Here is a 233997-nt window from a genome sequence, read left to right on the forward strand (position 1 = left end):
TGTCCAGGTGGGAAAGGGCAGTGTGGAGTGCAATAGAGTTTGCGCCATCTGTGGATCTGTTGGGGCGGTATGCGAATTGGAGTGGGTCCAGGGTTTCTGGGATAATGGTGTTGATGTGAGCCATTTTAGTGCCTTTTAAAGCATTTCATGGCTACAGATGTGACTGTTACGAGGTGGTAGATGAAGGGGAGAAGACAGGTTAGAGAAGGATTTTTAACCCTTGAGACAATTGAGACATGGATTATGTGTGCCATTTAGAGACTGAATGCGCAAGACAAGATTTAAGTGCCTTTGAATGGGGTTTGGTAGCAAGTGCAGTGGCAATTTTAGCATGTAAATCTTGGTGGGGGGAAAAAAATGGGATGCATGCCAGCAAAGCTACAACACTAAACAATACATTAATTGCACTATAATGGTGACAAACGGTGCCCACAAACTGTTAGGGCCTACATAAAGCTGTCCCAACACCTTACCACTGCTACACCTGACTATCAGCAGAGCCTTGTCTGGCAGTGAAACAGTTCATTCAGCCTCATTTACTACCTTTTAAAAAAACAAAGCCGATATGGCTGACTTGCTTAAACAAATGTGGTTTCTACTGACAATTGAGATGTACAAACTATGGCATAAGGGGATGACAAGCAGATAAGAGGCAATCCGTAATTTTGATTAAGACATTAATGAGCGAGCTAGGACGGACGTAGTCAATATAACTATTTGTTCAGCACTTTTGAAATGTACAGTAACAGAATTCAGAACATGGGCCGTTCTTACAGTGTTCTCCCTGTACACCAAGTCAGAACCATAGGATAAATAAAGGGGGCATATAAGCAGACAATGAAGCTCTTAAAATATTAAATGATTACATTTGTCAAAAACAGGTTATAGGGTACATCTGCACCCCCAAGTCAGAACAGTAGGCAAAATGAAGAGGTGAAAATTGAGTAAATTATTAGGGAGAGACACATGGGCTACTAACAGCTTACTACACAACATACACTTAGTATTACTGTCTTAGCTACAGTATACATATCTCCCTGGCATATTAAATCATTTATGCAGCAGCATACAATACATTTGTGGACTCACCTTGTTGTGCTGTGCTCACTTCAACAGGAAGGGGGTGCGGCAGTCCTTTGTGGGCAAAGGACTGGCATTCTCTGGATTTATGGTGCTTTCAAGACAACTGGGAACAACAACAAAAAAGGTTGAATCATGATGACGTCAGTGATCTTCATGTCGTAGTTCTAGAAAGAGGCCCGAGTTCCGAATATACAATTCCAAGTTGGATGAAAGTTCAAAATGTATTTTCCCAGTCGTACCTCGTTTTTCCCATGTTCACAGTTGTCTTGAACTCACTAAAGTCAGATTTTGCAGTTCTGAGTTAACAGTTGTTTTGACCGCGGCACAAATCATGTTTCATTGACAGCATAGCCAATGTTGAATGTTTATAATTTTAAACTAGAGAAAAGAGACCCTTAATCTTAGATTTGGGACCACACAGCCACTCCACTGAATAGCAGGCAAATGATTGCTTTGCAATACTTGCAGTTAGCCAATGATTCCTTCCAAATCACTCATTGTTGAATTCGCGATTTCCAACTTGTTGTGTAATGTTTATGTCCAATGGCCGATGAGCACAGACACATTTTATCTAGAATCTCTCTTCATTATTTCTCTTCATATGACAAGGATAAAAAAGGATTTGCCAGTAGATTGATGATGACTGCTAGCTAATATTTTGAAAGTATGATGTTGACATGATCAGTCCAGTTAAAGCTACTGTATAATGTGATTTGATGTCACTTATCTTTGTCCAATAACCTTGAGCCTTCTTGGATGGGCACTTCTAATATAACTCTAGGGCAGCACCCAAGGGGCTAGAATTGTCGAGCTCTACCCTGAGACTTGGCGGTGACGTAGTGTCCCCATGAGTGACAGAACACTGAGCCAATCACGACGCAACGCTCCGTATTTTCTGCTGGCTTGCCCCACCACTACCACAAAAAGCACTGAGCTAGGCTGAAACACCTGCATTTTGGAGCTGCCTTACTCAAGAAAATAAAAAAGAGACCACGTTTGTATGCGGCTTTATTAACTCAATTATATGTGTGTCAAGAACTACAACGCTGCTGGGTTTTTCATGCTCAACAATTTCCTGTGTGTATCATGAATGGTCCACCACCCAAAGGACATCCAGCCAACTTGACACAACTCCGGGATCCTTGGGATGTCCCTACCCCATTGAAGTTGAAATTTAAAATGGTTATGGTTAGGGTAACGGTAGGTATTAATGGTAGGGTTTAGGGTAGGGACGTCCTATGGATTTCGGATAGTACTGACCCTTCTTCAGTCTGGCCAGAGTCCGTCGAAGAACAGGAAGTTACTTGTGGTTGTGGCTTTTGACGATGGATTTATGGGATCGCTACCAGCAACTTGTAAACAATTACACATTCCTATAAGTGAGTACTATTTTAATAGTATGTTAAAAATAATACACATTGGCTGTTAAGCCAATTATACTTTCTGACTGTTGCATCCCGTTTTAGTTTATTGTGATGGTAATGATGTTTTTTTTTGTTACAATTACTATGTGGAAGTAGCTAGCTACAGAATAGCCTAGCTCAAGGATGGGCAACTAAACGATATCATAAACATTATCATAACTGCCATCGATAAAAGACAGTACTGTGCAGCCGTCTTCATCGACCTGGCCAAGGCTTTCGACTCTGTCAATCACCATATTCTTATCGGCAGACTCAACAGCCTTGGTTTCTCTAATGACTGCCTCGCCTGGTTCACTAACTACTTCTCAGATAGAGTTCAGTGTGTCGAATCGGAGGGCCTGTTGTCCGGACCTCTGGCAGTCTCTATGGGGGTTCCACAGGGTTCAATTCTTGGGCTGACTCTTTTCTCTGAATATATCAATGATGTCGCTCTTGCTTCGGGTGATTATTTAATCCACCTCTATGCAGACTACACCATTCTGTATACATCTGTCCCTTCTTTGGACACTGTGTTAACAAACCTCCAAAAGAGCTTCAACGCCATACAACACTCCTTCCATGGCCTCCAACTGCTCTTAAATGCTAGTAAAATGAAATGCATGCTCTTCAACCGATCGCTGCCCACACCTGCCTGCCCGACTAGCATCACTACTCTGGACAGTTCTGACCTAGAATATGTGGACAACTATAAATGCCTAGGTGTCTGGCTAGACTGTAAACTCTCCTTCCAGACTCACAGTAAGCATCTCCAATCCAAAGTTAAATCTTGAATCGGCTTCCTATTTCGCAACAAAGCCTCCTTCATTTATGCTGCCAAACTTCCCCTCCTAAAACTGACTATCCTACCGATCCTTGACTTCGGCAATGTAATTTACAAATTAGCCTCCAACACTACTCAGCAAATTGGATGCAGTCTAGCCATCTGTTTTGTCACCAAAGCCCCATATACTACCCACCACTCCGACCTGTATGCTCTCGTTGGCTGGTCCTTGCTACATATTTGTCGCCAAACCCACTGGCTCCCGAACAAGACAGGGAATTTTTACTAGGATTAAATGTCAGGAATTGTGAAAAACTGAGTTTAAATGTAATTGGCTAAGGTGTATGTAAACTTCCGACTTCAACTGTAGCTCCGTGTTATCTCAGCTCACTGGTCACCATAGCAACACCCACACATAGCATGTGCTCCAGCAGGTACAGTGGGGGGAAAAAAGTATTTGATCCCCTGCTGATTTTGTACGTTTGCCCACTTACAAAAAAATGATCAGACTATAATTTTAATGGTAGGTTTATTTGAACAGTGAGAGACAGAATAACAACAAAAAAAATCCAGAAAAACATTTGTCAAAAATGTTATAAAATCATTTGCACTTTAATGAGGGAAATAAGTATTTGACCCCTCTGCAAAACATGACTTAGTACTTGGTGGCAAAACCCTTGTTGGCAATCACAGAGGTCAGACGTTTCTTGTAGTTGGCCACCAGGTTTGCACACATCTCAGGAGGGATTTTGTCCCACTCCTCTTTGCAGATCTTCTCCAAGTCATTAAGGTTTCGAGGCTGACGTTTGGCAACTCGAACCTTCAGCTCCCTCCACAGATTTTCTATGGGATTAAGGTCTGGAGACTGGCTAGGCCACTCCAGGACCTTAATCTGCTTCTTCTTGAGCCACTCCTTTGTTGCGTTGGCCGTGTGTTTTGGGTCATTGTCATGCTGGAATACCCATCCACAACCCATTTTCAATGCCCTGGCTGACGGAAGAAGGTTCTCACCCAAGATTTGACAGTACATGGCCCCGTCCATTGTCCCTTTGATGTGGTGAAGTTGTCCTGTCCCCTTAGCAGAAAAACACCCCCAAAGCATAATGTTTCCACCTCCATGTTTGACGGTGGAGATGGTGTTCTTGGGGTCATAGGCAGCGTTCCTCCTCCTCCAAACACGGCGAGTTGAGTTGATGTCAAAGAGCTCCATTTTGGTCTCATCTGACCACAACACTTTCACCAGTTGTCCTCTGAGTCATTCAGATGTTCATTGGCAAACTTCAGACGGGCATGTATATGTATTCTTGAGCAGGGGGACCTTGCTGGCGCTGCAGGATTTCAGTCCTTCACGGCATAGTGTGTTACCAATTGTTTTCTTGGTGACTATGGTCCCAGCTGCCTTGAGATCATTGACAAGATCCTCCCGTGTAGTTCTGGGCTGATTCCTCACTGTTCTCATGATCATTACAACCCCACGAGGTGAGATCTTGCATGGAGCCCCAGGCCGAGGGATATTGACAGTTCTTTTGTGTTTCTTCCATTTGCGAATAATCGCACCAACTGTTGTCACCTTCTCACCAAGCTGCTTGGCGATGGTCTTGTAGCCCATTCCAGCCTTATGTAGGTCTACAATCTTGTCCCTGACATCCTTGGAGAGCTCTTTGGTCTTGGCCATGGTGGAGAGTTTGGAATCTGATTGATTGATTGCTTCTGTGGACATGTGTCTTTTTTACAGGTAACAAGCTGCGGTTAGGAGCACTCCCTTTAAGAGTGTGCTCCTAATCTCAGCTCGTTACCTGTATAAAAGACACCTGGGAGCCAGAAATCTTTCTGATTGAGATGGAGTCAAATACTTATTTCCCTCATTAAAATGCAAATCAATTTCTAACATTTTTGACATGCGTTTTTCTGGATTTTTTTGTTGTTATTCTGTCTCTCACTGTTCAAATAAACCTACTATTAAAATTATAGACTGATCCTTTCTTTATCAGTGGGCAAACGTACAAAATCAGCAGGGGATCAAATACTTTTTCCCCCCACTGTATATTTCACTGGTCATCCCCAAAGCCAACACCTCATTGGCCGCCTTTCCTTCCAGTTCTCTGCTGCCAATGACTGGAACGAATTGCAAAAATCACTAAAGTTGGGGACTTATATCTCCCTCACTATAAGCGTCAGCTGTCAGAGCAGCTTACCGATCGCTGCAGCTGTACACAGCCCATCTGTAAATAGCCCATCCAACCAACGACCTACCTCATCCCCATATTTGATTTTGTTTTTCTGCTATTTTGCACACCAGTATTTCTACTTGCACATCCTCATCTGCACATATATCACTCCAGTGTAAATTGCTCAATTGTAATTACTTCGCCATTATTGCCTTACCTCCTTACTTCTGTCATGACGTTGGCCTGTGGGTAAGGTTTATGACCCCCCCCCCATAAATACCTTTCTCCCTTCCCCTCTCTTACTGACCCTACTGAAGGACTGCTGTCCTGTTAAATATAGAGAGTCTGGGAACATCAAACAAATGGGGAAAGGAACCATATTTTGGTAATAAAACCAGTTGGAAATATGCTTGATAACGTAATGAGTATGTATGTCAGTTCGCTTGTCATCTGAGACATTATGACTGATGACAGGACGACATAAACGATACCTGAGAAAGTATACACTCTCTAGTTATCAGAGTAACATGGAATTGTTATGCAATTGAAATGTTTGATATTGAAATTGTTTGTTAGGAGATTAAATGTAATTTTAGCTTCCAAATGAGAGAATTGGGTTTTCATAAGGAAAGTGCCCTGCTTGATCAGTGGCCCACCCCTGTGAAGAGACAGGGGTTATAAACGATGAAACACATCCTTCCCCCCGCTCCACTATATAAGCCTTTGACGAAAAGATAACCAGTTGTTCCAGTACGGGAGGTCTGCAGCCTCTACGTTAGAAGGACACACATGTCAACTAAGCCAACCTCGGCGTGAGCTATGGTATGAACTGGTATGAACTTTGAGCTTATTCACTACAGAAGTGATACTTCCTAGCCGTTGAGTTAGCAGCGGCCGCTGTAACGTGGGCTAGGAAAGGACGGACGACGGATCCAGTCTAACAGACGGACGAAGATACCACCACGTATCCAATTTACCACCAGAGACATTCTTCCGAACAGGAAGATCTGTTGGCCAACCCGGCCAGCATCTACGACCAATCTACCGAAGCGCAGCTCAGAGTAAATATTTATTGCATTTTCCTTTTCCAAATGGGCGGTAATTTAGAATGCATAAGATAATGTATTTACGATAGCATAGCTGCTGTTTCTGTGTTCCTAAATCTTCCCGCTCTTTCATTCAAGCCCAACTCCCTTTCCTTTGTGTAACCAGCTTTCATACAGGTTCCGTTCACCAGGGGTGAATTCTGTATGACATCATTGTATTCTGTGTATTTGTATTTCTGTGTGATTAGTTAGGTATTTAGTAAATAAATAATTAAACCAATTTTGTATTGCTGATTCAACTTGTTAGCCAGGGTTCGTGAAGATAGCCAAGAATTTACAACTTTCATTATGAGACTGAAAATAAGATAAGGGTTAATATTGACTGCTATCGATGTAAAATATTACAAAGTATTTTAAGAGTTTATTCGGAAGATAACGGCTCTATAAACGTTCTTCCGTGGTGCCCCGACTTTCTAGTTAATTACATTTACATGATTAGCTTAATCAGGTAATATTAATTACAGAGAAATAATTTTATAAATTAGCATGTCATATCACTTAATCCGGCATAGCCAAAGACACGACACTTCATTTGCACACACTGTATACAGATTTTTCTATTGTGTTATTGACTGTACGTTTCTTTATCCCATGTGTAACTCTGTGTTGTTATTTTTGTTTGCACTGCTTTGCTTTATCTTGGGCAGGTTGCAGTTGTAAATGAGAGCTTGTTCTCAACTGGCCTACCTGGTTAAATAAAGGTGAAATATATATTTTTTTAAATAAAAACTGACGTCTCAACTTACTGTTGAGAATTAGAGTAGTAGAATACACAAGGTGGAATTTTGAAATTTGGTTGTGCATCAGCAGTTTTTCTCTTGTTAAGTCAGTCAATCAATTAGACCAAGTCTAGCCAGCTATCTAAACTTGTAGAAATAATTCCAATTACCAATCGGGGGGGAAATTGATTTTGTTTGTCACGCTCACTCAGATATCATATTAAATATGTCAAACATTTCTCTTCGCCCAATGCCAAAATTTGTACAATTGCAGGAAATTAGCTGTAAAACTGCTGATTATTCTCTCCACCCCATGGCAAAATTGGTAGAATAGCAGCCAACGTTGTTTCAACGTCATTTGTCAATGTATTGTGACCTGGAATCTACGTGGAAAATACATTGGATTTGAAAAAAGTAATCACGTAAACTTGTTTTGAGAGTGACAACCACATGATTATGTCATCATTGTAACCAAATTTCAAATAGACAAACCTTGGCTCAGATGGACCTATCCAAGCAGTAGATACAGCTTCTTGAAATGTTGATATTTGGTCGAGTTTTCAACCAAACAGAATTCAGTATGACCTTTTATAATACTGTAAATAGCCTAAGGTTAAGACTATTTTACAAACTAATGTAACATTCGACCTTAAAATGAGTGACACATCCATGACCACATTTTGAGGTTACTGTAACTATACATTTCTTTTTATGTAATCATATAAAGCGTGCATGTTCAGGATAGCATGCATAGGCCGTCATAACTAAATATCTGACATTGTATTTCCATTTGAACTTTGCTGTGCTTTTAAATGGTTCAAAGCGCAGTGAAGCAAGAAAGAGAAAAATATCTTGTTCGTGTCTCCCCTTTCCATAGTGTTCCATATTAGTTTGTAGCTCAAACGTTTTTTGAAGCTACATACAGAAGTTGGCATACAGACTTCAGACGGGTCCCGTGACACTTGTGGGGGTTGTAGAGCAAAAACGGAGAGTCTCTCCTTTCCATAGAGTGGTCATAATAGTTTTTAGGCCGGAATTTCTCAAGGTCTGACGAACACCGCTGTAGATCGGCCACCTTCCACCGCAGATGCGGAAGGCCAACATAGGCAGATGCGGTATTTTATTAAATTTTTTTATCCTGAAAACTCCCCAGTCCTTAACGATTACAAGCAGATTGTTTTTCTTTTTGGTACATTTTTTACCCCTTTTTTTCTCCGCAATTTCTTGGTATCCAATTGGTAGTCTCATCGCTGCAACTCCCATTGGACTCTGGAGAGGCGAAGGCCGAGAGCCGTGCGTCCTCCGAAACACAACCCAGCCAAGCCGCACTGCTTCTTGATACAATGGCCACTTAACCCGGAAGCCAGCCGCACCAATGTGTCGGAGGAAACACCGTGCACCTGGCGACCGTGTCAGTGTGCACTGCGCCCGGCCCGCCACAAGAGTTGCTAGTGCTTGATGGGACAAGGACATCCCTGCCGGCCAAACCCTCCCCTAACCCGGATGATTCTGGGCCAATTGTGCGCTGCCCCATGGGTCTCCCAGTCGCAGCCGGTAGAGTCTGGACTCGAACCCAGAATCTCTAGTGGCACAGCTAGAACTGCGATGCAGTGCCTTAGAACCCCGGCGCCACTCGGGAGGGCCCAACGATTACAAGCATACACATAACACGATGCAGTCACCATCATGCTTGAAAATATGGAGAGTAGTACTCAGTAATGTTTTGTATCAGATTTGCCCCAAACATAACACTTTGTATTCAAGACAAAAAGGTAATTGCTTTGGCACATTTTTTTCAGTATTACTTTAGTGCCTTGTTGCAAACAGGATGCATGTTTTGGAATATATACAGGCTTCCTTGTTTTCACTCTATCAATTAGGTTAGTATTGTGGACTAACTACAATGTTGTTGAGCCATCCTCAGTTTTCTCCTATCACAGCCATTAAACTCTATAAATGTTTTAAAGGCACCATTGGCCTCATGGTGAAATCCCTGAGCGGTGTCCTTCTTCTACAGCAACTGAGTTAGGAAGAACGCCTAAATCTTTGTAGTGACTGGGTATACACCATCCAAAGTGTAATTAATAACGTCACCATGCTTAAAGGGATATTCAAAGTCTGCTTTTTTTTATTTTTACCCATTTACCAATGGGTGCCATTTTTTGCGAGGCATTGGAAAACCTCCCTGGTCTTTGTGGTTGAACCTGTGTTTGAAATTCACTGCTCGACTGAGTGACCTTACAGATAATTGTATGTGTGGGGTACAGAGATGAGGTAGTCATTAAAAATGATGTTAAACACTTATTGCACACAGTGAGTCCATGCAACTTATTATGTGACTTGTTAAGCACATTTATACTCCTGAACTTATTTAGGCTTGCCATATCAAAGGGGTTGAATACTTATTGACGCAAGACTTCAGCTTTTCGTTTTTTAATTCATTTGTAAAAATGTAAAAAAACATAATTCCACTTTGACATTATGGGGTATTGTGTGTAGGCCAGTGACAAAAACATCTACATTTAATCCAGCCTGTAACACAAGAACATTTGGAAAAAGTCAAGGTGCATGAATACTTTCTGAAGTCACTTTACATGTAAACAGGGCTGAAAAGTGACTGGTATTTTCTCTGTACTATCAGAAGAGTTTTTCCTGACCACATGACCTGATCAGGAAAAAGTCCAGACCCTAAGGCTTTTTCAATCTCACCTCTCCTTTTCCTTATGACCCTAATTCACAGAACAACACAGGTTTCTTCTACTGCAGCACAGTAGCAAAACAACAGGCCCACTTTGACTCTCAGTTGTAAAGACAAAGCCACTCTTTGTATTGTAAAATACCCATTACAGAGCCTGTGGGGTAGAATCCAGGAAATCAAGTAAACAGTTCTCTGAAGGACTGACTTGGTTATTTCCCTTTATGGAGTGGAGTTGTAGTAACTGCACGGATGTGCCTTTGGGAAATACAACCCAGCCAAGAGGGTTGGGTAACCTTGTGTGTGTGTGTGTGTTTGTGTGTGTGTGCAAAATAGTTTGTCTGAGGCTGTTGAACCATGTGTCTGGAGTTTCTGAAAATCTCAGTTTTTAGAAGTCATTTGCCTTTCAACTAATTTTAGAGTGTAATACGCTCTAAGCTCTGGGCATGCTGAATGGTGTTGGTACAGAGTCTCATTGTTTGGCCTTCATCAACCAGGTGCAGCGCATTATACACAGTCATTAAATAATACCCAACGACCTGCATGGATTGACACTATGGTAGCTGGACTAGACATTCCAACAGGGTTGGATTGTTTATGGTTGTCACTCTTTTTCCATCCATGTTGGCGTAGTGTACAGATCAATAGTTAATTGGTCAACTCAGTAGTTCAACTCAGGTTATTATTGATCCCATACCATGATATCTCTCTGGTAAATGCTGGGATTGGTCCTTATTGGTAATTAAATGTCCCCGTTAATTGTCTTCACATCCATTTCTCCAGGACACTAGGTCAACAAGAAGGTCGGAGCCAAAGTTATTTTGTTCATATTGTCTTAATGGCATCTCCATAGTTGATCAAGGTCTTAAACAAAATTGTGGACTCAATATTCACAGATGGTGATTAGTCGAGGGTTCTCAACACAGTTGTCAGGAGACAACAACATAGTCCCATCGCAGCAGGTTATGCTCTGCACTTTGTTACGCCAGGGAGAGGGATAGACAGAGAAGAGAAAGTGAAAAAGAAAGACAGAATCCCTGTCTATGATACGTGACACTCCACCACTCCATCGCAAGGTTCTGCCTTATCACACCTAAGAGCTTAAGCTGCTACATGTATCCCCTGGAGATGTGCTTAATCATACAAATGTCACCACAACAATATAATGAAATAGGTTGTTTCCCCCTCTAATGACTCCTGCTCCAAAGGCAGCAGTGACACAATAGGCAGTAAGGAGGCATTCTGAGCTTCCTGGTGGATAGCACATGCAGAGGGAAGATGGAGTGTGCAAGCAGTAGCAGACCCGCTTGCCTCTTTAAATATTCCCCATGTTACAGTCGTAACATAATATCTTTGAGAAGTTAGGACTTTGATTTGTGAGTTTTCTCATAGCCAAACTGGTTTTCCAAATATAACCGGTGGAAATCAAACCTGGGTTTCCGGCTCACTAACCCAATGTCTTAACCTTCGACTTCCTTCAGGTCAAAGGGCGACAATTGAGTTAATGTCTTCCCTTCGCTATACACAAATATTCCTCAATTTATACAGGAAACTTTTAGCTCCTTATACCAGTTAAGTAAACAGACTGTCTTTCTGTATTCTTATAGTTAGCCAGCTTCCTCTGTCCATTTGACAAGGTATCATAGTACCCAATGGGACAAGGTCATTGTTGTTGAATTGTGTAACTCACAACCATTTAGTTAAACAAAGGTACAGATTATGGAATATGATATTATGAGTACTGTTAAATATCTGGATATTTAACAATTAAATGAACTGAAGGTGAACTGAAGACGTAGACTCAGGTGTCCTGACTCCACACAGCATTCCATTCACTGAGCACCCACTCTCTCAGACAACATTCTAGATAACATTTTACAAGACTGAGATTAGTGAGAAGCTCCCAGAGGCTTTTTCGCTGGCTGATTAGTGAGAAGCTCCCAGAGGCCTTTTAGCTGGCTGATTGCTTGAGAGTTGTTATTGTAGAACACACAAACCTGATTTGGTTTTTGAATTATGTTCTGAAAGGCTTATTTGTTGATGTATTCATGCTCTGTCCCTGCTGTATGCAGTCCAGCTCTAAGGATATTGATATGCTCTTACTGTTCCTATTAGCCTGATGGACAAGCCCAGCAATCCATGAATACAATGGAGAAAAAGAGAGTAAAATACAGGTACCTAAGAAACAAATTACACTGACTGATTACACTGACAGATTACACAAATTGAGAACACGTGGCTTTGAGTTTCTTTCACTCATGGTCATGGACCTGGCAGTATAAAGGTCTCATTTATTCCCATGTGATCAATAATGATCTTATAACTGGCCTAATTCAACTTGCTGCTCAAAGGTTTCATTGACTAATCTGTCAAACATACAATTTGCGCTGTGTGTGTTTTTAGATTCCCTGGGAAAATACAATCGAGCAGAGCTGACAGTTCATCTTGTGCAGACATCCGTAGACACCCTATTCATTCCACCTTTTGCTTTCAGCACACACAGCACAGATAATAGTACTGGAGAACAAACCCTCAGTCAATGTTACAAGGAGACTTGTCTTGCAGAAGGGTGTGTTCCTTGAATCTCGTCTTCTCCCCTTGTCTCGTCTTCAACACTTAATACACTGTATGAGTGGGAGGCTGCGGCAAACATGCTGTAAGCCTCTTGGGTGTCTGGGCTGGCTCGGTGGCCTGATTGGGGGAGAGAAGCAGGGTTCTCCTCCAGCAAAGTCACTGTGGCCCTCCTGGCTCACGTCGGCAATGGTGTGCAATGGTCTGCAACCAGTCATTATGCTAAAAAGGCCCTGAGCAATATGTAACAACCAACAGCCTCTGCCACTGCTCAACACAGTTCATATGCAGAGCCCATGGGCTGTGTGTACTGTAGGTTCAGAACTTCTGTGAAATAGCACAATTGAAAATATGTCAAATAAAAATCAGAACTAGATGGTCCATTTCAGAGATTGTCCATTTGGAAGACCCATTAGCGACCAAGCTTTAACTTCCTGACTGATGTTGCTTCAATATATCCACATAATTTCCCCTTCCTCATGATGCCATCTATTTTGTGAAGTAAACCAGTCCCTCCTGCAACAAAGCACCCCCACAACATGATGATGCCACTCCCATGCTTCACAGTTGGGATGGTGTTCTTCGGCTTGCAAGCTTCCCCCTTTTTCCTCCAAACATAACGATGGTCATTATGGCCAAACAGTTCTATATTTGTTTCATCAGACCAGAGGACATTTCTCCAAAAAGTACAATCTTTGTCCTCATGTGCAATTGCAAACCGTAGTCTGGCTTTTTTATGGCAGTTTTGGAGCAGTGGCTTCTTCCTTGCTGAACGGCCTTTCAGGTTATGTCGATATAGACTCGTTTTACTGTGGATATAGATACTTTTGTACCTGTTTCCTCCAGCATCTTCACAAGGTCCTTTGCTATTGTTCTGGGATTGATTTTGTACTTTTCGCACCAAAGTATGTTCATCTCTAGGAGACAGAACACGTCTCCTTCCTGAGCGGTATAACGGCTGCGTGGTCCCATGGTGTTTATACTTCCGTACTATTGTTTGTACAGATGAACGTGGTACCTTCAAGCATTTGGAAATTGCTCCCAAGGATGAGCCAGACTTGTGGAGGTCTACAATTTGTGGAGGTTTCTTTTGATTTTCCCATGTTGTCAAGCAAAGAGACGCTGAGTTTGAAGGTAAGCCTTGAAACACATCCACAGGTACACTTCAAATTGACTCAAATTATGTAAATTAGCCTATCAGCAGCTTCTAAAGCCATGACATAATTTTCTGGAATTTTCCAAGCTGTTTAAAGGCATAGTCAACTTAGTGTATGTAAACTTCTGACCCACTGGAATTGTGATAAAGTGAATTATAAGTGAAATAATCTGTCTGTAAACAATTGTTGGAAAAATGACTTGTAGATGTTCTAACCGACTTGCCAAACTATAGTTTGTTAACAAGACATTTGTGGAGTGGTTGAAAAGCAAGTTTTAATGAATCCAACCTAAGTGTATGTAAACTTCCGACTTCAACTGTATATATACAAAAACATATATATGGGGGATTGGAAATAATGCTGACAATTACATTGATGGAAGCTGATCTACCCCCTAAAAAATAAAAATAAATATATATAAATGATGCCCCTCTGTGTGGGAGGGGTAGAAGCTCAGAGATGTAGGCTATTTGCAGGGGGGCATCAAAATCCCAGTTGGGGTTCTTTGCTAAAGTGAACATAAGATAATTCTAGTATGGTAATGGACCACAGATGTTGAAGGCAGGTTTGTGGTGGAGATTGCCAAGAAGAGTTTTTGCCCAGCATTGTGATGTGTTTCCTTGAAATTCATACACCAAGGGCAAGAATTAGCGCTCAAAGAAGATCCCATCCATAAAATGATAACCTTGTGCCTACTACTTCTCTGAGGATATCCTTAACCATGGTGCCCTGTCTGAATTCAGTAGAGTGAGGTTTAATCCATTCAAGTTTTATCTTCATTTTTTCCTTTTTTGAGTTCCAATCTCTTCTCAGAAAGAAAGATAATGTTGTATGAGATTTCACACTTACCATCATACGACTTAAAGGCCTTTTCAAAATGGTGAAAGTGTGGCTTTCAGAGCCACACATTTCCTGTGACTTTCGTGTTTATCAGAATAAAGGGGGCCCTTTCATGTTCTGCATGGTTGACAGAGTCAGTATTCATCTTTGGGAGCTGTAGAATGAGAGCCTTTTCATGGCTATATTCATCTCTTTGACCGCAGAAGTCCTTTCCCTCTCCTGAAATTGGAGATATAAACCAGTAGCCACACTACTAAGGAAAAGGTTGAATGCAGTCTAATGCTAACCATGCTGCATCTCTGTGTCTATGGTTTCTGACTTTAGTTGAAAAGTTTTCTTATTGATAAAAAACCAGGCACTTTAATAACTTGAAAGTCTTTTTTCAACCTCTCACAGCCACTCTTGACTTCCAAGAGTAGAAAAGCTAAGTTGTTCACTGTTGTAGATGGAAACCGGTGCTCAAATTAAAATGTTTGTCATTTAGCAGGCACTCTTTTACAGAGTGATTTACAGGAGCAATTAGGATTAAGTTTCTTGCTCAAGGACACATCGACAGATTTTTCACCAGTGACCTTTCAGTTATTGGACCAACACTCTCAACCGCTAGGCTACCTGCCACTATCTAATGCACAGAATTGTATTATTCACTTATTGCGTTGTGAGGTAGCCTACATTTGGCTATAAGCCTATTTCAAACCAATTCAGGTCAGTTCACTCAAATGCTTTCTCAAAAGGCAGCATACTATAGGACCTACAGTATACTACTACACTAAATAGCTAAGTAAAGCTAATGCTCTAAAGATAATTTACTTTTAAAGTAATTTAATTTCAACATTCAAGCCTACTTGAATGGGGCCTGCCAGCAGACACAAGCCTCAATCATTTTAATCAGATTTTTAAAATAGCATGTGCATGAGTCAATGCTTCTCGGTATCTTCTTTAATATATTTGTCCATTGGCAAGGGCGGATCTACGCAATCACAATTTGAGACAAGACCATTGTGTTTATTCTATTAGTGGCAAGAACTCGGATTCTAAAAGCTTGCTTAAAAACCTACTTTATGTCCCCGATAAGCCAATAAATTATTCTTCATCAGTTTGTTTTAGACCCCATCATAGCACTGAGACTGCACTTGTGAAGGTGGTAAATGACCTTTTAATGGTGTCAGACCGAGGCTCCGCATCTGTTCTCGTGCTCCTAGATCTTAGTGCTGCTTTTGATACCGTCGATCACCACATTCTTTTGGAGAGGTTGGAAACCCAAATTGGTCTACACGGACAAGTTCTGGACAAGTTCTGGCCTGGATTAGATCTTATCTGTAAATTTCGGTGTTCCTCAAGGTTCCGTTTTAGGACCACTATTGTTTTCACTATATATTTTACCTCTTAGGGATGTCATTCGAAAACATAATGTTAAATTTCACTGATATGCGGATGACACACAGCTGTACATTTCAATGAAACATGGTGAAGCCCCAAAATTGCCCTCGCTAGAAGCCTGTGTTTCAGACATAAGGAAGTGGATGGCTGCAAACTTTCTACTTTTAAACTCGGACAAAACAGAGATGTGTCACGTCCTGACCAGTAAAAGGGATTATTTGTTATAGTAGTTTGGTCAGGGGGTGTTTGTTTTGTGTGTTTTGATGTATGTTCTATATTTTATATTTCTATGTTCATTCTATGTTCCCTATCCTTGTTTTGTATTTCTGTGTTTTGGCCTGGTATGGCTCTCAATCAGGGACAGCTGTACTTCGTTGTCGCTGATTGGGAGCCATACTTAGGTAGCCCTTTTTCCACCTGTTTTTTGTGGGAAGTTGATTTTGCATAGTTGTGAGTAGCCTGCAATACAGTTCGATCGTTGTGTTTTGTTTATTATTTTGCTGGTTCACGTTTATTAAAATATGATGAACCCAACCCACGCTGCGCTTTGGTCCCCTTCTTCTAACGACGGACGTTACAAGATGCTTGTTCTAGGTCCCAAGAAACAAGGAGATCTTCTGTTAAATCTGACAATTAATCTTGATGGTTGTACAGTCGTCTCAAATAAAACTGTGAAGGACCTCGGCGTTACTCTGAACCCTGATCTCTCTTTTGAAGAACATATCAAGACTGTTTCAAGGGCAGCTTTTTTCCATCTACGTAACATTGCAAAAATCAGAAACTTTCTGTCCACAAATGATGCAGAAAAATTAATCCATGCTTTTGTTACTTCTAGGTTGGACTACTGCAATGCTCTACTTTCCGGCTACCCGGATAAAGCACTAAATAAACTTCAGTTAGTGCTAAATACGGCTGCTAGAATCCTGACTAGAACCAAAAAATTGGATCATATTACTCCAGTGCTAGCCTCCCTACACTGGCTTCCTGTTAAGGCAAGGGCTGATTTCAAGGTTTTACTGCTAACCTACAAAGCATTACATGGGCTTGCTCCTACCTGTCTTTCCGATTTGGTCCTGCCATACATACCTACACGTACGCTACGGTCACAAGACGCAGGCCTCCTAATTGTCCCTAGAATTTCTAAGCAAACAGCTGGAGGCAGGGCTTTCTCCTATAGAGCTCAATTTTTATGGAATGGTCTGCCTACCCATGTGAGAGATGCAGACTCGGTCTCAACCTTTAAGTCTTTACTGAAGACTCATCTCTTCAGTGGGTCCTATGATTGAGTGTAGTCTGGCCCAGGAGTGTGAAGGTGAACGGAAAGGCTCTGGAGCAACGAACCGCCCTTGCTGTCTCTGCCTGGCCGGTTCCCCTCTCTCCACTGGGATTCTCTGCCTCTAACCCTATTACAGGGGCTGAGTCACTGGCTTATTGGTGTTCTTCCATGCCGTCCCTAGGAGGGGTGCATCACTTGAGTGGGTTGAGTCACTGACGTGGTCTTCCTGTCTGGGTTGGCACCCCCCCTTGGGTTGTGCCATGGCGGAGACCTTTGTGGGCTATACTCGGCCTTGTGTCAGGATGGTAAGTTGGTGGTTGAAGATATCCCTCTAGTGGTGTGGGGGCTGTGCTTTGGTTAAGTGGCTGGGGTTATATCCTTCCTGTTTGGCCCTGTCCGGGGGTATCATCGGATGGGGCCACAGTGTCTCCTGACCCCTCCTGTCTCAGCCTCCAGTATTTATGCTGCAGTAGTTTATGTGTCGGGGGGCTAGGGTCAGTCTGTTATATCTGGAGTATTTCTCCTGTCTTATCCGGTGTCCTGTGTGAATTTAAGTATGCTCTCTCTAATTCTCTCTTTCTTTCTCTCTCTCGGAGGACCTGAGCCCTAGGACCATGCCTCAGGACTACCTGACATGATGACTCCTTGCTGTCCCCAGTCCACCTGGCCGTGCTGCTGCTCCAGTTTCAACTGTTCTGCCTGCGGCTATGGAACCCTGACCTGTTCACCGGACGTGCTACCTGTCCCAGACCTGCTGATTTCAACTCTCTAGAGACAGCAGGAGCGGTAGAGATACTCTCAATGATCGGCTATGAAAAGCCAACTGACATTTACTCTTGAGGTGCTGACTTGTTGCACCCTCGACAACTACTGTGATTATTATTATTTGACCATGCTGGTCATTTATGAACATTTGAACATCTTGGCCATGTTCTGTTATAATCTCCACCCGGCACAGCCAGAAGAGGACTGGCCACCCCTCATAGCCTGGTTCCTCTCTAGGTTTCTTCCTAGGTTTTGGCCTTTCTAGGGAGTTTTTCCTAGCCACCGTGCTTCTACACCTGCATTGCTTGCTGTTTGGGGTTTTAGGCTGGGTTTCTGTACAGCACTTTGAGATATCAGCTGATATAAGAAGGGCGATATAAATAAATTTGATTTGTTTTGAATGTTCAAATCCATTAGAGGGACCACTCTCTTAAGAAAAATTACCCAAAATGCTTATAAAAAATACCACTTAAGTAATATGAAAACAGACACACAATAGTCCTGGGGTCAGTGTTACAAGAATTTTCAATCCCAATGTTCATAAACTGAACTTCAATTAAACTACTCAGTCTGCCCCCCAGAATTTGTAAGATTCTGGTTAAATGAAACAGACGGAGGCCCAGCTTACAATGATCAGAATGTTTATTCACGAGGGCTCTGAATATCATACAAGTACACAGCCTTTTATACCTAACATTTGGTCATACCATATGTCATACCCCTTACAAATGCCCCTCCTCTTCTTTAACACTGTCAATGCTTATTTACAAGTCTTCTCCATCACATACATTGCTTATCATATCCTGCCCCATGTTACATAATCTACTGCAAGCCTAAAGGTTTCTCCCCTCCCTGGGTGGGGAGACCTTCTTCCTGTTATCAGTTTCACAGTGGTCACAGGTTGTCTGCTGTCTGTTAACAGTTTCCCTTTTCCTTGAATGTCTCACTTACATTGCTAAATAGTGAAGTCTTAGCTTGTCCTATGCACACACAGTTATAGAATTAGTCTTATAATCACTCAGTTATACATTTTCAGGGTGGAATCATTTAGTCAAAACCTTAAACATATAAATTATTTTATCAGTCAGAAAAGTATCTGGGGTACAAAAGCTTGCTTCACAGATATCATTTTCAGACAAATCAGATCCTGTAAATGTTTTTCCAATCTTTTGGGGCATATTGTGTGTTTGTGTGTGTGCGCTTGTTTGCATTTGTTTGTGTGTGTGTGTGTGTGTGTGTGTGTGTGTGTGTGTGTGTGTGTGTGTGTGTGTGTGTGTGTGTGTGCGTGCGTGTGTGTGTGCGCTTGTGTGTGGAGACCAATGCTCAGGTGGCCAGGAAGCATGCTAATTAATTCAGCAAGTGAACTCAACAATGTGAATTGGGCTGGAAATGCCTGTGAATCCCACGCTATGGGCCGCTCTGCAAGGAATGGGCTCCACCAGGTTCTAACACATCTATGGGGAGGGAGATGAGATGGTTTACACTAATTAAACATGCCATATGTTGTCACTCTCCCCCAGCACAGCAGATGCTCTGACAAACTATCAATTATTGTGAAAATTAAACCTATCAGGAGGACATAGACAGCAGAGACCTTCAACACAATGATGACTGCTCAAATCTAGGCTGTCCTGGCGTATAGACTATATGTTAGCTCAGCTCCAGCACTGAACACTTTGGTTTCTTCTGTTTGGGAGTCATTAACAGGTGCCCATCACTGTCCAAGTACCCATTAGCTACTTCTGCCCGTTTATAGTAATCAAATGAGGTGAAGACATAATTTCCCACAGCCTTTCATAATACAAAGTTTCAGAATTCATCATTTGATTTTCTATGAGAATAGATATGATGTGCTTTGTTGGTGTTAACACCTAAAGAAACGGTAAGAAACAGCAATGCTCGCTCTGCTTACCGTAGCTAGCATCAAGAGCCTCCAGATCTCTTGCTGCGTCTGAGGGCAACGTGAGGAGCAGAGAAGATTTTCTGTTGTCAGGATACTGATGTTCTCAAGGGACTTTTGGCTGCCTACATCTGTGCTAATTAGACCCTCCGTCTTTGAGAACCTGCTAGAACCCGTCAATTGTATCTTTGTTAAGATCATTTGCACCCCGACATGTTTTAAATCTACAGACTGAAGCTCTGGAAGCCTAGTCGATATAGCTAGCGTTCTCATGGACCAAAAGCTGGGCCTCTGGATCGATGATGATGATCCTCAACAACTATCAACTGGGATTACCATTCTCAGGGTGCGTTTGAGGCCAAGTAGCTAAGACTCGTTTAAAGCTAATTAGGTTTGCTATTATTGAGAGTGGAGGCTTTTGAAAGAGGCTCCGATTCAGCAGAACATGTTGTTTGAGCCTATTCAATGACCCTTCCTAAAGATTCTGTCAACGTTGGAAAACGTTAGTACAGGCTATGTTCACGCAGGAACGAAGAGGATAAAGTATGTAAATTGCTAAATATTGGACAATGGGCATAATAGCTGACTATGGTCCAATTATGAATGAGCCATGCCATTGTTTTCAAGTTCACTTCCATTCATCACTTGTGATTATTTTAACCAGCAGTAGTCACTTACCTTCTGGTACAGTATATTCATTCTCTTCATCAATGTAAATGTATCTGGTGGAGTTCGAAGCAATACTATTCCCAGTCTCATACACAAAAACAAATAATCATGATTGCAGAGGGGGTATCAATTACTCTTCTATTAACCAATCAATCTAGCTGGGGCATTTTCACTTGCTACTTCCTCCTCCCATTAGATCGGCTGACAAATGGGCTGGCTGAATTGGTTTCCTGTTCATTATTCTTAGGACGCAAAACAACGTTGGGTCTGATGGATGAACATCAATAGCATGAGTTTGCCATGTGGGCCCGTTCCCTGTTCTGTTGTTAATCTGGTTGCAGTATCTGTGTACTCTGAAAAACCGGACAGAGGAGAAGAGAGAGCAGCAGTATACAGACCCTCTGATTATATTTATGAAATTCAATTACTCTGACATAGACAGATGGAGCCGCTGTCAGGGGAGAGGTCCGTCATTTGTTAGCATCAGCTGATGTGTCAGCCAGGGGTGCCGATGGGACCCAAACTGTGTGACTGGAAACAAGAGGAGTGGGGGAGCAGAGAGGAAAGGAGAGGAGAGAGGAGGTCTGCAGTGACAGCGGCTGGTCTGTCAGGTTCAGGGCAGATTTTCCATTGGTTGCTGAAAGCCCAGGATTAGACTGTATGCCATCTTTCCCAACAGTTACTCACAGGTCCATTCAAACTCTTACTACTTCCACTGTGTTTGGATCTGTGGCATAATAAATATAAACAGCATTAAAAACACTTAAATGACCACCTTTGAACCAAAAGAGACAGCTTCATGTGTGTGTCACAAAAAGCTATTGCTACAATATCTCGTATATGGTTCTATCTCCCTTTCTTTGCCTGTTTCTATCCCTTTCACATATTGAAATGAGCAGTACCTTGGGACTAGAAAGTTGTGTCTGACATTTTTGTCAAAATGTAGTTTGTCACATGTAATTGATCTTTAGATGGTTCTTCATAAGTCTGTGAAGTTAGATTTTTTGAATAAGTAAGTGAAAAAAATTAACAACTAGAAAATTCTGTCTGCATGAACCCATTTGAATTTATGGTTCTATCTGCAATCCAATCACAAGCCTGAATTTATACAGATGGACCAATCAGAACACGTCTTTGCCATCTCCCTTTAAGTATGGTCTAGGCTAGTCTAGCCAGTGATAATGGCACACACAAAAAAAAAAAACTAAACTCAGAAATCTTAAGGTAAATTATGTTGTCACATTGTTGTTCAGTGATGACAGTTATTAATCTTAATGTATTTCATATGTTCTGACTATATCTTGGTAAAATAAGGATATAATTTATGTATTCAAATAGCTACAGTTTTCTTAACTCAACATGTCTAGTTCAGAAGTGTCAGATAGAACCTCAAACCCAGATTGACATTTCAGAGCTTTAAGGTTCTATCTGTGATTGCATCCTCCTAAAAAAAAATCTGATTTACAAATGTCTCAGGATTTTGATACTCTGTACTTTAGGTACCTTTAAAGTAAGGACCTTAATGGGTTATGGAAGAAGAATTCTCAACAAACAGTTCTGAGATCTGGCATGTGAAAACTTTGATTCTCAATATCTCACAACTATGCTACAGTGCCTTGCAAAAGTATTCATCCCCCTTAACGTTTTTCCTATTTTGTTGCATTACAACCTGTAATTTAAATTGATTTTTATTTGGATTTCATGTAATGGACATACACAAAAGAGTCAAAATTGATGAAGTGAAATTCAAAAAATAACTTGTTTCAAAAAATTCAAAAGAATTACAAATGGAAAAGTGGTGAGTGCATATTAAGTATTCACCCCCTTTAGTATGAAACCCCTAAATAAGATCTGGTGCAACCAATTACCTTCAGAAGTCACATAATTAGTTAAATAAAGTCCACCTGTGTGCAATCTGTGTCACATGATCTATCACATGATCTCAGTATATATACACCTGTTCTGAAAGGCCCCAGAGTCTGCAATACCACAAAGCAAGCAGCACCATGAAGGCCAAGGAGCTCTCCAAACAGGTCAGGGACAAAGTTGTGTAGAAGTACAGATCAGGGTTGGGTTATAAAAAAAATAACTGAAACTATGAACATCCCAAGGAGCACCATTAAATCCATTATTAAAAAATGGAAATAATATGGCACCACAACAAACCTGACAAGAATGGGCCGCCCACCAAAACTCATGGACCAGGTAAGGAGGGCATTAATCAGAGAGGCAACAAAGAGACCAAAGATAACCCTGAAGGAGCTGCAAAGCTCCACAGCAGAGATTGGAGTATCTGTCCATTGGACCACTTTGAGCCGTACACTCCACAGACCTGGGCTTTACAGAAGTGTTGCCAGAAAAAAGCCATTGCTTAAAGAAAAAAATAAGCAAATATGTTTGGTGTTCGCCGAAAGGCATCTGGGACACTCCCCAAACTTAAGGAAGACTGTACTCTGGTCAGATGAGACTAAAATTGAGCTTTTTAGCCAGCAAGGAAAACTCTATGTCAGGTGCAAACCCAACACCTCTCATCACCCCGAGAACACCATGTTTTTCATCGGCAGGGACTGGGGTACTGGTCAGAATTGAAGGAATAATGGATGGTGCTAAATACAGGGAAATTCTTGAGGGAAACCTGTTTCAGTCTTCCAGAGATTTGAGACTGGGCCGGAGGTTTACCTTCCAGCAGGACAATGACCCTAAGCATACTGCTAAAGCAACACTTGAGTGGTTTAAGGGGAAACATTTAAATGTCTTGGAATGGCCTAGTCAAAGCCCAGACCTCAATCCAATTGAGAATCTGTGGTATGACTTAAAGATTGCTGTACACCAGCGGAACCCATCGAACTTGAAGGAGCTGGAGCAGTTTTGCCTTGAAGAATGGGCGAAAATCCCAGTGGCTAGATATGTCAAGCTTATAGAGACATACCCCAAGAGACTTGCAGCTGTAATTGCTGCAAAATGTGGCTCTACAAAGTATTGACTTTGGGGGGTGAATAGTTATGCATGCTCAAGTTTTCTGTTTTGTCTTTTTTCTTGTTTGTTTCACAAAAAAATATATTTTGCATCTTCAAAGTGGTAGGCATGTTGTGTAAATCAAATGATACAAACCCCCCAAAAATCCATTTTAATTCCAGGTTGTAAGGCAACAAAATAGACAAAATGCCAAGGGGGTGAATACTTTCGCAAGCCACTGTATGCGCAGATAGAACCTTATAGTCACAATTCACTGCCTCGCTAATTTACACACATCCTATTAAAACAAGACCAAGAGGTAAAGCTAGTTGAAGAAGCATATTACCCATTTAGGTTCAGTTCCGTTCTGTGCCCTTTGCCAGTGAATTATGTATGAGTTTCCCTGTGAAGATGAGAGTAGTGTGGAATTCATTGAGGAACTGCTGACAGTTCTGGTGCACCTTTATCCAGAGGGGAAAAAGAAACAAAAATAAAAGGAGTCCAATGTAAAGTGATCCTATCCCCTTCAGGCTGTTGGAATATTAGCATAGAGGGAGAGAGTGCTGCAGCATTCCCCAAGAATCCACCATTCTTCTGGCATAGCATGGAAGTTCTATAGAAGGGGGTGTGGAGCTCCCGGTAACAGGGGAGAGGTAAATGGTACTAATATAAGCAGCATGTGTGATCTGTTGAGATTCAGGGAGGTTGTGATCCTAACACACATTCTCACAGTCTCTCAGATACATTATGTCTGAGGTCTCTACCCACTGGGCACAGACATTGTACTTTTTGAAAATCAAATCAGTTTTCCATGTTGATTCACTGTCATCACATTACATTTTTTGGTTGATTTAACCAGTTTTTGCCCAGTGGGTAGTCTCTCAGGTGCCATACATACATTGTAACTCCTTACCTCTCCTAATCGTCAGGGTCGGTATTCATAAAGCATCTAAGACTAGGAGTGCTTATAAATTCAGGTCCCCCCTCTTATTCTTTATGACTTAAAAGGCGAATATGATCCTAGATCAGCACTCCTGTTCTAAAATGATTACAGACCCAGCTCTAGAGTTCCATGAAAACAAAACAACTTCCTCCTTGAGATGTCTATTAAAAGCAAAGCTGGATGAAATAAAAGAAGGGAGAGATGCAAGCCAGTAGGGAACAATAGCCACGTTGAAAAAAGTGTGTAGCCGCTCACTGTAAGGGATCTGCCTGATGATAGATGTGAGTATCCCACTGAGATTGAAGACTTTTATAGTCTTGAAAAGTTTAGACGAGAGAAGATTCACAGGCACAAAGCAGCCTTTAGAACAGTGCTCTTAGCGATGTGCATTTCACATGTGAAACAGTGAAAGGATACATACTGTAGCCTACATTTAAAGAGCTACAGAATTTACCCTATACCATCTAGATTTCCCTTTCTTCTTTTACCTGGAACTCAAGCACTTTAACCCTTTCATTTAATATACAGTATTGTACCAGTTTCAGTAGACCAATGTTATGTTCAATAACTACAGTACTGGAATACTCACAACATCTATCCAAGCCTGTGTGAAGGTCTGTTTCTCATTTTGCTCATGGAATTGTCATGCCAAATGTGAGAAGAGAGCAGTAACAGACTGACACCCAGGCTACATCAATCCATACAGGGATGGACAACATGTGTCACTGTGTTTACCTTTCTATTTCAAGTCCTTATCTTGTCTATTAAAATAGCTTAAAATAGCTCTCCCCTCTTTATGAAAATATGACGCTGTTTGAAATGTAATTTTATGACATCTATTACCTCAAATTGTAATATTCCTAATTACCCTTAGCGTTATCACAGCAATTTAGCAATAACCATATGCCCTTGTGGTGCAGCGAGCATTCTACTTTTATTTCTTCATTTTTTTTATTTCACCTTTATTTAACCAGGTAGGCTAGTTGAGAACAAGTTCTCATTTGCAACTGCAACCTGGCGGAGATAAAGCATAACAATTCGACACATACAACAACACAGAGTTACACATGGAATAAACAAAACATACAGTCAATAATACAATAGAACAAAAGAAAACAAAAAGTCTATATACAGTGAGTGCAAATGAGGTAAGTTAAGGCAATAAATAGGCCATGGTGGCGAAGTAATTACAATATAGCAATTAAACACTGGAATGGTAGATGTGCAGAAGATGAATGTGCAAGTAGAGATACTGGGGTGAAAAGGAGCAAGATAAATAAATAAATACAGTATGGGGATGAGGTAGGTAGATAGATGGGCTATGTACAGGTGCAGTGATCTATGAGCTGCTCTGACAGCTGGTGCTTAAAGCTGGTGAGGGAGATATGAGTCTCCAGCATTTTTGCAGTTCGTTCCAGTCATTGGCAGCAGAGAACTGGAAGGAAAGACGACCAAAGGAGGAATTGGCTTTGGGGTGACCAGTGAGATATACCTGCTGGAGCGCATGCTACGGGTGGGTGCTGCTATGGTGACCAGTGAGCTGAGATAAGGCGGGGGTTTACCTAGCAGAGACTTGTAGATGACCTGCAGCCAGTGGGTTTGGTGACGAGTATGAAGCGAGGGCCAACCAACGAGAGCGTACAGGTCGCAGTGGTGGGTAGTGTATGGGGCTTTGGTGAAAAAACGGATGGCACTGTGATAGACTGCATCCAATTTGTTGAGTAGAGTGTTGGAGGCTATTTTATAGATGACATCACCGAAGTCGAGGATCGGTAGGATGGTCAGTTTTACGAGGGTATGTTTGGCAGCATGAGTGAAGGATGCTTTGTTGTGATATAGGAAGCCGATTCTAGATTTAATTTTGGATTGGAGATGCTTAATGTGAGTCTGGAAGGAGAGTTTACAGTCTAACCAGACACCCAGGTATTTGTAGTTGTCCACGTATTCTAAGTCAGAGCCGTCCAGAGTAGTGATGCTGGACGGGCGAGCAGGTGCGGGCAGTGATCGATTGAATAGCATGCATTTATTTTTACTTGCATTTAAGAGCAAGTAGATATAGGTCTGTAGCAGTTTGGGTCTAGAGTGTCACCCCCTTGAAGAGGGGGATGACCGCGGCAGCTTTCCAATATTTGGGAATCTCAGACAATACGAAAGAGAGGTTGAACAGGCTAGTAATAGGGGTTGCAACAATTTCGGCAGATCATTTTAGAAAGAGAGGGTCCAGATTGTCTAGCCCGGCTGATTTGTAGGGGTCCAGATTTTGCAGCTCTTTCAGAACATCAGCTATCTGGATTTGGGTGAAGGAGAAATGATGGGAGCTTTGGCGGGTTGCTGTGGAGGGTGCCGGGCAGTTGACCGGGGTAGGGGTAGCCAGGTGGAAAGCATGGCCAGCCGTGGAGAAATGCTTATTGAAATTCTCAAATATAGTGGATTTATCGGTGGTAACAGTGTTTCTTAGCCTCAGAGCATTGGGCAGCTGGAAGGAGGTGCTCTTATTCTCCATGGACTTTACAGAACTTTTTGAGTTAGTACTATAGGATGCAAATTTCTGTTTGAAAAAGCTAGCCTTAGCTTTTCTAACTGCCTGTGTATATTTGTTCCTAACTTCCCTGAAAAGTTGCATATCACGGGGGCTACTCAATGGGCCACCAAGGGATGGGATTAATTAGCCATTTAATTATTGTAATGATGTGGACCTATGATTTAGCTCCCACTGACAGTTTCGAGAGAGCCACAGATGTGTGTGTAGTATTTAAATGGGTTGCCGTGGTTGACCTATATGTATAAAGCTTTAGTGCATCCAGTGGTAGGGCGTGTTGTGAGTGCTTGAGTACATCATCGTGCTGCCTTTGTGAGCTGTGAAGTGTGTAGTATCGCTGACAGTACTACATTTGGTGTTGCTGGCTCGCATTTAGCTTGAGGACTTGTATTCAAGACGCTACTCTGCTGACTGGACTGCTCACTATGAAAAGCCTGGCTCATGTGAGTCAACGCAAAAAAGATACAACGGCTGCCAGCAATGGAATATAGGCCAGAGTACAAGACAATGGAATAATAATAATGAAACTTAAACTCTAGAAACTAATATCTGATAGTGATGTTATACAGTGCCTATGGTGCATGTCAGAGGAGGCTGGTGGGAGGAGCTATAGGAGGACAGGCACATTGTAATGGCTGGAAAGGAATAAATGGAATGGTATCAAACAAATGGAAACCATTTTAGACTCCATTCCATGAATTCCATTCCAACCGTTACAATGAGATCATCTTCCTATAGCTCCTCCCACCAGCCTCCTCTGGTACATGTTACGCAGACTGTATATAGGCCTAACCATGTTGAAAAATGTAGTGTGTTTATGTTTGTGTGTGTGAGTGAGTGTGCCGTGTGTGCCTTGCCCGTCGTGTGAGTGTACAGTCTGCGTGCAACGTGTGAATGCCAGAATCTTCCCATTAAATCCATCATGAGGATTCCACTGTCAGTGCAGTAGGTGAGGAATGAAGTATAGTTGAGGTGTAGGACTATGAGTGGGCTAGAAGAGGTTAGGAGGCAGTGGCGGGATGAGGATGGAGGGTGCATCTCTGAGCAGGAGAAAATATCAGTGTGTGAGTGATGAGGATGACAGAAGCTGATGTGTGCTCAGGGCCTGTGTGGCCCCTGTAATAAAGATACGGAGCCACAGAGTGGTCTCTTAACCGCTCCTTAATCCCTCAGTAAATGACATGTTCGGCTCCCCAAGAGGCGAGTGAAAAATGCTAACAGTTTGTCCACTGTTGGGACCTTGATAGCGTCTGGAAAACATTTTGCATACTGTATAATGTCAAGGAGAGATCATTTTTTCATCTGGATTTTGTATAAAATAAATATGAACCTTGAGGAAGTCTAAGAACAAGGCGTAGCCTAATGCTAGAAATATCAAAGAAATTACAATTGATCATTTTGGCTGAGGACTGATCTTTGAGTGCAAGCTGGTAGCATTTCACAATTGGTTTCTGCAGCCGATGTAACTGGAAAGTCTGTGCTTTCTTCTTTCACCAGTGCGTGGCCTTTGCTTGATCAATGTTTCCTGAGAAGGAGGTAATTTGTGTCTTTCCCTGAAGAGCAGAGATGGTTCTCTTCTCTCCCCCCATTGGCTGTAAACTGTCCTCTTTATATTGGAATCAATGGAACAGAGTCAAACACGTTGTCTCCATGTGTTTGGTACCGTTCCATTGATTTCATTCCAGCCATTACAATGAGCCCATCCCCCTATATCTCCTCCCACCAGCCTCCTCTGGTGCACATGCACACAAAGCACTCACACTTTACAATGTCAGCACTGCATCTGATGACAGCCATTGGTGATGGCCAGCCTCGATAAGTCCAAATTTGTCAGCAGGGTTAAGGACAGGGAGACGAGAGAGAGGGGTATCGAGTGTGAAGAGATGGGCGATTAGCTAGCGGACTGAGTCAGGCCACTCGCAGCTTTGTGTGTCAGAGTAGGATGGAAAAGCCAATGAAACACTTCTCTAAGGGTGTCATAAACCCTGCTTTATGGTTGGTTTGTGTAGCCTTGCAGATTAGGTTCAAAGAAAGACAGCTCCTCTCTTTCTCGCCACGCATCTTAAATCCTGTTTCTATTCAGTTTCCTCTGTAGATAGATTCTCAGGGCGGCTGTGAAATATCCCCGGAGTCAGCAGCTATGGAACAGCTACGGGGTCGGGTGAAGTTACATTACCACAGGGACTATTTAACTATTTGAGCACCGGAGAGGAGAGCATGACTGTGCTAATCAAAGAACACACATTTCTGCCATTTTGGTATGATTTGCTCTTGGTATTGGCATTAATAGTTCCTGAGGAAGCTGAGAATATCTGTGTTCAAAGGAGAAAGCTGCAATGTGTGCACTTGAAAGGGTGGGAAATCAAAATCCAATCAATATTGCTAGCTATATACAATGATTAATGCAATCCCAGCTAGCACATTTGGCTCCTTGGAAGTGGTGGGAACGTACATTTTTGGTTTCCCATTGGTTCTGGAAAAGAAGCCATGAGTTTCCTGACCGGTAAAACTGAAACGTTCTGAGAATGGAAGTGAACATTTCTCCTGTTCTGGGAACGTACATTTTTAGGTTGCAGGGAGGTTCTGAGAATGTTTTACTATGGTTCCCTGAAATCTTTGCTGGGAGGTTTTATTAACGTTCCGAGAACAGAAATTATAGGTTATTTGAAGGTAATGAAATAACATTCAGAGAACATGTTTCAATAAGACTTTTAATAACACTGCTAGCTTAGGTTGATTGCTTTGAACCAATAAAAAAAGAAATGTGTTTGCATGATTAATGCCTAAGCAAATGTCCATGTGTCCTATCTGTGCTTGGAGTTCCCACCTGAACACACTCAACAAGATAGAGGATAGAGAGAGTTATGTCGATGTCGAAGAAAACTTGTGGGAGGAGGTCAGAGACCTGGCCGTGTGGTGCCAGGACAACAACCTCTCCCTCAACGTGATCAAGACTAAAAAACAACATTAAGAATGTTGTTTTGTAATGTTCTCTGAACTATTTGAGAACATTCCCAATATCAAACCGGTTGGAGAACCTTCCTAGGACATTAACAACATTTTAATTAAATTTAACCATGTTTGAACTTTTAGGAAAGGTTTTTTAAAGTAATGAAATACCAATAAAAAAATGTTTTGTTGTCAAGTTACTTAAATGGGCTGAGAATGTTCCAAAGCCAAGCAACTATCCTACACCATTCCCAGAAAGTTGTGGGAAGGTTGTATGCAAAATAACCATAGGACAACCATGCTATCATCAAGCTCTAAGAATCTTATGGTTTTTTGAACATTATTTGCTAGTTGGGCAATGTGTTTTCTTCAGGAACTATTTGCAGAACTCATCTCAATAAGTAAGACTGAGGAGAGTGTCTCAACAGTGAAATGCATGGGCTGGTGTCTCGAGATGGCACGTTACCGCTCACTGTTTTGGGCACTGAGGCCAATTGCAAATGGGAAACCTGGCAAAGGACCCATGGTTGTCTCCTCTCCTGTTTGTGAGATGCAGCCTGCCATAGAGAGGCTGTTAGCTAAACTAATTCAATCATAGGCTGCCCAGCTAGCACATTTGGTTCCTTGGATGTTGTGGAAACGTACGTTTTTGGTTTCCCATTGGTTCTGGGAATGAAGTCACACGTTTCCTGACATATAAAACGGAGCATTTTTTAAAGGAGAACATGAAAATGAATTTGCTTAGATATTTCAAAGATATTGCAAAGATATTTCTTTTTTTATTGAGGCACGGTGTTGGTGAGATTTGAACTTATGTTCTCTACCTATGGAATTAGTCCACTGCACCACCAGGACAGAGCTAGCATGCCATGTTTTTTTTTTAAATCATTCAAGGCTGTTCATTTTAGTCTATACAAATCCCAATTTCACAGAAACAAGCACTCATTAAGATCAGGTGTGGCCAATCAGTGGGTGCGGCCAACACACCTGAACACGCTGAACAAGATAGAGGATAGAATTTTGTTGATGCTGAGAAAGGAATGTATGTTTTTAAATAACATTCTTAGAACGTTTTCTTGTGTTTTTATTATGGAAAGTTTTCTTAATGTTCTGAGAACATGACTTTAAATAGAACCATGAGGAAACCTGTAGAAAATGTTATGATGAAGTACTGAAATTCTCACCTAAGAAACATATGGTTCTCAGAATATTATGTACTAGCTGGGTATCCTGCACCATTCCTAGAACGTTGTGGGAAGGTTGTATGCAAAATAACCATAGGAGAATCACGCTTTCACCAAACTTTAAGAAACATATGGTTCTCAGAACATTATGTGCTAACTGGGCGTATTGTTATCAAACTTTTAACATTATACATAAATTCTGTCCACTAGGATTCTCTCAGAGTCAATACTATTGATTGTATAATTCCCCACATCAGCAATGACAAGATTTAGGTTTGGTTTGAAGACAATCCAAATTCGATAGGAGCGGAAATAAAATGATAGATGTTGAATTAGCACCAGGCTCAGTTACATAAATTATTCTAACCACAATGTCCTTGTCTGTAGGTTTTCATTTTGATATTGAAGGATTGTCGTTTGACTGACTTCAGCACAATTAGCCTAACTTAATCAAATTAACACTATTTGTTTGTTATGTTAAATCAATTTATTTTGAAAATATTACATTTATAAACAGACCTTTTTGATATTTTGACAAACCTGATTCACAGTTGACAGTTACAGACTTAAGACAAAGCACTGACATATTTTCTTTTAATAACACATATATTATAGTATATACAGTGCACCAACCAAAGGCCTAAATCTGAAGTGTTCTGAAGTGTACATTTGAAATCAGGTTGCAATACAAAGTAGGATACAGGCTCTGATCTTCATGGTGTGGTTACCTGTGACATTTTAAGCTGTTTCCAGGCATCATTCAGAGCATTTTCGAAGATGCTTTGTCAGGCAAGCACTATAATTTTCATTTCACAAAAATCCCCTCCATCCCTTTAAGGTGAGCATAAATGGATGACCTGCATCGAGCCATTCTCAGAAAACATAACACCATTAGAGTGACTTGAGGCTAGAATTACTGTACTAAGCGCTGGCATCAGTGCAACGTCAGCAATTGATATTCTAGGAAATAAACCATGAATACAAAGTGTTGAACATAGACACATTGAATTTCCAGGAAAAAGAACATAGAAACAATATTATTTCCAGGATTAAAACCATAACATTTTAAGGTAAAGTATACATCTGGCCTTAAGTATACATGTAGCTTCCTCGGGTCGTTGCTGTGAAAGTCAATTTAGCAGGTAAAATAAGGGTGAATAAATAAGAGCAGAGCCAGGAACTTTGAATGGAGCAGCACATAAACACGTACACTAAGAAGCTTTATCTAAGACAGCTCAAAAACCTGAGATTCTCCTCGATACTGTCAGGTAACATACTGGGCTGGCAGTTGAGTTCTGTTGGTTTTTGGAGTGTAATTTTCAAACCACATGCAAACTGTAAATGAAACGCATTTAAATTCCCAACAATTTTGAGGGGGAAATATCTTAAATTGCTAGGCATAAACAAAACATGCTTGGAGATATTAAATGCAATGAAGACACACACAGACAGAGTCATTGTCATAATCATATTCATAAAACGTTTCTGTGAAATAGAACTTTGTATCATTGGCTGCGTTTACACAGGCAGCCCAATTCTGATTGTTTGCCCAATTATAGGCAAAAGAGCTGATCTGATTGGTCAAAAGATCAATTAGTGGAAAAAGATCAAAATTGGATTGCCTGTGTTCGAGTGAAGACACAGACAACATATCAGATACACTATGGAGCTCTTGTAGCATTATATCCAACCACCTGCATGGTCACAGTTATACGAGAGTCTGAAAAGGCCTGGGCTCCACCAGACTATTAGACATGTTTCTCAGATCAGCCACAGAGTGGACCGCCCTGTAGCCTAGAAGAGAGAGTGTATCATTGCACAGAGTCTGCAAAGTCCTCACTATATCAAACCCTAGTCTCAGCCTCCAGCTCTCTGCTGTGGCTTTGGAGTCTCTGGTGGTGGAGTACTTATAGTTCCACTCGGATGTAGGAGGCGCGCTGTTGTTGGTGTTCTGTGCGATCCACGAGTGCACGCTTTCATCCATCTCCAACCCCACAAACCTGTAGATCTCCTGAGCCTTCTCCTTGGGGTTGAGGGCCAGGTCCTCGTAGCGCACCAAGAGGTAGCGTCCACGCAGCCACGCCGGCCTCTGCAGCATTGTCTCTGCCGAGTCTGCCATGTCCCTGCAGGTGCTGGTGATCTGAGCTAGGTCTACGTAGTGCGGCTGCCTGCCTGTAGCATTCCAGATCTTCCAGGCACGAAACTGCTCAGAGAATGCCATCATGCGCGAGGCCAGGATGGCTCTGGGGTCGCGCACCAGGTGAACGATCCTTAGGTCTAGCCGTGGGTCCTCGGTCAGGGTGCGCAGGTCCCCCACCTCAGGGACACGCACCGTCTTGATGGCCACGTGACCCCGTGACAGACACGCGATGGAGGCCAGGGTGAGGTTCAGCGCCCCGCACTTCTTGGGGCACCAGGTCTCATCAGGCTGACTCCCAGAGGCCGAGGCCCCCTCACCACCCTCGGGGCACACAGGGGGGGAGCAGAGAGCTCGGCTGGAACTCCGGCGGAAGAAGGACCCAGTGACGTGGTCCTGGGGCTCAGGGCGGATGTAGTTCTCCAGGAAGCGTAGGTCACAGGTGTAGAGGTTGAGGAGGAGGTCCCTGTAGGCCCCCAGCAGGGCCCGGCGATCCAGGGCCTGACGCAGTCTGCCACTGGAGTTGGTGAAGGCCTGCTGGACGTGGTAGAGGGGCTCGAACGCGTAGAAGATGGCCGGATGCTGGTTGAAGAGCTGACCGGTGAAGGAGGAGCCGCTGCGGGTGGTGGCGAACAGGAGGATGTGGCGACGGGAGGCCATGGCCGATGTTTCCATGGGCAACGTGTTGTTCTCACACAGAGCTCTCCACCTGGAGTCTAGAAGGACAAGGGGACAAGGAGAGGATATCTGTACCCATGTAATACACATAGTAGCCTATTGTACTGTGATAGTTGCAATAACTACAGTAGCTGCATATGCTTGTAGAATATCCTCTATGGGCTAGGTGGGACGCTTGCGTCCCACCTACGTAACAGCCACTGGCAGCCTGTGGCGCGATTTTCAAAACGTTAAAAATCCTATTACTTCAATTTCTCAAACATATGACTATTTTACAGCTATTTAAAGACAAGACTCTCGTTAATCTAACCACACTGTCCGATTTCAAAAAGGCTTTACAACGAAAGCAAAACATTAGATTATGTCAGCAGAGTACCAAGCCAGAAATAATCAGACACCCATTTTTCAAGCCAGCATATAATGTCACCAAAACCCAGAAGACAGCTAAATGCAGCACTCACCTTTGATGATCTTCATCAGATGACAACCCTAGGACATTATGTTATACAATACATGCATGTTTTGTTCAATCAAGTTCATATTTATATCAAAAACCAGCTTTTTACATTAGCATGTGACGTTCAGAACTAGCATACCCCCCGCAAACTTCTGGGGAATTCGCTAACATTTTACTAAATTACTCACGATAAACGTTCACAAAAAGCATAACAATTATTTTAAGAATTATAGATACAGACCTCCTCTATGCACTCGATATGTCCGATTTTAAAATAGCTTTTTGGTGAAAGCACATTTTGCAATATTCTAAGTACATAGCCCAGGCATCACGGGCTCGCTATTTAGACACCCGGCAAGTTTAGCACTCACCATAATCATATTTACTATTATAAAAGTTTGATTACCTTTTGTTGTCTTCGTCAGAATGCACACCCAGGACTGCTACTTCAATAACAAATGTTGGTTTGGTCCAAAATAATCCATCGTTATATCCGAATAGCGGCGTTTTGTTCGTGCGTTCCAGACACTATCCGAAATAGTAAAGAAGTGTCGCGCGCATGGCGCAATTCGTGACAATAAAATTCTAAATATTCCATTGCCGTACTTCGAAGCATGTCAACCGCTGTTTAAAATCAATTTTTACGCCATTTTTCTCGTAGAAAAGCGATAATATTCCGACAGGGAATCTCCTTTTCGGCAAACAGAGGAAAAAATCCCAAAGGCGGGGGCGGTCGGGTCACGCGCCTAAGCCCAGTGTCCCTTGATCGGCCACTTGAGAAAGGCGATAATGTGTTTCAGCCTGGGGCTGGAATGACGACATTCTGTTTTTTCCCGGGCTCTGAGCGCCTATGGACGACGTGGGAAGTGTCACGTTAGAGCAGAGATCCTTAGTAAATGATAGAGATGGAAAAGAAGTTCAAGAAATGGTCAGACAGGCCACTTCCTGTAAAGGAATCTCTCAGGTTTTGACCTGCCATTTGAGTTCTGTTATACTCACAGACACCATTCAAACAGTTTTAGAAAATGTAGGGTGTTTTCTATCCATATGTAATAAGTATATGCATATTCTAGTTACTGGGTAGGAGTGGTAACCAGATTAAATCGGGTATGTTTTTTTATCCAGCCGTGTCAATACTGCCCCCTAGTCCTAACAGGATATGATACAGTTGATTAAGTATTAAAAAAGTCTATATACAACAGTATGGGTCTTAGTTGACTTATTTAGAGGGCAACTTCATGATTGTTCTTTATTTTACTACTTTATGAATACAACTTTTAATATTAATTGGTTGACTTTCATACAATTTCAGACAAACACGTTCTACAACCAATCCTAAGCTCTTGGCACATGGACACGTGGAATGAAAGAAGCTTATAAAAGTAAAATAGAATCCAGTATCATCATCATAACAGAGGACTAAGAAAAACCAACTGAAGACTCTATCCAGCCAATTTGCTTAAATAATTCAGAAAGTAGGCTAAACATGCATGAGTAAGATGCTTGTCTGCCGATGTTTACCCAAGGACTGGTGAAATGTCTCCTCTCTAAATATAGAGCGGATTGCTAACGTGTAATTACTGCTGATGAGGAGTTGATTGCAAAGGGGTCGTTACTTTTATCTGGAGACGAGCTTGACGAAAGGCGTATACAGCCACCCCGCAAAAGCTGATTAATGAGGATAAACTGGAGGATAATTGTCAAATGAATAAAAGTGAATCACAGATATTACATCTCTCTCATCCTCTCCTCCATGAAAAGGGGAATTCCCTTGGGCTTACTATTTGCTCTCTCCCTCTGCTCCTCGAGAGTCACTGACTAATGACCCCACGCAAACAAACTTTCTTCCCGTATGAATACCACATAAGGGTTTTATGTGGGAAAAATTTCACAAACTCAAACTTGTGAACCCTGAATGTATATACTCAATTAGTCGGTTTTTGAAATATATTATCAAGCAATTGTAAAATAAAATGTCTATGTATGCCCTCTACTGGTCGCATTTAAAGTGACTGCTGGCCATCAGTTGAGTCTTGTACAAGTTATTGCTACTATGTCTAATCAGTGGCGGTCAGTGCCGTTTAAGATGAGGGAGGACCATTTCTCTTTTTTATGAGCATGGCCTTATTTCTATTACAGCATATTGGATGACTGTCATTCATATTCCATTCACCCAGTTCAATGTAACATTGATAGGCTTAGGCTACTACATGATACTCAACATGTTCCCTGTACCCATCATGAGTTTGCTACAACCTAGCCTATGAATGAAAGTTTACAATGTAGTGGCACACAGGTCGAGAGGAGAAAGATTTTAGGTGACAGACAGTGACACATGGACAGACAGTGACACATTCATATACCAAGTTACACACTCTTACCTGTACCTAGCTGATCAGGAGTATAATCATTAGTCAAGCAGTTGCAAAAGGAGAGTTTCTATTGGACAAATTCAGGTATCCCCGTTTCATTCTGTTTGCTTCCGTTTAAGAAACATTTTTCAACAGAATCCTTTCACCTTTTCCCTTTGCTTGTGGACTTCAATGCACAGCACATCAGCTGTCTGACGGCCAGGCGAAAAAGCCTTTCCAAGCCAAACCTTCATATCATAACCGCTACAGACAGCCTACATTGTTGTCACCATATTAGCTAAAGTAACATCATAGTCAACATAGCTAATAGAATTAACGCGTTAGTAAACCCGCTACAATCGTGTAGTGCAGTATACAGTCAGTAAGCCATTTAGTAGTTATACCGGTGGGACCCGGTGGCAACAAATTAGTAAAACCAAAAGCTTACCTTGACTTGGAAGAGTTCCAGTGTTGGATAGTCATAGCCAGCAAGCTAACATAGCATCCCTCTGTTTGAGCAGGGTGTTTGAGTAGGCTAAACTACAGTAGCTAGCTGTATTTGCTACCTAAATAAGTGAAAGTAAAAAAAATATATCTCACTTGCTCCTCCTTCATTTTTGAATTAATGAATTTGTTCAAAACTGTTCAGCTATTGTCTTTCTCTCTCTTTGAGTCAACTACTCACCACATTTTATGCAGTGCTAGCTAGCTGTAGGTTATGCTTTCAGTACTAGATTCATTCTCTGATCCTTTGATTCGGTGGACAACATGTCAGTTCATGCTGCAAGAGCTCTAGGTTGGAGGATGTCCTCCGGAAGTTGTCATAATTACTGTGAAAGTCTATGGATGGGGGTGAGAACCATGAGCCTCCTAGGTTTTGTATTGAAGTCAATGTACACAGAGGAGGACAGAAGCTAGCTAGCTGTCCTCCGACTACACCATGGTGCTACCCTACAAAGTTGAGGCTCCTATAGACCTTCATTGCAAAACAGTGTGTTTTAATTAATTATTTGGTGGAATGTGAATATATTTTGTGTAGTTTTATCTATATAAAATATATTTTCTTAAATGAAATTCACTGTGGAGGATGGTCCTCCCATTCCTCCTCTGAGGAGCCTCCACTAGTCTAGCTACATAATAGAGGTATCAGTTTAAACCCTACCAGTTACTGAGCAAGACTAGAACACAGTCTCAATGAAAATTCTACTTTAATTAAAGAACAAAATACATACAGTCGAATGTATAGCTACTTCTGTTTGTTGCTCAGTCTTGTTATGTGCTTTGCAAATAGAGCCTTACCTCTGGGCTGTTGGCTCTCACAGCGGTAGACACACACTAAGTACATACAGTACAATGCATGCTCCCATGTGTGCTCCCTAAGCCATATATACAGTCCAGCCACTTTGTGCTTGTTCTGTATTAGTGGTTACATGCTTGGCAGAGATATGCCTATACCTTTGGGCAGCTGGCTCTGGCAGTGGTAGACACACACAAAGTAGGCTAGAACATACAGCAGAATGTGTGCTCCCTAAGCCATATACTAGTATAGCCACTTTGTGCTTGTTTTTCTGAGTTAGTGGGGACATGCTTGGCAGAGTTTTGACCCCACCTTTGGGCTGTGGGCTCTGGCAATGTAAGACTCCTCAGTAGACACACAAAGTAGATACACTGGAATGTGTGCTCCCTAAGCCATGTAGAGTACAGCCAATTGTGCTTGTTGTTGTGCATTAGTGGTTTCATGCTTGAGTTTTCTCTTACCTTTGGGCTGTCGGTTTTGACAGTGGTAGACGCCACCGTGGCAGGGCCCGGACAGGGAGTCTCTCAGGGTGCGGATGGCTGTGTACTGGACCCCCAGAGAGGCACACACCAGCAGCAGCACTGTCTTCCAGGAGCACTCCATCCTGCGTCCTCCTCCGGCCTTACATCCTTCACGCTGCAGCCACCAGGGGAAACACAGAGAGGTGACACTCCTCACACACTGTCCTCAGGGAGAACAAGAGCGATGCAGAAGAGTAGTCCTCTGGGATTTTAACTTTCTGCAGACATTCTGACCAGAGCAGGAAAGAGAAAAATATTTTACGAGCAGCTTTTTTCCTTCTTCGTAACGTTGCAAAAATCAGAAACTTTATGTAAAAAAAGTATGCAGAAAATGTATCCATGCCTTTGTCACAGATTAAACTACTGCAATGCTCTACTATCCGGCTACCTGGGTAAGGCACTAACTAAACTTCAGCTAGTGCAAAATATGGCTGCTATAACCTTGACTAAACCCAAAAAGTGTGATCATATTACTCCAGTGTTAGCTTCTCTACACTGTCCTCCTGTTAATTCTAGGGCTGATTTCAAGGTTTTACTGTTAACCTACAAAGAATTACATGGACTTGCTCCTATTTACAGTGCCTTCAGGAAGTATTCACACCCCTTGACTTTTTCCTCATTTTGTTATGTTAACAAAAAAAATCTTTGATTTTGAATCACTGGCTTACACACAATAACCCATAATGTCAAAGTGAATTATGTTTTTAGGAATTTTTACAAATTAATTCAAATCAAAAGCTGAAATGTCTTGAGTCAATAAGTATTCAACCCTTTTGTTTTATATTTTTTTGTCAATTTTTATTGAACCTTTATTTAACTAGGCAAGTCAGTTAAGAATAAATTCTTTTTTTACAATGACTGCCTACACCGGCCAAACCTGGACGATGCTGAGCCAACTGTGCGCCGCACTATGGGACTCCCAATCACAGCCGGTTGTGAGATATTGTTATGGCTAGACTAAATAAGTTCTGGAGTAAAATTGTGCTTAGCAAGTCACACAATAAGTTGCATAGACTAAGTGTGCAATAATAGTGTTTAGCAAGATTTTGGAATGACTACGTCATCTCTGTACCCCACACATACAATTATCTGTAAGATCCCTCAGTCGAGCTGTGAATATCAAACACAGATTCAACCACAAAGACCAGGGATGTTTTCCAATGCCTCGCAAAGAAGGGCACCTATTGGTAGATGGGTAAAAATAAAAAAAGCAGACATTAAGTATCCCTTTGAGCATGGTGAAGTTATCAATTACACTTTGGATGGTGTATCAATACACCCAGTCACTACAAAGATACAGGCATCCTTCCTAACTCAGTGGCCGGAGAGGAAGGAAATAGCTTTAAAGTCACCATCAGGCCAATGGTGACTTTAAAACAGTTACAGTGTTTAATGGCTGTGATAAGAGAAAAATGTGTTTTTAAAGAAATTAGAACGTAACAGAAAAGGAGATGAACCATTGAACCCCCTCCTTGTTGCATTTCAATGGTTCATCTCCTTTTCAGTTACGCTCTAATTTGTTTAAAAACACATTTATATATAATTGAAATGTAATGTAACTTGCAATGTATGATATTAGTCCAGTTTAAAAACAATAAATCAAATCAAATTTGTCACATGCTCGAATACAACAGTGAAATGCTTACTGACAAGCCCTTAACCAACGATGCAGTTTTAAGAAAATACCTAAAAAATTAAGTTAAAAAAGTAAGAGATAAGAAAAACTAAAAATTAAAGAGCAGCAGTAAATAACAATAGTGGGGCTATATACAGGGGGTACCAGCGGTGGCGGTTCTAGACCATTTCAACTGGGGGGGACAAGCTGGGGCCAGTTGTACTGTTAGAGGGGCCAGTTACATTAGACGTTATTGTTGTCATATCGTTTTGCATGTGGTACGATACTGTTGTGTTTCCGCCTAAAGCCGTCCCTCTAGAAAATATGTGGGTTAAATTAGTGTTCTGCGTTGCCACTGTCTAATAATGGATGTAAAAAAAGAACGATAACACATTTTTGCTATGTAAAAATTATTTCATACTCCACATTTAGGGGGGCCACAAGGGGGTCCAAAATTGTTGTCACAGGGGCACTGGCCCATCTGCCTCCCCAGAACCGCTAGTGGGTACCAGTACAATGTCAATGTGTCAATGTGCGGGGGCACTGGTGTCGAGGTAGTTGAGATAATTATGGACACGCAAGTAGGGTTGTTAAAGTGGCTATGCGTAGCAGAGAGAACAGTCTATGAACAGGGTGGCTGGAGTCTTTGATGATTTTTAGGGCCTTCCTCTGACACCGCCTGGTATAGAGGTCCTGGAAGGCAGGAAGCTTGGCCCCGGTGATGTACTGGGCCGTACACACTACCCTCTGTAGTGTCTTGCGGTCGGAGGCCGAGCAGTTGCCATACCAGGCAGTGATGCAACCCGTCATGATGCTCTCGATTGTGCAGCTGTAAATTCTTTTGAGGATCTTAGGACCCATGCCAAATCGTTTCAGTCTCCTGAGGGGGAATAGGTTTTGTCGTACCCTCTTTATGACTGTCTTGGTGTGCTTGAACCATGTTAGTTTGTTGTTGATGTGGACGCCAAGGAACTTGAAGCTTTCAACCTGCTCCACTACAGCCCCGTCGATGAGAATGGGGGCGTGCTTGGTCCTCCTTTTCCTGTAGTCCACAATCATCTCCTTTGTCTTGATCATGTTGAGGGAGAAGTTGTTGTCCTTTCACCACATGGTCAGGTCTCTGACCTCCTCCCTATAGGCTGTCTCATCATTGTCGGTGATCAGGCCTACCACAGTGTGTCATCGGTAAACTTAATGATGGTGTTGGGAGTCGTGCCTGGCCGTGCAGTCATGAATGAACAGGGAGTACAGAAGGGGACTGAGTATGCACCCCTGAGGGGCCCCGTGTTGAGGATCAGTGTGGCGGATGTGTTGTTGCCTACCCTTACCACCTGGGGGCGGCCCCTCAGGAAGTCTAGGATCCAGTTGCAGAGTGATCTCTTTAGTCCCAGGGTCCTTAGCTTAGTGATGAGCTTTGAGGGCACTATGGTGTTGAACGCTGAGCTGTAGTCAATGAATAGCATTCTCACATAGGTGTTCCTTTTGTCCAGGTGGGAAAGGGCAGTGTGAAGTGCAATAGAGATTGCATCATCTGTGGATCTGTTGGTGCGGTATGCAAATTGGAGTGGGCCTAGGGTTTCTGGGATAATGGTGTTTCAAAGCATTTCATGGCTACAGAAGTGAGTGCTACGGGTCGGTAGTCATTTAGGCAGGTTAACTTAGTGTTCTTGGGCACAGGGACTATGGTGGTCTGCTTGAAACATGTTGGTATTACAGACTTGTGAATGTTGACCTGTTTAAAGATCTTACTCACATCGGCTGTGGAGAGCGTGATCACACAGTCATCCGGAACAGTTGGTGCTCTCATGCATGTTTCAGTGTTACTTGCCTCGAAGTGAGCATAGAAGTTTTTTAGCTCGTCTGGTAGGCTCGTGTCACTGGGTAGCTCTTGGCTGTGCTTCCCTTTGTAGTCTGTAATAGTTTGCAAGCCCTGCCACATCCGACAAGCGTCGGAGCCGGTGTAGTACGATTAAAAATGGCCAAATAATTTTTTTCAAGCAACAAAGAAGTTACAATCAGTTGTTTGCATCATTTCTTGTTTTGTATCTCATGAAAGAGAAAAGAAACAGAGAAATGTGGTTTTAAAACTGATCTTGTTTCAAATAAAGATTTTATAAATAAGAGAAAACAGAGGATGGATCAACAACATTGTAGTTACTCCACAATACTAATCTAAATGACAGAGTGAAGAAAATAAGGAAGCCTGTACAGACTAAAAATATTCCAAAACATGCATCCTGTTTGCAATAAGGCACTAAAGTAAAACTGCAAAAAATGAAATGGCATAGAAATGTATTTTATTTCCTGAATACAAAGCGTTATGTTTGGGGAAAATCCAAAACAACACATGGTGGCTGAATAATGTTATGTGTATGCTTGTCATCGGCAAGGACTTGGGATAAAATGAAACAGATAGGCAAAATCCTAGAGGAAAACCTGGTTCAGTCTGCTTTCCAACAGACACTGGGAGACAAATTCACCTTTCAGCAGGACAATAACCTAAAACACAAGGCCAAATATACACTTGAGTTGCTTACCAAGTTGACATTTAATGTTCCTGAGTAGGGTGGTGGCGGTCACGAAATTTCATCAGCTGGTGATCATCAAGCAAATAACTGTCGGTCTCAAGGTAATTGACCGTTAATTAACATAAACACATTTAGCATCTCCTGGTTTCCAGTCCACTGATGCAGACCTTTGGAACATCTACATTTTAAAAAGTCAAATAAATCCATATCATATAGCCTACAACTTCACAATAAATCCATTATTTATTTTAGACGGGTCTAAAGAAGCATGATATGAAAAAAATGTAGTCTATTTCAGAAGAACAGAATAGCAGACTCTGAGTTGTCCTTATGTTAGGTCCTGATCTGGCAATGCCAGATGGTTGTGGGCCACACTAGTTTATTTAGCAGACAAGATTTGCTTAGCATTCCGTGGCATTATTTTATATTCTGTTATAGTATGAAGAATACAATTGAACAAAGCTGAATGAAATAGAAAGAATATTTTCCCCAAACGATTTCAGGAAGTGTACACATGCGGCTATTCTGTGTTGAGCGGTTAACTTGTTATGGATAGGGGGCAGTATTTTCACGCCCGGATAAAAAACGTACCCAATTTAATCTGGTTATTACTCCTGCCCAGAAACTAGAATATGCATGTAATTAGTAGCTTTGGATAAAAAACACTCCAAAGTTTCTAAAACTGTTTGAATGGTGTCTGTGAGTATAACAGAACTCAAATGGCAGGCCAAAACCTGAGAAGATTCTGTACAGGAAGTACCCTGTCTGACCATTTCTTGGCCTTCTTTGTCATCTCTATCCAAAACAAAGGATCTCTGCTGTAACGTGACATTTTCTAAGGCTCCCATAGGCTCTCAGAAGGCGCCAGAACGTTGAATGATGACTTTGCAGCCCATGGCTGAAAAACAGTAGCGCATTTGGTAAGTGGTCGATCTGAGAACAATGAGACGGGTGCGCGCGTGCACGTGAAGAGTCCATTTTAGATTATCAGTCTTTGAACGAAAACAACGACTCCTGGTCGGAATATTATCGCTATTTTACGCGAAAAATCGCATAAAAATTGATTTTAAACAGCGTTTGACATGCTTCGAAGTACGGTAATGGAATATTTTGACATTTTTTGTCACGATACGTGTCCGCGCGTCACCCTTCGTTACCCTTCGGATAGTGTCTTGAACGCACAAACAAAATGCCGCTATTTGGATATAACTATGGATTATTTGGAACCAAACCAACATTTGTTGTTGAAGTATAAGTCCTGGGAGTGCATTCTGACGAAGAACAGCAAAGGTAATCCAATTTTTCTTATAGTAAATCTGACTTTGGTGAGTACCAAACTTGGTGGGTGTCAAAATAGCTAGCTGTGATGGCGAGCTATCTACTCAGAATATTGCAAAATGTGCTTTCACCGAAAAGCTATTTTAAAATCGGACACCGCGATTGCATAAAGGAGTTCTGTATCTAGAATTCTTAAAATACTTGTTATGTTTTTTGTGAACGTTTATCGTGAGTAATTTAGTAAACACATGCTAATGTAAAAAGCTGGTTTTTGATATAAATATGAACTTGATTGAACAAAACATGCATGTATTGTATAACATAATGTCCTAGGAGTGTCATCTGATGAAGATCATCAAAGGTTAGTGCTGCATTTAGCTGTGGTTTTGGTTTTTGTGACATTATATGCTAGCTTGAAAAATGGGTGTCTGATTATTTCTGGCTGGGTACTCTCCTGACATAATGTTTTGCTTTCGTTGTAAAGCCTTTTTGAAATCGGACAGTGTGGTTAGATAAAGGAGAGTCTTGTCTTTAACCTCTATGGGCTAGGTGGGACGCTTGCGTCCCACCTACTCAACAGCCAGTGTAATCCCGTGGCGCGTTATTCAAATTCCTCAAAAATGCAAAAACTTCCATTTTTCAAACATATGACTATTTTACACCATTTTAAAGACAAGACTCTCGTTAATCTAACCACACTGTCCGATTTCAAAAAGGCTTTACAACGAAAGCAAAACATTAGATTATGTCAGCAGAGTACCCAGCCAGAAATAATCAGACACCCATTTTTCAAGCTAGCATATAATGTCACATAAACCCAAACCACAGCTAAATGCAGCACTAACCTTTGATGATCTTCATCAGATGACAACCCTAGGACCTTATGTTATACAATACATGCATGTTTTGTTCAATCAAGTTCATATTTATATCAAAAAACTGCTTTTTACATTAGCATGTGACTAGCATGTGACTAGCATTCCCACCGAACACTGCCGGTGAATTTACTAAATTACTCACGATAAACGTTTACAAAAAACATAACAATTATTTTAAGAATTATAGATACAGAACTCCTCTATGCACTCGATATGTCCGATTTTAAAATAGCTTTTCGGTGAAAGCACATTTTGCAATATTCTCAGTAGATAGCCCGGCATCACAGGGCTAGCTATTTAGACACCCAGCAAGTTTAGCACTCACCAAAGTCAGATTTACTATAAGAAAAATGTTATTACCTTTGCTGTTCTTCGTCAGAATGCACTCCCAGGACTTCTACTTCAATAACAAATGTTGGTTTGGTCCCAAATTATCCATTGTTATATCCAAATAGCGGCGTTTTGTTCGTGCGTTCAAGACACTATCCGAAAGGGTAAATAAGGGTGACGAGCATGGCGCATTTCGTGACAAAAAATGTCTAAATATTCCATTACCGTACTTCGAAGCATGTCAACCGCTATTTAAAATACATTTTTATGCCATTTTTCTCGTACAAAAGCGATAATATTCCGACCGGGAAATCGATTTTTATTACAAAGAGAGTGAAAGTAAAAGCATGCTATCCCCTCATGCACGAGCCTCAGTCTAATGGCCCTCTGATAGAGCACTTACCAAACGCGCTAATGTGTTTCAGCCTGGGGATGGAATTACATCGTTCAGCTTTTTCCCGCCTTCTGAGAGCCCATGGGAGCCGTAGGAAGTGTCACGTCATGCCAGAGATCACCTGTATTTGTTAGAGATGATCAAGGAGGGCAAGAAATTGTCAGACAGGCCACTTCCTGTAAGGAATCTTCTCAGGTTTTGGCCTGCCAAATGAGTTCTGTTATACTCACAGACACCATTCAAACAGTTTTAGAAACTTTAGGGTGTTTTCTATCCAAAGCCAATAATTATATGCATATTCTAGTTACTGGGCAGGAGTAGTAACCAGATTAAATCGGGTACGTTTTTTATCCGGCCGTGCAAATACTGCCCCCTAGCCCCAACAGGTTAAAATGCTGTAAAATAGTCATATGTTTGAAAAATGGAAGTTTTCGGATTTTCGAGGAGTTTGTATTTCGCGCCACGCCCAATCATTGGATATTGGAGCGGTGTTCCGCTAGCGGAACGTCTAGATGTAAGAGGTTAACAAAGAAATAGGTAATCCTATATTCTTAATTTAGAGTTATTAATGTAACTTGAGTTGTTCTACAAATGTTGAGCTATATGTTTAGATATTTTAAATACATTGTAAGGCTGCATGATGCAGCAATAATGATGATTTTTTTTTAAGTTTCTTGAAAGGCATGAACTCTGCTTAGTTTTTTTGCACAGACTGTTCACATTTCATCAGTCTCTCATCCACAATTTTAGAAGCACTTGATAATGCCTCGAATTTCCCTGCGGCATCCCCTTTGTGTGATTATGATGCACCCTAAGAAAATCCAGGCCATTTGCAGCCCTTCTGCCTAAATGCTGCTCGCTCTGAAGCACCTCTGATATCACCCACACAGCTCTCCGTCACGTGATCGGGTCTTTCTCAAAGGCTACAAGTGAAGACTTGACCTATTCTATTGTGTAAGAAATAAATATTCCAAACATGGTCTGGGACAGTTGTGGGATGCGATAGATTCCAAATTAATACAACCACGCAATGAGGCTGACGCAACAGATGAGAACGTTTAGCTTAAAATGTTGATAAACTATTAGGTTATTTCTTCATATTATAAGCACAGCAATGCACACATGGCAGTTGGCTTTAAGCGTGAATGATTCATTAGTGGGAAAACACCATTCTCAAAAGTGACCGCAAATGTGATTATGCATGTAATGCTTTATTATAAAGGTGCATTTGTATGGTGAAAATGATCTTCCCCAAACTTGAAACTCACACGCTGCTTATGTATACCAGTTAGGCTCTACACCCCTTGTAAAGCGGATTAATGTGCTTAAATTTAAGAAGTTATTTGGCCACTTTAGTTGTGATACAAACCTTATTAAAACATATAGGCCTATGGGCTTGGCTACATGAGGTGTGCGACTATGATTGAAAAAGTCGCCAAAAAAAGTCATTGTTTCTTATGGTAGGCATCATTCACAAGTGATAATATATAATTCACAAGTGATAAGCTAATATTGTCACCAATCAGACTATTCTTGATTTAATATTGTCTTTACATATACTAAATAATATGTGTGAACTATTTTTTTATTTAGAATGGACCATTATCATGCACCTGTCTCGAAACAGGGGCAGCCGAAAAATAGTGACTGGAGAACACTTTTCCCCGGTGGTTTATTTTCATGCCAGCCAGGTAGGCTATACTCCTGCTGTAAATACAAGCAATGTGCTTAATATTAGGAAAGTTATATAAATATAGTAGGCCTAGCCTATAGAAAGCTGATCCTCCTCTTTTCAGTAGAGGCTTATCACTCTGTTTTCTCACGCAATTGCATAGCCTATTGAAATGGACTCTCATGAAGTGTATGATTATACACTGCTCAAAAAAATAAAGGGAACACTTAAACAACACAATGTAACTCCAAGTCAATCACACTTCTGTGAAATCAAACTGTCCACTTAGGAAGCAACACTGATTGACAATAAATTTCACATGCTGTTGTGCAAATGGAATAGACAACAGGTGGAAATTATAGGCAATTAGCAAGACACCCCCAATAAAGGAGTGGTTCTGCAGGTGGGGACCACAGACCACATCTCAGTTCCTATGCTTCCTGGCTGATGTTTTGGTCACTTTTGAATGCTGGCGGTGCTTTCACTCTAGTGGTAGCATGAGACGGAGTCTACAACCCACACAAGTGGCTCAGGTAGTGCAGCTCATACAGGATGGCACATCAATGCGAGCTGTGGCAAGAAGGTTTGCTGTGTCTGTCAGCGTAGTGTCCAGAGCATGGCGGCGCTACCAGGAGACAGGCCAGTACATCAGGAGACGTGGAGGAGGCCGTAGGAGGGCAACAACCCAGCAGCAGGACCGCTACCTCCGCCTTTGTGCAAGGAGGAGCAGGAGAAGCACTGCCAGAGCCCTGCAAAATGACCTCCAGCAGGCCACAAATGTGCATGTGTCTGCTCAAACGGTCAGAAACAGACTCCATGAGGGTGGTATGAGGGCCCGACGTCCACAGGTGGGGGTTGTGCTTACAGCCCAACACCGTGCAGGACGTTTGGCATTTGCCAGAGAACACCAAGATTGGCAAATTCACCACTGTGCCCTGTGCTCTTCACAGATGAAAGCAGGTTCACACTGAGCATGTGACAGACGTGACAGAGTCTGGAGACGCCGTGGAGAATGTTCTGCTGCCTGCAACATCCTCCAGCATGACCGGTTTGGCGGTGGGTCAGTCATGGTGTGGGGTGGCATTTCTTTGGGGGGCCGCACAGCCCTCCATGTGCTCGCCAGAGGTAGCCTGACTGCCATTGGGTACCGAGATGAGATCCTCAGACCCCTTGTGAGACCATATGCTGGTGCGGTTGGCCCTGGGTTCCTACTAATGCAAGACAATGCTAGACCTCATGTGGCTGGAGTGTGTCAGCAGTTCCTGCAAGAGGAAGGCATTGATGCTATGGACTGGCCCGCCCGTTCCCCAGACCTGAATCCAATTGAGCATGTTGATGTTGATGTTGTCTCTCTCCCCTCCCAGAGAACCTGGGACCATGCCTCAGGACTACCTGGCCTGACGATTCCTGGCTGTCCCTGTCCCCAGTCCACCTGGTCGTGCTGCTGCTCCAGTTTCTGCTGTTCTGCCTGTGGCTATGGAACCCTGACCTGTTCACCGGAGGTGCTACCCAGACCTCTCTCTCTCTCTCTCTGCTCAGCTTTGAAAAGCCAACTGACATTTACTCCGGAGGTGCTGACCTGTTGAACCCTCTATCACCACTGTGATTATTATTTGACCTTGCTTGTCATCTATGAATGTTTGAACATCTTTGATGTGGCCTTAATGGCCATGTACTCTTATAATCTCCATCCGGCACAGCCAGAAGAGGACTGGCCACCCTTTGGGGCTGGTTTCTCTCTAGGTTTCTTCTTAGGTTCCTGCGTTTCTAGGAAGTTTTTCCTAGCCACCGTGCTTCTACATTTGATTTGCTTGCTCTTTGGGGGTTAAGGCTGGGTATCTGTATAGGCACTTTGTGACAACTGCTAATGTAAAAAGGGCTTTATACGATAGATAGATAGATAGATAGATAGATAGATAGATAGATAGATAGATAGATAGATAGATAGATAGATAGATAGATAGATAGATAGATAGATAGATAGATAGATAGATAGATAGATAGATAGATAGATAGATAGATAGATAGATAGACAATGCTGACAGCTAAAAGTGTGAATACACCATTTTAAAAATTGGTTTGGGCCCCCCTGAGCGGATCCTGCTTGCCAGAATCTCTCCCAACTCTCTCCTCTGCCAGAGGGGCAAGTCACATACAGTAGCTGACATGCAACAACCACAGGCAGAGCAGCTGAGAGAGAAGAGCGCACTCTCCCAGAGAGAGGAGCTCTACTGACCTGAGGCTACAGACTAACCCCGGTGATATGACAGAAGATGAATCTGGTCCTACATGCCTCCCTGTGCCTCACAGAAAAGAGAAATGCAAACTGACACTTTGAGATGTGGAAAGGTCAATTGTGGATCTTATCTTGTACATTTTGACTTACAGCACCTGTCTTTACACTGAATGCATAGACATGATTATTAATAAACAGGACATAAATGCCTCATGCAACATGCAAACTTATGCAGGTGTGTGCATTTACACACACAAGGCTATATCTATAGGCTATATACACCCCACAGAGCAACATCAAGTAGTTCGACAGACAATAGATAAGTTACAAAGGAAATAACTAACATTTGGTGGTGGTGGTGTTGGGGTGCTCATGAAAGTTTATAATCATCTCATGTAAAAAAAAAAATGGCAAGTGTTAATAAAATATTGAACATATAGGTGCATTTTAAACAAAAGACTGATATCTAAATGTTATTCAAATACAACTTTATATATGTCTCCTCCATCAACTCAGAGCAACAGGGTGGAAGGCGTCGTGTACCTGGGTGCCAAGAAAAATGTACAGTCAATGACATGTTCTCTAAGATATAAGATAAGAAATCACATAATAATGCAAACTATCGGTGGTGCAGCGCCAACATCACCCAACATAACCGTAGCCTATATGTTGCACGGTTCGGTAACCTGTGCAGTCCAGGTAAGCCTAAACGTGAGTTCAAGTCAGTCGTAATTCATCACTGGCAGTTACTATATCTGATAATAATAACAGTGTAGATAATATACTAGTTCACAGTCACACAAATGTTGCCGTATGAACCAATACGAAATACAAAACAGCAATAAAAAAATGCATCTTACCATATAAACTCTTTGCCAAATCAGCTCGGTAAAGTCAAATTCATTGGTGGCACCCTTTTAGAGGAGCTCCGTAAAGCATCTTCGTGTTCTCGACGGTTTGTCCAGTAGCGGAGTGGGATGAGCACTGGGAACTGAGAGCGAGCAGCGCCCGGTTGTGGAAACGCGCGAACGGATTGAGCAGCAGAGAGCGCTTGAAGAGGCAAAGCAGTAAGCCTCCCCCGTGTCATTTTCAGCCCATAGCTGACTCAATAGTTGGTTTCTTTCGATGTCTTATATAATAGGCTTTGAATCATCACACATTTTAGAATAACTGTAAGACTACTAGATTTGGGAAAACAGGTTCATATGGTAACCAAAACAACCTGCCCAGATAGCACATTTGGTTCCTTTGAATTTGTAGGAACAAATGTTTTTGGTTTCACATTGATTGTGGGATCAAAGCCATAGGTTTCCTGACCGGTAAAATGTAAAGTTTTTTAAATGTTCTGAGAACAGATGTAAAAGTTTTCACTGTTCGGGAACATTTATTTTTAGGTTGCAGGGAGGTTCTGAGAACGTTTTACTCTGGTTCCTTGAAAGGTTTCCTGGGAGGTTTTATTGATGCTGAGAATGGAATTCATAGGTTATTTGGAGGTTTTGAATAACTTCCTCAAAACTTTAACTGAATGTTTCAGTAAGACTTAATGACACTGCTAGGTAATTTTGCGTTAACTGTTTTAAACTCCAAGCACAGATAAAAAACATGGAAATTAATTTCCTTACGCATGCAACCACATCAGTGAGACCCAAACCTATAATCCTCTGTTTTCTGTCCATGGAATTAGTCCTCTGTGCCACCAGGATGGAGCTTTTTTTCTACGCATACAAAGCTGGTCATTTTAGTCTATTCAAACAGACCCCATTTCAAAGGAAAACAAGCACTCATTCAGATCAGGTGTGGCCAACACACCTGAACACACGTAACAATATGGAGGATAGAGAGAGTTTTATTGATGCTGAGAACGGAATGTATATGTGTTTAAATAACATTCTGAGAATGTACTAAAGTTTTCTTGTGGTTTTAATGGAACGTTTTCTTAATGTTCTCTCAACAATTTGAGGACATGACTTTAAATAGAACTATGAAGAAACCAGTAGGAAACGTTATGCTGAAGAACTGAAATTCCCACAGAAGAACGTTGTTTCTTAACATTCTTGGAACAATTTGAGAACATGACTTTAAATAGAACCATGAGGAAACCTGTATTAAACCTTGTGCTGAAGTACTGAAAATCCCACAGAAGAATGTTGTTTCTTAACGTTCTCTGAACTATTTGAGAACATTCCCATGTCAAACCAGTTGGATAACGTTCCTATAACATTACCAAAATTGAAATTAAATACAATCCTGTTTGAATTTTTATGAAACATTCTGTTAAAGTAATGAAATACCAAGAAAATACCCACTGGGCACAGACGTCAGTTCAACATCTAGTTTTGTATTACGCTTGGTTGAGTTGTCAATTAACGTTAGTTCAATGTGAAATCAGCCAAAATTGGGTGAAGAAAATAAGGAATTCCCTTATGTTGATGACTTTTTTCACATCCAATCAGTTTTCCACATTGATTCAACAATTGTTTTGCCCAGTGGGTAACGTTTTTTTTGTCAAGTCCCTTAACACTGCTGAGAATATTCCAAAACCAAGCAACTATCCTGCACCATTCACAGAAAGTTGTGGGAAGGTTGTATGTAAAATAACCATAGGACAACCACGCTCTCACCAAGCTCTAAGAAGCATATGGTTCTCAGAACATTATGTGCTAGCTGGGTGATAGGATATTGGTAACTATTGAAACTCTTCTCTAACACAATATATCAGTGCAGTGTGTCCGTTTTGTTCAGCTTTATGTGGATATATATTGTAATTCGGCAGTGTGCAGAATATCTCAACAAACACGGTCGCCCTAGTCAGACTCAAGTAGCGTTCATACCTGCCAAGTATATTACTCGCTAACGTTCAGTCCCTGGACAATTAAGTACACGAGCTCAGGGCAAGGATCTCCTTCCAAAGAGACATCAGGGACTGTAACATAATCTGTTTAACGGAATTATGGCTCTCTCCGGATATATTGTCTCTGTCCATCGCACTGACAGGAAGACAGAACTCAGGAAAATAAAAGTGGTGTGATTGTGGTAATGTACAGGAACTCAAGTCCTCACCATTAACTGTTGATGCACCCTGCCCAGCCATGCTCAAATTGATAGTCCTCATTAAAGTCCCGTAGATCACTTCATTACTCCCTTTTTGTTTACAAAGCTCTACTACACAAGCTTCTGACCTACCTCACTTCACTGTCAAAATAAAAAAAATTAGACACCAAACCCATTCACAGGGATGGTTAACTCTCGAGGTTCCACTAGTACATACCGATCTGGGAAAATACGCCTTCAATTTTAGTGCCCCCCCCCCCCATTTTTGTAATAGCCGACAAAACCCCCTACATCTTGACTCTCTGGTGCCTCTAGGGCAGTTTAGGACTTTAATGTTGAATGACTTTAATGAGAATTGGAACTGTTTGGATTTAATGTAAATACTTGTATTTGTGGTATTTGATGCTGTAGTGTTGTTTCTGTAATGTGTAATTTATTACATTTTTATTGATCATTTTGAATGTGTTGTATTGCTGTCCTCAGGGCACCATTGTAAATGAGACCTTTGTCTCAACGGGTTCCCTTGAATAAATAAAAGTACAAATAAAATAAAAAATGTCCATAGAGTCATCTGTGACCTGAGATTTGATCTACTGTAACTTTTCATTAATTAATTTAGTTCAATTTCAATTTGATCACAGAATGTAGGATTTTGTAGTAATGAAACGTTGAAACAACATCTCTACACAAACTTTGAAGATACTCGTTACGAAGATAATAAACTAAGGCTAAGAGACTGGCCAATTAAATGAATGTCACATTGTATAAAGTTAAACTATATTAATAAACAATTTATATTTCAAACTATTAAATATATTTGTAGGGTATAAACTGTATTTGTTTCTATATTACTGCCATATTACTGAAAACTCTTCAAAGAGTATCTTTCTTTTTTTGTACTTTTTACCCCTTTTTCTCCCCAATTGGTAGTTACAGTCTTGTCCCATCGCTGCAACTCCCGTACAGACTCGGCAGAGGCGAAGGTCGAGAGCCATGCGTCCTCCAAAATGACCCTGCCAAGCCGCGCTGCGTCTTGACACACTGCTCACTTAACCTGGAAGCCAGCCGCACCAATTTGCTGGAGGAAACTCTGTACAGCTGGCGACTGAAGTCAGCATGCATGCACCCAGCCCGCCACAAGGACTCGCTAGAGCCCTGGACGACGCTGGGCCAATTGTGCGCTGCCTCATGGGTCTCCCAGTCGGCTGCGGCACAGCCGGGGATCGAACCCAGGTCTGTAGTGGCGCCTTAGACCACTGCGCCACTCGGGAGGCCTTCAAAGAGTATTTTAAGTAATCCCACAGCACCCCCCTCCCCCTCATATCCCCATGAAAAACTAACACCCTTGCCTTTCGTGAACTAACACTTGCACTTTGATTTAAATTTATTCTACTATCTCTGACTTTGCTGATAGCTACTTTATTGAAGAAAAATGTACTTACTATGACTGAGATATGTGTTTGTTCCATCTAGCTTTCTTATATAAACTAACTGTAAGTCAGTCTGGATAAGAGCGTCTGCTAAATGACTAAAATCTAATGTATTTATGTACTGCATATTACTGGAAATCAAGCAGAATAACATTGCTCAGGCTTTCTAATAAATTCATTGAACAGTTTAGGAGCACATTACATTAGAGGAAAAGCTTGCCTTGTGTGCCCATGTGGTTGTTTACTGAATCAAATTTAACTTCCGCTGTTGGCATACTGGTAGGTTGAAATTAGATTTCCTTTCACCTGCATATTATCTTGCAACGGAGCCTGCTCTAGAGGTGCTTTTTACTCAGTCAACTCAGACAGAGCATAGAGGGAACTCAGGGAAGTTAACTTTCCCTCATAGATAAAATCCTTTCTCAGAGAGAGCTGTACTTTTCCCTGTCACAGTCTGACTGACAGCTTATCTGATTGACAGAACAAACCTCAAAGAAAATAAATAGTGCAGGAAGTTACTGAGCCCAGATCTCATAAGAAAGGTTGTGCATGTGTGTGTGTGTGTGATTGTGTGTGTGTGTGTGTGTGTGTGTGTGGGGGGGGGTTGAGCTGTCACAAGTAATGTGGGGGCGCAAGCTCAACAATCAGGCTGGTCTCACAGACATAGTAAACAAAAATCCAGGCCACTCATATTAAAATGATATGTTAAGTTTGGTATGGTTACATAAGACAGAAGGTTACTTAAGGCAAAAACGGAAGGAGAGTGGTTGGTCGGGGTGGATGGGTAGGCATATAACACGAACGTCTAGCAAGCCAAAGGTTGCAATTCGTAACATATCATATGAAATGGATGATGGACATCCACAAATTAATACACACCATACCAAACGTAACATATCAAACAAATTTGAGGGTCTGGGATTTTTGTTTACTATGTTACATCTACCCCTGAGTCCAAGTTGCAATAGTGGGCATGAGGCAACAGGGCGACCCAGGGAGTCTTACATCACACACAGTAAAAAATCACTATTCTCTTAATGGCGGTCTAAACCCCCACAGAAATTCAAGATTAGTCGTCTAAGGGAGATGTGTGGGCATTATGTTGGTTAGAGTTGAGGATGGATGGTACAATATAACAGAAAGGCAGGAATGAAGGACCAGAGAGAGATCCAGTTGAGAGCAACGCTCCCCCTCAGTGTTCTTGGCAGCTCAAACTCCTTTGTGTGTGCTTGCCTTGTACAGTACAGGATAACTTTGTCTGGAAATCTGCCTTGGCCTAGCTTTGTGTTTTAATGTAGCAGTGCTCTGTGTAGGTAGATGCGGCCCAAAACCCTGCTTGGGGATCACTTTTGTTTTGCCTTGTTTTGCTGTGTTTTCTGGAGACGTTTAAAAGGTTAAAACAAGGGTCATAATAGGGCACTCAAACTCAGGTGGTTATAAATAGCACTGTCAGAGGGACAAACAATTCTAAGATGAAAGGGCAGCTCCAAATAATTATCCTGAACTGCAATAAAGGAAATATACTCGGACGTCTGAGAAATATCATCTCCAAGACAGATGCTGCCATGTGTAGCCAGTCTCTGAGCCAATATCCTACGTTTGCAATGTGACTTTGTCATAGCGTGGAAACAGTGGGATAGATCTGAAACACGGTTAACAAAATCGACCACCCGGGAGTAATTGAGCTGTTAAAGGTGAACACTGACCCCTAAATAACCCCTCGGTCAAGAGGAGCTAGAGGACCCTTCCCCCCACAGGCACAGAGTCAACTGAGCGAGCCTGCTAGGCTGCTATCAGGGCGACATGGGTTATGACAGCAGGTATCCTCCACAGAAAATGAAGAAAAATAGGGGTCATTGTGTCACTGTAATCTCGTGGGGAGGCTTTGTGTGTGCTGACATGGAGAGAAATGCTTGCTGTTGCGGCTCCATTTGAGGGGTAAGTAGCGGGTCCAGGGTAAATCCCTGTTGATAGCATGGCAGTGATGTATTGTAAACTGCCTCTGATGATCTGGGTGAGCAGTGGGGCATCCCTCCTGGCTGTATTGATGAAAATAGATCTTGATGATCAAATCAAAGTGTATTGGTTGAGTACACAGATTTGCAGATGTTAGGTGCAGCGAAATGCTTGTGTTTTAGCTCCAACAGTGCAGTAATAATTAGCAATACAAATGTTAAAACAATACACACATAATCCAGAGAAATTAAGAAATATCAGAACGAGTAATGTCAGAGACTGGAATATAAATATATATTCATACAGTATAATGTGTATATATATATATATATATATATATATATATATATATATATATATATATATATATATATATATATATACCGGTCAAAAGTTTTAGAACACCTACTCATCTTATTTGAGCTGTTCTTGCCATAATATGGACTTAGCCATATTTGGTAAAAGACCATCTTCTGTATACCACCCCTATCTTGTAACAACACAACTGATTGGCTCAAACACATTAAGAAGAAAAGACATTCCACAAATTAACTTTTAAGAAGGCACACTTGTTAATTGAAATGGATTCCAGGTGACTACCTCATGAAGCTGGTTGAGAGAATGCCAATTGTGTGCAAAGCTGTCATCAAGGCAAAGGGTGGCTACTTTGAAGAATATATTTTGATTTGTTTAACACTTTTTTGGTTACTACATGATTCTATATGTGTTATTTCATAGTTTTGATGTCTTCACTATTATTCTACAATGTAGAAAATAGTACAAATAAATAAAAACCCTTGAATGAGTAGGTGTTCTAAAACTTTTGACTGGTAGTATATACATATATATATATATATATATATATATATATATATATATATATATATATATATATATATATATATGTATATGTATATATATATCGGATGAGACATGACTCGAATACAGTATGTACAGAACATATAAAGTGGGTAAAACTGTATGTAAACATTATCTGTTGGGGCTAGGGGGCAGTATTTGCACGGCCGGATAAAAAACGTACCCGATTTAAACTGGTTACTACTCTTGCCCAGAAACGAGAATATGCATATAATAAGTATATTTGGATAGAAAACACTCTAATGTTTCTAAAACTGTTTGAATGGTGTCTGTGAGTATAACATAACTCATATGGCAGGCCAAAACCTGAGAAGATTCCATACAGGAAGTGCCGTGTCTGACAATTTGTTGTCCTTCGATTGCATCTCTATTGAAAATACAGCATCTGTGCTGTAACGTGACATTTTCTAAGGCTTCCATTGGCTCTCAGAAGGCGTCAGAAAGTGGAATGGGGTGTCTGCTGTCTCTGGGCGAAGAACAGCAGGAGAATTTGTGAGTGGTCAGCCTGGGGACAGTGAGACTTAGAGGCGCGTTCACGAGAATTCTCCATTTTTTTCTTTCAGCCTTTGAATGAATACAACGTCGCCCGGTTGGAATATTATCGCTATTTTACGAGAAAAATAGCATAAAAATTGATTTTAAACAGCGTTTGACATGCTTCGAAGTACAGTAATGGAATATTTTGAATTTTTTTGTCACGAAATGCGCTCGCGCGTCACCCTTCGGATAGTGACCTGAATGCACGAACAAAACGGAGCTATTTGAATATAACTATGGATTATTTGGAACCAAAACAACATTTGTTGTTGAAGTAGAAGGCCTGGGAGTGCATTCTGACGAAGAACAGCAAAGGTAATCAAATTTTTCTAATAGTAATTCTGAGTTTAGTGAGTCCCAAACTTGGTGGGTGTCAAAATAGCTAGCCGTGATGGCCGGGCTATGTACTCAGAATATTGCAAAATGTGCTTTCGCCGAAAAGCTATTTTAAAATCTGACACGATTGCATAAAGGACTTCTGTATCTATAATTCTTAAAATAATTGTTATGTATTTTGTGAACGTTTATCATGAGTAATTTAGTAAATTCACCGGAAGTTTTCGCTGGGTATGCTAGTTCTGAACATCACATGCTAATGTTAAAAGCTGTTTTTGATATAAATATGAACTTGATTGAACAAAACATGCATGTATTGTATAACATAATGTCCTAGGAGTGTCATCTGATGAAGATCATCAAAGGTTAGTGCTGCATTTAGCTGTGGTTTTGGTTTTTGTGACATATATGCTTGCTTTGAAAATGGCTGTGTGATTATTTTTGGCAGGGTACTCTTCTGACATAATCTAATGTTTTGCTTTCGCTGTAAAGCCTTTTTGAAATCGGACAATGTGGTTAGATTAACGAGAGTCTTGTCTTTAAAATGGTGTAAAATAGTCATATGTTTGAGAAATTGAAGTTCTAGCATTTTTGAGGTATTTGTATTTCGCGCAGTGTGATTCCACTGGCTGTTGACTAGGGTGGGACGCTCGCCCAGGGAGGTTAAGTGACAAGTGTTCAATGACTAGAATACAGTATATACATATACAGTGGGTAAAACAGTATGTAAACATTTTTAAAGTGACCAGTGTTCAATGCCTTAATGTACATAGGGCAGCAGTCTATAAGGTGCAGGGTAGAGTGCTGGGTGGTGCGTTGAGCTGACCGCACCACCCTCTTGAGAACCCTGTGGTTGCAGACGATGTAATTGTCGTACCAGGTGGTGATATAGCCCGACAGGATGCTCTCAATGGTGTATCTGTAGAAGTTTGTGAGGGTCCGAGTGGCAAAGCCAATTTTCTACAGCCTCTTGAAGTTGAAGAGGTGCTGTTGCGCCTTCTTCACCACGCTGTCTGTGTGAAGTGACCCTTTCAGGGTGTCAGTGATGTGCACGCCGAGGAACTTGAAGCTTTGGACCCTCTTCACTGTGGCCCCATTGATGTGGATGAGGGAATGCTCTCTCTGCTCTTTCCTGTAATCCACGATCTGCTCCTTCGTTTTATTGACGTTGAAGGGGAGGTTATTTTCCTGGTACCTCTCCGCCAGGGCTCTTACCTCCTCCCTGTTGGATTTCTCATCGTTGTTGGTGATGTGTCATCAGCAAACTTAATGATTGAGTTGGATACATGCATGGCCACGCAGTCATGGGGGAACAGGGAGTACAGGTGGGGACTGAGCACGCACCCCTGTGAGGCCCCCGTGTTGAGGATCAGCGTGGCGGAGATGTTGTTGCCTACCTTCACTACGTGCCGTCGGCTTGTCAGGAAGTCCAGGACTCAGTTGCACAGGAAGGGGTTCAGACTGAGGGCCTTGAGCTTAGTGATGAACTTGGAGGGCACTATGGGGTTGAAGGCTGAGCTGTAGTCGATGAATACCATTCTTACATAGATATTTATCTTGTCCAGGTGGGATAGGACAGTGTGCAGTGCAATGGCGATTGCGTCGTTCATAGATCTGTTGGGGCGATATGCGAATTGTAGTGGTTCTAGGGTGTTGGGTAAGGTGGAGGTGATATGATCCTTAACCTCTATGGGCTAGGTGGGACGCTTGGGTCCCACCTACTCAACAGCCAGTGTAATCCCGTGGCGCGTTATTCAAATTCCTCAAAAATGCAAAAACTTCAATTTTTCAAACATATGACTATTTTACACCATTTTAAAGACAAGACTCTCGTTAATCTAACCACACTGTCCGATTTCAAAAAGGCTTTACAACGAAAGCAAAACATTAGATTATGTCAGCAGAGTACCCAGCCAGAAATAATCAGACACCCATTTTTCAAGCTAGCATATAATGTCACATAAACCCAAACCACAGCTAAATGCAGCACTAACCTTTGATGATCTTCATCAGATGACAACCCTAGGACATTATGTTATACAATACATGCATGTTTTGTTCAATCAAGTTCATATTTATATCAAAAAACTGCTTTTTACATTAGCATGTGACTAGCATGTGACTAGCATTCCCACCGAACACTGCCGGTGAATTTACTAAATTACTCACGATAAACGTTCACAAAAAACATAACAATTATTTAAAGAATTATAGATACAGAACTCCTCTATGCACTCGATATGTCCGATTTTAAAATAGCTTTTCGGTGAAAGCACATTTTGCAATATTCTCAGTAGATAGCCCGGCATCACAGGGCTAGCTATTTAGACACCCAGCAAGTTTAGCACTCATCAAAGTCAGATTTACTATAAGAAACATGTAATTACCTTTGCTGTCTTCGTCAGAATGCACTCCCAGGACTTCTACTTCAATAACAAATGTTGGTTTGGTTCAAAATAATCCATAGTTATATCCAAACAGCGGCGTTTTGTTCGTGCGTTCAAGACACTATCCGAAAGGGTAAATAAGGGTGACGAGCATGGCGCAATTCGTGACCAAAAAATTCTAAATATTCCATTACCGTACTTCGAAGCATGTCAACCGCTGTTTAAAATCAATTTTTATGCCATTTTTCTCATAAAAAAGCGCTAATATTCCGACCGGGAATCTACGTTTAGGTAAACAGACGAAAGAAAATAAAGCATTCGGTCGACTCGGGCACGCGCCTAAGCCCATAGTACTCTGATCGGCCACTTGCCAAAAGCAATAATGTGTTTCAGCCAGAGCCTGCCTCGATATCGTTCAGCTTTTTCCCGGGCTCTGAGAGCCTATGGGAGCCGTAGGAAGTGTCACGTTATTGCAAAGATCCTCAGTCTTCAATAAAAAGAGCCAAGATGTAACACAATTTGTCAGACAGGCCACTTCCTGCGTGGAATCTTCTCAGGTTTTGGCCTGCCATATGAGTTCTGTTATACTCACAGACACCATTCAAACAGTTTTAGAAACTTTACGGTGTTTTCTATCCAAAGCCAATAATTATATGCATATTCTAGTTACTGGGCAGGAGTAGTAACCAGATTAAATCGGGTACGTTTTTTATCCGGCTGTGTCAATACTGCCCCCTAGCCCTAACAGGTTAACTAGCCTTTCAAAGCACTTCATGATGACAGAAGTGAGTGCAATGGGGCAATAGTCATTTAATTCAGTTACCTTCACTTTCTTGGGTACAGGAACAATGGTGGACATCTTGAAGCAAGTGGGAACAACAGACTGGGATATGGAGAAATTTTATATATCCGTAAACACTCCTGCCAGCTGGTCTGCACATGCTCTGGGGATGCGGCTTGGGATGTCGTCTGGGCCGGCAGCCTTGCAAGGGTTAACACACTTAAATGACTTACTCACGCCGGCCACAGAGAATGAGAGCACACAGTTCTCGTAAGCATCGGGGGCCTACGTCGGCGGCTCAATGTGGTTTTCCTTGAAGCGGATGAAGGTGTTGCGCTTGTCCGGGGAGCGAGGTGTCGGTGTCCACGACATGGTTGGCTTTCCCTTTATAATACGCGATTGTCTGGAATCCCTGCCACATACGTCCTCACCAAGTCCTCACCATAAACTGTCGACCGTACGAACTGGCCATGACTGACCCAGCAGACTCGGACCAGCTCCGCAATGTCCGACATTTCTTTCCCAGTGTTTCCTCATCTTTAAGCTGCAGCCCTTGTCCTTCCCCTCGGACTGCTCGAAGATAGCGTATCTCACAACGCTAATGTTCGGGAGGGCTCTCTTCTGGGTTACGGCGGTGTGGGAACAACAATCTGCCGTATGTTTCAGCCTGGGGGAGTTCGTGGCTGAGGTAAAAAAAGGTTTTAGATTCTTCATTGTCCGGGAGAGAGCCTGCCCGGAAGTTACTCCAGCTTCGCCAAGACTCCCGCAAGTTGGCTTCCGAGGGTGCTTGGAACACGGAATCCCTTTTCAACACATTCCTTCATGGATTATCGCTGGAGGTTAAGGACGAGCTTGCAGCCCGGGATCTCAACTCGCTCATCGCCTTGATCATCCGGATCGATGGGCAGCTACGGGAACGTAGGAGGGAGAGGAGGTCTGATTCCGGTCACAATCTCTCGCCCAAGGATCCCACCTTGCCTCCGAGGAATTCCGAAAGTCCCTGGCGTCCACGTCCCTGAGAGAATCTGAGCTTACCTGAGTTCCCCCGAGAGTCTCTGAGGTCTGCCGACTCGCCTTTTCCCGGAGCCGATGTAACTCGGCAGAGCTAGACTGTCTCCAGCCGAACGCTTAAGCGAACTTAACAGCCAGAGTTGTCTGTATTGCGGAACTGCCGGTCATTATGTGTCTACCTGTCCATTGAAAGGACCAGGCTCATCAGTAGGTACGAGTACTCTGGTGGGCCATATGGATAATTTTTCTTCTCCCCTTACTCGCACCCCTCTCCATGCCCTCCTTCTGTGGTGTGACCAATTGAAATCTCCCCGGGTTCTCATTGACTCTGGGGCCGACGAGAATTTCATGGATGCCATCCTGGTGTCTGAGCTGGGCATCCCCACTCAGCCCCTCTCCATTCCCATGGACGTTAGAGCATTGGATGGGCGCTCTATACGCAGGGTCACCCAAAATACTACTCCTATCCACCTGCGTGTGTCTGGGAACCACAGTGAGTCTATACAGTTTATGCTCATCAAGTCTTCTCAGGCTCCCGTGGTATTGGGGTTTTCTTGTCTCCAGTGCCACAACTGGACTGCTGGTACTATCATGGGCTGGAGCCCGTTCTGCCATGCCCATTGCCTGAAGTTGGCACAGCCTGCCCCGGGACATCTTCCTGTGGGCTCAGATGTTTGTCCCAGATGCTACCCGCTCCCCGGTCCTGGAACGGGCTCATTCCTCCAGGCTTGCCACCCTGGCTCCCGTCAGACCCTGGCCTGCGACAACACTTATGGTGGCCCAACATGGTCCCTGATGTCTCCACGTTCGTCACCGCCTGCACTGTTTGTGCTCAGAACAAGACTCCTCGGCAAGCTCTGGCTGGCCTCCTTCAACACCCTTCCCTGCTCGGCCACTGGGCTCTCGCCCTTTGGGTGCTCTGTGGGTTATCAGCCCCCACTCTTCCTGGAGAAAGAGGAAGAGGTCAACATACCCTCGGCCCAGATGTTAATCTGCCGCTGCCGGCGTACCTGGAAGAGAGCTCGGTCCGCTCTTCTCAAGACCACCTCCAGGTATCGTCAACAGGCAGACCGCCATCGAACCCCGGCTCCCCGCTATCATCTCGGGCAGAGGGTATGGCTATCCACTCGGGATCTAACCCTCCGGGTAGAGTATAGTTTATACCTGTGTTTTCTATTTGTCTGTTGCCAGATTGTCTTGTCTCGTCAAGCCTACCAGCATTTTTTCCCATACTCCTGTTTCTCGTTAGTTCCTGTTTTCTAGTTCTCTCGGTTTTTGACCATTCTGCCTGCCCTGAATGTGATCTGTAAGATGGTTCCAATATGTAGGCCTATATAAAACATTATATTTGGGAGCAGTATAAGGGTGAGTGGACATTCTCCCTTTCTCTTTATATTGGATCTTTGTCCAGCTACTGTAAAAATGTTAGATGGGCTTAAAACCCTCCATAGTCTGCGTTGTTTTATTACTATATGCCCAAGGTGTCACGTCCTGACCAGCAGAGGGCGTAATTGTGTTAGTCTTGGTCAGGATGTGGCAGGGGGTTTGTGTTTGTTAAATGTTGTGTGGGTGATTGGACTCCCAATTGAAGGCAGGTGTGTTGAGTTGCCTTTGATTGGGAGTCCTATATAGGAGTGTGTGTTTTTCTTTGGGGTTGTGGGTAGTTGTTTTTGCACTGCGTTTAGTTAGCCTGCAAAACTGTTGCTGTCTTGTTTATTGTTTTTCACCGTGGATGCTTTACTCTTTTTTGAATTAAACTATGAGTATCCACATTCCCGCTGCGCCTTGGTCCATTCTTGAAGACAACTGTGACACAAGGGAAGCAATTACGGTGCCTGTAAGTATATTTACACATAGCCTATTTAAAACAAGTTGTTTTAATTTGTTTAAAATTTGAATTATTCACTCTCTTTTTAGTGAATTTAATCTTTTAACATTTGGCATGTCCATGCTCAGCCATAATGCAATTTACAGTAGGCCTAGCCCCTCTATCAGTGTGAATGCTATGTATATATTTCAACATTGAAGCCATGAAATTAATCAGAACAATGTGAAGTGCAAACAGGTTCAAGTTAACATATTTAGCCAATATGAGATAGGTCTACATTTTGTTATTTTGTTTCTGTAAGCTGTATAATAAACTATAACTAACATTGTAATTGGAGTTGATTCCAAGGCAATACATAAAAGACCGTAAATACACAACTTGAAGCAACCACATATTTAGCCATGATACACGTTCTGATTGACCAAGCCTCGAAGCACCCACAACTAGTTCATTCATCAAAACTCAGCCCTTTCGCGCCCACACCAGCATCTGCGCTGATATGTTCTCATAGAAAAATGAACATAAATCTTTATCTCCCTGGGACAGAATAGACACCTGACAGGAGAGACCAAACCAGTCATTAAAATGGTTAGTGTGTGTGTGTGTGTGTTCAGACCCCAATGACTTGTCCTCACCCCTGTCTGGCTCATATTGTTTGGGCAATTCCCTCCCTCCCTCCCTCCCTCTCTCTCTTTCTCTATCCCCCCCATCAGCGCTGCTCTCTGGTGCATAATTGGGGCCATTAACACAGCACATCGCTCTCTAGACACCAACAACCCAGCCACCTCTCTCTCCTCTCCTCTTTCTCGCCAACTATTTCACAGTCACAGGGCTCGCACACATTATATTCACAGGCAGGAGTAATGGACCTGGCAAATTACAGCCGAGCACACTAAGCAGCACAACAGGCTCAGCCAGCCAGGCAGCTGCCAGGGACTCACCAGGGACACCAAGCAGCACATAGCCTGATTCTACATGCCCCTGATCACATGAGGCTGGAGGGGCAGTGAGGGATCTTGCCTGCATCTGTTGATTGTGATGGCGAGAGATGTGGGATAGATAATCAGTGTATTGGGATTCTGGTCAGTGGCCAAATGTTTTCTGGAGAGGGGTGTACGGGCCCAAGTGAAACAAAGGGAGGTTTTGGGTAAACAGTTGGGCTAGCTTAATTTCCTTACATCATTTCATTGGTGAGCTTGTAGAATATTTAGTTATGCTCTTTTTTAATTCCTTACTGTACCATGTGTTGTTTTAATATCTTCCTCTGTTAAGATCCCCTTTTTTGCATTACACACACACACACACACACACACACACACACACACACACACACACACACACACACACACACACACACACACAGTTAGGCTGATCCATTGCCAGTCTTATCACTCCCACTTTCACCCTACAAACTAGAAAGTGTGTTTGAGGGGTGTTCTTTGCTATAACTTTTGCGTGTTTGAGCTCTCAGGGATGGTGTGTGTCCATTCTTAAATAGGCATGAGAACCAGCAGCAGCTGCTCATCTCTTACATCTGTGCAGTTATCGATCCACGTTCTGGCCTCCCTGTGACAAGTTGAGTTTAAAACTGACAGAAATCTATGTTAGTTGATACATGTAACTGTGTGTGCGTGCGTGTACGTTTACTTGTGTGTGTACTGTGTGTGTTATTGAGTGACATAACTCAATGATCAATGATCCTTTTATTTCCAAATAAACCTTCAAAAATGGACTGTTTTCTCTCTCGCTCTCAAAATGAGTTGGGAAACCTAGATTTATAACGGAGGAAGTGTTCCTGTCTGCAGTGCTTCAGTGTATCTAGCAGTGAATTATACTCCTGATTATGCACTGAGACTGCCCTTTGTTCTTGTGAAGGTGAGTTGTACAGCTTTGTCCCCTGAGTATTTATGTCTTCTTTAATGTAGTTATTTAATGTCATAATGTAATGTATTATAGAATCATTTATGAAAGCTGAGGGTCACCTTGAAAAAAAATAGGACTAAATATATATCCTTATAGAAAATGATACACGTTTATCACAGCAGCAGAAATCTTTTAAAATAAGATGTTCTATTTTCATTGGATGAAGTTATTTTTCATTCCATATACTGTATGTGGCAAATCCGTAAAGTGGTTTAAGTCAGTAATGCTATGCATATTTGTATGAATAGACTTGTACACATAAAACACATAATTATTAAGATCTTATTATGATAATAAGTGTATCAATTTCAACCCACTGTAAAATCAGATACTCATATCAGTTACAAGACGGAAACCTAATCCCACCGATTTGAAAGTCTTCTCTTCTAAAACATATAAAAACAACAAAGACTTCAAATACATTTTGGCAACAATAAACCAGCATGGCAACATGAACATAAAGGACTATATGGTAGGTAAGAAAAATACCTCTCAAGCTTTGGGAAAGCTTTTCAAAGTACTTTTTAAAGTCTGTTTATTTTCGCATACCGACTGCGTTTTGTGCACATATTCGACAGGAAATGGCCTAGAGCTGTTTCAGATTACAGTCATACCTCATTTCAGTTATGTATCTGTGCCAAATATTTTTTTTCTTTCTTTGGATTCAATTTGAACAAAAAAGGGCTGTTATGAATATTTACAGTAACGTTGCCTTGTTGTCTCTGATTACACTACTTTTGCAAATCAGACCTTTTTTTGTGGTGCGCGTGTACTCTGTATACCACAAATCACTTTTTAAAACACAGCATTATGAAAGCATATCATCAGGAAATAAGGAGAATGACAGAAACCTAGAGCAATGATTAGTAAAAAAAATATCTGGAGATCAGCTGAGAAAGTGTCCATTTAAACCCATAGATTCATGGAGTGTCAGGTAGCCTAGTGGGAAGAGCATTGGGCCAGTAACCGAAAGATCTCTGGTTTGAATCCCTGAGCTAACTAAGTAAAAAATTATTTACCCTATAGCAATGCACTTAACCCTAATTGATCTGGAAGAGAATCTGCTAAATGACAAATGTCAAATGTATGTCTTATTGGCCCAGTACACATCCTTAGGATTAGGCTATCAAATGAAGCTCTGAATTGAAAACAGAATCATGACACGGGATCAACCATTGTATCCATCAAATCAGTAAATAGTTTTGAACTAAGTATTTAAAGGGTCATCAAATAAAAAAACACAACACAAGTCCAAAGCTGTTAGGGGCCTTGTCCATTTGGGTTCAGTTTTTCCTCCTCACTCAGCCCAGTGTCCATTGTTTTCTGTCCAGACCCCATGGCCTCTCCTCTCTCTGTATCGGCGGCTTTTCTCCGACGCACAACCACCACAGCTGCTATGACCACCACAACTACAAGCACAGCCAGCACTCCACACACAGCAATTACCATTGTGTTGGAGTCATTGTCTGGTTCTGGTTCCGGTGATGTGTTGGGGTCGGTTCCTCTGCCTTTGACTATGTCCTCTGGTTTCTCTCTTATCAGAGTCAGAGAGGTCACCTGTTTAGAAATGCATGTGTCTATGTTGTCCTCTAGCCAGATGATGTCCTTGTTGCCATCATCATCATTGCCCTCAGTGTATTCATCATCATCAAAACTGCCTGCGTAGTCGTCACCGTCAATATAGTCTGGGCTGCCCAGAACCACGCACCAGAATTCCCCTCTGTCCCCCTCGTTGAGGTCAGACAGTTGGAGAGAGGAATCCTGCTCAGAGAAAACCACTCTGCCCCTCAGATCAGCAGGAATGGCAATAGTTTTAGCATTCGAGTCCAGAATCAGTTGTTCTTCTTCCAGTGGTCTTCTGTAATACCACTGCACACGGTGAGACTCCTCTTTGCCTTGGGAACATTGTAGAACAGCATCCCCTCCATCAGAAAACTGTCTCTCAGTGGGTTCTCCACTGGGGCAAAGAACCAAGGCATACTCAGCAACAAGTAGTGAGGCAGAGAAACATTTATATTCCCCAGTGTAGTTGGCAGAAAGTACATGAACAACCAATGAGAAGTTATCATCATCACCACTGACCAACATGTCAGACTTTACTGACTCAGAGTTAACATTGCCCATTGGTGTCTCCCATTTCTGATCATGGCTCTTCGCCTCAGAAGGACAGGCGAGAAGCACTTTCTCTCCCAGAGATGTGAAGGCAGTCTTGGGGTCGACATAGTCAATGTTGGGGATGTACATGTTCTGAAAGCTGAGGCATCTCTGTCTATCCATCACCAGGCAGTAAAAGTGATGACTGTCCTTCAGCATGCTACCAGAAACATTGAGAAAAACGCCTCTGTCCTTCACCTCGATGACCCCCTGTAGCTCCTCCTGTAGGGGTACCAGAGACACACTGGTGTCCAGGAAAAGGGTAGCCTTATATTTGGGGAACACCTCATGGTACCATCGAATGGTCTTCCCCTCCAGACTTGTGGCATTGATGTTACAGTTCAGTTCTGCCCCTCCGTCTGGCCGCTCAGAGATCTCAACAGAGCTGATTTCCTGGTTACACACAGACAGCTTGTGTTCATGCTTGTTGGCCAGCGCCTTGTCCTTCCAGCATTCCCTCCTGTACATGCCTGAGTCGGACTGTCTGAGCTGGCTGATCTGGAGGCCCAGCAGCTGGAGCTGGTAGGTGAGTCTGATGCGGCCCTCAAAGTCTGTGGGAGGCGAAAGGGGTGCCGTCTCATCCGAGGAATTAACCAGTAGCTGGTCTCCCTCAAGAGCTGATCTGAAAACAGTGATGTAGTCGACTCCAAAGCAGTATCCCATTTCTATGACACCTCCTTCTGTTCTGAAGATGGCCCCTGGTACCTCTGGCGCCTCACAGTAGGCTGTGTTGACTATAAAGAACAGTAGAAATTCCTTAACAGTGGTCATTCTGTTCTGTACTTTACTCCTTGTCCATGAGTTAGTCACACTCTGGGGATGTGTTCTCCAACTATGCCAACTCAGAGTAACCTTTTGTGGGTTGTCAATGAGATCCTCCCCCTTAGCCCATATCTCAGCTGCCTCTTCTCTCCCCCTCACCCCCACCCCCACCCCTCCACACCCAGTCATGCACACACAAAAAGAAACACATACATGCATGCATGCATACATACATGCATACATACACTTTCTCTCTAATTCTTTTAGCTAGGGTGGACCTGAGTATGGAAAAAGTGTCAGGTGTAGGTGGAAAGTCATCAGAGTCATTCTTCTTTCATTCTCACTCTGTGAAGAGCGCTAAGAAGACAAAAATAAGTGTGTGGAAAGAAATATTAATTAAAAGTCATGTTCCCTGATGTCACTTTGCAGTGTCTATGCATGGTTGGACTGGTTTGATTCAGTCATGGGTGCAGTTTATCACCATGCCAAGGGCCTCTGAGGGTGGATGCAAGTGTGTGTGTGTGTCTCCTTGCGTGCGTGCAGGCATGAGTGCATGTATGCAAGTGCATATGTGCATTGTTATGTTCCTCGCCATTGTGCAACGCGCTGGAAGTTGCAACTTGCTCTGTATTTGGTACGATTTGATCAGTTTTGTTGTTTGATGATAGTCATTTAGTGTGCATGGTGTAATACAACCAACGCCAAATCCAAAGCCAAAATACTTTGGTAGGTTATGGATGGGCAGAATAGCATGCAGAAACATCATTCTGCTGCACCACATTCCACATGTGGCTAACATTGTACAGTGTGGCTTTGATTTTAGGTAACAGTTTCATTTCACACCGTGCACATTGCAAGTTGCTGTTCTGTAATTTCTTCACACAAGGTATTTTTTCATATCTAATTTTCATCATTTTAATCATGACAGGATGGCAGGAAGGGGTGGCAGGAAGCTTGGCCCCAGTGATGTACTGGGCCGTACGCAATACCTGCACTCTGTAGTGCCTTGTGGTCGTAGGCCGAGCACTTGCCATACCATGCAGTGACGCAACCAGTCAGGATGTTCTCGATGGTGAAACTGTAGAACTTTTTGAGGATCTGAGAACCCATGCCAAATATTTTCAGTCTCCTGGGTGGGAATGGGCTTTGTCGTGCCCTCTTCACGACTGTCTTAGTGTGCTTGAACCATGTTAGTTTGTTGTTGATGTGGACGCCAAGGAACTTGAAGCTTTCAACCTGCTCCACTACAGCCCCGTCGATGAGAATGGTGGCGTGCTTGGTCCTCCTTTTCCTGTAGTCCACAATCATCTCCTTTGTCTTGATCACGTGGAGAGAGAGGTTGTTATCCTGGCACCACACGGCCAGGGTTCTGACCTCCTCCCTATAGGCTGTCTCATCATTGTTGGTGATCAGGCCTACCACTGTTGTGTTGTTGGCAAACTTAATGATGGTGTTGGAGTCTTGCCTGGCCGTGCAGTCATGGGTGAACAGGGAGTACAGGAGCGGACTGAGCACGCACCCCTGAGGGGCCCTCATGTTGAGGATCAGCGTGGCAGTTGTGTTGTTACCCACCCTTACCACCTGGGGGCAGCCTGTCAGGAAGTCCAGGATCCAGTTGCAGAGGGAGGTGTTTAGTCCCAGGGTTCTTAGCTTAGTGATGAGCTTTGAGGGCACTATGGTGTTGAACGCTGAACTGTAGTCAATGAGCATCCTGTCGGGCATCCTGTCGGGCTGTATCACCGCCTGGTACGACAACTGCACCGCTCCAACACCGCAGGGCTCTCCAGAGGGTGGTGCAGTCTGCACAACGCATCACCGCGGGCAAACTACCTGCCCTCCAGGACACCTACAGCACCCGATGTCACAGGAAGGCCAAAAAGATCATCAAGGACAACAACCACCCGAGCAACTACCTGTTACCATCCAGAAGGCGAGATCAGTAGGCGAGGTCAGTACATCAACGTGCATCAAAGCTTGGACATAGAGACTGAAAAACAGCTTCTATCTCAAGGCCATCAGACTGCTAAACAGCAATCACTAACTCAGAGAGGCTGCTGCCTACTTACAGACTTGTAATCATTGGCCACATTAATAAATGGAACACTAGTCACTTTAATTATGCCACTTTAATAATGTTTACATATCTTGAATTACTCATCTCATATATACTGTATTCTATACTATCTATTGCATCTTAGCCTATGCTGCTCTGTCATTGCTCATCCATATATTTATATTTATATATTCTTATTCCATTCCGTTCCTTATTCCATTAGGTATGTGTTGTGGAATTGTTAGATATTACTTGTTAGATATTGCTGAACTGTCGGAACTAGAAACACAAGCATTTTTCTACACTCGCAATCTGCTAGCCATGTGTCTGTCACCAATAAAATGAAGTTGGCCTTGTCGAGTGTCTGAAGTAAATCCTTTGCGTCCGACTCGTTAAAGAAAACATCTTTGTCCAGTACGAGGTGAGTAATCGCTGTCCTGATATCCAGAAGCTCTTTTCGGTCATGAGGGATGGTGGCAGAAACATTATGTAGAAAATAAGTTACAAATAATGCAAAAAAACACACAAAATAACACAATTGGTTAAGAGCCCGTAAAACAGCAGCCATCTCCTCCTGCACCATTCCTGCTTGGACTCGAGTGAGAATCACAAATTTAATGACTTAAGACTCAACTTGATATAAAATAAAATAAATTGAGACTTGACTTGGAGCCTCAAGACTCGGGACTCGACTTTGGCTTGAGACTGATGACTTTAACTTATCTGGCCAGGTTTTGTAAGGTTTTGTCACTCATTTTGTGGCACAGAGTCTACATGGATTACTCTACACGCAGCAAGAGACAGTAGCCGCAGCATCGCCCTTGGCTAGTGAAACGGAGCAGCACATTGTCAATTAACACAGGTCGCGTAAGCTAGCGAACAGATTGCTGATTTGCTGTGGTGTACAGCTTTAGGATTGGGTGCAACACAAACATCAAATTGTAGGAAGAGAGGATTGCCATAATAAATAAATATGCAGCTCCAAAAATGGTTTGGTGATCAAGAATATTAACTGTTTACTTTGGTCAATCTACTTGTATATTTTGTATGATATTGCGCTTTCATCATTGGATCACCAAGACCTGTAAATAAATCTACACTCAGAGCACGTCAACATGCCTTGACTTCTGCTGATTTCACGCCCTTACGACTGCTACAAATGCCCTATTTTACAATTACATAGACTAGTCCAAATGTGTTGTAGACAAAACATTTTTTTTTACTTGACTTGAGACTTGACTTGAAAACTTGTGACTCTACTCGATTTGACTTGCTCTTAGAATGTACGACTTGGACTTTTCACCCGTTCTACTTGGGACTCAACTTGAGACATGGACCTTGTGACGTCAACTTGCTTGTGCTCGAATAATACTGACTTGGTCCTACCTCTGTGAGATACATTGTAACCCATGTCCTTTATCAGTGGGCTACATAGTGATATTGTATAAGTATTGGTTAGGTTTTAAAGTTCAGACAAATGTGTAATGCCAGAAGAAAATTGTATTCTTTACAGCATAAAGATGAAGTTCACACAACTTTCTCTCTGTGAATCACACATCATGTACAAACTACATATCGCTAAGGACTCTTTGCTCAAACAGCCATGAGCAGACAGATAAGGAGATAAGGAGGTTGTCAATAACTGGAGTTATTTTGCTTTAAGCACCAGCTGTCAGAGCAGCTCACAGATCACTGCACCTGTACATAGTCCATCTGTAAATAACCCATCCAACTACCTCATCCCCATGCTGTATTTATTTATTTATCTTGCTTCTTAGCACCCCAGTATCTCTACTTGCACATTCATCTTCTGCACATCTACCATTCCAGTGTTTAATTGCTTTATTGTAATTACTTCGCCACCATGGCCTATTTTTTTGCCTTACCTCCCTTATCCTACCTCATTTGCACACACTGTATATAGACTTTTTCTACTGTATTTTTGACTGTATGTTTGTTAATTCCATGTGTAACTCTGTGTTGTTGTATGTGTCGAACTGCTTTGCTTTATCTTGGCCAGGACGCAGTTGTAAATGAGAACTTGTTCTCAACTAGCCTACCTGGTTAAATAAAGGTCAAATAATAATTTTTAAAAAAAGTAATAACTAGAGTTACCTTAATTATTCTATTCTCTTTAAGCATTTGGACTGTACTACAAGTTATGCAGCTAATTGAAGGGATTTTTACAATGTCAGCGACTGCATCTCCAAAAATTGTCCAACCTCAGTCTTACTCCCTGACCTCTACAAAAACTAAGGGGTGCTGATCACATGAGCTACATACAATAGTACTGCTGATTAGGTAGATCAGATCTAATTATGCCATAATACCTGCCTGGCTGCCTGCATTCAAGCCATTATCCCCAGGTGCCTTTACATATTATGCAGACTTACAATAATGAGCTCCAATTTCCTCTCAGTCACCAGATTGGGAAGCTACATACATTTCCTGAACTGGGCTGGCAGAACAGCCTGTGGAGCTGGTGATCAAGCAGTGTGATTAAGCCCCAACTGTGAGAAACTTTCCCTCTCTGTTCACTCCAGTTTAGCTCTGTGCTGATTACAGTGATCAGTGGCTGTCCCATATGTTGCTGCTTCTGAGATGCATTGACTGCTATTTGATTTGAAATATACATTTGCCAAAATACCCTAATTACTGGAAGTGTATGGTGCAAGACCAGAGCTCTGAGGAGAAATGTAAAGATAGGAAGATAAGACAGAAGGATACTGGGCGTCGTGACTGTTCTGCTTCCTGCAAGCAACTTTAGTCAGAAGCAGAAGGAAAGCATTGCTACATTACATCTCTTCTGTGATCTATATGATCTATGTAAACTTAGTTTAGTATGCATTTTAAGCTGGAATAATTTTAGTCTGCCTTTCAGTGGCTTGAGGGATGAGTTTAGATGTTTGCATACGGTGTCAGCTGTGCACTACCGTTCTTGTACACTTAGTTGCGCTGTGGTGCATCTGCAGATAGTACCACACCGCCATACACCAAAGAAGCAAAGTTCAGTTTCATAACGAAACGTCACATCCGCTGAACGCTGCTAACAAACTCAGGTACTGTTATGTACTTCTCTTTTGTTTCTGTCTGGAAACTACAAGGGACATGAAATAACATGCATTTTAATTGAATCAATAGTCAGTTTGCAATAGTTGTGTCTTCCAAGCATCGTCGGATGTCATCACTATTGATCCTGCTTGCTTTTAGCAACCTATCATAGCTGTCAAGGCAGCTAGCTAATTTAGCTAACCGTAGCTAGATGACTAATTCAGACATTGACAGACCAATGTTATGACCATATGACTGATGTGATATTGTAACATTTTTCATTATTACTAAGTTGTTAAGTGCTGAGTTTGTTCCCTTTGTTTTGATTCACAAATATATGTTTTGTATGTTTTATAGTCAAGAGTCTGTAGCAAGCTATCTTGAAAAAGAAAGGTCATATTACTATCTTTGTTATATCACCCCTAGGTCAGACCTGCATGGTCTGTGACTGTGCACCCATGTTGCGATTAGTCACAACGTCGCTATGCCGCCACTGTCAGCGGGTTCGACATCTCCCCCCTCTCAGGGCCTTCTCAAACCCGGGAGGCACAGCAGAGAACCAGGTGACCGTGGAAGCCCTCTATGACCTTTCTGTGGACATCCAGAAGATCCGCCAGCTCAAGGGCTGGGTCCTGCGTCAGAGCCCTGCCTATGTGAGTGAGACGGCCAGCCTGCTGCGGGACATGGGAGCAGAGGGGCCCATGATTGCCCGGGTCCTGGAGCTCTACCCCGAGGCGGTCCTCTGCAGCCCGGAGCAGCAGCAGGCCCAGAGGGAGCTGTGGAGGTCCATTTGCCCCAGAGAGAGAGAATTAGTGGGCATCATTGAGAAGTTTCCCGCTTCCTTCTTTACCTCCAGTCACCATGCCAACCAGAGGGCCAACATTGACTTTTTCCAGAGTTTACACCTAAACAAGCGCATTGTCACCAAGCTGATGGCCAGCGCCCCCCAGAGTTTCAGCTGCCCCGTGGGGCAGAACGAGGAGATGGTCTGCACCCTGCAGCAGGCCTATCTGGAGCTGGGGGGCGATGCAGCTAACATGAAGATCTGGCTGCAGAAGCTGCTCAGTCAGAACCCCTTTGTCCTCCTCAAGCCCCCGGAGGTGCTGAGGGACAACCTGCTGTTCCTCAGAGACCGGGGTTTCACCACCTCAGAGCTCCTCCGCCTCCTCTCCAAACTCAGGGGGTTTGTTGTCGAGCTCAACCCGGACAGCATGCGCCACACCCTGGCCTACTCGCAGGAGACCCTGGGCTGCTCAGAGGCTGAGCTCCGGGACATGGTGCTCAACTGCCCAGCCTTGCTTTACTACCCTGAGGTCATCCTGGCTGAACGCTTCGAGGGCCTGCTCCGAGCTGGAGTCACTATGGCTCAGATAACACAGACTCCGACCGTTCTGGAGCTGACCACACAGATTGTAAGTTACCGGATCCAAAGACTGCGGTCATATGGCTATGATGTACGGACAGGCAGCCTACAGGCCCTCAACGGCACTAAGAAGGACTTTGAGATGAGTTCTGGTAAACTGCAGCTGCGACGGGAAAGACCACTCTTCAACCCTGTTGCCCCGTTAAAGGGTGATGATTGACCTTGATTTCATGATCTAAAATGCAGAACATTCTTATATCACCATAGGGAGAACTTCAATCAGGATTTTCTTTCAGCTGAATGGTATTACTGAGGTTAGGAGACAAGCTTGCCTTGAAAGTAGTCTTGCACCGCAGACAATTCCTCCCCAAGTGCATTTAGCCTGGGGATAAGGTTACCAAGTGCATTTAGCCTGGGGATAAGGTTAACTTGAAAGAGGCAACGCTTCATTTTATCTGTGCAATATTTAAATACTATTAGGATAACAATAATATTTGGATATTATGATGCATTGTTGAATACGTGTTAAGCAGATGTTTTGCTGTGTGTTGGGAATTGCCTATGTATTGAAGCCAATGTGTGTCAAAATAACCCCTTCAAAACATCCTAATAAAACCATTTTATTGATTATTCATGGTTTTGTGTATGAAAGGTATCATTGAAGGTACACTTTTATAAACAGTAATGAGCCATAAACTTGTTTGCTCTACAGCCAGTGTCATTGTGGATAACATAATCTCAGTGTCTTGATGGCAGCATCACTTTTGTCCCCTTAAGCAAGTGTTTTGTACAGGGTTTTTGTTTTATTGGCTGATAAGATTACTCTATTAGTCTTTGAAGTGCTGAAATCAAATACCAGTTCATTTCTGCCTGACAGGGAAAGCAAAATATGATTTCTTTGGTTGGATTTGCAAGAACTGTATTGCCTGTGTGTATAGGTCTAACACACACTGTCATGTCTGATTTGTCATGGGTATAGAACTGATATTGATCTGTCAAACGCAGCTGCCAACTTGGCTTGTATTGAGAACTGAAGTGGAGTTGCATTTAATATGTGCAGAAACTAATTTGGTCAGCTTTTCACCTGCCTTACACCTGCCGTGGTTTTAGATTAGTGCGCACATGTTAATTCAAGGTAAAAATCGCTATGCAGCCTTGCTGAGCATATAGGCCTACCCCAAATTCTGTACTGTAAGCTTCTTTTAAAGGCCTCGCTGAGAGTTTAAAGCCTGCTGGAGCCCTTGAAACATGCTCAGAGTGCTTTTTAATGGGGAATGAGCAGCACAGCTAACAAAGTCATGACTTTATGCTTCAAGGTTTCCAGCTCACTGCCAACCAACAAACTTTGACAGCATCTGAACCAGCACCCCATTGCCTATAGAGAACTACTTTTGACCAGAGCCCTAGTGAACAGGGTGCCATTTCAGATGCTTCTATAGTCCGACCAGAGGGGGAAGAGATCCAGCTTAACAAGACTGCTGTAATCATGGCAATAACAAAATGATATGTTCATGAATTTGGGACTAGTTCCGAGTCATGTACAATTTCAAAACCAGCCGCCTATAAGGATATGTTTGCAGTCCCAAAAGTTCACTTTTATTTTCTACAGTTGGTTTCAATGACAGTGACTTCACCCTCATACATTGTCACACCGAGTTATATTCAGTAACCTCCAAATTGGTGCCATCTTTTTAAAGCAGAGTACTACCCACTGACCTCTTGGTACAACCTGAACTTGTTTTATGAGCTCAAATACAGTATGTTTTCTGTTAAAAGGTTTGCTTCCATTTGAGTGTAATGAACAAGACCATGCGAAGTGTACAAATGCAAATTCCGTTTTTACTTCTTTCTCCCTCTCTCTTCCTTGTTCCCTCTCAATGATGATCCACTGTCACCACGTCCAGTCTGCTGCCCCACGGCGACTATGTCAGTCTGAATTATCTCTTAAAGCAGGAGAGGTTAATAAGAGGCAGTATAAATTGTTATTTTTCATTTCAAATGTGACACCTGGTATTATTAGCCTGGGTTACACATTGTTTTTACGGGGCATTAATCAGGGTAAATATGAAAATAGATGACACCTGCAATTAAAAGGTATGATTTTCAGCTGCAGCGACAGCATTGCAGAGTATTAAGGTGGTAAATATTCCATGTCTGAGGTCAGTAGGGCATGGAGAATGAATGTGTGCTCAGAGACCACGGCTAAGCATCCTGGTATTATAACCTCAGCTGTTATAATACCAGGATATCCCTGACATAATGTGCGTCCCAAATGACACCCTATTCCCTATGTAGTGCACTACTTTTGACCAGGGCCCATGAGGATTTAGGTGCCATTTGGGACATATCGATAATGTCCCTCAGTAAAGGTGACCCTTCTGGGATACATTTCCATATAGTAATTTCCGTTGTGTTGTGGTATACACAAGTTGTCTGAGTGGATGTGGACAAGAAGTTCTTTGATACACAATTATATAGAGGACATAAGGTCCTAATCTGTCTGACAGTACTCAGTCAGTTTAAGTAAAGTTCTAAGAAACTGGTTCACACACCACATCCTATCCACATCCATGACATTGGATAAATGTTGTAGTAAGAGGGAGGGAAAATGGAAATTGGTTTCAGGGGCCATACCCACTCTTTTCTCTATGTCCTGTCTTATGTCTCCATCTAGAGGATCACTTACCTCAACACTGTATACTGAAAGATGGAGTTGAATGAATTATTACTGATGACAAGTATTCGATTAGCCATGATGACAAATACAATATCACGGCAAGTTGAAGAATTTAAAGGAACTGTATTTAAGTATCATTACAACTTACATCTCTACATTGCAGACATTCTTCAATAGTAAACATTTGCAAGAAATCTAATGTCTCTCCTACACCTTTCAAGAAACATAATTCAGAATAAACATTCAATAATATATATTTCCTGTATCATTTAAAGCACCAGTTGACATGAAACACTTTTGAAATCATCATAATTACAAGTATTAAAACCATTCCATCCTTTGGGTGGTGACTCCATAACGTAAATTGCCAAATGATATTAAATCTTCAGTCATAAATCGTCATAAATATCAGAGCATACATAAGAGCAAGAGTGGCATGGGGTGAGTCATAGCAACGTGGGAACTTCCAGGAACAACCCCCCCCCCATCCCTGGTGCCCATGTTGCTATGACTCACCCCAGGCCACTCTTGCTCTGACGTAGGCTCTGACTCAGCGAGAGCCATTGGTTTGGACCTTGCACAATATTACTGATGAGGGGAGAGGATAACAGGGGATTGATTATGCATCAGACAAGGAAGGCCACTATATGGGACAGCAGTGGCTCAATCGTCTGTGGCAAACATGGAAATCTGTCTATATTTGACAACACATGACATGACTAACAGTAACAAATCTGACTGGGATGGACATTGTCATGACGTTGCCCTCTTTGGGTTTACTATGCACCACCCCCCTACCTCTGTCTCCCACACCCAGGCTCTGTGAGAGCGGTCGTAAATTCCTAAAGAGAATGTCCTGCCTCATGGCCACAGTATGGAGACAGAGTGGGTTTCATAGAAAGAACCAAGGAGTTCTTCCACCTCACAGGACTGGAGAACCGAACGACATTTATGTTCTGGAGAAGGTATAAAAGATCGGTGAAGAATCCAGCTACGAACTGGTCCGTTTCGTACAGTTTTGTGAAGCTCATGAGAGACAATACGGCCACATTACCATGGCGCTGTTTATATAATAGCCTCAGTTGTGAGACTTACATCTAATGGTTGTATAACATGAATGAATAAGGATAAAGCTATTTGTGAAATTGTGTAATGTGATTTTGGACTGTTTAATGAAGGGAACTCCAATTCCCTTTGGAGTTTAACTCAATCAGAGGCACGCCCCCATGAACAGACGGGACCTGGCGTCATGAGACAGACCTTTTCTGTTATTCCGAATATAACCCCCACCCAGGGTTTCTATCAGGAGACCAGCTTACCTCGATAACGAGAGGGCCAATGTTTGACCATGCATTCCTCTTTCTGAACTTTAACCATACCACGTGGTTAAACTCTTAGACTATCGATACCGACAGAATAAGAACAAGTCTTTGATATTAATTACTAGTCTGCAGCTAGGAATTCGGTATCATTGAACGTGAAGACCGACGAAACATCTGTCCTATAACGACATTAATGAATGTCACTTTGAAATATCCATTCTAACCGAGAGAGAGATTGCGAGGACAAACTCTCCAACAGAACAAACTTTACAAACTTTACAACTTTACAAGAACCCGACGACACACTGAGCGTAAATATATATATTGATTGCAATTGTTCCCGAATGAATGAGCGTTCATGTGCAAAGGTTTAGCATTTCAATTGTTATAATTATCAACTCTTATCAACCTTTTGTCTAACAAGCCGCCATGCCGGTTTAGCTCACTAGGGCACATTCTATCATTTCCTTGTAACCACATCTACTGTTTGTTATGCATTTCTGTGAATGACTTAGTTAGTAAATAAATGATTTTAAGACAATTGATGTATGGATGACTCATAGTGAAGACTGGGTTCGTGCAGATAACCAACAATTTACGACGTTTGGAATGAGACTGACGAGGTAAACGAATACATCATTAATCAGAAGACGCATAGATCAGATATTATGATATCTGAAAGTTATATTAGGAAAATTATAACTTTGTAATCTGAATATTTTCCTTGGTGCCCCGACTTCCTAGTTAATTACAGTTACACGATTAATCAGTTTAGTTGCGCATATTCTCTCTTTGTTCTTGTTTCCTTATTAGGATGCAGGTGGGCGGAGTTGGGAGGGTCGTCAGCTACATGGGAAACACCTGGGCCCGGGTGAGTCCCAGGATAAATAGACCTCTTCCACATTCATTGAGGAGACTCTCTCCATGCAGACACAGACAGATTTTGGTTGTGGCTATTTGGTTTGTTTGCGTTGGCACCTTTCAACACCCCTCATTATCACATGTATACACGTGACCACTCACTTACACTACTGACTGCTGACTGAACACACACCATTGTTAATTGTATTTACTTTACTTCAGTTAATAAATATATTTTGTTATTCTTTATCTCCACGTTGTCTCCCTTTTTGTTACGGGCTTTGAGCTGGTTCGTGACACCATCCACACTAACCAACCACGTTTTAGTTTTTGCCTTAAGTAACCTGTTATGAAACCATAAACTTAACATATCATAATAATTTGAACGTTCCAGATTTAAGTTCACTATGTTACGTCTAGTCTATGAGACCAGTCTGCAAGTTTACAAGTGTTTATATAATACACTGATATGCAGGCAAGTTTAAGAGGATCATTTAATTGCATAACGACAAAAATCACTGATTTGTTTTTCCGGGTATGACAACTGTGGACATCAATGGAGGCTGATGGGAGAACAGATTATTATAATGGAGCAATTGGAATTGGAGCAAATGGAATGGCATCAAACACATGTGTTTGATGCCATTCCATTCGCTCCATTCCAGCCATTGTATTTGATATCTTCACGATTGTCTGATCCCTCCTGATGACCCAATTGGACATGACAGGGCCACCAGGAGGGATCAGCCAATGAAGTTGGAAGTCCCACCCAGTTGACTACATTTTTATGGTAGAAGCCCTCAGCGGTGCTGCCCATGCTAATAGTCTTTTGGTTACACATCTGGAATTTGCGCACATATCTGGAACGGCTTTTTCTGGATGCAACGTGACCAACTGGGCTGTCCATGTTTACCACTCATTACAGCAATTGGAAGTTTAGTTTTGATACATTTTACTTTGCATTCCTCATTGAGCTTTACAACAAACAATATTTGCATACCCATCACAAAAAAAAACAGCCTACAATAAATATTACTTTGAGCCGGTGTTACATTTTGCACCTTTTATTACAGCACTATACAGAACAGTCAGTCTTTATACAAAAATAACAATTGGTTTACAACTTCACCAGAAAAAAAGAAAACATGCAATATACCCTTTTTACTGTATACATTTTGAGTTGAATTACTCACACGCTTATACAGAAACGTTTACATCATTCCCTTACAACGATTTTAGAGGTTATGCTGCCTTAAAAATGGTTATTGGAACCTCATATTTCTGAACTTCTGACAGCACTATACCCCATAGAATGATAAGTGTTTCCTGACCATTTAACCTGACGATTCCAAGTTGGGTCATCAGCTTGAGGCTGATGCCATTCTCCATGTCTAGGACTGCACATAACATGCCCTCAGGCTCAAACAGTCAACACCCAGTGTTCTTTCAGCAAATAACGTGTGCCTCCATCTTCGATACATGTATCCCCAAAGGGACCACATTTTTCCATAGACATTTTGGGGAAAGAGGACAAACGTGTGTGTCATTTATTATAAATGGAACTGAGGCTTGTATTCCCAGCACCACAAAGAAGACAGTTTGATGGTGTGCATATTATAGAGTTTTGGGAGTCATGTCGTGAAAGGGCTTCTGTCCTGACACCATCACCTCTATCTAGTAACACTGGGAACAGTGCGACTATGTGTTTGCGATTCTCCACAGAGGTTGAATGTCACAGACCGCGATGCTGCGATCAGTTCTCTGGGCATCATGTGATTTGATGTTCCCCATAGTTCAATGTGGGATGTTAGCAGCCTCCGTTCCTCTGCTCCATCTCTTCCTACTGCTGCTCACACCACTGAGGTAGATGTGCTCCTGTACAGTTGAAGAGTGAGGGGAGGAGGATGCAGTGCTTCAGGTGCTGGTGGAGCCTACTGGAGGTCAACAGGTTAGCTGGTACCCCCTCTCCTCTACCCTTCCATATCAGGGACTAGATGCTGGTCTGCCTCTGGGCCTTGTTGCTACCCCCGGTGTGAGGTCCTCATTGCTACGCTTCACAGCAGCCTGTCCTCTGCCTGAATAAAAAAAAAAATACATGATATTGTTCCCTATTAAATTGGTTATGGGTGTCTGCTTTGACTCTTGTAACTTCCACCCACGGCCCACATATCTGAGATGGATGAAGTCACGGTTCAATCTCGATGTAGATGAGATGGGCAGATAACATGCAGGTTAAAGAAAAAGTTAATTTGTCCTTTAACCCTACTCTTTGGAAAATGCAGGTTTTGCTGTGGTAAGGACAGCCAAGGAACCGAGGAGAATGGAGAGGGTCTTTACCTGCTTGAGCGACTGCCTCATGCTGGATTTCTTCAGGGGAGGTCCCCACACCATTTCCACCATTGTTAGGATTAGCAGGCACTGTCGCGAGCAGCCCTGTGAAGTGGGGACAAAAGAAGAGTTGTGCAGTCAGTCTACCACACCCCCATAGAGAACAATTGATAATGATAATATAAAAGACAACAAAGTCACTGTATCGGCAAAGAATCTCAGAATAGGCATACTGATCTACGATCAGGTCTGCACTGCCTTATTCATTATAATTTAAAAGGCAAAACTGATCCTAGATCAGTATGCCTATTCTGAGACACTTTGAATAGCTGAATAGCTTATCATTGAAATCATTTGAGTAAGTACCAGAAAGTGGCTGATTTTAAGCAGATTTTCAGGCTATTAGCTGTAGTTTCAGCAGGTTGTGCTCGGTGCTCACCCAGACCGCGGTAGCAGGAGAGCTGTTGGTAGATCTGCGTCATCCTCTGGATGTTGAGGCGGCTGGCCTCGGTGTGGTGCACCATGGGCTTGGGGTAATGCATGCCGATCACGCACTTGGCTGCCTTCTGCACGCTCTCGGGCGCGTTCCAGGGGTCAAAGATGTACTTGGCCGGGAAGGCCTTCAGTATGGGCAGATAGCGCCTGGAAGAACCAAACAGAGAAATTATATTGTTTTTTAAAAAAAGAACCGTGGTGACACACTTCTTCTGCAATGAACAATCGAGAAACAAATGTACATTTCTAGTGGGTACAGCATGGACATTTAACCAAGACTCTATGAAGTGTATGACGTGACATCGTGGTCTAGCAGTTTGTCATGGTATTCTGCATGTCCTACATGTTGTCACAAGCTTGGTGAAATAAAGCACTGAGGTCTATTACTTTGAGAGTACTTCAAAAGGAAAATAACTTGAGTGTACCACACTGGCTAAATATAGTGGAGGGGTGGACAACTGGGTGTAGGTAGGGTCTTCTCACCGTATGTAGTCTCCGTTTGGGTCTGTCCTCCTGCCGAAGCCCACAGGGCAGTAGCAGTGGAAAAACTGCTGGAAGAAGGAGCTGCACGAGAGCCACATCCAGCTGCCTGCGTTCACACTCCAGTCTGCATCCAGGAGCAGCTCCTCAAATACCTGACAGGTAAATAAACACACACACGGTCAGATAACACAGTCATACATTTTCTACCTACTTGTCACTTCGTCTCCCCGCTCCCTCTACCATTCCCTTCCCCCAGTATCTACCTTCATGCCCTCCTCCCAGCTGATCCACAGGTCTCCCCGGGTCAGGAAGCAGGCCACGGCGTGTCTGGCCAGGTGGTGGATCCAGCCCTCCTGCCTCAGCTGGGTCATGATGGCGTCAATCCAGGGGAACCCTGTCCTCCCCTCGGCCCACTTGGCCAGCGCTTCTGGGTTGCGGTCCCAGGGGATCTGCACACACACCGGATTGCCCTCCATTTTGTCGAAGCGGGGGTTGTTGGTGGCTGTGGTGTAGAAGAACTCGCGCCACAACAGCTGGCCATAGAGCGAGAGGGGCGGAGAGCTGTTTTTCTTCACCTTCCTGTAGAGGTCAGTGAGTTTGAAGTAAAAGAGGCGACAGGAGAGGCAGCCGAAGCGGAGGTAGGGGCTGAGGCCTGTGGGGCTGGCTAGCAGGGAGTTGGCGTTCATCCGGGGACGCTCAAAGTTGGCCACCCAAGCCTGGAACACAGAAGGTTAGTGTTTGGGTCACAGTGCAACACACTGACAAGGAGTTCAGAAAATAAAATAAAGAGGGCAAAATAAAGAGGGGAAAATAAAATAAAGAGGGGAGTTGAATTGACTGAATTGAAATGGAATTGACCCCAACCCTAGTACTGTATGTGTCCACCACACTGGTTCAGTAGTGCTGGGATATAAAGAAGGGACTACTCCTCACCTTTCTCTCCAGGTGCCTCTCCAGGCGAGTGAGGGCCTCGGTCTCTCCCCCCGGCCATACTGCTGTAGCCAGGCCTTCCGTCTCAAAGCCAAGCTCCTCCAGGGAGGGCACGGCAAACTTGTCGTCATGGTCATCACTGATGGGCGTGGCACACTTCCTCATGACCTCAGCAGTGATGGTCTCAGCGGGCGATTCCACGGCATCCATGTGACTGATGAGCGCCTGGAAACGCTTGTAGGTGAGAGGGGACTGGCCTCCGTTTAGCTCGATGATCCTACAGAGACACATGGACAGACATGGAGGCATTTAGTGCATCACGTAACACTAGCATCATGGCATTATTCATGAATATGTTTCTAATACATCATGTTTGCACAACTTGATCACTTGGGTTGTATTCTCACAATATCTACCGGTGTGTGTGTGTGTGTGTGTGTGTGTGTGTGTGTGTGTGTGTGTGTGTGTGTGTGTGTGTGTGTGACCAGAATTCCCCACAAGAATAGTAAATGAACAAAAACTTGACCAACTGGGGACATTTTGTTAGTCCCCACGAGGTCAAATGCTATTTCTAGGGGGTTTAGGGTTAAGGTTAGAATTAGTGTTAGAATTACGTTAAGGGTTAGTTTTAGGGTTAGGAGCTAGAGTTAGGTTTAGGGTTAGGTTTTTGGGTTAAGGTAAGAGTACGGGATGGGGTTCTGGAAAATATCATTTTGAATGGGACTGAATTGTGTGTCCCCATAAGATTAGCTGTACAAGACTGTGTGTGTGCCACTCACTTGTCCAGGTCGTAGAGCGTGTGGGAGACTTTGACAGTAACCTCCACCCCGGCCTCGCTGGCCAGCTTCTGGATGGCGGCGTCACGTTCCTTGCCAAAGGGCTCAGAGTCGTACTCATAAGACAGCTGGCTGGTCTGCCATTCCTGGGAGGCAGAGAGAGAGGAACAAGGTCAGTCAACATGATACATAGGAGACCTTTACCGTTGTAAATATAGAGATAGTGGATGTCACAGAAAGGTCCTCATAGAAAATAACATGGGATTCCAATGGAATTCAAATACTTTCACATATACACTGAATATACAAAATATTAATAAACACCAGAAATAATATTGAGTTGTGATCCCCCCACTGTATCAGCATATCTGATACAGTGGATTTACGGTACAGTTACTGTGACTGTATTTCTATGTGACATAGCCTAATGTATTTCTATGAGTTATAGGCTACATGAACAGTACCGGAAGTGTATGTATGGTACAGTAGTGTAATGGGTTTACTACAGTAAGGTAACTATGACTTGACTATACCTGGAACAGCCTAGGGAAGACATCAGTAGGCTGGCCCCGGATGACAAACAGACGGGAGTTGAGCTTGCGGAGGCTGGCGTCTAGGTCCTCCAGACATTGTAGTAAGAACCTGGAATCAAACAGAGGAGATGATCAATCAAGTGATTGTATATCAGAGAGGAAATAGTTTTAGGCATTGATTTAGTTAAATACAGTAAATGAATGGGTACTGCAGTGCATTTGATACTTGTCTTCAGGAAAACAACAGGTATTTCAGTTGAATGATGATCCAAAAGCCACATTAGTGACTGAACAAATGATCCATGTTTCATATGATCCATCATGTATCATAGGTCTTTGTGTCAGAAGCCTTGGCTTCTTCAAAATGATAATAGCTTGAACTGGAAGGATCAGAGGGCTAGTGGAGAGGAAGTACAAACATGCGATGCTACTTCTCTCAGTTCGTCACATTATTCAGAATGACTTAGCATCTTAGCTTATCGAACAATGTCCTCCTGAACAACAAGTCAATCAGTTAGGATAGAAGATGTTAGATGAATATTCCCTCAATCAGTTTCCCTCATAAACACTCAAACAAAAATGATTCATGCCCTCACAGATAACCTACATACATAGGCCTACTCCTCTGTCTGCTGGTATAAAACTGGCCTAATTGGCCTACCATTTAAAATACCAAGTGGAAACATCCAGTGGACAATCTTGACCAAATGGAACTTCCATTCCATTACCTTAACAATAAAGTCACTAACATCCCAGCCTTGTAGTACACTTCAGCTCACGGCAAAGTAGTTCAACAAAATGACTGCTGCTTGCCTCCCTCAACAGGCAAATCACAGCTAGTGCAACAAGGCCTCATAAGAATGGGAGTATACATTCCTGAGTAAGCGAACACAAAGTCTGTATCAACATTTAAAGAACATCTCTGGCTAACAGTAGTTCTCCGCCGAGGTAAACTAGCATACTTTGTGATCATCCTGGGCCCCTGGGGCAGGACTGCTGGACTGATCCTCTACAACAGTCCTCGGCTCGACCTTCCCCATTCTGTTGTGATATTGTCCTCAAACTACATAGGCAGTGTTGATAACAACACAGCGGTCCTCTATAGCTCAGTTGGCAGAGCATGGCACTTGCAATGCAAAGATAGTGGGTTTGATTCCCAGGACAACCCGTTTGTAAAATGGATGCACACATGACTAAGTTGCTTTGGTTAAAAGTGTCTGCTAAATGGCATATATTAGTGTCGTCATTGTGTTATGCAGCCAATAAATCTGCCTACTGTTGGATATGACAACATGGATATCAACCAAGTTAAGAGAGGGCGACTGACATCCTGTTCTGTGTTAGGTGACTAACTTCCCCTAGGGTGGCATCCCATCACCCGGCCTATACCATCAACTGAGAATGGTGTCCTCCTGTTGTGTTTTTCAATTCACACATCAGTAAATGCTGTCTGGGGCTTGTCACCAGCTGTACTCTACTTGGAACTCTTATGAAACATGCAGAGTGGTTAGCAGCAGCACTGCAGGGAGGTTTTAAAATGTGATATCTGAAAGGGTAGTGTAGCCTATGACTTATGACAACTAGTGGCCCTACAAGAAATGTCATCTTCATGCATACACTTGAACAGTCGGGTAATGCAAGGTGACCACAAAGCGAACATAGCACAATATTGAAAGGTTGCAAACTGAATTTCAATGGATGCAAGCCTCTGTGTCCAATGGTGAGATGTCACCAGACTACAAAATAGATGCTATGGGGCTCAGGGACAGCGTTATGGATGGGCCTTAGTGGACCTGGTCTGCCCTACTTCCTTGCCAGTCAAAATAAAATATTTGTATATTATTTATTTGCAGAGCCGGTGCCAGAACGAATCAGATGGACACGCATTTGATTTCTATAGGCAGGCCTGTTTTTTCCCCACGGGACCTCCTGTGTGCAATGGGTGTTATAGTAAAGACCATAGGCACAATGGGTGTTATAGTAAAGACCATAGACACAATGGGTGTTATAGTAAAGACCATAGGCACAATGGGTGTTATAGTAAAGACCATAGACACAATGGGTGTTATAGTAAAGACCATAGACACAATGGGTGTTATAGTAAAGACCATAGGCACAATGGGTGTTATAGTAAAGACCATAGGCACAATGGGTGTTATAGTAAAGACCATAGACACAATGGGTGTTATAGTAAAGACCATAGGCACAATGGGTGTTATAGTAAAGACCATAGACACAATGGGTGTTATAGTAAAGACCATAGACACAATGGGTGTTATAGTAAAGACCATAGGCACAATGGGTGTTATAGTAAAGACCATAGGCACAATGGGTGTTATAGTAAAGACCATAGACACAATGGGTGTTATAGTAAAGACCATAGGCACAATGGGTGTTATAGTAAAGACCATAGGCACAATGGGTGTTATAGCAAAGACCATAGGCACAATGGGTGTTATAGTAAAGACCATAGGCACAATGGGTGTTATAGTAAAGACCATAGGCACAATGGGTGTTATAGTAAAGACCATAGGCACAATGGGTGTTATAGTAAAGACCATAGGCACAATGGGTGTTATAGTAAAGACCATAGACACAATGGGTGTTATAGTAAAGACCATAGGCACAATGTGTGTTATAGCAAAGACCATAGGCACAATGGGTGTTATAGTAAAGACCATAGACACAATGGGTGTTATAGTAAAGACCATAGGCACAATGGGTGTTATAGTAAAGACCATAGGCACAATGGGTGTTATAGTAAAGACCATAGGCACAATGGGTGTTATAGTAAAGACCATAGGCACAATGGGTGTTATAGTAAAGACCATAGGCACAATGGGTGTTATAGTAAAGACCATAGGCACAATGGGTGTTATAGTAAAGACCATAGGCACAATGGGTGTTATAGTAAAGACCATAGACACAATGGGTGTTATAGTAAAGACCATAGGCACAATGGGTGTTATAGCAAAGACCATAGGCACAATGGGTGTTATAGTAAAGACCATAGACACAATGGGTGTTATAGTAAAGACCATAGGCACAATGGGTGTTATAGTAAAGACCATAGGCACAATGGGTGTTATAGTAAAGACCATAGGCACAATGGGTGTTATAGTAAAGACCATAGGCACAATGGGTGTTATAGTAAAGACCATAGGCACAATGGGTGTTATAGTAAAGACCATAGGCACAATGGGTGTTATAGTAAAGACCATAGACACAATGGGTGTTATAGTAAAGACCATAGGCACAATGGGTGTTATAGTAAAGACCATAGGCACAATGGGTGTTATAGTAAAGACCATAGACACAATGGGTGTTATAGTAAAGACCATAGGCACAATGGGTGTTATAGCAAAGACCATAGGCACAATGGGTGTTATAGTAAAGACCATAGGCACAATGGGTGTTATAGTAAAGACCATAGGCACAATGGGTGTTATAGTAAAGACCATAGACACAATGGGTGTTATAGTAAAGACCATAGGCACAATGGGTGTTATAGCAAAGACCATAGGCACAATGGGTGTTATAGTAAAGACCATAGACACAATGGGCGTTATAGTAAAGACCATAGACACAATGGGCGTTATAGTAAAGACCATAGGCAACTCGTGAGTTTCAAGTTTGGGGAAGCTTACAATTCATCCTACCAATCTACGTGCCAGTTATGATAATTTTTTATATGCGCATTTTCGTGGTAAACAGTTTCATTTTAATAATAACATTTTAGTTTCTCAAAATAATTGTCACATGGTTAATCATAAAAATGCAAGATCACCAGCCTTATGGACACATTGGTACACCGTGATCCCTGGGCGGCTAAAGAAATGAGCACAATGTAAGTCAGAGATAGCCTATAGGCAGCAGTAGGCCTAGAACTTCCATCGTCAATTAAGTAAAATACATAGGCCTAAAGCTGACCAAAAAAACCACAAAATATTGAAAATATCCTGATGGAAATTCAGGTTCTTTCAATCGCATGAATCACTACTCCGCCTGTCTGCCTCCCTTTCTATCTGAATTCACTAATGATATGATATCTCAAGTCAAGTGCAACATTGTATAAACTCAGAAGGTTGTCAAGGTGTTCCCTCAACCTTACCAGGACTGAGAAACCACATAGATGCTCATTGCTCACATGGAGCCTTCCCAACAAAATAGGATTTTTATTTGACAAAACTCTAAATAATGGTTATGACATAAACCAAAACTCTAAATAATGGTTATGACATAAACCAAAACTCTAAATAATGGTTATGACATAAACCAAAACTTGTTTGTCACAAGTGTAGCAGGTTGTGAACTCTGCAAACAACATTTCCACTCCGAGAATGAGAATGATAAATGACTAATACAGAAATTAATGTAACCAAACGACAGGGATTAAGGGTACATTTACTAGGCCTAATGGTTACTAGGTCTAATGGGGAATTGATAAAAAATAAACAATCAAAGGGCAAACAATTCACACAATCAAACAATGAATGTGCAAGAATTGGCGGGAGACAGAGGAGCACATTCTGGAGAGCTGAGTGCATTCATTCTGGAGAGCTGAGTGCATGCATTCTGGAGAGCTGAGTGCATTCATTCTGGAGAGCTGAGTGCATGCATTCTGGAGAGCTGAGTGCATTCATTCTGGAGAGCTGAGTGCATGCATTCTGGAGAGCTGAGTGCATTCATTCTGGAGAGCTGAGTGCATTCATTCTGGAGAGCTGAGTGCATTCATTCTGGAGAGCTGAGTGCATTCATTCTGGAGAGCTGAGTGCATTCATTCTGGAGAGCTGAGTGCATGCATTCTGGAGAGCTGAGTGCATTCATTCTGGAGAGCTGAGTGCATTCATTCTGGAGAGCTGAGTGCATGCATTCTGGAGAGCTGAGTGCATTCATTCTGGAGAGCTGAGTGCATTCATTCTGGAGAGCTGAGTGCATTCATTCTGGAGAGCTGAGTGCATTCATTCTGGAGAGCTGAGTGCATGCATTCTGGAGAGCTGAGTGCATTCATTCTGGAGAGCTGAGTGCATTCATTCTGGAGAGCTGAGTGCATTCATTCTGGAGAGCTGAGTGCATGCATTCTGGAGAGCTGAGTGCATGCATTCTGGAGAGCTGAGTGCATTCATTCTGGAGAGCTGAGGTCATGCATTCTGGAGAGCTGAGTGCATTCATTCTGGAGAGCTGAGTGCATTCATTCTGGAGAGCTGAGTGCATTCATTCTGGAGAGCTGAGTGCATGCATTCTGGAGAGCTGAGTGCATTCATTCTGGAGAGCTGAGTGCATTCATTCTGGAGAGCTGAGTGCATGCATTCTGGAGAGCTGAGTGCATTCATTCTGGAGAGCTGAGTGCATTCATTCTGGAGAGCTGAGTGCATTCATTCTGGAGAGCTGAGTGCATTCATTCTGGAGAGCTGAGTGCATGCATTCTGGAGAGCTGAGTGCATTCATTCTGGAGAGCTGAGTGCATTCATTCTGGAGAGCTGAGTGCATTCATTCTGGAGAGCTGAGTGCATTCATTCTGGAGAGCTGAGTGCATGCATTCTGGAGAGCTGAGTGCATTCATTCTGGAGAGCTGAGTGCATGCATTCTGGAGAGCTGAGTGCATTCATTCTGGAGAGCTGAGTGCATTCATTCTGGAGAGCTGAGTGCATTCATTCTGGAGAGCTGAGTGCATTCATTCTGGAGAGCTGAGTGCATTCATTCTGGAGAGCTGAGTGCATGCATTCTGGAGAGCTGAGTGCATTCATTCTGGAGAGCTGAGTGCATTCATTCTGGAGAGCTGAGTGCATGCATTCTGGAGAGCTGAGTGCATTCATTCTGGAGAGCTGAGTGCATGCATTCTGGAGAGCTGAGTGCATGCATTCTGGAGAGCTGAGTGCATGCATTCTGGAGAGCTGAGTGCATGCATTCTGGAGAGCTGAGTGCATGCATTCTGGAGAGCTGAGTGCATTCATTCTGGAGAGCTGAGTGCATGCATTCTGGAGAGCTGAGTGCATGCATTCTGGAGAGCTGAGTGCATGCATTCTGGAGAGCTGAGTGCATGCATTCTGGAGAGCTGAGTGCATGCATTCTGGAGAGCTGAGTGCATGCATTCTGGAGAGCTGAGTGCATGCATTCTGGAGAGCTGAGTGCATGCATTCTGGAGAGCTGAGTGCATGCATTCTGGAGAGCTGAGTGCATGCATTCTGGAGAGCTGAATGCATGCATTCTGGAGAGCTGAGTGCATGCATTCTGGAGAGCTGAGTGCATTCATTCTGGAGAGCTGAGTGCATGCATTCTGGAGAGCTGAGTGCATGCATTCTGGAGAGCTGAGTGCATGCATTCTGGAGAGCTGAGTGCATGCATTCTGGAGAGCTGAGTGCATGCATTCTGGAGAAAGACACCCATATCTTTGCCACACACCCCTCCCATTCTTGTCTCAACATTTTAAATTATACTCAAGACATTATCTTCACACATTTTAGATGCATTTCACTGACAGCCTGGCCTAGTGCCTATTGCCCAAATTGCTGGCTTCCCAAATAAGCATAAGCACTTGTGATTTGAAACAATCCACAGCAAAAAAAAAATGTAAGAAGCTAATGATCCTCTGTGGCTAAGCCAAGCTCTATGGTAAAGTATTTGAATTATTTTATTTAGATGAGTAATTATATAATTTTGGTAAAACATCAATTTACTTTAGGGGAAGCCAGCATCCGAACAGTGCACCTGCCAACTTACCATTCTAATTCACAATTGGCTGAAACCACAGTTCTGTATACAATGACGAGATGCTCATGTCTCTGCTTAACAATGTGAGTCATTGTCCCAACGGCGGGAATACAGGTGACAAGCTTAGGTCTGCATATTATGACCATAGAAACACATTGGGCTTATTCAGGATAGATTTTGGCGAAAGTGAGCTCTCTCGCTTCGCCTCTTCCTCTCTGCTGAAACTAGCAAGGGAAACTGTGTCGCTCGGTGTTACTACAAGCATTTCGCTACACCCGCAATAACATCTGCTAAATGTGTGTATGCGACCAATACAATTTGATTTTACTATATGTAGCCCATGTATCCGATGCTGTCTGGACAGAAAAACATATGACATGCCATACTCTTTTTGTCTAGACAGCATCAGATACATGGTCTACACCTACGGCGACAGAGGGGCGCCATTTCGTTCGCTCTGATGATTTATCTGAGATTGATGGGTCTCTTTCTGTCGGCTTACGTCTAGGTCAAAGAAAAAAAGCCAGGTTGACGATGACGTTGTTTCGCATCACCCAGAATGAGTAGACGCTGGAGCAGGGACGATGACTCCTACTTTACTAGTTAATGAGTTATTAGCCCTGGTATAGATAATGTGTAGTCAGCAATGTGGGAGTGGTTGCTTTCTACAAGAGCCCAAAATGTGGACATTTCTAGACATCTTTGAAAAGTGTGTTAGATAAGGAGATTTTTTTTGTCTTAAAGGGCCAATGTTGTATTTGTTGCTAAGTAGCCAATAGGCAGTAGCATAATGTGTCTGATTCTCTGTAATAATGGCATGGGAATAATAATGCATTTTGTTTTGTAAAGTGGTTTCTTGCATCAAACACAACATTTACATAAGTATTCAGACCCTTTGCTATGAGACTTGAAATCGAGCTCATGTGCATCCTGTTTCCATTGATCATCGTTGAGATGTTTCTACAACTTGATTGGGTTCCACCTGTGGTAAATTCAATTGATTGGACATGATTTGGAAAGGCACACACCTGTCTATATAAGGTCCCACAGATGACAATGCCTGTCAGAGCAAAAACCAAGCAATGAGGTCGAAGGAATTGTCCGTAGAGCTCAGAGACATGATTGTGTCGAGGCACACATCTGGGGAAGGGTACCAAAAAATGTCTGCAGCTTTGAAGGTCCCCAAGAACACAGTGGCCTCCATCATTCTTAAATGGAAGACATTTGGAACCACCAAGACTCTTCCTAGAGCTGGCCACCTGGCCAAACTGAGCAATTGGGGGAACAGGGCCTTGGTCTGGGAGGTGACCAAGAACCCAATGGTCACTCTGACAGAGCTCCAGAATTCCTCTATGGAGAAGGGAGAACCTTCCAGAAGGACAACCATCTCTGCAGCACTCTACCAATCAGGCCTTTATGGTAGAGTGGCCAGACAGAAGTCACTCATCAGTAAAAAGCACATGACAGCCCGCTTGGAGTTTGCCAAAAGGCACCTAAAGGACTCTCAGACCATGAGAAACAAGATTCTCTGGTCTGATGAAACCAAGATTAAATTCTTTGGCCTGAATGCCAAGCATCGCGTCTGGAAGAAACCTGGCACCATCCCTACGGTGAAGCATCGTGGTGACAGCATCATGCTGTGGGGATGTTTTTCAGCAACAGGGACTGGGAGACTAGTCAGGATAAAGGCAAAGATGAACAGAGCAAAGTACAGAGAGATCACTGATGAAAACCTGCTCCAGAGCGCTCAGGACCTCAGGCTGGGGCGAAGGTTCACCTTCCAACAGGACAACGACCTTAAGCACACAGCCAAGACAACGCAGGAATGGCTTCGCGACATGTCTCTGAATGTCAATGAGTGGCCGAGCCAGAGCCCGGACTTAAACCCGATCGGACAGCTCTGAAGAGACCTGAAAAAAGCTGTGCAGCAACACTCTCCATCCAACCTGACAGAGCTTGAGAGGATCTGCAGAGAAGAAGTACTGAGTAAAGGGTCTGAATACCTCTGTTGATATTTGCGTTTATTTTTAATAAATTAGTAAAACTTGTAGAAACCTGTATTTGCTTTGTCTTATGGGGTATTGTGCATAGATTTATTTTCACTATTTATCTAGCACTCTTGGTGCTTCAAATGATGTTTAGGCTACTGATGTTGTTTTCATAATTTAACCACGCATCTTGCTGACCGTGCATCTTGTAGGTTGGGGTATTATTCTTTTTTTTGTCATTATAAAAAGAAGCCCTTTCCGCGTTCCGTCACATATCCTTTCTGTTTCATAGTTGTAAAAAAGGCACTCCACGTATTTTTCTATTGAATACTTGAATGTGTTTTTACATGCATCTTACAGTTACAGAAACAAATAAATGCTTTTGTATTATTTTAAGATTTATTTTCCTTCTAATATTACCTAAGTTATTCATAAACACAACCAAATGATTATTTTTGCAATACCATATATGAAATGTATTAATTACATTGTTAGAATGTTTTAGTCAGAATAACTGCTCGTTAGCTCGAGGTCCGGTGATTCTAATTTAAAAATGTTTTATTGTGCAGTGCATGCACACATAGGAGGTCCCGTGAAAAAACACGTACCCCCTTATGGAAATCAAATGCCCGCCCAACTGATTCATTCTGGGGGCGGCCCTGATGATCAGATGAAGCAAACCATTCAGAAAAATATATAGTAACAGAAACAATGTCTATGGCTAAAATGTGCATACATTTTAATGAATATTTCTGGCGTTGTTACAATTAGTCTAGTAGTAACGGTTTATATCCTCTGGACAGCGCACTCCGACAGCAGGTCAAACAGACACTCTCCAGACGAAGCCTCTAAAGGGTTGGCTAGGCTAAATCCTGTCTAAGCTTCAGTTGTTCCATTGACCTGGAGCAGATTACACACACTGGGAACTTTATATTGGCTAAGCCTATTTATAAACTGGGTGGTTCAAGCTCTGAATGCTGATTGGCTGACAGATGTGGTATATCGAAACGTATACCACGGGTATGACAAAACATGTATTTTACTCCTCTAATTAAGTTGGTAATCAGTTTATATATGGCCAATATAACACGGCTAAGGGGTGTTTCCAGGCACTCAGCGTTGCGCATCAGAATAGCCCTTAGCTGTGGCATATTGGCCATTTGGCACACACCCTTTGGCCTTATTGCTTAAATATACATTATATACAGTACCAGTCAAAGGTTTGGGCACACCTACTCATTCAAGGGTTTTTCTTATTTTTTTAAAACTATTTTCTACATTGTAGAATAATAGTGAAGACATCAAAACTATGAAATAACACATAAGGAATTATGTATTAACCACAAAAGTGTTAAATCAAAATATATTTTATAATTTAGGTTCTTCAAAGTAGCCACCCTTTGCCTTGATGACAGCTTTGCACACTCTTGGCATTCTCTCAACCAGCTTCATGTGGTAGTCACCTGTAATGCATTTCAATTATTAGGTGTGCCTTGTTAAAAGTTAATTTGTGGAATTTCTTAACTTCTTTGGGATAGGGGGTGGTATTTTGACATCCGGATGAAAAGTGTGCCCAAAGTACACTGCCTGCTACTCAGGCCCAGAAGCTAGGATATGCATATAATTGGTAGATTTGGATAGAAAACACTCTAAAGTTTCTAAAACTGTTACAATCATGTCTGTAAGTATAACAGAACTGAAATGGCAGGCAAAACCCAGAGGACAAACCATCCCAAATGTAAAAACAAAGGCAGAAATTGTAGTTTTTCTAGGTGGCTCCCATTTTGGCTGTAGTGTTTCCAAGCGTGTAACTGAGAGCGCGTTCTTTGGTGTTTTTCTCCGGTAAAGACAACAACGATTCTCCGTCTTAAATTGTATTGTTTATTTGCGTATTAGGGTACCTAAGGATTGATTATAAACGTTGATTGACTTGTTTGGATAAGTTTATGGATAACGTTTGGGATTCATTTTGTATGCATTTTGAAGGAGGGAAACCGAGTGGATTATTGACTGAAGCGCGCCAGCTAAACTGAGTTTTTATGAATATAAAGAAGGACATTATCGAACAAAAGGACCATTTGTAATGTAACAGACATTTTGGAATGCCAACAGAAGAAGATCTTCAAAGGTAAGGCATTTTTTATATCACTATTTCTGACTTTCGTGTCGCAACTCCCTTGTTGAAAATGATTTGTTATGCATTTGTGTGCTGGGTGCTGTCCTCAGATAATCGCATGGTTTGCTTTCGCCGTAAAGCCTTTTTGATATCTGACACCTTGGCTGGATTAACAACAAGTTAAGCTTTATTTTGATGTATTGCACTTGTGATTTCATGAAAGTTTAATATTTATAGTAATTTAATTTGTATTTGGCGCTCTGCAATTTCACTGGAAATTGTCGAAATGGCACGGTAGCGTCCCACTAATCCGCAAGAAGTTAATGCATTTGAGCCAATGTGTTGTTACAAGGTAGGGGTGGTATATAGAAGATAGCCCTATTTGGTAAAAGACCAAGTCCATATTATGGCAAGAACAGCTCAAATAAGCAAAGAGAAAGGACAGTCCATCATTACTTTAAGACATGAAGGTCAGTCAGCGCGGAAACATTCAGGTTTCTTCAAGTGCAGTCGCAAAAACCATCAAGCACTATGGTGAAACTGGGTCTCATGAGGACCGCCACTGGAAAGGAAGACCCTGAGTAACCTAAGTTCATTAGACTTACCAGCCTCCGAAAATGCAGCCCAAATAAATGCTTCACAGAGTTCAAGTAACAGACACATCTCAACATCAACTGTTAAGAAAAGACTGCATGAATCAGGCATTCATGATCAAATTGCTGCAAAGAAACCACTACTAAAGGACACCAAGAAGAAGAGACTTGCTTGGGTCAACAAACATGAACAATGGACATTAGACCAGTGGAAATCTGTCCTTCGGTCTGATGAGAGTAGGTGAACGGATGATCTCTGCATGTGTGGTTCCCACCGTGAAGCACGGAGGAGGTGTGATGGTGCTTTGCTGGTGACACAGTCTGTGATTTATTTAGAATTCAAGGCACACTTAACCAGCATGGCTACCACAGTATTCTGCAATGATATGCCATCCCATTTGGTTTGCGCTTAGTTGGCCTATCATTTGTTTTTCAACAGGACAATGACCCAACACACCTTCAGGCTGTGTAAGGGCTATTTGACCAAGAAGGAGAGTGATGGAGTGCTGCATCAGATGACCTGGCCTCCACAAGCACCTGACCTCAACCCAAGTGAGATGGTTTGGGATGAGTTGGATCGCAGAGTGAAGGAAAAGCAGCCAACAAGTGCTCAGCATATGTGGGAACTCCTTCAAGACTGTTGGAAAAGCATTCCAGGTGAAGCTGGTTGAGAGAATGCCAAGAGTGTGCAAAGCTGTCGTCAAGGCAAAGGGTGGCTACTTTGAAGAATCTCAAATATAAAGTATATTTTTATTTGTTCAACACTTTTTTGGTTACTACATGATTCCATGTGTTATTTCATAGTTTTGATGTCTTCACTATTATTCTACAATGTAGAAAATAGTAAAAATAAAGAAAAACACTTGAATGAGTAGGTGTGTGCAAACTTTTGACTGGTACTGTAGGTCACAAATGCATAGGTCAGAGCTGCGAGGAGAGCAGAGTGCCATAACCACCCTAATGACACAGTGCCCCGTTTCCCCTACAAAGCCCTGCCTTCCAGGGTAACTTACATCATTGTTACTGCTACGCATGTTCTCAAACCTGCAGAAATGTATTCTCCTGAACACACGTTTCAATGAAGAACACATCACAACGCTGACCATTGTTATTATGGTCATAGAAACAGAGTTTCCCACATACAAGGGGATGTTTTCCACATGTCATTCTCCCTTTCGCTTCTCTAAATTGAGTATGTTATTCTCCCCTTCTCTTTATGCTTTAATTTAAAATTGTCATAAGTGTCCAAACTAAAGCAACATAGTATCTGGGCTAAATGAAAGGGAATTCAAGGTCAAGCAGTTATTGCAACAGTCATTGGTCCCCTGGAATGCCCTCGCTTCCAGTTTTGTACATAGTTGTTTAACTCAATTTACTGTAGGCAAATCATTTTCTCTGTATTTTTTTTGTAATAACTTAGTCATTTGCAGTCAATGTACTATAACTGTGTACATAAGTGTGGAGCCTTTAGGGATGCCCTTCTTTCTTGCCTAGGGGCACACACACTGTCATTCATAACCACTACGCCCTACTTTTAAAATGTACTATAACTGTTTGCATGCACTGCATAACAATATCCTATTCCGTGTGGTGCTTCTAGGGATGCTCTACTTTACTGCCTAGGTGGCACACCAAACACACTAATGTCATTCATAACTAAATATTTCTGAATGCAGAAAGCAGGATGTGTGACCTACATCTGCGCTACACACATCTGTGTTTGGTGTGAGTCCAACACAATGTGAGATGGCAAAACAAAACAAAAACGTCCTTGCCTCCACCTGCTGATGCCCACGTTGGAGGACCCTGCAAACCAGGGGTCTAGGATGTAAACACAGCGAAGGGTGTCAGCTCCCCGGATAGACTCCTTCAGCGAGGGGTTGTCGTGGAGCCGCAGGCCCTTCCTGAACCAGTGGATTGTGTTGCCAACCATTTCACTTGCTGTCCCTTCTTGTTATGTACACGAGTCTTCTGAGATACCGCAGCGTTGACCACAAAACGCTCACGAATTAAAACAATATCCCTCGCCTGCCCAAAATGTGTTTCGGTTCTGTCGCCTTGCTGGTTTTATAATGTATAGCTACTGAAGTGATCTAACCTTGTTCCATCAATTTGTCCATTGTGATGAGTTCACTGTTGCCGCATTGATTTGGTGGCCTCTGATAAATACAGTGTAAGGACAGGTCTCGCTCGCATCAACTTTGTATAGAGCGCATTAAGTAAGACATTGTTTTATCTTTGATAATTATTTTCAACACGAAAGTAAAAATAAAACTTAAAAATGATGTTCGACCTGCTATCTTGCTTGTTTTCCTATAGCAGGTCGAAAAAAACGAATCCTTGCGTTGAGTCGTAGCTAGTGAACTAAAATATGCCTATAGCAATATATTACTAGAAGGTTTTGATCAGAAATTAGTGTTCCAATATCATTCGAATGTATTCCAATAAGCAATTGTAATGTTCTTCGTTTACAGTCGGCATTGTCAACCCCACGAAATAACTGTTATTTCCCAACATCTCCACCCACAGAGGTACGAGGATAGAGATGGACGAATCTGATTGGTCAATGTCACCCGTTACGTAAGGTTTGCTCACTCAAGTTTCTGTGGTGTGCTTACGTTGGCTTACTTCTTGCTATTTTGTGTTTTTTCCCACAAAGGCATCATTTATACTTACTATCCTAGCAACGCAATGTGTTATGTTTAATCAGTTATTTACAGCCTATGAAAACACCATAGTGTGAATATTGAGTTTATTTTGTAGGTTGTTGGCAAAAGTGTTTGCTGCCTGCCCGCGTCATGATTAGTTGCGCAGGACCCGGATAAGCACGTGTACTAAGGCAAGGCAAAAAAATATTACACAATGTATAGGTAGGGCTAGTGGGCAGCCCAGCACAATCACAAGCCTGCGCATGTGATGAATCGCATATAGTCTACTCTTTATTATGTCTTGCCGTGAGACTATGTATGTACCTATATGTATTTACGTTAAAATGGTATCATTTCAAAATTGATTTCAACCAAATAACGCATATTCTAGCCTAGAGATTAGCTCTACCAATGCAGAATTTCAGATATGGTCAAATTTCAATCAAAAACTTCTGCAAGGATCATAACGTAAACACCATCTCTGAGATGAATCTAATAATCAAACCCTATTGTATTAGGGCCTACAATTTAATTACATTGTCCTGAAGCATGCGGTAAGGGGAATATCATCATTTGGGTGATGGTGACCGTGATACTGTCGTTAGTAGTTTGTATTCATGAGACAAGGGATGGGTGGGTAGTTGGGTGAGGAAACATGCAGTTTGAATATCTAGACACTAGATGGCAACATGCAATCACTATATAGGTATAGTATAGTGAATGATATAGGCTACGTTTATCAAGGAAAGGTTCAGAGTCATAACTGTGTGACCTTTGCATATGTAAAACAAATATGTAAAAATTGTTTTGATATAGTAACCTTCCTTATCTGGAAATGTATGGTGGGGATAGATCTTTGACATAGTGATTGAGGTTTGTAAACTGAGCACCAGGGTGCAGTGTTGCTTCAATGATAAGCAGCCTACAACTATAGTCAAATGTACCAACAATCCTCTCCCTCAATCCCACAGATATCAACAGTGCCCCATATCAGGATGATTTACAGTTAAATGAGAAATATCCTATGCCCCAATTATCTCTCCTTCCTTCCAAAGTGTGATAGTTCACTTCCCTTTACTGACTAATATGGTGGAACATCCCACTAGCCCAAGCCTCCACCAATCCAATGCTTTTAAATTTGTCTGAAGTAGCCTCGTGAACAAGTGTACACTTTAGGAGAAAGGCAATATTATTGGGATGCTGCCATGGCTATCTATGGCATAGGGCTATCAATCACCTTAGGGACATTTTCTGTTGTTGCACATACATGTTGACAATATGGTATGTACATGTCTCTCTCTCTCTTTCTCTATCCCCCTCTCTCTACTCCTCTATCTATCTCTATCTATCTATATGTCTATCTCCCTCTCTCTCAAACACATTCCGTTTTTGAGTGCATGTAACACTTTTCAGCCTGTCGAAGGCTCAATCCACACACACACACATCTCTCTCGCTCTCTCTGATTGTGATCAAGCCTTGGTCAATACAATTATGCATCTTTAATAGTCAATGATGCAGTATAATGTCTGACCTTGGCAAGGAATTCAGATGTCTACTTTTCAATGAGCTCTAGCTATCTCCTTGTAAGGGACCACATTATGCATGTCATCCATTATTAATGGCCTTGAGTCATGTTACCATTATTGCTGTCAGAACAAATGCCTAAGGGACTTTGCTATCCATAGCATGACACATTATGTGGATAATCACATTATCCAGTTTATCCAATCCATTACAGTCAGACCATTAGCCTTGAATTTTGAAATCGTGTTCAAGTTACAGCATGTGAAAGGACTGCTTCATTTATGAAGGTATAGTTTCAAATAGTAAGTAAAAAAAAATAAAGAAAATTAGATGGATTTGAAGAGAAAATAATTATATAGATATTTCAAATCCACTCCCCATATGGGTTATACATTGAATTGAGTAGACTAATGTAAATTAAATTGTATGATGAGGTGGTCCTAATTCAAAATCTCTCTCACTGCTCGAGTTATCCCGAGAGTGTATTGGCCGTTTGAAGAACATAGCCCCGCCTCCATCTACCAGGATCTTACTGCGTAAAACACAGACCACTGTAGCTGCTCTATGTGCTATGATGGAAACACTTCGAAGTTTTAGTTTGGATTGAGAAATATCAACTTGATTCGTTTCCACTGAAGGCAACGGGATAAAATATTGACACTTCAAAATACATCGCAGTCGGGCTTTAATTGCGTTCATTTAATTGCATTGGGCGACGTTGTGAGACATTTTGAGCCATTAATTCCAAAGTCCTCTTTACAGTATGAGGTGCAGTTATGGCAAGCAGTAGTAAGAAGTCAGTGGCGAGGACCCTGGAGGATCTGACGCTTGATTCGGGTTATGGTGGAGCAGCAGACTCCTTTAGGTCTTCCAGTGCTTCACTGTGCTGTTCCGAGGCACATATACCTTATGCGCATGGGGGGAATTTTTGGCATTTAACCGACTCCATGCACAGTCGCCACAACAGCCTGGACACGGTCAACACAGTCTTGGTCGAAGACTCCGATATCCTGGATTGCTCCGGCCAGTGCGCTAAACTACCCGAGCTCGAGGACGTGCCATGGAGCCTCGGGGAAGTAGAGAGCGCACTGAACAAGGACGAAGAGTTGAGGCTGGGGGTCGTGTCACAGGAGATCCTGGCTAGGCTCTCGGTCCTCATAAGCCGCGCACTCGTGAGGGTCGCCAGGGAAGCGCAGCGCCTGAGTTTGCGCTATGCCAAATGCACCAAATATGAGATTCAAAGTGCCATAAAGGTTGTCATGTCTTGGACAGTCTCGGTGAACTGCATCACCGCCGCACTCAGTGCCTTGTCTATGTACAACATGAGCACCGAGGACAAGTTCAGCCGCGGAAAGTCACTCAGATGCGGACTCATTTTCAACGTGGGGAAGTTCTTCAGGTGGATGGTGGACAGCCGAGTTGCGGTGAGGATCCACGAGCACGCTGCCATCTACCTGACAGCGTGCATGGAGAGTCTTTTCCGAGAGGTGTACGCACGCGCACTGCGGAGCGCGCTCGTGGAGAAAGATAATGGGATCCCTAAGTTCACTGTTGAGTCCCTCGAACAGGCCATCAACAACGATTCGGAGTTATGGGGGTTCCTGCAGCAGTATCAATACCTCATTTGTGGGAAGAATGCAAGTGGTAAGTTGTGTGTACATGACTAGTTCTGTGACGCATCTACTCAGTGCGTAATTCTAACGAATTCTTCATAATTGTGCCCAAAACATGGTGAAGGGATTTCTTATCACCATCTGTAATAAAGTCATTATCAAGTTAGGAGTTCACTTTCTCATGCTACAACATTTCTCGATGGACAGGGAGAAATAATCATGACTTCCCATATCCCCTCTGAATTTGCCCATGTATTTTTTCCTGTGTCTGACATGGCAGGATCATCCTGGGTCTTGGGTAACCCCTTTGTTGAGTTGCTGTATTCAATATGTTGATGTATGAGCACAGAGAATGGCCCCTTCTGTCACTGACATCAATGAGCATGGTTTATTTATGATAATGGAGGAGAGTGGGGAGAGAGAGCACCTAACCCCTCTTGGCTATGATCCATCTATTAAATAGATGGCGTTCTCAGAGTTCTTCATCAGTGTTGTGGTGCTGTGAATGCATGATACATTGAAGCAGGCTATAATTCACCGGGGAATATCTTTTGGATTTTCGTTCATGTCTTTAGCTTCTCATGTTTATAAGGGCAATTATCTCATTTCTGTGCAATACAGCTTTCAAACCTAAAAAAGGGTAATTTAAATGTAAGCTCTTACCTTCAGACTTCTTCATTGCTCATCCATACAGCAATACATTTAATCAGTTATAACCCAATAACCTAATGTAATAATAAGGTAATGTAATAGCAGACTGTATTACCTCTGTGGTAGATGCATTTAAAGTGCTGCTGTGGCTCCATACTCCAACAGGTTTATGTAATACAGAGCCCCAGGACACATAAGTGTTATCATGCGTTATTTTGAGTGATGTGAATGGGACTGAGTTGAAAACACAGAGGAGAAGTCCCTACTGATGCTGTGTTAAAGAGAGCTCAGGGGCAGGAGAAAGAGGACATGTCAAATGGCTCACACAATGGTCAGAAGGTGGTGGCTCCTAAAGCCAAACAATTTTTACATTGCACATTGTCACACCTATTGCAATGGCGACAAGAGAAGGCCTTAACTGTGGCCTAAGTGTAGAAGGTCATGACTTTCACAGCATTCTCATTTCCAATCTGTAACAATTTATCAATTATCTCAGTGCTGGTTGGCCTTTTCACCCCATCCCAACCTCAACCCCTTTATATCGTTCCAGCCATTCTTTCTCTGCCAAGTAGGAGTAGGCTAATTGAGGTGATTTTTCAGTATTATGGTCATGTCGGCTCCTCTCTCAGACTCAAGCGATGCATATCTTTATTGCATCTCTGTTGCAACAAGAGCTATTTTCTTTCGCTGGTGCTTTTCATAAATATAACTCCAAATACATTGAGGTGTTTAAATCTCCCTGTATGACTGCTCCTCCCACGCCCCTCTTCATCCATCCTCTCCTCCCTGAAGCCCTGAAGTAGCCCCCTTTGCTGGCAGCGTGGGCTCCTTAGTCAGAGAGAGTGTATTTGTCCTGCAAGTTGGAGGTCAGAACACCTATTTTGCAAGTGTAATTGTTATAGGGCCCAGAGTTTCTCCTGACCATGTGATCTGACCAGGGAAAACTCTGGGCCTAATAGGCTAAGGTCCCAGAGGTCCTCGTCAGATCATGTGGTTAATAAATACTACTGGAACCTAGTTTTAGTTAACACCTTACTTTTCAAATGTCCAAGACCAAGAGAGCAGCATGTTATATCTAAAGAAAACGCACTATCATTCATTGGAAAAAGCTGTTATTATACAATCCTTTACATTCCCCACTTTCCGGTGTGAAGTAAAGGCGTATTAATGTACTGTATGTGGTGAGCATTTCAAGTCATGGAAACCATTGGAACACAACAGGGTCCATTACCTCAACCACACACTGCTTCTGCTTACACAACACTCTTCCTCCTATTCCTTCCCCCTGTTCTCACGTATACTGTAGCTACTAGCGGTTCTCCGTTGGCACATCAGGCATATGGTAACCCTGGCTCACCCCTCCCACACACCCGGGGGTTCATTTCAGCAGCTACTGCCTCAGTATTCTGCTCAGGTGTTGGGTTCCCCTCTCTGCCTTTGGTATCCTGTCAAGACAGGAAGCTTGTTCGGTGGTGGAATTGCAGTGGCAGCCCCCACAAGCTCAAGGCAGGGGTTGCTTGTAATTTCCCTTTGTACATGTCACGAGAAATGTATCGAGAAACAGGACATTGATGCCCAGGGGTTTCTACCCCTGAGGATGACTCATAACCACACCTTGGCTGTGAGATGTCATGACTTTAGTGATGCACCTTTTCAAGTCTGGGCAGATGTTATGGAGATAGATGGTAGCTGGGAGGAGGGTCTCACCTCATGTGGTAGAACCCTCTCCCATGGCATTTGACCCTTCACACAGCTCCCACTCCATCAAACGGTGACATCCAAGTACAGAAATGCTTCGCAGAGTACATAGCTCTTTGAGATGCAGGAAAATACAGCACTAGAATGAATAGCCCTTCTGGGAATGGCAATCAAAAATGGACATTTAAGCAACAAAAATCTAAATATATTTTCCTCCATAATTGTATTTTTATTTTGCTGCATGCAGCGCAAGTTAGACACATGGGGCTTACTTCGTTTCGGCTTAAGTTAATAAGATGATTTATGTCAGTATGGTATGCTGTGTCTGGGTGTATGTCTCTAGGGTCTATGAAGACTGCGGCTGTGAGAGAATGTGTAGGTTGAAGTTCCATTCAGGCTAGGGCTCCTTTGTGCCTCATCCAGTGTTTCCCTGTGAGGTCGGTGCCTGGCGGCTGGTGCCCACAGTATGACATGTGCTGTGGTAAGCATTGTGGTCCACCAGGAATGACAGCGGTCTGCTGTGGTACCAGCCTGCACCAGACCCTGTAATGTCTGGGGCTGGGATATCTGTGGCAGATAAAAACACACACGTACACCACTAACCCTAAACATAACCTTAACCACTAACCCTAAACCTAACCACTAACCCTAAACCTAACCTTAACCACTAACCCTAAACCTAACCACTAACCCTAAACCTAACCTTAACCACTAACCCTAAACATAACCACTAACCCTAAACATAACCTTAACCACTAACCCTAAACCTAACCTTAACCACTAACCCTAAACCTAACCACTAACCCTAAACCTAACCTTAACCACTAACCCTAAACATAACCACTAACCCTAAACCTAACCACTAACCCTAAACCTAACCTTAACCACTAACCCTAAACCTAACCACTAACCCTAAACCTAACCTTAACCACTAACCCTAAACCTAACCTTAACCACTAACCCTAAACCTAACCACTAACCCTAAACATAACCTTAACCACTAACCCTAAACCTAACCTTAACCACTAACCCTAAACCTAACCTTAACCACTAACCCTAAACCTAACCACTAACCCTAAACCTAACCTTAACCACTAACCCTAAACCTAACCACTAACCCTAAACATAACCTTAACCACTAACCCTAACCCTAACCCTAACCACTAACCCTAAACCTAACCACTAACCCTAAACATAACCTTAACCACTAACCCTAAACATAACCTTAACCACTAACCCTAAACATAACCACTAACCCTAAACCTAACCTTAACCACTAACCCTAAACATAACCACTAACCCTAAACCTAACCTTAACCACTAACCCTAAACCTAACCACTAACCCTAAACCTAACCTTAACCACTAACCCTAAACCTTAACCACTAACCCTAAACCTAACCACTAACCCTAAACCTAACCTTAACCACTAACCCTAAACCTAACCTTAACCACTAACCCTAAACCTAACCACTAACCCTAAACCTAACCACTAACCCTAAACATAACCTTAACCACTAACCCTAAACATAACCACTAACCCTAAACCTAACCTTAACCACTAACCCTAAACCTAACCACTAACCCTAACCCTAAACATAACCACTAACCCTAAACATAACCTCAACCCATAACCCAAACCCTAAACCTAACTCCTAACCCTAAACCTAACCACTAACCCGTTACCCTAATTGTAACCCTAAACCTAACCCCTAAGCTTAAAATAGCCTTTGTTCTCATGTTTTACTATCCCTGTGGGGACTTTTGTGGATTTTAGGTCCCCACAAGGATAGAATAACCAACACACACACACACACACACACACACACACACACACACACACACACACACACACACACGCACACACGCACGCACGTACGTGGGTGCGTGCGTACACAAGCCCCTTGCAATTACAGAGCAGAACTGGGTTTAATAATGAGGAGCTAGGGCAGGCAATGTTAATGTTAGATGGTGTATGGCAGTGATTTCACAGACATTTGAGGCGAGGAGGGATTCTTGCCAACTTTACCTCAGATGATCAACCACTAAGACGTGATCAAAACCAGGCAACTCCCCGCCCAGGACCCAAGGTGGAGATAAACTTTAGAAACACAATCTATCTTCAACATTAGGCCTTAGAGGCCTAAGAGGATTTCTGAAAAACATTTAGCCGTCTTCCTTTCTCATCCACTGCTGTGCATGATGACACATGTAGCTGGCAGACTGGCACTAAGTACTGTCACTTTGCACCAGAAAGACAGAAACTGAGCATCAGCACCATTGTATCCAAGAAGAGCTTGGAAATATCATCCTATGAAAAACCTGCAGTCTGCAGTGCTGTACCAGCAAGCAAGTGCATGCAATAGGGAGACCACAATAGTTATCCGCCAAGGATTTGAGACATCAGGGTGAATCCTAACTTCCAAATGTATGTAGCCTCCCATTGATATCACTGCATGACTAAGTAAACATTTTATTGAAGTGGAAGTTAGGATTTAACCCATAGTGAATGGCTCATGGTGTGTGGAAAATCTGGAATTTTTGTAGAGAGGCTTTGGCATGAGGAAGTTAACAACAGATCAGCACTTCTGAATTTAGCTGGAAGAAGACAGTCTACAAGTTTCAACATGTGGATTAGTCAGACAAAACGGTGCTGTCACACAATCATTCTCTATAGCCTTGCTGCTAGTGATTACTTCTCTTACTGTAGCTTGGAGGCACAATCTAGTTCAGCATGCAGTATTTGGGTTGAACATTTGTTATGGATGAAAATGTATTAAATCAACTAGCATTAGTTTATATATTATTTTGTTTTTCATTTCAAATTCAAAATGAATATAGCCAACAATAGAATTTGATTTGTAATTTGTTGTCATTTACTACAATACTGCAAAAGGCTTATTGTCAGTGACAATGTGTATTTCACCTTGCTGCTGCCTATGGGAAGGAGAATAGCTCAAATTGACTCAGACAGTGTGGCATGTCGGGGCAGGACATGATAGGTGAACTATGAACAATGGTCTCTCTGTCTTTCTCTCTCTTTCTCTCTCTCTCTCTTCCCATTGTCTTTTCTCTGCTATGTTTATGTTTCCCTCAGCCGACGCCAGATTTAGTCAAATAAAGCCTCTAATCTGGTCAAAGATCAACATCAGGGTCTTTCTATAAATAAAGGCGCCAATGTGTGACATCAGGGTAAAAAAAAATAATTGTTTGATATACATTTAAATATACATTTTCTTGCAACTTCACATGTGTAGTTACAGGATTAAGAGTCTAGATAGGCACAATGAGACCATAACTCTTAGCAACAACAAAACATCTACATCATTCAAAATGTCACATGAAATATGGACATTGAATGTTGCTTTGTCATGCCTAGTTGCCGGGTCGGATTGTGCTTTAGTCAACTTCTCTATCATTTATAGCCATGCTAATCCTTCCAGAAGAATGAAGAAGATAAACAACAGCATTTCTATATATTTTTTTATAGTTGATATAGTCATTTAATACAATAATATAATACAATGGGTTCTGTCAACAAAGTCACTGACAATAATAATAACCAAGAATGAAATCATTATAATCAGTAAACTCTTCAAGCAGTGTGTGTGTGCGTGTGTGTGTGAAAACTCGACATCACATTCTTGCTTCCTATGTCCTTGTTTCCTCCACTCCTTGCCTCTCCTTAAAAGTGCATTGGAGACAGTGGGGAGGAACCTTCCCTCCGCTCCCCCAATGTGCTTTGAGAGGGAGGTGAGGAATGGAGGAAACAAAGGCAGAATCTCAATTGCATTTCCTTCATTCCTCATGTCTGATCTTCACCTCTGATTTTCTAATCCAATGGGTTTTGAGAATGAGACGAGGAGAGAGGATGCAGCAAATCAAGGAAATGCTATTGAGGACAGAGGAAGCAAGTATTTGACAGCTATTAACAATCTTTGCCAGTGCCAGACTGACTGACTGACTGACAAACTGAGCTACCATAAAACCCATGGCGTGTCCAGAAACATCCCCTAGCCCCTACTGCCCAGAGTCTAGACACTTGTGGAGATCTGAGCGGGATTGATAGGTAGTGACATGGTGAGAGCTCCACCTTACCCTCTGAAAGTCTTTGTGCAATTTTGGCAGTATTGCTTACACCTGTCCAGTTTTCTCAGATCTCCACAAGTGTCTATGGGTAGGACTAGGGGTTGTTTCTGGACAGGACCCCACAACCATTCAGGTGTGTGGTGGACCTACAGCATGAAACTTGAGGTATTGGTTGGATGTTTCATTCCATTGCTATACACACACAGATTTGCACAGGTGTAAGCTGGACACACCCACAACACCCCACCAGGCTGATCAGACAGGTTTGGATAGCTGGAGACCTGCTGCAAACAGTTAAAGGATATATTTACATGTCTACTATTCACACCCGTGCTTCATTCCAGCTAGTTAGATGTGCAACCAGTGACTAACTATAGTTAAGGCATATCTCTAGTCTAGCAATAGATACTGTTGTTTTGGCTGTATACCATCATTTAATAAGATTTTTTTATTTATTTAGCCTTTATTTAACTAGGGCAAGTCAGTTAAGAACAAATTCTTAATTACAATGACGGCCTAGGAACAGTGGGTTAACTTCCTTGTTCAGGGGCAGAATGACAGACCTTGTCAGCTCAGGGATTCGATCTAGCAACCTTTCAGTTACTGGCCCAACACTCTAAGCACTAGGCTACCTGCCGCCCCTGCCTTCCCAGATTACCAATGGTTAGCTAAGTAGCTAGGAATTATCAATCAGATAACCATTTACAGTAACAGCAGTTCATTAATAAGTTAATACACAGTAAATCTTGTGCAGAAATGTAGAAATCTTACCTTATCTTGGAACTGTGGCACGGTATGAGCAGAAAATAATAGATTTATGGAATGGAGTTGGAAGGGTGACCTCCTACTTTGAAAGGACAGGAAGAGTTGGCTTTGCACTTGACCAGGCATTCCACATTTAACCCCAACCACATTTAACCCCAACCACATTTAACCCCAACCACATTTGAACATCAAAAAGTCAAGTCGTTTTTTTTGGTTTATATGGGGGGATTTCTATAAAAAAACGAATAAACAGGCACTTTTCATGTTCCCAATTGCTCAGTTTTAACTTGGAAAACAAAAGACCAAAACATACACAGACCGTAATCTTATTTTAAGAATCTTGATTTAATGTTGTCTGGGAAGTAGGCTAATTATCTTGAGCGTCATAACAACACACACCAAAATGCTCTGTCAATCCTCCAGGTCAACATTCATTCCAGCCCTTTGGCTGTTAAACTGCGTGCAGTATCACACTCTTTAACACTCGACTGTCATTCAGAAAATCCTTTCCTGAATCAGCTGATGTTGCGTGATAATGTCCCCGTGAAACTAAACAGCTAGACGTCAAACAACTATTATGTGTAATTATTGAAGAACCCTGTTAATGACAGTATCCATTTTTGTTTTATTACTCATATTAAAGTTACTCTTTCTGTTTGAAGCATTGTATTTTGCAATCACATACATTATTTTGGATCAATGTGTAATTCAATTGATAAATGCTTAGTATATTATATAAGAAGAAGAACATGTATCATTAATGTAAGGAAAGGAAGGTATTGTTTAAAGTCACCAGATTTTTGTCAAATCTGTGAAGACTCCAAGCGTGAGAAAGGGTTTATACATAGATTTTGATTCAACTCATGAAATACATTGAATGTATCTATGTTCCCCGGTTATTTCTTAATGTATTCACATGAAAAAAAAGGCTAAAAGCTCCAAACAGTTGTCCACTACAAGAAATGCTCACTGGTACCCTAGTTTATAGAAAGACCCATCAACAGAAAGGCTTCCAGATTACCAAAAATATCTTCTTGATTACAACAAATCCACCACCCTATTTCTCACCATTGAAAGAAACCGTGCGGACCTGCACTCCCAATAACCCCTAACAAACTCTGATTCTCTGACTGATGGGCCTCGGCTGGTGCAGTGCTGGTCCGTACTCCGCTTTAGGGTTACCACACGTTCAGAAGAGTTTACACATTTACATGCTTCTCCCCACTCAAACACCAGCCATTACATCACTGTTGATGGGTTTGATAGGTCTCTGATGATCACCTAGTCTATTGACACTAAGACGATGGTGAATAGGGCCTGATTGTATGATTACTGAACCTATGGGGTATTACGTAGTAATGGTGTGTGTTTATCTCTACAGAACACCCTTCATATGTGTTATCCGAGGATAGCTGGGGGGATTTTAGTTGTGGATGTTTGCATCGCTTGCTATGTTCCATTATCCAGTCACTTGAATATGGGAGCTCAAGACTGGTTGAGAGTCATAAACAGACCAATAACTACAGAGATTGAAACCAACTGAATGAAATAAAGATGGCTAGATACCTAATCAACACCACTGACTTAAAAAGGTATTGGTTTAGGATCATTTACTTTATTATAATTTTCACTTCAATCATTTAGCAGACACTCTTATCCAGAGCGACTTACAGTAGTGCGTGCATACATTTGCATACATTTTCATAAATTTTTGTACTGGTCCCCCGTAGGAATGGAACCCACAACCCTGGTGTTGCAGCTGAGCCACACAGGATTATAATATATTTTGCTGCATTCTGAGGTGTTCTTAACCTTTAACAGCCGTTTGCTGGTATGAAATGTCAATGGGAACACTATAATACACTATTTCCACTAATCCTCAGTTATGGCAATGGGGCTCTGTCTTGTGGCTTTGTGAGATAAAGGTATAGGGACACTATTATTGTAGCCTTGTGTAAACCACTCTGTGTGCTTCCCCTACAGAGGGAAAATAAATGACTATCAGCTGTACAAACACAGAGCCTGATGTAGTTCATATAGAAGATATAAACATCTTTGCTCCAGGCATGTCACCGTCTCAGAGAAATAAACATGTACCTATTCCCATGTGATTTCTCATTTGTAGTGTTATTGAAGGTAAAGACAGTTCAGGGCACGGGGAACAACATTAAGACAATTTATTCAACATACTGATGATGTCACCGCAGACATGCTCTGTGTGTGTGTGTGTGTGTGTGTGTGTGTGTGTGTATGTTTGAGAAAGAGAACAGCAATCACATAATTATACTTTTTTTGCTGGGTCACTTCCTAGAGCCCAGTGGAACTGCTGATGGAATACTGATTCTGCTCCGAAGGACCGCTATCCCATTACTCCCATGTGAGATCAGAACAGTGACCTCAGGAGTGTGTGTGTGTGTGTGTCTGCACTTCCTCCCTCTGCCCCTAACAGCTCTCACAGCCTTGGCCCTTGCTTCAGTCAGAAAACCCTCTAACCTCCCTCCACCCTAGTCGGATGGATTCCATAAAATTACTCCTGAAAAGAGACGATATCTCTATTCTCTCTCTTCTCTGAGTCTCCTTTCTCAGTGCATTCATAATGCGGCATCTTTCTGTCATGGCTTTTATTCAGAGTAAGAGATAGGTCGTATTCACTAGAGTTCTATTTAGATGAATTAGGCAACAAATGGAAGAAAATGGACTGAAACAGGGAGAAACTACCTGAACTTGTCCAATAAGAAACACTCATTTTCTATGGAATTTTCTTTGCTACGGTGTTCAGAACCATGAGTTTGGGTGACCTTGTCCTTTCCTGGCTGTCTGGCGGGGGTCTAATAGTGCTGTCAGTCCAGACATTGAGGGCCCCGCTGGGAACCCATTCCTCCCTTCAGCCCTGCCGACTGCAGACTGAGAGACAGACACATGTGCCTGGGCCTTGACAGATATCCCCCTATCCAGCTTCCTTCTCTAGTTTCAGTATGTGTGTGTTAGTGATGGGTGGAGGTGGGTAGATGGGTATGTATGTGTGTGTGGGTGCATGTGTGTGGGTCTGTGGAAGTGTGTGTGAGTCTGTGTAAAGTGAAAGTCTGTCAGAAACCATATTCATACAGGCAGCTCTCTCTCCCTTCCCCCCTAACTCTTAGACACTGACTGAGTAGCTCCTTGTCTAGTACCCACGACATATGTTACGCATTACTCCTCGAAACGCATTACTCCTCAAAATGCATTACTCCTAAAAAAAACATTACTCCTCAAAACGCGTTACTCCTCAAAATGCATTACTCCTAAAAAAACATTACTCCCGAAACGCATTACTTGTCGAAACGCATTACTCCTAAAAACACATTACTCTTCGAAATGCATTACTCCTCGAAACGCATTGCTCCTAAAAAACATTACTCCTCCAAACACATTACTCCTCGAAACGCATTACTCCTAAAAAACATTACTCCTCGAAACACATTACTCCTCGAAACGCATTACTCCTCGAAACGCATTACTCCTCGAAACGCATTACTCCTAAAAAAAAATACTCCTCGAAATGTATTACTCCTAAAAAAAAACATTACTCCTCGAAATGCATTACTCCTAAAAAATATTACTCCTCAAAATGCATTACTCCTAAAAAAACATGACTTGTCGAAACGCATTACTCCTCGAAACACATATTACTCCTCGAAATGCATTACTCCTAAAAACATTACTCCTAAAAACATTACTCCTCAAAACACATTACTCCTCGAAACGCATTACTCCTAAAAATACATTACTCCTCGAAATGCATTACTCCTAAAACATTACTCCTCGAAACACATTACTCCTAAAAAAATACTCCTCGAAATGCATTACTCCTAAAACATTACTCCTCAAAACGCATTACTCCTCGAAATGCATTACTCCTAAAACATTACTCCTCGAAATGCATTACTCCTCGAAATGCATTACTCCTAAAACATTACTCCCCGGAACACATTACTCCTCGAAATGCATTACTCCTAAAAAACATTACTCCTTGAAACGCATTAGTCCTAAAACATTACTCCTCGAAACACATTACTCTTCGAAACGCATTACTTCTAAAAAACATTACTCTTCGAAATGCATTACTCCTAAAAACATTACTCCTCGAAAAGCATTACTACTGAAAGGTATATATATTTTTGTTTCATTACATTTTTTATTGCAAACATGGTGGTTTCTGTGTGACTCTTATTTCATCCTCACTGAGGATCAGTGACACACAGAATAACAAGCTCGTTGTGACAAAACAGATGGAGTGTAGGTAAAGCATGGCCCTTCATTTCGGCACCTTATTCCCTACATAGTACGTCCATGTGTTTGGGGAGAGGGAAGGACACTTAAGATTAGATGTATATTTGTCTTAAATAACCGAAATAAAGAAGCTCAGATGGTTTCTCTATCGAGGGAGTATTTTGTAGTTTTACTTAAAGCTAACTGTTTGTTTTGCCATATATATTTGCTTTATGGCTTAGTAACATGGACTAATGAAGAGCACTTCTAAATCTCAGTTCTTTACAGGGTAATGTTCAATAAGGGAAATATTTATAGTGCAGTTGTATCTGGTAACTTGATCTATTCAGCAGAGTCCAGAAATTACAATAATTGGACTCAAGAGAGATTAAAGGGGTACACAGAGGGAGAGAAAGAGAGAGAGAGGTGATAGCACTTGCAACAGTTCAAGATTTTATCAGCTCTAACTCCAGAAGGCTACCACTATTTCACTGTTGTGTGTTGTTCTGTACTAGATGTGTTCAAAGTTAGTTCACCCTAGTGATTTCTGATCAATGGCCAGTCACCACTGGGTGGTAGATAAGTAGATGATGTGGTCGTTGTCTTTATTTTCTCAGTATCAGTCATCAGACAGACAGTGAAACTAAATATACAGTGATTCACAGGGACTGGCAGAGCAGGTGACAGGTTAGATTGTGACAGGTGTGTCAGGCCTTGTCTCAGCATGTCGCCCTTTGTGAGCCAGACAGGTGTGTGTGAGAGAGTCTAGCACACTTCCTGCACGGTGGAAGTCTCCCGTTCAAAGGAGCCACAGATCAAGTAAGGACGTTCACTAAGAACAAGTTACCAACAGGTTTGCATAGCTAGAGACCAGGCTGCAGTTAGACTGGTGATATGGTATATAAGTATTCTTGAGGGGCAAAAATCTCATTCGGAAACCAGTGAAATAAGTGTAGTCAGTGACTTTGTGTCGTTTGCTACCGTGGAGTTATCAGCCATAACAAGCCTAGGCAGTGCAGTTGTTTAAATGATCAAATGAACAATTAGACACACAAACTCCTACATTAAAGCCTTTCTAACTCACATCCCCCAAATGAATGAACACCTTCATCAGATTTCCTGTTCCTGTGTCTGTCTGTGGGCCCATGCAAGTGAAGCTCAGTCACAGAGAAGAAAGCTCTCAGGTCACATGATTCAAATAAGCTCTCTCTCATTAAGTCCGTGACTGTGGGCCGTGGAGCTGAGTGCTGTATCTGGCTGGCTCGTCTGTGATCACAGGGACAAAAGACAGTGTGTTTGATGAATTTAAACAGCGGCAAGCTAATTACGGTGATGAATGCTAACAAATGTGTCTCTTCCTATCTGGGGTTGTAAGGAAGGAGGTTAGCTAGTCCAGTAGAACTCCAGTGGTTCTGGAACGTTCCTCCTAATGTTTTATGGTAGTATTATTACTCCCAGGATGGCAGGGGGCCCAGGGATAAGGGACGATGGACTGTGTTGAAATGGCAAAACCGCCATATTTTTCTCCCATAGCTTTTTAGTAAATGTCACATTCAGATCTGAAGGCACCGGTTCAATTCTCATCTATATTGAAGTTCCCTTTTGGAAAAATAAAGTTATTCTATTCCATTCCATTCTACTTTATTGCTCCCCAGAAGACTATGATAGATGTTAAAACAGTATTCTCTGCCCCTATAACCTTCTGCACACCTGCAGACCTTATCACCTCCTAGTTGGTAATCTCATTCACAGCTGCAGTCAGTGAGAGACAGACTTTGACTGGTTGGTGCACATCGTATTGCTACCAGATCCAGAGCTGATAGAGAGATAAATAAGGAGGCACAGAGAGAGAAAGAGAGAGAGAAAGAGAAAGAAAGAGATAAACAGAGACAGAGAGAGGGGGAAGTGAAGGAGAGAAAGAGAGACAGAGAGAGAAAAAAGAGCACTAAGCCCTGCACCCTGCACCCTGCAGTGAACTCCTGGGGCTGTCTGCAGCGTGCTGGCAGGGGGAATCTGAATCCATCCAATTTGGTCTATTTGCTCTGCTAACGGTGTCTAAAAGTAGGCCAGCCTGTGCCTAAAAGCAGAGCTGCCAAAATGACTGCACAGGCCTGCACTTGACAAGGAGGATGACAAGAGGTCTGGCAGGAAGGGCAGGACACAGGGCTGCGATTGAGAAGAGGAAGTCCTTAAATATAAGTCAAAAGGAGACCGGGACAGCCGTACTATTATTACTACAACCAACCAGCCCACATTGTTAAACAAAGCCAAGCTGTGTGGTATGGTGCTTTATGCTTGTGGTAGCTAGTAAACTGGTTGTGTTCTACTACAGTACCCGGTCCTTCTCTCAGCACATATCCAAGCTGCAGGCTAAGGTTAAATCTAGACTTGGTTCCCTCTATCGTAATTGCTCCTCTTTCACCCCAGCTGCCAAACTAACACTGATTCAGATTACCGTCTTAGATTACGGAGACGTAATTTATAATTTATAGATTGGCAGGTAAGGGTGCCGTCGAGCGGCTAGATGTTCTTTACCATTTGGCCATCAGATTTGCCACCAATGCTCCTTATAGGAGGCCTCCCTCCCCACTATCTGAGATACCTACTGCAACCCTCGTTCTCCACATACAACACCCGTTCTGCCAGTCACATTCTGTTAAAGGTCCACAAAGCCCACACATCCCTGGGTCGCTCCTCTTTTCAGTTTGCTGCAGCTAGCGACTGGAACGAGCTGCAAAAAACACTCAAACTGGACAGTTTTATCTTCATCTCTACATTCAAAGACTGAATCATAGACACTTATTGACACTTGTGGCTGCTTCGCGTGATGCATTGTTGTCTCTACCTTTTTGCCCTTCGTGCTGTACCATGTTTGTGCTGCTGCCATGTTGTGTTGCTACAGTGCTGCTGCCATGTTGTGTTGCTACAGTGTTGTTGTCATGTTGTGTTGCTACCATGCTGTGTTGTCATGTTGTGTTGCTACCATGCTGTGTTGTTGTCTTAGGTATCACTTTATGTAGTGTTTTGGTGTCTCTCTTGTCGTGATGTGTGTTTTGTCCTACTTTTTTTTAATCCCGACCCTCGTCCTCGCAGGAGGCCTTTTGCCTCTTGGTAGGCCATCATTGTAAATACGAATTTGTTCTTAAATGACTTGCCTACTTAAATAAAGGTTAAATGAAAATAAAAAATAAAAAAACAAAGCTCAGAGAACAGAGCAAAAAAGACCAACGGAAATGTATGGCTATAGGCTAATACTAGCACCATTTGGTCTTATGCTTATTTTGTTATGTAATCTCTTCATCACATTGTGCTATAGGCTGCAGATGGATGGTGATGCATTGTGACACCCTGTACAGGGATGTACACAGTCATAGCCATAGCCACAGGGCAGTGTCCTGTGATAATGGGGTGTAAGGGCATTCTGATAGACCCTTGGCCCCCTCTGCTCTCTCTATCTCTCAGCACCTCCAGCTGTGTGATAACCAAAACAGAGGCAGAGGGTCGTCAGGGCGGACGATTGATGCTGACCCCTGTGCTCTCCGCTCTCCCCGGGGGTCTCGAGTTGTCACGTGGACCTCAATACACCCGCGGAGGCTACCACAGGCTATGGGGGGGTGTTGAGTAACCAGCCGTGTGCCCCCAGGAAGTGAACAGATCAATACTTGATTAAACGATTTAACATTCCACAGCATCAGATTCAGATAACTCTCTTTTGTTGTTCTGTAACCCCCTCCCGCCCCTCAGAATAGAACGGTCCAATGCAAAGCATTGATTTTCAGACCAGTTTCTGCTCTAATGGATAGAACGATGGGCTTCATTTTGCTGTGATGGGAGCCTGTCAAGCCCTCTGGCCATAGTCGATAGTGATGGGCCAACAATCAGCAGCAAAGCTAGAGACTAGAGAAAACTAGAGAAAGACAAACGGCTAAAGAGAGACAGCTCTTATTGCCCAGAGGGATAGGCTAAGGTGGCTGTGAAGCCAATATTCCAACTGCTCCACCACACCCAGCCACAGGGGAGGGCAAATCTGTCATGATGTTTATAGCAAGATGTTCTTTGCTTCTCATCCTATAGGAATCATGTGAGAGAGCCAGATAGCATTTTCTTGAGTAATAAGGGAAGAGAAAGGGAAATGGGATATCTAGTCAGTTGCACAACTGAATTCCTTCAACTGAAATGTGTCTTCCGCATTTAAACTAAGCCATCTGAATCAGAGAGGTGCGGGGGGCAGCCTTAATCGACGTCCACGTCATCAGCGCCCGGGGAGCATTTGTTGTTGGGGTTAACTGCCTTGCTCAAAGGGCAGAACGGCAGATTTTTCCACCTTGTACATTGTAACATACATTGTATATTGTAACAATCAGTAGCATGCTTCCTATACCCAAGAGGAATTAAATAGATGTATCTGATGTTGCTGTAACATTTTTTAAAGGACCAGGGGATAGTGGTTGCAATTCAACGCATGATAAAATCCTTCGCATGTCAGTGCTGGCAGGCTGAAGAAACAGGAAAGCGTACTGTCCTGTCTGGTATCATCACAATGTGTATATACAGTTGAAGTCGGAAGTTTACATACATCTTAGCCAAATACATTTAAACTCCGTTTTTCACAATTCCTGACATTTAATCCTAGTAAAAATTCCCTGTTTTAGGTCAGTTAGGATCACCACTTTATTTTAAGAATAGGAAATGTCAGAATAATAGTAGAGAGAATGATTTATTTCAGCTTTTATTTCTTTCATCACATTCCCAGTGGGTCAGAAGTTTACATACACTCAATTAGTATTTGGTAGCATTGCCTTTAAATTGTTTAACTTGGGTCAAACGTTTCGGGAAGCCTTCCACAAGCTTCCCACAATAAGTTGGGTGAATTTTGGCCCATTCCGCCTGACAGAGCTGGTGTAACTGAGTCAGGTTTGTAGGCCTCCTCGCTCACACACGCTTTTTCAGTTCTGCCCACAAATTTTCTATAGGATTGAGGTCAGGGCTTTGTGATGGCCACTCCAATACCTTGACTTTGTTGTCCTTAAGCCATTTTGCCACAACTTTGGAAGAATGTTTGGGGTCATTGTCCATTTGGAAGACCCATTTGCAACCAAGCTTTAACTTCATGACTGATGTCTTGAGATGTTGCTTCAATATATCCACATAATTTTCTGTCCTCATGATGCCATCTATTTTGTGAAGTGCACCAGTCCCTCCTGCAGCAAAGCACCCCCACAACATGATGCTGCCACCCCCCGTGCTTCATGGTTGGGATGGTGTTTTTTGGCTTGCAAGCTTCCCCCTTTTTCCTCCAAACATAACTATGGTCATTATGGCCAAACAGTTATATTTTTGTTTCATCAGACCAGAGGACATTTCTCCAAAAAGTACGAACTTTGTCCCCATGTGCAGTTGCAAACCGTAGTCTGACTTTTTTATGGCGGTTTTGGAGCAGTGGCTTCTTCCTTGATGATCAGCCTTTCAGGTTATGTCGGTATAGGACTCGTTTTACTGTGGATATAGATACTTTTGTACCTGTTTCCTCCAGCATCTTCACAAGGTCCTTTGCTGTTTTTCTGGGATCGATTTGCACTTTTCGCACCAAAGTACGTTCATCTCTAGGAGACAGAACACGTCTCCTTCCTGAGCGGTTTGACGGCTGCGTGGTCCCATGGTGTTTATACTTCCGTACTACTGTTTGTACAGATGAATGTGGTACCTTCAGGTATTTGGAAATTGCTTCCAAGGATGAACCAGACTTGTGGAGGTCTACAATTTATTTTCTGATGTCTTGGCTGATTTCTTTTGATTTTCCCATGATGTCAAGCAAAGAGGCACTGAGTTTGAAGGTAGGCCTTGAAACACATCCACAGATACACCGCCTATTGACTCAAATTATGTCAATTAGCCTATCAGAAGCTTCTAAAGCCATGACATAATTTTATGGAATTTTCCAAACTGTTTAAAGGCACAGTCAACTTAGTGTATGTAAACTTCTGACCCACTGGAATTGTGATACAGTGAATTATAAGTGAAATAATCTGTCTTTAAAAAATTGTTGGAAAAATTGCTTGTGTCATGCACAAAGTAGATGTCCTAACCAACTTGCCAAAACTATAGTTCGTTAACAAGAAATTTGTGGAGTGGTTGAAAAACGAGTTTTAATGACTCCAACCTAAGTGTATGTAAACTTCCGACTTCAACTGTATATTGGATTCTTGATGTGAAGGATAACTGAATTGCCTGTGCTCTAGACATTGTTTAGGGCAGCCATGAAGGTTAAGAGTATGATTGTGTAGGGAGATTTATATGCCACCATAGAAGGTTATTGTGTATATAATCTGACTGCGTAGACCATGAGCTGTGCAAATTGTGTTAGGATTTGAATCATTTCCTCGGGTTTGGTCTTATCACAGGAGCTTTGCCTCTCAAGGCCTGATTGTCAATGGAGAAAAATGAGAAAGTAGCAGAGGATGATTTTGATCTGTTCATGGACCTCATACAAATAAATCACGCTACATCAGTCACTCCAGCTAGCAAAGTCACATTCACCATCCATTCTCATCAGAAATAGTGACAGTTGAAAAGCAACTCAGACAGGAACTACAAAAACTTGAAGGTAATGGATTAAATAATGGGTTCAGAAGTCCAAGTGGTACGGTTACACTTGTAGCTCTACTTATGTATGCATTCATAAAGCCTTCATAACAGCTATGTAAGACCTAACATTCATCATAGGCAGGCATAAACATTATGAACAATGGCATAAGATAGCAGTCAGGCTTTCTAAGTAATTATTTTCCTTCTGGGTGTGATAATGAGATATTGTCAACTAATATGGTAGTTATTAGATATTTCTTCTGGCATCTCAGAATCCCAGGAGTACATTTGATGGCTGGAGGCCTGTATTAAACCCTCCCCAGCCTAGCCATCCCGTCCTAGATGATATGGTTTGATGAAGTGAAAGTCAGTCAGAGTGACAGGGACCGTGTCCTGGGATGCTCGGCCAAGCTTCGTTCACTTCTGGTGCACTCACCCATCCCTATTGCTCAACCGTGCCTAGTCAGAGAAAAACCTCACAAGCTAAAAGTTTATTCAGCGGTACGTAGGTATGTACAAACATACTATCTCTGCACCACCGATCTCTAATGATGGGCGTTGTTCTTTATTTGAAAATGCAGTACATGTTTTTTGTTTTGCCATTGGGGTATATACCTATCAGTGTGTTTTCAGCTGTACCGATCCGCTGTGTCTGTGTTGTTGAGATGCATTAGAACAGAAATAATAGAGACTGCCACAGTATATGAACTGAATCAATTCAGTCTTGTCAAAGACCTCTCTAGAATCTGGTAGATATACGTTGTGTTTTTTCATAGCTGCTGCTCAGTGTTCTACTGTTAGACCTGTCATGGTTCTGAACATGGAATAATCTCTTTCTTGGAAACATTGTAGAGAACATGAGAAATATGAGACTACAGTCATTTTTTATTGCCATCCATTATGTTGTGCCTTCTGTGCATTACATTGATCTTTATTTCCCTGCCCAGTCCTGTCTTTCTCCATCCAAGAATAAACCACTCATAAGTCTTTATTGCCTTAAGAGGCAGGGGGTTTACCTACGTTACATTTTGAATGACGATGAATGCATACGAGCATTGACTGTATAGGATATCTCTCTGAAATCAGACATTGTATCTCCTCACCCAAGTGGAAGGCATCATAAGGCATCATGGGAAAATGACTCAAGATACTCTATGCTCAGTAGGACCATTAAGCTCTTTACTTTCCACTGAATTCACTCTGTGCCACTGGCTGAGCCTCAATGGCGTTCAAGCGCCATTAAGGAGCCATAAAGTTATGCTTTATTTGAAAATTAAATCCACTTCATTTGCCTTGGGAGGGAAAATAAGTGCTTTGCCTTATTTTAGATAGTGCCGCGGTTACCGACGAAGCTAATGACATTATATGAAGCTAGCTATTAGGAATGCTATGCAGTTCCTTGAAATAATTATGTTTGGTGACAGTCTCAGAAGGTGTAAGTAGTTCAACAGCAAGGGTATATTGCCATATGGAATATGCCCCAGTCAGTCACCTTCTAGGCTGTGAACACTAGTAATGCCAAACCCATGCTTTAAATGCAGCACAGTCACTGGAAACTATCTCAGGAATCCCCCTCAAACACCCAACAAAATGATATCATCACCCCTCGCCACATTCAAAACAAACACACTTGGGCAGCCCACTCCAAACCTTCCCACTGTATTTTGCGTGCCTCAGGGTTTTGATTCATTGACATGTTTTTTTAAATTGTTGTTAGCCATACTCAGCAAACCCCCACAGATTTATAGCATCATTAAATAGGCTTTTGATTTTGAAGTGGATGGCTCCATTGCTCATAATGATGGGTCTTTAAAAGAGTATTATAGCCCATCTCTGGGATTGGGAAGACTGGGAAGACCCAAACCCACAGTGATGTCATAATGGAATGCCATCCAAGAGGGAGGGATATCTGGCATTCCCAGGAATGGTTGCTCCTTTAAAATTCTGTCAGTGCTGTAAAATACTTAGATTGCTCGGTTACTAAACTCTTCCCCACACTTTTACTGCTCTGAAAAAGAACAGTATTCCAAAGTATCAGTTTATTTTATGAGTTCAGTGCTGCTAATGAGTACAGTGCTCTTAGGGTATGACTTTATGCATGATTTATTACCTTTATTTAACTAGGCAAGTCAGTTAACCTCTCCAGCGTCTCATCCCGTCAGCGGGATCAAAATCCAGCGAAAAATCATATCGCCAATTAGCATTAAAAAAAAATCATAATTAAAAAAAAAAATCTATATATATATATATATATATATATATTTTTTTTTTTATAGATACACCTCTCCTGAATCGACCCACGTCGTCCGATTTCAAAAAGGTTTTACAGGAAAATCATTAGATTATGTTAGATGAGTCCATCGTAAAAAGCAGCTTCATAGCCATTTTCCGACCAACCACTTGCATCACATATAATCAAAAAACAGCTAAATGCAGCACTAACCTTTTACAAACTTCATCAGATGGCACCCCTAGGACATCATGTTATACAATGCATGCATTCTTTTGTTCAATAAAGGTCATATTTATATATAAAAACAGCATTTTACATCGGCGTCTGACGTTGACTAAATCATTTCCCCTCAAATGCGTCCCGGTAAACAATGCTACAATTCCCTAAATTACTATCCGATAACGATTTTTTTAATTTATATTGTCAATCTAACATTTATAGATGAATATCTCTTGAGAACACCTGTCATACCAGATTTTAAATTAACTTTACTGGGTAATCACACTTTGCGATAAAAGGAGATGCGATACTCAGAAAATGAGCTAATATACAGAGCTCGGTGCCATCTTGGAAACAATCGCATGTCACATCTCATCTTGTATAATATTGTCAATAATCGCCTACCTTTAGTTGTCTTCATCAGAAAGCATCCCAGGTCCACAACAGATGTATTTTCGGTCAAAAAGTCCATACTTCACATTCCATTAGCCTGCTGTTGGTAGCGCGTCCTATGGCTCTCTCCAAGCGCAGGGCTGAAGTTCCGGATAAAATGAGATTCTCCCGCCTGTAGGTTCGTTCAAACATGTCAAACGTTGTAAAACATTAATCTTCAGGGCCTGTAACACCAAGAGAGCCAATAAGATTCGAGGGGGATGATTTCATTGCCTTTAAAACCGTTTCCAAAGGTGGGGGTAGACATGGCCGCCGGCGTCATAATGGTGATGGCCCATCCCCTGTGACCAATTTCCAACGCGTCTCATTCACTGAGTTTCGACTGTATAAGGCTCAAACCACTGTGAAAAGACTGGCGACATCTAGTGGAAGCAATAGGAAGTGCTCACTGAACCATGGTTAACGGTGTGATTTATAGGGAAAGATGAGAAGTCGAGTCCACAATTCTGAATTCCACTTCCTGTTTCAATCGGTCTCGGGGTTTTGACTGCCATTTGAGTTCTGTTATACTCACAGACACCATTCAAACAGTTTTAGAAACTTTAGGGTGTTTTCTATCCATATATAATAAGTATATGCATGCCCTAGCTTCTGAGTTTGATTAGTAGGCCGTTGAAAATGGGACCGATTTTTTTTCAAAATGCGCTGTGGCGCCCCCTATCCTAGGGTATCCTCAACAAATTCTTATTTTCAATGATGGCCTCAGAACACTGCCTTGTTCAGGGGCAGAATGACAGATTTTTACCTTGTCAGCTCAGGGATTCGATCTAGCAACCTTTCGGTTACTAGTCCAACGCTCTAACCACTAAGCTACCTGCCGCCCCGATTAGTTGATGACTTGATATAATTGACAGGATGGATAGCTTCTAGATGAGTATGCAGTGCTATGGATAAGATAGCCAGTCTCTGATGCACAATGGCCTCTGGACCTATTGGGATCTGGGATGGGAGAGGGGACCAACATGCTTGGTGGCTTGGTTTGTGGGTTTGTTGGCATTGGGGGTTTTGAGATGAGAACAACATTCCCTTATCCACAAGCAAGAACCCCCCAAGAACATGCACTGTGTGTGATGACAGCAGTCCATTTTCTGATGCCAGGGTTATGCGCTGTAGCTCGATGTGAAACAACAGAGGTGTGTATTTATTGAGTTTGACTGGATTTGTTGAAGTTGTGCTCTCGTAAATTGTTCAAACACGGGCTAATATGGGGATTTTCATGTTCTTTATAGGTTCGGAATAATAAAAAGACTTGGGTTTTATGGCTGGTATTTAGACAGTCAAACTTTAAATGCGAAAGTTTTGGAATAACATTTTTTTTTTACTGTTTGTGTATGATTATGTGACATTTTACTGATTTGTTTTGTGTTTGTTCAGGAAGTGTCAATAATATAGATTCAGGCTATACAGACAGAAACATATTTCATAATGACCTTTTATCACAAGTTCAATTTTATGCTGATGTAGACATAAAAGCTTGCAGAGATGGAAAGAAAGATAGAGATAGAAAGTGAAAAATAGTGATGATATATATAAACTCAGCAAAAAAAGAAACGTCCCTCTTTCAGGACCCTGTCTTTCAAAGATAATTTGTAAAAATCCAAATAACTTCACAGATCTTCATTGTAAAGGGTTTAAACACTGTTTCCCATGCTTGTTCAATGAACCATAAACAATTAATGAACATGCACCTGTGGAACGGTCGTTAAGACACTAACAGCTTACAGACGGTAGGCAATTAAGGTCACAGTTATGAAAACATAGGACACTAAAGAGGCCTTTCTACTGACTCTGAAAAACATCAAAAGAAAGATGCCCAGGGCCCTGCTCATCTGCGTAAACGTGCCTTAGGCATGCTGCAAGGAGGCATGAGGACTGCAGATGTGCCCAGGGCAATAAATTGCAATGTCCGTACTGTGAGACGCCTAAGACAGTGCTACAGGGAGACAGGACGGACAGCTGATCATCCTCGCAGTGGCAGACCACGTGTAACAACACCTGCACAGGATCGGTACATCCGAACATCACACCTGCGGGACACGTACAGGATGGCAACAACAACTGCCCGAGTTACACCAGGAACACACAATCCCTCAATCAGTGCTCAGACTGTCCGCAATAGGCTGAGAGAGGCTGAACTGAGGGCTTGTAGGCCTATTGTAAGGCAGGTCCTCACCAGACATCACCGGCAACAACGTCGCCTATAGGCACAAACCCACCGTCACTGGACCAGATAGGACTCTTCACTGACGAGTCACGGTTTTGTCTCACCAGGGGTGATGGTCGTATGCGCGTTTATCATTGAAGGAATGAGCGTTACACCAATGCCTGTACTCTGCAGCAGGATCAATTTGGAGGTGGAGGGTCCATCATGGTCTGGGGCGGTGTGTCACAGCATCATCAGACTGAACTTGTTGTCATTGCAGGCAATCTCAACGCTGTGCGTTACAGGGAAGACATCCTCCTCCCTCATATGGTACCCTTCCTGCAGGCTCATCCTGACATGACCCTCCAGCATGACAATGCCATCAGCCATACTGCTCGTTCTGTGCATGATTTCCTGCCAGACAGGAATGTCAGTGTTCTGCCATGGCCAGCGAAGAGCCCGGATCTCAATCCCATTGAGCACGTTTGGGACCTGTTGGATCGGAGGGTGAGGGCTAGGGCCATTCCCCCCAGAAATGTCCAGGAACTTGCAGGTCACTTGGTGGAAGAGTGGGGTAACATCTCTCAGCAAGAACTGGCAAATCTGGTGCAGTCCATGAGGAGGAGATGCACTGCAGTACTTAATGCAGTACTTAATGCACCAGATACTGACTGTTACTTTTGATTTTGACCCCCCCTTTGTTCAGGGACACATTATTTCATTTCTGTTAGTCACATGTCTGGAACTTGTTCAGTTTATCTCTCAGTTGTTCAATCTTGTTATGTTCATACAAATATTTACACATGTTAAGTTTGCTGAAAATAAACACAGTTGACAGTGAGAGGATATTTCTTTTTTTTTCTGAGTTTATAGAGAGAGCGAGGGCAAAAGAGAAAATGTAAAGGAGAGAGAAAGAAAGAGAGAGTTTCTACACTCTTAGAAAAAAAGGTGCTATCTAGAACCAAAAAGGGTTCGACCTGAAACCAAAAAGGGTTCTCCATGGGGACAGACACAGAATCCTTTTGGAGTCCTTTTTTCTAAGAGTGTATCAATCCCTATGAAGAAGAGATCCACCTCCTTCAAATCCTCTCTCACCTGTAGCTTATTGTTCCCTGTGGAGTAAGAGATCAAATCAAAATCCAATCAAATTTTATTAGACACATGCGCCGAATACAACAGGTGTAGACCTTACAGTGAAATGCTTACTTACGAGCCCCTAACCAACAATGCAGTTTAAAAAAATACGGATAAGAATACGAAATAAAAGTAACAAGTAATTAAAGAGCAGCAGTAAAATAACAATAGCGAACCTATATACAGGGGGGTACTGGTACAGTGAGTCAATGTGCGGGGGCACTAGTTAGTTGAGGTAATATGTACATGTATGTAGAGTTATTAAAGTGACTATGCATAGATGATAACAACAGAGAGTAGCAGCTGTGTAAAAGGGGGGGGGGGCAATGCAAATAGTCTGGGTAGACATTTGAGTAGGTGTTCAGAAGTCTTATGGCTTGGGGGTAGAAGCTGTTTAGAAGCGTCTTGGACCTAGACTTGGCGCTCTGGTACCGCTTGCCTTGCGGTAGCAGAGAGAACAGTCTATGACTAGGGTGGCTGGAGTTTTTTAAAGTTTTAGGGCCTTCCTCTGACACCGCCTGGTATAGAGGTCCTGGATGGCAGGAAGCTTGGCCCCAGTGATGTACTGGGCCGTTCACACTACCCTCTGTAGTGCCTTGCGGTCAGAGGTTGAGCAGTTGCCATACCAGGCAGTGATGCAACCCGTCAGGATGCTCTCGATGGTGCAGCTGTAAAACCTTTTGAGGATCTGAGGATCCGTGCCAAATCTTTTCAATCTCCTGAGGGGGAATAGGTTTTGTTGTGCCCTCTTCACGACTGACTTGGTGTGCTTGGACCATGTTAGTTTGTTGGTGATGTGGACACCAAGAAGCTCTGAACCTGCTCCACTGCAGCCCTGTCGATGAGAATGGGGGCGTGCTCAGTCCTCTTTTTCCTGTCGTCCACAATCGTCTCCTTTGTCTTGATCACGTTGAGGGAGAGGTTGTTGTCCTGGCACCACACGGCCAGGTCTCTGACCTCCTCCCTATAGGCTGTCTCGTTGTTGTTGGTGATCAAGCCTACCACAGTGTGTCATCGGTAAACTTAATGATGGTGTTGGGAGTCGTGCCTGGCCGTGCAGTCTTGAGTGAACAGGGAGTACAGGAGGGGACTGAGCATGCACCCCTGAGGGGCCCCTGTGTTGAGGATCAGCGTGGCGGATGTGTTGTTACCTACCCTTACCACCTGGGGGCATCCCGTCAGGAAGTCCAGGATCCAGAGGGAGGTGTTTAGTCCCAGGGTCCTTAGCTTATTGATGAGCTTTGAGGGCACTATGGTGTTGAACACTGAGCTGTAGTCAATGAATAGCATTCTCACATAGGTGTTTCTTTTGTCCAGGTGGGAAAGGGCAGTGTAGAGATTGCATCATCTGTGGATCTGTTGGGGCGGTATGCAAATTAAGGTGGGTCTAGGGTTTCTGGGATAATGGTGTTGATGTTAGCCATGGTCTGACTTTCAAAGCACTCCATGTACAGATAGAGATGACACGGTATGAAAATTTCATATCACGGTTATGGTGACCAAAATTATCACGGTTATCAGTATTATCGCGGTATTGTTAAAATGTGCTGGAAATGTTAAAAAAGTACTGATACACACACTGAAATCATTTCACCAAGTTATATATTGAAAACCAACAAACAACAAATACAATTAGCATCACTGGGTTTGCCTGCTGCACGCCCACTCTGTTAACAAGGGAATAGCAAATGTATTATTATTATTGGTTTTGTTACGTTATATTTATTATTATTATTATTCTCTCTCTCTCCCACACACACACACACACACACACACACACACACACACACACACACACACACACACACACACACACACACACACACACACACACACACACACACACACACACACTACACAGTTATCTTCTGTGTTGCATTTGTGTATATGCAATGACCCCATGCACAACTTACATAAATACACATTTTATTTATTTTTTATTTATTTCACCTTTATTTAACCAGGTAGGCAAGTTGAGAACAAGTTCTCATTTACAATTGCGACCTGGCCAAGATAAAGCAAAGCAGTTCGACAACATACAAAAACACAGAGTTACACATGGAGTAAAACAACATACAATCAATGATGCAGTAGAAAAAAAAATAAGACTATATACAATGTGAGCAAATGATGTGAGATAAGGGAGGTAAAGGCAAAAAAATGCCATGGTGGCAAAGTAAATAAAGTATAGCAAGAAAAACACTGGAATGGTAGATTTGTAGTTTGAAGAAAGTTCAGAGATAAAATATAAATAATATGGTGCAAAGGAGCTAAATAAATAAATAAATAAATACAGTAGGGGAAGAGGTAGTAGTTTGGGCTAAATTATAGATGGGCTATGTACAGGTGCAGTGATCTGTGAGCTGCTCTGACAGCTGGTGCTTAAAGCTAGTGAGGGAGATAAGTGTTTCCAGTTTCAGAGATTTTTGTAGTTCGTTCCAGTCATTGGCAGCAGAGAACTGGAAGGAGAGACGACCAAAGGAGGAGTTGGCTTTAGGGGTGACCAGAGAGATATACCTGCTGGAGCGCGTGCTACAGGTGGGTGCTGCTATGGTGACCAGTGAGCGGAGATAAGGGGGGACTTTACCTAGCAGGGTCTTGTAGATGACCTGGAGCCAATGTGTTTGGCGACGATTATGAAGCGAAGGCCAGCCAACGAGAGCGTACAGGTCGCAGTGGTGGGTAGTATATGGGGCTTTGGTGACAAAACGGATGGCACTGTGATAGACTGCATCCAGCTTGTTGAGTAGGGTATTGGAAGCTATTTTGTAAATGACATCGCCGAAGTCGAGGATTGGTAGGATGGTCAGTTTTACGAGGGTATGTTTGGCAGCATGAGTGAAGGATGCTTTGTTGCGAAATAGGAAGCCAATTCGAGATTTCACTTTGGATTGGAGATGATTGATGTGAGTCTGGAAGGAGAGTTTACAGTCTAACCAGACACCTAGGTATTTGTAGTTGTCCACAAATTCTAAGTTAGAACCGTCCAGAGAAGTGATGCTGGACAGGCGGGCAGGTGCAGGCAGCGATCGGTTGAAGAGCATGCATTTAGTTTTACTTGTGTTTAGGAGCAGTTGGAGACCACGGAAGGAGAGTTGAATGGCATTGAAGCTCGTCTGGAGGGTTGTTAACACAGTGTCCAAAGAAGGGCCAGAAGTGTACAGAATGGTGTCGTCTGCGTAGAGGTGGATCAGAGATTCACCAGCAGCAAGAGCGACATCATTTATGTATACAGAGAAAAGAGTTGGCCCAAGAATTGAACCCTGTGGTACCCCCATAGAGACTGCCAGAGGTCCAGACAGTAGGCCCTCCGATTTGACACACTGAACTCTGTCAGAGAAGTAGTTGGTGAACCAGGCGACGCAATCGTTTGAGAAACCAAGGCTACTGAGTCTGCCGATGAGGATGTGGTGATTAACAGAGTCAAAAGCTTTGGCCAGGTCAATGAATACGGCAGCACAGTATTGTTTCTTATCGATGGCGGTTACGATGTCGTTTAGGACCTTGAGCGTGGCTGAGGTGCACCCATGACCAGCTCTGAAACCAGATTGCATAGCGGAGAGGGTGCGGTGGGATTCGAAATGGTCGGTAATCTGTTTGTTGACTTGGCTTTCGAAGACCTTAGAAAGGCAGGGTAGGATGGATATAGGTCTGTAGCAATTTGGGTCAAGAGTGTCACCTCCTTTGAAGAGGGGGATGACAGCAGCTGCTTTCCAATCTATGGGAATCTCAGACGACACGAAAGAGAGGTTGAACAGGCTAGTAATAGGGGTTGCAATAATTTCGGCAGATAATTTTAGAAAGAAAGGGTCCAGATTGTCAAGCCCAGCTGATTTGTAGGGGTCCAGATTTTGCAGCTCTTTCAGAACATCAGCTGAATGGATTTGGGAGAAGGAGAAATGGGGGAGGCTTGGGCGAGTAGCTGTGGGGGGTGCAGTGCTGTTGAATGCAGTAGGGGTAGTTAGGTGGAAAGCATGGCCAGCCGTAGAAAAATGCTTATTGAAATTCTCAATTATAGTGGGCTTATCGGTGGTGACAGAGTTTCCTATCCTCAGTGCAGTGGGCAGTTGGGAGGAGGTGTTCTTATTCTCCATGGACTTTACAATGTCCCAGAACTTTTTAGAGTTGGAGTTGCACGAAGCGAATTTCTGTTTGAAAAAGCTAGCCTTGGCGTTTCTAACTGCCTGTGTGTATTGGTTTCTAACTTCCCTAAAAAGTTGCATATCGCGGGGGCAGTTCGATGCTAATACAGAACGCCACAGGATATTTTTGTGTTGGTTAAGGGCAGTCAGGTCTGGGGAGAACCAAGGGCTATATCTGTTCCTGGTTCTAAATTTCTTGAAAGGGGCATGCTTATTTAAGATGGAGAGGAAGGCATTTAAAAAAAATAACCAGGCATCCTCTACTGACGGGATGAGGTCAATATCCTTCCAGGATACCAGGGCCAGGTCGATTAGAAAGGCTTGCTCGTTGAAATGTTTCAGGGACCGTTTGACAGTGATGAGTGGAGGTCGTTTGACCGCTGACCCATTACGGGTGCAGGCAATGAGGCAGTGATCGCTGAGATCTTGGTTGAAAACAGCAGAGGTGTATTTAGAGGGCACGTTGGTTAGGATGATATCTATGAGGGTGCCAGTGTTTGCGGCTTTGGGCTTGTACCTGGTGGGTTCATTAATAATTTGTGTGAGATTGAGGGCATCAAGCTTGGATTGTAGGATGGCTGGGGTGTTAAGCATGTCCCAGTTTAGGTCACCTAGTAGCACGAGCTCTGAAGATAGATGGGGGGCAATCAGTTCACATATGGTGTCCAGAGCACAACTAGGGGCCGAGGGGGGTCTATAGCAGGCGGCAACGGTGAGAGACTTGTTTTTGGTGAGGTGGATTTTTAAGAGTAGAAGTTCAAATTGTTTGGGTACAGACCTGGATAGCAGGACAGAACTCTGCAGGCTATCTCTGCAGTAGATTGCAACACCGCCCCCTTTGGTCGTTCTATCTTGTCTGAAAACGTTGTAGTTAGGGATGAAGATTTCAGAGTTTTTGGTGGACTTCCTAAGCCAAGATTCAGACACAGCTAGGACATCCGGGTTGGCAGAGTGTGCTAAAGCAGTGAATAAAACAAACTTAGGGAGGAGGCTTCTAATGTTAACATGCATGAAACCAAGGTTATTACGGTTACAGAAGTCATCAAAAGAGAGCGCCTGGGGAGTAGGAGTGGAGCCAGGCACTGCAGGGCCTGGATTCACCTCTACATCCCCAGAGGAGCAGAGAAGAATAAGTATGAGGGTACGGCTAAAAGCTATAAGAATTGGTCGTCTGTGACGTCCAGAATAGAGAGAAAAAGGAGCAGGTTTCTGGGGGCGATAAAATAGCTTCAAGGTATAATGTACAGACAAAGGTATGGTGGGATGTGAGTACAGAGGAGGTAAACCTAGGCATTTAGTGATTATGAGAGAGATATTGTCTCTAGAAACATCATTGAAACCAGAAGATGTCATAGCATGTGTGGGTGGAGGAACTGAGAGGTTGGATAAGGTATAATGAGCAGGGCTAGAGGCTCTACAGTGAAATAAGCCAATAAACACTAACCAGAACAGCAATGGAGAAGGCATATTGACATTAAGGAGAGGCATGCTTAGCCGAGTGATCAAAGGGTCCAGTGAGATTCAGACAGCTAGCCGGGCCATAGGTAGCAAGCTGGTGGAAGATGGGAGGGAGGTCTGTTTTTAGCCACCTTGTGCGTTTCCGTCTGTGGGTTAGTGGGGTTCCGTGTGGAAGGGGGGACCAGTCCAAGTTGGCAAAATAGAGTCTTAAGAAGACAGTGATTGTAATTGCAATGAGCCCAACAATTGACATAAATACTGGAGTCTTGTATAATAGTCTATAGTGTTTCTCCTGTTGGAACACTTTTACAACCAAGTCGACGACTGCCAGATTTTAAATGAACAAAATATGTTGGTTGGTTGACTACATAACGTGTTATCGTGTGCAATGGGCGAATAGATTCTGCAGACACACAACGCATACAGCAGCAGAACAACGTGTAGTGTTTTTACAAGAGTAGGTAACACTGAAAGCTTCAGTTCACATTATTGACAAGCTATTAGCAAGTTACAGACAAACCATGACATGTTCCCCCATTCCGAAGTCCCCACATCATGCATTGAGCTAAAAGTTAACTTACCTTGCATTCACTATAAAGTAGTAGGTGGTGGTCACGAAGATGACTCAAGATATTTGAAGTGTTGCCCCCTTTCACAGCAATTTTTTGTTGTTGCATGTTCTGCAGACAGGGTGACCATCTTCGATTAAGTTTCCCTCAGCACTCTTGTAAAACCCAAAATACGACCACAATATCTCCAGAGCGCTGTCACTGCCTTCCGCCATGTTTTCACACAAAACAAAACCCACGTTGCATGCTGCGCCTGTGTCAGACTGTTGCTAACTTTGGTTGATGCTGGACAGTATTTTCCGTGAGTTTTTCAAACCATGTTTGATCAAACATGGTTTTAATGATAATATAAATTTGAAATGGTAATACTAATCGTCGGGAATTTTACAGTGAAACCGGTAACCATTTCATCCCTAGCTACAGACGTGAGTGCTACGTGTCGATAGTCATTTAGACAGGTTAACTTAGTGTTCTTAGGCACAGGCACTATGGTGGTCTGCTTAAAACATGTTGGTATTACAGACTCAGACAGAGAGAGGTTAAAAATGTCAGAGAAGACATTTGCCAGTTGGTCAGCGCATGCTCGCGGTACTTGTCCTGGTAATCTGTCTGGCCCTGCGGCCTTGTGAATGTTGACCTGTTTAAAGGTCTTACTCACATCGGCTACGGAGAATGTGATCACACAGTCGTCCGGACCAGCTGGTGCTCTCATGAATGTTTTAGTGTTATTTGCCTCGAAGTGAGCATAGAAGTAGTTAAGCTTGTCTGGTAGACTCGTGTCGCTGGGCAGCTCTCGGCTGTGCTTCCCTTTGTAGTCTGTAATAGTTTGCAAGCCCTGCCACATCCGACAAGCGTCAGAGCTGGTGTAGTACGATTCGATCTTAGTCCTGTATTGACACTTTGCCTGTTTGATCAATGTGAGACGCTGCGTCTCTGATCCATAACCCTGTGCTCACTCATTCAGTCATAAAGATGCATACAGTATCTATCCCTATGGGTTCAGCAGTGTAGTCCACACATCAATGGCCTGAACTAACATAGGACAGAACAACACACAACAGTGAAATAGTGGTAGCCTTCTGGAGTTAGAGCTGATAAAATCTCGAACTGTTGCAAGTGCTATCACCTCTCTCTCTCTCTGAGGGACTGCGGCAGCTGGGAGTAGTTTTAGTATAAATGTCGAATCAATAAAAAACATCATATTTTTGGCTGTAAGTTCATGCCGGAGAGACGCTCTCCTTTGTGCTGTGGATTCAATCAGATCAGAGCCGTGAGTTCTATTGCTGGCTGCACACCACAACTGCCAGCTGGGTTAATAGCTCTCTGTGCCTTTCTTAATCTAAACATTTTTCACTTTAAACTCTCACACAGTCACAGCCAGCCAACTACACTACATGGTGATCTTGTGCGGCTGTTCGGCCATGGAAACCCATTTCATGAAGCTCCTGACTAACAGTTATTGTGCTGACGTTGCTTCCAGAGGCAGTTTGGAACTTGGTAGTGAGTGCTGCAATCGAGGACAGCTGATTTTTACGCGCTTCAGCACTCGGCGGTCCAGTTCTGTGAGCTTGTGTGGCCTACCACTTCGTGGCTGAACCTTTGTTGCTCCTAGAGGTTTCCACTTCACAATAACAGCACTTACAGTTGACCGGGGCAGCTTTAGCAGGGCAGAGATTTGATGAACTGACTTGTTAGAAAGGTGGCATCCTATGATGGTGCCACTTTGAAAGTCACTGAGCTCTTCAGTAAGGCTATTCTACTGTCAATGTTTGTCTATGGAGATTGCATGGCTGTTTGCTCGATTTTATACACCTCTCAGCAACAGGTGTGGCTGAAATAGCCTAATCCACTATTATTTTATATATAGTATACATACCTCAAAAAACAAATAGAAAAGATTGATCCACTGTCAACAATTCAGGTTTTATTTGAAGGTCTTACCACTCAAATGGCTTTTATGTCCAAAGCGCAGTCCGTGTGTATTGCAGTGGGGCTGATCAATGTAAGGTCACATGTGGGGACATGAGTGGTACAGGCAGTACACTAACTGACTCTATCCTAGGGCAGTATGGGCATGGCCTAATATGGCATTGGTAGACAGTGGCCATTCAGCACTCTCTGTTCAGTACAATGGGACAGATTGAGGTACAGAATAACAACAATAACAGAATCATGGCGACTACAATAGAGGATCCCAGCCCTCTCACAACTTCTACTGATGCAGAGGGTGAGCTACCATTACTCATTTCAATAAGAATAACAAGCTTCAGCGTTTATGGTCCGCTCACACTGCCCCCCAAAAAGCCAGAAGAAGCAATTTCATTGGTTCTAGCCAGCAGAATATGGGGTGTGTCTGTGCAAGGTTGCGATTCATTGGTTTACTTTCTGGCATTGATTATTTACGCAAGTAGTGTGAAGGGACCCTAATGTTAAACAAATGCATATTCATGCTTTTGAATGGAGTACTTTCTGGCAGTGAATGGAGTACTTTCTGTACCTTTGTACTTGTTGTTAATTTGACCAGATAGAAGTACTTACACTAATACTACTACAGAGCTGCCAACTCTCCCACATTGGCTGTGACACACACTCTTCTCACGCACTCACGGCACACCTCTTACATCTAACTCATTGAAAACTACTGCTTTTATTTTTCGAATTTGTCCAATTGCGCGTTAACTTTTCAACTGTGCTCCAAGTCGTTTTGAAATCAAAGCATCTGTGCCTGCAATTTAACATCACGAACGGAACTTTTATCATTGTCCTGTCTTTCCACAGCACTGTGAACTGGCACATTGAAGCATAGGATGGGTCTAGTTATATGAGGGATCAAGGGGATTGGATGCATGTTTTAAAGAAACATGGAGCTGACTGGAGAGACAGAATGTTCTCCCCTGATTTTATAAAACTGTAAACCGAAATGGTGTTTTTTACATTGGATAAAAGTAGAGACTCAGAGCTAGAAAATGGTACATCATACACTACAGTTGAGGAACAATGGGAAAGTAATTCTGCTTTGAAAGTTGATAAACTTGTAACCCCACTTTTGAGAAAATGGGCCTTGAATATTTTCGTAAACCTACTGGATAGCTCTTCTTTGTCTACACCCATTCAGCATCGTTCACACCCTCTTAAGCCCCACCCATCTCTTTAATAATTCACATGTGAGGCCATGTGCTAAACAGAGTATTCTAGTGTACTAAACAACCAAAGATTTCAAGATTGAAGGCTGGTTTATACTACGTCTATCGACATGTCTGTATACAGTTGTCGCAGTGACATCATGAACATTCTATTATCGTCCGACATCAAATTTGTCATTGCCGTTTATGTAAAAGTATAAACACAAAAATGACAGACTGCATGACATCAGCAGCCTGGTATTCCAAAATAGCATAACTGGTGTATTTTAACACCAATAAACCTATCCGTTTAAAAATGTATTTAGTACATATCGATCTAGCAAACCAGGCAACTAAAATCAACTTTCTACACAATGTTTTGGTTAGTTTCTAGCTTGTTAGCTAGCTAGCTAACCTTAAATTACCTGGCTAGCCAGTTCATATAATAACCATATCATATAGTTGACAATGTCTTAACTTTAGCAAATTTTTATTCATTATTACAGGAAAATAAACTCACAACAAATCATTATTTACAAGTTAATGGTGAGCTAATTACAGAAAATAGCTTATATTTGTGAGTGTGAAGAATTAAAAGCAGGGCATTCTACCGGATAATTTTAGAACTTGGACACTGTCTCGTTGGCCTAACGTTATATCCTAATTTGACTTTGATGTAGGTCATGTTCTTCTTCACATTACCATCTCTCACTATATCAAATAAAATCTACGTTTATTTGTCACATGCACAGGATACAGAAGGTGTAAACGGTACAGTGACATGGTTACTTGCATAGTGGAGTCTTCTGTTTAGACATGTAGCTAGCTAAACAATTAACCATAATCCCAATTCTTAACATTACTACCCTCATAACATTACTACCCTGCAACGTTACTACCCTACAGGTAGCTAAAGCTAACCAACTAGGTTCAATGTTAGCTAGCTAGCTAACATTAGGCTATAACTAGCAATGCAAATGGCTCTGAGATGCAAATAATATTTCTACATAGATCATAAACGTAACGTTAGCTAGCGAACCAGCCAACTAACGTTAGCTAGCTAGCTAACAGCACGTTTGAACTTGCAATGAAAACGACTTTCTGACAATATCTGAAACGTATAATATCTAAAAATGTAGCTAGCTAGACTCTCTTACCCTTATACATGGATGAATGCTTCTCCCGTGGTCACAGATGCCATGGTTGCCCTTAGTTTGAAGATGTAGTCCGGAGACAGGGGTTTTATACAACAGCCTTCTGTGCTCTCTTTTCAACTCCCTCCGCATTTGCAATCAAACGCCTACATTTTCTCTATCTCCTTAGCTATTATACTCTGCTTCCACCAGGCATTCCACTGATTTCAAAATTCGGTCCTCCAGAAAGTGGAGAGCCTTAACTCTTTTACAGTTCTTCATGATATCTTTTTTTTTAAAAGCCGCTTTAGAATGGATTACCTACTCATACTGAGAAGCTCATGTTATAGACAGAAGTGTTCTACATGGCAGACCAATCCAAACTCATCTCTCGGCATGTCCAGCCCATCTATTATCTCAGCCAATCATGGCTAGTGGGAAGGTTCCTGACTTATTCAGTGGCTTAACTAACTAGGCTCGTAATTTAACGGTTTTATTTGTGTTTACAGATGGCATACAGGTTTGTTATGAAGGCACATGAAAGTTCATATGTTCCAGAAGACATTTCTGCCCCAAAAACATTTAAAAAAAAATAAAAAACAGTTTTTTACGTTCAAATGCCTCTTCTGTGAAGTAGTGACGCACGACATATGCCTAGTTTCCTGAAACAAATCACAAAATGAGGTTGCTGTTATTCCTGTCCTTATTGCAGAATGCAGCCTTTTAACAGCATGTATTTAGCCACACTTGTATTAGGCTGTGACAACAAAAGGCAGCAGACTACAGTATTTACTAGGCAAGTCAGTTAAGAACAAATTCTTATTTTCAATGACAGCCTAGGAACAGTGGGTTAACTGTCTTGTTCAGGGGCAGAATGACAGATTTGTACCTTGTCAGCTCAGGGATTTGATCTTGCAATCTTTTGGTTACTAGTCCAACACTCTAACCACTAGGCTACACAGTATGTTTTAGCAGGGAAGTTTGATAGGGTGACCCGATTTGTAACTATGAAAATAATTTTATCAAACAGATTGTGAACCCAAAAGTTAAAGTTTTATTCTAGAGTGGGAAAAAATGTAAGATGAATTTGGTTAGGGTGTAGGGGCAGATTTGTGTCATCATTATCTATTTACTTTATTTAGTCTGATCATTGGAACAATTACCATTCTTAACAATGGTCTAGAACATAGGGTAATTACTGTGCCTGTCAGCATGAACACTACTGTGATTCCCCAAATGTATTTTATTACTCCACTTCTTCCCAATTTCGCCTACTTGTGTCTTTGAAAATGAATGTATTTCTGCAGCCATTCATAGAGACTTTTGAATAAGTCATCAAATAAGCATTGGATATTAAATGCTCCAGGAATCAAATATAATTTTTGACATTTTAGTATTGTGCACATGCTAGGCAGAGATGGTAGAGGGACTCACAACTCATGAAGGCATCATAATTTGTCTATGTTGAGGAAGATGATGGCAAAGATCTTCAACTCGTAGGCATAAACCACCTGAATATTGATTTTCATTCAATTTTTCTTGAAGGTTTGGTGATATTGAGAAATTAATTTTTATAACAAGAACATTTTCAAACATCCAGCACTTGGGAAACATAGATCAGGGGTGGCCAACCTTCCTGGAGAGAAAGCAAGATTTTCTTCCAGAACTAATGTAAAGAGATAGCACAACCAAATTAAAAAACAAATGTATCCTTACCTTGAAAGCAGTCTATGGACAAAGAGTTTGCAATCTATGATTTGGTTACTTTCTGCCATCAACCATTAATATAAAAACATTCCCTTTGCAGAGCTTTGGTGTAGTGGTAACACTCCCCGGCACATGACACATACAACTTTCTACCTGAGAACATCCCTGCTTCCAACCCACCTACTGTTTCTAGCATTTGCCTGTCTCCCTATCTCATTTCAGTACTGTCTAAAGTAAGTGTCAAATCACCTACAAAAAGACATAAAAAATATAATTTTTTACATTTCAATTTTGAGTGATCATTTAATGTTCAAAGCATCCTGAATACGTTTTTTTTCACCCTGGTCATAGGCCTAAGCCATGTCAGAATACGTAGAATTGCAGGAAATTAACTTTAAAACAGTAACATTTTCCCAGTCCCCCTTCTAAGGATTGTGACAGGGGCAATGAAATTCTCGCTCAAAGCTTTCGTCAAAAGTTGGCAGCCCTGCTACTACCTCCCACCTGTGTTAACGACCTGCAGCAACCTACCTCATGCCCGTCTTTTATCAGACAGCCCTCCCCTCTTTCCCTCCTTCCCTTTTATGTGATTTATGCACCAAGTTGTGTTTTATGGAAATCGTACACTTATACTAACTGGTCTAAAGAGTCGGTTTGTAGTAACCCTTTTGAACTGCCATATTTTCCCTGGTGTTTTTTTGGGGTGAGAATATCCTGGTGTTTTAGCTGGCTCAGTGTGAACACTGTTACTAGCCTAGACAGGTAGCTATAATGACCAGTCTCAGATATCATGTTCCATCCCTGGGACATTTGTCTCAGTTTCACAGTTGAGAGTTAGAATTTGTCCGAGGGGTCACCCATGAGCTACTCAGAAGTATTTTCTCTGCATTTGCATGATTGTCTTTCATTTATTCTAAGCTCAGAATGCAAAACCAAATTGCACACTAGCTATCTTAAATTGCGATTGCTAGCTAAAAGTTTGTCATTACTCAGGAGATTAGATTTATTCCAAAATATTCTCAAATACATAGGCCTACAACTGAAACTCATCTGCTTTTCGAAAAATATGGAAATGACTGTCTGCATTGTAAGCGCAGGCCGCAGAGATTCCTGTAATATATGGAGCCTGATTTTCCCATGAACTGATCAGAGAGCCTCCTACACCCCACAGTCTGCATGCTGTACACATTAAACCATGTGCTGGTGAGGTTTCTGGCCTACGCTCTTGTGTCAGTCCAACATGTAGTTCTCAGATTGCTCTCTGCTCTGTCAGTGCCACGCCTTCTTTTTATGTCTATGATTGGTCGAACAGTAGCCTGGTCCCAGATCGGTAGTTGATTTAGCCAGCTATTCTGACAGAGTTGGCTAAACCACATACATATCTGAGACAAGGCTAGTTGGTGTGGTAGTGGCCTGTCAGCTTTGTGTTGAGGTTATCCCTTCAGTTTATCAAGGCGATGGTTGGAGTGGTGGAGAGTGATGGCTAGCTCTAAATGGAAAGCTGTGGGCCAACCCTTGGGAAGGCCTCCAGCCAGTGAGGTCATAATGGCTTTAGTGGTGTCAACACCCTCAAGACATGTGCTCATCCATGTTATTTTGTAGCCATAATACAACTTTAGGCAGCTATTCAAGCCAAGCAGTTTCGAGGTCCACCCTTTTAGCGTTTTGGTTGTCCATGCTTATTATACTTTGTGCATGGACACCCTTCATTAAACAGAAGAGATGGGAGTTGAGGGACTCCAGAAAAGAGGGAGAAATCTGTCACAGGGCTAGCTTGTTTCAAACTAACCAAAACAAATGATCACTAACTCTGTGTTTGGCTAGCCCCAAAGAGTTGATGTTAGCTCCAGAGCAGGGGCAGCTAGCTATGCCCTAGGCTAGGTTTGCTGCTATCCTTTCAAATTTGTGTGAAACATTGCTAAGCCCTGAGCTTTAGCGCTCTCTTAGCTCTGGGCTAAGCAGAAAATGTGTAAATCCTTTTCCCCAAACTATCCCGCTGCATAATTTACTTCAATAAACTATGTTTATTGGGCCTATTTTAGAGTTGCGTGGCTGCAAAAGTGGCATGGAGCTGGGAGCTGACGAAGGTCTGCTTTATATTTCATATGCCCCTGCAACCAGCCTCCAGTGAGGGGCTATAAAGACACTCCTGACCTGCAAAACTATGAACTAAAATCTAAAACTGACCCTTACCCTAAACCTAACCTTAACCTAACCCTTAATCCTGACCCTAACCGTAACCTATTTTTAACCAATTTTGAAATGAAATATTGGTTTGTAGGTCAGGACTGTCCGTATAGCCTTTTCCCAGCCCCCAGCCTTCTTTCTTGTGGACAGACATTAGGCAGAACTTGTTTCTAAGCTGCCTGCTGCAGATCATATTGTTTTGTCTTTTCATCAGTTGCATGTTTCTTGCCAAGGTCATTAGAGGAGACACTGTGTGGAGGGAGGGAGACGTCGACTGAGACATAGGACTGATTAACAATCACGTTGCTGTCATTTTAGATCTCCATAAATTACACTATAATGTCAGGGAAAGTGACTCTGTCAAATCTATGCCAGCATTGGCTCATTGGCTCAGTCTGCTGTATATGCCTGATAACTGTCTTTATGTTATGTGGTTGTCTCACCTAGCTATCTTTGGATAAATGCACTAACTGTAAGTCGCTCTGGATAAGAGCGTTTGCTAAATGTAACTGACCATCACTCACTCTCTCCTTCACCTCATTGATTTTCCTTTTTGCTCTAATTGTTCATTCCTTGGCATTCATCACTCCTCCCATTCATCCTTTCTCTCTGTCTTTGCCTCCCCCTCTCTCTCTCTCTCCCACTCTTCTTCTGTATGTCTCCTTCTTTCTCTTTCTGTGAAGGTAGATTACAGCATGACTCAGTCTAGAGGGAGTAAGGAGGGGGGTTGCATTCATTTCAAACACCTTTTTGCTACAGCCAAATACTGTTATTTTGCTGTTATCCAGAGCCCAGATCAATTTGAAACACTCAAGGGATGCAAATATAGCACTGGGAACTTGAGAAATAGATATACTGCTTTCATACTGCTCATACACCTGGGAAATGTAATTAAATTGATGTAAGTACAGATATGTGAATATATGTACACTATATGCATAAATTAGTATGTGGATGTAGCAAACTGCTGAATATGATGTTTGCTTGCAAAGAAGAGAGAAGTTTCAGAGAGAGGGGGAGAGAGTAGTTTCAACCCAAAGTGAATAATTCAGAGCTTTGGGAAGGCCTTCTATCAGAAGAGAGGAACAGGAGTAGAAAGACGCCCAGACATCATAAACACACACACCTGCCCGAGTGATGTGGTTGCCATCTGCTGGAGAGTTGTTTTCCTCCAAGGTGTCGACTCACCTGTCATTCATGAGAATAGCAGTCTCTGATGACACAGGTGGAGAGTTAGAATCCTGCTCCAGTCGTGTCCCAATCCAAATGAAGTCTGTCCGTTAGTTTTATCCTTTGAGGGATGTTCTACTTTTGTTGCTTCTCAGGCAATGAAAATACAAGTGGATTACAGTATATAAATAGACCGTCAATATTATAGACGGATCATAAAGTTGTCCTGTTTTATTAGAGCGCTAGTAAGTGTTTATATACAGTATTACTAGGGCCCAGAGTTTTTCCTCAGGTCAAGTGGTCAGGAATAATACAGAATCCCAACAGGATCTCTTGTAGAACCTCATGTCTTACGGGTCGCACACATCACACCGAATGTAGATCTCCTGTTCGTCTACCGTTCGTTCAGTGTGCTGTTGACGTCTGACTGCCAACATTTTTGCACAATGTAAAATCGGTTTGCACTCTCGAACTCTCGGCAGGCAAACACTATTGGTCTGTTCGAGCCCTTAGGTCTATAAGGCCTGCTAAGGCTTTATTTGTTCCTTGCCTTTACTTACAGTGCCTTTAGAAAGTATTCAGACCCCTCGACTTGTTCCACATTTTGTTAAGTTATAGCCTTATTCTAAAATGGATAAAATAAATACAAATACTTTTTGTTTCAAATGTATAAATGTTTCAAATGTATAAAAAACAGAAGTACCTTATTTACATAAGTATTCAGACCCTTTGCTCTGAGACTCAAAATTGACCTCAGGTGCATCCTGTTTCCATTGGTCATCCTTGAGATGTTTCTACAACTTGATTGGAGTCCACCTGTGGTAAATTCTATTGATTGCACATGATTTTAAAACCCTCTTAGGCCTCACTCCCCGCTATCTGAGATATTTACTGCAGCCCTCATCCTCCACATAAAACACCCGTTCTGCCAGTCACATTCTGTTAAAGGTCCCCAAAGCACACACATCCCTGGGTCGCTCGTCTTTTCAGTTCGCTGCAGCTAGCGACTGGAATGAGCTGCAACAAACACTCAAACTGGACAGTTTTATCGCAATCTCTTCATTCAAAGACTCAATCATGGATACTCTTACTGACAGTTGTGGCTGCTTTGCGTGATGTATTGTTGTCTCTACCTTCTTGCCCTTTGTGCTGTTGTCTGTGCCCAATAATGTTTGTACCATGTATTGTGCTGCTACCATGTTGTGTTGCTACCATGTTGTTGTCATGTTGTGTTGCTACCATGCTGTGTTGTCATGTGTTGCTGCCTTGCTAGGTTGTTGTCTTAGGTCTCTCTTTATGTAGTGTTATGTTGTCTCTCTTGTCATGATGTGTGTTTTGTCCTATATTTATATATATATATTTTTTTAAATCCCAGCCCCCGTCCCACAGGAGGCCTTTTGCCTTTTGGTAGGTCGTCATTGTGAATAACAATTTGTTCTTAACTGACTAGCCTAGTTAAATAAAAAAAAAGTACAAAATAATTTGTAAAGGTCCCACAGTTGACAGTGCATGTCAGAGCAAAAACCAAGCCATGAGGTCGAAGGAATTGTCTGTAGAGCTCCAAGACAGGATTGTGTCGAGGCACAGATCTGGGGAAGGGTACCAAAACATTTCTGCAACATTGAAGGTCCCCAAGAACACGGTGGCCTCCATCATCATTTTTTTTTTACCACTTTTTCTCCCAAATTTCGTGGTATCCAAATGGTAGTTACAGTCTTGTCTCATCTCTACAACTCCCGTACGGACTTGGGAGAGGCGAAGGTCGAGAGCTGCGCATCCTCTGATACACAACCCAACCAAGCCACACTGCTTCTTGACACAATGCCCAATTAACCCGGTATCCAGCCGTACCAATGTGTCGGAGAAAACACCGTACACCTGGCGACCGTGTCAGCGTGCACTGCATCTGGCCCGCCACAGGAGTTGCTGTGTGTGTGTGTGTGCTTGATGGGACAAGGACATCCCTGCCGGCCAAACCCTCCCCTAACCCAGACGATTCTGGGCCAATTGTACGCCGCTCCATGGGTCTGCCGGTCGCGGCCAGCTGCAACAGAGCCTGGACTCGAACCCAGAATCTCTAGTGGCACAGCTAGCACCACGAGGAAGTGCCTTAGACCACTGCGCCACTCGGGAGGCCGGCCTCCATCATTCTTAAATGAAAGAAGTTTGGAACCACCAAGACTCTTCCTAGAGTTGGCCGCCTGGCCAAACTGAGCAGTCAGGGAAGAAGGGCCTTGGTCAGGGAGGTGACCAAGAACCCGATGACTGCCAAAGGTGCTTCAACAAAGTACTGAGTAAAGGGTCTGAATACTTATCTAAATTTAATATTTCAGTTTTTATTTGTAATACATTTGCAAACATTTCTAAACCTGTTTTTGCTTTGTCATTATGGGGTATTGTGTGTAAATTTATGGGGGATTTAAAAAAATGTTTTTAATACATTTTAGAATAAGTCTGTAACGTAACAAAATGTGGAAAAAGTCAAGGGGTCTGAATACTTCCCGAATGCACTGTGTGTATGTTATGAACAGAGCCCTTTTAATTAGTTCATTGAGTCTTCTCCTCTCACAATGGCCATGGCATGACTCACTGGGCCAATTGGTACAGAGATTAGTGGCACTCCATCTCCCACACTGCTTCAGGATATGGATGAATAGGGAGGTAGAGAATCAGTGTCTCTAAATGAGCTTTATTGATCACTAGGGAAAGGACCAGGGAATGAAGTTGGGCATCATTTAAAGCACCTATCTGTACTCCCCATAACTGCTCGCATCATCCTCCTCAGTAAGAGCAGTGCATTGCTGTGTTTAGTCTTCATTCTGAGGGCAGACTTAATCATAATCAAAACATAATTAAGAGTAAAGTGTCTCGGAGGGCCTAGTCGCATCACTTTTGTGATTGTTTTCTTCACCAGTCAAATGAAAAGCCATAAACGAGTCTTAGTGGTGGGCCATAATGGATTCATCCTGAATGGTTTGGTGAACTAGCCTCTGTCTCTGTATGAGCCCCATTTCTGCAGAGAGGGGTTTTAGGCCCCGTCAGCTAGATCATTCTCACTCACACACACACACACACACACACACACACACACACACACACACACACACACACACACACACACACACACACACACACACACACACACACACACACACAATAACATTTCTCCACCGATAGCAGGGCAGGCAGAACTTGTGTTCCTCTCCCTGGGGTGCTTTTAATCAACCTGTGCCTCATGGTTTTTCATTAATTGTCTCTGTGGGAAAGTAGGCTGTCTTCTGGCTCTGGCTGTCTGGCAGGGTAATCTGGTGTTTTATTAGGAGTGGGGTGGAGAGGACTGCAAGCCGTTAGGAAGGTGATCAATACATGTCTCTTCATTGTCTCAGACTGATCTCTTCATCTCTTTATCTCAAGGTGCCTATCTGCCCATCTGAGTGTCAGGAGAGTAAGGAAACTAAGAATTTGGCAAACTGTAATGTAATACTATTACTGCACATTGCTGCCATCTCAATAATTGATGAAAGTAAGTTTATCTGGGACTGGGAAGGAGGGACAGCATGTTAGCCTACAGCTCATCATCATGACATCAATGACTCCACACAACCACAGACACCTCCAAAAAGCAGATTTGAGGTTGGGCACTCAGAGCCAGATGCACTCTGTAGTCCTTGCTTAGTGGTATAATGTTTTGTACAGGAATGAGAGATGAGCCCTATGTTAAAGACTGAAGGAGATGTCTGAACCTGCTGAGTGGATATCATCTGGTAGCCCTCACTGGTTACCACCTGGTCCTGTGTAAAACACGGCCCCGAAATAGGAAACTTCAGCAGGTTCCATGAGCCCGAGGAAGAGTAGTGTAGAAAAAGAGTGGATGTTTCTAAACTGCATTTAGCCATGATTAATGATTCCTTGTACTGGTATATGGTGCTGTTTATAGGAAAAGGGAAAGGGGGATACCTAGTCAGTTGTACAACTGAATACATTCAATTGAAATGTGTTTTCCGCATTTAACCCAACCCCTGCTTTATTACTTAATCAAAGTACTTGATACAATAGAATAAGGATGTTTGGAGTTTTTGAATATAGGCCTACATTTCTTCAGGAACATCATTCTTAAGAATGTTATATTTTGCTAGTAAGATAATATGTATTTGGATCAAATGACATGTGCAAACAATATGTGAAAGTGTTGAATTATCTTCTGTTGTGAAGGCAGCTTCCTGCTGAGTTTCGATCTTCATGGCCTCACAGAAGACTGAACTAAACAGGGATGGGAGGAGAGACATGGGAAAAAAATACATTCCAAAGTCACTAGGTAATATTCTGACTTTCGAATTGAGAACACTGACAATCTGTTCCCTCCTGCGTGAGTGGGTTGAATTGACTGAAATGGTAGGATCTTTAAAACAGATTGTATCAGATGATTTTTAAAATATGTGGGCAGAGTAATAACATATGTGTCCTGAAGCAAGACAGTCAAACCTGTGTCACAGAGTAAGTCAGAGAAAATAATAGAATGCTTTGTTCCTTTAGGGCAAATATGTCTGGCAACATACAGCAGCTCCTGGAATACATACACAAAATCAAAAACACAGGACATACAACCTTTCACTTGTGGACAACACATACAGTATCACAAGGCATACTTCAGACATATAGATAAATGCTAGCAGTGTGGGGTTATGGTTTCTAGTCCGTCTGTGTTTAGGAATGCATTTCCGGTCTGTTCTGTAGAGTGGGATTTTGAGTCTTTGGTCGGACTGTAATGTTTGGTACTTGGCGTTCAGCAGGTGTGTGATGTCTTTATTGATCTGTTTGGCTTTGTGGATGGTTCTGGTTTTATAGAGGGATGAGACGCTTTGGTACTTGACACCTCAGACTTGAAATGTTGACTGTTTTGTGAATTGTGTTGGTGTTTGTTATTGACAGTGAACCATACCAGCCAAGGAAACAGAAGGTGAGAATGCTTTCGATTAGTTTCTTATATAAGAGGTGGAGTATTGTGTTGTCCACATTGGAGGAGGTGCAGTCTTTGTTGTCCTTTTTTTGAATATTGCCTGTGTTAGAATTCCAGGTTAGTTGAGAGTCAATGATTGTTCCCAGGTAGCAGTATTCTTGTACAGTGTCGATATTGTCCATTTTGATTTTGACCGGTTCCAGAGCCTCAGCTTTGGTTCGGAAGTCGATGATAATTTATTTTGTTTTTCTTGACAGTCAGTTGTAGTGAGTGGTTGTTGTAGTTGTAGTGAGTGGTTGTTGTAGTTGTAGTGAGTGCTTGTTGTAGTTGTAGTGAGTGGTTGTTGTAGTTGTAGTGAGTGGTTGTTGTAGTTGTAGTGAGTGGTTGTTGTAGTTGTAGTGAGTGGTTGTTGTAGTTGTAGTGAGTGGTTGTTGTAGTTGTAGTGAGTGGTTGTTGTAGTTGTAGTGAGTGCTTGTTGTAGTTGTAGTGAGTGCTTGTTGTAGTTGTAGTGAGTGCTTGTTGTAGTTGTAGTGAGTGGTTGTTGTAGTTGTAGTGAGTGGTTGTTGTAGTTGTAGTGAGTGGTTGTTGTAGTTGTAGTGAGTGGTTGTTGTAGTTGTAGTGAGTGGTTGTTGTAGTTGTAGTGAGTGGTTGTTGTAGTTGTAGTGAGTGGTTGTTGTAGTTGTAGTGAGTGGTTGTTGTAGTTGTAGTGAGTGGTTGTTGCTCCATTCTGTGAATGTGTGTATTTCTTTCCTGTAGTTGTTTTCTCTCTGTCTGTAGCCTTACAGGGTAGCTCCCAAATGGGACAGTGTATTAGACAAAGCACCAGAGACTTTTGCTGCTTCAAATAGTGGAGTTCAATAGCACTGTCTATTTGTCTGTCTGTCTGTCTGTCTGTCTGTCTGTCTGTCTGTCTGTCTGTCTGTCTGTCTGTCTGTCTGTCTGTCTGTCTGTCTGTCTGTCTGTCTGTCTGTCTGTCTGTCTGTCTGTCTGTCTGTCTGTCTGGATTAATTTGATGACCCGTGGCAGTTTTACATAATCTAATAGCTGTTGTAAACTGGGTGGTTCGAGCCCTGAATGCTAATTGGTTGACAGCCGTGGTATATCAGACCGTATACCACAGCTATGACAAAACATGTATTTTTACTGCTGTAATTACGTTGGTAACCAGTTTATAATAGCAATAAGGCACCTCGGGGTGTTGTGGTGTATGGCCAACATACCACTGCTAAGGGATGTACCCAGGCACTCTGCGTTGCGTCGTGCTATACCACACCCCCTCGGGCCTTATTGCTTAAACAAGGCACAGCTGTGAGAACTGAAATGACTACAGTATGTGTGTGAACAAGTTCAGAAATGTAGTGCAGTGAGTATTAATCTACATGAGAAGAGTGAAGGACATTAAGCAGCCTTGGACATGGACACATGCCATCTGTAAATTGGAATAGAAACACACTGATTATTATGTAGACTGCACACATACTGTATGCTCAAAGGCACTCTTGACTCTAATGCACGCTCTCTTACACACTCACACACACTCGTGCACACACACACTTAACGTAGCTTCGAGACACCAGAGAGGGAGTATTGTAAGGGGGGATTATTAAAATAAAATAATTCATTCCACAAGTCTAATAGCCAAGTCAAAGTTTAACTTTGATCAACCCTCTGATTGGATTGGGCAGCTAAGTGTTTTGGAAAACTCTTCTAGAAGGTTTGCTGCCTTTGGCTTTGAGGCGGAGGCCCTCTATTCATAAACATAGTCTCCGTCAAGAGCTTGGCTGTCATTTCTCTGGCAGCCGACTCTGTGTGTCTATTGTGAAAAAGGCAAGAGACTGCTTTAACCCTTTACACTGGTGGAAATGGGCCTTTATGGATAGGGCTGAAATGTTTCTTACAGAAGAAAAATGTAATGCATAAGCATGGTAGCAATTGAAAGGGAACAGTTTGGAGATTATGGGAAAATTATTTGACCAAAGTTAAGGACACAACAGTTCACCTGACACAAGACTGAATCCAAGCATTACACTGTTGATTTTATGTGCATTTTACATTTATTGTACTTTTTGCCGCATTTGTTGATAATGAAATCTGAAAATACTCTGGATACATTCAGTAACATGATAAGAATATTCTTGGAAAATGTGGGGGGTTTGAGTGAAAGGACTAACTGGTGTTTCTAAGTGGCCACAAACCTCTCCAACGTGATCACAGTTCCTAAGTCATTTAAATTCACTGTTGTGACTCAAAGAAGAGTCTTCAACTATAAGGTGCTTTTTTGAGCTCTCCTAGTTGTGCCGTTGAGGAACTACAGCAAGCACACTTGTAGTTGTTTGGTTTGGAACACACCCCTGCATCCCTGCCATCACACAATTACTGTTGTTGTTTACGCAATCCAAAAACGGTCCATTATAAATGGCATTCTGGATCAGGTGGGAGTCATTAGAAAGCTAGACCAGCATGACTAGTGATAAAATATGATCTTACAGTGTTAGGCTTTCACAAGGCAATTCAAAGAAACAGATTGTTATGTTGGTGTGCATAGCAAGGAGTCATAAGTGCAATCATGTGTGTGTTCAGCTGGAATTTTCGTCACAATAGACAAACATAGGCTCATTCTGTTCAGAACAACACAGGGTGTGATGTACAGGAGGTTGGTGACACCTAAATTGGGGAGGACGGGCTTGTGGTAATGGCTGGAGCGGGATGAGGGGAATGGCATTAAATACATCTAACACATGGCTTCCATTGTGTTTGATGCCATTCCTTTCGCGCCATTCCGGCCATTATTATGAGCCTTCCTCCCCTCAGCAGTCCCCTGTGGTATGAGGACATGTCATCTTGTAACTGTACATCAAACATAGTGATCATAAACGTTGACACTGTATATGACATGAGTTTTATGATATGGAAATGTGAAGTGCACTTGCTTGTATTTGTATTTGCTTGTAAAGTGGTATTTATTTATTTATTTATTTTCAAAAAAAGATTCTCACCTTTTTATAATCCTAAATGACTCATCTTTCAACATACATAGTCCTCTTAATTTACAGCATTTCCCTTACTCAGACAACAAAAAAATGCAACTTCTTGTGCGGTGCTCAAGTTCAGAACATCTGTCAGTCAAAACCCATACAGAGCTGTGAAGCGCAGAGCCTGAGCTCTGACATCATTTATAGCATGTTACTGTAGAGCCACTGCGTTCCAATTTAGGTGTTTATACGGGTACGAGTGTAAAGGGTTAACGGCTTAAGGGTAATGAATAACACAAACAGAGAAAATCTATTACATAGATCATTATGACCAAGCAGAACAGCAAGCCCCTCAATTAAGAAGGAAGGGTGGTTTGAGAAAGGTGGTTTGAGAAAGTCTATAAAATAAAATGTTAGCAGAACTAAAACTTTACTTTTTACCTCAAAGATGAGTTGTTATGGTACTTTTATATTCTGCTGCCATGTATTACTGCTAGAGGTTGACCGATTAATCGGAATGGCCGGTATTTTTGGACGCCGATTTGGCCGATATTTTTTTTTTTATATACCTTTATTTAACTAGGCAAGTCAGTTAAGAACACATTCTTATTTTCAATGACGGCCTAGGAACGGTGGGTTAACTGCCTTGTTCAGGGGCAGAATGACAGATTTTTACCTTGTCAGCTCGGGGATTCAATCTTCCAACCTTACGGTTAACTAGTCCAACGCTCTAACCACCTGCTTTACATTGCACTCCACGAGGAGCCTGCCTGTTACGCGAATGCAGTAAGAAGCCAAGGTAAGTTGCTAGCTAGCATTAAACTTATCTTATAAAAAACAATCAATCAATCATAATCACTAGTTAACTACACATGGCTGATGATATTACTAGTTTATCTAGCCTGTCCTGCGTTGCATATAATCGTTTAGGTACACATTGGTCCAACCATAAACATCAATGCCTTTCTTAAAATCAATACACAAGTATATATTTTTAAACCTGCATATTTAGTTAATATTGCCTGCTAACATGAATTTCTTTTAACTAGGAGAAATGTGTCACTTCTCTTGCAACAGAGTCAGGGTATATGCTGCTGTTTGGGCCACCTGGCTCATTGCAAACTGTGAAGACTATTTCTTACTAACAAAGACAGCCGACTTGTGAAGGTGAAATTGTGTCACTTCTCTTGCGTTCATTGCACGCAGAGTCTGGGTATATGCAACAGTTTGGGCCGCCTGGCTCGTTGCGAACTAATTTGCCAGAATTTTACGTAATTATGACATAACATTGAAGGTTGTGCAATGTAACAGGAATATTTAGACTTCGGGATGCCACCCGTTAGATAAAATACGGAACGGTTCCGTATTTCACTGAAAGGAAAAACGTTTTGTTTTCGAGATGATAGTTTCTGGATTCGACCATATTAATGACCTAAGGCTCATATTTCTGTGTGTTTATTATATTATAATTAAGTCTATGATTTGATAGAGCAGTCTGACTGAGCGGTGGTAGGCAGCAGCAGGCTCGTAAGCATTCATTCAAACAGCACTTTCGTGCGTTTTGCCAGCAGCTCTTCGCTGTGCTTCAAGCATTGCGCTGTTTATGACTTCAAGCCTATCAACTCCCAAGATTAGGCTGGTGTAACCGATGTGAAATGGCTAGCTAGTTAGCGGGGTGCACGCTAATAGCGTTTCAAACATCACTCGCTCTGAGACTTGGAGTAGTTGTTCCCCTTGCTCTGCATGGGTAACGCTGCTTCGAGGGTGGCTGTTGTCGATGTGTTCCTGGTTCGAGCCCAGGTAGGAGCGAGGAGAGGGACGGAAGCTATACTGTTACACTGGCAATACTAAAGTGCCTATAAGAACATCCAATAGTCAAAGGTATATGAAATACAAATTGTATAGAGAGAAATAGTCCTATAATTCCTATAATAACTACAACCTAAAACGTCTTACCTGGGAATATTGAAGACTCATGTTAAAAGGAACCACCAGCGTTCATATGTTCTCATGTTCTGAGCAAAGCACTTAAACGTTAGCTTTCTTACATGGCACATATTGCACTTTTACTTTCTTCTCCAACACTTTGTTTTTGCATTATATAAACCAAATTGAACATGTTTCATTATTTATTTGAGTTAAAATAAGTGTTAATTCATTATTGTTGTAACTGTCATTATTACAAATAAAGAAGGGAAAAAAATTGTCCGATTAATCGGTATCGGCTTTTTTGATCCTCCAATAATCGGTATCGGTATCGGCGTTGGAAAATCATAATCGGTCGACCTCTAATTACTGCATCAGTCAAGGCCTCCAAATGTCAGTGATATTAAGAATGACTCACCTTGCCCAAAGTGCCTGTCTGTATCTGTCTGTCTATCTGTCTGCCAGTGAATATCTTTCCCATTTCCACTCTTCACAGTGATTTACTCGTACAATGACCTGCATCTAACGCTAATTCATTTCACATTCAATCAATGTCATCTTCTAGCTCTTTGAAAAAATTGTGATTTGTATAATAGCAGCCAAGAATTCAATGAGGTCCGTCCTTGGTCACTATTAGAAACTATTCTGATTCTGGGTTGAACTTCCAGTCCTTATAGCTTAAAAACTGAATGTACAAAACATTAAGAACATCTGCTCTTTCCATGACATAGACTGACCAGGTGAATCCAGGTGAAATCTATGATCCCTTATTGATGTCACCTGTTATATCCACTTCAATCAGTGTAGATGAAGGGGAGGAGACAGGTTAAATAATCATTTTTAAGCCTTGAGGCAATTGAGACATGGATTGTGTATGTGTGCCATTCAGAGGGTGAATGGGCAAGACAAAATATTTAATTGCCTTGAACGGGGTATGGTAGTAGGTGCCAGGTGCACCAGTTTGAGTGTGTCAAGAACTGCAATGCTACTGTGTTTTTCATGCTCCACAGTTTTCTGTGTGTATCAAGAATGGTCCACCACCCAAAGGACATCCAGCCAACTTGACACAACTGTGGGAAGCATTTGAGTCAACATGGGCCAGGAGGTGGCTTGAAGCCCTTTTCTACTACATGGAGCTGTGGTAAAGCACAACTATGACTCTCCGGACCCTGGAGAGGATACTATTGCTTTACAATCCCTGCAACACATCAAATATGATGTCAACTTGAATTTTATGCTCGGACTATTGGTTAGAGTAACAATGGTACTATTGTAACATTGTTTTTCGGCTGTACTAAACTTTTCCTTTTTCGAAAGGGCTTCAGCATCATAGCCTACATTCCATAGTACTGCCTTGATATTTTGGAAAATAAAAATGACCTTGCCGAATACCCAATAGGCTGTTCCCAACTTCTCAAACCCACAAAAAAACGATTTAGCTGTAGCCTCATGCATTCGAATGGCTCTGCCTTGTTTAGAAAGGTCAGGTTTTAAGTCTGAACTCTGTGGTCATGTAGGGCCATTAACCCTCAATGGGCCAGCAATGCCTGGAGCAGCCTGGGGAATGGACCACTGTTAATTAGATATAATGACTTGACCCTTTGCCTGATGATGATAATGATGGACTATACATGTACATTGATGAAGATGATGAAGAATATGAGCATGATGCTGATAGTTGATAGACCTTTGAACAAACATGGGCCAGTACTTCAGTACTGTATAAGCTGTAGCCATGAGAAAGTTCAGCAGTTTTACGCCAGAAGTACAACTGTAGAATAATTTCAATTGAGTTAGCCCAGTCACTGGGCTATAGAGTCCACTGCTGTTTCAAAAGGTGCACCACGCCTAATGAACAAGTCCAACACTGGGCCTATACAGCCAGTTCAACAATGATTCCCTTTTGACATTCATATTGCGTCTCTGTATTCTGGTCAAAGTTGGACTGGGCACTGTGTAAAGTGAAGCAATAACAGGGTTAAGGAAGAAAGTGTGGGAAGTATGTGTGTACTATGTGTGTGCTTGCTTGCATGCGTTCATGCACATGCATGTATGCATATACTGTATGTGTGTCTGTGTTTGGGTTTACTTGGGCCCTTTCCAGCCAGTTTCCTCCAATGTTTTTTCTGTATTTTTTTATTTCACCTTTATTTAACCAGGTAAGCTAGTTGAGAACAAGTTCTCATTTACAACTGCGACCTGGCCAAGATAAAGCAAAGCAGTGCGACACAAACAAAAACACAGAGTTACACATGGAATAAACAAGCGTACAGTCAATAACACAATAGAAAAAAAGAAAGTATATATACAGTGTGTGCAAATGGCGTGAGGAGGTAAGGCAATAAATAGGCCATAGTAGCAGAGTAATTACAATTTAGCAAATTAACACTGGAGTGATAGATGATCAGATGATGATGTGCAAGTAGAGATACTGGTGTGCAAAAGAGTAGAAAAGTAAATAAAAACAATATGGGGATGAGGTAGGTAGATTGATTGGGTGGGCTATTTACAGAGGGACTATGTACAGCTGCAGCGAACGGTTAGCTGCTCAGATAGCTGATGTTTAAAGTTAGTGAGGGAAATATAAGTCTCCAGCTTCAGCGATTTTTGCAATTCGTTCCAGTCACTGGCAGCAGAGAACTGTAAGGAAAGGCGGCCAAAGGAGGTGTTGGCTTTGGGGATGACGAGTGAGATATACCTGCTGGAGCGCGTGCTACAGGTGGGTGTTGTTATCGTGACCAGTGAGCTGAGATAAGGCGGAGCTTTACCTAGCATAGACTTATAGATGACCTGGAGCCAGTGGGTCTGGCAACGAATATGTAGTGAGGGCCAGCCGACTAGAGCATACAGGAAACAGACCCTACCTACCTGCCACCCACAGCTGACTGTAGTCGAAGCAGGGCAGGCTCCCAGAATGTGATACTTCAATTTTTGGCTTGGAAATATTGGGGAGATTCGTTTAAGATATGCGCTACAGTTGGGGAGGACGGTTTTAACCTGCAATAACAATCCTAGTTTGGTTGCGTTAGGTTTTGTAGTCCTCTGTAGAAAAACAAACTCATCTGAGTCGTTGTTTGACAACTTAAAACCTCTTTGGGATAGGGGGCGGTATTTTCACGTCCGGATGAAAAGCGTGCCCAAAGTAAACTGCCTGCTACTGAGGCCCAGAAGCTAGGATATGCATATAATTGGTAGATGTGGATAGAAAACACTATACCGTTTCTAAAACTGTTAAAATAATGTCTGTGAGTATAACATAACTTATTTGGCAGGCGAAACCCTGAGGACAAACCATCCAGGAATTATTTTGTTGTTGAGTTGACTGTGTTTTCTATTGGTTTTCTATGGGGAACTAGATTTATGAGTCACTTAGTTGCAGTTCCTATGGCTTCCACTAGATGTCAACAGTCTTTAGAAATTGCTTGATGTTTTTCCTTTGAGAAATGAAGAAGTACGGCTATTCAGAATGAGAGTCAAGCCAAGTGTACTTTTTGTTTGGTGTGCACGACCTAGAACTCGCTCCACTTTCATTTTATCCGCTATTGAACACAATATATTCCGTCTTAAATTTGATCAATTATTTACATTTTAGGATACCTAAGGATGGATTAGGAAAGTTGTTTGAAATGTTTGGACAAAGTTTACAGGTAACTTATTAGATCATTTGTCGTCATGTTGGGTGAGTTGGAACCGGTGTTTTTCTGAATCAAACTCGCCAAATAAATGGACATTTTGGGGATATAAAAAAGGTGTTTATCAAACAAAAGGACCATTTGTGATGTTTCTGGGACATATTGGAGTGCCAACAGAAGAAGATCTTCAAAGGTAAGGCATGAATTATATCGTTATTTCTGACTTTCGTGTCGCACCTGCTTGGTTGAAATATGATTTTCATGTGTTTGTATGGTGGGGTGCTGTCCTCAGATAATCTCATGGTTTGCTTTCGCAGTAAAGCCTTTTTGAAATCTGACACGGTGGCTGGATTAACAAGAAGTTAAGCTTTATTTTGGTGTATTGCACTTGTGATTTTATGAAAGTTAAATATTTCTAATAATTTAATTTGAATTTCGCGCTCTGCAATTTCACCGGATGTTGGAACGTCTAGCCGTAAAAGGTTAAAGTTGTGCTCTTGTTGTTATGTATTCCCCACCCTCTTTGCATTGCATGTGTACAGTACAGCTGAATGTGTCAGTGTGAAAGACTTGTTGGAAGGACAGTGAAGTCAACACTGTAATCAGCTCCCATTCCTTGTGTGACTGACTGAACCCAACATGAAAAGCATACTTCAAACTGCACTAATAAAACTTTGAGCTGATGTTAATCGGCATCTTCAGGTCCATCACTATTGTTCAAAATCAACCGGAAAACAATGTGGACATTGTTTCTCTATGTGGCAACATTTTCAAAATTTCTCTCTCAAAAGAGTGAAGTTGACCTCGGCTCTTCCTCTGAAATTATTCTTAAATTCCCTGCCGTGTAGACGTGTTGAATGTAGATGACCCTTCCACCTTTGCATGGTGTTCTCCCATTTGAAAGTGACAGAGAATTGGGCTACAGTGGCCCCTAACAGTCGGGTCGTTCCTTTGAGAAGTCAACCACGGTACAGCATGGCAACACAAGGCCCCAGTCTCATCACTCTCTGCCAATGTGGCCCCACTTCCATTGTCCACTATATTACACCCAGCTACTCTGCACAGTCAAAATGATAGATTACGTTAGGTGAGTTAAACAATTACCCAGCCATTTTGACCTTGCTCGCTCACAAATTACCACTCGGTTCCCAAAACAACTCTGAGAAGACTAATGATTCCACACTCTTAAGAGGGAAAGAAAAACGTTTAAAGATAATACTCTGCGATAATAATGCTTTCAGGAAGACCCTCTCTTCTAGATGTACTGTGAGTCAGTTGAGTGTTGGGTCATTTACTTGGTTGATGATGGATGGAATGTCTATTTTTAAAACCTCACACACAACTTTCTTCTTTCATAAAGATCAGGAGGAGAGGAAGAGACCCACAGCATTTGGTTTGTCTGTATCTATCAGATGACTATTAGTACAGCTACTCTCTGCCCATTATCTGGTACAGTATGCCAGGAATTTGGGTTATTCATGAATGAGAGCAGGGCAGAGGAAGTGTGTGTGTGTGTGTGTGTGTGTGTGTGTGTGTGTGTGTGTGTGTGTGTGTGTGTGTGTGCGTGCACAGGGGGAATATGTCTGGCGTGCTTCTTTCTGTCATGATGCAGGAAACAGTGGGGGACTGACTGCTCTCTGTTGGGCTCTGTTGGGATGGCTGGAGCTATCGGTCATTAATTCTGGTCATTTATGGAATTTTCCCCAACGGATTATACAGATATGTTGTTCGATATCGCTTTCACAACGAGGTGTTATGTGATGAATATGGAGCAGTGTTTGCTTGCGTGTGTGCGAATAAGAAAGAGAAAGGGGCAGGGGGTGTGTGTGTGTGTGTGTGTGTGTGTGTGTGTGCTGTGTGTGTGTGAATAAGAAGGAGAAAGGGGCAGTGTGTGTGTGTGTGTGTGTGTTTGAATAAGACAGAGACAGGGGCAGTGTGTGTGTGAGAGAGAATACAGAATAAGTACAAGAGGAGGTTAGGGATTTATTGATGTAGATGTATTTTGATTACATTCTGTGTGAATAGGGTTTGTTTGTTCTCTTACCATATCCATGAGAGGTAGAGGAATAGGCCTGGAGTGAAAAGAAACTGTTGTGGAATGGCTTTTTTTATTGTGGCTCCATTAACCCTTGATGTTTGCGTATGAGAGAGAAAGAAGGGAGAGAAGGGAGAGATAGAGAGAAGGAGAGGGATATATATATATATATACAGTTGAAGGTGGAAGTTTACATACACTTAGGTTGGAGTCATTAAAACTTGTTTTTCAACCACTCCACAAATTTCTTGTTAACAAACTATAGTTTTGGCAAGTCGGTTAGGACATCTACTTTGTGCATGACACAAGTCATTTTTCCAACAATTGTTTACAGATAGATTATTTCACTTATAATTCACTGTATCACAATTCCAGTGGTCAGAAGTTTACATACACTAAGTTGACTGTTCCTTTAAACAGCTTGGAAAATTCCAGAAAATTATGTCATGGCTTTAGAAGCTTCTGATAGGCTAATTGACATAATTTGAGTCAATTGAAGGTGTACCTGTGGATGTATTTCAAGGCCTACCTTCAAACTCAGTTTTTCTTTGCTTGGCATCATGCGAAAACCAAAAGATATCAGCCAAGACCTCAGAAAAAAAAATTGTAGACCTCCACAAGTCTGGTTTGTCCTTGGGAGCAATTTCCAAATGCCTGAAAGTACCATGTTCATCTGTACAAACAATAGTACGCAAGTATAAACACCATGGGACCACACAGCCGTCATACCGCTCAGGAAGGAGACGTGTTCTGTCTCCTAGAGATGAACGTACTTTGATGCGAAAAGTGCAAATCAATCCCAGAACAACAGCAAAGGACCTTGTGAAGATGCTGGAGGTAACAGGTACAAAAGTATCTATATCCACAGTAAAACGAGTCCTATACCGACATAACCTGAAAGGCCGCTCAGCAAGGAAGAAGCCACTGCTCCAATACCGCCATAAAAAAGCCAGACTACGGTTTGCAACTACACATGGGGACAAAGATCATACTTTTTGAAGAAATGTCCTCTGATCTGATGAAACAAAAATAGAACTGTTTGGCCATAATGACCATCGTTATGATTGGAGGAAAAAGGGGGAGGCTTGCAAGCCGAAAAACACCATCCCAACCGTGAAGCACGGGGTTGGCAGCATCATGTTGTGGGGGTGCTTTGCTGCAGGAGGGACTGGTGCACTTCACAAAATAGATGGCATCATGAGGACGGAAAATGATGTGGATATATTGAAGCAACATCTCAAGACATCAGTCAGGAAGTTAAAGCTTGGTTGCAAATGGGTCTTCCAAATGGACAATGACCCCAAGCATACTTTCAAAGTTGTGGCAAAATGGCTTAAGGACAACAAAGTCAAGGTATTGGAGTGGCCATAACAAAGCCCTGACCTCAATCCTATAGAAAACTTGTGGGCAGAACTGAAAAAGCCTTTGCGAGCGAGGAGGCCTACAAACCTGACCCAGTTACACCAGCTCTGTCAGGAGGAATGGGCTAAAATTCACCCAACTTATTGTGGGAAGCTTGTGGAAGGCTTCCCAAAACGTTTGACCCAAGTTAAACCATTTAAAGGCAATGCTACCAAATACTAATTGAGTGTATGTAAACTTCTGACCCACTGGGACTGTGATGAAAGAAATAAAAGCTGAAATAAATCATTCTCTCTACTGTTATTCTGACATTTCACATTCTTAAAATAAAGTGGTGATCCTAACTGACCCAAGACAGGACATTTTTACTAGAATTAAATGTCAGGAATTGTGAAAAACTGAGTTTAAATGTAGTTGGGTAAGGTGTATGTAAACTTCCGACTTCAACTGTATAACACAGGAGGCTGCTGAACGGCTCATAATAAGTGCCGGAACGGAGCAAATGCATTGAAAACCATGTGATTGATGTATTTCATACTATTCCACCTATTCCGCTCCAGCCATTACCATGAGCCCGTCCTTCCCAATTAAGGTGCTACCCAACCTTCTGTGATATAGAGAGAAGGAGAGTGATAGAGACATAAGAGAGTAAGAGAGGGGAAGGAGAGAGAGAGAGAGAGGGAGAGAGAGGGAGAAATGGAGACAGAGAGAGAGCAAGAGATAACCCCATACGGTGTATTATCTGGCACTGTCACTGTCACAGAGAAACATCTGTCACCAAACACATGGCTGAAATACAGTTGATAAATCTCTTCCTGCCTTGTTCATCCCACTCCCACATTCCTAGTGGTCTTTCTAGTGGGGTCTGACTCATCGGACTCTGCCCTTCTGATTGCTGTCTCAATCTGATGGATCCTGAGCTATCTGCTCTGACATTTAGTCAATAGCGACACTGCATAGAAGAGGAATAATCACAATGGTTGTTGGTGCAGAGGTTGGAGACCTATCATGATATGTGGAAGGGATGCTTCACGGTTCCTTTAAGAGAACATCCTTTAGATCCTAGGAGAAAATTCACATATTTTAGTATCATGCTGTAGTTACTGGCCAGGTTTTTTTTAATGTAGGGTTGGATGAGTTGACCTACTGACTGTCAGTTTAGACTTCAGCACTGAAGCTAAATCCGATTACCTCGACCAACCCAATATCACAGATTATTGAGAAATAGACACATATTGCTTATTGGAAATGTGTGACAGACACACCAAAAAAGTGAAACAAATGTGTGTGCAGAACAGGATTTTTTATACAGTGAATTTCAATCACAGATAAAGACTTTAGGTTGCTAAAGACAGAAACAACAGGAGGGAGGTTGATCGGGGAGCAAGGGTGGGCATATACCGCGAACGTCTAGCAACCCAAAGGTTGCGTGTTCAAATCTCATCAAGGACAACTTTAGCATTTTAGGATGCCTGTCACGAATTTGGAATAAGTAATTTGTGTCTATTTCACCATAAGCATTGATAGTGTGTTGACCTGGACTCCACGAGGATTCTATTTCCATTATTTGACATATTTGATTTTCATATACAGCATCCCGTGGCGTCAAGTGGGAAGTTTGTAGCCATTGAAAAACATTGACTTGAAAGGTTCCAATGTTAACAAATGGCAGGATATGATGTCATCTATGTACAATGACTCAGAGGAAAATATACCCCTACAGCAAATGTCATTTTATGCTATTAGTCATAGAATTATTTCCACCAGAGCCTCTGAAGCTAAATGAGTAATTACTATAGCACAGTGTTGTGTTAAATACTGTAAAATGGAAAGTGTGTTTGTCAACAGTTAATTTGTCCTCTCAAAGAAGTATGTTTTAGTCATTGGGACGGGGATTTTATATAACAATGCCCTCACCACACAAACAGATGAAACTGTTATGTACGCTATTTCCCCTACGGCTGACCAGGCTATGTTGGAGCTGTAGTCGGATTTTGTTGCCTTGTACTTAATGCAGGAAAAACTAAATGTATGCTGTTTGTTAATTCTCGTAGAAATATTTCAGATGGCTTACACAATTATGCATTGCATGGTTCTTTCATCCAGCTGGTTCCTGCCAATAAATATCTGGGCTTTGGATTTAGAATGATTTGACCATTGAAAAACATACGGATGAGCTAGTTAAGAAGCTGAGGTTTAAAGTAGCCTTTTATAGAAGTAGATCATGCCTCTCCCTGAACAGCAGGAAGCAGATTGTACAGTTCACTTTTCTGCCAGTTCTTGCCTACGGTGACACCATTTATCGGAATGCAGCAGCCACTACTCCTACATTCACATCACTGCATTCTGCATCAAAAGGTTGTCTGGTCCTCATTAAATTCCCGTAGATCACTTAATTATTCCCTTTTTGTTTACAAGGCTCTACTATAGCAGCTTCCAACTTCGTTGTTTAAGTATAACAGGGTTGGTTAACTCTTGAGGTTCCTCGGGTCTCCACCGAACTAGGTAAATCTACTTTTAGTTTTAACGCTCCACATTTTAGGAATCACTTACAAAATTCATTACATTTAGAATCCCTGGTTCCACTAAGGCAGTTTAAAACCCTAATGGTGAGTTCACCGAGGTGTGCAATTGTTTTGACTGGTTGACTTTAATCATTTGTTTATGATGCCTGTAATGTTTGTGATGTTCTAATATACAATAACAAGTATCTTGTATCTTGTAGTTTTATCTTTCATTTATGTTCTCAGGTCACCATTGAAAATGAGACCCTGGTCTCAATTGGGCTCCTCTGATTAAATACAAGTGATTAATAATAAGATACACACACTCTCACACACACCCCATCCCCTGGCCTCGGTCCACTCAGATAAAACAGATGTGGTTGATGTCAAGTGAAAGAGTAGGCAGGACATGACTAGCTGTATCTGCATGCTTTGGGGTAGATACAGTCACAGAGGAGTGAGCAGAGCACAGTGACTTCTCTCTCTGCTGCCTCTGATTGCTAGCATTGTCTGGAAAGCATCCTGCAGGGAGCATGCGACTCATGGATATTACACACAGTGTTATTAACCTTGACAGAAGAAATGACATGAAAAGAGGGTAATAACAGAGAGTGAGTAAGCTATTACCTCAGGATAAAAGAACAGGGCTTACAGAAAATAGTTTTTCCTCAGATTGGAGGGAATTGTGTAATGCTGGTTGGGGTTGTTTTCCTGTGGTGTGTCAGTCAGACCTTGTCCTCATTTCCTCCTATGTGTGTGTGTGTGTGTTTGCATGTGTGTGTGTGCGTGATTGTGTGTGTGTCTGTATGTGGCAGTATATGTATGTGTGTTAATGTACATGCCTGTGTGTGCACATACGCATTTATCCATGTGTGTATGACAGCTCTAGCCTTTTGGGGGCCCTAATTGAGATTTGGTCTGGGGTCCCCCACCTTGCGGCAAAACATTTTCGTGGCCACCCTCTTGACAGTGGAGAGAAAAATGTCAGTTTTCTGCAATTCTACATATTTTGCCATGGGGCAGATTAAAAAAAGTGCAATTCTTTAACAAATTTCATGCATGGGGTGCCATGGGGTGAAGAGACATTTTTGCAGTTTTAAGGTACATTTCCTGCAATTCTACATATTATTTTAGTGGTTAGAGAAGTGAGCCAGCAGCCGGAGGGTTGCCAGTTGAAATCCCGGGTCCAATGGGAAATATCTGGCGGGAAGTGAGCTGGCAACCGAAGGGTTGTTGGTATCAAATCCTAGACGCCATTGCCGGCCATTGTGCCCTTGAGCAGGGCACAACAACAGCTCCCTGGGCTCCCAGTGAGGCAGCCCCCCCGCACCTCTCCAAAAACCTGTATATATATGTACAGTGCCTTCAGAAAGAATTCACACCCCTTGACCTTTTCCACATTTTTTGTTTTACAGACTGAATTTTAAATGGATTAAATTGAGATATTTTGTCACTGTCCTACACACAATACATCATAATGTCAAAGTGGAATTCAGTTTAAATAAAAAATGAAAAGCTGTAATGTCTTGAGTCAATACGTTTTCAACCCTAAATAAGCAAGCCTAAATAAGTTCAGGAGAAAAACATTTCCTAAACAAGTCACATAATAAGTTGCATGTGTGCAACTTTGTGTGCAATAATAGTGATTTGAATGACTACCTTATCTCTGTACACCACACATACAATTATCTGTAAGGTTCCTGAGTCGAGCTGTGAATTTCAAACACAGATTCAACCAGAAAGACCAAGGAGGATTTTCCAATGCCTCGCAAAGACGGGTACCTATTGGTAGATGGGTAAAAATGAAAAAATATCCCTTTGAGCATGGTGAAGTTATTAATTACACTTTGGATAGTGTATCAATACACCCAGTCACTACAAAGATACAGGCGTACTTCCTAACTCAGTTGCTGAAGAGGAAGAAAACCGCTCAGGGATTTCACCATGAGGTTATACATTGCTATGACAGGAGAAAACTGAGGATGGATCAAAAACACGGCAGCTACTCCACAATACTAACCTAATTGACAGAGTGATAAGAATGAAGCCTGTACATAATAAAACTATTCCAGAACATGCATCCTGTTTGCAACACGGCACTAAAATAATACTGAAAAAAATGTGGCAAAGCAATTAGCTTTTTTGTTATATTTGGGGCAAATCCAATACAACACATTACTGAGTACCACACATATTTTCAAGCATAGTGGTAGCTGCATCATGTTTTGGGTATGCTTTTAATCGTTACAATTGAAGAGCTTGAAGAATTTTGAAAAGGAGTTTTTCAGGATAAAAAATGAACAGAATGGCACTAACCATGTTCACCTAAAACACAAGGCCAAATCTACACTGGAGTTCCTTACTAAGAAGACAGTGAATGTTCCTGAGTGGCTGAGTTACAGTTTTGACTTAAATCTGCTTTAAAATCTATGGCAAGACTTGAAATGGTTGTCTAGCAATGATCAGCAACCAATATGACAGAACTTGAAGAATTCTGAAAATAATAATTGGCAAATGTCGCATAATCCAGGTGTAGAAAGCTCTCAGTGACTTACCCAGAAAGTCCCACAGCTGTAATCGCTGCCAAAGGGGAATCTAGCACGTATTGACTCAGGGGTGTGATACTTATGTAAATGAGATATTTCATTTTCAATAAATTTGCCAACATTTCAACAACAACAAAAAATCACTTAGTCATTACAGGGTGTTGTGTGTAGATGGGTGAGGAAAAATAAATATGTAATCCATTTTGAATTCAGGCAGTAATACAGAAGAATGTGGAATAGGTCAAGGGGTATCAATACTTTCTGAAGGTACTGTATGTGTATGTGTGTCTTTCGGCGAGGTTGGATTGAAAGCGAAGGTCAAATTTCAGTTGGACCTTGTGTGCAATTGACCAATAAAGTGATCTTAATCTTGTATTGATTTATACCATGCTAATATGATATCTGAGTGAGAATGACTAACTAAATCAATATGGGCCCCCTGGACATGCCCTGCATGCTCGGTCGGTATTCAGATATCTGGCTAGACTAATTACTAATAAAAAAATGTTTAGCTGACATGGCTAATTGAGTGACTGTCAGGGGTCCCCAAGCGGCCGGAGGCCCTAAGCGACCGCTTATGTCACTTATGCCTGGAACCGGCCCTGTATGATAGTATGTGTGGCTCAGTAACACGCTCATGGTTTATCTCAGGCTGTCAGTCTCTGTGTGATGCCATCCACCCTGGGCTGTTGCCAAGCTGCTCTGGGACCAGGGATTTCTCTGTTTATGCTGATGCACCTGCCTTCAGTCTATCTGTCAGCCTCTCTCTCTCTACCTGAAGGTAATCCTTCAATCAGGCCCAGTCATTTAATACACACACGCGCAAGCATGCACACACACACACACACACACACACACACACACACACACACACACACACACACACACACACACACAATGTAGATACAAGCTTGTTTGTTTTGTCATCTAATTTTGAAGATAAATAGCTAATTACAGTAGTTGTAATGAGATATTGATTTCCCAAAGAAAAGTAAGCCGTGAGCAGCTCTGAGGGTCGCCTGTCAATCCCAGTGCTAGACACTCGTTTTTTGTTAACACCTATCCCAACCCTTAACTTAACCATTCGGAATGAATGCCTAAACTTAACCGTGGAGTTGTTTTTGTTTTAACCATATTCCTAACCTTAACCCTTAATCATTTGGAATTAATGCAGGAGGAGCTGCAGCAGGAGGAGCAACTCACGGTGTCCAAAACACCTTGAAATTTGATGTTTAGTGCAACTTGAAATGGGTCATTTGGGGAAACCTAGATAAAGGTCAAACTGTGAGATCTTGTTGGTCAAGAGGTAGCCTGGTCCCAGATCTGTTTGTGACGTTGTGCCAACTCCTATGGTCTTGTTTGGTAATGAGAGAATATGAGAGAAGAGACTAGATGAACATATAAAAAAGAAATATATATATATATATATATATATATATAATAATCATTTAGCAGACACTCTTATCCAGAGTGATTTACAGGAGCAATTAGGGTTAAGTGTCTTGCTCAAGGGAACATCAACAGATTTTTACCTAGTCGCCTCAGGGATTTGAACCAGCGACCTTTGGATAACTGGCTCAACACGCTTAACCGCTAGGCTACCTGAACCACTAGGCTTTGGGTATATGATGTACATGGATCAGACAGTATGGAAGTTTAGAGAGGCTTTCAATCTAAGCCAACAACCATGACGCCATACGATGGTCATCAAATGGCTGTTGAAGTGTCAAATGACTCACTCTATATTGGCGTCTGGAAACAGGTTGCTACACACATATGCACTCTGATTTCCTTTGCCTTTAATGTCAGCACAAGGGCACATTAGAAGTTCCTTTTTTCCAAGCTACATCATTTCTTATTTTCTATTTCTTTCCTGGCCTTTTATTCACTAGCAGTAAGTGAGTTTTCCGACATAATGGAAATTGTACCTGTATGCAATGTACAGTGACTTCAGAAAAGTAGTCACCACCCCTTGACCTTTTCCACATTTTGTTCCACTTTACAAAGTGGGATTAAAATGGATGTAATTTACTTTTTTGGGGGAGGGGAGGTCTACACAAAATACTCTGTCATGTCAAAGTGGAAGAAAAATGTGAACATTTGTAGAAAACATGTGCCATATAAAACACTAATATATCTTGATTACATAAGTATTCAACTCTTTGAGTTAGAATTACCTTTGGCAGCTCTTGAAAATATGGAGAGTGGTACTCAGTAATGTGCTGTATTAGATTTGCCCCAAACATAACACTTTGTGGACAAAAACACTTTTTGCAGTATTACTTTAGCGCTTTCTTGCAAACAAGATGCATGTTTTGGAATATTTTATTCTGTACAGGCTTCCTTCTTTTCACTCTGTCAGTTAGGTTAGTATTATGGAGTAACTACAATGTTGTCGATCCATCCTCTGTTTTCTCCTATCACAGCCATTAAACTCTGCAACTGTTTTAAAGTCACTATTGGCCTCATGGTGAAATCCCTGAGTGGTTTCTTTCCACTCTGGCAACTGAGGAAGGACGCCTGTATCTTTGTAGTGACTGGGTGGGTGTATTGATACACAATTCAAAGTGTAATTAATAACTTCACTTTGCTCAAAGGGATATTCAATGTCTGCTTTTTTTTACCCATCTACCAGTAAGTGCCTTCTTTGCGAGACTTTGGAAAACCTCCCTGTTTTTTTGGGTTGAATCTGTGTTTGAAATTCACTGCACGACTGAGAGACATTACCGATAATTGTACGTGTGGAATACAGAGATGAGGTAGTCATTCATAAATCATGTTAAACACTATTATTGCATACAGTCCATGCAACTTATGTGACTTGTTAAGCACATTTTTTACTCCTGAACTTATTTAGGGTGCCATAACAAATGGATTGAATACTTATTGACTCAAGATATTTCAGCTTTTCATTTTGAATTCATTTGTAAACTTTTTGAAAAATATAATTCCACTTTGACATTATGGGGTAATGTGTGTAGGCCAGAGACATACATTTGTGTGTATATATATATATATTTTGTTGTGTTATAGCCTGAATATATATATAGCCTGAATATATATATAGCAACACAGATATACACATGGGATAAACAAAAGTACAGTCAATAACAATAGAAAAATATATATACAGTGTGTGCAAATGGAGTAAGGAGGTAAGGCAATAAATAGGCCATAGTAGCAAAGTAATTACAATTTAGCAAATTAACACTGGAGTGATAGATGTGCAGATGATGATGTGCAAGTAGAAATACTGGTGTGCAAAAGAGCAAAACATTTAAATAAGAACGAGGCGAGGCAGTCATTTGAGAAACCAAGGCTGTTGAGTCTGCTGATAAGAATACGGTGATTGACAGAGTCGAAAGCCTTGGCCAGGTCGATGAAGACGGCTGCACAGTACTGTCTTTTATCGATGGTGTCACGGCTGTGTGGAGAGACGGACCAAGGCGCAGCGTGCTCTGAGTTCCACATCTTTATTTTTTGTGAAACTTACAAAACAAAAAAGGAAACAAACAACTAACCATAACATCAGAGGTACGACATGCACTAACTCAAAATAAGATCCCACAAAAACCAGTGGGGAAATGGCTGCCTAAATATGATCCCCAATCAGAGACAACGATAAACAGCTGCCTCTGATTGAGAACCATACCAGGCCAACATAGACATAAAACAACCTAGATAACCCACCCTCGTCACACCCTGACCTAACCAACATAGAGAATAAAAGGCTCTCTATGGTCAGGGCGTGACAGATGGCGGTTATGATGTCGTTTAGTACCTTGAGCGTGGCTGAGGTGCACCCGTGACCAGCTCGGAAACCGGATTGCACAGGGGAGAAGGTACGGTGGGATTGTAAATGGTCAGTGATCTGTTTGTTAACTTGGCTTTCGAAGACTTTGGAAAGGCAGGGAAGGATGGATATTGGTCTATAACAGTTTGGGTCTAGAGTGTCACCCCCTTTGAAGAGGGGGATGACCGCGGCAGCTTTCCAATCTTTGGGAATCTCGGACAATATGAAAGAGAGGTTGAACAGACTAGTAATAGGGGTTGCAACAATGCCGGCTGATAATTTTAAAAAGAGAGGGTCCAGATTGTCTAGCCCAGCTGATTTGTACAGGTCCAGGTTTTCAGCTCTTTTAGAACATCTACTATCTGGATTTGGGTGAAGGAGAAGCTCGGGAGGCTTGGGCAAGTGGCTGCGGGGGGTGCGGAGCTGTTGGCCGGGGTTGGGGTAGCCAGGAGGAAAGAAATTCTCAATTATCATGGATTTAACGGTGGTGACAGTGTTTCCTAGCCTCAGTGCAGTGGGCAGCTGGGAGGAGGTGCTCTTATTCTCCATGGACTTTACAGTGTCCCAGAACTTTTTGGAGTTAGAGGTGCAGGATGCAAATTTCTGTTTGAAAAAGCTAGCCTTTGCTTTCCTAACTGACTGTGTGTATTGGTTCCTGACTTCCCTGAAAAGTTGCATATCGCGGGGACTATTCGATGCTAGTGCAGTACACCACAGGATGTTTTTGTGCTGGTCGAGGGCAGTCAGGTCCGGAGTGAACCACCTATATCTGTTCTTAGTTCTACATTTTTTGAAAGGGCCATACTTGTTGAAGATGGTGAGGAAATTACTTTAATAGAACAACAAGGTATCCTCGACTGGCGGGATGAGGTCAATATCCTTCCAGGACACCCGGGCCAGGTCAATTAGAAAGGCCTGTTTGCAGAAGCGTTTTAGGGAGCGTTTGACAGTGAACGGGTGCAGGCAATGAGGCAGTGATCGCTGAGATCCTGATTGAAAACAGCAGAGGTGTATTTGGAGGGCAAGTTGGTCAGGATAATATCTTTGAGGTTGCCCATGTTTACGGATTTAGGGTTGTACCTGGTGGGTTCCTTGATAATTTTTGTGAGATTGAGGGCATCTAGCTTAGATTGTAGTGTTAAGCATATCCCAGTTTAGGTCACCTAGCAGAATGAACTCTGAAGATAGATGGGGGGCAATCAATTCACATATGGTGTCCAGGGCACAGCTGGGAGCTGAGGGGGATCTGTAACAGGCGGCAACAGTGAGAGACTTATTTCTGGAGAGATTCCTTTTTAAAATTAGAAGCTCGAACTGTTTGGGAATTGACCTGGAAAGTATGACAGAACTTTGCAGGCTATCTCTGCAGTAGATTGCAACTCCTCCCCCTTTGGCAGTTCTATCTTGACGGAAAATGTTGTAGTTGAGGATGGAAATCTCAGAATTTTTGGTGGCCTTCCTAAGCCAGGATTCAGACACGGCAAGGACATCAGGGTTGGCTAAAGCAGTGAGTAAAACAAATTTAGGGAGGAGGCTTTTGATGTTAACATGCATGAAACCAAGGCTTTTACGGTTACAGAAGTCAGCAAATGAGAGTGCCTGGGGACACGCAGGGCCTGGGTTAACCTCTACATCACCTGAGGAACAGAGGAGGAGTAGGATGAGGGTACGGCTAAAGGCTATCAAAACTGGTCGTCTAGTGCGTTGGGGACAGAGAATCAAAGGAGCATATTTCTGGGCATGGTAGAATAGATTCAGGGCATAATGTACAGACAGGGGTATGGTAGGGTGCGGGTACAGTGGAGGTAAACCTAGGCATTGAGTGACGATGAGAAAGGTTGCATCTCTGGAGGCACTAGTTATGCTAGGTGAGGTCAACACATGTGTGGGAGGTGGGACAAAGGAGGAATCTAGTGGGACTAGGGGCTCCGCAGTAAAATAAAACAATGATAACTACCCTAAACAACAGTATACAAGGCATATTGACATTAGAGAGAGACATAAAGCGAGGCATAAAGCAATCACAGGTGTTGATTGGGAGAGCTAGCTAAGACAACAACGGGTAAGACAGCAACTGCTAATCAACTAAGACAACAACAACAGGTAAAATAGCGATGAATGGGCAGAGAGGGTCAGTTAACTACACACAGGGCTGAGTTCGAGGCTGGGGCCGACAGATAAACCAAATTAACAAAATGGAGTTCCGTGATTAATGAACAGTCCAGCAGGCATCAACTATGTAGCCAGGTGATCATAGGGTCCAGTGAACAGCAATAGATGAAACAGGGAAGCCGTTAGGTAGTCGTTACTACGCTAGCAAGTGGGAGACACGGCGTTCATAAAGATAGCAGGCCGGGGCTAACAGAAGCATCTTCACCGACGTCCGGCAAGGGCCGGTTGAGGGCACAACGGACGGAATTATGTCTGAAGACCATCGTGATGGATCGGCGGGGCTCCGTGTTGACAAAGGTTCCAGGCCAATTGGCAAAAGAGGTATTGTAGTTGGAGTAATTTTGTTTGCTAGCCGGGAGATGCACCTGGCTTGATGCTAACTGGTGCTAGCTTCGGGACAAGGGTGTTAGCCACTATAGCCACTCGGTAGCAGCTAGCTTGCTGTGATCATTCGATGCAAAGGTCCAGAGCTTACGGCAGAAATCTGGTGATGTAGTGGCTTCTAGTCGTGTTAGTGAAGAGTCCGGGAGGCATCAGCTTTGTAGCTGAGTGATCATAGGATCCACTGAGCAGGCCGGGAGATGGGCCTGGCTCAAGGCTAGCTTAGGGGCTGGGCCACTAAGTAGCAGCTAGCTAGCTGCGATGATCTGGAGTAATGGTCCAGAGCTTACGGCAGGAATTTGGTGATGTAGTGGAGAAAAGCAGTGTGTGGATGCATAGGGTATATGTTGGGCGGGAATGAATGAGAATGGATGAGTAAATTGATGGGTGTAAGGGTGTCTGAGAGTTAGGGAGGGTGGGAAAAGATGGGAGGTTGGGACAAGTTTTACTTGGGTGTGTAAGGTTGGGAAAGGATGGGAGGTAGGGACAAGCTTAGCCTGGGTGGGAAAGGATGGGCAAGGATGGGTGATAGGGACAAGCTTAGCTTGGGTGGGCAAGGATGGGAGGTTGGAACAAGCTTGCCTTGGGTGGGGTGAAGGGCAGAGAAAACAGGAAGGGGGAGGTAAAGATGGTACAACATAGTACAATGTAATTCTTAGTTCTGGACAGATTAAGAGAAGATGTCGAAACCTCATTATTCCTTTTTTGTCAGTATAGCTAAGATATAATGGTGGTTATTGGTAAGAGGGGAGAGGGGCTCTATCCGAGGGACTGGGACGGGGAGACTGGGAGGGCATCAGGCACTTCTCTGAGATGTGTGTGGGGCCTCCACTCATTTCACTTCAGTCTCTTGGTGGACCCACTCTCCCGAAGTAGACACCCACAAGCCACTATATTTTCATTTAATTTACAAGGTAATACAAACGGACCACAATTCTTAAATGGCAGACTTTATCCAATGTATGTACAAAGACCTAATCCACAGGCTTTTGGTACATCAGGAGAGGAGTTGGAGTTTAAAATCCCTAAAAGGCGTAGCGCCTCAAAGTACAAAAACGTTATTTGCTTTGTGACTTTTGTGTATTCTCTGTTAAATGTCTGCTCAGACCACATGCTCACACACTCTATATACACAATATATACAGAAGTATGCGAACACCCCTTCAATTAGTGGAACCGGCTATTTCAGCTACACCCGTTGCTGACAGGTGTATAAAATCAAGTACACAGCCATCCAATTTCCATAGACAAACATTAGCAGTAGAATGGCCTTACTGAAGAGCTCGGTGACTTTAACCGTCATAGGAAGCATCGTCAGCACAAGAACTGTTCGTCGGGAGATTCATGAAAAGGGTTCCCATGGTCCGAACAGCCGCACACAAGCCTAAGATCACTATGCGCAATGCCAAGCGTTGGCTGGAGTGGTGTAAAGCTTGCCACGATTGGACTCTGGAGCAGCGGAAACGCATTCTCTGGACGGATGAATCACGCTTCACCATCTGGCAGTCCGACAGACTAATCTGGATTTGGTGGATGCCAGGAGAACGCTACCTGCCCCAATGCATAGTGCCAACTGTAAAGTATGGTGGAGGAGGAATAATGGTCTGGGGCTGCTTTTAATTCTAGATGATTCTGTGCTTCCAAATTTGTGGCAACAGTTTGGGGAAGGCCCTTTCCTGTTTCAGCATGACAATGCCCCTGTGAACAAAGCAAGGTCCATACATGCCTATTTTCAAAGGATGAAGCTAAGAATATTAACAACTTCATAGTTAAGAACAGTACAACATTGTGGGAAAAAATTTAACTTATTTTACAAGAACCAATACCACACCATAAAACACACAACACTAAGGAATGATCCTAGATAGATAGATAGCTTTTCAGAATTCACAGATAAATTGGTTTACATGGCAAACTAAAGGCATAGAAACTGTATATGACTTGGAAATCAATGTATTTCCATGACAGAATAAAAAGCCATTTTGGACTGACCAATGTAGATATTTGCAAATACTTAAAAGTTTCATATCAAGAAATTCCGAATTTGGGAATCATCTGTCTGCTTCCACCAGGCATTCCACTGATTTCAAAACTCGGTCAACTTCTTGCGTGACAACAACACTATTGATCACCGTTTCTTCTGATGACAGTGATTTTTACTTAAGTCAGAGAGAGTCAGCATGGCATGATCATCCTCCAGAAAGTAGTCCATCACAACTTTTCCCGCTGATCTTTGTTGATAGCGCTATTAACTTCAAGGCAGCAATACAACACTTTTTCAGTTCTTCATGATATCTTTCAAAAGAATCCTTGGTAGAAAGGATTTTCCAAGCATACTGGGCAGCTCATGTTATAGACAGAAGCATGCTACATGGGAGACCAATCCTATCTCCTCTCTCGGCCCGTCCAGCCCATCCATTATCTCAGCCAATCATGGCTAGTGGGAAGGTTCCCGTATTTTTCCGTGGCTAAACCAACTAGGCTCGTAATTTAACAATTGTATTGGTATTTACAGATGGCATACAAGTTTGTTATTAAGGCACAAGAAAGTTCACATGTTCCAGAAGCATTTCTGACAAAAAACACATTTTGATATATATCTTTTTTTTCCTTCAAATGCCTCTCCTGTGAGGTAGTGATGTCCGACATACTCCTAGCTTCTTGAAACGGGCTCCAAATGCTTTACAGTCTATATGTTGAAAGTGTGTGGGGGACGATGAGAAACAATGCAGTTTGAGGCCATGTGGCGGAGAGTGATGCGAGCGGTGGAGATGGGGGTGTGAGCAGGTGGGTCTTGGCAGGGGTGGCAGGGGTGATGGTGTGGATGTTTGTAAGCGTCTGTATGTTGTTGTTTGTATGTGTTTGTTTTGTATTGTTTAAAAATATATAAAAAAATAATAAAAAATGAAATTGTATCTGCTTGCAAACATGTTCAAAGGACCCACATGGTTCTCTCCAAGAGGAAACCCACACCTCCTGAAACAGGGTTCAAAGAGGCAGAAAGCGTTGAATGCTTGACAGATGGAATTCATTAGGTTTTGTTGATGTGTGTTTGTGCATGTGTAGATAGTTGCCTTTGCGTGTGTTTGTGTGAGATTTAAATGGAAGTTTATATCTGATATACGTATTACTGTAAGAAAAAAACGACAAAATCTTCTCCTTGTACTGGGACGTATAGACTACAGCTATGCATCGTTTGAGGCATAATTATGTCTCTGTCGTATTGTATGTTTCTTTGTGTGTGTGCTTGCATGGATGTGTGTGTCGTGCGCATGCATTTGTGTGTGCATACATGTGTGTGTTCTTGCATGTAAGTATGTGTGTGTGCTTGTGTGTACATGTGTATGTGCGTGTTTACAATATGTGTGTGTCTGATAGCGTGTTGACATGCTCTCTCCCCAGACCATGTTCTATATAAGCAATAAGGCCCGAGGGGGTGTGGTATATGGCCAATATACCACGGTAAGGGCTGTTCTTATGCACGACGCAACACGGAGTGCCTGGACACAGCCCTTAGCCATGGTATATTGGCCATATACCACAAACCCCCGAGGTGCCTTATTACTATTATAAACTGGTGACCAAAATAATTAGAGCAGTAAAAATAAATATGTTGTCATACCCGTTGTATACGGTCAGATATACCACAGCTTTCGAACAATCAGCATTCAGGTCCCGAACCGTCCAGTTTATAATACTAATAGAAGCATACATGTGTAGGTCTTTTCTCCCAGGGCCTGTGTGATCTCACTTTGTCAGAGTGGTTGTAGCCTCCAACTTCCAACACGTCCCTGTGGCAGCTATACAGTACTAACCCATTAAAGACTTGTGGTCGGTGGCTGTCTTAGACCGAACTGTGGCTGCTATACAGTACTAACCCATTAAAGACTTGTGGTCGGTGGCTGTCTTAGACCGAACTGTGGCTGCTATACAGTACTAACCCATTAAAGACTTGTGGTCGGTGGCTGTCTTAGACCGAACTGTGGCTGCTATACAGTACTAACCCATTAAAGACTTGTGGTCGGTGGCTGTCTTAGACCGAACTGTGGTTACTGGGTATCCCAGACCAAGCCCATACTCAAGCACTTGTACAGTCATCCCAGGTATGTGTACTCCGCCTCTCATCTAACTCACATACAACTCTAGACATTTCACTCACAGTTGTATTTGTACCACTGAAAATTGGCCTACAAATGTCAATGCATACGAGGAAATAAAGCTGTTATACAATGTACCGTATGTTATATTCTCTCTTCTCTCTCTTACTTTCTGCATCACTGTTTCCCAGGCTAGCTCCATCATGTCTGATTCCTCTCTCTGTATACATATGGCCACCATCTGGTCTGGCAGGGGGATGTCAGAGCCCAGAGTGAGCCAGCTCCAGCTCCCTCAAAAGACTATGTGCAGTATCAGGGTTAACCCCTTACAGGAACACCTGGTACAGTACATGGTGCAGTACACTCTGCAAAGAAAGAAAGGAACAATAGGAAAGACTCTCTCTCTTTTTTTCCTTATCTCTTTTCTCTATCTTTCTCTCTCCCTTATTCTTGTTTTTACATACAGACATTTCTTTCTCCTCTCTCTCTCTCTGCTTATTTGATACAAGTCACATGCCTCTGGTCTAAGTTGTATTATTCATCTCTAAATCCCCTAGAACAGTGAGTACAGTACACAGAGGACAGAGTGACTTACCAGACAGACGGACTCCTATATTTCATTGTTGTCCCTGCTCTGTGAGAAACCCAGGGAAACTACTCCCATGGAGCTGCAGAGTTTTCTGGGGAAGAACCAGGCTCTAGTGCGTCCCTCGAAAATAGATTTAAGTGCAGGGTAAAGCCACATCGAGGTCACAACTCCTTCAGTCAAGCATGGGGAAGTCAGAGAGGCAGGGCTGGTCCTGCATGCTAGGCATTCAGCCCTACAGACAGGGGGTGGCAGAGATATACAGCCTATAGTAACCCTGCTTTGTTCCCTCTTTTCTCCCTACATAGCTCATAGGTTGTTGTTGTTTTTCCTCTAATAGGCCTATATAGTAGCTCAGATGGATTTGTGTGCTCATATGTCAACATTTATAAGTAAAGCAGTTATTTGATAATCAATGTTTCAACAGCAAAGTAAACTGTATTTTTTTTAAATGACATTTAATAGTAACTGTAACTATTATGTTCTCCTTGTGGCAGTAGAACAGAGTCAGTGTTCCAAACCAGTGATTTTAATGTCCCAGGTCTTTCCTATGAGGCTGTATGACACTGTCCACTTTAGAATTACCATATTATTGAGTACTAAGCATTCATTATAGGGAGAGATCTGAATGGGGGGCTCCTCCTGTACACAACCAATTATTCATCATTCAGTGATGAGTGGCTTGCCTGGAGGATCTCTCTCTCTCTCTCTCTCTCTCTCTCTCTCTCTCTCTCGTTCTCTCTCTCCCTCATGCATTTAAACCTCATGACTGAATAGCAATAGCCGTCACTTGGCGCAGGTAGTTAAAAGTCTGAAATGTATTATTCAAAAGACACAATGGCTACTGGATCCCACCACTGCCACCACATGCATTTTTGATAACTACAACATCAGAAAATAATTTCATCATCTAAATTAATAATCTAATCTCTGGTGGCTGAATATTGCCAGGTTTGAACCACAGCACAGTGACAGGGACATAATCAGGAGAGGAGTCCTGGCTTGGCTTTTTTGTCACGCACAGAGAGAGTGGTTACAGTACTTTGGTTGTGGCTGGAGTGTGTGTAAGAATGTCGGTGTCCGCGACGTCTTGCTCCCAGACAAGCTAAACACCTTCTTCACCTGCTTTGAGGATAACACAGTGCCATCGACCCGGCACCCTCCCAAGGACTGTGGGCTCTCGTTCTCGTTGGCCAACGTGAGTTAGACATTTAAGCGTGTTAACCCTCGCAAGGCTGCCGGCCCAGATGTCATCTCTAGCCTTGTCCTCAGAGCATGCACAGACCAACTGGCTGGAGTGTTTATTGACATATTCAATCTCTCCCTATCCCAGTCTGCTGTCCCCACATGCTTCAAGATGGCCACCATTGTTCCTGTACCCAAGAAAGAAAAGATAACTGAACTAAATGACTACCGCCCCGTAGCACTCACTTCTGTCATCATGAAGTGCTTTGAGAGGCTAGTTAAGGACCATATCACCTCTAACTTACCTGACACCCTAGACCCACTTAAATTTGATTACGGGCCCAATAGATCAACAGACGATACAATCACCATTGCGCTGCACACTGCCCTATCCCACCTGGACATGAGGAATACCTGTGTAAGAATGCTGTTCATTGACTACAGCTCAGCCTTCAACACCATAGTACCCTCCAAGCTCATCATCAAGCTCGGGGCCCTAGGTCTGAACCCCGCCCTGTGCAACTGGGTCCTGGACTTCCTGAATGGCCGGTGCCAGGTGGTGAAGGTGGGAAACAACACCTCCACTTCACTGATCCTCAACACTGGGGCCCCACAAGGGTGCGTACTTAGCCCCCTCCTGTACTCCCTGTTCACCCATGACAGCGTGGCCACGCACACCTCCAACTCAATCATCAAGTTTGCAGATGACACAAACATAGCAGGCCTGATTACCAACAATGACGAGACAGACTACAGGGAGGAGGTGAGGGCCATGGCGGAGTGGTGCCAGGAAAATAACCTCTCCCTCAATGTCAACAAAACGAAGGAGCTGATTGTGGACAGTGTGGTGAAGAAGGCACAACAGCGCCTCTTCAACCTCAGGAGGCTGAAGAAATTTGGCTAGGCCCCTAAGACCCTCACAAACCTGTACAGATGCACCATTGAGAGCATCCTGTTGGGCTGTATCACCACCTGGTATGGCAACTGCACTGCCTGCAACTGCCCAACGCATCACCGGGGGCACACTGCCTGCCCTCCAGGACACCTACAGCACCCGATTTCACAGGAAGACCAAAAGATCATTAAGGACACCAACCACCCGAGCCACTGCCTGTTCACCCCGCTATCATCCAAAAGGTGAGGTCAGTACAGATGCATCAAAGCTGGGACTGAGAGACTGAAAAACAGCTTCTATCTCAAGGCCATCAGACTGTTACATAGACATCACTAGCCGGCTACCACCCGGTTACTCAACCCTGCACCTTAGAGGCTGCTGCCCCATATACATAGACATGGAATCACTGGTCACTTTAATAATGGAACACTGGTCACTTTAATAATGTTTACACACTGCTTTACTCATTTCATATGTATATATTGTATTCAATTCTACTGTATTTTTGTCAATGCCACTCCGACATTGCTCGTCCTAATATTTATATATTTCTTCATTCCATTATTTTACTTTTAGATTTGTGTATTGTTGTGAATTGTTAGATACTACTGTACTGTTAAATTGGAATACAAGCATTTCGCTACACCCGAAATAACATCTGCTAAATATGTGTATGTGACCAATAAAATGTGATTTGATTTGAACTCAAGCAGTTCTTCCCTGAGGGCAGTGGCTTCACTGGCTTGCATTAGAACACAGTGAGTCACCTTGCCCCAGCCAAGCCTGTGAGCAGCCTGCACTTCACTGTCAGCTGGTCTTGCACCATCACTGCATGATTCTGCACCCTGCGTCACAGTAAGGTCAAGGACTGGGAAAGTTAAAGCCAAAAGCTATAGTGCAAACTTGCAAGGTGTTTTTCAAGCACATACTCTCATTCATAAATCAGTTAATACATTTTGAGGATATTGGCAAAATTACAGGCTCGAAAACTGTGAGCGAACCCAATTTTTTCTTCAGGGTCTTGATACGGGTCTTTACTTTGGCCAAGTTTCATAGTAAACAACTCTCTGGCACCCCTTGGAAATCCTGACTTTTCAGTGATCTTCCGCGTAAAGCCTGTCCAGCTCCAACCGAACTGTGTTGGTCTGACTGAAGGATGGCCAAGGGATGGAGAGATGACCGGGGGAGCCGAGAGAGAACAGGAAGGAGTCTTACCTCGCCCATCAGTATGACCCTCTTCTCTCCATCCTCCTTCTCTTCTTTCCTCCGGTCTCAGGTCACACACAGGCCTGGCACCCATGGACTAAGTGGATGTTCAGGTCATGGCCTGCATGTTGAGGGCCTCTGTGGCAAGTGGCAAGAGGGTGCCTCTGCTGCCAGCCAGCCCAGCCTTGCTTATGGGAAATCAAGGTGACACTTCAGTGTTATTTTAACTCATAGCATCCCCCTCATAGAGTCCTCCTGATGTCGCCTTTTCTAGCTTTTACTATGGCACGATGCTCGAAATTTACCTCCAGAAAAATGTGGCTGTTATAACGTTCCCCACAAAAATGATGGGTGTTTTGCTAAATCACTGCACATCAAAGGTTGAGGAACACATTTAGCTAGCTGTATAATGGTGTGAAAGTGGTGGCAGGGGAGGGGGGAGATGCCAGGACAGCTCCCCGCTGCTTTAAGTGCTTAAAGCTGGATTTCCTGGAGCGTTGCTCTGTGAGCTGGCAAGATAATAAAGAAGGTGTTTCATAGAAATCCATATTGTGCCTATGTGCTTGCTGAATATGTGTATGTGACCAATAAAATGTAATTTGATTTGATTGAGGTAGCCTGGTCTGTGGTCCGGGATCTGCTGTCTTGCCAACACCTACAGTCATTGTCATGTATTGCACAAACAGATCTGGGACTAGGCTACCTACCTGTAAAAGTCTTCCACTAAGGCATTGGTTGATACTGTAAGTTAGGTTTGGCTGGTGCTGTATCAGACATCTGACCCTATCCTACTGAAGCAGATGGTTGGGTCTCATGTTCTTTGTTAGAGGGACATGTGTTTGTGCGTGGTCCCCCGTAGTGTACCTAGCTGAGGTGTATAATGGGAGGGGTCACGAACACTGAGCAGTGAGCTGTGGCTCTACACCACACAACACCTGTTATCCCTGCGTCACGGCAACCAGTCACCCCCCCCCACTGGCTCTCTGTCTCCATGGTGACTGACTTTCATTACTGTCAATATTCTGACCATCGTCACCCTGGAGGAGAAAAAAAAATAAAAATATGTTTGGACTCAGAAATGAACTGAGGTCTCTATTCTATGTGTAACAAATTAGTCTCGTCATGTGTAATGGGTCAGAGGAGGATTACTAAATTCCCTTAAAGCCATTTTTTCCCTTAGAGACTGATGAATAGTGTAAACTGCAAGGCTAGGCAGCAAGTCAATTAAATTAGCTGCATATTGAGGAGGAAGTATTCAAACCAAAGCTACTTTCCCTTTTCCCTAGGGGGTATAGGGCCATTGGTTATAGCCATTTTGTAATTTGACACACCGCAGGCGTGAGTCGTGGGAAGCGGTAGCAGCACTGCGCTGCTGTGGAAGAATAGGAAATGGGAAGGAAAGCAATCTGCCTCGTCATCCCCTGAGCAGGAGAGAATGACTAATGTAATTTGTGGCTGCAGCTATGATGAAACTGCCTCCATGATATTAGTTTAGGTAGAACACTCCATCTGAGCCAAACTGAAGAGGGATAGGTACAGCATACAAATATGAGCACGTACCCTCATTTCTGCAGAGCTAAATGGCCATATTTGAAATGAGGAACTAGAATTTAACATGGCCACCCGATGGATTAAATCTGAATAAAATAACACAATAAGTAGGTGTGGAATCATGTGATAAAGTAAGGTGCCTCACTGCCAAGGGAGATGGCAGTCGAAGTGAATATACATAACAGATCCACAAAAACAAGAAAGGCTAGATTATTAAACTGTTTAGCAAACAGTGTTTTACAGCTATTTACCTCACAACAAGCATCTCGCATTGAAACGTGAGGACGGAGACAGGTAGGTAACCATCAGCAGCAGTCTACCCCCTTCCTAAAACAGACTGGCATAAATACCAGCTGGTAACACTGCTACCTGGCTTGGGTCATACCCAACTCACTTGTATTTATGAGTTGTATTTATGAGTTTATTTACTTGTATTTATCTCTAAAATACATAAAAGTACCAGGGCATTCATAAATTCATCAACTGCCATACAATTCATGAACTAAAAATAATACCGAGCTCTTCCATGTATATAATAGCAGATGTTTGGGCATACATTCAGCAACAGGTCGAGTTTAATCACTGTCAGGAAAACACTGCAAAGGCAGCACTAAGCCGCGTCATCACAAATCATATATATATATATATCTCTAAGCAATAATACTCTATGAAACACAGGCAGTCAAAAGGGACATTTCTGAAATTGAGGGGATGAAGTATCCTCTCCCTGTTCCAATGACTCAACTTGTAAACAGCAAACGATTACACCCTAGCTCAGCGACAAAGACTGCCAGGCGTTGTTCCTCACACACAGTGATTGCTTGTGTAGACAGAAACACAATACAGTATACTCCTCAATGTCCCCTCTACGAAGATGGCTGACAGTGAGCTTTAGGGACAAACCATTCACCTGTTGCAGTGCAGTACAAACCAACATATCTAATGAACATAAACCTTTCCTGCAATGGAGAAGTCACTTCTCCTGACTAAAAAAGAACCAACTCATGCTGTATTATGATTATTGTAACTTTTCACTTATTTGATATTTTGTTATCCAGTGAGTCTGGGTCCATCGTGAGTCTGTCTACTGTGTTTACACATTGGTTTGTTCTTAACCACCTGTCTCTTTTCTCTCCTCTTCCTCCCTCTCAACCTCCTTTCTCTCTATCTCCCCCCTCTGCCTCTTTCCCTCCTGCAGGTGTGCTCAGCCTACCAGAGAGCCTGACTCTGCATCGGGACCAGCAGCGGTCAGGGAAGAGTGGGGAGGGCCACTCCTACAGTCAGTCGGAGCTGCGCTCCATAGAGCAGTGCCTACTAGCCACACGGGTGGGAAGCATCTCAGAACTCAGTGAGTATACTTAGACAGACATACAGTATATATTGTACACTGACACACATTGGGTTTTTACAATGCCTTTGTGTGTGTGTGTGTGTGTGTGTGTGTGTGTGTGTGTGTGTGTGTGTGTGTGTGTGTGTGTGTGTGTGTGTGTGTGTGTTAGAGTAAGCCCACTCAGGTCTGTTTTTTTACCCCAAGAGAGTCATTTCTCCTGAAGCATCCATATGATTTGCCTTCTAAGATGAACATGTACCCCAGAAGTCCCGATAACGAGGTCAATGGCAGAGAATTCCAAATCTATCCATTATTCAAACAATTTAAGTAGGCGTTTGAATGGTCAATACATTTCTTGGAATAGATTTAAATATGCTTTAAGGATTAGGACGGCAGCGAGGTATTCTGTTTCACCTACAGCCTTTCAGGGAGTTCCAGGATCACTATGAGACATCTGTCTTCTTTCCCCATGTTGTCATCTTTTGTAAGTGGAAAAACTACTGCAACTGTTCCCCAGATCCTTGCAACAAACCTGGTAAATTAATATACAGTGCATTCGGAAAGTATTCAGACCCCTTGACTTTTTCAAATTTTGTTACATTACAGCCTTATTCTAAAGTGGATTAAATAGTTTTTTCCCCTCATCAATCTACATACAATGCCCCATAATGACAAAGTAAAAGCAGTTTTTTTTTTGCACATGTATAAAAAAATTTTTTTAAAAAGGAAATATCACATATACATAAGTATTCAGATCCTTTACTCAGTACTTTGTTGAAGCACCTTTGGCAGTGATTACAGCCTCAAGTCTACTTGGGTATGACGCTACAAGCTTGGCACACCTGTATTTGGGGAGTTTCTCCCATTCTCTGCATATCCTCTCAAGCTCTGTCAGGTTGGATGGGGAGCGTCAGTGCACAGCTATTTTCAGGTTTCTCCAGAGATGTTCCATCGGGTTCAAGTCTGGGCTCTGGCTGGGCCACTCAAAGACATTCAGAGACTTGTCCCGAAGCCACTCCTGCGTTGTCTTGGCTGTGTGCTAAGGGTCGTTGTTTTCATCAAGGATCTTTCTGTACTTTGCTCCGTTTTTATGACTAGTCTACCAGTCCCCGCCGCTGAAAAACATCCCCACAGCATGATGCTGCCACCACTATGCTTCACCGTAGGTATCGTGCCAGGTTTCCTTCAGACGTGACGCTTGGCATTCAGAAAATCTTGTTTCTCATGGTCGGAGAGTCCTTTAGGTGCCTTATGGCAAACTCCAAGTGGGCTGTCATGTGCCTTTTACCGAGGAGTGGCTTCTGTCTGGCCACTCTACCATAAAGGCCTGATTGGTGGAGTGCTGGAGAGATGGTTGTCCTTCTGGAAGGTTCTCCCCTCTCCACAGAGGAACTCTGGAGCTCTGTCAGAGTGACCATCGGGTTCTTGGTCACCTCTCTGACCAAGGCCCTTCTCCCGCGATTTCTCAGTTTGGCTGGGCGGCCAGCTCTAGGAAGAGTCTTGGTGGTTCCAAACTCCTTCCATTTAAGAATGATGGAGGCCACTGTGTTCTTGGAGACCTTCAATGCTGCAGAAATGTTTTGATACCCTTCCCCAGACCTGTGCCTCGACACAATTCTGTCTCTGAGCTCTACGGACGATTCCTTTGACCTCATGGCTTGGTTTTTGCTCTGACATGCACTGTCAACTGTGGGACCTTAAATAGACTGGTGTGTACCATTCCAAATCATGTCCAATCAATTGATTTTACCACATGTGGACTCCAATCAAGTTGTAGAAACATCTCAAGGATTATCAATGGAAACAGAATGAATTTGAGCTCAATTTTGAGTCTCATAGCAAAGGGTCTGAATACTTATGTAAATAAGGTATTTCTGTTTTTTATTTATAATACATTTGCAAAAATGTCTGAACCTGTTTTTGCTTTGTCATTACGGGGTATTGTGTGTAGATTGATTCGTTTTTTAAAATGTTTTATTCATTTTAGCATAGGACTGTAACGTAACAAAATGTGGAAAAGGGGAAGGGGCCTAAATACTTTCAGAATGCACTGTACATGTATGTTTTGTGAAAACCTCTTCCACTTGAGAATATGTTGAGCTCTTGTATAATGCTCTTAGGGCCATACACAGTACTGTATCTCTTCCAATGGCATTTCGATAAACTGTAGTCCGTCAAGGCCATTTTTGGATGAGTGAGTGGGCCCTTCATTTGAAGAGACACACTGTTCAGTCTGGGAGTGTGGTTGAGTTTGTGTCCTCAGCTCATTTCAGCTGACTAACCAAGAAACGACCTGTGATGTCCAGAAGTGCTGAAACCTCTAGTCTAGTCAGTGTAGATACACAGAGCAATGTCATTCTAAGAACACATGCAGCAACACAGAAGGACTTTAATGCTGTCTCTTTCAGACGTGAGGTCTCTAATGTTGTCTCTTTCAGACGTGAGGTCTCTAATGTTGTCTCTTTCAGACGTGAGGTCTCTAATGTTGTCTCTTTCAGACGTGAGGTCTCTAATGCTGTCTCTTTCAGACGTGAGGTCTCTAATGCTGTCTCTTTCATACGTGAGGTCTCTAATGTTGTCTCTTTCAGACGTGAGGTCTCTAATGCTGTCTCTTTCAGCCGTGAGGTCTCTAATGCCGTCTCTTTCAGACGTGAGGTCTCTAATGTTGTCTCTTTCAGACGTGAGGTCTCTAATGCTGTCTCTTTCAGACGTGAGGTCTCTAATGTTGTCTCTTTCAGACGTGAGGTCTCTAATGCTGTCTCTTTCAGACGTGAGGTCTCTAATGCTGTCTCTTTCAGACGTGAGGTCTCTAATGTTGTCTCTTTCAGACGTGAGGTCTCTAATGCTGTCTCTTTCAGACGTGAGGTCTCTAATGTTGTCTCTTTCAGACGTGAGGTCTCTAATGCTGTCTCTTTCAGACGTGAGGTCTCTAATGCTGTCTCTTTCAGACGTGAGGTCTCTAATGCTGTCTCTTTCAGACGTGAGGTCTCTAATGCTGTCTCTTTCAGACGTGAGGTCTCTAATGCTGTCTCTTTCAGACGTGAGGTCTCTAATGCTGTCTCTTTCAGACGTGAGGTCTCTAATGTTGTCTCTTTCAGACGTGAGGTCTCTAATGCTGTCTCTTTCAGACGTGAGGTCTCTAATGCTGTCTCTTTCAGACGTGAGGTCTCTAATGCTGTCTCTTTCAGACGTGAGGTCTCTAATGTTGTCTCTTTCAGACGTGAGGTCTCTAATGTTGTCTCTTTCAGACGTGAGGTCTCTAATGCCGTCTCTTTCAGACGTGAGGTCTCTAATGCTGTCTCTTTCAGACGTGAGGTCTCTAATGTTGTCTCTTTCAGACGTGAGGTCTCTAATGCTGTCTCTTTCAGACGTGAGGTCTCTAATGTTGTCTTTCAGACGTGAGGTCTCTAATGCTGTCTCTTTCAGACGTGAGGTCTCTAATGCTGTCTCTTTCAGACGTGAGGTCTCTAATGTTGTCTCTTTCAGACGTGAGGTCTCTAATGCTGTCTCTTTCAGACGTGAGGTCTCTAATGCTGTCTCTTTCAGACGTGAGGTCTCTAATGCTGTCTCTTTCAGACGTGAGGTCTCTAATGCTGTCTCTTTCAGACGTGAGGTCTCTAATGTTGTCTCTTTCAGACGTGAGGTCTCTAATGTTGTCTCTTTCAGACGTGAGGTCTCTAATGCTGTCTCTTTCAGACGTGAGGTCTCTAATGCTGTCTCTTTCAGACGTGAGGTCTCTAATGCTGTCTCTTTCAGACGTGAGGTCTCTAATGCTGTCTCTTTCAGACGTGAGGTCTCTAATGTTGTCTCTTTCAGACGTGAGGTCTCTAATGCCGTCTCTTTCAGACGTGAGGTCTCTAATGCTGTCTCTTTCAGACGTGAGGTCTCTAATGTTGTCTCTTTCAGACGTGAGGTCTCTAATGCTGTCTCTTTCAGACGTGAGGTCTCTGTTGTCTTTCAGACGTGAGGTCTCTAATGCTGTCTCTTTCAGACGTGAGGTCTCTAATGCGGTCTCTTTCAGACGTGAGGTCTCTAATGCTGTCTCTTTCAGACGTGAGGTCTCTAATGCTGTCTCTTTCAGACGTGAGGTCTCTAATGCGGTCTCTTTCAGACGTGAGGTCTCTAATGTTGTCTCTTTCAGACGTGAGGTCTCTAATGCTGTCTCTTTCAGACGTGAGGTCTCTAATGCTGTCTCTTTCAGACGTGAGGTCTCTAATGCTGTCTCTTTCAGACGTGAGGTCTCTAATGCTGTCTCTTTCAGACGTGAGGTCTCTAATGCTGTCTCTTTCAGACGTGAGGTCTCTAATGCTGTCTCTTTCAGACGTGAGGTCTCTAATGCCGTCTCTTTCAGACGTGAGGTCTCTAATGCTGTCTCTTTCAGACGTGAGGTCTCTAATGCTGTCTCTTTCAGACGTGAGGTCTCTAATGTTGTCTCTTTCAGACGTGAGGTCTCTAATGCTGTCTCTTTCAGACGTGAGGTCTAGAAATGCTGTCTCTTTCAGACGTGAGGTCTCTAATGCTGTCTCTTTCAGACGTGAGGTCTCTAATGCTGTCTCTTTCAGACGTGAGGTCTCTAATGCTGTCTCTTTCAGACGTGAGGTCTCTAATGTTGTCTCTTTCAGACGTGAGGTCTCTAATGCCGTCTCTTTCAGACGTGAGGTCTCTAATGCTGTCTCTTTCAGACGTGAGGTCTCTAATGCTGTCTCTTTCAGACGTGAGGTCTCTAATGTTGTCTTTCAGACGTGAGGTCTCTAATGCTGTCTCTTTCAGACGTGAGGTCTCTAATGTTGTCTTTCAGACGTGAGGTCTCTAATGCTGTCTCTTTCAGACGTGAGGTCTCTAATGTTGTCTCTTTCAGACGTGAGGTCTCTAATGTTGTCTTTCAGACGTGAGGTCTCTAATGTTGTCTCTTTCAGACGTGAGGTCTCTAATGCTGTCTCTTTCAGACGTGAGGTCTCTAATGCTGTCTCTTTCAGATGTTATGTCGACATTTGGCCAATGTTATTGCATCTGACATGATGAGCGACCCAAAGCACCCTGTGTGTTCAGCGTCAACACTTATCATCAGAATAAACACTGATCCAATTCTAATCTGGATCAAAATGGAGTCCCAGGCATACAGAGCGCTAAGTTACATCATCAGGCTCTGTACATGGAATATTTATGGGGTCACTCTGGGACTAATTCAACTGTGTTGACACTGCAAATACAGTGACACAGCTGTAGCGGCCAAGGATACCTCTCGATGCCTCTCGAGCTTATTTCCAAAGGTAATATCAACGCAGGAAGTTTATCTTGTAAATAGGCCGGATGATATGTGCAAAGTTCAAACTGCAGAATGAATTATTGAGAAAAGCAGAAACGACAACAACGGACGAGCTATCAGACTGTCATGGAGGGAGAGGGAGAGGATAAAGACAGATGATAAAAAATCTGGCAAAGTTAAATTTAGAGATTTGCATATTCTAGGTATAGTGTTTTTCCAATGGCGTTTAGATGTCCATTTAAGACTTATCGATTTTTCTGCTTTGTTAGTTGTGTCATCTATTTTGTGTTAAATGCCATACAGGCATATTTGAAACGGCAGTCTGTCAAAGTCCCCACAAACGAGCTGTCATCTCTGACATGTTTCAACAATACCTCAGAGAATCATCATCAGTCAGTCGGAGATTAAATTAGGTAAAATCTTCCTTTGAAGTAGAGAGAAATTGATCATGTAATTATGTACATTTAACAACAATGGCCTCATCGTATTCTTGGAAATGTCAATACTCAGCACAGGCTATTTTCATATGGAAATCTGTAGAAGCAACCACTAGGGAAAAGTACCTCAGGAAATAATGTCAAAATGATGACCTCAGTGATTGCTTTCTACACCACCAGAAAAACAGTTTTATGTTCATATAATGTGGGGTCCTTATTGGAGCCCATTGTCTGATGTTTAGGAACAAATGAGGTGGTTATTTGATTTTGAACCAGAATTTATTTGGATCAGGACTCAAATCTGAACACAGATCATATCATCTCCACAGATCTCCCTGTATCATAAAACACACACGTGCACATACACTCACATTTTACATTTATTTATCGATAATAAAAATAGGCTATACATTTTTTAAACAGTTTGACCTGATATGTTCCTCTGCTTCTGTCAGAGCCTTGGAGAGAAACGTCCTGGACCTACACAGGCTACTCAAAATTAAACACTATCATGGCTGATTGGCAGCAAATCAAAGTCCAATAGCTCTGACTTCACCTGCGCTATTCTGTGCACTAAACTACATATTCTCCAACTGCACAGACCAAATATGATAAGAAGTTGTGTAAAAAACATTTCTAATAGCGCTTCTAATTTCTGTCTACTGGTAAATGTTTGGTCATGGCTCCTGTGAGATGGACTCAGCTTCTACCCCATTAAACAGTCATTACACATCACGCTCTAATGAACGCTTGGCTGTTATGTGGGCACTGAATAGCTGGTAACTCACCCCTAAGGTGCCAACACTTCTAAATCCCCCTTGTAAATATAAGCGGTGATTGTACTCCTGAGAAACAGAACTAGACGAGAACCCAGCTCATTGCAACAGTGAACAGGTTTTAGGAGATTATCTTTTGATAACCATGTAGATCCTGTAGACAAAGCGGATGGTGCCCTGTTGAACACTTTAAAAAGGCATTATAGTTAAGATGCATACCCAAACACTAGAGCTATGATACCAGTCTGTCTCCTACTTCCCTGCTCACTGTTGCTGGAAAGAATGAGCTAGCTGGGATGAAATTAGCAGTAGCTTGAATCCCATTGATAAACTAATAGCATTGTAGACTAGCTCTTAAACGGCTCTCCTTCCTCCTCGCCACCATTATGGCTAACACAAAGTACTGTCTAGTCCAGTATCCATGGTGACATGACAGCTTTTATTAGAGGACATGACAGCTAGCCGTTTCCTATTCCTGCCTATTATACTGGACCCATATGTTCTCTTGGCTATGCATGCCTCTCTAATATCAATATGCCTCATCCATTACTGTCCTGGTTAGTGATTACTGTCTTATTTCATTGTAGAGCCTTTAGCCCTGCCCAATATGCCTTAACCAACCATGTTGTTCCACCTCCTACATATGCGATGACATCACCTGGTTTAAACGTCTCTAGAGACTATATCTCTCTCATCATTACTCAATGCCTAGGTTTACCTCCAATGTACTCACATCCTACCTTACTTTTGTCTGTACACTATGCCTTGAATCTATGCTATCGTGCCCAGAAACCTGCTCCTTTTACTCTCTGTTCTGAACGTGCTAGACGGCCAGTTTGTATAGCCTTTAGCCGTACCCTTATCCTACTTCTCCTCTGTTCCTCTGGCGATGTGGAGGTTAATCCAGGTCCTGCAGTGCCGAGCCCTCCCACTCCCCAGGTGCTCTCATTTGTTGACTTCTGTAAACGTAAAAGCCTTGGTTTCATGCATGTTAACACTAGAAGCCTAATCCCTAAGTTTGTTTTACTCACTGCTTTAGCACACTCTGCCAACCCGGATGTCTTAGCCGCATCTGAATCCTGGCTTAGGAAAACCACCAAAAACCATGAAATCTCCATCGCTAACTATAACATTTTCCGACAAGATAGAACTGCCAAAGGGGGCGGTGTTGCAATCTACTGCAAAGATAGCCTGCAGAGTTCTGTATTACTATCCAAGTCTGTACCCAAACAATTCGAGCTTCTACTTCTAAAAATTCACCTTTCCAGAAACAAGTCTCTCACTGTTGCTGCTTGCTGTAGACCTCCCTCTGCCCCCAGCTGTGCCCTCGATACCATATGTGAATTGATTGGCCCCATCTATCTTCTGAGCTCGTGCTACTAGGTGACCTAAACTGGGACATGCTTAAAACCCTAGCCATCCTACAATCTAAGCTTGATGCCCTCAATCTCACACAAATTATCAATGAACCTACCAGGTACAACCCCAAATGGCCCTCCAAATACACCTCTGCTGTTTTCAATCAAGATCTCAGTGACCATTGCCTCATTGCCTGCATCTGTAATGGGTCTGCAACCAAACAACCACCCCTCATCACTGTCAAACGCTCCCGAAAACACTTCTGCGAGCAGGCCTTTCTAATCAACCTGGCCGGGGTATCCTGGAATGACATTGACGTAATCCCGTCAGTAGATGATGCCTGGCTATTCTTTAAAAGTCCCTTCCTCACCATCTTAAATAAGCATGACCCACTCAAAAAATGTAGAACAAGGAATAGATATAGTCCTTGGTTCACTCCAGACCTGTCTGCCCTTGACCAGCACAAAAACATCCTGTGGCGTTCTGCATTAGCATCGAATAGCCCCCGTGATATGCAACTTTTCAGGGAAGTTAGGAACAAATATACACAGGCAGTTAGAAAAGCTAAGGCTAGCGTTTTCAAACACAAATTTGCATCCTGTAGTACTAACTCAAAAACGTTCTGGGACACTGCTCTGAGGCTAGGAAACACTGTCACTACCGATAAATCCAGTATAATTGAGAATTTCAATAAGCATTTCTCTACGGCTGGCCATGCTTTCCACCTGGCTACCCCTACCCTGGTCAACTGCCCGGCACCCTCCACAGCAACCCGCCAAAGCCCTCACCATTTCTCATTCACCCAAATCCAGATAGCTGATGTTCTGAAAGAGCTGCAAAAACTGCACCCATACAAATCAGCCGGGCTAGACAATCTGGACCGTCTCTTTCTAAAATTATCGGCCGAAATTGTTGCAACCCCTATTACTAGCCTGTTCAAACTTTCTTTCGTATCGTCTGAGATTCCCAAATATTGGAAAGCTGCCGCGGTCATCCCCCTCTTCAAAGGGGGTGACACTCTAGAACCAAACTGCTACAGACCTATATCTATCCTACCCTGTCTTTCTAAGGTCTTCGAAAGCCAAGTTAACAAACAGATTACTAACCATTTCGAATCCCACCGTACCTTCTCCGCTATGCAATCTGGTTTCAGAGCTGGTCATGGGTGCACCTCAGCCACACTCAAGGTCCTAAACGACATCATAACCGCCATCGATAAGAGACATTACTGTGCAGCCGTATTCATCGACCTGGCCAAGGCTTTCGACTCTGTCAATCACCACATTCTTATTGGCAGACTCGACAGCCTTGGTTTCTCAAATGATTGTCTCGACTGGTTTACCAACTACTTTTCTGATAGAGTTTCGTGTGTCAAATCGGAGGGCCTGTTGTCCAGACCTCTGGCAGTCTCTATGGGTGTGCCACAGGGTTCAATTCTTCTCTGTATACATCAATAATGTTGCTCTTGCTGCTGGTGATTCTCTGATCCACCTCTACGCCGACGACACCATTCTGTATACTTCTGGCCCCTCTTTGGACACTGTGTTAACTAACCTCCAGACGAGCTTCAATGCCATACAACTCTCCTTCCGTGGCCTCCAACTGCTCTTAAACGCAAGTAAAACTAAATGCATGCTATTCAATCGATCACTGCCCGCACCTGCTCACCCGTCCAACATCACTACTCTGGACGGCTCTGACTTAGAATACGTGGACAACTACAAATACCTGGGTGTCTGGTTAGACTGTAAACTCTCCTTCCAGACTCACATTAAGCATCTCCAATCCAAAATTATATCTAGAATCAGCTTCCTATATCGCAACAAAGCATCCTTCACTCATGCTGCCAAACATACCCTCGTAAAACTGACCATCCTACCGATCCTCGACTTCGGTGATGTCATCTATAAAATAGCCTCCAACACTCTACTCAACAAACTGGATGCAGTCTATCACAGTGCCATCCGTTTTGTCACCAAAGCCCCATACACTACCCACCATTGCGACCTGTACGCTTTCGTTGGTTGGCTCTTGCTTCATACTCGTCGCCAAACCCACTGGCTGCAGGTTATCTACAAGTCTCTGCTAGGTAAACCCCCGCCTTATCTCAGCTCACTGGTCACCATAGCAGCACCCACTCGTAGCACGCGCTCCAGCAGGTATATCTCACTGGTCACCCCCAAGGCCAATTCCTCCTTTGGTCGTCTTTCCTTCCAGTTCTCTGTTGCCAATGACTGGAACGAACTGCAACAATCTCTGAAGCTGGAGACTCATATCTCCCTCACTAGCTTTAAGCACCAGCTGTCAGAGCAGCTCACAGATCACTGCACCTGTACCTAGCCCATCTGTAAACAGCCCATCTTTCTACTTACCTCATCCCCGTACTGTATTTATTTATCTTGCTCCTTTGCACTCCAGTATCTCTACTTGCACATTCATCTTCTGCACATCTACCATTCCAGTGTTTAATTGCTATGTTGTAATTACTTCGCCACCATGGCCTATTTATTGCCTTAACTTACCTCATTTGCACTCACTGTATATAGACCTTTTGTTTTCTTTTGTTCTACTGTATGTTTTGTTTATTCCATGTGTAACTCTGTGTTGTTGTATGTGTCGTATTGCTATGCTTTATCTTGGCCAGGTCGCAGTTGCAAATGAGAACTTGTTCTCAACTAGCCTACCTGGTTAAATAAAGGTGAAATAAAAAATACAAATAAAATATATCCAACTGTAACATATCAGTGGTTGTTTTCTGTACTTCAGAAGAAACTCATTGTCTTTGTGTAGAGAAAGGCACAGTTCTGTGGCCGAGAGTATTGCTGTTGGCTTGTTGTGTTTAGTTATCTCACTCCTCAGCCCTACGCCTGCCTGCCTGCCTGCCCGCCACCCAACTCCAGGAAATGTCACAGTCCAACATCAATAAGAGATGAGGATGGATGTTAGACCATCTCGCTGAGCTGCCTGCCTCAGTCCCCCATCCCCCTCATTCCACTGCTTAATTAGGGCACTATTACACTGTCATCACACTGTATTGTACTCCCTTTTGGTACAATTAGTGTAGGGTGGGTGTAGTGTGTGGGTGTGCAGTGTGTGTGCGGTTGTGCTGCTAGCATGTCAAGGCTATAGGGTCTCAATTATACATCTGAATTGCCAGTGTGTGGTGGTTGTTGTTTGTTTTCATCAGATCCGCTAGCCCACTCTGTTCTTTGCATTGCATCATACTGTTCCATACAATGCTGCACTGTTTCTCTTATCAGTTGAGCACTGACATCTCCCAGATCTGCTGTCTGTAAGATATACTGTTGATTCCAAGCATCCAATTCCCTCCTTTTAGTCATGCTTCCACATGTGCCCTTCTCTCATTGTCAAGGCAAAAAACGAAATATTGACAACAGGCAAGCCACACAATTATGATGCTAAACAAACCATTTGTCTCTTTGAATGACTGTCCCCATAGACTCATCCCTTTATTGGTACGAATGCTTGCTGTTGCGTTTCCACTGAATGAGTTTGGTGAGAAATAGATCCCTCTTAAATACCACTGTTTAGTCTTTAATTGAATGCAATGTGTTGTGATTGTGTAACAGACCCCTACAGTATGTGTGAATGTGAAACCAATGGAACGTGCCATTACACTATAACTCTATTACTTGACTGACAGATTAGCACCATGTCAACCTATATCCGGACGATATATATGTGTGTTTATTTGGATCCCCATCAGTAGCTACTCTTCCTGGGGTCCACAAAAAAACACAAAACATGACAAGTAACAAAACACTGATAGACTGATAGACAAGGACAGTCACACACATTTAACATACAATCAATACAACAACAAAAAATGTGTTAGATGCATAATAATGTTATATAAACAATAAGTGTTTTTCTGTTATATACACAGTAACAAAAGTGTACGGGCTGATAGGGCCCAGGACTCTCAGAATGTCACGCTATGATAGAGACGCAGAACAATCTGCAGTATGTTTCTAATGTATAGTAATGGTGTCATATCGACAAGATGTGCTTTTCTGCTCTATATAGTAGAAATAGGGTGAATACTGGTACTCGTTGTGTCTATGAGATAGCATAAATAGTGCAGCCTTTTGAAAAACCCTCATGTACAGTTTTACTGTGTCTCAGTGGGATTCTAGTTGGGCCCAGCTGTCTCGTTGTCTGGCTTCCAGGTCTGCAAGGCATTCGAAGGCAATATGTCCTGTCCCTTTCAGCTCAGTAAAAATTTTGTGGAAAACTGTTTTTGCCATGCCATTTGAAGCATCTGGAGAATATTCACATTTTATGAGGAAATCCTTTTAAGCAGAGAGTTTGAGTGAAACCGCATGACCTAAAAGTACTGGAGGATTATGCAGAGCATGAGGAAATAGCAAGGAGAGTATTATGTTCCTAAATATTCATATTTCATAAAAAAACTGTTGTGGCTATGCTTTTACTCCACGGAAGCTCCTTTAGAGAGGATGGTGATGAACGTCTGTCTGTCTGTCTGTCTGTCTGTCTGTCTGTCTGTCTGTCTGTCTGTCTGTCTGTCTGTCTGTCTGTCTGTCTGTCTGTCTGTCTGTCTGTCTGTCTGTCTGTCTGTCTGTCTGTCTGTCTGTCTGTCTGTCTGTCTGTCTGTCTGTGTGTTTATGTCTCTTCGCCATAGACATTCTCTATATTATCTATCTCCCCTGACAGCGTGCGTGTGCATGTGTACACGTTTGTGTGCGTGTGTGTACGCATGCGTGTGAAAACAAGAGGACATTCCCTCCATTTCTCTATGACCTTCTTCTTGTCCAGCTCCTGATTTTATTGTGGATGAGTGTGTAACCCCACCCCTCTTTTCATTGTGTCCTGCAGGTGACCTGGTCTCCCGGGCCATGCACCACCTCCAGCCGCTGCATGTGAAGAACCATAGCAACGGGACGCCCATCCACCAGAAGAGCAGCCCAGTACACTGGGAGCCTGAGGCGCTCTACACTCTCTGCTACTTCATGCACTGTCCCCAGGTGGAATGGGAGAACCCCAACGTAGAACCCTCTAAGGTTACCCTGCAGACAGAGAGGTAACACACACCTCAAATGAGACTGTTATATATATGGTAAAGTTTGATTCACAGTTATGATTCACAGCTCAGGAGAATCTCTGCCCTGTACTGAACCTCCACATTCATCCTTTGATCAGATAGGTATTGACACAAATATCATGGTAGTACTTTAATTCTATGGTGAACCAAAGCCATTCTGAAGTACGCCAGTTTTAACAGTGAACCTCCAAAGTCTCCCCCACATGCCTTCAGAATTTGATCAAACTCTTACCCTGCTGGGAACTGGGAAGCTGACGTCATTGGAACCAAATTCAAGAACATACATTTTTTCTTCTTACAGTCCTACGCAATATATTTTTGAAGAATTCTGTGTTTGATGACTTTATGGCAAATAGTTATCTATCTACATAGTTTTTCCTGGCCATATCACATGGTGAGGAAAAACTCCTGTACATTATCTCTATAAATGATATAACCTCACCGCCCCAGTATGTCCACAGGCTATGTGGAAACCCCTGTCAGGGGAAGGGGAAGTGGGTGAAAAAGCTGACAGTTGGTTATGAGCAGGCCTACTCCGGAGTTCCAGACTTTACTGCCCTGTAATGGAGAGCTAACGGCTAATATGTCCCCCAGGTCTCTTTTCCCCAGTCTGCTTCAGCTCTGCGCTCTGCAAAGAAAGGTTCCTAACGAGCAGATTGGTAGAGTGGAATTGGGAAAGTTGTGTGATTCCAATCACGTTTTAAAACTTGGCTAGGTCTATGCCTAATTATGAGTCTTCAAAGATAATGTAATATTTTGAAAACACGTGTACAAATTACTTCATAATGCCTCAAGGTCACATGTTTCCCATGTCTTTGAAGAGAGTCATTTGCATTTGTGCAGTGATGAAACCTTGAATCTCTAAAGAGCAGGATTCTCCCTCAGGCTAGAATAGCATTGATGAATGACAGATTGATGATGAGTGACATATAGCTATTACAAATAAAGGAGTGAAGCTGGGGTCAAGGACATTCAACACATTGAACCATCCTGTATGAGATATCAAGCAGTGACTTAGAGTCACCTCAGTATTATTCAATATTAACATTACATATATATTGATAATAATGTCTATGACAGAAAGGTGCAGATACATATTAATATTTGTAATGTCATTTGAAATGGGAACCAGCTGTTAGGGTCTCTGAATAAAGGAGTAGGAGGAATAGCAAACTTTGCTCCAAGACACAGATCTCAAGTCAGTTTTGTGTCCCTCCAACCCGGATCCTCTGAATGGTAATGGTTTGCATTTCTGTAAGCTAAGCTTATCCAAGGTATGTACTGAAACCAGACAACAACCAGACTACATTCAGCCAGTAGCTGATATTGATGACTCCTGTCTGTGTGTGTGTCTGTGTCTGTGTGTGTGTGTGTGTGTGTGTGTGTGTGTGTCTGTGTCTGTGTGTGTGTCTGTGTCTGTCTGTGTGTGTGTGTGTGTCTCCCCCTGCAGGCCATTCCTGGTTCTACCTCCTCTGATGGAGTGGCTCAGGGTGTCTGTGGCCCACGCAGAGCACCGCCGTAGCTTCTCAGTGGACAGTGATGACGTCCGGCAGGCCGCCAGGCTGCTGCTGCCAGGGGTGGACTGTGAACCACGCCAGCTCAAGTACGGCATGGAAACACACACACACAGGGCACGCAGGCACACACACAGGCTTGAAACACACACATTCAGTATGAACTCAGAGACACACGCATGCACATACGCAGGGATGGACGCATGCACGTGTTCACACACACATACATACATACATACACACACATTGAGACTTATATTTCCCTCACTAACTTTAAACATCAGCTATCTGAGCAGCTAACCGATCGCTGCAGCTGTACATAGCCCATCTGTAAATAGCCCACCCAATCTACCTACCTCATCCCCATATTGTTTTTTTTACTTTTCTGCTCTTTTGCACACCAGTATCTCTACTTGCACATCATCATCTGCTCATTTATCACTCCAGGATTAATCTGCTAAATTGTAATTACTCCGCTACTATGGCCTATTTATTGCCTACCTCCTCACGCCTTTTGCACACACTGTATATAGACTTTCTTTTTTTCTATTGTGTTATTGACTGTACGCTTGTTTATTCCATGTGTAACAATGTGTTGTTGTTTGTGTCAAACTGCTTTGCTTTATCTTGGCCAGGTCGCAGTTGTAAATGAGAACTCACACACACACACACACACACACACACACACACACACACACACACACACACACACACACACACACACACAAACTCAGGATAACCTCATACAGTAAGCATTTGTCCTCACATTGGCACTAATCAGTTAACATGCAAATCATGTCCATCCAGAGGATTGATAGGAAGCTGAGTGTAACTCTGAATTCAGCTAATTGATTTCCTTTCCTGTGATTTCCCTACCAGGACAGATGACTTCTGTGCATCCCGGAAGTTGGATGCAGCATCCACAGAGGCTAAGTTCCTCCAGGACCTGGGATTCCGTATGCTCAACTGTGGCCGGACCGACCTGGTCAAACAGGCTGTCAATTTGCTGGGGCCTGACGGCATCAACAGCATGAGTGAACAGGTTAGTTAGACACACGCATACACACACACACACAAATGCACGCACGCACATACACATGAAAAAACTCACATTCTCTCTCTCTCTCACACACACACACACTGCTTGGGGAATCTGTGTATCACACATAATGTGAGGATTTGACTTACGTTCCTTACAGCGGACATAGCACCAGTCCACAGGGACACCTTGCAGGCAGGCACGCAAGCACTGGCAAAGATGCTCACACTCTTACAAGCACGAATGCACCCCTTCGGCCTCATGTACACCTGGATGGATATACACACACATGCCCACACCCCCAACCACCCACCCACATTCTCAACTCAATTTGACCCGGCACTTTTTATATTTATTTAAATCATTTTAGGGTTAAATTGCAGATCGATTGTGGCTTCTATCAGTGTAATTGTCTGCATAATTTCCAAACCCCCATATATATATGTGTGTGTGTGTGTATATATGTATGTATGTATGTATGTATGTATGTATGTATGTATGTATGTATGTATGTATGTATGTATGTATGTATGTATGTATGTATGTATGTATGTATGTATGTATGTATGTATGTATGTATGTATGTATGTGTGTGTGTGTAAAAAAAAATATATTTTCCTTTATTAGTTTCCCCTAACTCTACCACCTAATTGGAATAAACTAATGGACAACAACACATACAGTAGGCTTCTACTTCCAGCGTATACATACTATTTACATTTTACAGACACAGAATATTTTACAATAGTTATTTTTTGTTTGTTTTTAGTCACATCCTTCAGCTCCCCTCAACCCCTCCCATCTATCTCTGAACACCATCCAGTTTTGATTTCTATTCGCCATATATTTGTAACTGTGATGTTTCACAAGTTCTGAACCTATATACATTTTACAGACACAGAATATTTTACATTAGTTATGTTTTTTTCTTCCATCCTTCAGCTACACTCAACCCCCCCCATCCATCTCTGAACACCATCCAGTTTTGATTTCTATTTGCCATATATTTGTAACTGTGCTGTGATGTTTCACAAACGTTCTAAACCTTTCTATTATCATAGTTTCTACAGATTGTAAATGAAAGATAAGAGTATTATTATATTATTGATCGATTAACTATGACTTTTCAAATAACCCAGCAGTGCTATTTTCAGAGTTAGCTTCAGGTAAATGTTGCAATTCTTCATCCATTCCTGGACCTGTGACCAAAAACAAGCTACATATGGACAGTACCAAAACAGAGGATCTAATGATTATGTCTCTTCGCAGCAAAATCTGCAGAGCTGGGATGGTTGTATCCCCCATATATATATAACATTCTATTGGTTGCAAGAATTTGTATAATAATTGAATTTGAAAAACACAAAGTTTTGAATCCAGCGTCATTTTGCTGCATTTAGTTGGTTGTAATTTTGGGTAGAGCATATATTTTGTTGGCTGCATGTGTGACATAACTCCACCAGTTCTATTTATTCTCCCAAAATATATATATTTTTATCAATTAGTATATTTAAGTTTAACAATAATATTTGTTGTATTATTTATTCTGTCTTTTCTGGTGGATTAAACTGAAATTGCAACCAACTTTCTATGGCTTGTTTAAAACCAAATCGATATTTTGGAGATTATTTCATTTTAAAATAACCGAAAGTGAGAGGTTGTAATCTGAATAAAGGGAAAAATGCCATTCTTGAACTTGGAGTGAGACATTTCCTCAAATTGTGAGTACAAATTTGTTTACATCCCTGTTAGTGAGCATTGTTCCTTTGACAAGATACTGTATGCCACACCAGTCAGGTGGATGGATTATCAAGAAGCTGAGTAAACAGCATGATCATTACACAGGTGCTCCTTGTGCTGGGGACAATAAAAGGCCACTCTAAATTGTGCAGTTTTATCACACAGCACAATGTCACAGATGTCTCAAGTTTTGAGGGAGCGTGCAATTAACATGCTGACTGTAAGAATGTCCACCAGAGCTGTTGCCAGAGAATTTAATGTTAATTTCTCTACCATAAGCTGCCTCCAACTTTGTTTCAGAGAATTTGGCAGTACGTCTAACCGGCCTCACAACCGCAGACCTTATGTAACCACGCCAACCCAGGACCTCCAATTGTTGCATTTGCTTTTATATTTTTGTTCAGTATATGTTCAAGATAACAAAAAATATTTGTTGCATTTTGCTGATATTTGCTGATATTCCATATAGTTTGCTTTATTTTTTATAATATATTACATTTGATCTTTTTTGAATAAGTTCCTCCATTTCCTTTTGTTTTTCCTCTAACTTTCAGTGCCTCTATGGTACAGTTTTTATTGTTATCTTTCTGTACTGTTAGTCCCTCTATGTTCTTTGTTAATATGAACTCTTTTGACCTAAATTGTTTTTGTTTTAAAGATGAGTATTGAATTGCATGGCCTCTAAATGCATATTTAAAAGTGGCCCATACAATAAGGGAATCTGCTGTACCTATGTTTTGTTGGAAAAAGTACCGTAATTTCCGGACTATTAAGCGCACCTGAATATAAGCCGCACCCACTGAATTTAAATTTTTATTTTATTTTGAACATAAATAAGCCGCACATGTCTATAAGCCGCAGGTGCCTACCGGTACATTGAAACAAATGAACTTTACACAGGCTTTAACGAAACACGGCTTGTAACAAAAATAAATAGGCTTTAACGAAACACGGCTTGTAACAAAAAATAAAAAATGAGCAGTAAGCTTTAGTTGTCTTTTTGCACTGAGTCAATTCCTCATGCTGTTGTTTCCAACGTCTTATCATCGACTCATTAAGACCAAGCTCCCGTGCAGCAGCTCTATTTCCTTTTCCAACAGCCAGATCAATCGCCTTCAACTTGAAAGCTGCATCATATGCATTTCTCCGTGTCTTTGCCATGATGAGGGTGACAAAATGACTACCGTAATCAGAATGATGGGAAGTTTGAGAGCGCTCGATTTAATCTAAACAGTAAACAAAAACGTTGTTTGACCGTAACCCGTTCGGCAATTTCATTGGTCTAATGAAAGCTTCATGCCGCCAAAAAACTGAGCACGTCACAGAATGTGTTTTAAAAAAAAAAAAAAAAATTGAAAGCGGGAAAAATCCATATATTAGCCGCGTCATTGTTTAAGCCGCGAGGTTAAAAGCGTGGCAAAAAAGTTGCGGCTTATAGTCCGGAATTTACGGTAAGTTATAAATTCTTCTGTCTTGGTTGAAAAAAGGTTGTCAACCAAAAGGCTTTGATAACATGTCAGACCCCCCCCCCCCCACACACACACACACATCTAATGTACCAGCCACATTCATTTTTAATGGAAACCCAGTTTTTAGTTCTAGGCTGTTCTGAGCTGAGGAACCCAACTCATTCCCTTCAGACTGGGTGTCTTTGATGTTTAGACTGACTGAGTAGCCTAGTGGAAACGCTGGCTGTTCCCAGTCACTTAGAGCTATGGAACACTACTCCTCTGAGTTTTCCATGACCCACTCCACATGCTAGTTAATCAAAGTGGCTGGAGGGGAACTTTCAGACATGGAGTCCAAGTGAGCTGTGAGCACATCCAAGAAGTCAGATACTGGTCAAACTGAGGATTGTTGCCATGTGTTGATTGCTTCAACCTGTGCACATGTAAGGGAGGTGGTTCGGTGAACCACGTTTGCATGATGAGTAACCTTGTCTGAGACCCAAAGACTTGTGTTAGCTCCCCGAGCTAATGCCTAAGCTTTAGCTCAGCGGGCTAACACAGTATCAACTCACAGTATAAAGACAGTGTAAAGCAGCCATACACTGTCATACAAAAACAATGTGGCTCAGTTGGTAGAGCATGGTGTTTGCAACGCCAGCATGGTGTTTGCAACGCCAGGGTTGTGGGTTCGATTCCCACGGGGGGCCAGTACAAGAAAAAAAAAAGAAAAAAAGAAAAAAAATGTATGAAATGTATGCATTCACTACTGTAAGTTGCTCTGGATAAGAGTGTCTGCTAATTGACAAAACATTTTTTAAATCTGCTTTATTCAACTCACATAACCCTGAACATATCTGTCAAACAAAACATGAGTCCACCCTAACTGTAAGTTGACCAATTAATCATCTGACCCCTAAACTCCCTGTGTGATTCATCTACCAGGGAATGACCCCTCTGATGTACTCCTGTGTGAGAGGGGATGAAGCCATGGTCCAGATGCTGCTGGACGCTGGAGCCGACATCAACAGTGAGGTCAGGGACGATGGCAACACCATGTTGTGTAGAATGGTTTGTGTGTAGCCTGATCCCAGATCTGTTTGTGTTGCCTTGCCAACTCATATGGTAATTTTCATGTTGTGACAAGACAGCACAAACAGATCTGGGATCAGGCTAATTTATGTGGTGCGAGATAGGAGAAAACTCAGATTGTGTTGTCCCTCATTTGTCCCCACTCCTCCTCTCCTGTTGCCATGCTGTATAGTGTGTAGAAGGTCATTATTTCGAGGCATGGGCCACCATACTGTTTACTGTACAAAATATAATAACACTGTTGACAATTTAATTACACAGACACAACTGTAAGCTCACCTTTTAGCTGTACCTTTGATACGAAGAATGATAAGATAACGTTAAATACTGTACTAATATGTTTGAGTCATTTGTCAAGGAGCCCCTGGTAAGCTTAGGGGGTTCTTTGGTTGTAGCTTACTTACATGTAATGGTGGCCTATGTCTGTTGGTCCTAGCCTTGGCTAATCACCTCATGCATGTGTAACCCACCAGCCATCACGCCAGAGTTCATGTCGCCCATAATAGTGATAAACCCCAGAACAAAGCACTCAACACAGCATCCCATGAGGCTGAAAACTGGTTTTTTTGACCGCTCATTATTATCGCAGTGAGGTCATAACTTGTCGTTAATGCAGCAATGATTCATCTCAATAAAGTTAAATGGAGCATGTGACTGATTTGATTGATTAGGAAGTTTTTTGCTTCCAGTATTTCTGAAGCACCGCACACACACACACCAGTCAAATAGATTAAACATTCATTAAAAATGTTACTTCTGCCTCTGTGTACCCTCAGAGTAATTGAGGAAAAGTAAATGGAAGTAAAGCAAATTAGAGAAAAGTAAATTAGAGAAAAGTCTGAAACGAGTCTCTGCTTCAGAGGCTCTGAGAGATGCTCGAGGGAATATGAGTTTGTGTGCTTCGTTCACGGGTCTGTCTCAGCCCCTAACTGACTGTCTGCCTGAGAGGAGATGTGGTCTAGTTACTGAGGTCACCTTAGGTCAGTCTTGGACTCAGACTGGACTCAGAGTCATGTCTATCGCTGTCAGACACACCAGGGCTGGAACACAGTGGAAAGTTTAAAGTATCAAATAGGACTACACGACTAAGCGGGACAAGACAGAACTAGATGGGATCTATCGAGTTGGTTAGAAACAAGTCAGGCTATTGTGCAGAGGATGTCTGTTTTTGCTAGTTACCTCAGGGTCATATTTATTAGGGCAAGCAATGGACAACTTTTTTTTAAAGGTTTGGAAATGGAAAACAGAAATGAAAGTTTGTTATTGGACAAGTCCAAGTAAGCCTTCCCTGTTTCTGTATGTTTATTATGTTTGGTGCCTAATGAATACGACCCAGCACTCCTTTAGATTCCCCCCTTTAGCTGCTTGTCTTTGCTGCATAGACTAGCATTTTAATGGCTTCATATCTCTCTCCCCTGAACCTCCCCAATGACTTCCCAGGTGCCAAACACAGTGCACAAGTACCCCTCAGTCAACCCCGAAACGCGCCTGGGGACACCTCTCACTTTCGCCGTGTTACACGGACATGTCCCTGTCGTGCAGGTAGTGATGTCATCCTTTTTCACCTCACTGTGTTTTCTGTCTGTTCACCTCCCATTGTGTATCGTGTCAGGCAGGGTGGGGGTCAATTCAAAATTCAGGAAGTTAACTAAAATTATTTTTTCATTTAATAGCAATGACAAAAATTGGAATTGGAAGCTTGGTTTACTTCCTGAATTGACTGAATTGAGATGGAATTGACCCCAATCCTGGTGTCATGGTTATTATTATCATGACTTATAAATGGTAATAATAATGGCTAAAATGTGTTTTCTCCTTAATCCTATGAATGTTGTGTCTATTGAATGTCGTTGAATGCTGAGTGAACTGAGCTTGAAAACTCAATGTAAACTGGTTAAAATGGAAACACTCAATACATTTAGGAGTGTTTGTCCCATTTTATTGTCAGAAAAGTACGAGCTGATTCTCTATTTCCTTCTTTCAGTGTGCACGCAATGCATTAACTTAGTGGAAACAGGACAATCTGTTTGTCCCCGTTGCTAATGGTTATCAAGCACAATGGACCAACATTGCAATGATTTTTCCACTGAACTGCTAGAACTAATTACTTCTACATCTCGAATGAAAAGGTGTAGCAGCACTTTTTCCACAGCCTCATGGAAGGGTTCTGGAAGGACATGGAAATCACATGGGCTGAAAGCAGAAAAACAGCATTTGTGGTTGAATAAATGCAGATTTAGTGTCCAGGCTTTTTGGGGTAGAACCGTCCCTAAGCTGCCTCCCCCTGCCCTCCATAGCTGCTCCTGGATGCCCGGGCCAACGTAGAGGGCTCCCTACAGGACGGTATGGAGAACTACACAGAGACCCCGCTACAGCTGGCCTCCGCTGCAGGTACACTATGCACTATGCAGATCTAGAAGATGTAGCATACACATACAGTACACACAGACACCTAGCAGGTCTGGAAGATGTAGCATACACATACTGTACACACAGACACCTAGCAGGTCTAGAAGATGTAGCATACACAGACACCTAGCAGGTCTAGAAGATGTAGCATACACATACAGTACACACAGACACCTAGCAGGTCTGGAAGATGTAGCATACACATACTGTACACACAGATACCTAGCAGATCTGGAAGATGTAGCATACACATACTGTACACACAGATACCTAGCAGATCTAGAAGATGTAGCATACACATACTGTACACACAGATACCTAGCAGATCTGGAAGATGTAGCATACACATACTGTACACACAGATACCTAGCAGGTCTAGAAGATGTAGCATACACATACTGTACACACAGACACCTAGCAGATCTAGAAGATGTAGCATACACATACTGTACACACAGACACCTAGCAGATCTGGAAGATAAAGCATACACATACTGTACACACAGATACCTAGCAGGTCTAGAAGATGTAGCATACACATACTGTACACACAGATACCTAGCAGATCTGGAAGATAAAGCATACACATACTGTACACACAGACACCTAGCAGATCTAGAAGATGTAGCATACACATACTGTACACACAGATACCTAGCAGATCTGGAAGATGTAGCATACACATACTGTACACACAGATACCTAGCAGGTCTAGAAGATGTAGCATACACATACTGTACACACAGACACCTAGCAGGTCTGGAAGATGTAGCATACACATACTGTACACACAGACACCTAGCAGGTCTGGAAGATGTAGCATACACATACTGTACACACAGACACCTAGCAGATATAGGCAGACTAGCTGAGATGTTCATGGATAGACACACACAACATCCGCAATAAACCACCTTCATACACACATTCTCAGTTCAACTTGACCCTCAACTAATATATGATATATTGACCTCTTCCCCAGGTAACTTTGAGCTGGTCAGTTTGCTGTTGGAGAGAGGAGCAGACCCCATGGTGGGAACCGTGTATCGTAACGGTATCTCTACTGCCCCTCATGGAGACATGAACTCCTACAGTCTAGCAGCAGCACATGGACACAGGTAACACTGACTATACTCACAACACACAACATGAGCAAGAAATTATATGTTTGAGAGAAAACATATCTCTCTCTCACTTGCGAACACACACACATACCCCCCCCCCCCCCCCCCCACACACACACACGCGTCACCAAACATTTAACATCATAGCTTCCCTGCATTATCACTACATTATCACCACTATCACTATTATCACATATCTCTGTCTGCTATCCTCCCCGTAAAGGAACGTGTTCCGCAAGCTGCTGTCCCAGACGGAGAAGGGGAAAGGGGACGTGCTGTCCCTGGAGGAGATCCTGGCTGAGGGGACAGAGGAGGAGAGGGGCCTGGAGGAGAGGAACCCCTCCCAGCTGGACCTGGTCCGGACAGGCAAGGCCAAGCTCAAGGCCCTGAGAGAGGCCATGTACCACAGCTCTGAACACGGACATGTGGATATCACCATCGACATACGCAGCCTGGGTTAGTACATACTTCAGTAACACTTTATAGTCTATCTACAGCAGGGGTGGGCAATTCCAGTCTTCGAGGGCCTGATTGGTGTCACAGTTTTGCCCCAGCTACATCTAACACACCTGACTCCAATAATCACCTAATCATGATCTTCACTTTAGAATGACATTTGATTAATCAGCTGTGTTTGATAGGGATGGAGGAAAAGTGTGACACCAATCAGGCCTCGAGGACTGGAGTTGCCCACCCCTGATCTACAGTATATAGTATAGATCAGTGGTGGCTGGTGGCATTTTAAATCAGAGGACAGGTTAATGGCTGGAATGGACTAAATGGAATGGTATCAAATGCATGGTTTCCATGGTTTCCATGAGTTTGATACCATTCCATTAATTCCATTCCAGACATTACTATGAGCTGTCCTTCCATCACCAGCCTCCTCTGGTATAGAGGCTCAATAACCAAGCCCAGATAAGTAACATGTTGAGATGCCAACTGCATGTCTGTGGACTTGCAACAGGGAACGATATATAGACGTTCACCTCATCAACCAAGGACTTAGTTTCAGGTCAACTGCATATTTGTAAACAACATGTACTTTCTTTAGGTCTTCACAATGCAGTAATTACAGTATAGATATGCACAGCCTTTTGTCAGTATAATAGATATACATTCAGGTCTGACCTATACATTGTAATCTAAGAGATCCATATTGCCGTGGCCATTCGCTTGCATTCTAGTCACATGAAGCAAACTGTAGATGTTCTGCCTGTGTTGTTGTTGTTTTTCCAACGGAATGAAGGCCGGCTGTTTGTGTAACAACCTTGTGTTTTTTTCCATTTGTCTCCTCATTCCACTAAGTTCTGTTAGTGTGTTATCACTGTATTATATGTATTATAGTTTTGTTGACAAGATATATTGCTGGCAATATTAACAATGGGAATCAGTGTAAACAGACGGGAGAAGTAGGAGGCAGACAGGAACATTCTAGCTAATGAGATGGCAGATTTACATGTGAACAACAGGCACAACTCTGATAGTGTTTTTTCTCAAAGTTGGCGGGATGTCAAGTGTGTGTAGATGTAAACATCTCTGTGTGTGTAGATGTAAACATCTCTGTGTGTGTAGATGTAAACATCTCTGTGTGTGTAGATGTAAACATCTCTGTGTGTGTATGTGCCTCAGGGGTCCCCTGGACGCTGCACACCTGGCTGGAGTCTCTGCGGACGTGTTTCCTGCAGCACCGGAGACCACTGATCCAGGGCCTGCTCAAGGAGTTCAGCTGTATTGAGGAGGAGGAGTACACACAGGAGCTCATCACCCACGGCCTGCCACTCTTGTTTCAGATCCTACGAGCCAGCAAGGTGACTGGATATCATGGCCTGTATTCAAAAAGTGTCTCAGACAATTGCTGATCTAGGATCAGGTCCCCCCTCTTATTCATTATATTCTTAAAGGCCAAATGTATTCTAGATCTGAGTTGGGCACACATCTAACTTTCTACACTCAGCTTTTTTCAGTATCCACATCCCACTTTTTTCAACTTTGAACTGTATTGGTTGCATTGGGAAATTGGTCACATAAAAAATAAACGTAGAGATAATTGGAATTTCAGAGGGAATACACAATGTGAAGCATGTTGTCAGATCCCAACATCCCCTGTTCCTCTTTACCTCCATATCTGTCTCTTTTTTCCTCTCCTGACAGTGAAGATAATCATGTCTTCTTTCTGCTTCACAACCATACCCTTATGAAGGAGCCTATGGACGTTTTTATTCCCCTTTATAGAAACATGGCCTACTCGCTTGGCTCAGTCTCCTCTGCATTCCTATGAGCCCTGGTCAACAGTAGTACACTAAATAGAGAATAGGCTGGCATTTGGAACACGACCCATTTGTCTTATTGTGATTATATAATGCAGCCCTTAGCTCCACACTGACTGACGGAACCCCCCAGGCCCAATCCATTTCAATTAGTGCATTGATTTATGATTTATGCCCTCCGCTTCTAAATTGTACCCATTTTTCAAACCCCACCCTTCTCTCTTTATCCCCTCAAGATTCACTGCAGCATTAGATCCAACATAATACCTCAATAATATATTAGAACAGTTCAATGCCTTTTCTTATATATCAACTAACTGTTGGCCTGTCATGTAGTTGGGTTTGTGCATTATTGCTAAGAGAGAGCAGATGAACACACAGGTGCATGGACACTCACACACACACATACATACACACACGCACACACACACATACACATAGACATACATACACATACACGCACGGACACAAACACAGACAAACGTACAAACACACAAAGCCCCCGCCACACACCGTCCTCTCCTGTCCCATTCCAGCAGCTGCTCTTGTCCCTGTCAGGGTTGATCTATGGCAGAGGCAGTGATACCTACTCTATGAGACGTCAGGGACCCCCATCACTGTTTGTCCTGTCATATCCCCGCTAATAATGTGTGACTTCAAGGTAGAGAACGTTCATCTTCCTCTAGCCAGACTGTGTGTGTGTGTGTGTGTGTGTGTGTGTGTGTGTGTGTGTGTGTGTGTGTGTGTGTGTGTGTGTGTGTGTGTGTGTGTGTGTGTGTGTGTGTGTGTGTGTGTGTGTGTGTGTGTGTGTAACAGTCTATTTACACCTTCTTGTTTAACACACACACACAAAGTGCAGACTGATGCACAACAGAGAGTAACACTGAGAAGATGTGTATGTTTTCATGTTCAGGATGTGATATGACAAATGTGGACTTATTCTTTAAACGGGACTTGTTATTATGTTCTCCATACTGGTGTGGCACACAATACATTATAGCAGCAGTTACTGCAACATTTGTGATTTATTCAGTCCATCAACAAGTGTGGGTCTGTTACCCTGGGTCCTCTGTGGTCTGCAGATGTTATTTTTCATCCTTCTGAAAGCAACACTAGATAATCTAGTCACTGATTGACTGTGAACACCGGTGCTTGTTTCATCAGCAGCCTTTGTGACTTGACCTACTGGGAAATGTGGAAGTGAATGTGGTAGTAGATACCTGTATCTGCCTTTATCTATATTGTGTGTATGGAGTGTATAAAACCTGTCTGATATCTAACTCCCCTGTATTCCCTCTGCCTATCTGCCATGTTCCAGAATGAGGTGATCAGCCAGCAGCTGTCTCTGATCTTCACCCAGTGCTACGGGCCGTACCCCATCCCCAAACTCTCCGAGATCAAGAGGAAACAGACCTCACGCCTGGGTGAGCAGGAGAAGAAGGATTAGGTCTTATTACTTAGTAGTAAAAGTTAGATTTCTGCTATGGAGCACATCATACATAACACTGCACTGATTCACATCAGCATAGACAAATGCTCCATTTAGTGGCCAAATATTGTCATAAACTAGAAATTCAGAAGTGAGTTGCAATAAAATAGATGATGAATCTGCCTTCCAGATCCTCATTTCCTAAACAACAAGGAGATGTCAGATGTGACCTTCCTGGTGGAGGGGAAGCCATTCTACGCCCACAAAGTCCTGCTCTTCACCGCCTCTGCCAGGTCAGAACACTGCTCTCTCTCTCTCTCTCTCTCTCTCTCTCTCTCTCGCACACGCACACGCACACGCACACACACACACACACACACACACACACACACACACACACACACACACACACACACACACACACACACACACACACACACACACACGCACACTATGCCAGTTTCCCTGGACACAGATTAAGCCTAGTCTTGCACTAAAACACACTAATCTAGGATGGTGTTAAACTGCATCTGGGTACATTCCTACATTCCCCTAATAGGGGCTTATGTAGATCTGAAATGATTGCATACGTAGAAGAAATATGGTATAAATTCCACCTTAACTATCTACATAACTCCTGTCCCCAACTACCCTTACATAACTCCTGTCCCCAACTACCCTTACATAACTCCTGTCCCCAACTACCCTTACATTACTCCTGTCTCCAACTACCCTTACATTACTCCTGTCCCCAACTACCTTTACATAACTCCTGTCCCCAACTACCCTTACATAACTCCTGTCCCCAACTACCCTTACATAACTCCTGTCCCCAACTACCCTTACATAACTCCTGATCCCAACTACCCTTACATAACTCCTGATCCCAACTACCCTTACATAACTCCTGTCCCCAACTACCCATACATAACTCCTGATCCCAACTACCCTTACATAACTCCTGTCCCCAACTACCCATACATAACTCCTGTCCCCAACTACCCTTACATAACTCCTGACCCCGACTACCCATACATAACTCCTGATCCCAACTACCCTTACATAACTCCTGACCCCAACTACCCATACATAACTCCTGATCCAACTACCCATACATAACTGCTGACCCCGACTACCCATACATAACTCCTGTCCCCGACTAGCCTTACATAACTCCTGGTCCCAACTACCCTTACATAACTCCTGGTCCAACTACCCTTACATAACTCCTGATCCCAACTACCCATACATAACTCCTGATCCCAACTACCCTTACGTAACTCCTGATCCCAACTACCCTTACATAACTCCTGGTCCCAACTACCCATACATAACTCCTGATCCCAACTACCCTTACATAACTCCTGAACCCAACTACCCTTACATAACTCCTGGTCCCAACTACCCATACATAACTCCTGATCCCAACTACCCTTACATAACTCCTGAACCCAACTACCCATACATAACTCCTGAACCCAACTACCCATACATAACTCCTGATCCAACTACCCTTACGTAACTCCTGATCCAACTACCCTTACGTAACTCCTGACCCCAACTACCCATACATAACTCCTGATCCAACTACCCTTACATAACTCCTGATCCAACTACCCTTACATAACTCCTGATCCAACTACCCTTACATAACTCCTGTACCCAACTACCCATACATAACTCCTGATCCCAACTTCCCTTACATAACTCCTGTCCCCAACTACCCTTACATAACTCCTGGTCCCAACTACCCATACATAACTCCTGATCCAACTACCCTTACGTAACTCCTGATCCAACTACCCTTACATAACTCCTGTCCCCAACTACCCATACACAACTCCTGTCCCCAACTACCCTTACATAACTCCTGTCCCCAACTACCCTTACATAACTCCTGGCCCCAACTACCCATACACAACTCCTGATCCCAACTACCCATACACAACTCCTGATCCCAACTACCCATACACAACTCCTGTCCCCAACTAACCATACATAACTCCTGATCCCAACTACCCTTACATAACTCCTGTCCCCAACTAACCATACATAACTCCTGATCCCAACTACCCATACATAACTCCTGATCCAACTACCCTTACATAACTCCTGACCCAACTACCCTTACGTAACTCCTGATCCAACTACCCTTACATAACTCCTGATCCAACTACCCTTACATAACTCCTGGTCCCAACTACCCTTACATAACTCCTGGTCCCAACTACCCATACATAACTCCTGATCCAACTACCCTTACATAACTCCTGATCCAACTACCCTTACATAACTCCTGATCCAACTACCCTTACATAACTCCTGATCCAACTACCCTTACATAACTCCTGATCCAACTACCCTTACATAACTCCTGTCCCCAACTACCCTTACATAACTCCTGTACCCAACTACCCTTACATAACTCCTGATCCCAACTACCCTTACATAACTCCTGGTCCCAACTACCCTTACATAACTCCTGGTCCCAACTACCCATACATAACTCCTGATCCCAACTACCCATACATAACTCCTGTCCCCAACTACCCTTACATAACTCCTGTCCCCAACTACCCTTACATAACTCCTGTCCCCAACTACCCTTACATAACTCCTGATCCAACTACCCTTACATAACTCCTGTCCCCAACTACCCATACATAACTCCTGGTCCCAACTACCCATACATAACTCCTGATCGAACTACCCTTACGTAACTCCTGATCCAACTACCCTTACGTAACTCCTGATCCAACTACCCTTACATAACTCCTGTCCCCAACTACCCTTACATAACTCCTGTCCCCAACTACCCTTACATTACTCCTGTCTCCAACTACCCTTACATAACTCCTGTCCCCAACTACCCTTACATAACTCCTGTCCCCAACTACCCATACATAACTCCTGATCCCAACTACCCATACACAACTCCTGTCCCCAACTAACCATACATAACTCCTGATCCCAACTACCCATACATAACTCCTGATCCAACTACCCTTACATAACTCCTGACCCAACTACCCTTACGTAACTCCTGATCCAACTACCCTTACGTAACTCCTGTCCTCAACTACCCATACATAAATCCTGATCCAACTACCCTTACATAACTCCTGATCCAACTACCCTTACATAACTCCTGATCCAACTACCCTTACATAACTCCTGTCCCCAACTACCCATACATAACTCCTGATCCCAACTACCCATACATAACTCCTGATCCCAACTACCCATACATAACTCCTGATCCCAACTACCCATACATAACTCCTGATCCCAACTACCCATACATAACTCCTGTCCCCAACTACCCATACATAACTCCTGATCCATCTACCCATACATAACTCCTGATCCCAACTACCCATACATAACTCCTGATCCCAACTACCCATACATAACTCCTGATCCATCTACCCATACATAACTCCTGATCCCAACTACCCATACATAACTCCTGATCCAACTACCCATACATAACTCCTGATCCAACTACCCTTACATAACTCCTGATCCAACTACCCTTACATAACTCCTGATCCAACTACCCTTACATAACTCCTGTCCCCAACTACCCTTACATAACTCCTGTCCCCAACTACCCATACATAACTCCTGTCCCCAACTACCCTTACATAACTCCTGATCCAACTACCCATACATAACTCCTGGTCCCAACTACCCTTACATAACTCCTGATCCCAACTACCCATACATAACTCCTGATCCCAACTACCCATACATAACTCCTGATCCAACTACCCATACATAACTCCTGATCCCAACTACCCATACATAACTCCTGATCCAACTACCCATACATAACTCCTGATCCAACTACCCATACATAACTCCTGATCCCAACTACCCATACATAACTCCTGTCCCCAACTACCCATACACAACTCCTGTCCCCAACTACCCATACACAACTCCTGTCCCCAACTACCCTTACATAACTCCTGTACCCAACTACCCATACATAACTCCTGTCCCCAACTACCCTTACATAACTCCTGTCTCAATCAAGCAAATCAATCAAATATATTTATCAAGCCCTTTTTACATCAGCTGATATCTCAAAGTGCTTATACAGAAACCCAGCCAAAACTCCAAACAGCAAGCAATGCAGGTGTAGAAGCACGGTGGCTAGGAAAAACTCCCTAGAAATGCCAGAACCTAGGAAGAAACCTAGAGAGGAACCAGGCTCTGAGAGGTGGCCAGTCCTCTTCTGGCTGTGCCGGTTGGAGATTATAACAGAACATGGCCATTAAGGCCAGAGGAGGAGAGAGAGAGAGATGGGAGAATTAGGGGGAGCATATTTAAGTTCACACAGGACACCAGATAGGACAAGAGAATTACACCAGGTAGGACAGATTGACCCTAGCCCCCCGGCACTGTGAAGAGACACACACAAAGGTACAGAGATATGCATACGCATACATTGTGATATTGTTTTATGGTGGTATTAAACATTTTGTATTGTAGATATGTAGTGGTGTAATAATGTTATCTGATGTACTGTTTTATCTTTTGTTTTATATGTAATGTAAGTGCTTTAATATGTTTGGACCCCAGGAAGAGTAATGGGGATCCTTAATAAATACAAAATTCAAATACATAGACTATTGCAGCATAGATACTGGAGGCTGAGACGGGGGGGGGGGACGGGGGGGGGACGATGACACTGTGGCCAACCAGGCAGGATATAACTCCACCCACTTTGCCAAAGCACAGCCCCAACACCACTAGAGGGATGTCAACAGACCACCAACTTACTACCCTGAGACAAGGCTGAGTATAGCCCACAAAGATCTCCTCCACCGCACAAGCCTGAGGGGGCGCAAAACCGGACAGGAAGATCATGTCTGTGACTCAACCCACACAAGTCGAGATGAGTCTTCAGTAAAGACTTAAAGGTCGAGACCGAGTCTGCGTCTCTCACGTCGATAGGCAGATCATTCCATAAAAATGGAGCTTGATAGGAGAAAACCCTGCCTCCACCTGTTTGGTTAGAAATTCTAAAGACAGTAAGAAGGCCTGTATCTTGTGACTTTAGCGTACGTGTAGGTATGTGCGGCACGACCAAATCGGAAAGATACTGTAGGTAGGAGCAAGTCCATGCAATAGCAGTAAAACCTTGAAATCCTCCCTAGCCTTAACAAGAAGCCAGTGTAGAGGCTTGCACTGGAGTAATATGATAACATTTTGGGGTTGTAGTCAAGAGCTAACAGCTGTGTTTAGCACTAACTTAAGTTTATTAAGTGCTTTATGCAGGTAGCCAGAGAGTAGAGCATTACAGTAATCTAATCTAGAAGTGACAAAAGCATGGATTAGCTTTTCTGCATCATTTTTGGACAAAACGTTTCAGATTTGTACAACGTTACGAAGATGGGAAAAGCTGCCCATAAAATATTCTTGATATGTTCGTCAAAAGAGAGATCAGGGTCCAGAGTAACGCCGAGGTCTTTATTTGAGATGACTGTACAACCATCAAGATGAATTGTCAGATCCAACAGTAGATCTCTTTGTTTCTTGGGACCTAGAACTAGCATCTCTGTTTGGTCTGAGTTTTAAAGTAATACATTTGCCGCCATTCACTTCCTTATGTCTGAAACACAGGCTTCCAGGGTAGGCAATTTTGGTGCCTTCCTCATGCTCCAGCAGGTATATTGCACTGGTCATCCCAAAAGCCAACACTTCCTTTGGCTGACTTTCCTTTCAGTTCTCTGCTGCCAATGACTGGAACGAATTGCAAAAATCTCTGAATCTGGAGTCTTTTATCTCCCTCTCTAACTTTAAGCATAAGTTGTCAGAGCAGCTTACCGATCACTGTACCTGTACACAGCCAATCTATAAATAGCACACCCAACTACCTCATTCCCATATTATTACTTACCCTCTTGATCTTTTGCACCTCAGTATCTCTATTTGCACATCATCATCTGCACATATATCACTCCAGTATTAATGCTAAGTTGTAATTATTTTAGCCTGTATGGCCTATTTATTGCCAACCTCCCTACTCTTCTACATTTGCCCACACTGTACATAGATTCTTTCTATTTTTCTTTTCTTTTGTGTTATTGACTGTACGTTTGTTTATGTGTAACTCTGTGTTGTTGTTTTTGTCGCACTGCTTTGCTTTATCTTGGCCAGGTCGCAGTTGTAAATGAGAACTTGTTCTCAACTGGCCTACCTGGTTAAATAAAGGTGAAATAAAAAATAAATAAATCTCTTTTTTATTCTCTCTCTGTCTTTCTTTCTCTCTGCTTAAGGTTTAAGTCTCTACTGGCGAACAGACCAGCTGCTGAAAACACATGTATTGAAATCAGCCACGTCAAATACAACATATTCCTGGTGCGTTCGTAGAGAAAACAACTATTCTGTTTACTTAGACATGTGCTTTTCCCTTGCAATCTAATCAAATTGAAACATGAATCAGAAACGGTGTGATACATTCTCAAAAGGGAATGTTCATACAAAAAAATACCCAGATTCTTTCCCATAACAGTGTAAATCCATTGGTAGGTTTGTTGTGTTGTGTAAACGTCGGTTCATTCGTACTGTTACAGCTGGTGATGCAATACCTCTACTGTGGTGGGACGGAGCATCTGCACATCAGAAACACAGAGGTTATGGAGGTGAGACTGTTAGTCCATCTGCACATCAGAAACACAGAGGTTATGGAGGTGAGACTGTTAGTCCATCTGCACATCAGAAACACAGAGGTTATGGAGGTGAGACTGTTAGTCCATCTGCACATCAGAAACACAGAGGTTATGGAGGTGAGACTGTTAGTCCATCTGCACATCAGAAACACAGAGGTTATGGAGGTGAGACTGTTAGTCCATCTGCACATCAGAAACACAGAGGTTATGGAGGTGAGACTGTTAGTCCATCTGCACATCAGAAACACAGAGGTTATGGAGGTGAGACTGTTAGTCCATCTGCACATCAGAAACACAGAGGTTATGGAGGTGAGACTGTTAGTCCATCTGCACATCAGAAACACAGAGGTTATGGAGGTGAGACTGTTAGTCCATCTGCACATCAGAAACACAGAGGTTATGGAGGTGAGACTGTTAGTCCATCTGCACATCAGAAACACAGAGGTTATGGAGGTGAGACTGTTAGTCCATTTGCCACGTTGTCAGTCGAGTCATGTTTTCTAAGATGCAATAAGACTTAGACCAATATACAGCTGGTTGAGAGAATGCCAAGAGTGTGCAAAGCTGTCACCGAGGCAAAGGGTGGCTACTTTGAAGAATATAAAATATATTCTGATTTGTTTAACACTTCTTTAGTTATTACTTGATTCCATATGTGTTATTTCATAGTTTTGATGTCTTCACTATTATTCTACAATGTAGAAAACAGTAAAAATAAAGAAAAACCCTTGAATGAGGAGGTGTGTCCAAACTTTTGACTGGTACTATAGATAGATGCATGTTCATAATCAATACAATTTATATACTTCCTGACACAAGGTGGGCAGTCCCAGTTAGTGAAGAGCAATATTACAGTCCAACAACATGTACTACTTAACCATAATAGGGTCATGTTACTAGCCTGGTGACTGGGCCGAGATCTGTGTCATTGTGACCATACAGCAGGATAAGGCAGCCTAAATAGATCTGGTGCCAGGCTATAATTGTCTTCTTTTCTGGTGTGTGCAGCTGCTGTCAGCGGCCAAGTTCTTCCAGCTGGAGGCGCTGCAGAGGCACTGTGAGATCATCTGCTCTAAGAACATCAACACAGAAACCTGTGTGGAGATCTACAGCCACACCAAGGTGAGGGGTCGAGTTGAGAATGTGTTGTACAGCAGCACCACACATGGGTGGCAGTGTGTGGGGGTCTGCTTGTGTATGTCTACTATCTATTCAAGCACGTGTGTATGAGGCCGTGGGTGTGAGTTTGTGTGTGATCATGTGTAAACATATTTGCCTGTGCTTGCCTTCCTGCTCGGTGTTTGTGCCGTTTGCAGTATGCACTGTAGAAATGCATGCAAATAAACAAGTTTGATACACAGATTCTTAAGTAGATGTCTCCTTAATTAGTTTGTGCAGCACTGATGAGGGCATAGAAGCCGAAACGTATGCTCCTTTTACAATACAAAATGTTTAATACCACCATACAACAATATCACAATGTATGGGTATGCATGTCTCTGTACCTTTGTGTGTTTCCTTCTACACCTTGCACTTTAACCTTTTGTATTCTTTTGAGCATGGATTAAATTAAGTATATTATTGTAGCATCTCTGCCTCCTTGAGTTATTCCTTTGTCATGGTTTTAGTGTGAGTACCTTTTGAACTCTACTGATACACAGATTCCTCACGCAGTGTGTGTGTGTGCTTGCTTGTGTGCATGAACAAACATGTATAGGTTTGGCATCCAACTCAAGCTAGACAACACTCAACTGTTCTCAAACCTTCTGCTCCATCAGTTCCTGGATGTCCCAGATTTGGCTGTCTACATCGAGGGCTACTTCCTGAAAAACATGGTGGTGCTGATTGAGCTGGAGCCCTTCAAAACACTGCTGTACGACACGCCTCCAGACAGTCCCGCCACCGACGTACTCCTGGACCTGGAGAAGACCCTGGGCATCCGCATCCAGTCCATCCACCTGTCCTCCTCCAAGGGCTCCATTGTCTGATTGGTTGATTGATTGAGCTGCTAATGGGACTGGAACTGTCTGTCTGTCACCATTGACCCCAGTTCAACACATAGCTGTACTGAACCACACTCGACAGTGACACTTTTAAATTGCTTGCTGTGCTAACACCCCATTGCCATTCTCCTGCAGCCTACTGAGCTTTGGGCCGAGCACTTAGGCAAATGGACAGCGCTGGAACCCCAGAAATTGTGAAAAGGAGATTTTCATAGGGCTGAAGCAAAGCTGACTCATCACAGCAATAGTGGGACTATATCGCTGAGATGCAGTGAGGAAGGGGGGGGGGTGTGTGTGTGTGTGTGTGTGTGTGTGTGTGTGTGTGTGTGTGTGTGTGTGTGTGTGTGTGTGTGTGTGTGTGTGTGTGTGTGTGTGTGTGTGTGTGTGTCTGGGATCATTCGTAAAGCCCCAGTCAACATTACTTCGCTCCTTGACATTAGTCTCCAGACTGCAGTCAGACCTGCCATTGTCCACATGTCTACTGGACAGAATCATTGTTGGTACTTTTCTCAGCATGGTTCTGCAATCCTACATAGCTTTATAGTCTATTTATAACTGGGCCTAGCCAAACTTAACATAAGAGCAGACCTGAGTTCAATATTATTTGAAATAAAATACTTTTAGCATTTGCTAGTCTGCCCGGGGTGTCAGATTGGTGCAGCTTGCACTTTTGTGACTATTCTATTGGTTCCATTGTGCCAGGCAAGCTCAATCACGCCTAGATAAAGTATTTAACATGATTTCAAGTAGTATTTGAACCCTGGTCTGCTACATGTAAGAGTGATATGTGGATATACTGTATGTCATGTGGTAGTATGTTTTAAGGGAGTCATGCAAAGGAGAGAGGTATTGGGAAATTCTTCAAGCTATGTTTGGGAAAGCTGGAGAACAGAAAACACATTTCCTTCCTTCATCCGCTGTTAGAACTGTGTAAATATTGTGAATAAAACACAGAGCTATGGCTCCTCTTGTAAGTTAATGTATATATCCTACAGATGTTTCTTGTTCTCATGCGTCTACTCATTGGATATGGCTTTATAAAATGCTGTTCTTTTCAATGTGTTATCGTTCTGTATGTTTCAAGTTGCATGTCATGAGAATGACTGTTTTGCTTGTGTTCAGTTTGGTTTAAGAGTGGCATGAGACTTTAAGAGAGGGAGCAGGAACGGTAGAGGAACGATATTGTCAGCATGTGTCTCTAAATGTGTAGACGTGTACTGGTGTCTTCATTTCAGGAGAGAACGGCTATGGGCCTGTATTCAAAAAGCGTCTCTGAGTGGGAGTGCTGATCTAGAATCAGGTCCCCCTGTCTGTATAATCACATTCATTATGATCTAAAAGGATCAAACTGATCCAGCACGCCTACTCTGAGACACTTTATGGATAGGGGCCTAGTTCAAAAGATGATCAGGGTCTATCCTAAACCGGAGATGCGTCATCTGTTGTGTTTTCCAGACATTGTGAAACTACATGTAAATGTGTGACTCAATATCCGTTTCCTCCATAAAGATTAATATAAAGAATGATATGAATCCTCCCTAGATATCAACTGGTACAATTCTTGTCTCGAACAACAATCTCAACGATTTTTCCACTGTGAAACCTTAGTAACTGGTCTCCTGTTGTTGTTGGAACCTATGGATTTACCCTCTGGTGTTCTGTCATTAGCTGGATCCCTCATGGCGGAAGGTTTTGGAGTGGTCATGTGACATCATCACACACTTCACAAGCTGTACTACAGAGAATAAATGAGCTTTAGGGTGCATCCCAATTGTCCACCCTTCTCCCAAAGTGTGCACTTGCATACTTCCAGTCATGGATTTCACAGTGGTGGAAACTCCCTTCAGCCAATACTTACACCAATCCAATTGTTTTAAATCCATGACAGGGATTCAAGTGCGTTTGGAAAATCAGGGAGAAGGTTGGAAAATCGGGATGTAGCCTTACTTTGTCTAACTTTGTCTTGCTGCTAGGGAAAGGGGGATACGTAGTCACTTGTACAATGGAATGCATTCAACTGAAATGTGTCTTCTCCATTTAACCCAGCCCCTCTGAATCAGAGATGTGCAGGGGGCTGCCTTAATCAACGTCATCGGCACCCGGGGAGCATTTGTTGTTGGAGGTTAACTGCCTTGGGCAGAACGGCAGATTTTTCCACCTTGCTGGCTCGGGGATTCAAACCAGCAACCTTTTGCTCCTAACCGCTGGCCTACCTGCTACTGTTCAAACTTAACTGTGATCAATAGATATGAATGTCTGTAGCCTGGAATCCAAACTGATATGCTCAGTTCATTATGGTTTAACTTCATGAAAGGGAGCAAATCAGTTTGGATTCTGGGCTAATGAATGCCTACAGAGCACTGCTGAAGCCCTTGAGACAGTGCTCAATGCTAGGAACACATACAATGTACAGTGCAAATAATGCAGTATACAAACAGGATTATGATATTATGAGCCATGGACCTCTTAGTGGCTAGAGGGAGAGAGATCAAGAGAAGACAAGTAGACAAAGAGAGGTAGGCAGCATTGGAGAAGGAGAGAAATAGAGAGAGTGACAGGCAGCTACTGTAGTCAGAGAGAAGAGAGTGAGAGAGCACTCAGATGAAGAGAGATGAGCAAGTATAAGAAGAAGAGAGAATCAGTGCCACTGTGACAGCAGTGCAGAGAGAACAGGCTTGTCATTGTCCTCTGCTCTACTCTTCTCTAGTCAAGAATCTGTGTTTTTACTGTACAGGACACTACTAGCTGAACTGAACTGTTTCATCGTGGACTCCCAGCTTTACTACTCTCTTTCACCATAGTGTTTTTTCCCTTGGCTGTTTATTAAAGGGACGGACTGTTTAGATTCATCTTGCAGTTCGATGTTATTTGTAATCTAATTCAGTCACCACTGTGCTAGTCTGTCTGTCTGTCTGTCTGTCTGTCTGTCTGTCTGTCTGTCTGTCTGTCTGAGTACTGAGTAAGTGGGTCTGGCTTGCCAAACAACATGATGAATCACAATTAAACCATTACTCCTGATATGAATAAGATGACAGGACTATAATGACACACCAGGTTAGTTTGCTCTGGGATTTTTTTCTATTTGCAGGTGTGTAAAAAAAACTGTTACGATAGATGGATAACTGTCCTCTGATATGACCTTAGGCACAGTGGTACTGTGTTGGACTACAGGCCTACAGATGTAGGATCTTAATTTGAGCCAGATTGCTATGACAGGAAAATAATCCATCAGCAACAGAACATTTGAATTATTATGTGGATTATAATTATTGGACATTTTTGTAGGAGTTAATACATTTTTCGTAAGAGAAAATCAAGTCTGACATTTCAAATTGGAAATTATACACTCCAGAAGGCTTTTTAAACCTCAAATACACTACAGTATACATGTATTCTCCTGCAACATGGTGATCAAATTAAGATCCTACGTATGTATGCTTTACTTAGACTGATCAGTCATGCAGTGTATGTGTTCTTTGCATTGTGCAGTGTGTGTAGAGGGGACAGAGTAATGGGGAAGGGGGTGAATGGAGGTAGAGGGGTGGAAGAGTTGTTGAGTATCCATAGATACGGCTGTCCAGTAACAATATTAAGCTGAGAGTATACTGCTGTGCTCAGTCTGAATAGAATCCCTGTTTACGCAAACATGCGCATGCACACACACACACATCTTCCTGTGGCTGCAGCAGTCCTCTGCGGAGTGTGTTGACAGAAATAATAACACACACATACTGATCCTATTCAAAAGGATGTGATTTGGGGAAGCTGATTGGGAACACTGGAATGAACTTCAATCAGATTCACTGTGTCAGATGTGAAAAGAAACCACGTGATTGACCGAACCAAATGCCTCTCTGTCTCTTTTATAAAGCCCTGCTGGACAACTTGATTTACTTGACTGTGAAGTGTAGCTAGCTACTGTTGGTTGGGCAGGGGAAAGGAGGAGGGGCGAGGCAGGAAATCCTAGGTAGGAGAACCCCAAATTATTTAACTGAACCAATTAGAATATTTTCTTGTGTGTGTGTTTCTGTGTGTGTATGTGTGTGTGTATTCAGTGTACATGTCATAGTAAGTGGGCTGAAGTACACTATATATACAAAAGTATGTGGACACCCCTTCAAATTAGTGGATTTGGCTATTTTAGCCACACCCATTGATGACAGATGTATAAAATCGAGCACACAGCCATGCATTCTCCATAGACAAACATTGGCAGTAGAATGGCCTTACTGAAGAGCTCAGTGACTTTCAATGTGGCACTGTCATCAGATGCCACCTTTCCAACAAGTCAGTTCGTCAAATTTCTGCCCTTCTAGAGTTGCCCAGGTCAACTGTATTTGTTGTTATTGTGAAGTGGAAACATCTAGGAGCAGCAATAGCTCAGTTGTGAAGTGGTAGGCCACACAAGCTGGCTCAGAACAGGGCATTACGTCTGGCCCTTGGATGTACACAAAGAGCTAACATTAATAATATGCATGTCAATCTCTCCTGGCTCAAAGTGGAGGAGAGATTGACTTCATTACTACTTCATCACTAGGTATTGACATGCTGAATGCACCGAGCTGTCTGTCTAAACTACTGGCACACAGCTCGGACACCCATGCATACCCCACAAGACATGCCACCAGAGGTCTCTTCACAGCCCAGAACAGCCTATGGGAGGTGCACAGCACTACATAGAGCCATGACTACATGGAACTCCATTCCACATCAAGTAACTAACGCAAACAGTAAAATTAGATTTAAAAACAGATAAAAATACACCTTATGAAACAGCAGGGACTGTGAAGCAGAACGCTTAAGAATGCTGAAGCGCATAGCGTGTCCTTGGTTGCAACACTCAGTACCACGTTCCAAACTGCCTCTGGAAGCAACCTCAGCACAAGAACTTTTCGTCGGGAGCTTCATGAAATGGGTTTTCATGGCCGAGCAGCTGCACACAAGCCTAAGATCACCATGTGCAATGCCAAGCGTCGGCTGGAGTGGTGTAAAGCTCGTCGCCATTGGACTTCATCATCTGGCAGTCCGACGGACGAATCTGGATTTGGAGAATGCTACCTTCCCCAATGCATAGTGCCAACAGTAAAGTTTGGCGGAGGAGGAATAATGGTCTGGGGCTGTTTTTAATGGTTCAGGCTCCTTAGTTCCAGGGAAGGGAAATCTTAACGCTACAGCATACAATGCTATTCTAGACGATTCTGTGCTTCCAACTTTGTGGCAACAGTTTGGGGAAGGCCCTTTTCTGTTTCAGCATGACAATGCCCCGTGCACAAAGCGAGGTCCATAAAGAAATGGTTTGTCGAGATCGGTGTGGAAGAACTTGACAGACCTGCTCAGAGCTCTGACCTCAACCCCATCGAACACCTTTGGGATGAATTGGAATGCCGACTGTGAGCCAGGCCTAATCTCCCAACATCAGTGCCCGACCTCACTAATGCTCTTGTGACTGAATGGAAGCAAGTCCCCGTAGCAATGTTTCAGCATCTAGTGGAAAGCCTTCCCAGAAGAGTAGAGGCTTTTATAGTAGCAAAGGGGGGACCAACTCCATATTAATGCTCATGATTTTGGAATGAGATGTTCTATGAGCAGTTGTCCACATACTTTTGGTCATGTAGTGTACTTGTTTGTATGCTCTCAGTGTGTGAGCAGATGGGAGGGAAGGGAAAGGGGGTCTGCCCTATCCAGCTCTGCCCCTAGCAGAAGCCCCTTCTCCTCTCTCTCTCTCCTCATCTTCTCTCCTCCTCTCCTCTCCTCTCCTCTCCTCTCCTCCTCCTCTCCTCTCCCTCCCTCTCCTCTCCTCTCCTCTCCTCCCTCCCTCTCCTCTCCTCTCCTCTCCTCTCCTCTGCACTCCTTTGCTCTCCTCGCCTCTCTGTCCCCTCTCTTCCTCTCCTCTCCTACTCTCATCTCCTCTCTCTCCCTTCTCCTCCTCTCCTCTCTCTCCCCTCTCCTCCTCTCCCCTCTCCTCCTCTCCTCTCCCCTCTTTGTCATTCACAGGCCGTATCTCTCGGGCACAGAACGTGCTGTCAGCTTGAGGGGCATGTGTTTTTGTTCTCCTCTGTGAAAACTGCTAGCTCCAGAATTGTTTTCCCTCTTCTAAAGAGAGTGAGAGAGAGGGAAGGGAAAGTGGGAGAGGGAGGGAGGGAGTGTGAGAGAGAGGGAGAGGGAAAGAGCGAATAAACTTTCTCAGACCAATGAAAACAAGTGTCTTCTATATGAGATTATACAATTTCTGTGTCCATTGTGAGATAACTTGTGGGTACATTGGGGAGATACTACAAGACAGACAACTGAAGAGGTGAGTGGGAGAGGAAGATGGGGAAAGGGGAGAGGAGGGGATGGGAAGGGAAGGAGGGGGTGAAAAGGGTGATGTTTGAATCAGAAGAGACCTTTAGGACAGATCAGGGGCGGAAATCCCGGGGGGGACGGGGGGCACACGACCCCCCCATCCTGGGAAAAATATGATTTGTCCCCCCCAATATATCACTGAAACATAACTATGTGATTTAAATAATATTAATAATACGCAATGAAAGCAATTGTGCTGATTATAGACACTTAATAGCGCGTTTTTAAGTTTCAAAAGATTGCAACCCCCCCACCCTTTGCCTCACAATGGTTTGATCCACTGCCAGTTCCTTAGCTTGCTACGCAACTGACGTGAGGTTAATCCAGTCAATCGCGCACACACACTAGCTGAATATGCATAGCTAGCGCGCAAATATTAACTATTAAGCTAGCTAGTACCTATTCCATTTATGTGGCGTCGTCAAAGATGGAATCAGCATGCAGATGATGTAAGTTAGTGCTTCAAAGTCCCTGTGATAAGGTTAGCGATAAACTGAAATCCAAACTGAACAGAACTACACTCTCTTCTACCATTGTCTTAAATATATTTAATGTTCTCGTTGCAAAAGCTAAATTGTCGCAAGTGAACTTTTATTTATTTATTTTATTTCACCTTTATTTAACACGGGTAGCAAAGATTATAGCAAACACCACTGAAACTGAATTGGTGCTCGCTAGTTTTGCAAATTCAGCTATTGTTGGAAGCCAGCCAATATGAAACAAACTATTAAAATTACAAAAGGTTGCAGCATATGTTGTGTAAATGGTGAACTCATACAGCTGTCAACTCTTGTCATTTTAATCCGTTTCACATTTGCTAGCTACCTTTTAGATCGAAGCCCAAATAGAATGATAAAAGATAAGATGATAGAAGCCCATCTCCTACTGTAAATAACCTACACACTGTGTGTGTAGCCAGCCAGCCAGCCAGGTAGAAAAATGGCAGAAAAATAAAAGACGGACATCAGAGTATTTTTCAATACACCAAAACGCATAGTAAGAACCCTAGTAGCCTAATATCTCAAATACTAGTTGATAAAATGTTCATAAGAAAGAAATGAAATTCTAATGGAAATGTTTCACAATGATGTCATTAGGCAGAGCAGGCAACAGATGGCACACAGACAGCAGAGTTGGGGACAGATATGCAGGGACAGACTGGCAGAGACAGGGAGTCTCAGGTAAGTTTGTTGAGTCTTTGTTTTGCAACATTATGAAAGGTTCAAATTTTTTTGACTTGTAAAATAGGAACATAATTGGAAAATGCCATGGATACCCCCACTCTCAACTTAAACTGGTGACTGAACTAAGATTTGTTAAAGGCAATGGTATTGCTGTTGTGATTAGTTGTGTAGTTTTGGGTACCGGTAGTTAGGAGTACGGCAAACACCTTATTTCATTGGTTCCTCAATATACATTTACCATATTACAATGTAGGCTATGTGTTACAGCACTATTTTTGGTGTCCCCCTCAGGAATTGCTCTTGAGAAAATTTCATGTAATTGTCCCCTCCAAAGTTGATATCAGATTTTCGCCAATGGGAGAGATGGGCAAGGACTATTGTAGGATTAAATTATGTGTACATTTATTTGCACATATTTTCTATTTGTATTGATCTTGTTTCTTGCTGTCCCATTGTTATCCTAAACGTTATAACCACTTTCTACTACACACCATTTTCACTCAGAGCTAAATAATGCTCTCCGAGTTTGGTTTAGCTGAATTATTGTGATTAATATAACTCATAATAGATCTTGTTGATCTTAGATTTTTATATTGGAAAGAAGATATAATAAAAATCAAGGTTAATGGTACAGAAAACCATTTTGTCTTATGACAATTTGTACAAAATCCTTATTTATCAACTGATAATTAACTGAAATAAATAATAATTTCCATTTGTGCAACCATCTTTATCTTCCTAAAGGACCAAAGACGATGACGTTATCGTTTGATTCCGATACTGATTACTCAGTGTCTGAATGTCCACTCTCACAGACACATTTCCTCAGACCCAGCGTGACCTCCCATTGGTCCATCGGGGGGCACTGTCAATCATCTCACCATGATGCAGCTGGACGATCTGTCTGCCGTGGAGGAGTTCAGCTACGCCCAGATGCCCACGCTGGAGAGAGGAGCTGGTGGGGGTACAATGGGACGGCGGGACGGCGGGGGTGTGTGGAGAGGGACCGGCCAGAGAGCTACACTGTGGACGTGAGGGCCAGTGACCTGAAGCTTTCCCACTCTGAGAAGCCCATGCACCCCTGCCTCAGCTATAGGACCTGGCTCTACAGTGTTCTCATTGGGGTAAGAGGTCAGGAGGTTAAAGGTCAAGGGTTAAAGGTTAAACGTTGCTACAGCAGGGAGTTGGTCAACTCTAGTATTCCAGAAAACACAGTGCTGCTGGTTTTTTGTTTGTACCAGGAATGAATTGTAAATGATTAGTCATAGTCAATGCCATTGACTGGTTAGAGAGTCCACAGACCTGGTAACTCCAGTCACCGTCTGATTTGAAGGCAGAAACACAGCATAACAGCATTACAGCATCCTTCGAGGAGGAGATGTACACCTCTGCTTTAAAACTTTTTCTTAGGTGTGAATGTAGAGAGAACAGGGATAGCGTGACAACTTTTTGGTAAGTGAACTCTCCTCTAGGCAGTTTACGTACTAACCACTGCGTGTGTGCGCGTGTGTTTGTGTGTGTGTCTGTATCTGTGTCTGTGTGTGTGGGTGGGCTGGCTTCTCTCTCTACCTGGGCAACGTGTTTCCTGCTGCTATGGACTACCTGCGCTGTGCTGCAGGCTCGGTGAGGGGCTCTTAGCTGACTAGAGTCTGAAAAAATGCTGATCCTCATGTCCCAGAGCTATTTGTGCTGTCTATCCAACTTCTATGACAAATAACATAGGAGTTGGCAAGACAGCACAAACACATCTGGGATCAGGCTAGGAATGACCTGATAGTAACATGAAAATGGCACCGACGGACAGGGCTGCCGTGCTTCTAGCTCTTAGGAAACCTTGCTGCAATATTTCGATTTTTTTATGTGTTATTTCTTACATTATTAGCCCAGGAAATGTTTTGTGTTATTACTTACAGCCGGGAAGAACATCTGGATATCAGAACAGCTGTAACTCACCCGAATTACCAGCATTACGACCAGGAATACGACTTTCCCGAATCGGATACTTTGTTTGTACCCTCCAGGCCAATTGAACTGACTCCAGAGGCTGTTCCAATACATCACCGGCGGAAAAGAGGTACTCGGAGGTACTCAGGAGGTGCGCACACCACCCACCGCTTCCGAGTATATTACTCGCTAATGTTCAGTCTCTGGATAATAAAGTTGACGAGCTCAGGGTGGGCTCTCCTTCCAGAGAGACATCAGGGATTGTAAAATACTGTCACGACTCCTACCGAAGGTGACTCCTCTCCCTGTTCGGGTGGCACTCGGCGGTCGTCGTCACCGGCCTACTAGCTGCCACCAATCCCTTTTTCCCTTTCTGTTTGTTTTGTCTAATTAGTTTCATCTGTTTTCATTTAGGCTTGTTAGTTGGGCTATTTAAGCCAGTAGGCCCGCCTGTTCTTTGTGCGGGCTTGATGATCCTTCCACTGTGTTCGTTGTGGTGGATAGTATATTTTGGGTGTTTGTATTTTGGTGCGCCCGGCATTTTGGGTGAAATACTTTTGTGCGTAATAAAGCGCTACATTGAACTTTCTGTCTCCTGCACCTGACTCCGCACCCACTACGCCCAGACAGTTACACATGCTCTGTTTCACGGAAACATGGCTCTCTCTGTATATACTGTCTGAGTTCATTCAGCCAGTTGGATGCTCAGTTCATTGTGCAGACATGAATACATATCTCTCCGGGAAGAAGAAGGGGGGCGGGGGTTCATGTTTTATGATTAACTACTCATGGTGTGATTGTGATAACATACAGGAACTTAAGTCCTTTTGTTCACCCGACCTAGAATACTTCACAATCAAATGCCGACCATATTACCTTACAAGAGAATTCTCTGCGGTTATAGTCATAGCCGTGTATATTCCCCCTCAAGCCAATACCATGACGGCCTTCAAAGAACTTCAAAGGACTTTATGCAAACTGGAAACCACATATCCTGAGGCCGCATTTATTGTTGCTGGGGATTTTAACAAAGCAAATTTGAGGAAAACTTTACCGAAAATCTATCAACACATTGACTGTAGTACTCGCGCTGCTAAAACACTCAACCACTGCTACTCCAAATTCCGGGATGCCTACAAGAACCTCCCCCGCCCTCCCTTTGGAAACTGAGATCACGACTCCATTTCGCTCCTCCCTTCCTATAGGCAGAAACTCAAACAGGAAGTACCTGTGCTAAGGATTATTCAACGCTCATCTGACCAATCAGAATCCGCGCTTCAAGATTGTTTTGTTCACGTGGACTGGGATATGTTCGGGGTAGCCTCTGAGATCAACATAGACAAATACACTGATACGGTGACTGAATTCATCAGGAAGTGTATAGGAGATGTTGTACCTACTATGACTACTAAAACCTGTCCTAACCAGAAACCATGGATAGATGGCAGCATTCGCGCAAAACTGAAAGTGCGCGAACCATCACATTTAACCATGGCAAGGCGACTGGGAATATGGACGAATACAAACAGTTTAGTTATTCCCTCCATAAGGCAAGCAAACAGGGCAAAACGTCAGTATGGAGACAAAGTGGAGTCGCAATTAAACTGCTCAAACAATCTACAGACAATCACGGATTACAAAGGGAAAACCAGCCACATCACGGACACCAACGTCTTGCTTTCAGACAAGCTAAACACCTTCTTCACCCGCTTTCAGGATAACACAGCACCACCGACGCGGCCCGCTACCAAGGACTATTTGCTCTCCTTCTCCATGGCTGACGTGAGTGAGACATTTAAGCATGTTAACCCTCGCAAGGCTGCCGACCCAGACGGCATCCCTAGCCGCAGCCTCAGAGCATGTGCAGACCAGCTGGTGTAGTGGAAATATTGAATCAAATATTTCTCAGATACCGGAACTTGTAAATTCAAATAGACTTTATTACAAAAGTAACAGAAGCTGAGCAATTCCACGGAACAACTGAATTCTCTTGTTACAGACCTCAGGCTTTATAGGTTTACACCTCCAGATAACACACATGGTCACTCCTCTCTATGTAAATGATTAACACCCCTTGTCCTCTTGCCACCATTATCTTTCTGTTTCAATTCTTGCTTGTTAACGCCCACATCTGACTTATCTTTGCTCAGTTTAGATTATATTGGTGGTGGTGCCATAGTATTAATACAAAAAAGAATACATTTATTGCATATATATGTTCCTAATGTCAGTGATTTTCTAATAATACTTGATTAGTACAAACACATCTTCTTTTCACAGGTACATGGCTTATGGTGCCTATATTATTTAACTAAGGTACACATTTTCTGCTTGCGTTCTGTTTTTACATATCTAGTGATTAACTCCATGTTGACCCAGCCGTGTACACTCCCATGGATCCTGTGTCACGAGCGGAATGAACAGTTTAAGGAGTGAGTCAAGCGCAGGAGACGGAGGTCCGTGAGAACAAACTTAATTTAATAAGTCCACGGGCAAGATTCATATACAGCTGGGAGCATAACAGTCAGAAAAAAAGACTAAAAGAAGCTCCGCTCAAAAGGCAGACGGGGCGCAGCCCGGCAACCCTAATGCCTAGACAATAGAAGTAACACCACACGTAACAACGAACAATCCCGCACAAATCCTAGCTAAACACAGACAGACTAAATAACCCCCCCACTAATTACAAACACAAAACAGGTGCAATCAAAAACAGACATAACTAATAGACACTGAAACACAGATCGGTGGCAGCTAGTAGGCCGGCGACGACGACCGCCGAGCGCCGCTCGACCGAGGAGAGGAGCCCCCTTCTGTGGATGTTGTGACAGTACCCCTCCCCTGACGCGCGGGTCCCGCAGCGTGCCGACGCCGGCCTCGAGGACGACCCGGAGGGCGAGGCGCTGGGCGATCCGGGCGGAGGTTGTGGAAATTCCCCAACATGGCTGGATCCAGAATGTCCCTCGCTGGGACCCAGCACCTCTCCTCCGGACCGTACCCCTCCCAGTCCACGAGGTACTGTAGGCCCCCCACCCGACGTCGGGAGTCCAAGATGGCCCGGAATGTGTACGCCGGGGCCCCTCCGATGTCCAGGGGGGGGCGGGGGGACCTCCCGCACCTCAGCGTCCTGCAGCGGACCAGCTACCACCGGCCTGAGGAGAGACACATGAAACGAGGGGTTAATACGGTAATATGTAGGAAGTCGTAACCTATAACACACCTCGTTTATTCTCCTCAGGACTTTGAATGGCCCCACAAATCGCGGACCCAGCTTCCGGCAGGGCAGGCGGAGGGGCAGGTTCCGGGTCGAGAGCCAGACTCTATCCCCCGGGTTAAACACGGGGGCTTCACTGCGGTGGCGGTCAGCGCTCTCTTTGTGTCGTTCTCCAGCCTTCCTTATACACTCCTGGACCGCATTCCAGGTTTCCCTAGAGCGCTGGACCCATTCCTCCACCGCAGGAGCCTCTGTCTGGCTCTGTTGCCATGGCACCAGGACCGGCTGATACCCCAACACGACCTGGAAGGGTGACAGGTTAGTAGAGGAGTGGCGCTGAGAATTCTGGGCCATCTCGGCCCAGGGTACGAACCGCACCCACTCCCCTGGCCGGTCCTGGCAATATGACCGCAGAAACCTGCCTACATCCTGGTTAATGCGCTCTACCTGCCCATTACTCTCGGGGTGGAAACCCGAGGTCAGGCTGACCGAGACCCCCAGCCTCTCCATAAACGACCTCCACACCCTGGACGTGAACTGGGGACCCCGATCAGATACGATATCCTCGGGCACCCCGTAGTGCCGGAAGACGTGGGTGAATAGGGCCTCCGCGGTCTGTAGGAAGACCGGGCAACGGAAGCAGACGGCAGGACTTCGAGAACCGATCCACAACAACCAGGATCGTAGTATTTCCCTGAGATGGCGGGAGATCCGTAAGGAAATCCACCGAGAGGTGAGACCAAGGTCGTTGTGGAACGGGGAGGGGCTGTAATTTCCCTCGAGGCAGGTGCCTAGGAGCCTTGCACTGGGCGCACACCGAACAGGAAGAGACATAGTGTGTTACATCCTCTACCAAGGTGGGCCACCAGTACTTCCCCCTCAGGCCTCGCACTGTCCGTTCCACCCCAGGGTGACCCGAGGAGGGTAAAGTGTGGGCGGAACGAACTTCCGACCCGCAGGACATTGAGGTGGAGTGGGTTCGAACCGACCCGCCCGCTCGATGTCCGCATCCACCTCCCACACCACCGGTGCCACCAGACAGGAAGCAGGGAGTATGGGAGTGGGATCGATGGTCCGCTCCTCGGTGTTGTAGAGACGTGACAGTGCGTCGGCCTTCCGGTTCCGAGAACCCGGAATGTACGAAAGGGTGAACTGAAACCTCATAAAGAACATGGCCCACCTGGCTTGACGAGGATTAAGTCTCCTCGCTGCCCGGATGTACTCCAGGTTACGGTGGTCGGTCCAGATGAGAAAAGGATGACGTGCCCCCTCAAGCCAATGTCTCCACACTGTCAAAGCCTTGACCACGGCTAACAACTCCCTGTCCCCCACATCATAGTTGCGCTCCGCCGGGCTCAGCTTCTTAGAAAAGAATGCGCAGGGGCGGAGCTTCGGAGGAGCGCCCGAACGCTGCGAAAGCACAGCTCCCACCCCAGCCTCGGACGCGTCCACCTCCACTATGAATGGCAAAGAGGGATCCGGATGCGCCAGCACCGGAGCGTTGGTAAACAGAACCTTCAGACGACGGAAAGCTCTGTCCGCCTCTGCCGACCACCGCAATTGCACCGGACCCCCTTCATCAGTGAGGTAATGGGAGCTGCCACCTGGCCAAAACCCCGGATAAACCTCCGGTAATAATTGGCGAACCCCAAGAACCGCTGCACCTCCTTCACAGTGGTAGGGGTCGGCCAATTACGCACAGCCGTAACGCGGTCATCTTCCATCACCACCCCTGTGGTGGAAATGCGATATCCCAGAAAAGAAACGGCTTGTTGAAAGAACTCACATTTCTCAGCCTTGACGTATAGGTCATACTCCAGCAGCCGCCCAAGCACTTTACGCACCAGAGCCACATGCGCGGCGCGAGTAGCGGAGTAGATCAAGATGTCATCGATGTACACCAACACCCCCTGCCCGAGCATGTCCCTGAGAACCTCGTCCACAAAGGATTGGAAGATGGCGGGAGCATTCTTTAACCCATATGGCATGACGAGGTACTCATAATAGCCCGATGTGGTACTAAATGCGGTCTTCCACTCGTCTCCATCTCGGATACGCACCAGGTTATACGCGCTCCTGAGATCTAGTTTGGTGAAAAAGCGCGCCCCGTGAAATGACTCCACGGCCGTAGCAATGAGAGGTAGTGGGTAACTGAGCCCCACTGTGATAGAATTTAGACCTCTATAGTCAATGCACGGGCGCAGGCCTCCCCCCTTCTTCTTCACAAAAAAGAAACTCGAGGAGACGGGTGATTTAGATGGCCGAATGCATCCCTGTCTCAAGGATTCAGTGACGTATGTCTCCATAGCCACTGTCTCCTCCTGCGACAGAGGCTACACGTGACTTTTAGGAAGGGCTGCGCCAGCCTGGAGGTTTATCACACAATCCCCCTGTCGATGGGGTGGTAATTGAGTCGCCTTCGTTTTACTGAAGGTGATAGCCAAATCGGCATATTCAGAGGGGATGTGTACAGTGGAGACTTGGTCTGGACTCTCCACCGTGGTTGCACCGATGGAAACTCCTATACACCTACCTAAGCCCTCCCTCGACCACCCCTTAAGAGCCCTCTGCCCCCATGAAATCTGAGGATTGTGAGAGGCTAGCCAGGGAAGTCCCAGCACCACCGGAAATGCCGGGGAATCAATAAGGAACAGGCTGATACGTTCCTCATGACCCCCCTGCGTTACCATGACCAGTGGCACTGTTTCCTCCCTTACTTGGCCAGACCCTAGTGGTCGACTATCTAACGCGTGCACGGGGAAGGGTTTGTCCAGTTTAACCAGGGGAATCCCTAACTTATCAGCAACACTTCGGTCCATGAAACTCCCAGCTGCGCCTGAATCGACTAGTGCCTTATACTGGGAGTGAGGGGAAAACTCAGGGAAGAAAACAGAGACATACATGTGGTTGACAGGGGGCTCTGGGTGAGGTTGGTGCTGACTCACCTGGGGGGTCGATGGAGTGCTCTGCCTGCCATCTGAGTTCCCGGGAGAACCTCTCCACCACCGGTCCGCAGTGTGTCCTCTACGGCCACAGTGGGTGCAGGAGAGGCCCCCCCCTCCGGTCCTCCTAGCAGCAGTCCCTCCAAGCTCCATGGGCGTTGGAGCAGGAGGGATGGGAGGTGGAATGAATAGGCCCCGATCGGAACGTCCCCGGGCAGCTAGCAGGTTGTCCAGCCTGATGGATAAATCAATTAACTGGTCCAGCGTGGTGGTATGGTCCCGGCAAGCCAGCTCCCGGCGGACGTCCTCACGTAGACTACACCTGTAGTGGTCAGTCTATTAATTTACCCTATGTTGATTCTGCTCACTACTTCTGGGAGAACAGTCTAGGTACTGGAAAATCCCCATAGTACTGGACATTGTCCAACACTGGCTGGAGTGTTTACGGACATATTCAATTTCTCCCTATCAGAGTCTGTTGTCCCCACATGCTTCAAGATGTCCACCATTGTTCCTGTACCCAAGAAAGAAAAGGTAACTGAACTAAATGACTTTCGCCACGTAGCACTCACTTCTGTCATCAAAAAGTGCTTTGAGAGGCTAGTTAAGGATCATATCACCTCCACCTTACCAGACACCCTAGACCCACTTCAATTTGCTTACCGCCCCAATAGATCCACAGACGATGCAATCGTCATAGCACTGCACACTGCTTTATCCCATCTGGACAAGAGGAATACATATGTAAGAATGCTGTTCATTGACTAGATCAGCCTTCAACACCATAGTACCCTTCAAGCTCATCATTAAGCTCAAGGGCCTGGGTCTAAACCACACCCTGTGCAACTGGGTCCTGGACTTCCTGACGGGTCACCCCCAGGTGGTGAAGGTGGGAAACAACACCTCCACTTCACTGATCCTCAACACAGGGGTGCCCACAAGGATGTGTGCTCAGCGCCCTCCTCTACTCCCTGTTCACCCATGTCTGCGTGGCCACTCACGCCTCCAACTCAATCATCAAGTTTGCAGACGACACAACAGTAGTAGGCCTGATTACCAACAATGATGGGACAGCCTACAGGGAGGAGGTGAGGGCCCTGGGAGTCTGGTGCCAGGAAAATAACCTCTCACCCAACGTCAGCAAAACTAAGGAGCTGATTGTGGACTTCAGAAAACAGCAGAGGGAGCACCCCCATATCCACATCGACGGGACCGCAGTGGAGAAGGTGGAAATCTTCAAGTTCCTTGTCGTACACATCACTGACAAACTGAAATGGTTCACCCACACAGACAGTGTGGTGAAGAAGA

General features: G+C 42.9%; 4 protein-coding genes across 5 annotated transcripts; 2 read left to right on the top strand and 2 right to left on the bottom strand.

Annotated features, from left to right (window-relative positions):
* Window positions 1–31649: 31649 nt before the first annotated feature.
* On the bottom strand, window positions 31650–39236 carry LOC106561444 (carbohydrate sulfotransferase 1). The gene is made up of 2 exons (XM_014125408.3): window positions 38465–39236; window positions 31650–33936 (listed from the first exon to the last, which is right to left on the bottom strand). Exons 1-2 carry the CDS (start codon window positions 38604–38606, stop codon window positions 32792–32794), a joined length of 1287 nt encoding a protein of 428 aa, XP_013980883.1. The 5' UTR covers window positions 38607–39236; the 3' UTR covers window positions 31650–32791.
* Window positions 39237–73522: 34286 nt separating this feature from the next.
* On the top strand, window positions 73523–75589 carry LOC106561409 (transcription termination factor 2, mitochondrial). The gene is made up of 2 exons (XM_014125355.3): window positions 73523–73602; window positions 74021–75589. Exon 2 carries the CDS (start codon window positions 74032–74034, stop codon window positions 75175–75177), a length of 1146 nt encoding a protein of 381 aa, XP_013980830.1. The 5' UTR covers window positions 73523–73602; window positions 74021–74031; the 3' UTR covers window positions 75178–75589.
* A 5276-nt stretch (window positions 75590–80865) lies between these two features.
* On the bottom strand, window positions 80866–99292 carry LOC106561407 (cryptochrome circadian regulator 1). Its single transcript, XM_014125353.3, has 9 exons — window positions 98546–99292; window positions 85363–85471; window positions 84833–84975; window positions 84057–84330; window positions 83387–83839; window positions 83124–83275; window positions 82585–82787; window positions 82155–82250; window positions 80866–81892 (listed from the first exon to the last, which is right to left on the bottom strand). Exons 1-9 carry the CDS (start codon window positions 98701–98703, stop codon window positions 81801–81803), a joined length of 1680 nt encoding a protein of 559 aa, XP_013980828.3. The 5' UTR covers window positions 98704–99292; the 3' UTR covers window positions 80866–81800.
* A 2185-nt stretch (window positions 99293–101477) lies between these two features.
* Window positions 101478–218603, top strand: LOC106561406 (ankyrin repeat- and BTB/POZ domain-containing protein 3-B). Of its 2 annotated transcripts, XM_014125350.3 has the most exons (17): window positions 101478–102587; window positions 181260–181409; window positions 194087–194291; window positions 195763–195915; window positions 196706–196868; window positions 200996–201085; window positions 202583–202684; window positions 203440–203533; window positions 204534–204669; window positions 204899–205131; window positions 206308–206486; window positions 208264–208369; window positions 208565–208667; window positions 214665–214746; window positions 214962–215030; window positions 216066–216179; window positions 216836–218603. In XM_014125350.3, the coding sequence occupies exons 1-17, from the start codon at window positions 101720–101722 to the stop codon at window positions 217043–217045; spliced, it is 3057 nt and encodes a 1018-aa protein (XP_013980825.1). In that variant the 5' UTR covers window positions 101478–101719; the 3' UTR covers window positions 217046–218603. The 2 variants fall into 2 exon arrangements, with proteins under 2 accessions (XP_013980825.1, XP_082813437.1); XM_082957311.1 differs by lacking the exon at window positions 202583–202684.
* The last annotated feature ends 15394 nt before the right edge of the window (window positions 218604–233997 follow it).

This window comes from Salmo salar, chromosome 10, assembly GCF_965601325.2.
Source record: "Salmo salar chromosome 10, fSalSal1, whole genome shotgun sequence".
Lineage (NCBI taxonomy): Eukaryota > Metazoa > Chordata > Actinopteri > Salmoniformes > Salmonidae > Salmo > Salmo salar.

What these genes read in the sequence shown, in the direction of transcription:
- LOC106561407 (XM_014125353.3), bottom strand. Translation starts at nt 98,703, where the DNA reads ATGGTTGGCAACACAATCCACTGGTTCAGGAAGGGCCTGCGGCTCCAC. An exon ending in ACGCTCTACGACCTGGACAA is followed by an intron (nt 84,331 to 84,832) that starts GTGAGTGGCACA and finishes GTGTCTCTGTAG; the next exon opens with GATCATCGAGCTAAACGGAG. An exon ending in AGAGGCACCTGGAGAGAAAG is followed by an intron (nt 83,840 to 84,056) that starts GTGAGGAGTAGT and finishes TCTGTGTTCCAG; the next exon opens with GCTTGGGTGGCCAACTTTGA.
- LOC106561444 (XM_014125408.3), bottom strand. Translation starts at nt 38,606, where the DNA reads ATGGAGTGCTCCTGGAAGACAGTGCTGCTGCTGGTGTGTGCCTCTCTG. An exon ending in TCAAAACCGACAGCCCAAAG is followed by an intron (nt 33,937 to 38,464) that starts GTAAGAGAAAAC and finishes TTGTCCTTCTAG; the next exon opens with ACTCCAGGTGGAGAGCTCTG.
- LOC106561409 (XM_014125355.3), top strand. Translation starts at nt 74,032, where the DNA reads ATGGTCTGTGACTGTGCACCCATGTTGCGATTAGTCACAACGTCGCTA.
- LOC106561406 (XM_014125350.3), top strand. Translation starts at nt 101,720, where the DNA reads ATGGCAAGCAGTAGTAAGAAGTCAGTGGCGAGGACCCTGGAGGATCTG. An exon ending in TCAACAGCATGAGTGAACAG is followed by an intron (nt 196,869 to 200,995) that starts GTTAGTTAGACA and finishes TTCATCTACCAG; the next exon opens with GGAATGACCCCTCTGATGTA. An exon ending in GAAACACAGAGGTTATGGAG is followed by an intron (nt 215,031 to 216,065) that starts GTGAGACTGTTA and finishes TGGTGTGTGCAG; the next exon opens with CTGCTGTCAGCGGCCAAGTT.